The sequence below is a fragment of the Delphinapterus leucas genome, unplaced genomic scaffold (genome assembly GCF_059928025.1).
Source record: "Delphinapterus leucas isolate spDelLeu-1000000601 "Yukka" unplaced genomic scaffold, BTC_Dleu_Yukka2 spDelLeu_asBTCV2_sq61, whole genome shotgun sequence".
Classification (NCBI taxonomy): Eukaryota; Metazoa; Chordata; class Mammalia; order Artiodactyla; family Monodontidae; genus Delphinapterus; species Delphinapterus leucas.
This window is the reverse complement of record NW_028322270.1, coordinates 1,452,637-1,740,994: the sequence shown is the minus strand read 5'-3', so window position 1 is coordinate 1,740,994 and position 288,358 is coordinate 1,452,637. Positions and strand designations below refer to the sequence as shown.

Below are 288,358 nucleotides of genomic sequence, written 5' to 3'. Positions count from 1 at the left end.
TTTAGCATTTGTCATAGGGCAATGTTAGGAAGTTGTAAAACAAATGCCCTCAGCCTTTGTTCATCTGGGAATGTGTTAATTTCTCCCTAAGTTTTGAAACCATTTTGGCCAAATATAGAATTCTTGGTGGACAGTTTCTTTCTTTCAGCACTTTAAATATGTCTGGCCTCTTGCTTCCGTGGTTTCAGATAGAAAATTAGCTATGAATCTTTTTGAGGATCCCTGCTTTGTAACAAATTTGTGTTTTCTTTCTCCTTTGGGAGAAAAGATTCTTTCTCTGTCTTTTGGCATCTGAGAGTTTGATTATACTGTTTCTTGTTGTGGGGTTCCTTGAGTTTCTCTTAGTCCTGAAATCAGCCAAAGATTTACAGCAACCACACACATACTGAACCAGGGAAGAGGCAATTGGAAAATGGCAGGAAAGCTTTGTGGCATTTTTACTTGCCCTTGCCCCATCCACTGTTAGTGTAGAGATGGTCTTAAAGTGGTGGAGTCTTAATGCAGTGATAGTCTTAAAGTAGCAGCAGACCATTCGTAGTATGGGACCCTCAATCCTGCTTCAGGAGGGAGCAGAAGAGACCGTACTCTCAGATTATTATGTGCATCTGTTCTAACCTGTCTGGGAGCTACCTGAAGGACTGACACAAGATGCTTATCTCTGTCTTAGCTAACCTGGAACACAGTCTGGAAAAGCAGCGGTCATTGCTGAAAATAAAGTGCAAGGTGAGCTAACAAAGCACAGATGGCTGGGGCAGAAGACTGTGCATTGAAATACAATAGACCACGTAAGATGCAGGAGCAAAAGTTGGGGGAGATTCTTTGGGAACTTAGAACATACCAAAAGTACACATGTGTCCAGAGAAATTAAGAAAGCCGCATGCATACTCAAGATAAGATGCATGTTCTGAAAACACCAGAGGAGTCTCTAAGCTTTTACCATGGGCTGAGCCCTGAACTCAGTGCAGGTCAGTTAAATGTTGAAGGAGTGATCCAGCAATCTGCACAATGGGGAGAGGTGTGTGGTTTTGAGTGTGCATGTGGATGTGCTTGTGTATATTTGTTTCTGTTTGTCTTAGGTGCAGGAATTCAAGGACATCTCTGTCAAAACATTAGCTAAACATGAACTAAAGGAACAGAGACTTCAGTGCCTACATACGATAAGGAGTCATTGCAAAGCTATTTTGGAAAGTCAAAGTCGTTACAGTCATTGCAAAGCTAGTTTGGAAAGGTCCCTAAACAAACAGACTACTACAGCCTTCAACAATCAAAAGCCCAGAAAACCCTGGGAAAGTGGGAGAATCTGATTTCCATAGACACCACATGATAATATTTGAAGCCAAATGTTCAACCAAAAAACTCACAAGGTATACAAAGACATGGAAAAGTATGGTCCATTTAAGAAAACAAATTAATTGATGAAACCATCCCTAAGGAAGCCCAGACTTTTCTCCATTGCATATTCTTGCCTCCTTTGTCATAGATTCATTGACCATAAGTGCATGGGTTTCTTTCTGGGCTCTCTATTCTGTTCCAGTGATGGATGTTTTTGTGCCGGTACCATACTGTTTTGATTACTGTAGGTTTGTAGCACAGTCTGAAGCCAGGGAGCATGATTCCTCCAGTTGTGTTCTTCTTTCTCAAGACTGTTTTAGCTATTCAGCATCTTTTGTGTTTCCATACAAACTTTAAAATTATTTGTTCTAGGTCTGTGGAAAATGCCCTTGATATGTTGATACAGACTGCATTGAATCCGTAGATTTCCTTGGGTATGATGGTCATTTTAACAATATTAATTCTTCCAGTCCGTGACCATGGTATATCTTTCCAGCTGTTTGTGTCATCTTTCATTTCTTTTATGAGTGTCATATAGTTTCCTGGGTACAGGTCTTTTACCTCCTTAGGCAGGTTTATTCTTATGTATTTTATTCATTTTTGTGCGATTGTAAATGGGATTGTTTCCTTAATTTCTCTTTCTGATAGTTCACTGTGAGTGTATAGAAATACAAAATTTATATATAGAAATCTATTGTATCCTGCAAATTTACCAAGTTCATGTTTGAGCTCGAATAGGTTTTTGATGGTGTCTTTCAGATTTTCTATGTATCATGCCATCTGCAAACAGTGACAGTTTTACTTTTTCCTTTCCATTTTGGAGCCCTTTTATTTATTTTTTCTTGTCTGATTGCTGTGGCTAGGACTTCCAAAACTCTGTTCAATAAAAGTGGTGAGAGTGGGCATCCTTGTCTTGTTCCTGGTCTTAGGGGAAATGCTTTCAGCTTTTCACCATTGAGTATGTTAGCTATGGGCTTGTCATATATGGCCTTTATTATGTTGAGGTATGTTCCCTCTATGCCCACTTTCTGGAGAGTTTTTACCATGAATGGATATTGAATTTTTTCAAAAGCTTTTTCTGCATCTGTTGAGGTGATCGTACGGTTTTTAGTCTTCAACTTGTTACTGTGATGATAAGAGACCTAAGACAGCTACAGAGGCTAAGTGACCTTTCCTTCCCTGAATGGGTAGGTATCCTTGTTCTGCCTTCTAATTGAGTTAGCATCTGAGTAAAGAACTGCCAGGTGTCATTTAGTTCACAATACACTGCTGTGGCAATATAGAAATGAATTTGCCTAAGTCATTTGGCTTTTCTCAATTATAGTAAATGAATATACTGAATGAATACTTCAACTTAAGGAAATGTTCTTAAAAATATGTTAATGTAGGCAACTTCAGTGGAGAACTGAAAACAAAACAAAACATTCAGGTAAAGGGTTGAAATAAAAGTACACTCAGTTGTATCCAGTTTCCTCTTGTAAATCTCTCTTTTTAATTTGAGTGGACAGTCACTTGAGAATATCTGACTTGGGGCTAAGGAAATCTAAGCCTTCTTGGCCACACTGTATTCTCTTATGTCATTTAATAAAGACACCAGTTGGGTTGCTGAAAAAAGCGTGGGAAAAATCAATCCCTCACATCCAAAGGGCGGCTCTTGAAAATATGTGGGTTGTTGTAGTTATTTTGCTCTTCTGGCCTCAGAAGTTCTAATCTTAACCTTAACCCCTCATGGAGAGAGACTTTGTAAACCAATTGCCACATTACTCATTATGTGACTGTTGAAAAAGAGAAACCCAGCTCTTTTCCTGTGCTTTCAACCAGTTATCTTCTTCAAAAATCTGTTTGGATTGTTATACCTTAATCTTGCCTGGCAAGGGACTTACGGGAAGGTGCTTATTGTTTGAAAGTTTGGTGCCAGTATCTGCAAAGAAAGAAGAAAGGTGTGTTTATCAAACATCCCAATAGTGAAGGTGTGTGAAAGCAACTTTTGAAAAAGTTAATCTGTCAGAGTTTAGCCGTATTATTACATTTTATTTTATTCATTGAAAATGAATAGTTATCAATGAATCCTTTCTAGATTTTCTAGTTTCCCAAAGTTCCCTGTATTCACATTCTAAGAGGAAAAAATGGTATTTTAAGTCACTGCTCTCCACCTTATATTATTTATAATCACTCCTCGTGACCTCTTCCTTCCAAGAAACGTGATCCTGAGAAGTGTCCTTTGTTTGTCTTTGTGGAATAAGTGATGAGGATGCATCCTGGAGACCTGTGAGATGTTCAACTTGTGGCATAATGAAAGTAGGATGGGGAGTTCTGGAAAGATCTGGAAAGGTGGCTGGTAGAGTGTGGCCAGATGTGGGAGAAGAGAGACGTACAGAGAGAGGGAGAGGAAATTTTCAGAGGGAGAAAATGAAACAAATAATTAAATAAGTTTTGTTGTGTGGTGTGGGATGCAAGCCTCTCTCTCCCCCTTTCCTTCACAATGCCTTTGTTAAAGGCTGTGTTTTTCATTAGTTTTACTAAGATAGGATTTGCCGTTTTGTTTGGATACTGAGAATGGACCCATGGAAACAGTTACATTTGGGTTATCTCTGACTGTCTTTAATGAAGAACATAAATATTGGCCACACTATCTATGCACATGCTATCACCATGCCTTTTTTGTTCTCTGTTCATATATCTAAGTCCTCTTCTTTCTTTAAGGTCAATCTCAAATCTCATCTGAAATGTACATTTATTGATAGATTCAACCCATAATGAACTGTCCCTTCTTTGTCCTCCTTAGGCTCTGATTATTTATAAAAACTCATTTTTGAACTTAGAAACTGTCCAATGTGATATATTAGTTATTTCACCAGCATGTGTTATATCCTCAACACAATTATACGCTTTTGTGGGGCTGGGATCATACATTCTGTAATTTTTCTCAGTACTTACACTTACTTTGATAAAAAGCACATTCATTCATCTAAACATCATTTATTGGGTGTTAATTAAATATCTCAACTCAGTAAATATTGTTTGAATGAATGCATGCATGAATGAGGGAGTGTGCAATAGGTAGCCTAATGTACCGCCCAATGTGAGAAAACCAAAACCATAAACACAAAAGCAAGCCAAAAAGTGGACCAGGACTTTCTGTAAAATATCCTGCTTTTTGTTGGATGATGCCATGAAAATCAAGATGCTCCTGAAAGGTCTTAATAGCTGACCAAGAATAGTAAACAATTGAAATTCTCTCAGGCTTCTTCAACCCTATCACTGGACACATTTATACCTCTCAGGAATGATATTAAAAGAAGAGATTAATAAAGCTTTTATAGATGAGTTGATAAATCTCTAAAGATTTAAGTCTTCATTGCCTCCTAGGTTTTCTCTATTTTGGGTTTCCAAAAGATTTCAATAAACCACAGGATAATTAAAAATTAGACATTCTCTTTCTTACCTTGATGTTTTTTGATGGTAAACACCTTTTTATTGTCTCCATAGTGCTGCCCAATTTCCACCAGTACAGTACTTAAGTGAATTTTGCTCTGGATGGTGGGATATATAAGATGTAAACGAATTGTTTGTATATGTTTTAGAATTCTTCAAAAGGGCCTGGCCATGGAAATGCATTGAATATTACTTAAATAACTAAAGTAACTTCCTCAGAATTATTATTCTGTTCTGGTTAGGATACTATCTGCTCTGGTTTGTTAAAATTTCCCTTTAGAGTGGTTTTAATTTTGTTTCTGATAGGGTCCTAGGATTTATTGCCACACCCATCCTGCATCTGTTTTTCTTTGAATTACTCTCCTTGCAGTTTCTGATTCATACAGGGCCTTACAGGTTAGTGACAACCTGGCCATCACAACGCTGGGAAGGACAGGCCTACTTTTCAGAGGTGTTGATGTTTTCTGTACCTGAAGGTTTTCAGGAGATATCAATCTTCCTCACCACCGCCCTTGGCCCTCTTAATGGACTAAGCAGTTCCTCATGAAATTTCTGTAGGATATCTGTACCAACTTCTCAGTATTGTTCCATCCTGAGTCTAAATTCCTGGCCTCAAGGTAATGTTAGATTTCTAGCTCCAGCCCCTATTTACATAAGGCCTATACTAAGGAACGGAACCCACAGACATCAGTCCACTCTTCTTTCTCTGGATTTAATTTCTCTGTTACTTTCTGAAACATGCAGGTGTTCCTTTCTTTCTTTTAATCTCAGCTAGGTGCTTTTAACTTTTTCAAAATTGACCCAGAATTTACATGTGTCTCCAGTAAGAGTACATTAAATTGAGCTTAGTCTGCTATTCTACTGGCATGTTTGAGATCCAGATAATTTGCTACTTAACTGGATTCAATGACCTGTATATTTCAGGCATCTAAAACTCACCACGTTCCAAATTTCCCTCCTTATAGTTAGTAATTTTCTTGGGAATCTGGATGACATTAAATGGAATAAAGTTAGTGAGTGGCCCAGGAATGCCTGAAAGTTTGTTTGTCAGAGTGGCCAGGGAAAGTGAAGCAAGGAAGAAAAGCAAATGAAAAACAGAATCACATTATTATGGCTGAGTTTACTCCCAGGATTCCATGCAGAGCTCTCTGTAGACCTGGGTTGGGTTATAACTTATGCCAGAGCTCTACGTGGGGCTGACACCATCTCATGCCAAGCTCTCAGTTCTGGGCTCACGTCATCTCTGGTCCACTCTGTGGAGTGGAAACTTTGGAGGAATGGCCAGTGTGTTCCGCGGCATAGGAAGAGGGAAATTGTGAATGTGACTTTCTAAATTGTGGAGGAGCTAACCACTGTAAATGTGCCTTGAACTATGTTGTTTAATTTGACCAGTCAGATCAATGACTTTCCCCTTGAATGAAATGCTGCTACGTATATGAGCAGAAAAACAAAACTGGTATAAGGAAGAGATAGCTAGTGGGAAGCAGCCGCATAGCACAGGGAGATGCGCTCGGTGCTTTGTGACCACCCAGAGGGGTGGGATAGGGAGGGTGGGAGGGGGGGAGATGCAAGAGGGAGGAGATACGGGGACATATGTATAACTGATTTACTTTGTTATAAAGCAGAAACTAACACACCATTGTAAAGCAATTATACTCCAATAAAGATGTTAAAAAAAAAACTGGTATAAGGAGATGGAGAGACTGGGAGTCTTATTTTCCCACCAATTAACTCTGCCTCTGACCATGACCTTCCCTTTGAGTCTCCTAGACCTTGGGGATGATCGCAGCCCCTTGGGTTGGGTGACGGCAACCCCATCTTCACTAGAACCTCTATAGTTAACTTTGATTTTTCCCACTCCGTCTATCCATCCCATGTATGCAGTCAGACATTTGATCTTGGACTTTTCCTGACAAAATATGCTTGAATATAACCATTTCTTTTCACTCCCACTGCTACTGCTATTGTCACTGCCTTAACTAGGGCTTTATCTTTAAGTTCTTTATATAAATATATAAATATCTATATATAAATATAACATACAAATAAATAAAATATTAATTCTGATGATTTTGAAGTCTTTTCTTGATAAAGACTTTTCCTGATAAAGATACACAATATCTTATATAAATATTTTTGTATTATCTGTTCTTTTCTTAGAATTTTAGCCATATGATTCTATCTCTTGGTTTGTCTAGAACTTTTTGATTGAATGCTGGCTATTTTATTTGGCTTTTTTTGTTTTTCTCAGTGGAAACGTTGTTTTGCTTCAAAATATTTTATTCTACCTGGGAGTAGCAAGTCTTCAAATTACAATTTTTTAAATGCTTTCAAATATCAATACTATAGGTGTCACAAAATCTAGAAAAATGACATTTAAAAATTAACTACTGCCAGATGTGTCTCTATAAAACTTTTCCCCCACTCTTTTAGCTATATATTCTTTAACTGCCTCCTCATACGACAGTTTATGTATTTTCGAAATAAAATTTTAAGAAATAAACTTTGTAGTTTTTAGACATAGATTTCTTGTAACATGGTTGATTAGAATTTGCTTCTAGTTATTAATAGTTTAGAAAAGTTTATTTCAGCTTCACAATTTATTATTGATAATGTCACATTAATTTTCATTGTTAACTTTGAGAAAACCTCTATGGATTACTTCCTCATAAGTATTTACTATTATAAATGCATTACTGATTTCAGTACTGCTATAGGTTTGTGCATTACAGGGATTCTGATAAAATGCTCACTCACACCATTCCATTACACACATTGTTGATGGCGTATATTCATTTATTTATTTATTTATTTATTTATTTTTGGCTGTGTTGGGTCTTCGTTGCTGTGCGCAGGCTTTCTCTACTTGCAGGGACTGGGGGCCACTCTTCGTTGCGGTGCACAGGCTTCTCATTGCGGTGGCTTCTCTTGTTGCAGAGCACGGGCGCTAGGCACGGAGGCTTCAGTAGTTGTGGCTCGCAGGCTCAATAGTCATGGCTCACGGGCTCTAGAGCACAGGTTCCGTAGTTGTGGCACACCGGCTTAGTTGCTCCGTGGCATGTGGGATCTTCCCGGACCAGGGCTCGAACCCTTGTCCCCTGCATTGGCAGGTGGCTTCTTAACCACTGCGCCATCAGGGAAGCCCCTGGAGTATATTCTTGACAGAAGAAAATTTCCGTTTTGACTAAGCATTGATGAGAACTGAATCTTTGACTTATCTTTCACATGCCTGATGATTGAAATAATTTTCCACAGAATAGCTTCTGGTTTTGTACTTTTCAGTTGTTTTTTTCTTCTTCAAACGCACATGCTTTGAGAGCTGTGAAGTGCAAGACATGGCTATATTGTAAGGTGGTTTTTGTCCTTATGCTTCTGTGTCTTGTGCTAGGTTAAGTCAGTAGAGTAGTCAGTATGAGTACTGGAAGTTATTACTGTAATGGGATAGTATATAGTCAATTACATACGGCGGTGTCTGAAAATCACATAATAGCCTCACTTAAAACATCTCCTTAGGGCTTCCCTGGTGGCGCAGTGGTTGAGAGTCCACCTGCCGACGCAGGGGACGCGGGTTCGTGTCCCGGTCCGGGAAGATCCCACATGCCGCGGAGCGGCTAGGCCCGTGAGCCATGGCCGCTGAGCCTGTGCGTCCAGAGCCTGTGCTCCACAACGGGAGAGGCCACAACAGTGAGAGGCCCGCGTACCACAGAAAAAAGAAAATCTCCTTAGCCAGATTTCAAAAAAGCCTGTGGCCATTCCAATATGATCCAACATAGCGGAATATGATAGAAGGAAAATTGGCAAAGAAAGAGACGCTGGTCTTACCTGATGGAAGTTAAAACATCTCGCTTTTGACAATTTTGCAAAATCTTATAATTCCATGAACTAATTTCTAGGGTTCTTCATAGGACCTAAAAAGGAACCCATAGAGTTGTGGAACAACAATAGAAGCTGCTGTGATGAGAAGCCCGGGCACCGCAACAAGGAGTAGCCCCCGCTCGCCGCAACTAGAGAAAGTCTGCACGCAGCATTGAAGACCCAACGCAGCCAAAATAAAAATAAATAAAGATAAATAGATTTATTTTTTAAAAAGTAATACTCAGGTTTGAGGCATGAGAAATATGATGAGGAGAAATTAGCTAATCCTTTCAGAACTTTTAAAATATCAAACTCAGTCTCTAAGATTTTAGCATTATATACAACGTTGGTTACTTATTAGTGGTTTGGGAAGGCCAATTTAAAATTTTCTGATCTTACTGTATTGAAATACACGGCCCTAATGTTTTCCACATTGACTATATGAATGATGAAGTAAAGTCAATCATGTATTTCCTTTCCAACTGGACAGAAAACAAAAATTTTAAAAGTGTTTGGACTACTGACTTTTGATTTCTTCTAAGGCAAGTGTATAGGTAATTTTTATTCCCTGATTAGGAGAAAAATGGTGGAAGAGGACAGGGTTAAGAATTAAGATTTCAAGAGCGTGAGAGGTAGATGGCCAACCAGAGTTCCTAAGGTTCGGTGCCTGTAACTGTTGCCGCCGCTTAAGCCTGCCAAAGCAGTGGTACGGCTGCTGCCCTCGTATTTGCTACCTCTAGAAACATTCTTGCCAGTAGTGGCGGCAGCAGGACTCAATTACCCCCTTTTCTCACTCTCTCCAGAAGCTCCAGATGGCGTCTTCTTTGGGCAACGTGGCCGACAGCACAGAACCAACGAAACGTATGCTTTCCTTCCAAGGGTTAGCTGAGTTGGCACATCGAGAATATCAGGCAGGAGATTTTGAGGCAGCTGAGAGACACTGCATGCAGCTGTGGAGACAAGAGCCAGACAATACTGGAGTACTTTTATTACTTTCATCTCTACACTTCCAGTGTCGAAGGCTGGACAGATCTGCCCACTTTAGTACTCTGGCAATTAAACAGAACCCTCTTCTGGCAGAAGCCTATTCGAATTTGGGGAATGTGTACAGGGAAAGAGGGCAGTTGCAGGAAGCAATGGAGCATTACCGGCATGCATTGCATCTCAAACCAGATTTCATCGATGGCTATATTAACCTGGCAGCCGCTTTGGTAGCGGCAGGCGACATGCAAGGGGCAGTACAAGCTTACGTCTCTGCTCTTCAGTGCAATCCTGATTTGTACTGTGTTCGCAGTGACCTGGGGAACCTGCTCAAAGCCCTGGGTCGCTTGGAAGGAGCCAAGGCATGTTATTTGAAAGCAGTGGAGACGCAACCGAACTTTGCAGTAGCTTGGAGTAATCTTGGCTGTGTTTTCAATGCACAAGGGGAGATTTGGCTTGCAATTCATCACTTTGAAAAGGCTGTCACCCTTGACCCCAATTTTCTGGATGCTTATATCAATTTAGGAAATGTCTTGAAAGAGGCACGGATTTTTGACAGAGCTGTGGCAGCTTACCTTTGTGCCCTAAGCTTGAGCCCAAATCATGCAGTGGTACGTGCCAACCTGGCTTGTGTATACTATGAGCAAGGCCTGATGGATCTGGCAATAGACACCTACAGGCGAGCTATTGAATTGCAACCACATTTCCCTGATGCCTACTGCAACCTAGCCAACGCTCTGGAAGAGAAGGGCCGTGTTGCCGAAGCAGAAGATTGTTATAATACAGCTCTGCGGCTGTGCCCCACCCATGCAGACTCTCTGAATAACCTAGCCAATATCAAAGGAGACCAGGGAAACATTGAAGAGGCAGTTCGCTTGTATCGTAAAGCATTAGAAGTCTTCCCAGAGTTTGCTGTTGCCCATTCAAATTTAGCAAGTGTATTGGAGCAGCAGGGAAAACTGCAGGAAGCTCTGATGCATTATAAGGAGGCTGTTCGAATCAGTCCTACCTTTGCTGATGCCTACTGTAACATGGGAAACACTCTAAAGAAGATGCAGGATGTTCAGGGAGCCTTGCAGTGTTATACTCGTGCCATTCAGATTAACCCTGCACTTGCGGATGCCCACAGCAATCTGGCTTCCATTCACAAGTATTCAGGGAATATTCCAGAAGCAATTGCTTCTTATCGCACTGCTCTGAAGCTTGAACCTGACTTTCCTGACGCTTATTGTGATTTGGCTCATTGCCTGCAGATTGTGTGTGATTGGACAGACTATGATGAGCGAATGAAGAAGTTGGTCAGCATTGTGGCTGACCAGCTGGAGAAGAATAGGTTGCCTTCTGTGCAGCCTCATCATAGTATGCTCTATCCTCTTTCTCATGGCTTCAGGAAGGCTATTGCTGAGAGCCATGGGAACCTCTGCTTGGATGAGATCAGTGTCCTTCATAAACCACCGTACGAACATCCAAAAGACTTGAAGCTCAGTGATGGTCGACTGCGTGTAGGATACGTGAGTTCTGACTTTGGGAATCATCCTACTTCTCATCTTATGCAGTCTATTCCAGGCACGCACAATCCTGATAAATTTGAGGTATTCTGTTATGCCCTGAGCCCAGATGATGGCACAAACTTCCGAGCGAAGGTGATGGCAGAAGCCCATCATTTCGTTGATCTTTCTCAGATTCCATGCAACGGGAAAGCAGCTGATCGCATCCATCAAGATGGTATACACATCCTTGTAAATATGAATGGTTATACCAGGGGTGCTCGAAATGAACTCTTTGCTCTCAGGCCAGCTCCTATTCAGGCAATGTGGCTGGGCTACCCTGGGACCAGTGGCGTGCTTTTCATGGATTATATCATCACTGATCAGGAAACTTCACCTGCTGAAGTTGCTGAGCAGTATTCTGAGAAACTGGCTTATATGCCCCATACTTTCTTTATTGGTGATCATGCTAATATGTTCCCTCACCTGAAGAAGAAAGCGGTCATCGATTTTAAGTCCAATGGGCACATTTATGACAATCGGATTGTGCTGAATGGCATCGACCTCAAAGCATTTCTTGATAGTCTCCCAGATGTGCAAATTGTCAAGATGAAATGTCCTGAGGGAGGAGACACCGCAGACAGCAGTAATACAGCTCTTAATATGCCTGTCATTCCTATGAATACTATTGCAGAGGCAGTTATTGACATGATTAACAGAGGACAAATTCAGATAACAATTAATGGATTCAGTCTTAGCAATGGACTGGCAACTACCCAGATCAACATTAAGGCTGCCACTGGAGAGGAGGTTCCCCGTACCATTATTGTAACCACACGTTCTCAGTACGGGTTACCGGAAGATGCCATTGTGTACTGTAACTTCAATCAGTTATATAAAATTGACCCATCTACTTTGCAGATGTGGGCAAACATTCTGAAGCGTGTTCCCAATAGTGTACTGTGGCTGTTGCGTTTTCCAGCAGTAGGAGAGCCTAATATTCAACAGTACGCACAAAATATGGGCCTTCCCCAGAACCGTATCATTTTTTCACCTGTTGCTCCTAAAGAGGAACATGTTCGGAGAGGCCAGCTGGCTGATGTCTGCTTGGACACTCCACTCTGTAATGGACACACCACAGGGATGGATGTCCTTTGGTCAGGGACACCCATGGTGACTATGCCAGGAGAGACTCTTGCTTCCCGAGTTGCAGCTTCCCAGCTCACTTGTTTAGGCTGTCTTGAGCTTATTGCTAAAAATAGTCAAGAATATGAAGACATAGCTGTGAAACTGGGAACTGATCTAGAATACCTGAAGAAAATTCGTGGCAAAGTCTGGAAGCAGAGAACATCTAGCCCTCTGTTCAATACCAAACAATACACAGTGGACCTAGAGCGGCTCTATCTACAGATGTGGGAGCATTACGCAGCTGGCAACAAACCTGATCACATGATTAAGCCTGTTGAAGTCACTGAGTCGGCCTAAATAATGACTGTGTGCACAGGAGAATTACCCTGTACCTGAGCCTCAACCTTCTGGGGGAAAGGGAACTACTTTCTCCTTATCCGTACAATACCATGTTGCAGATGGGTGACAGACAATGATAAGAAATAGCACAGCTAGACTTGCTTCCTGCATGATCATGATCGTGATAGGGAGAGACACAAGAGATGGGAAACTGCTGTTCCACAAGGAGTCTCCATAGAATTTTGCAGCATCCAGGTGTCTGGAAGGTAAGTCTGGAAGGTCTGATCTCCCTTGGTCTTCCATGGGATGGATGGTTAGTGTGGAAGGGAGATAGAGATTGCCCAGCCATTTTGTGATTATCGTGGATTGATTGAGTCTTCTGGATTAATATTTTTCTTTATATTTTGGGTATTGGAGCTTTTAAAAATGTTTGGTTTCGTGTATTTTTATTCATGTGAAGTGTATGATTCTCTTGAGATAAGGTTTTAAGCTAAAGTATTCCTTGTTTTAGTTTCTGAACTCTACAGATAAATGGGGACTTTGCTGGTGTAGTCTTTTTATAGGTTTTATAAACCACTGGAGCCTATATCAGTCATTTTAGTTTGTGACATAATGTTTGGAACTATCAGTGCTTTGTTGGTTTATAGATGATGGCTTAAATTCTTTTCCTGGTCCGTTTCCTTCTTCCCTTCCCCCCACTTTAAAAATTCTCCTGTAACTTGGCGAACAAAAAACCAAGACTGATTCAAAACCTCCCAGAGTGTTTCTCTTAAACACATCATCTGATGCCAAATAAAGTTTCTTAGGAGCGATTATTAATTCTGAAGGGCACAGTTGTGGTACTGTCACTGATGATAATAATAATGGGTTTTTGGCCTAGAGTTTTGACCTATTTCACCAGTGTTTTACCGTTGACTGCCCCTCTATGCTGCTTCCAAAAGTGATAGTGTGTGTTAAGATTTTTACTTTCACTTCTAAAGTTTGGTTTTTTTTTTTAGTGAGTCCTGTTCTTCCTTTTTCTTTCAGCAGAAATGAAATCCCAGGTAAGTATAAGTATTCAAATATTTGATCAGTAAGTCACAGTTATCTCCAGTACATTAAATAAGTTTCATCAAAAAACATGTTATAGGTAAAAAGCTCTGAAGGACCAGCTATGTATATGATAATTATGTTTCAGACCTTCTAGGGTATTATATATAATAACTTGTCTTCTGGACGTGGTCTTGAAGTCTTTATGGATTCAGCCTCAGTAGTAGCGAACTGCACTGCTACTTGGTTTGGAGTACAAATTAGACTTTAGCCCTCCTGGAGGTTGAGTTGTTGGTATTGAAAACCATAGGAATGAAATTATTGTATTTCAACAAAGGATCGAGGGCTTGAGGCTTAAACAAGGCAACATATGTGTGGGAAGCAGTCAGCCTTGAGAGCAGGTAAGGACATGCCAGGCATGCGGCCGCTGCTCGAAGGAACTGTCCCTACTTGTTCCCCTCCTTGTTCCATTCCATGGGAGATAAATCACCAGGGCCCAGAGATCAGAAAGAATGTAAAATGAGACAAGCAAAGCTGTCTGCCCCCTGCACATGCAGGTTATTTTTGATGCTTCTGGGTTTATGGGTTTTCTCCCAGGGAAGTTAACCTTGAGCCGAGACAGTCTGTAGATAATGGAAACCACCATCTGGCAACCTTCCGATTTCTAGTCTATATAATCTGCAACTGTAGCATAATAAAATTTGCCTTGCAATCATCAGTTGTCTTGGTCCTTCTGACCCCATCCGTCGGTGCTACTTCAGTTCCTTACCCCTTCCCTTCTGACCCTGGGCGGTGAGATCCTCTTTCTCCGGCTGGTCCGCGGCAAGTGGCACTCGAACAGGGACCTGAAGCGTGAAGGCAATTAAAAGAAAAAGAAAGTGCAGGTAAGAGAACCCTTATGCAAAATATGTGTGGCCACCAGTAAAAGTGAAACTAATAGAGGCATAAGGCAATAGTCAGAAGTAAAATAAGATGGGGCAAAAGGGCTCAAAGGAGTGTGAATTATTTGCTCAGGTTTTACTTTCGATGCTTAAAGCTCGGGGTGATAAAGTTTCTACCTCACAGTCGACTGAATTTTTACAGCATATCCATGGTGTATCTCCCTGGTTTCCTGATGGCGGCTCTGTTGACATAGAAATCTGGCAGAAATTTGGAGAAGATTTAAAAAATTATTATGAGTCTCGAGGGCCTACTCATACTCCTGTTGTTACATATAGTTTGTGGACTCTGATAAAAATATGTTTAGATTCTTCTCATGATAGTGTTGATTTGAATGTAAAGTCAGAAAAACATAAGCCTCTGACAGAAGGAGAGGCTGTATTATCAGCTACTGTGTCGCCACTTCCTAAACCGAAAGAGCTAATTAATTTAAATATTTTAGATGAAGAGGAACATTTTGACTTAACAGATGAGGCTTGTAAACATAAAAGAGAGAAATATCCTGAGGATGATTTTCTAATGGCTATGATAGATAAGTCAGTGAAAAAGCTGCAGGTTAATAAGGACTGTCTTCCTCAAAAATCTACATCTGTAAAAATGCTCAGTCCCTTGCAGCGCGCTGTACAAGGAGCAATAAAACGAGGAGAAGATCCTATTTTCTGTTGTCCCGTCATAGAAAGACCTGATCCTAGTAATCCTCAACAAGCTACTAGGGAGCATCAGGCTCTCCCTTTTAAAGTTTTGAAAGATTGAAAATCTGCCTGTGCTCAGTATGGGCCCACTGCTCCTTTTACTACTGTATGGTTGACAGGAGAAGCTATTGCAGGAGAAGCTCTTCCCCCCGCCGATTGGAAGTCTATTGCACGAGCTTGTTTAAATGGTGGAGATTATTTAATATGGAAGTTTGATTTTTATGAACGGGCTGCTGAACAAGCAGAAAAGAATGCTGCCCATAATGTTCCAGTTGATTATCATATGCTGATTGGGGAAGGACAATATCTTTCTTTACAAGATCAATTAACTTATCCCTTTGTTGCTTATCCTCAAATAAATCATTTGGCATTACAAGCCTGGAGGAAATGACCTTCTACACACAAAACTGAGGATCTTTCAACAATTAGACAGGGACCTGATGAACCATATGCTGATTTGGTAGATAGATTGTCACAGGCGGTGGGGAGACTCATTGTGGACGGACTCACTGGTACAATTGTAGTAGAGCAGCTTGCTTTTGAGAATGCTAATAATGCATGTCAGGCTGCGATTCGACCTTGGAGAAAACGGGGAACACTGGAGGATTATATTCGCCTTTGTGCAGACATTGGGCCTACTTACATACAGGGTGCTGCTGTGGCTGCAGCATTAACTAAAGTGGGGTTTAAAAACAATCAAAAGAAAACAAAGACTTGTTTTAAATGCGGAAAGGCAGGTCATTTTGCTAGAGAATGTAGATCTTTTAATTCTAACCCTAGTCCTTCCTTCCTTACTCAGAAACCTCCAGATGGTCAGAAAATCCCTGGTTTATGCCCTAAATGCAATAGGGGAAAACATTGGGCACAAGATGGTTGCTCAGTGGCCCACAAGGATGGGCCACCATTGTCGGGGAACTCCTCCCGGGGCCTTCCCCGGCCCCAACAAATAATAAGGGCAATGTCTGTGTATCCTCCTCAAATTATCAATCAGACATTAACCAAAAACAAAAATATACAATATCCTCGCTCTCCAGAGCAACACCGGGAAGCGCAGGACTGGAGCTCAGTACCTCCGCCCGATATGTATTAACTCCTGAAATGGGTCCTCAGGCCCTCTCTACGGGCATCTGTGGACCTTTACCCAAGGGTTTGATGGGACTATTATTGGGAAGAAGTAGTGTCACCATGAAAGGTTTAACTGTTATGCCAGGAGTCACAGATTCTGACTACGAAGGAGAAATAAAAGTCATGGCACAAACTATTAAAAATATAATAACTATTTCTCCTGGTGATAAAATTGCACAATTGCTACTTTTGCCCTTTGTACCTCATGGACAAATTTGACAACATCAAAAGAGAGAAACAAAGGCTTTTGGATCGTCTAATGCTGCCTACTGGATTCAGAATATAGGGAAAGAACGTCCAGAAATGAAATGAACCATTAATGGAAAGGTTTTTTCAGGTTTGTTAGACACTGGAGCTGATGTCTCTGTTATGACGCAGATACACTGGCCTAAACATTGGCCCATTAGTCCTACTATTACAGAACTTCACGTAATAGGACAAAGTTCTTCTCCTATGCAAAGTAGTCAGTTTTTATTATGGCAAGATAGTGAGGGCCATTCAGGATACTTCCAGCCTTATGTTTTGCCTGGGCTACCTTTAAACCTCTGGGGCCAAGATATATTAAAAGAAATGGGAGTATTACTTTATAGTCCAAACTCTCAAGTCTCTAATATGATGTTGGATCAAGGATTTCTTCCCACAAAAGGGCTGGGAACAAATCAACAAGGAACTGTCTGTCCTATTGATGTGAAAATAAAAAAATGATAGACTAGGTTTGGGTTTTTCTTAGGGGCCTTGGATTCTCCTCCACTCACTGCTGATCCAATTACTTGGCTGACTGATGACCCTGTATGGGTGGACCAATGGCCCCTCACAAAGGAGAAGTTAGAAGCTGCAGAACAATTAGTACTGAAACAATTAGGGCATTTAGAAATTTCCAGTAGTCCTTGGAATACTCCTATTTTTATTATCAAGAAAAAATCTGGAAAATATAGGTTATTACAGGATCTAAGAGCTGTTAATAAAACTATGCTAATAATGGGAACTCTTCAACCAGGCCTACCCTCTCCAACAGCCATACCACACAATTATCATCTTTTAGTTATAGATTTAAAAGATTGTTTTTTCACTATTCCTTTGTTTCCTGAAGATAGAAAACATTTTGCTTTTAGCTTGCCTTCCTTAAATTTTAAGGAAGCCACGAGGAGATTTCAATGGAAAGTATTGCCTCAGGGCATGGCAAATAGTCCTACATTATGCCAAAAGTATGTGGCTCAGGCCTTGACTCCTGTGAGAAAAAGGTTTCCATCGTTATATCTCATACATTATATGGATGATATACTTTTAGCCACTGATAATATTTCTTTATTAGAGACTGCTTTTCAATTTTTACAACAGTCCTTACAATCATTTGGCTTGGTCGTTGCCTCAAAAAAAATTCAAAGACAATCTCCATTTTTATATTTGGGAAAATACATTGATAACACTACTATTAGGCCTCAAAGACTGCAAATTCGAGTTGATAATTTAAAAACATTAAATGGTTTTCAAAAATTAGTTGGAGATATTAATTGGCTAAGGCCTTCCTTAAAACTTACTACTGCTCAATTACAGCCTTTGTTTGATATTCTTAAAGGTGACTCAGATCCTTCTTCTTCACGCTCTATGACTCCAGAAGGATTTCAAGCTTTACAAATAGTCAATCAGTTCTACACAATTAACTAGAATTCATACTCACCTTCCAATTTTCTTAATAATTTGTCCCACTCCTCATGTGCCTACTGCCGTCTTATGGCAAACTGTTGGAATTATTGAATAGATTCATATGAAAACTACACCCTCTAAAGTTATTAACCCTTATTATGAACTTATTAGTAATTTAATAATGCAAGGTAGAACTAGATGCTTACAACCTATAAGTATAGAACCTTCTCAAATTATTATCCCTTATTCAGTTAGTCAACAAAATTGGCTTTTTCAACATAGTAATGAATGGGGTCTTGCTCTTGCAGGATTTTCAGGTACCTTGGAACGCCATTACCCTGCTGATAAATTGATCCAATTCAGCAAACTTAACTCATATCTTTCCTTCTATAATTAGGCAACAGCCTGTTCCTCATGTACCTTTGGTTTTTACGGACGGTTCTTCTTCAGGAGTGGCTACTGTAATCATTGACGACGGAACAAACCTCATTAAAGAAACTTCCTTGACTTCAGCTCAACGTGTTGAACTGTATGCTGTCATTATGGCTTTTAAACATTTGCCTTCTATATCTTTTAATTTGTTTTCTGGTAGTAAATATCTTATTAGCTTATGCTTTCTTCTGGAGACTGCGACCATAGGACATACTAATAACCCTGAATTATCATCCTCTTTTCGTTTGCTTCAACAGCTTATTCGTTCCCACGATGGTCCTGTTGCAGGTCTGTATATCCGTGCTCATTCTAACTTGCCTGGTCCATTGACTAAACTTAATGCGACTGCAGATGTTTTAACTCGATCTAAACGTGATCTTTATCCTGTACATTTTCCTCCCAAGAATAGAGTTGAAGTTACTCCTCCTCCTCAATCTCTTTTCCCTAAAGCAGGACATGTCCCAATTTACTGTACTCCTCCTTTCCGTTCGTCATGCTGTCAAGAATGGCTAATGTACTGCATTCATTATCTTCATACTGTTGATACTCATGGTCCATGTCCTGGACACCCTCATATTACGGTAAGTTATGATCAAACTGCTTCACAAGCAGCACAGCCGTTGCACGCTCTACACCGTCAGTCGACGGCTACATTACACACACAATTTTCCCTTACTCGTGAAGCCGCCCGACAAATTGTTAAGCAATGCCCACAATGCTTACCTCACCTTCCTGTTCCACATTATGTTGTTAATCCTCGTGGATTATTACCTAGACATTTATGGCAAATGGATGTTACTCATATCCCGTCTTTTGGGAAATTACAGTTTGTTCATGTCACTATCAATACTTATTCTGATTTCCTCTGTGCTACAGCACAGACCGGAGGAGCTACTAAACATGTTATCACTCATTTATTACACTGTTTTGCTTTCATGAACCTTCCCAAAATTATTAAAACAGATAATGGGCCCGCTGCTTTTGCAACATTTTGTAATTCATTACAAAATTACCCATATTACAGGCATTCCATATAACCCTCAAGGACAAGGTATTATAGAACGTGCAAATAGATCTTTAAAGCTAACTATTGAAAAAATAAAAAGGGGGGAATTGTATAGAACACCACCACATAACCTTATAGATCATGCTCTGTTTATTTTAAATGTTCTCACTGTTGACAAATTTGGCTGCTCTGCAGGGGGAAGGTTTGTGGCTGAGCCAAGATTGGCCTCTTAATCTCCGGAGGTCCTCTGGAAAGATCCGTTAACCAGCACTTGGCGTGGTCCTGATCCTGTGTTGATTCGGGGACGTGGTCACGTGTGTGTCTTATCCCAGATCAGCGCCTGGACCTTGCTGGCTTCCTGAGCGCTTAGTCAAGCAAATAGATGGCTCGCCGCAGCTCACCTAGTTCAGAAGATGAAGAAGCTCTGCACCTCTCCGGAAAATTTGACAGTCTTGATTCAGAAAAAGAAGAAGAGGAGACCACTTGCCAGGACGACTCAAAGGAGTGATGTTCCAACTTGGGGACAAATTAAACAACTGGTTTCACGAGCTCAAGAGTCAGTGAAACAACAGAATAATACTGTTACACCTGTAACTTTATTTTTGGTTATGTTGGCAACCATTTCATGTGTTCCCTCTGTTAATGCAGCAACTTACTAGGCCTATGTACCTGATCCTCCACTATTACAACCCATATCTTGGTCTGAAGCACAGTTTCCTGTATTTTACAATGATAACTGTTTATGGGCCTCTTATTGGGAATATAAAACAAATCAATATGTAAATTATACTAACTGGTTTAGTACCTATCCTGTCTGTCTTAGCCCATTGCATCTGGAAACTGGATGTGTAAAGGCTATTAGTTATGAGCATACAGATGTTTATGAGGGAACGGATCAATCAATGAGTGTGTCAGGCTCTCCAGGCATCCTTCGTTTTACAGGAACCAACATTACTCTTACATGCCCGGCTACCAGCCGACGAGAGGATCTTAAGGATACCATCATTTGGTATAAAATGGGCAAGCTATTAATATTAGAGGTCAAATCTCATACGCCTCACCACTTAGGGATTCTGCTATTACTATAGCCAAGGTTACAGGTGAAGAGTCAGGAAATTATTTCTGTATGAAGCGTTTACTTGGAGGACAAGGGATACTTATAGCTGGACATAAGGTTACTATGCTTAACAGAAAATCAAAAAATCAATTGCCTCCTTTTATGACTGTTAACTTTCCTGGATCCAGTTTTGAACGTTGCAATGCATCTTGGAATAATAACCAAATATGGTGTACTATAGATTATACCAAGGTGTCAATTCTTATCTCTTCTTTTCCCATCATAGATAGGTTTATCACATTTCAAAAGAACAGGGATATATGGAAACTAGCTCTAACTTATTCCAGTACACCTGTTATAACTTGTGTTGCTCCTCCATATACACGTTTGTGTGGTTCTATTAACATTGGTAATTCTTCCAAAGGAGAATATAATATTAGCTGTGTTAATTGTATTTTTAGCAGTTGTATGTTCCCTTCTGCAGGAACGCAATCTGTGCTTATACTAAAGCAACCCATGTATGTTATGGTGCCTGTACATCTGAGAGAACCTTGGTGTGAAGATACTGGAGTACAGGCATGGGTGGAACTCTCTAAAGCCTTGCAGAGAAGGAGACGCTTTCTTGGGTGGCTAATAGTAAGTTTACTTGCCTTGGCTGCTCTGTCTGCTACCGTGGCTACTGCCGGTCTTGCTCTTTCACAGAGTATTCATCATGCTCACTTTGCTAATCAGTTATCTCAACATACCAGTCGTGCTTTATCTTTACAAAGTCACATAGATTTACAGATTAATAACAAGTTAGATGAATTTAAAAACGCAGTTTGGGGGATTGGAGATCAGATGGCAGCATTAAAATTGAGGATGCGTTTAGCTTGTCATGCAAAGTATACATGGATGTGTGTTACTCCTTAAAAGTTCAGTGACTGTATTTGGGAATGGGAAAAAGTAAAAATGCATCTGCTGAGTGTTTGGTCAGATAATAATATTAGTCTTAAGAAATTAAATGCTGAAATTCAGGATATACAAAATACACATCTTGATGATGTTTCGCCAGAAGATGTAATTCAAACTTTACTGGATCATTTAAAGTGGTTAAACCCTCAGTCTTGGATTACTGGAAGGTTGTCAGGATTTATTACCCTGGCCATAATCTGCCTATTATTGATAGTAATCTTCTCATGTCTGTTTCGTATCCTCATGCAACAGTATACTACTCTCGGCACTAAACTTCATGGCATTATTTTGCAGCAAAAGTTAAAAAATAAAAAAGGGGGACCTGTGGGAAGCAGTCAGCCTTGAGAGCAGGTAAGGACATGCCAGGCATGCCGCCGCTGCTCGAAGGGACTGTCCCACTTGTTCCCCTCCTTCTTCCATTCCATGGGAGATAAATCACCAGGGCCCAGAGATCAGAAAGAATGTAAAATGAGACAAGCAAAGCTGTCTGCCCCCTGCACATGCAGGTTATTTTTGATGCTTCTGGGTTTATGGATTTTCTCCCAGGGAAGTTAACCTTGAGCCGAGACAGTCTGTAGATAATGTAAACCACCATCTGGCAGCCTTCCTTTTTCTAGTCTAGATAATCTGCAACTGTAGCATAATAAAATTTGCCTTGCAACCATCAGTTGTCTCGGTCCTTCTGACCCCATTCGTCGGTGCTACTTCAGTTCCTTACGCCTTCCCTTCTGAACCTGGGCGGTGAAATCCTCTCTCTCTGGCTGGTCTGCGGCACACATGAATATATGTTTTTGTCTTGCTGTACTGCACCTGTGCTGTCTAGTAACAGATATTTTGTCTGCTAGTAGTGTTCTGGATTATGTCTCTCCACAGCGCTGAGGCAGTGCACCTATTCTGTAGTTGCAGCTGATGCCGAATGTATCCTAGCTGACAAATTATTGATTAATAAGAACTTGAATTTCTGAAAGATTGGTACTGTTAACCAAAATCTGAGCAAGGAGTCTCAAATGTAATTCTTAGCCAGAATTACATGTTAATGAACCATTTAACAGTGTAAATCAAGGAACATCAGTGTAAGGATTTCTTTTAATTTATTTCTTACCTGCTTGAAATATCAGTTAAAGTTTGCCAGCTTGGTTGCAGATGAACGGACGTTTGAAGTTCACCAAACTACTTAATGTGGGATAGGATAATAGACTTCCAGCGCCCTCAAGGCTGTGACCTTGCAGCCATTTTACATAGCACATCCTCCTCCTATAGGGATGAACCTTTCCCTGGCCCGAAAAGTAGCAGCTCTGTTGAAGCTTTGCTTATTGTAACAGGCTTTTGTTTCCAGGTTACATGTCTGTGGAAGACTTAATTCTGAATAGAGATATAGATATTACTGGAAACTAAATGTATTTTCTATTATACTCTGCTTTATCAAAAAAGTAAAATATTTAAATTGTGCTACAGAAATTCAGAAGTTGTCTTGCAATCTTTAAACAATAAATGAATGAGTTGCCCTTAAAAAAAAAAAAGAATTAAGCAGTTAGGCTTTGTGGACCATATACAGTTTCTGTAACTTCTCCTACCCTTTTTTCTTCGACAACCTTTCTAAACGTGAGACATTATTAGCTCACAGTCCCACAGATCCAGGCTGAGAGCCTGATTTGATTTGTGGCCATTATTTGCCGATTCCTGCTCTGCGTCCTTACTGAGGAGGGGGACCATGTTTGAGGAATCACTTCTTTGAATCAACTATTGGTCTTCTGGGGCTTGTCCTTACTCTCCTACAGTCTCTAATCAACATGGCGTCCAGAGAAATCTTGTTAAAACGTAAGTGAGATCATGTCACTTAAGTCTCTTCAATGGCTCCTTCACAGGAAAAGCAAAGTCCTCAAAGTGCGTCCACAGCCCTAGAAATGTGGGCCCCTGTTTCCTGTCTGACTGTTTCCTCCTCCTCTCCACTTTGCTCCCTCTGTTTTCCACACACTGACATCCTTTCTGCTCCTTGGATACTCCAAGCCCACTCTTGCCTCATTGCTTTTCCATCTGACTGTTCCCTCTGCTTGTACTATTCACTTCCCAGATATGCACCTTGCTCCCTCTCACAACCTTAAGTTCCCTCTTATATTTTATCTTCCCCAGAAAGCCCTCATCGATCACTTAGTTTCAGATCGCAGCCTCCTCCTACCAGCTAACAATCTCCATCTCCCTTCCCTGCTTGCTATTTTTCTCCAACACTTACCTGATATACTATTCTATCCATTTATTTAGTTTTTATTTACATATTTATACTTTTTTTTTTGCGGTATGCAGGCCTCTCACGGTTGTGACCTCTCCCATTGTGGAGCACACCCGGACGCAGAGGCTCAGCGGCCATGGCTCACGGGGCTAGCCGCTCCGCGGCATGTGGGATCTACCCGGACCGGGGCACGAACCCGTGTCCCCTGCATTGGCAGGGGGACTTTCAACCACTGCACTACCAGGGAAGCCCTATACTTATGATTTTATATTTGCTTATTTACTTTTGTCTCCCCCCTCAGCTCAAGAGAGACTATATTCGTCTGTGTTAATCACTGCTGTGTTTCCTGAACATGTCTATAAATCATACTGAAGAATGGTGCCTGAACTTTGGTAAGGAATCAATCAATTTCCTTGGCTGGATGAAGAAATGTGTTCATAAATTAATGAACAGATCTTCGGGGCTTCTGACTTGAGGACTAATGGGAAGAGGATGGCAAATGGTTGGGACAGGGTACAGCAAGTAGTAGTATTTGGAGTACTCTGATAGCTATCCTAACAGATAAGATTGTGTTCATTTAAGTAGTTTTAATGAGAGAGCTGGGAACTAGGGACGCACAGCATTAAGGTTTTTATAATGCATTCTGTAGAGTTCTTTTTAAGTCTGTACAAATATCATTGAAAATATATGCATACATATACACCGCTGTTACTTTATTTAGTGCTTTACAAGAGTCCCTCAAGGAAGGGGTAGTAGCAACTCTCAGTATCCTTCCTTTATGATGAGCTTAATTTATTCAAAGTTACATCATAATTTATTTGTAACTGTGAAACTAGACTTAGTTATTGAATAGACCCTCCCTAGAAACGTATGACATTAATAAAACCAACAAAACTTTGTTCAGTTTCCAATGATAGACACACTACAGACTCAATTATGGGCCATCCAGTTTAATGAAGGGAAGAAGTGATTGAACAAATATAGAGCAAACAGAATATGAAGTTTTATCCTCCATTAATATTAGTAACGGATACTGTGGGCTCCAATGCCTTCAAGATAGCTTGAGACCATCATCTCTGTGTCATGGGCAGGGGGATGTTCAGCCAGGATGTCTTTCACTGTCACTGAGAAAAATTTCCATAATATATAATGATACCTACTGAAACTGATATGGGGTATTTGGGTAATAAGGAATCAATTAGCATATTTTTCCGGAAGCCCTGACTACAAAATGAAGACAGTAGATTTGGACACTTTCAGCCATGAAGAAGTTGTTTGGATATTCATCTTTATGCCTAATGAAATAAGCTTATTTCATCTCTGCAGCTTCCCATATACCATTTTCCCACCTCTGTTTTATGTTTGGAAAGACTTTTAGAAATTGAAAGTCAAGTTAAAAAGTGAGTGACAACTTAAATGATATATGGAATATTTTGCTGACTTACAAGAGCATGCAGAATTAAATATGACCCAGTTCAAATGTTTATTTTAACGTGTATGTTGAGGTGGAGTTTTCAAGGTGCCAGAAAACGAGAATTCACCTTCCAGTGTGTGCTACCAGTTCTGTTCATTGCACAGAATCATCTTCATAAAACATACTGTTTTCTATGTACCTGGTATATATCTCAATTAGTTTGAAGAATTTCTCAGATACCTCTTAATATGTAGTGCTCCAATTCCAATCTCGCCATGTCCTGTACCAGTGACACAGCACACAGGAGTTTTATTTCTCTTTATTTCTCTGGGTTGTTCAGAACCCAATGAAAGAACGATGGAATGGGATCAAAGAGATCAGGGTTCTTGTCCCAGATTTACCATAAAATAATTGTGTCCTCTTGGGAAAATTATAGTCATTCTAGGTCCCTTTTCTTTACTTTGACAGAGCTGCACTAGATGACCCCAAATAATATAGCACTCTTTCAGTAGTAGCTTAGATGTCATTGGTATTCTGAAACAAATGAAGACAATGACACATGGAGCTGTGCAACATCTCTGTAACTCTGTTGTCTTAGAGTTGCCTCCATTTTACAGATGATAAGATGACTGTGCATAGAAGTAGATGTTTGGAACCAGCGGTTCCAAAGTAAGTGGAGGTCAACCACAAATTTCCTTCCTTCCTGAAGCTCACTTAGCCAAAACATAGGCTTCTGAATAGTAAGCTGTAAAGCATATTATCAGTACATTTTAAAAGAAGCTATTCTTCTAGGATTTCCAATTAATAGCAGGAGGTTTTGAAATTCTTAAAAGATCATCTAATTTTGTGAGATTTACAGCTCTATTTTCCTGTCAAGCAAGTTGTATTAGTGCCAGACAGTCATCTGAGCTTCTGGATGCTTCTCTGAACCTCTTGAAGTTTTCTTCTTGCTATCTGAAATTCATGCCAGAGAAGCCTTTTTCTAGAGCGTATGTACAGACTTGTGTATTTTTATATAGGAAAGCGATGCAGTGAGTCAAGTCGGGGGTTAAGCCCTCATTCTCAGAGTGGTATTGAGCTCCTGGTGAAATATAATCATCATTTCGTCAGAATCGAAAAGCAGTTATCTCAGGTGTATAATCCCATTAACGATTTATACATTTACGTATGATACATGTATTCATCGTACCTACGAGGTGTGTTCTCTTTGGGAAGTACAAAGCTCTTAGAGACATAGGTTGTTCATTTTTTTGTTTTCCCACAAATACTGTGACCCTTTGAGCAGGAAGGTCTATATTTTACTAACATCTAGAACCAGCAGTTAACACGGTGTCTAAGATGTAGTCAATAAATATGAATTAGATAAATGAACACATTTTTACGTAAGGGCCAGGACATGGACAAATAGAAATTTTTCATTTTCAGTCACAAAGCAACAACAGACATAATAATGATACAGACAACAAGTGCTACGGTCATTCAAAGAAGGCATAGAATAGATAGAAGGATCTCCTCTGTGGCACAGGGAACTATACTCAATATTTTGTAATAACATCTGTATGGGGCACCTGCTCCACACCAGGCCCTATGACAGGCGCTTACATACTTTCCCTCTCCCCCATCCTATGGGGAAAGTACCTCTGCTATAGATTTAATATTTGCCTCCCCCATTAATAACTTTTTTAAACCTTATTCACATTGCATCAAAGGGATGCTTTGATGCAATGCTGAGGTCTTCTCAGCAAAGCTCATGGGAATTTGGTATATGAGGATCCATAATAGCGATCCATTTCATCGGTGTCAATCTTTCTGGATAGTTTGGGTGGAAAGGACAATTCCTGAAGGTGCGATACCTTCACCGCATGTACTAGCATTGGGTCTTGCTTGTGTGTGTGTCACCGACTTCAGTCTTGCTGTAGCAATAATAGCTAAGATACTGTACAGCTGAGAGGCTATTTAAGTATTTATAGATATATACATAAGATAAAAGCACCTAACTTTTTTCTACCTATTGCTTACTTTCCACAGCAGTGTACACACCACACTTTAGGAAACAGTGATGTTGTCCAATTTGTCTTCTCATTTGAAGATGAGAAATGAAGGTCTGGAGACCTTTCATTGCTCAAGGTCATTCGAGTGTTTAAGGGCGGGGTGCTGGGGTTCCTGACTTCCAGGGAACCTAACTTTTCTCTGAAATTATACTGCCCCTTAATCTCTTAGCAGTACATAAAACAAATATTGGTGACCTCGTGACATGCCAGCCCTTGGGTGAAATGGACATCTGTGACTGGTTCTCAAACTTTGAAGAAATGGGAGTCTAGAAAAATAAACCCAAAACAGTCATGCAAAGACTCATTGGGCTGGAAGGGGAGCCCGTGGTCGTCTAGCTCAGTGCTGGGCTGAACCCTGGATCGTCCAAGGAGGGTCTTGGAGGCCTCTCTGCAGGCCAAGTAGTCAAGGCATAAGGGGGAATCAGGCAGGTTTGCTTCTGTTTCTTCATGTTATTTTCATGTAAGATAGCACTGAAAACTTCAGAAGTAACACTGGAAATGTGCTGTGCTTGTCCATTTTCATCTTATAGGTAATGACATGAAGGCTCAAAGGGGGATCATGTTTTTCTAGTTGATAACAGACAACATTCCTCATCCAGCATTCCTATAGCTTAAAAAAGCAATAGAGGCAAGTGGGTCCATGAACGTGGGTTTTGTGGTCACGCAGATTTGAACTTGCATCCCAGCAGGGCTTGAATGGAGTTTTTCTCTCCAAATTAGGCAAATTGCTTCTCCAAGGCTCATGGGGTGGTCAGTGTTGTTATAGGGGAGTGAGGTAAAAGCATTTTCTTCACCATATCCTGCCCCAGACATGTTATCTGAAAGGAAGGAAGGAAAAATGGGAGGGATATATGGAGAAAGAGGGAGGAAACTAAGGTGGCAGAGAACATTCCTAAAAGTCCTCCATGTTACTTCTGCTGTGCTTCCACATGCTCCTTGGGACCTCGCTTGCCAACAGAAATGTTGATTAAGCACTCTGGTTCTTATGTACTTTCTGCATTGGGAACACTTATAGTTAGGTTTCAGGGCTCTGAACTCCCCAAACTGGGGAACTTGTCATTAGAAGGTCCTTTTAAAAAGCACAAGTGCCCCAAAGTTTAATGGCATTAGATTTTGGCAATGATTTCTTGAATATGACACCGAAGGCACAGGCAACAAAAGGAAAATAGAGAGATTGGACTTCATGAAAATTTTTAAAACTCTGTGCATCAAGACCCTATCAACAGAGGAAAAAGGCAATCACAGAATGAGAGGAGATGTTTGGAAATCATATATCTGATAAGGGATTAATATCTAGAGTGTACAGAGAACTCCTAAAACTCAACCACAAAGCAAACAACCTGGCTAAAAAATGGGCAAAGGACTTGATTAGACATTTCTGCTAAGAAGATACATAAATGGCCCATAAACACCTCAAAAGATGCTCAGCATCACTGATCATTAGGGAAATGCAAGTCAAGACTACAGTGAGACACCACCTTACACACTTTAGGGTGGCTACTATGAAAACAAAAAATAACAAGGGTTGATGAGGATGTAGGAAATTGGAACCCTGTGCACTACTGGTGAGAATGTAAAATGGTACAGCCATTGTGCAAAATATCATGGTGGTTCCTCAAAATTAAAAGTAGGATTACCATATGGTCCAGTTCCACTTCTGGGTATATACCCAACATAACTGAAAGCAGGTTTTCCAAGATACTCTGTATACCTATGTTCATAGCAGCATTGTTCACAATAACTAAACTATGGAAGCAACCCAACTGCCCACTGACAGATGAATAGATAAGCAAAACGGGGTGTATACACAACAGAATATTATTCAGCCTTAAAGAGGAAGTTCTGACACAGGCTACAACATGGATGAATCTTGAGGACATGATGCTAACCTACCAGTCACAGAAAGACAAATGCTCTCGATTCCACTTGTATGAGGCACCTAGAGTGGTCAAGTTCGTACAGACAGAAAGTCAAATGGTGGGTGCCAGGTGCTGGGGGTAGCGGTTGCTGGAGGGCAGAGAGTTCCAGTTTTTCCAGAAGAAAAGAGTTCTGGAGATTGGCTGCCGCACAACGTGAATCTCCTGAACGTTTCTAAACGCTACACTCATAAGTGATACGATGATACAATTTTATGTGCATTTCACTACAATTAAAAACCAAACATGGACTTCCCTGGTGGCGCAGTGGTTAAGAATCCGCCTGCCAATGCAGGAGACACGGGTTCGAGCCCTGGTCCGGGAAGATCCCACATGCCGTGGAACAACTAAGCCCGTGCTCCACAACTACTGAGCCTGCACTCTAGAGCCTGCGAGCCACAGCTACTGAAGCCCGTGTGCCACAACTACTGAAGTGCATGCACCTAGAGCCCGTGCTCCGCAACAAGAGAAGCCACCACAGTGAGAAGCCCACACACCGCAACGAGGAGTAGCCCCCGCTCGCCGCAACTAGAGAAAGCCCGCGCACAGCAACGAAGACCCAACGCAGCCAAAAATAAATTAATTCAAAAAACTATTAAAAAATAAAACACCAAACACAAGTGGCCCTCGGAGACACAGTAAATATTTTTGTCATTCACAGTTTAGAGCTGCCTCATTGTCAGGGTGCTAGTCTTCAGTCAACTAGCTGAGAACTGGTACGGAGGGGATGGGAACTTCCATGAAAGAGCTTCTGAAGCTAAGTAGCCTGGTCCATTTCCTAATTTCTTCAACGAATATCTGAGTGCTTGCTGGAGCCAGTCACTGCACTTGGTCCTCGAGATAGACAGCTGTGAAAACATTATACAGAGAGCCTTGCAATCTGGGAGTGAGAGGTGGGGTAGGGAAGGACCCGCAAATGAAAGCATGGAAGTTTTTAGCATGTTACCAGATGATGCAGGTTACGGGAACAATAAAGCATCAAAGGGAAAGAGGGCTACCCTAATTAGAAGGGGACATGTGGACAGACCAGAGAGAGCAGCCCCTGTAGATACGGAGAGAAAGAACCTTCTAGGCAGAGAGAATAGTAAGTGCAGGAGGCTATGGGGAGGGAGCTGCTAGGAACAGCCAGGGACAGCATGCCAGTGTGTCTGGAAGGGCTTGAGGGAAGGGGAGGGACGGTGTGTGTGTGTGTGTGTGTGCGCGCGTGCGTGCATGTGTGTGTGTGTGTGTGAGAGACAGAGACAGAGAGCGGGGATGGGGAGGGGGAGAGAGGGAGAAGACTGCTTTTATTCGAACCCAGATGGGAGCCTCTGAAGGGTTTTGAGCTCCGAGCAACACGATCTGACTTGGGACTTACCAGGATCACCGTGACCACTGTACCTAGAACGGATTGAATGGGAGGGGGCAAAGCAGAAAAACGCATTTGAAAGGGGTGCACAGAAGGGGGGAGCAGGGCTGGTGGGACCTGAGGGGAGAGGTTTTCTGTCTCTTGCAGGGTGCCGGCTAGGGTTTAGTCTGGGAGTGGCCGCCCCGCTCCCCATCTGCAGCACTCTGCCCTCCTCACCTCCTGTAAACGGAGGCCAAGTGCATCCTTGAGGCTCTCCCAGAGAGTTGATGGCCTGCCTGGGACAGTCCTGAGTCACAGCCCCTTGGCTGTCACCAGCTCCGGGGATGCTCCTGTCCTGAGCATTAACCTCCCTCAGGGGGAGTCCTCATTCTCCAGGGAGGAAATGGATATCTCACTGCTGCGGGCTCTTAACTCCTGTAAAGCTGCAGGACAAATGACTTCGCTGAACATGCTTCATGCAGGGAAGAATGGGTAATCTCAGAGAAGGGAATAAAACTTCTCAAAACTCCGAACCAGGGGATTGTAGAGAAGCTCGCTGTCTTCCCTCTTGGGTGCGTGTGTGTGAATTGGGTCTCGATTCGCCCCCGCGGACCATTCTTCCAGGGCAAGTTTTTCTTAGCGTCACTCGATTTCCTGAAGTGGGAGAATGAATACCCAGTGTAGAAAAGGGGGAAGAAAAGCGTGTTAGTTAGCATGAAATATGGTCATCTGATGACTTGTCCATTATGTATTTGAGGAAGCGAAGATTCTGAAGACCTTCACCTACTCAAAGAGAGGAAATTGCCTCTCTCTACACCAGGACCTCTTACTTTTGCCACTGGTGACATTTTGTGTCCGATAATTCTTTGCTGTGGGCTGTCCTGGGCATTGCGGGATACTCCTACAGTATCCCTGGCCTCTGCCCAGCGGACGCCAGCAGTCCTTCCCCAGCTGTGACAGCAGAAATGCCTCCTGAACTTGTCAATTGTCCGGGGGGCGGGGAGCTGGGGGGAGGGGGGCAGAATTGCTCTGGGTTGAGAGCCCCTGACCCAGGCTCAGCAGGCACATGGGTGAAGTCAGGACTGTGTATGTCATGTCCTCTCTGGCTAACAATAATCGATGGAGTTAAAACTAATAGCGGCTTCTGCTCGGTCACTGGGACAGCAGAGCATTCACTGTTCTGCCTTGAGAGAACAATTTTCCTGTGTTTTAACTAATAAGGCCCTTGTGATGGCTGGATTCTGGGCACTCCAAATAATAAGCGTGCCTATAAGGCAAAGAAACCAAAACCAACGTCCTCTCTGATTGCCAGGGAGGGGGCATGTTTTCTTTCCCCTCCCTCTCCTGGATCCATGCAGTAATTAGCCAAAGTAAAATGAATATTAGCTCATGCTTAATTGCCTTTACAGTGTACTCGCCAGCACTGATGCAGTAGTGCTAAAGCAATGTTTTTTAATAAATTGTTTTAAATTTATTTTTATTTTTGGCTACCTTAGGTCTTTGTTGCTGCGCGTGGGCTTTCTCTAGTTGTGGTGAGCAGGGGTTACTCTTCGTTGCGGTTCACGGGCTTCTCACTGGGTGACTTCTCTTGTTGCAGAGCACGGGCTTTAGGCGCGTGGGCTTCAGTAGTTGTGGCACGCAGTCTCCGTAGTTGTGGCACACGGGCTTAGTTGCTCCACGGCATGTGGGATCTTCCCGGACCAGGGCTCGAACTCGTGTTCCCTGCGCTGGCAGGAGGATTCTTAACCACTGCACCACCAGGGAAGTCCCGAAAGCAATTATTTTTTTAACTTTATGGCTTTAAATAATCCTTGGCTCTGAAATTCCCTGTACCCCTCAGCTACGTAACCACAGGCCCCTCTGCCCTAAATCCTTTTCTTACACTTTGTAGCTTTTTAAGCAACGCCCCTCTTTAGGAAGACATAATCCCTTCTCTGTAGAAAACATGAAAGACCTGAACAAATCAAGATTTCTCCATGGAGAATTCAGCTAGTCCTGTGCTTAGCTCCGAACAAGGAAATCCATCTCTACACCAAGCACGCCATTACCCGGACTAATGCCTGACTTGAATAACAAGCAAATTATTGTGCTTTTAATTGTACCCTCCTCGGTCACAAAGTACGTGTGAGAGAGGAATGTGCCCACTTCTCCAGGAGAAACAGGTCAGGCCTCTAATCCTCCTTTTCTGTCACCTTCCCCTCCCCCTTTCCAATCCTTTCTCTTCTCAGCAGAGCAGAGGGACAAAAAAGAGACAACTAAATTATGTTTAAAATGGAAGAGTCTAAAAGAAGAAAAATGGCGGTCAGTACTGACTTGGGAGAGGATGCATTATCTATCCACAGCCTCTGCAGTGTGGGCCGAGGACTATCAGTGTTCTAACCGGCTTGCTGGAGGGCGATATCTGCGAGCCTAAACCAGGCTTTCTCAGCCTCAGCACGACTGCTGGGTGGGGTTGGATGCTTCTTTGCTGTGGGCCTGTCCTGTGATGGAAGAACTTTTAGCCTCCCCTAAGCTGTGACCATCCAAAGTGTCCCAAGACACTTTCAAATGTCTCCTGGGTGCAAAATTGCCCCTGGTTGAGAACCACGGCCCCAAGCCCTTCCATATTGGGATGTACTTGCTCTCTCTCCCGTTCTCTCCACCCCCCCATACACAAAACCCAAGAAAATCATGGCTCCTGTGTTAAAACTGGGGACATCAATGTGCTCTTCATGTAGGTAGAATGAGCGGAAAGGAAAAAGACACTGACTTGTGTGTAGTCAGGGGACAGAGTGGGAACCCCCTCAACGCCAAGACTGAAAAGAGTCTTAGGATGTGGGTGTGTTTCTGGCTCCCTCTGGGAAGTGGCAATGCCCCTGGTTGAACAAGCCAACTTTCGAACGCCTCTACCCTGTGCACTTTGGAATCGGGCTTGCTGTGGGCGAGATGAGGAGTGATGGCGAGGCTGCAGAGATGAAGGCGTCTGTGAAGGTGCTGACTGTCTCCTCCCACACTACTTGGGACAGGGGAGAACTACCCAGCTTCGGAGAGATACCCATTGCTCAGACAATGACGATCCTGTCTTGGACCTAAACATCGGGATGAAAGAGGGCTACTGACAAGACAGACGTTGTGCAAGCATGGGGTTGCACTTTCATTCCAGACATTGAGGCAAACATTTCACTCCTGGTGATATAAGACCTCCCCTATTTTTAGGAACTTACAAGAAGCATTATTGCTTGTTCTTACCGGCCAGAAGGAAAGGCTGGAGAACGAGCACACTGCAGTGAGCCCCCATCTCCACTAGATGGCGGTGTACACCTTCCTCAGAAGCCAGGCGGGCAGCGCTCCGGGCAGCTCGTTGGCCTAAGCAAGACAAGGGCCACTCTTCTTTCGGGAGACAGGCGTCTCCTGTCATTGTCGGCACAAACAGCCCCAAACAATTGCACTGACCACACAGCTCTAAGCCACGTTCCAGGGCACTGCCGTCTGTTCAGGAGTGAATGCTGGGAAAATGAACCACGCTCCTAATTTGCTTGATTGGGGGGAAAATAAGATCTCAAGTGACAGTGGGTGTAATTTATTTTTCCAACAAGAATAGGGGCAAAGCCATTTCACCCCCCCCCAAGTGCTACCATAAATGAAAGCAATCACCTAATTAGTCCTGAATTACTAACTGGCAGGGTAAAGATCTGCTGGAAGTCAAGCTGAAGTGGGGAGTCTGGAGAAAGGGATGTGATTTCTGCAGGGGAGGAGGGGAGGGGTAGGGCGGGGTGGGAGGGGCGGGAGGGGAGGGGAAGGCCTGAAGCCCATTGTGAGGTCCTGCGCCCCTGTGGTCTGGGAGCCGTGCTGGCCCTGACCCTGGGAGAAAAAGAGGCTCAGTGATGTCTTCAGGCCGTTTGTTTTGTGCAGGAGAATGACTTTATAAAGTGAAGGAAAAAGAACCTGTTGGAGAAAACCTATCCGAGAGTTTCTCTGAAAATGCTACAGATGGAGATGAACTGGCTTGGGAAGGAGAGCACAGCCCTGTGGCGCCTGGCCACCCCGCTGCTGGTGGACCCCCCAGGAAGGTTCTGTCACGGAAACGACAGGCAGATCTGAAACCAAGTTGGGCTTTACGTCATTAAGAAATCCCCCAAAGGAATGGAATAAAGGCCTCCTTTCACACTTTGGGTTTTGCATGTGTCCTGAGGAAGCGCCTCTTCCCCAGCTGAGACAGCGCGCTGTCCCCGCGACCCAGTGAGCGGCCCTCGTCCTGCGGGGAAAGCAAAACAGCAGCGGGGTGGGTGCGCGCCCAGAGCTGCCCCTCTCCCAATTGATCTGTTCAGGGATGACTTCTTGCGTTCTAGTTAGATGTGACTTTAATCGAAGTGCTTTCCTAAGGAGATTTATCACAACTGTGAACCGTCAGTTTGCACAGCTGCTGCTCTTTTAGGGAAACGCACAGGCTCGGGAGACGGAGGGGCCGGCGCGGGCTCCCCTCTTTCCCACGGACCGGCCCGCGTGCCCCTCGCCCACCAGAAATATGTGCGCCGCGTCCTCAGAGGCCGCCGCTTCTGTGCTCGGGCTCCTCTGCTGTTTCTGGCTGCTGAACAGCCATCTCCTCTCTCCTGGGAGGGACAGCTGGTTTCCTTTTGGGGCGCTCCCCTTCTCCCCGTCTCAGCTCCTGCAGCGGAGACGAGGCTGCCTCTCTCTCCCTGCACGCTGTGGGCTGGGTGTGCAACCCGGCTCGGGCCACAGTCCCCCACCGTCCCCTCCGACCCCGCTCGGCACCCACCACAGCCGGCAAAGCCCACACGGGGCGCCCAGTTAAAGGTGAACCGCAGATGAAAACCACGACTTTTTAGGGTGTCTTCAACATTGCATGCAACATACTTCTACTAAAAAAATTACTGTTTATCTGAAGTTCAGCTTTAACGAGGCGGGCATCCTGTATTTTGTCTGGCAGCCTTCTTGGTTCTAAAGAAAATGTTTGTCCAGAGCAGGTCAAATTGCAATCAGCCTAGGACTTTTAACTGGAGCTTTGGGGAAAAAATACTTAAAAGGTATCTGTTGGGACTGCTAGGCTGGTAGGATTCATGCTTGCAACTGCTGGGAGCCAGCTTTGCTATCATGTGGGGAGAGCTGCTTGAACTAGAAGCCAGCACCACAGAGAGCAGACCTGTTTCATTTGAACAGGTGGATCCAGCTGTTCTTGAAGCTGGCCCGGTGGGTGGTAGAGGTCAGGGTGCTGATGGCCAGGAGGGATAATAATTTCCTACCCCTCAAATCTGGGAAGTGAAAACAGCAGGGCTGAATGTGCCCACGGGGCATGGCTTCTGTTCAACTGGAAGAGTGGTGAATGGCTATTGGGTGACAAAAACAGTCGGTCTACTATATTCTTACTTTGTTTGCTAATTGTTTTGCTGCATGTAAACTCTTTGTTGCATTAGCTCTTGTTCATGACATCACGTCTGGAGACAGGGTCTGATAGACTTACATGTGGAATTGGAGACTTAAATTTCAAATCTGCCTCTGCCTGGTTGAGTGGTTTTAGGGTCCTCGTAACCTCTACAAAGTTGAGTTTCTGGGTCTGAAACCTAAGGACAGAGGTTATCGTAATCCATTTGGGCTGCTATAACAAAATACCAGAGCCTGGGTAGCTTATGAACAACAGAAATTTATTTCTCATAGTTCTGGAGGTTGGAAGTCTAAGGTCAGGGTGCGAGCAAATTCACAGTCCGGTGAGTATGCTCTACCTGGGTCACAGCTGGCGTGTTTTCTCTGTAACCTCCCATGGCAGAAAAGTCGAGGGACCTCTGTGGGGTCTCTTTTATGAGGGCACTAATTTTGTTCATGAGGGCTCTACCCTCATGACCTTATCACCTCCCAAATGCCACACCTCCTGATACCATCACTTTGGGGGTTAGGATTTCAACATATGAATTTTGGGGAAGGCAAATGTTAAATCTATAGCAGAGTACTTTCCCCATAGGATGGGGGAGAGGGAAAGTATGTAAGCACCTGTCATAGGGCCTGGTGTGGAGCAGGTGCCCCATACAGATGTTATTACAAAATATTGAGTATAGTTCCCTGTGCCACAGAGGAGATCCTTCTATCTATTCTATGCCTTCTTTGAATGACCGTAGCACTTGTTGTCTGTATCATTATTATGTCTGTTGTTGCTTTGTGACTGAAAATGAAAAATTTCTATTTGTCCATGTCCTGGCCCTTACATAAAAATGTGTTCATTTATCTAATTCATATTTATTGACTACATCTTAGACACCGTGTTAACTGCTGGTTCTAGATGTTAGTAAAATATAGACCTTCCTGCTCAAAGGGTCACAGTATTTGTGGGAAAACAAAAAAATGAACAACCTATGTCTCTAAGAGCTTTGTACTTCCCAAAGAGAACACACCTCGTAGGTACAATGAATACATGTATCATACGTAAATGTATAAATAGTTAATGGGATTATACACCTGAGATAACTGCTTTTCGATTCTGAGGAAATGATAATTATATTTCACCAGGAGCTCAGTACCACTCTGAGAATGAGGGCTTAACCCCCGACTTGACTCACTGCATCGCTTTCCTATATAAAAATACACAAGTCTGTACATACGCTCCAGAAAAAGGCTTATCTGGCATGAATTTCAGATAGCAAGAATAGCAAGAAGAAAACGTCAAGAGGTTCAGAGAAGCATCCAGAAGCTCAGATGACTGTCTGGCACTAATACAACTTGCTTGACAGGAAAATAGAGCTGTAAATCTCACAAAATTAGATGATCTTTTAAGAATTTCAAAACCTCCTGCTATTAATTGGAAATCCTAGAAGAATAGCTTCTTTTTAAATGTACTGATAATATGCTTTACAGCTTACTATTCAGAAGCCTATGTTTTGGCTAAGTGAGCTTCAGGAAGGAAGGAAATTTGTGGTTGACCTCCACTTACTTTGGAACCGCTGGTTCCGAACATCTACTTCTATGCAGAGTCATCTTATCATCTGTAAAATGGAGGCAACTCTAAGACAACAGAGTTACAGAGATGTTGCACAGCTCCATGTGTCATTGTCTTCATTTGTTTCAGAATACCAATGACATCTAAGCTACTACTGAAAGAGTGCTATATTATTTGGGGTCATCTAGTGCAGCTCTGTCAAAGTAAAGAAAAGGGACCTAGAATGACTATAATTTTCCCAAGAGGACACAATTATTTTATGGTAAATCTGGGACAAGAACCCTGATCTCTTTGATCCCATTCCATCGTTCTTTCATTGGGTTCTGAACAACCCAGAGAAATAAAGAGAAATAAAACTCCTGTGTGCTGTGTCACTGGTACAGGACATGGCGAGATTGGAATTGGAGCACTACATATTAAGAGGTATCTGAGAAATTCTTCAAACTAATTGAGATATATACCAGGTACATAGCAAACCGTATGTTTTATGAAGATGATTCTGTGCAATGAACAGAACTGGTAACACACACTGGAAGGTGAATTCTCATTTTCTGGCACCTTGAAAACTCCACCTCAACAGACACGTTAAAATAAACATTTGAACTGGGTCATATTTAATTCTGCATGCTCTTGTAAGTCAGCAAAATATTCCATATATCATTTAAGTTGTCACTCACTTTTTAACTTGACTTTCAATTTCTAAAAGTCTTTCCAAACATAAAACAGAGGTAGGAAAATGGTATATGGGAAGCTGCAGAGATGAAATAAGCTTATTTCATTAGGCATAAAGATGAATATCCAAACAACTTCTTCATGGCTGAAAGTGTCCAAATCCACTATCTTCGTTTTGTAGTCAAGGCTTCCGGAAAAATATGCTAATGGATTCCTAATTACCCAAATGCCCCATATCAGTTTCAGTAGGTATCATTATATATTATGGAAATTTTTCTCAGTGACAGTGAAAGACATCCTGGCTGAACATCCCCCTGCCCATGACACAGAGATGATGGTCTCAAGCTATCTTGAAGGCGTTGCAGCCCACACTATCCGTTACTAATATTAATGGAGGATAAAACTTCATATTCTGTTTGCTCTGTATTTGTTCAATCACTTCTTCCCTTCATTAAACTGGATGGCCCATAATTGAGTCTGTAGTGTGTCTATCATTGGAAACTGAACAAAGTTTTGTTGGTTTTATTAATGTCATACGTTTCTAGGGAGGGTCTATTCAATAACTAAGTCTAGTTTCACAGTTACAAATAAATTATGATGTAACTTTGAATAAATTAAGCTCATCATAAAGGAAGGATACTGAGAGTTGCTACTATCCCTTCCTTGAGGGGCTCTTGTAAAGCACTAAGTAAAGTAACAGAGGTGTATATGTATGCATATATTTTCAATGATATTTGTACAGACTTAAAAAGAACTCTACAGAATGCATTATAAAAACCTTAATGCTGTGTGTCCCTAGTTCCCAGCTCTCTCATTAAAACTACTTAAATGAACACAATCTTATCTGTTAGGATAGCTATCAGAGTACTCCACATACTACTTCTTGCAGTACCCTGTCCCAAGCACTTGCCATCCTCTTCCCATTAGTCCTCAAGTCAGAAGCCCCGAAGATCTGTTCATTAATTTATGAACACATTTCTTCATCCAGCCAAGAAAATTGATGGATCCCTTACCAAATTTCAGGCACCATTCTTCAGTATGATTTATAGGCATGTTCAGGAAACACAGCAGTGATTAACACAGATGAATATAGTCTCTCTTGAGCTGAGGGGGGAGACAAAAGTAAATAAGCAAATATAAAATCATAAGTATAGTGCTTCCGTGGTGGCGCAGTGGTTGAAAGTCCCCCTGCCAATGCAGGGGACACGGGTTTGTGCCCCAGTCCGGGAAGATGCCACATGCCGCGGAGCGGCTGGGCCCGTGAGCCATGGCCGCTGAGCCTGCGCGTCCGGAGCCTGTGCTCCGCGTCGGGAGAGGCCACAACAGTGAGAGGCCCGCGTACCGCCAAAAAAAAAAAAAAGCTATGAAAACAAAACCTATGGATGGAGACCTACATGAAAGATGGAAGCGTTTAATAATGGCCAGAGTACATTACTGTGGCAGAAGCAGCAGCCCTTAAGGAGGACAACTTTATAAATTACAAATTGGATTTAAATAGACAGGGAATTGAAAGTGGAGACATTATTTTCTGCAGAAGATGATGGACAGGGGAGAATAAAGAAAATAAAACTGAGATTGTTAACAAAATACAATGCTAAGCATATAAGTTAGGACTGAGTCCTTAACTTTCAGTTTTATTAATGAGTGGCTGAGTACAGATTACTGACTACACAGAACCAAGCCTGGGAACACATTTTATATTTATGATCTTTGTGCCTAAAACTAGATTCTCCTGCAATTTAATATGACACTAGGACAATGACTGGCCAAGTTTTAGATTAATCACTCTTACACAAAGATTTTTCATTCATATAATCTCAAACAAATACTGCGTCACCGATTAAGTTCCAGATCCTATGCACTCTGGCTGAAGATATAAATATCTTGCAAGCCCAGCGTCACTTTCCTCTTTCTCTGGTAATAAATCACACTTTCTATTATGACAATGGCCCCAGTTATCGGCCCAGGAATAAACACTTGACTCAGGAAGAGCCAATTAAAGCCTTCCTTTAGAGTTGATCGAGAGCTTTAAGGTTAGAGTATTTCAATCTTATGAAATTTTTGTAAAACAAAATTATTTCAAAATCTACTAATTATTCTTTAAGTTCTAGAAACTGCATTCTGTGACTAAGAGGACAATTTATTTGCCGTCGTTTCTGCTCTGCCCACTTTATGTTTCTGTTATTGTGAGATAAAGGCAGTGGGGAATGGCAAACCATTTCTGATTCATTCAACACATGAGTGCTTCTTAGGTACAAAACACCATTCTGAACATTGTCCGAGGTAAAAAGATAAATAATACCTAGCCGCTTACCCTCAAGGATCTTCCAGCTTAGCAAGGGAAATAAAATATGCACACAGATGACTGCAACAAAAAGAAGATAACGATTGCTGCCAGATGTTTGGGGAGAATGAGTAGAGCAAAGAGAGAACACAGAATAAGGCAACATTCAACAGTCAGCCAAGAACTATTTGTTGAGCAATTGCAAGCTGTGACCTGGAAATGGAAGAGGAGAACATAGATCTTCACGTGGGCAGGTGAAAAATCAAGTGTTATTACTTGTAACACAGCTCTTCAAATATATTTTTTGGCACCAAGTGCCTACTAAACAGCCTTAAATTAAAAACTAAATAAGGATACAGTCTCTATCAAATATAGCCTGAGGTACTGATGCCTAAATACTAGGATCACAGTATTTGTGTTCCCAAGGATGCCTTTCTATTGCTTTGCTTCTTTCCCCCTTTCCAAATTAGCTAATGCTGCCTTAACAGGATATCTATTTCACTTGTTCCAGCCTTTTTGATCCAATGTATTGAATAGCAGAATAGGTGAGTTACAAGAGGATATTTTGACTTCAAACAACAGAAATAAAATACTATATAATTGAAAAAAAAGAGGCAATCTTTCAGGCACATGTGGATCCAGGAGTTCACATGTTTTAACCAGGTCCCTTTCTCTCTTCCCCACCCCTTCTTCTCTCTGCCTTTTCTCCTCTCTGGTATCTCTCATTATGGGATTCAAATATTTCCCTGTTTATGTGGGAGCTTCTGGCACAGCTGCGGGCTTATACGCTCGCAGCTCCAGGGCTGGCTGGAAGGGGCGGGCGCATCACAGCATAAGGTTGCACGAGGTGTGCACTTATATAGCAGGGCATCACATCTATGAGTGATGGATGATCACATTGTATACAGGGGTAGCTTCGCATAGCTTTTACATCACTTTTCTTGAAGATGGCAGTAAAATGGTATGTGTTTACAAAATCAAATAGTGTAACATTGTCCAAAGATATACATAAAGCATTTAGAGGAAGGAGGCTCCTTTTTCTTTTAACTCCGGCACGGATTGTCTATTGGACAGTGGTAAGCCTATGTCATCAACCTCGTTACTCCAGCAGAAGTCCAGGGATTAGCCCTGCCTAGCTCTTGTTAGCCTCTATTCCCTTCCTTGAACACTGTAGCCAGAAGGTTTTTTTCCTCCTCAAACCTTAAGTATTGAAACCTGGAGGAGGGGCATGTCTGAAAAGAAAATGATGGACTGGACTCTCCCTAGAAGGAAGATAAATGGGTGGTCAACAAGAAAAAAAAAAAATCCTCTGTACCAGGAAATGTTTGAAGTGTTGTTTGGGTATCAAAAAACGGGTGACCTACACATAAAGCAACAAAGGATATTGGTCTAAAAAGAACACCATGGCCAAAGGTGCATGGCCTATTTCAACAGAAGATTTGAAAGTTAAAAGTTAACCTGTAAAACATTCAATTCAATTTCATCATTTTACAGATGGGCAAAGTAAAACTCAGGCACAGGAACAGAAGTGCCAAGGTCATACAGGTGGTTGGTGGAAGAGACAACCAACTTCCCAACTTCTGACGTTTTAGGTGTGTGTGTGTGTGTTGTTTTGTTTACGTGCAAGGACATTTTTCTTTAGTACACTAACATTACAACAGAAAGTATAGTCTTGTTTTGGTTTTCTCTGCGCCCTCAATTCTGTATAAGACAGTTTCCCTGCACTCCAACAGAAAGGCTCAGCAAGAGTAGAGACCACCATAAGCAGTACACGTGGGCACCAAGGGCAGATACATTGCCCTTCCTTGTGTAGGAACTAGGGCCACTTGTTGCTTTAATGGGCCAAGTTTGGGCTGGACCTGCAGGAGGGGACACCTTTGAAAAACAGCTTCCTAACTGCACTACAACCTGCTCTGGCATCCTGATTCCACTCCCCAACCCCCCCCAAATCTTCAGCCAGAAAAAAAAAAAAAGAATGGATCACTGGATCGATGGGGAGATTTCTGTCTGCTCCTCCTACTGTCACCTCTTTCTTGCTATTTCCTGCCCGAGGAAACCTGACATCAGCCCAAAAGCATCTCTGGAAATGGGTAGGAGGGAGCCTTACACCTGTCAGCGCCAGAGAAGAAAGTGCGCTCTGCAGAGTTCTCAGTTGTTCCATCTCTTGCGATGAAAGGAAGAAAAGGAGCGAATCCGCCACAGATTTACTGGAGACCAGGGTTACTTCATACGGCTCCGGCCACAGTAACCCCTGAAGACCAAAGATGCATTTCCATTCCCAGCATTTCCTGTTGGCGTCTTTCCCTACAGGCTAGCCCTGTGCCTGGCCCCGGAGAAGTTTCTGCGTAAAGGTTCTTTACGTCATAGATCAGGCTCCTGTGTGTATGTGTGTTTTTCTTAGGAAAAACTGGCACAGACGAATTAGCAGTAGAGACTGGGGTCTCCCTACTACCCTTCATGCTTGGCGGCATCACCTTCGACTACCTCGCATTCTCCCGGCGCTGACAGCCCCGGCTCCGGACCTCAGGGTTGGAAGCAGTCAGCCCCAGCTAGAACCGCCCTGTCCGGGGCTGATGCCACCCTGTGCCTAGAATGTGCGTGTGGGTGCAGGCGGGCGAGCGAGCGGCTTCTACAGTGAGACCGAAGCAGGAGCTCAGCCTTCGACTGCGACCTGCAATCCCCAGATTCCCTGGGGACCTCGAAACTCCCAATCGGAGTTACTACCCCCCCACACAGCCGCCCACCCTTTCCCTCCCCCTTTACCTCAGCACGCAGCCCCTCCCTGCGTGATGATGCAAAACCGTGGGAAGGGTGGGCGCTGGGAAGGGTGGGGAGAGCCGGAGAGCGAGCGAGGGTGGGAGGGAGTGGGCCGAGGAGGAGAGGGAGCCGAACGCGCGTTTAAAGCGATAGCCATCCTCGCTCTCTCCCCAGTGCTGGGCTGTTGGAGAGCTCGAGCTGCAAGCCACCGAGCGCGAGCTTGAGCGCGGCGCGCTGGCCGGGGAACCCAAGAGCGCACGGCGCCCCAAGCTGGCAGGCGCCGCGGGGCCCCCCACCCTCGCCGGCTGCCCTTCCCCGGGTGCCCCTACCCTCCTCGCCCGCAGGAGACCCTGGGCTTCCCCGGAGGAGCTCACCCCAAGGGGCCAGGACTCCGGCGAGCCCGCCACCGTCCCCTCGAGTGCCGCCGCCACCACCGCAGCCGCGGGAGCAGCATGGTCCAGCTGGGGAAGCTGCTCCGCGCCCTGACTTTGATGAACTTTCCCTGCTGCGCGCTGGAGGTGCTTCTGTGCGCGCTGGCGGCGGCGGCGCGCGGCCAGGAGATGTACGCCCCGCACTCCATTCGGATCGAGGGGGACGTCACCCTCGGGGGGCTGTTCACGGTGCACGCGAAGGGTCCCAGCGGAGTGCCCTGTGGCGACATCAAGAGGGAGAACGGGATCCACAGGCTGGAAGCGATGCTCTACGCCCTGGACCAGATCAACAGGGATCCCAACCTGCTGCCCAACGTGACGCTGGGAGCGCGGATCCTGGACACTTGTTCCAGGGACACTTATGCGCTCGAACAGTCGCTCACTTTCGTCCAGGCGCTCATCCAGAAGGACACCTCCGAAGTGCGCTGCACCAACGGCGAGCCTCCGGTTTTCGTCAAGCCCGAGAAAGTAGTTGGAGTGATTGGGGCTTCGGGGAGTTCGGTCTCCATCATGGTAGCCAACATCCTGAGGCTTTTCCAGGTAGGGGGGCGCTCCCTCCGGGGCAGAGCGCGCCGTAGCTCCCCGCGCTCTTTTTCCTGAAGGCTGGCTTGGACTCCAGGGGTGCGGGGTCTGGTCAGCCTTCGCTCATTTCCACCCTGGAGATCCTGCCGAATCCCTCCCACCTCACCCGAGGAGGTACTTTCCCTGTTTGATTCATTTCCCTTCCACCTCTCCCCTGTCCGCGCTCCACTCCATCCGGCTTGACTTTCTGGATTTATGGCCCCATTGACAAGAAACAGTCTCCGAAAAACAAGGGGATGATTTAAATGGGTTTGCATTAGAGTGAAATATGGTTCCAAAACAGGCTTGTAAAAGTGCCGGACTCCTATGAGAGCCACTTAGGCGCAAGGAATATGAAAGATGAGAAGACGCCTAGAAACTAGGCATTTCTCAACTCCCCAGCTTCCCTGCCCCAAGCCGCCCGACAAGCTGCAGCTCCCTTGGAAAATTTCGAGAAGAGCTTAGGGAGGCAGTTCTTAAACCGAAGGCTAGTTCTTCACCTACATTTGGACGTGAATTGCCCATTTCGCTCGGGTTGGATTTCCCGACCTGTAACCTGTCTCTGCGAGGGCATGGGGCGGAAGGCGTGGGGACTGTCCTCAAGCGGGGAGAAGCCACCCGCAGACGTGCCCCCAGGTGATTTGCTCTGGGCAGTTGTTTGCACCGTCTAAACTGCCTTTGCGATCCGGCCACTGGCAGGAGCCGGGCGATCAGCTTTCTACTCCTGCCAGCTCAGAGCCCGGAGGTGAGCTCATGCTAACTGCGAAACACAGTCGCTTTTTCTGCACCCACCCTGTGCCCATCCTTTCCCACGACCTCCCTAACGCAGCCCCCAACCCCAGTCCTGGGTTTTGAGGGCGATTCTCAGAGCCAGACAAGAAGGCGCCTGGAAGGAGGCAGTAGGGTGCGCTGAGCAAGGCCGGGCGGTCCTCTAGCTCCGGGTGCAGGCGGGCAACGGCGGAAGATGCGAGGTCGGCGGATCGAGCCAGCTGAGCCGTGGGCGGTGCTGCAGTGCTCTCTCACCGCCTGCTCCCGCAGCCTCGGCCCCACGGCTCCTGTGCCGCCCTGGGTATAGATGGATGGCTTCTGTATGAAGAAATTGAGTTTCAGGGTATGCGTGACTATGGGTTCTCTTGTTTCTCTGTCTTTCTTCCTGTGTGTCTCTCTCCTTGTGTCTCTTTCTCCCTGCTTTTTTTTTTTTTTCTCTCTGTTTTTATGTTCTCCCTTTCAATTTCTGCCTCTCTTTTCCTTCTCTACCCCTATCTCCAAGTTTTTTGTTCATCTCTGTCTTGAAGTGATCCTTTCCTAATGCACAGCTCTCTCCCTGCCTGGTAGGACCCAAGCTCAGTTAGTCCCTTCTCCAGGTGTTCTGGCTGACCCTTATGCTCCCCGTAGCTAAAAAGTTGGCTCCCTCTCAAGTGCCTTTCCTGAAGCATGTTGGGTTTCTGGAGGGGACTCCTTGTGAGATTCAAGCTGTCACTACATCAGCACCCAGGGGTATGAAGTTTGTGTTTGTGCCAGAAGGAGGGGTGTCTGTCTAAAGCTGCAGCCTGGTATGGCCCCTCTGAGCCTCTGAGCATCCCTAGCACCTGTTGAGTATGTCACCTCTAGATGTTTGCAAGGCCAAAAGTGCTTCTGGGCAGCCTTCACTTTGAGGTAATGCTTTCAGGAAGAGCCTGGGCTGTTGTAAGCAAAACCCAGAAGCACTTCCTTTACCTCTGAGCTTAACCTAGAGAACCTGAGGAGGCAGCGCTGCAGGGAGGATGAGGCCAGAAGTCACCTGAGAACCACAGGCGCAACTCACCGTGTTTTTACTGGAGCTCTGGGGGTTGAAGGCACATTTGCTGTTTGACATTTTAAAAATTATTTTGGTGCCTTCACTTGGAGCTTGGGAGCTTGCAGATGGGCCTGCCTGTCGAAAAAAGAGTGAAATCTTAAAGTCAAGAGAGAGCTTGCAGACTAGGCTGAAGGATTGTGTTTGCTGAAAAAGATTCCAGGGGGAGCTGATTCCTTCTCTGGTGTGTGGATCTGAGGCACTTGCAAGAAAAGAGAACGCTTGCCTTATGCTTAGTTCCCCCGTTCCCTGGGCTGGGAAGGAAAGGAACTGAATGCCAGCATTAGCAGTGTGGGTTGGGACCAAAACCATTCAGAGAAAACTCTGTCATTTTCCTCTAATTTGCAAATTGCAGCTATTCATGTTGGATTGAACAGCGGAGGGAAAAGAGCCCCCAGTTTTCACCTGCATTTATTGAGAAGAGGCTGGTAGTAGGAGGGATGCACCAACTTGTAGCTTGTGCTGCAAGCTGGATATAAGCTTTGGTGTGAGCATCCTGGTTAACCACTGCCCATGTTCAAATATACAGAGATAGATTCCAACAATCTCTTCCCGCAGCCTTATTTTTGCGTGTGATCTTAGAAGCTCCTGGCATGTAAGTCCAGTCCCCAGTTTCCCAGCCTCTGTAAACCTGCAAAATGAATAGAGAGAATAGTGGAACACAGACCCATTGTTCAAAGACACAGTCACTTTAGGGAAAGAGGAAAAGAACGGGTAGGTGAATCTTCTCTGGGATTGCAGGGTTCAGCTCAATGAAGACTGTCCTGTATAAAAGAAACTTCTCTAAATGGTTGAATTCTTAGCTCTCCAGAGATCTGAGTTTTCTTTTCCCCAGTCCCTGTGGGTTGCTGTGGGGAATGTGCCAAACCTATCATTTGAGATAAAAAGTTATGGTGAGGTAAGCTTCTAGGCTGGGGGAAGGAAGACTTAGTGACTGAAATGGGGGATGCTAAGCACTGGGGGGCAGGAAGGAAGAAGGAGCTAGTAATGGATGTAACAAATGCTGCAGCTGCCGGCAAAGCCTGGATTGAAGTTCCTTCCTGAAAATGAGGACCCGGGCAAGAACGACCACTCAGATGTAAACAGTGTCTCTGACTGGGAATTCTCATCTGCCTGCCGGTGGGCCAGAGCTGAGCAAGTCCTTTCTCTCCTCTGTATGCACACTGAATTGGTTAGTAAGTGACGTGTCAGAGGACAGGAATCATATTCAGTGGATCTTTCAAATCCAGGAGTTTGAGGCTAATGAAATTAGTGTGTGGCCAGGGCTCTGCCAACTAGAATTAAGTCACTGCAGCCACACTGCAATGCATTTTCAGCCTGAAGGGAGCATCAGGGAGGAATTTCGGGAGATTTGTTTCTGAGCCTGTACAAAATAATACTCATAATGCTAAGAAAGATTAAATGTAAATTAATATTGACTACGAGTAACATATTTAAAAAATAATCGCCGAGTGGGGGATGGCTTAAAGTGGAGAGATTATATAATATGGTGTCCAAAGAATAAATCTCCCCTGACCACTGTTTCATGGGCTATAAGTAAGATATATTACAATGGAAAGTAATGGGAACGTTTTTAGTCAAGGCTTCGCTGCTATTGACTTGAGAGCAAATACTCTGAGAGTATAAATTACTCTTGCTATGTGCTGACTCTGAATGAACAATATTTCATGTGCAGTGACATGGTCTAAGCTATAGACTTGGAATTGAATGGCATCTGTTTCAATTGTTTTGTTCTCTCAAGAGCAACTAGATAGAAAAAAGTGGTCAATTTGACCCTTGTGGGAGCGTGTTGCAAATCTAAACCTGTGTCCCTCATACCATAAATGAAATACATTTGTAAATTTGTAAGTGTTTTCTTTCTGTTCATTGATGCTTGAGTATAATCTCAAACTTTGGGAGCAACATTTTATACATAAGTAGTTGGTTTTCTTCCTTTCTTCTTTCTCTTTCTCCTCTCTCTCTCTCTCTCTCTCTCTCTGTTTCTATCTCTCTCTCTTTCTCCATCTTATGTAATTGGATAGAACTGGGCACCTAGGATGATGTGGTGTTACTATAGTGGGATTTTTTTTTTTAAAAAAAAACAACTCTAACTTACCCTTTTAAAAATTTCATAAATACAGGTGTCAGTGCCATTTGGAATAGTCTCTATAACAATTTCTGTCTCCACATTTACTGTGTTTCAGCAAATTTACCTAATAGATGGTGAGTGAGCAATTTTTAAAGGGGCATTTTTTAGAAGAGCGGAGAGGGAAGGAATAGAGACAGGCACATACTGGATTTGAAGTTACCTCCACGTGTATTTTATGTATGTATACCCATACAATTAAGAAGTCTTTGGATGTTTTATCTTCAAGAATAATTCAGATAATGGATTACTTGAATATCATAAACATTTAGGGTTTAACAGATTTGTTACATATAGACGTTGTATCACGGATTTAAAAGACCATAGCCAGCGGGCAGCGGCGGGCGGAGCGACCGAGGGGCGGCGCGGGCTGGGCGGCGGGTGCGGGGGTCCGTGCTTCCTCGCGGTGGAGGGCTGGGGTTCGCCGAAGACGCCGGGTTGCGCCGCGTTGCCAGGTTACCGAGCGCGTGCCCCGCGCCCGCTCTTCCGCCCGGGCCGCCCTCGGCGCCGCCTTAGCCGCGGTGCGGGCTGCGCCGGGCGCCGGTTCCGCGGAAGCCTGGGTCGGGCGCTGCGTGCGGGACTCTCGTCGCTCGTGGACGGGGCGCGAGCGCGCGGGGGACGTAGGGCGCCGACCTGGGCCTCCCCGTCGCTCCGGCTCCGCTCAGGGCGCCCGCTCAGGGGCCTCCGGCGCGAGGCCCCCTTTGTGGTCAAGATGGCGGCGCCCAGGCGGGCGGCGCCGAGGTGAGCTGGAGTCGGGCCCGGAGAGGGGCGAGTCTGCCACGCCCAGGACTTGGACCCGGGGCAGGTCTCCCGTCTCCAGCGGAGCGGCAGGTGAGTGGGCGCGGCCGCGCGTAGGTCCCTCTCGTGGGGTGGTCAGCTCTCCGTGCGTCCGCAGACTTCTGTCGTCTGATAGTCAGATCTGGGGTGGCCCAGGTTGGAGGCGAGGGTGCTTGATTGGGGAAACCTGAGGGGTTTAAGGACTCTATTGGGATCGTTTCAGACCCCAGCAAGAAGCTGAGCAAGTTTCCTCTTGACTCTCTTCCCGGCTAAGTTTTCTCCTTTCTCTGAAGGCGCCAGCTTTTCTGAATCACCTTGTTACCCGGGGGGATACAGTTGGTGGTTCTGACCGTGGAACGGAGGACCTGGCGCGGGGAAGCCTGAGCTGGTTCTAGTTACTTTGTTTGCAAAGCACTTGTCTTGTCTTTGGAATCTTTGTGTATGTAACCAACGTTGGGAAGAGCCAGCGTTTTCTCCTCCAAAACACTGTGAGGGGTAACTTTTTATACGTAAGAAACAAGATGGCGTTCACATCCGTCTCTTTTCCAACCACTGAGTTTTGGTTGTGTTTCCTTTCTTTAAGTTTGTCTCGTTCTGAAGTGATAACAAACAAACAAACAAAAAGACCATAGCCAATTACACAAAGTATACTCTAGTCTCAGTCCTGCCATTAATTAGCTTAAGTCATTTAATTTTTCTAGGCCTCATTTTTCTCGTGTGATGTTTTTTCTTTGAAAAAGTATAGTTTCTAGAAGTCTCTAATCTCTGTGTCATAGTTCAGCTTGGAGAAAACCTGTTCTTATCCAAACTCCATGACATTGTATTTCCAGCTCCAACTTTGGACTTTGAGTGAGTTGGGGGCAACTTTTTCAGGATATTTTCACACAGCTTTTTTAGTTAATACCAGTCTAGCTGACTTGTCATACTCAGACTTTCTTCCATATTCTTTTACCAGTGTGTTCCTTAGTCATATATATAAAGACTGTTGTGGGCAAAATGACCTCCTGGGTCAGCTTACTGCATGGTCATCGACACAGGGCAGGGAGTAAGATTCTGTGGATTTTACAGAAGCAGATACAGGTTTCATTATCCATGTCCTCTCCCCTTTCATCTTACAAAAACAGCAGGCTTTTCTTGGAGAACTGCCAGATAATGCCATCCTGCCTCCTCACGGGCCCCGGGGATGAACTCCAGTAAAGCAGGTGATTGGCTCATGGGTAGGCATCTGACCTCGGCTGAGTCTATCAGACTCCTCCCCAGGACTTTTCTCTCAGAGAAAAATGGAAGAATTGTCTTTTCTCTCTGGAATTTCTAAGCTGGGGAGATATGACTCTGGGACTCCCAGTGACCATCCAGCACAAGAAGAGACTTTCTGTAAAATAAAGTCTTGCAGAGGTAAGCAGGGCTGAGCGATGGAGAGAGAGCTGGAACCCTGCTGATACTCTGGAACTTGCAGATCCAACTGTATCTGAATATGGCTGCATCCCTGAATTTCTAGTACTTGTTTGTTGAGGTGGTTGTTGTTGTTTGGTTTTTGTTTTTAAATTTCCTTTGACTATTTTGAATTTGTTTTCAGTAATGTGCATTTGAAAGCATCATAGCTAAAAGAGCTAATTTCCTACATTAATGTCAGGTTTGCTGAGTGGCATTCCTTAAGTGAAAAATAATATCCGCTATTTTCTTTAAATAAAATCCTTCTAGCTCAGGTTTGAGATATTCAAAACTCTGCCTCCTACCCCCCTCTTTTCCAACATTTACTATATCACCTTGAAGCATTTGTGACCACATCTTTCCCATCTAGACGCAGTTGAGAGAGAGAGCAAAGACTTCTGATATAAACTGCAACCTATACGCCTCCTACCTGGAAGCTTTAGAACATACTTGATTCTTGTCATTAAAGCAAATCTTTTGTTGTTGTCTCCAGGGCACAGAAGCATTTTCATGGCATAATGGAGTACAAAGTACATTAAGCCTAACTCTACTTCTCACCCTCTTTTACTTTAAATAGGCAGAAAAGAACAATCTCAAACACATTTTCCCAACAAATAAAATACATATACGATTATGTTTAGAAGACGTTTATGCAACACATAGTTAGACTGATTAATTAATGGACCTTTCGCCAATTGGCACAGTAAATATATATGTTCAATGTGCTTAATTAAAAAGAAGACAATAACATATTTTTACAGGTTAATTATCTGAGAAGAGTATTGTGCCAGCACACTTGATGCTACAGCATTTCATGTTTGACAGGTAATCTTCTTTCAATTATATTTACTGCTAAATGTTTCTTGGATCAAGCTATTAAATTATAAGGTCAAAAGTAAAATGATACGAAATTACAATGATAAAGGGACACATATCCCACTTTATGAGAATAGAAGTTCTAATTTCTTTTCAATACTACTAGTAGTGACCACAGTACTAATTTGAGCCCTTACTATGAGCCACTGTGCCCATATGCATTTAGTTCTTACAGTAGTTCTGCAAAGGGCATATAATAATCCACACTGCAAAGCTGAAGAAAGTGATTCTCATAGCTGAAAGTCACATAGCTGGTGAGTGGCAAAGTCTAGATTCAAACTTAGAGTCGTCTGACAATGCCCAGGTTGTTGACCACTATGTACACTGCTCAATTGTTGCACCAATAAAGAAGTGCTTGAAATAATTATAGATTTGCCTACCCTGAAACTGCAGTGATTTAAAGACATCAAAGTTGCCAGTTGCTTAACCACATCTACTTACAGTAAGAAATTACATTTTATTTCATTTCTAAAACAAGATTAATTCTGCAGGCCCATAGAAACTTGAGCACACAAATCCTACCTCCAAATGAAAGATGCTTGTTTTCCACTATTCAACAGATGGCCCTGTACAGAGGCAATAAATATATAGTAGAATTTTCATTCAAATAAATGAGAAGAGAGGTTTCTTCTTGTCCTGATTCAGTGCCCATCATTATGGATTATGATGGCTCTTCCCAAACTTTACTTCATTCACTCCACTCTTTCTACAAAACTCCAGTAATGGAATCCATCATTCAGATATATGTGCAAAGCGAAAGGACTGTATTAATACAGTTGCTGAAAGTCAAGTTGATAGAGCACGGGAAATACATCCTAATAAATGCAACATTAATGTTTGTGTGGGCCTTGGAGTTAGCGGTAGAAAAATTTTCAGTTTAATGGAATATTTTGCCTCTTGCTATGGAAGTGTGGCTTAATAGTCTTGTAATTGGTCATTTACAGAATCCTCCATCTCTGGGTTTCATGCTTTCTTTACTCTGCAGCTGTTGATTCCTTCTCTTGTTCTGGATGGAAGATAGCAACGAAGCCACTTCAAAGGGCTCAGCCTGCCTTTTTGTGTTATTGTTTAGATGAAGATATTTCCATTTATTAAAGCACACTATTTAAACATTTTTATCATGTTTCAAAGTTGACTGTGTTCTGAAGGTATGAGCACAGGCAGACATAATGGGGGATGTTTTCCAGGAGAGAACATACCCTTATCAAAGGAATTATCAGAATTTTCATGTATGGATTGAGAATCAAATTCTGGAGTTAGACCTGAATTTAAATTCATACTCACAACTTATTACCAGTCTCATCTTGATCAAACGGTTACCACACTTCTCATCAATTTCCTTATCTTTGAAAGCGGAATAAGAGAAGTATGCCTGGTGGAGTTACACATAAAGCTCATCTGATAGAATATTCATAAGGATTTTGCACAAAATATACATGGATATATTTTAGCACCGAGTTTAGCATGCGATTCGTCTTCAATACATTTAAGAGCTATTATTTTATTATTATTATGCTATCGTTAAATATCACTATTACTTAAATGTCATTATTGCTAAAATTGCTGTAAAACTACCGCAATAACCCATGATGAATTCCCCTCTTCTGTTTCCTTTGTTTAAATGGAAAATATATATATAAATCTAGACAGAGAACACTTTAGTGATCCTATTCAGTGGGGTGAGAATTTCCATGGCACTGATTAAAACAAATCCTGAATTGCATGGACTTAAGATAGCAGAGAGGGGCTTCCCTGGTGGCGCAGTGGTTGAGAGTTTGTGACCCGATCCGGGAAGATCCCACATGCTGCGGAGCGGCTGGGCCTGTGAGCCATGGCTGCTGAGCCTGCGCGTCCGGAGCCTGTGCTCCGCAACGGGAGAGGCTGCAACAGTGAGAGGCCCGCGTACCGCAAAGAAGAAAAAAAAAAAGATAGCAGAGAGGCTAAGAGATTTGAAGTTAGACATCCCCAGGTGTGAATTCTACTGTGACCCTCTTCTAGCTCTAGAACCTTGAGGAAGTTACTTAAACTTTCTGAGCTTCACTACTAGTTTCCTCATCTGTATCTTTTTCAGGACTATTTATCAAGCATCTTCCTGTTCTCTATGCTTGGACGTATCAATGAATAAATCAGACAAGAGCCTTTGCCTGCGTGCTCCTTCTTGCATGCTTTCTCCCTCCTTACACTCTCGTGTGGAAACGGATGTTATAAATAAATTCTGTGCTTTGTCACAAGTTGACGGGCGCTACGGGGTAAGGAAAAGGATGTGAAGCTCACTGAAGAGGCTTGGGTTGGGAGTGCTGGAGGAGTGTACAGGTAGGTTCCGATTTTAAATAGGGTAGTCAGGGTGGATTTTATAAGTTGACATTTGAGCAAAGACTTGAAGTGAGGGAGTTGTCAGAATGTATGATGGGGAGACCACTCCCTGGGAGCAAGAATAACCAGTCCCCAAACTCTAAGGCAGAAATATGCCGGGCAGCTTGGAGGAATATCAAGGAGGCCACCCTGGCTGACTTAGTCAGTGGGGAGGAAGAGACAGCAGGAGGGCTGGAGGTCGGATATGTGATGGGTTGGATTGGGTAAGTCCTGGGAGGCCATCACATGCATTGTGTCTTTTACTCTAAATGTAGGCAGCCAGGGGCAGGATTTTAGCCGAGGTGTGGCATGAACTGTCTCTTGTTTGAAAAGCATAACTCTATCTGTGGCCTTGAGGATGTGGGGAGAGAGTGGAGTCAGGGAGAATCTCGGGAGGCAACTACAGGATCCTCGAGGTCTATGCTGGTGGCCTGCACCAGGCTGCTAGCGGCTGGTAATTCTCAGAAGTGGCACATTGGGAAGGTTGTGACAGCATTTCGTGGTAGATTGAATGCAAGAATGGAAAGGAAGAGGGAGTCAAGGGTGAATTCGAGATTTAGGGCCTGGGAAACTGGAAAGGTGTGGTTACTGTCACCCAAGATGGAAAAAGTTTGGGGTAGAGCATGTTTGGGGGATTAAAGACCAGTTTTGGAGGTATAAGATTTGAGATGTTTTCGTGACGTCCAAGTAGAGATGCTGAGTACACAGTTGGATACACAAGTCTGCAGTTCTGAAGAAAGGTCTGAACTAGAGATACACTTTAATACAATGGAGATATTAAGAGTAATGACATGGAAGCGCTATTTTAAAGATAAAATGAAGTCATGCAATTAGCACTCTGTCTTCTCAAAACATTGAATAACTGTTAGCTAAAATAATTACCTGAAATGAAAAAATACCTATAGTTTGTTTTGTTGTTTGCAGTAAAAGTGAATAAAATGTCACAATTATTTTAATAGTATTTGTGACACAGTAGTTTTAGTTAAGACACCATGACTACAAACATTTACAATAAACCTTTCCGTCTCCTACTTTTCACTCTGATAGGGTACTTGGAACCATATTTTGTAAGGTTTAAGTTAGTTGCCATAGGGTACCTCTTTAATTAGAAGTAATTCTGAACTGTCTAGTTCCATGCAGTTTTATATACATATATGTATAATTATTATTTTATGATTTATCAAACTCAGTTGAAAATTTGCATCACTGATATACATTAGAATTTAAGCATTTACCCAGGTATTCAAGGGAAAAAATGTACTTGTCTTGTAATTTCCATAGGGGAAATTACACATCTTCCCTTCACTTTGCAATTGAATTTGCAATTGAATGCAGGGGAAATACTATCTTACTGGTCTTTGAGTTCCCCTTAGCTATCTGCAAGTCCTTAAACAGCCTTTGTGGCTTAACCAAAATTCTCTTCCATCTTCATTCCGCTAACAGATATTGGTCTAAGCATGTACTTATACTAAAAAATGCATGACCACGTTGTCTCTACACATCTATAATTTTATGTTAACACTATCATTATGTAAGCTATACTTGAATTGTAATTATAACAGATTTTATGTCAACACACATCCATTTCTAGTGTTCATCTGGTGTTCAAGGGGAGAGCAGCATGTCGTAAATTTTATCAAAATATAACATCTGAAGAATAGAACAGAGGGTAATTGTGTAATTCTGTATTCACTCTAATTAAGTTCAGTGGAGTTGGCATAATAGAATTAAGATGAAAAAAAAAAAAGACATTGAGGTACCATGGCTCCCTCTCCTAACACACCCTTTTTATATCCGAGAGCAGAGACTCAGCACCTTTCTGTACAGAAATGGAGACAGGAAGAGGCCAGAGGATGAATGACAGGCACGAATGAGGTGGAACTTTGAAGAGCAACATGGAAATGAAATAATTCTTTTGTATTTGGTAGGTGGGGAAAATGTACCAGCGTGTATGCCTACTGGGACCACGTTTTCCAGAACAGTTAAGCCCAGTGTCAACTATGCTGTCCCACCTTCCTCGTAAGTAGGAACATACTGTTACTTGAATCTTTGCTTCCTGTTTCTTGATACCTGGTTGAGAAGATTATCACAAGAACTGCATCTTGTTAGCAAATACACTGTTTTGAAATGATTGACACTCACTGAAGAGTGGCAGCTCCAAGCTTGCTCTCTCTTGATCTTGGAGTATTTAAGTCTGGAGTGCAGGAGTGGGTTATGGGGAAAGACCATTGGAATTCTTATGTCTTCAGCATAATGGTTATAGCATAATGGTTAGGAGTGTAGGTGCTGGTTCCAATCTCTGCTTTCCACTTGCTAACCATATGAGCTTGGGCAATTTACCTGATTACCTGAACCTCAATACTCCTGCCTATAAAATGATGTTAATAATATTTCATCCCCATAGACTTGTTTTCAATGTTAAAATGAAGTCACTTACACCAAGCACTTAATACAATGCCTAGAGCATAGTAAAGTCTATTATTATTACTATTACTACTACTACTATTATTATTATTACTATCACGATGCCAGGTGCTATTTTTCCTATGCCTTATTCCATTATCTTCTGCCCTGTTCCCCCATTTCTGTCTTGTTGCTGTACAAGGGTAGGTTTGTCACAGAGCATTTTCTTTCCCTAGTGTCTGACTCTTAGTCATCAAGGTGACTGGTCCATGACCCCGGCATTCATTGCTGCTCGTTGAAGCAACCCATTTTGAGAAGGGGAGTTGGATATTGATGCCAAGTTGGGTCAAGGAGAGAGAATTTTCTCTCTTCTGCACTCAGAGAGCTAAGTGAAATATTCAGGCCTCAGAAGGAGAATCAGGCAAAGGGCAACATGCTTAATTTCATACCTTAGTGATTAAGAACAAGTCAGACAGGCTGGATTTGAACTCATTTCCGTCATGTACTGACAACGGGATCTTAGGTGCTTTTGTAACCCGTCTGAGGCTCATTCATCACCTGAAAGAGACGAATAACATTATCAGAACCTAGTGTATAGCCTCGTTGTAATAAGTGAGTAAATCCTTTTAAAACCTTCAGCACGTTGTTTGGCATATAAACACTTAATAAAATTTAGCTTCTTTGACTACTACCGCTGCTAATATTATTAAGTAGCTGAGCAGATCCGAGGCCCATTTTTTTCTTAGATTGCACATAATCATTTGGACAACCAGCTCACATTGATCAACCGTTGCTTATATATAAACCCCCATGAACCCAAAGGTGCTTTAACTCTCTCCCAGTCAGAGCCTGTTCTGGGGGCAGAAGCAACACCGGCACTACCCCCGTCATCTTTGCCTTTATTGTCACTACACTCGCCTGCCGTACTGAGCACTTTCTGTTTGCCAGGCACCAAATTTAGCCCTGCGTATGCACTATATCATGTAGTTCTCACACTCCACTCAGGTGGGAGACATTATCGTCATCCCCAGTTTTCAGGTAAAGACGCTGAGGTGTTGGAAAGGTAAGAAACTTGACCCACAGCAAGAGATGGAGCCGGAGTATTCAAACCCTTCTCTCTGACCTCAAGAACCCTTAAATATTAGCATACTACTACATCCTGGTAAGAAAATCTGCTTCCAGCCACTCTGGTGAGAGTAGAAATGATTCTCAGTCCCCACATTCCTCTATTGCCCATGCCACCCTAGCCTCAGGACTAGGGGGGAAAGGAAGTGATCTCTTCAAAGAGCAGCCAAAGGGAACCTACTCCCTTCTGCCTTTTCGTAATCAACTAACCAATATTTTATTTCCTTCTTAAGAGTCCCCACATGTTCCTTTTGGTACTTAGCTTGGCCTTTTAGAATTCTGACATTCTGTACGTGACTCATCCACTGTATTTCATGTTAATTTATTGAGGTCAAGTATAGGGTCTTACTCATCCTGAAGTCCAGTTATCCCCTGTCACATCTAACTCTGTTCTCTTCTTCTTGTAGGACATCTGCAGGTATTTATTTGAATTTTGTTGAATTGTTCTCATCAATAGTACATTAAAAGTTATACAGAAAGTGCTTTCTTATAAGGAAAACCATGTAAATAGATTTCTAGCTCTTTACTTTTTATAGCACTATTGTAGAGATTTTAGATCTCCAGGTAATACTTTTTAGATTGAGTTCTTCATATCATCTTATTTTTACATATAATGATAAATCTGAATTTTCTCTATCAAACCTCCGAGACTTCACTGGCTTGTAACTTAGCTTGTTGATTATGTGTTGTTGACTTTTCCATTTACAATGATATTTGATCCTGGTAAGGATGGGGCTGGGTGGGAAGGTACATCTTAGGGCCATAAATTGGTTTTGTAGAGAACTAACATAAAGATCTAAAGCCTCATCATATTTCTGCAGAACTCATGAATCATTTTATTATAATTCCATTCATTCAGGGAGTATAAAACCATTTTCCAATTGTTATTCCTAATTTGTTCATCTTCTCTTCCTTAGTCTTAGTGAGAAGAGAGCAGGCTGAATGGAAGAAAGTCATTATGACCACTGGGGCCCCTAGGGTAGGCATCAGTCCCAGAGTTTTGTTTTCATCTCTCCGCTATTAATATTGGCTAATGTCTTGAGTGCTTACTTGGTGCAAATTACTTAGCCGACCATGGCAAATGGATTGTGTCATTTCATCCCCTGATAGTCATACAATTAATGTATGTATTATTATGATATCCCATAATGCATACATGGAACAGAGCCTCAGAAGTAGTTATTTGCTCACCAAAATATGGTAGATGTGGAATTTGGACTCAGGTCTGATAGACTCCTAAATCACTCCTAGTGATTTTTACCACTAAATTAAAGTTGTATACCTCTGGAGAGTAGATAGTTTCTAAAATTTCCTCAGCTCTAACGTTTTATAATTAAATTTTTGTCTGATGGCATGCTTAACAGTTAAGATGGGTAGGAAGGAATGCCAGCCTGTTGAATGGAATTTCCCTGAAATAAGCCTGTTTTATGACACCAGTTCACTCATTCATTCACTCAGCATGTATTGAATGTTTGCTCTGTGCAAAGGCATTTTAGGCATCACAGTGGAGTGAGCGCCCCTTCCATAGACTCTCCTGCAGCACTCAGAGAAGTCTTGGACTGGTTTGCCTGTTATGGAATGGGGCTTGGTGATAGAAGCCTGGTTTGTCCTCCACTGATATAACTAAGACATACTCATATGAGTTTATAGGCATCTTGAAGCCGTGGGATAGTAACACACATGAATCTTACCATTTTTGCCTGGGATTAATGATATAAAGGCTTTGGATTTGGGTATGGAAAATGGGTGCAATTATGGGCGTGTTGGTTCTACATATATATGGACATCACGTGTCATCAGCCTGCAGCTACCTGCCATTCCTCACTACTTCTTTTCACAAACCAAACAAGTACCTTCTTATCTCTCCTGTGGATAAGCTCTTGACAGTGGCACTAGGGCCTCCCTCAATAAGTACATCATTGGCTAAACCAGTGCTTTCTCAGATATGCTCATTGAACAGCCCTTAAGGTGGACTGACATTCCACTGCCTAGAATAGAATATGGTGTTCTTTAGAAATCGGGGGGAAAAAATAGGCCACCAGATGTACTTTCTTTACTTTAAATTGTTTATATATATATATATATATATATACGAACAATTGTTATATATGTGTATGTATACTTGTTCATATATATGAATGATTTAAAATTGAAGAGAGATATATATATACACACACATATATATATGTATATTTAAATTTTGGCTTCTGTTAGCAAGTAGTAAATTAAATTATTAGCAGATCCATACTGCAGGGAAATAACCAATCAGATTTCATTCAATAGCTTGCTTTTTTGTAGATTTATGGTTGTGATTTTATATCTGCAGGTATGTTTGCTGAAGAAAATATTTCTACCACTTTACGCAAAATTAAATTCATTTAATACCAATGCGGCATGTCTCAAATGTCTTAATACAGTTTTAATCTTTAATCGCATCAGAAGTATGGAATTAGAAACATACCCCAAAATCATTTGAAGATATAATTACTTTCATTTCCCTTATACTTTTGAGACTTTTGAAAAATAAGTATTTAGTTGTACTTATCTGTTTCTGTCTCTCTAAGGATAGCAAACACTGAAACACAATTATTTTTAAAAGTCAATATTAAAAGTATATTGTCCAAGATGATCAAAACTAAGGAAGTGGCAAAGAAATTCAAAAATTTAAACTTTCAAAGGGTGCTTTTTTTGTGAATGTGTAGTACTTGTTCTTCTGAAGGAATTAATCTTTTTAAAAATTTAATTAACTTATTTTTTATTGAAGTATACTTGGTTTACAGCATTGTGTTAATTACTGCTGTCCAGCAAAGTGACTCTGTTATACATATGTATATACATTCTTTTTCATATTCTTTTCCATTATGGTTTATCACAGGATATTGAATATAGTTCCCTGTGCTATATAGTAGGACCTTGTTGTTTAGCCAATCTATATATACCAGTTTGCATCTGCTAATCCCAAACTCCCAGTTCATCCCTCTCCCACCTGCTTCCCCCTTGGCAGCCACCAGTCTATTCTCTATGTCTCTGATTCTGTTTCTGTTTCATAGATAGGTTCATTTGTGTCATATTTTAGATTCCACATATAAGTGGTATCATGGCATTTGTCTTTCTCTTTCTGACTTACTTTGCTTAGTATGATAATCTCTAGTTGCATCCATGTTGCTGCTGCAAATGGCGTTATTTCATTCTTTTTTTTATGGCTGAGTAGTATTTCATTGTATATATGTACCACATCGTCTTTATCCATTCATCTGTTGATGGACATTTAGGTTGTTTCCATGTCTTGGCTATTGTGAATATTGCTGCTGTGAAGATCAGGGTGAATGTGTCTTTTTGAATTATAGTTTGGTCTGGATATACGCCCAGGAGTGGGATTGCTGGATCATGTGGTAGGTCTATTTTTAGTTTTCTGAGGAACCTCCATACTGTTTTCCACAGTGGCTGCACCAACTTACATTCCCACCAACAGTGTTGTAGGAGGGTTCCCTTTTCTCCACACCCTCTCCAGCATATGTTATTTGTAGACTTTTTAATGATGGCCATTCTGAGTGGTGTGAGGTGGTACCTCATGGTAGTTTTGATTTGCATTTCTTTAATAATTGGCAGTGTTGAGCATCTTTTCATGTGCCTATTGGCCATCTGTATTTCTTCTTTGGAGAAATGTCTCTTTAAGTCTTCTGCCTATTTTTTTGATTGGGTTGTTTGCTTCTGTTGTCATCAAGTTGTATGAGCTGTTTGTGTATTTTGGAAATTAAGCCCTTGCTGGTCGCATCATTTGCAAATATTTTCTCCCATTCTGTAGGTAGTCTTTTCATTTTGTTTATGGTTTCCTTTGCTGTGCAAAAGCTTGTAAGTTTGATTCTGTCCCCTTTGTTTATTTTCATTTTTATTTCTATTGTCTTGGGAGACTGACCTAAGAAAACATCGGTATGATTTATGTCAGAGAATATTTTGCCTGTGTTCTCTTCTAGAAGTTTTATGGTGTCATGTCTTATGTTTAAGTCTTTAAGACATTTTGAGTTTATTTTCGTGTGTAGATAGGTTCATTTGTGAAAGGATGTGTTCTAACTTCACTGGTTTATATAAGGCTGTCCAACTTTACCAACACCACTTGCGGAAGAGACTGTCTCTTTCCCATTATATATTCTTGCCTCCTTTGTCAAAGATTAAGTGAGGTGTGTGGGTTTATTTCTGGGCTCTGTATTCTGTTCCATTGATCCATATGTCTGTTTTTGTGCCAATACCACGCTGTTTTGATTACTGTGACTTTGGAGTACTGTCTGAGTCTGGGGTGGCTATGCCTCCAACGTTGTTCTTTTTCTTCAGGATTGCTTTGGCAATTCTGGGTCTTTTATGGTTCTGTATGAATTTTAGGATTATTTGTTTTAATTGTGTGAAAAATGTCATGGGTAATTTGATAGGGATCGCGTTAAATCTGTAGATTGCTTTGGGTAGTATGAGCATTTTAACAATATTAGTTCCTCCAACCCAAGAACATGAGATGTCTTTCCATTTCTTTGAATCATCTTCACTTTCCTTTATTAATGTCTTACAGTTCTCAGCGTATAAGTCTTTTGCCTTCTTGGTGAGGTTTATTCCTAAGTATTTATTTTGGGGGTTGTGATTTTAAAAGGCATTGTTTTTTTACGTTCCCTTTCCGATATTTCATTGTTGCCATAAAGAAATGCCACCAATTTCTGTATGTTAATCTTGTATTCTGCTACCTTGCTGAATTCGTTTATCAGTTGTAGTAGTTTTCATGTAGAGTCTTTAGGGTTCTCTATATATAGAATCATATCATCTGCATCTAATGACAATTTTACCTCTTCCTGAAGGAATTAATCTTGAAGTTCTACTAAGACTTTTGGGATACCTGTTTTAATGAGCCATTACTTCCTGCCTGAGATTGCACTATGCACCAGAGATTCTAGAATTAGCATAATAAAACTAATAATGCAAACAACAGCAACAAATCTTCACAAACCTTCCTTGCAAGGAAGTAAAGTCCACTGGAAAAACAGACAAGTGAAACACACATTCAAAATGGCAGTGATTCTCAAACATTTATGTGCTGAAAAATCATGACAAGCATGATAACCAGGGCAATTACTAGACCCCTTCTCCAGCTGGTCAGGTGTAAGGTCCTGTAACTCAATTTTTGGTGAATGCCTCCAGGAGAGTCTGAGACAGATGTTCTCAGTTGTCGTCAACCTTTAGTGTGCATCAGATTTGCCTGAGAATATTGTTAAAACACAGATTGCTGGGCTCCAGTGCCAGAGTTCTAACCAGTTCCCAGGTGTGGCTGATATTGCTGGCCCAGGGACCACATTTTGAGAACCACCTTTCAAAACGCTGCAGTATGCGGTTGTGTGTGTTGTGAATGAGACGGCCCAGAGAACCAAAGGAGGGCAAAGGGACTCTGCCCTAAATTAGTCAAAGGTAACAATAGCAGCTAGAATTGATTGACCCAAGAAAAAATTATAAGAACTTTACCTGCATTTGCTCATTTAATCCTTTCAGTAAGGTACATAGGTGCTACTTAGTGTTCCTCTTTTACAGGGGTGTCCAGAGAAGGTAACTACTTTGCCCGCGTCCTAAACTGGTAAGTAACAGATTAAGAATTCAAGTCTAGGAAGTCTGATTCCAGAGCCCACACCTCTACCCTTTCTGCATGTAGAGAGGAGTAAAGGGTTGTCAGTGAAGCCTTCCTGGGGGCCCTGGCCTCTGAGTGTAGATAGAAGGATGAGTGGACATAAAGATCATTATTTGTGTGTGGTGGGGGTAGGGGAGGAAGTATGAGGGCTTCCAGAAGAGCCCGCCCTCCCCATACATCTGCTATAAGCAAGTCTGATGATCAGGAGTCCGGAACATGAGTATGACTATGGGTTACTGAGAAGGGTTCTACAACCCTGAGGTTAGAGTTCTGGATCAGTTAGTAGGTAACAGAAAGTGAATGAGTGATTTACCTTACTTTCCACGGGTAGCAGGAAGTTTGGAGATAGTCCCTCTAGCGTTAGTCCAGCTGCTGAAGGGCATCACCAGGGGACTGGGTTGCTTCGCTCTTCCAGCTTCCACATCTCTAGCACGTCCACATAGCTTCAAAGTGACCCCAGAATCTCCAGTAGTGTTCCAACAATTTGGGCAGGAAGAAAGAAAAGGAAAAAAAAAAAAAGAAATTAAGTAAGAAAAAAAAGGCAGTGTCTAACTCAGAGAGCAAATTTTTTACCACAGATGGTCAGCAGACTTGCACTTAGATCTCATCAGCTCGGATTTTAAACTGGCCACCTTAGCCTTAAGGATAATGGGGTCTCCTAAACCAGGGCTCTGATAGTAAGGAATAAGGAGAGAGTGGTACTGATTAGCAGTGCCTGCTGTCCCAAACAAATATTATCCCCAAACTATTGTTTTTTATCCTATATTTTACTTTAAAGAATGGAGGGGAAACATTATGTATCTGTAAATAGCCTTTTAGAAAGGGTACAATTATATAGTTATACAACCCCCTGGAGGGCTCCTTTCTTCTAAAATCTCTTTAAAAACTGTTCAAGGTTAAGGACATTTTTATCTTAATTTAGTAACTTGCAGTCGATTATCTTGGAATGACATCCTCTCTCTGCAGATGTTCTGTCAGGCTTTAGAAAATTCTAGAAGTGGACAGAGAAGTGTTATGGTACATGTATTTGCAGTATGCACGTCTTTGAAATGAAATCCATTTAGGGACCAAAAGGCATTTCATGTCTTTGCTATACATTTTCACATACTTGCCTTTCCAGAATTCCTTTGAGCAAATCTGTTAGATGTAACGCATCCGTTTCTCCCATCTGAATTCTTTATTACTAAACGTTCTTCAGTATGCTCTCACTCCCCTCTGTCAAAGGCGTTTCTCTGGGTCCTCACCCTTCTCATCTCATATGTGAATGCGTATCTTAAACTGAAGCAACAGTCTGCTATGACTTCTCCATAACTTGAAGAACCCGTCTTTGTGGGAAAAAAAGTAGACTTACTAACTTAAAAGGTAAAATGCGCGCAATGTTTCTGAGAATTAAAAACTAAGATAAAAACATAAGCAATGGAAAAAACTTACAGTGGATCCTTTTCAAAGACTTTATTTTACAGAGAAGGCAACTGAGGTGTAAAGAAAAAATGCGTTAGTTAAACACTAAATAATAAACCTTAAAACTCAGTGGAGCAACACATGGACAGTTCATTTCTCACTCACTCAGGAGTGTAGTATGGACTTTGGTGGTCTGAGGGTCAGTTTTCTGCTCAGTTATTCAGGGACCCACCACCTTCATCAAGTGGCTCTACGTTTGTCCTAAAAAGGAAAGGAGAGAGGAAGCTGCAAGCTACAATTATCAACTCGTTATCCTTCAGACATAAACTCTTCAGGTCACCTCTGGTCACATTCTTTGGGATAGAACCATACCCAGATGCAAGCGGAGATGGAGAATGTTGTTCCTAGGTCCTAGTGATGCCTCTACAGGCTGGAGGAGCTAATTAAAGTGTAGTCAACAGCTCGTTGTTTCTGCCACAATGAGTGATTAGCCTAAGACTGTGGATTAATTATGTGTGTGTGTCACATATACATATAATACACACAAACATATATGTGTGTGTATATATACATTTTTTAGCATGAGTTGACACATGGGGCTTCTGCCGTATCAAAAGAGTACAAACTGCCTCTTGTTGCTTTTCCTTAATTGAAGTTGACTACTACTATCTATTTCCCTTCATTTTGCTACCTCCCACCCCCCACCTTTCAGTATTATATGAAAATTCTGAAAGAAATAATTTCAAAGTTTCCAGTGCTTTTCAACGTAATAGAATACTCAGACCTTAACAATTTTCCTGTGTGAAACTTTTGCCAGACTAAAATAGTTAACTTATGAAAAGTAAATTTAGATTGATACAAAAGAGAAAATAAGCTGATTTTTTTTTTTTTTTACACAAATACCCCGAGCCAGGGTGGAAAATAAATGGAAAACTGGAGGAATTTAGATCCTTTTGTTGTAAATTTAAATATTTTTAATTGTAAAAATAATACAGGCTCATTGCAGAAACTCCAAAATTGAAAGGATTTAAAGAAAAAAGGAAAAATAACTCAAAATCCCATTTCTGATAAATCATCTCTGTAACATTTTTGAGGGTATCTTTGGAAACTCTTTTGTGACGGGGTGCATATAAATACAATGCAAGTATAAAATACCTTTAATTATTATATCAAACTACAAAGCAGTTCTATAGCATTTTCATTTAGTAATATAAGTATGATTACTCATCACCTAATAAAAATCTGCAGCATCATTTTTAATGGTTGAACAGCATTCTATTATTTATTTAACCAGTCCCTGCTGTTCAACATTTAGATTATTCTGTTTTGCTTTGCTAAACAATGAGACAAGCATCCTTGTTCATATGTCTTTGAGCATTTGTTTATTTCCTTAGAATGGACTTCTAGAACTTGAATGGCTGGTTGTCAGTTCTGGTACATACTGACATATTGTCTTCCAGAAAGGTTACCGTGCTTTTTATTTCTACCAAGAATTTAACATCCAGTGTGGTTTCTTACACACACTCATCAGTACCAGTATTATCAATATCAATACCAGTATTATCAAGTTTTTTAAAACTTTGTCATTCTAGTCAGTAAAATATGACACCTGAATTATTTTATTTGTATTTCTTTGATTAATAATAGCAAGGTTGAACATATTTTCATATCTTTATTGGCTGTTAATACTTTTTAGTTTGTGACTTTATGACATCCATTTTTCATCGATGTATAACAACCTTTTATATATCAATGTGTTTATTTTGTTGTTTGTTGTAAATGCAATTTTTTTCTCTTCATTTATTAATTTTTATTTTGTGTGTGTTGAACTTCTTTAATACTGTCAAGTCTATTCAAAAACCCTTTAATGAACACAACAAATGTGGAAAATCAGTCATTCTCCTGCATTTTGTAATCAGTTTATTTCCTCTTGGGCAGTATGGAAATGTAAGTTCTTATTTCATCTTAAGGTTGGAAAGAATCTGTTCCCTCGGAAAGGGATTATAGTCTCCATGATGCAGTAATGGGAGATTTTATAGGGTAGGCAGGGTCGACAGAAGAAAAAACCCTAAATCACACTCCATTGGTGGTTGCCTTATTTATAAAAATGGCATTTGAGGCTGTGTGACTGCCATCAGGTAAGCAAAATTAATTTTTAGCGTGAAGTACTCCTATCAGCAAGAAGAGCCTAGGATAGGCTAGCAGTAAGAAGTGAGGGGTTATGGGATTGGGGCATAGCCTCTGTTTCCTCCAATGCAGCTGGAAATTTAAACTCTGGGGCTCCTGCTTGATCCAATCAGCCCAGCTAGTATGTGTTGCCAGGTAGGGTGAATAGACTCAGAAGTACAAGAGCTCATCCTTGGTCCCCTCTGGAAATGAGCAGAGAATACTGTGTCAAGCAGAGGTGATCAGTCCATGGTCTGTAGACTTGGATCTCCTCACATAGTCCTTAAAGTCAGGGTGAGACAAAAGGCCAATACAAATTATATTGATGACAGTATCAATGAGGTGACATTGAGTCCTTTGACCCAACGTGTGTCTGCAGTGTGCCATCCATTAGTAAATGGGCAAAGCCAATCTATCTGATACAATGAATGAATCTGACACTCATATTTTGAAAAACTGAAACTGTATCCATTTGTCAAGAACAGTGGCTACTTGTTCTGCTTTATTCCCCCTGGTAGAACTAGGTAACATTGCAGGCAGTAAGACGTTCCGGCATTTCACCCTGGAGTAGCCCCAAAACTGAAGAAGCTGTCTTATCAGTAGTTAGCTCCTTGTCACCAAGAATATTAAAGTAGATTTGTATGATTAGCAAATTAAAGAGACTGTAGTGCCTACCACTACTGTATTCACTAAGGCACCCAAGTTATTCTAAAGAAATCCTAATAATACATTAGGACCGTTTTGAATATTTTTATTTGATTAGCCGTAATCTTCTAGTTATAACATCCATCACCATTTTGACCACTGAAACTTGGCCTTCTTTTCTTACAGCCTAGCCCTGTGGTCTTGGGCTAATCACTAACCTGCTTAGATACAATTTTCTTCTCTATGAAATAGAAACAATATTATATGCTTTGAAGGACTGCAGGAAGATGAGCTGTAATGTTTATCAAGTGCCTAGTAAGTAGCCTGGCCCATAATAAATACTTGGCTAATTGTAGATGTTAGTTTCATTTTTAGTTTTATTTCCAAACATTGCTCTTTACTTTTGGAACTCTAAAATTTGTTTTGAGAGTGGAGGACTTGTTGTTTGGATTCCTCCAACACTCTCTGTATACTCTGTACTTCTATCCCTAGATCATTTATATTAATGGAATAAATGATCTTTGGTCTGGTGATTCCAAGGTGACGAGGAGCTAAATGGAGGTTCAGTATACACCTGGAAGTATGGATTTTCATGCCCAGTGCAAATGTGGGAAAGGCATTATTCCCACATTATAAAGGGGGTAAAGACCTCCAACTTGAGGAGACTCTGGGTTGAGAGATGAGAGATTTACAGGCACTGTGTTTATCCTACAGGGTACCACAGGGGCTTTTCTGTTCCGTAGCAAGAATTTGCACCTTATACCCTTGTAGTTAGAAGTAAAGCATACCACATAACTAATATCTAGTAAGCATTAGAGTTAGAATAAATACCATTTATTTAACGTTTCCTTTGTGTTAAGCATTTTACAGTTACAACATATGGATGGATACTATATTGTAATGGTTAAGAGTGTAGTTTTTTGAGCTGGATAATCCTGGATTGGAGTCTCATCTTTATTACCTCTTTTTTTTTCTGTTTTATTGAGGTATAATTGACAAAATTGTAAGATAGTCAAAGAGTATATCATGATGATTTGATATACATATCTGTTGTAAAAGGATCCTTCCCATCACGTTAATTAATACATCTAACAGCTCATGACACCTTTTTCCTTTTTTTCTTTTTTTGGTGAGAACACTTAAGTTGTATTCTCTCAGAAAATGTTAGTTATACAATACAGTATTATTGACTGTAGTAACTATGTTATACAGTAGATCCTCAGACCTTATTCATCCTGCAGCTGAAAGTTTGTACCCTTTTACCAGTCTTCCCCTCTTTTCCCCACCCACACCCCAGCCCCTGGCAACCAGTTTTCTACTCTGTTTCTATGAGTGTGGCTTTTTTCTTTTTAGATTCCATATATAAATGATATCATTCGTATTTATCCTGTCTGGCTTATTTCGTCAGCATAATGCACTCCTGTTTCATCTATATGGTCACAAATGAAAGGATCTCCTTCATTTTTTTAAGGCTGAATAATATTCCATTACCTCTTAAGTGAGTGACTTTTGGTACATTGTTTACACTTTCTAAGCCTCAGGGTTTCTTTTCTTCTGTAAAAAAAAAAAAAATATATATATATATATATATACACATACTAACAAGTTATTTTTTGATACGTGGAATGTTTGTTGAATCAACAAATAATTAGTTGAGGTCATAAATGTGACACTTAGCACTGTATTAACATTTATTAATACTCTCCCTGTTAATTTCTACAATAAATTGTATAATAAGTAACAATAATAATAGTACTACTAGTAGTTTTAGAAAATGCATAGGATGTGCCAGGCATCATATACTGTACTACCCTCCTTCATGTGTACCACAAGTTACATGTGGATATCATCTTCCACGTTGTTTCCTTTAAAGAAAATTGAAGCTCAGCAAGATTGAGTAGCTTGCTCCAGATGTGAACTCAGGTCTGAATCACTCCACATATAGGTTCTTAATGACTCCATGTCTTTAATTCCACATCTGCATTTGTTTGTTGTTGTTGTTTTTAACTTTCCAAGCATCTGATCTGAAATTCCTTTCTCTTTGGGGAATTTTCCACTTTGTGGGTCTTGGTGAGAAACAGAGCCTTCCTCTCGTTATACAAGCTGAACATGTCAGATACACTGTTTACTCACATGCTCAGTCTCCCTTACAGATGGAAAACAGTCGGGCGACCTCAGGTTGGCCAACTGCACCCCTCTCTTGGATTTTGAATTACAAATAAATGATGTAAAGAAGCAAGGCCAGCAGTGCTGGGTCAACCTCCTGTTTCCTGTTCCTGCTTGGTAGCAAGGCCAGCTAGGACTTATAACATCACTTTGGCCTGATCCTATAATTGCAATAGCATAGCCTTGGCTTTCGGTTGTTTAGTCTGCTTCTAGTTACTGAGACCTAACCATAAACTTCCAAAAGTTTCCTTTTCTGCTCAAATTAGCCGTATCTGGTTCCTGATGATTACAAATAAGACCTTTCCTGATATACAGTGGTGACCTACTTATCCAGGCAGATGTAACATCGTCCTGGCAGGGACAGAGGGCAGGCAAGTTCCTTGAACAGCTGAACAAGAAGAAAAAGACCTAAGAAGGAAGAATTGAAGCCAGTTCTGCTTGTGTTATAATTCTACCCGCAGCTGCCTCTGTTTCACAGACCACATGCTAAGGACCATGTCCCTTCCCCTGTAACAGACGAGCAAAGTAGACCCAGGCCTTCCAACCCAGAGACCAGCTGAGCTGTACCGTGGACAATCTAGGATGTGAAAGACTTCACTCAATGTCTTTGTCACTTGACACATTGTTCCTCTCTTTGGGAAGTAGCTTCTTTGTGTGACAAGAATATGCTAAACCAACACTTAAGTGGACAGAGGTGAACGATGCCAAAATTAGCTACAGAAAAAAAGGCGTAAAGACTTGTATTTTCTGTTATTTGAAGGTGTTAAGACCCCACATAGAATATGAGTCCTTTAAAGGAAAGTTGTGAATGGCCCAGGGAATGTTGAATTTCCATGTGGCCATATGTTCTTGATCGGTCACGATGATGATGATGGTAGCATCAGTAGCATTTATCAGTGTTTCCTGGGTGAGAGGCACTTTATCCTAATGACCTTTTAACCCCATGATGACCCTGTGAAGTAGGAAATACTGTTTCAGCATCTTCAGGGTTTTTCTTTTTTTTTTTTTTTTTTTATCAGGAATTTACCCTAGATCACAGTTGGGTGGTAGAACGACCAGAACTGGACACTAGCCTTTCCTGAATTCCCAGAGTGTGATCTTAGCAGTTATATTGCCTGATGCAGAGCCATGTAAATGTTGCCAAAGCAATGAAACGTGTACCTATTTCTAACAGATTCTAACTCAGAAGCTCTGGGGTTAAGTGCAGAGCAGTTGAGTGTGATTGTCTTTACAGACAGTAGATAACTTAAGAGAAGTTGTTTAAAAGTATATTTGCATATTGCACTACACTGTCATATCTGTGATTGGTTAGCTATTGAGTAACTAACACAAATCCCAATCCCATCTCTAATCTCATTCATCTCTTGTATGATATTTGACCTAATTGAGGCAGTTTTTTTTTTGCTCTTTCCCACAAACACACATCGAACATCCAAAACATGCTTACCATTTGTGAGCATATTCTCTTAGTTATTTAGGAGTTGAGTAAGAGTGAGAGAGAAGGGCTTCCCTCGTGGCGCAGTGGTTCAGTGCTCTGCCTGCCGATGCAGGGGACGCGGGTTCGTGCCCCGGTCCGGGAAGATCCCACATGCCGTGGAGCGGCTGGGCCCGTGAGCCATGGCCACTGGGCTTGCGCGTCCGGAGCCTGTGCTCCGCAACGGGAGAGGCCACAACAGTGAGGCCCGCGTACCGCAAAAAAAAAAAAAAAAAAAAGAAATACGGTCATCATTTATTTAATATCCTTTATGTTGTTAATCCCTCTTAGCATTTACTGCCATTCACTCATTTGTATTATTTGGAGTATAGCAGTTTATTCACACAGCATTTTTACATATGGCTTATCATTTGTATTCTATTTTAATAACACTAATAATTGTAGACTATTGACAAACTCATCAGACCCTACATATTCATTTCAAAATCATGAAAATAAGGTGGAAAATGAGGTGTAAAGTGGAAAATCTATGTGTATGTTTTCATTGGTGGAATGAGGAGCTACCTGAATATCACTCCTTCAGCTTTTTCTTCAAATGGTGCACTTTTTCCTCCATGCATAGGAGTCTCTTCCATTAGGTAAACAGTAGTCTTGAGGGCAAACCTCAGAAGTAGAAACAGGAGAACTTTTCAGTTATGGTAAAATCAAACATATTTTTCTTCAGTAGTGAAAAAAAAATCCTTCACGAGAAGTTCAACCACCGTGAGTTCCATGGTGAAAAACTTTCCACTTATAGATGCAACTTCCCCCAGAATTCTGAGAAATGTTGGTAGTAGAGAGGGGTGTTGCATACACCTGTTTCATTTCCCTCTGACTTTTCCTCCTCCTTTCTCTATTGACATTAAAATCTATAGTGAAAGCACATAGTAAGCAGTCTAGGACAATTGATATGACATTTGATCTAAATCTCCAAAGTCTATTTTAGATGGGGATGCTATGAGAGTCACAGGAGGGGAAAAAATCTAGAATTATTCTTATGTGATCAAATGTACTAAAATAACAAAAGCAAATCTTATTTCTAGCTAATAAAATAGCATTCCTTATATGATGTCATATTATGGCAGAAAAGAAATATATGCGTCTATTTTCTTCTATATTAAAACTGCTAAGGAGTGGGGACCAATGAACTAAATCAATTGTTTTGGGTTCAAGTTGTAGTTTTTAGTAGCCATCCTTCTTAGCAAGTTTTCAGAAGCAAATGTAGTTCGTTTACTATCACCACTAAATGTGCAATTGTGTAGATTTGTGGAAAAAAGTATTATCAAATATATATACTTCAAAATGATTTGTGTAAATTTTTCTATTCATATTATTATTCTCCTTAAGTAAATCAAAATCTACTATATACTGTGTTTTTCTTCTATAGCTTAAAAGGGGAATGTATGTTGAAACTTATTCAAATATTTATTAGGTGTCTACTAAGTGCCAGGCACTCTACTAGGCAGTAGAGATGTTGTATTAGAGGTGGAAAATGTCCTTGACCTCCAGAACTGATACTCTTGTAAGAGAAATACTGGGTCAAACTAAGTCAACAGTTTCTTTGCTACAGAGCTTTTTACGAGTCTTGTGAATTATGAGTCTCTGATAAGGAGATGCAGTGGACAACAGATCCCAAATTTATTTGAAATCTTTTCCTTCATGGACTGTCTCATAGGATTTATGATCCACTGAACACACCTTGAGAGACACTAGTATTCTGCAGTGGTTAGTTAATTGTTTTCTATTAAACAACTATATACTGAATCCATGATATTGAGTAATAATATCCATGATATTATTATCTGGATTTTTTGGAGGATACAATGAGGTACATGGCCACTGTGATGATAAGGGGGTCCAGTTTCGTTAAGAAGAGAAACCACAGGAGTTATAACTTAATGTAACAAAGAAATACACACACATATATATTTATATGTAAATTACTATTTATATAGTATACAGTGTCTTCTGAAGAAGATAGAGTTGTTTGTAACTTGGGATCTCACAGGAGGTTTCACAGAGAAGGTAGACCCTGAGCTGGGCAGAATTTCAGTAAGTTAATTTGGTTCTGACCGTACAATAAAATCAGGTATTTGCACTGGTCAATCTGACCTTGATGGAACAGCATTCCATTTGCAGGGAATAGTGTGATCAAACATGCAGTGGTGGAGATTGCCAGATTGTAATATTCCAGTACCTGGAAAGTGTTGGAACGTCTGCTTTCTCCACGGTCTAGAAAAGTGAATCTCGAGTGAAATGCAAGTATAATGGAGGCCAGTGCTCTTTGCTTTGTACACTGCTTTGATTCTACAACATGCAACAATGTAGTGATCTGTTTCAGATTGTCATTATTCGAGAGGGTTCTTAGTAACAGGAGTGGAAAAGGAAGACCTCTCTTCCTGTGTTTCTGCCCTATGCTCTTAAGCCAGAAAAGGTACCAACATCACTGACCTGACCTTGTCTCAGGTATCTATCAGGATCTACTAGAATCATTCTAGTGAAAGGTAACTAGATGTCCAAAGGACTTAAAAGATACACTATAACCTTTGTATACTTTATATACCTGGTGAAACAAAAGTGTCACCTGAGTGGTCCCCTTCCCTAGAAATACCAGTATGTTTTTCCAGTGCATGGCAGAACTTTGCAGGTAAAACTGGGATAAAGGTGAAGAACAGTCTTAAAATTCTAGTCCTTGAACAGCACCTAACACAAAACAGGTTTTCAATAATCTTAGCAACAGTATTCACAAATAATGACCATCAGCGTAACTGCTCTTTTGTGCCAAAATACATTACCATATTACTTTTTTTCCTTCAGCTTTACAACTTGGGTTCTATTATTGTTTTCATTTTACAGGTTAGGAAAGTGAGGCTCAGAGATGCTAAGTCACTTGGGCAAGGTCACAGAGCTTGTAGGAGATAAACCTGCACGCTTACTGTTGGATCCTACAAACCAGACCATAATTTAAGTCCTTCAAAATATACCTCAGAACATTTGAGTAAATTAATGAATAAATCCTCCTAGTCAGACTGACCAGATCATTATATTAGGTTCAGCTATAAGTGGAGGAAAGTCATAGTCATAGTTGGACAGTTAATACAGTAATTTACTTGCTTTGAATTTTCTAAATGATGTTTAGCTGGTAGTTTCATGATGATAACCATCGAATAAAAACAGGCATATTTTGGTGTTTGGAATAAGATCTCATATTGAGTAAAATACATATTGATTTCTAGACCTATATGATGTGAGTAACAGATGACATTGAGATGTCATCTAGAAGTACTCCTGTGCAGTTCATCATGTCAACCCAGCTAATAATTTTAGAATGTTCAGAGTGAATAATATATGCAGCCATAAAGCATATTTCTAATCAATGCAAATAATATTTTTCCTATGCTAAACCCAGAGTTAAGTTATAACACGCATCATAAGATTAATGGGCCATTTTTTCTTCATCACTTTGCTAAATGACTTAGTCTGGAAACCATTCAGAAGGTTGCGAATTGGAGCTGAGCAGTAGTAGTGAGACTGTGCCTCTGATGATGAAACTATTTCCACCCCGACCCCTACCGCTCCCTTCTTGGGAAAGAAGGCAACACTTCTCCTAGAAAAAGTCACAGGTTCATAAGCTGGCTTGTATAATACGTTTGGAGGAATAGTGTGTCTTTTAAGCAGAGCCTATCTCGGCATATAAAATAATTTTTACCTACCATTTAATGAAATTAACACTCGCTTTGAGGCTAGGTCTTTTGCCATTTGACTCCTGGATCACGTCTATGGATATATTTTTTTCTTGAGACGAAGTGTGAACCCAATATAGTATCCGTCATTCAGTCTATCTAGCTGATGTACATCATCTGAAGCACAAGCTCCCTGAGGCCAGGCACTTTATCTGCTCTATCAGTGTAGCCCTGATGCCTAGTGTCTAGCTTTTGGAGATTCTTAATAAACATTTGTACTGAATAAGGTATGTATATGGTGAGCAAAAGTTGGCTTCCCATTCTACAGTCAAGAGTATCCCACTCATGTTCTGTGAACACTGGATAGCAGAATCTTACTATGTTATTTTTCTGTTCCCTTTGCAAGTTTCCTGAAAGGGCATTCCTGTCCTTAGAATGTCCATCTCCTCCCATCTTCCTGGAGAATAACTCTTCTTTCTTAAATACTTAGCCCCATTATTGACTCTTTAAGATTGAATGTATTACCTCCTTACAAACAGGAAAATGCAGTGCTTTTTTTTTTTTTTCGACAGTTTATCACCAGAAAATTATTCTAACACCTGAAATTCTGGACCTAAAATGCCTGGACTAGTGGTTCTCAAAGTCTGGTACCCAGACCAGCACATCAGCTGCACGTAGGAATTTTTAGAAGTGAAAGTCTTGGGCCCTGCTCCAGACCTACAGACTGGGACACTCTGGGGGTGGGGCCCACTACCTGTTTCAGCAAGCTCTCTTGGTGATGCTGATGCATACTCAAGTTTGAGACCCACTGCTTAGACCTAGAGCTTAAGGTTTAGGCTTTGGACAGATCTGAGTCCTAAACACTACTGAGACACTGGAGTGACCACGAGCAAGTTACTTCTGGGAACCTCTTAGCATCTGTGTGCCTTGCTTAGCTAATAGTGATTTTAATTAATTAGAATAATGCACACGGTGTACTCAAGAGAGTAACCAAAGCATACTTTATGTTCCATAAATTCTAGCTGTTTACCATTATCATCAATCAGAGCTTACTGACACATCCTGAAGACATTCTTCTAATAAGTGTAATAATGTGGTTTGTAAAATTAACAGCTTAGAAGAGCATATTACGAAGTTCATCAGACAGGGTCTCAGCAGGAAATCAGGGGTACATCAATAAGGATAAATTGAGCCCAATGTAGAGAATCAAGAGATAGTGTAGTGCCCTGGGTTCAGTAAAAGTGTGGCTACTTTATAGGAGATGAAAGAGAAAGGAAGCCTTGCTGGAGAGAGAGTCCTCTCCAAAGATGCTGTGATGCCCCACAGAGAAGCACTATACGTTAGTTGGGGGATGCAGCCAACTCCCAGCAATTTGGCAAGAATTAATACCCTAACTTCACTCCCCTCCTTCATTCCCTACAATCTTCTATTGGTACTCTTCATTGGTGAGCCAAACAGAAGCCAGAGCAAGGACACTTACTAAGATAGGCCATGCAAGCCATCCATATAGAATTGGGTGGAGAAAGGATGTGGAAGGGCAGAGAGGACATATTTCCCGCAGGTGGTGAGCGAGCTGTAAAATCACTCGCCCTTCTAACATCATTGCCATTGCAGGAGCACGGAGGAGCGAGTGGTTAGTTCTGACTTGGCAGATCCAGGAGACTGCAGGACAGAACTGGTATATGAGTTGGGCTTTAAAGGTAGATTTGAATTTTAATGGAGAGTATGGAGTAAGAAATGGTGAAGAACCAAGGGAAAGGGAGATTCATTGCAAATGGAGAAAAGAAAAGTGGCATAAAGACAAGAAAAGTCAAGACTTATGGAAGAGATAGCAAATACTCTGCGTGTGACTGGAGCAGAGAATGGGTAGACGAAGGCTGGAAGTTAAGATGAAGTCATCCTTGAATAACATTAAAGTTTCCTCCTTTAACCTCAATTTCCACCTTCTACTCCCTTCACTAACATTGGAAAATTAAAAGTGAATTTGACTGGGTTGGTGGCAATGGCAGTATGAAGCAAAGAGAGGAGAATAAGAGTAAAAAATTTAGTAGTACCTTGGTGAAGCTGGGTAAATGATGGGTGGTGGTGTCACGTCAAAGCATGGGCAAGTGATTGTGACAAATATAGGCTTATTTCTTGACTATATGACTTCAGTTAAGGTACTTAAGCCCTCTAGGCTGCAGTCTCCCAACCTGTAAAATGGGGATAAAACCTCGCTTCCTCCAAGGTTTCTGTGAGGATCTAATGAGAAATGGAAGTAAAGAGTTGAGTCCAGCAATCAGTTTTTAATACATATAAACTAATGTGAGGATAAGGGTAAGAATACTTGCTGTCATTTATTGAATACTTATTATGTGTCCAATATTGTGCTAGTCTATTTACATATCTTTTCTCACTTAGCTTTCTTTTCTCTTATCTGCCTTTCTATAGGCAAGAGATAACTGATGGCTCAGTTATGAGGAAACGCAGTTGTGAGGAAAATGTCAGAGGGAAAATGTACCAGAAAGTTAATTCCTAATGGATCTGTCAGCCTTAAACAGAGCATGTCTGTGCTAAAATGTGTAAAATATCTGTGCTAAAACTACTCAATTGGACAAGTTTTGATAAAGTATTAACTTAACGAATAGGCATAAACAGCTTGGAGCTTTTTGGGGGGTATGTGGTAATATTAGTATTGGTGTGATGACTTTTGAAAGTTCTGTGGCGTATAGAAGTCAAAAAGAAGACCCGGAAAGGGGGAAAACTCTCTCTGAAAGTTATTGGGGAAGTCTGGCTAGTAAGACTCCAAAAGGGAGAATCAGTAAGAGGCCAGGTTATTCATAGGCCTTCTAAGAATGTGTCCATGAGAAATATTTACAATGATTGGATGCCGGAATAAAGGAGAACACTGGCTCCATAAATGGTAACTTATTTTCCACCAACAGGCTAATGATAAAAATAATGAAAATCTGATGGATTTTTGAGAGTTTCATTGACCAAACTGAGACAAAAGTACATAACAGCTAGATGCTCATAGTTTTAATCAGTTCACTTTGGAGTCAAGCAAAGATAGCACCTGAAATGGTAAGGGACGTTTATGCAAGGTCACAAAGATTTTTGGTGGTGCATTTGGGATATAAACCCATTTCCGTAAGAATTCTTTCGGAAGTCAAATGTTTGCTTGTCAAAAGTAGCATGAACTTACTTCCAGGAAAAGTTCCTAAGAAAAAATAATTTGAGTAATGAAGAACACTGATGTAACAGATAATTTAAGAACCCAGAAACAGAGGTAAAGAGTAAAGCAATTATGGGTTAAGAGTCTGCATAGGCAGAAGGAGCGGAGAGGCTGCTGCTCAATGGCGGAAAAGCGGCCGGTGTTCTGACCGCTTCGTCCCCCTAGCAGTTGCGGGGGAGTTTCCTGCCGGCGCGGCTGGAGTCTCTGTTTCTCAGGGTTCGGTGGCTGGAAGATGCTCCAGAGAGACGAGGCTGCGGCGGAGGAGGTGGCGGCGGCCGAATCGGCAACGGCGCTAGGGTGGAGAGAAGGCGGCGTGCGGGGCCCAACGGTGTAAACAGCCCCGGAGGCGGCGGAGGCGGTGGCCAAGCCCCCGAGGGGGAAGCGGCGCCTCCTGTGGAAGCCTGGGCTGAGTGCAGCAGAGAGGTTCTGCGGCGGGCGCGAGCGGACGCCCTAGACCTCGCCTCCCTCCCTCGCCCCAGGTAAGGCCGCTGGGCGCCCCGCCGCAGGGGGAATGGCTCGCGGGCACCGCCGAGGCCCCGGACCGTTTTCGGGGTGCCGCCGAGCTGCGGCCGGGACCTCTCCCCGCTTAATCCTCGCCTCTTTCCCTCGGCCGCGGAGCCCAGAGGAGCGGGACGCCGGGCCTGGCTCCTGGCTAGGTCCCTTCCCCAGCCGCCGCCTCCGCGCTCGGCCGAGGCTGGGAGAGGCTCGGGGCAGGGAATTTTAGTTTGCTCCAAAGCCTGGAAGTAAACTGCTTGTCCCTGTTCTCTGCGAGCATCTCTTTCACCTGAAAGCACTGGGGCTACTCCAGGCCGTAACTCGTCCCTTCCTGGTGCATGCCTGTTTGAAAACACTACCTTTTCCCATTTGTTTCCTCATTAGCTTCTGCCTTCCTCTGCGCTCCATTTCACTTCTTCGTTAAATCTTCTTTCTCGCTCTTCTGTCTACGCGTCTCACCACCTCCTTCCTCCTTAGCGACTTTATTTAAATCGTTTCTCTTTTTCTTCTCAGGAGACTCCGGTCTTCTCTTCCCTGTCTTCCCCAGCAGTCCTTTTCGGATGTCATTCTTTTTACTAGTGAAGTTCTTAAATGAAACTGCTATCGTCAGTGTCCCAAATCTACCAGAGGCCCATTAAGAATAGACTCACCAGCTTTAAGTGGCAGATCAGTTTCTGATTTCACCGAGCCTAACATCCTTTTTAAAAAATTGTATTATTAAATGTAGAGTGTGGAAATAGCCCTGAAGCTATTTTTAAAATGAAGGGCTCAATGAGTGTTGGAAATAGTTATTTCATTTTTTCAAGTTGCATGACCTCTAATGTCAGATTGAGCAGATCTAGAACATTTTTGCCCATCTTGTCTGGCAGAATGCTTCTGAAGCGTTTTGATAGCGGCTCACATTCATCACTATTCAAGTTGGCTTAAAAGCAGTTTGAAAACTTTAGAAAAAAGACATTATGAGAACAACTAGGAAGCTGTTTTGATGAAGTCACTGTTAAATACCTTTTAAAATAGGCTTCACATGTTTAATGTATCAAAATAAAGTTGGCGGGGGTCTTGTAAAAAGGATTATTTAGGAATTTGAGTAGTCTTAAGAGTTATGTAGCTATTTTGGGAAAAACATTCTTTTTCTGTTAACAAACGTTTACAACTCCTGTGATGTGAGAATTACCGAGGTTTACTGTGGGATTAACACAGGAACTCATTTTATTTGAGCTACTATATGGATGTAGAAGTGGTAAATTGCTCAGGTTAGAGTAAATCAGTATGTAGAAGAAAAAAACAAGAGTCTGCATAAATTCCCCTGGAAGGGGGATATGGTCAGACATGGCAATTTGAAAACAGTGAGTCACCAAAAGTAAAAGTAAATTACAAGCTGTTTTGGGGGTCTTCAAGAGAGATTTTATAGATTGACCAACAACAGCAGCAAGGATAAAATATAACGCTGTCATGTAGACTGCAGCCTGAAAAGAAAGCATTGCAGAAAAGCCACATCATCCTGAATTTATATTTCCGTGCATTTGAACAGATTGGAGAGCAGTAAAGTTGTTTTAAGAGCGAGTGATTTAAGTCAGCCAGCTTGTGAATAATACAAGATATTTTTGCATTTACATTAACTTATGTCCATAAATAACGAACTTTAACAATGAACAAAATCCATAATCCTGATAATGCTAAGAAAACTGGAAAGATACCTTTACCTTGAAAAGACAGCATAAAGAAGACAGCATAGAAATTTAGGGAGATTGCAGTTTTGGAAAAATTATATTAACATTTATTAGCTGCTACAGCTTTGAAATGTGATGATTTAAAGAAAGAAGTAGACTGTTGATTTCTAAAAGGTAATGTGTTGGCTGAAAGAGAAGAGAATCTTGTTGAGACCTAAAGTGTTCTTTTAAGGATATATTTCAATGTCATTTCAAAAAATAAACACATTTCCCATAACAAAACAGTGAGGTTAATGGAATAATGCAGGTGAAAGCTTTTTGGCCCAAAGGAGTTCCGTCCTTTGGAACAAAGTTTTATTGTTGAACACACCATGACCCAGGCCTGTGAGTGCCAGCACAGTGGCTGTTTTTACAAGATCTGGTACAATATTCACAGTAGTTCTGGCCTTAGCACTAGGCAAGGATCATTCTTTTTGTATCTTCCCGATTGCTTCCTCTACAGAAATGGGATAATCCCTCCTCTTCTAAACTGGAAAGTAGTTTCTTCCCTCAATAAAACTAGTTTCTTCTCCAGGTTGAGCTTTTCCAACTCTTAGAGGTCTAAAATGAATGATATGAAACATACTATATTTGCATCTATTTTTATTTAAGAGTTCTCTAAGGAGATTTATCTAATTAAATAGGAATTTCCTAAGAGATGCCAAAATAAACAATCAACAAGTTTTCTTTAGAGATCATATATATTATATAACAAGATCCACCTAAGAGTTAAAATATAAGTAGGTATACAATTTAACTATTTGAAGATAATTTTTCTTCTTACCACTGAAGCAATAAGCAGGTAGTAGTACAATTTGGGGAAAACAATATTTCTGGCTTTTGTTTTATTTTAATTTGTGATATTCATGAGATCTTTTGTGAATCTTTTGGGTATATAGTAAAATTCATGGGTTTTTAACTTTGTATTGACTCGTATTTTTGTAGGTTTAAAATTTTTCTTCTGGCTTTAATTTATACTATCTCCTTTTACTTTTTCATTTAGAAATAATGTATTTTTCTCAGGATTGCAATCTCAGTGCAGTCCTCTACTTTTCTGTCTCTTAGACGTCTACATTTTTGTCTAGTTAGTACATTTCTAGTGTTTTATACAATTGATAAGAACTCTTTAATCTTATGAATTCTTTATATTTTCTCTTTGGAGACAAGACTTATAGGGATTTCCTTGGGCTTAAACTAGAAAGAAAAACGAATTTGCATATGAAATGTTGAAGGCTTTGTTACAAAGTGGGTTAACATTATATGTATGTTTGAAATAAACTACTTCAACCAGAGCACCTAGCTGTTAGCCTCCAGATTAATATCTATCATAAAATATGTGCATGCTTCCAACACATGGCATTGCCTCCTATTACTGCATGTCCAGGAGAAATTGTTTTGTCTTGTAGCAAAGGGCATTAGCTCTTTGCACGTTTTTTTTTTTTTTTTTTAATGACAGCTATCCAAAAATCAAGCTGAACCCTTGTATATGAGGACAGAAAAGGACAATTTTTAGACAGGTCTAATATCCAGTTGTACCTTTCAGTCACTTGGAGAGAAGGCTTAGACCCCTGAAGCCCAAAGTCACAGGTTTTTTAGGATTATGGTGGTATATACCTCCAGTTTATAGAAAAAAAATGCGTTGTAGAAAGTCCAAGTTAAATTAGGACTAAAATCCAAGTTAAATCTAGAACTAAAGTTTTACTGCCCCAAATACTTGTAAACTCTAGGTTACTGCTCTGTTGTCCATTTCATCAGTTGCAAAATATTCAAGTTAGTCTTTCAATGCTAACAAGAACATAAAAATGCATTATGTCTAAAAGCAGAACATGAATGCCAAGCCAGATCTGCGCATTACCTGAGAGTTTGGAGGGCCACCCAAGCGGCATCTACTTGTTTGCTACTGACCTTCAGTTAGACTTGCTCAAGGATTGTTACCATGTAATAACATACACCTTATGTACTCTTGAGTTTATTGAAAACACACAGCAAATGTGCACACACACACACACATACACACCAGCACACCAGCACGCACCTACTCTAGAGCCTAGAATTTTAAGAGTCAGAACTTTTTACTTGCTTCTGGATTAAGATGGACCCTGTATTTCCTCAGCATGCTAATTAGAAACTCTATAAACAATTCAAAACCAGCTTCTTAAAATTCTGTTTTAAAAAAATTGATGTTAAATATTATCCTCAGAGAGTTCTACTGTGACTTTTCAAATTGTTTTTTTCTCCCTTCATGGGATAAACAGTTAGGGTTTCTTTTTGTTTGTTTTTTTATCTCTCATTGTAAAAAATTCTATCTTAAAAGCTGATTTATTATTTCTTCCTTAGCATGGATGACATGGGAACAAAGCTGATATTTCATCAGTCTTGTTTTTATTTAAGTTGAAAGGTTATATATTTCTACTATCTACTGCAATAATGCCAAATATTTTTATAGTGCTTGTAAAGCTTATGACATTATTTTTTTAGTTTGTATTTAAGGCATTTACTCAAAAGGGACCATATGCCTCAGTTCATGTTACTCTATCATCAGTGTGTACGGTCACTCTATTTTCTAATACTTTTAAGATTGGTTTTGGCCCCGACGTTCCTCTGCCAGATTTATTTCCTTTATTTTCCCCTATATAGCACCATTTGGGCCATTTAATATGTAATTTCCCAACTCACCTTTCATAGTTATTTTAAACGTGTATATATTTGAAATATCGAATTGTTTTGTATTTTCTAATTTTTGCAAAAGTAGTATCGACTAAAAATCACATCCTGTTCTTTTATTTTTTCTACACAAAATTATTGTTTTAAAATTTGTGTTGCTCCATAGAAATTATTGCTTCTGGCCACTGTCTAATATTCCACCATATGTTAATACCATGTTTTGCTTATCCATTACCCTGGTGATACATACTTAGGCTATTTTCAACACTTTATGTCCACCATAAGGCATTAATACACTCTTTCCACATGTCCCCTTGAGTAACAGTGCAGCTGTGGAATGGCTGAGGTGGAAGTCATATATATGCCTTATTTCACAGATTCCTCCCCAGAATAGCTGTACCATTTCCCCCTCACCAGCAATACTTGGAATTTCTCTCTTGCCATATCCTTTGTCACCACATGCTGTTAATCTGCATTTTAAAAAATTAATTAATTAATTTATTTTTGGCTGCATTGGGTCTTCGTTGCTACACTCAGGCTCTCTCTAGTTGCAGCGAGAGGGGTCTACTCTTCGTTGCGGTGCGCAGGCTTCTCATTGCAGTGGCTTCTCTTGTTGCGGAGCACAGGCTCTAGGCGCGCGGGCTCAGTAGTTGTGGCTCCCAGGCTCTAGAGCGCAGGCTCAGTAGTTGTGATGCACAGGCGTAGTTGCTCCACAGCATAATTTGCATTTTAACTTCTGGAAATTTGGCATGTGTGGGTTCATATGAAGTAAGGTGTTTTAATTCTGCATTGCTCTGATTCTAGAAAAGTTAGGTCTTCATATACTTTCTTGCTATTCATGTTTTCCATTCTATGAATTGCCTATCATGACCTTCGCTCATTTTTCTATTGAGTATTCTGTGTCTTTAGAGATGTAGAAGTTTTTGTATTCAGATGTTGAGTCCTTTATTGGGTTTTGGGTAATGTATATGTCTTCTACCCATCAACTGTTTTTCAGTCTGACTTTGGTATCCTTTATTGTACATAAAATTCTAATTTTTTATTAAAGTATAATTGATTTACAATACTATGTTAATTTCAGGTGTACAACGTGGTGATTCAATATTTTTATAGATTATGCTCCATTGAAAGTTACTATAAAATACTGGCTATATTCCCCATGCCCTACAATATATCCTTGTATCTCATTTATTTTATACATAAGTTGTCTGCACTTCCTAATTCCCAGTCTGTATCTTGCCCCTCTCCCTTCCCTCTCCCCACTGGTAACCACTAGATTGTTTTCTATATCTGTGAATCTGTTTCTGTTTTGTTGTATCCATTCATTTGTCTTATTTTTTAGATTCTACTTATAAGTGATATCATTACAGTATTTGTCTTTGTCTGACTTATTTCACTAAGCATAATACCCTCCAGGTCCATCTATGTTGTTGCAAATGGCACAATTTAATCATTTTTTATGGCTGAGCAGTGTTCCATTGTGTATATATGGCGCGTATTCTTTATTCATTCATCTGTTGATGGACACTTAGGTTGCTTCCATATCTTGGCTATTGTAAACAATGCTGTTATAAACACTGGATGTGGGTGCATGCATCTTTTCAAATCAGTGTTTCTGTTTTCTTCAGATATATACCCAGGAGTGGAATTACTGGATTATATGGTTGTTCTGTTTTGGTTTTGTTTTTATTAACGTCTTTATTGGAGTATAGTTGCTTTACAATGGTGTGTTAGTTTCTGCTTTATAACAAAGTGAGTCAGCTATACATATACATATGTCCCCATATCTTCTTCCTCTTGTGTCTCCCTCCCACCCTCCCTGTCCCACCCCTCTAGTGGCTACATCAGTTAACATTCCCACCAACAGTGTACCAGGGTTCCCTTTTCTCCACATCCTCGCCAAGGCTTGTTAGTTTTGTTCTTTTTTATGATAGCCATTCTGACATGTGTGAGGTGATCTCTCATTGTGGTTTTGATTTGCATTTCCCTGATGGCTAGTGATGTTGAGCATCTTTTCGTGTGCCTGTTGGCCATCTGTATGTTTTCTTTGGAAAAATGTCTATTCAGCTCTTCTGCCCATTTTTTTAAATCAGAATTTTTTGCTTCATACAATGTATGTTTCTTTATTTTTCAAAGATCTATTTCATCTCTTACCCTGAAATCACAAATATATTCCCTTGCAATTTCTTTTATTCTCTCTAGATTTTATTTTTCACATTTAGATATTAAAACTATTGTATTTTAGTTTTGTACATTAGGTGGAATTATATAACATAATGGTTAATAGAATGATTTCTGTGGGGTTTAAGTTCCAGCTCCACCATGTACTTCTTAGGCTAGTCATTTTATCTCTCATACCTCAGTTTTTCCACCTGTAAAATGAGGATAATAGTTTATGCCTTGTGGATTTTTTTGTGAAGATTAGGTGAGCTATATAGGACTGGGTACAACATAAGTGATATCACTAGGTTAAGATCCAGTCTCATATCTCTTTTGAAAATGAGACTGTTTCCCCAAAAGCTGTAATTCAACTTCCTCCATTGGACTATGATTCCATCTCTTTCATGTGCCAACTTCCTCTCTGTATATAGCTCTATTTCTAGGCCACCTGTTTGATTTGTTTTCTTGTTTGCTGTTTCTTCCAAGGGCATCACAGTTCTTATCTATCATGACTTCCCAACATATCTTAATGTGTAGGGCACATTCTCCATTTTGAGCTTATTTTTCAAAACTACCTTAGCTGTATGGAGAACTTTATTCTTCCAGATACATTTTATTTTATTTTATTTTAATGTTTTTATAGGAGATAGAGCAACCTGCTCTTTTTTTTTCTTTCTTTTTTTTTTTTTTTTTGGCTGCGTTGGGTCTTCATTGCTGCGTGTGAGCTTTGTCTAGTTGCAGCGAGGGGTGGGGCAGGAGGCTACTCTTTGTTGTGGTGCACAGGCTTCTCATTGCAGTGGCTTCCCTTGTTGCGGAGCACAGGCTCCAGGCTCGTGGGCTTCAGTAGTTGTGGCTCGTGGGCTCTACAGTGTAGGCTCAGCAGTTGTGGTGCACCAGCTCAGTTGCTCCGTGGCATGTGGGATCTTCGTGGACCAGGGATTGAACCCATGTTCCCTCCTTTGGCAGGCAGATTCTCAACCACTGCACCACCAGGGAAGTCCCCCAGATACATTTTAGAATCACTTTTTTATGCTGTCCCTCAAAAAAAAAGAGCTTGGCCTTTTATTACAGTTGCATTTAATTTTATAGATTAATATAAGGACATTTATATTATTATAGTAAGTCATCTCATCCATACCTGTGATATATATTTCTTTTACTCATGTGTCCTCTAATAAAGTTTTCATTATGAAGATTTTCTGCATAATTTATTAGGTGAAACCCCATACTCTCTATAGGTTTTGTTACTATGGTAAATTCATCTTGTATTGTATCTAGATACTGATGCTATGGAGGAACACAGTTGATTTTGGTGCATTAATTTTTTTCCAGCCCCTATGTTGAGCTCTTTTCTTAGATTTAATAGCTTATTGATTTTCCTGTGTTTCCAATGAAATACATAATCAAAACAATCTATAAATATGACATTTTTATCTATATTCTTCTAAACCTTCTCTCTCTATTCCTCTCAATACACAGCTCCGAAAAGGTCGGTTCCAATAGACCAGTAATGTTAGAAATCTTTATCTCAATTCTCTCCTTAAAGGAAATGCTAATTTTTAAAAAAAATTAGTAGTATAATAATTTTTGTTAGTGTATACATGTGCCATGTATTTTTGGTATATAGCCTTTATCAAGGAAAGATAGTTATTATTTGGATCTAGTTTTATAAAATTTACCCTACCCAATAGATTTTGAACCTCATGGGATGCTTTTTATCTCTTCTATCTAAAAAGAATGATGATACGATTTTCTCCTTTTATTTAACTAATACAGTGAATCACATGATATGACTGGCTGATACTGAACCAACCTTGCATTCTCAAGGATAAACCCACTTGACCAAATCGTATTATAGTATAGGTTAGCTTTTGCTGTATTACAAACCACCTCAAAACTTAGTGGCTTAGGGAGATCAGCTTGGTGCTTTGTGACCACCTAGAGGGGTGGGATAGGGAGGGTGGGAGGGAGGGAGACACAAGAGGGAAGAGATATGGGAACATATGTATATGTATAACTGATTCACTTTGTTATAAAGCAGAAACTAACACACCATTGTAAAGAAATTATACTCCAATAAAGATATAGAAAACAAAACAACAACAACAAAAAACTTAGTGGCTTAAAATAGCAATTACTTGGCAATTTGGGACTGGGTTCATCTGGGTAGTGTTTTACTTTCGGTTTTTTCTGGGCTCCTTCATGCAGTTTTAGTCAACTGATGGATCAGCTGAGTGAGAGCTGGTCTGAGACAGCCTCGCTCACAGGTTTGGTGGTTGGCATGGGCAGTGGGAGCACCTGGTCCACTTGTCTTCAGAACCTAGTGGGCTAGTCCTCGGCAGCTGAGCCATCAAGCTCTTTTGCTATTGTCTCATCATGTGGGTTGAGTATGCCAAAGCCCAGTCCTGCTGAAGTGGTGACTCAGGAATGAGGGTGTCAGAAGGGGATTGTACCATAATTTTTGAAACATCCTATCACAGTGTTTTTAATATACCTTAAAACTCTGTGGAATAATATTGTATTTAGGTTTTTGACTTATATTTTTAATAAGGAAAATTTGATTGTAATGTGTTTTTATATTGCCCCTGTTTGGTATAATATTCTTCTTGCACCTCTAGCCCCATTATTCTAGCTTGGGGTACTTAAAATGTATTGAAGGGGATAGAAATGAGTATTGCATCTTAAATAAAATAGTCTTGGACAAGTGGTTCCCACTTATCACCGAGGTTGTTCAACAGGCTGCACTCTCACAGTGGACTATTGAACCCTTATGCACACCAAGCATTACATCTCACTTATACCTTACTAGCATTCTTGTGCTGGTTCCTTGATTTTAATTTAAAAAGTAATAAGTCCTTGAAAAAATACAAAGTAAGAAGCAAAAACCCTCCATCACCCTAGTCTCTTTCCCTCACAGGGGAAGCAACTATAAAGTTAAGATGTCAATTAAAAAATATTTACAAGATGAAAATGATTCTTAAAAGTCCTTGGGGGCATTTAATCATTGAAGGGTATGCTGAAGAAGGTAAGTAACAGTTTGACCTCCAATCCAGAGACTATTGGCAATAAGTGTAAACAGTGCTCTAACAACATGGCCTAATAGAACTATAGAACTAAAGAAAAAGCTAGGATTAGGATTATTGGGCCCAAATTCACATTGTTCCTAATGAAGAACCTTAAAATCATGAAATATTGACTGATCTCTAATTCTAATTCTAAGTCATTCCAGAATGCTATTTTCTATGTCGAGGAGTGGAGTTTGAGAGAGAAATAAGAAGGAATAAAGTCCAGTTTGGTTTTAAAGAATCATGGAGAAATGAAGATTATTTCTTTCATAATTTCCCTGTAGATAGAGCTCTTCTATGACTGACTTGTTTCACTAAAGCAGGGAAATACAGGGTGTTATCCAGATAATCATATCAGTTTACTTCCAGTCAGTCCTCTTCTGGGCAAACACATCTTTAACTTCATTTGTATTATATAGTATTTTAAATTATGAATTGTTTTGTCTTCTCAGGTCAGTTTCTTTTAGCCACGTGGGTTTGCTCTCTGTTTATTCCCTCCTCCTTCCCTCTCTTCCTTCTCTCCTGTACTCCCTTTTTTATTAGTGAATTGGAAAGACGATTTCCTTATATATGCTAAACTATGCAATTGCAAAACCCAAAAATATAACTAACGTTTTATGAAGAAGACAATAACGAAAAAAAATTATAGTGGAAAAATCTTAGGAAACTGGAAGGAATTTGGGGGTCTTTCTGTCTCGAAGTAGATTTGGAATGTGAATTTCAGGTTCTCTTTTTTAATGCAGGGTTGCTAGTTGAGCCTTTATTTTGTTTTCAGAAAAACAATCAGCTTACATATTTTTTTTAACAAGGTTTTCTTCACCTTTGGAAATTAGTAATGATTAAAAAGAATATTATATAGTTAAGTGATGTCTAATTTTTTTCCTCATGGGTTCACCGTAGTTCAGGTTATAGCCCTGATCTGTTTAATCCTCCAACAATCCTGAGAGGGAGCAAAGGGGCAGATGTTCTTTCCTCATTTCACAGATGAGAAAACTGAGATTCAAAGATTCAAAGTGAGGTTAAGTGCTTCTGCCAAGGTCATTCTGTGAGGTGAAGCCGGAGCCAGGAATAGCACCTCATCCTCTTGTTTTCTCTCATGTGATTCTCCATCCGCTGACCCACTCTCACTATAAAAACACACTGTACCAGGCCTCACACAATCCCTGAAACGTCCTTTTTGTAGGACACTATGGTAGTGACAAGATTGAACAGATATAAAGAATGCTGTAAAAAAGGACCTGTCTTTTTTGTTGACTCCATCCCATAAACTTCCACAGCCACACCGCATGAGAAACATGAGGCATCCATTAAGATCATGTTCCCATTAGTTCCCAAAATCTAGCTAGAACTAAGTTTTGCAGAAATTGAAGACACATCTTGTGGCCTGACTGCTGAAAATGAGTGTCTCAGGAGTCAGAGAGGCATTGCTGCTCAACGAAGTCAAGAATGCCCTTTGCTAATTGTTTCTCCTCCGTTTCTGAGGGAATTTAAATTCATGATCGGCACCATATATTATACTTCAATACTATTCACCATCCATCTTGTACGTATTTGCAGGAAAGAATGTTGCCCAAGTCATTATATCCCGCCATGATTCACAGTCGTATGACCTTAGGTGGCAGCTCAGCAGGAGCTTACCGGTGCCTTAAATCATCCCTGTTGTGGACATACAAGAGCGTGACCTCCGACTTCCCAAGCTGTCTCTTCATGAAATGAAAATGGAACTGAGAGTTTAGGGGAACGTTTTGAAAGTGTCTGGCTCTTGTAGTCATCTAATGAGGTCCCTCATTTCTAGCTGCTAAGCATGCCCTTTAATTGGTGGTCACTCGAAAATCAATGATAATATAACTGTCCAACTCTTTGGAGCTATTTTTCTCTCTGCTTTCTATCTTGCAAGTGCACGATAAAAGAAACCACCCATTCAGCCATTATCTTGTGTCACTTACTATTCAGAGATCAGTCTTCCTTTATGTGCTCTTTCAGGAAAGACCTGGGTTGTATTTTTCACTTGCCTTTCAGGCAGAGAGTAGAGTCCTTGGCACAGATTAAGTCCTCAAAAATGTTAGATGCGTGGATGGGTGGGCAGTGGATTGCAGCACATGAGCGACTACAGTAACATTGTGATTTTTTACTGTACATGACAAGGAAATGACCTCAGTTGGGGAAATAAATGCCTAGCACATATGCCACCACTTTCCCCTTCCATCTTCATTACAGTCCTTACTAATCTATTATGACATTTTTTCCCATTGGGTCTAGACATGACCTCAGGATGCTTGTAGAATATAAACAGTCCTGTGCAATGTAAACCTTGTATAATGTAAACAATGCTTTCCTGTTTGATTTGAGTTGGGACACGAGAAGAATCCTATTTTCCGTCCATAACATAGACGTTGGGAATAATAGCTAATGCTTATGTAAACATATAGATTCATAGGATAGAAAAAATAATTTTTAAGAAATGACCTAGTACAGACTCGGGGGAAAATATATGTTAACTTGATTATAGAAATTTGGTTCAGCCACTCAGCTTCAACCTTCAAAAATCATGTCACTTTTTATTTTAAACCAACATATGAATCCAAGGTATAGCAAAATAAACCATAAACCTTGCAGAACAGGGCCCTTCTAGATACGATCTCGTTAGGACCTGATTCTCCATGGTTGTATCTACACAGAGGGGTAATGCCAGGTCCCCTACTGGGAAGTTGAATTGGAGGAAGAGATAGACATAGAGGTACTATGGATAATTCTAGACTGACATGGTCATCGAGCAGTCCTATGAAAAATAATTTCTGGTGAGTATAGAGTAAATCAGCAATGAGAAACGGAGAGGATTGGAATTAAGTAGACTCATCACTAGTCCGTGGTTATTACCAGTGTAGCAGTTTAGCAATGAATTACTCAAGGTAATTGGTGCTAGGTAGTCTAACAAACACTCCTGAAAGCCAAGTGTCTTAACTTAATAAATGTTTATTTCTCTTGTCAGAGACCAGTGTGAATTAGGTGGTTCATTCTTAGCAGATTGCTTTCAAGTAGTGAATCAGGAACCCGTGCCCCCTCCACCTTGAGGTGTTGTCTTAAATGCATGACTACCTAAACTACAGCAGAAGGGAACATGGGCAATCATGCATAATATCTCCTGGCCGGGCCTGAAAGGGGTAGACCCATACCCTTTCAACAAGAATGCAAAAACTTGACCTCTGCCTGGCTCCAAGGGAGGTTAGAAAAGGTCATTGTTCTGTGTGTCCATGAAGAGGAGAATGAAATGCATCTCACTGTCTCATCCATAGCTGAAGGCAGGTAATCTGTGAGAGAGAGCAATGTTTGCAGATGGTGATACATGAAGATTGAGGAAGATGGATTTCTCAATCACTGAGGAGTACTGTTCCATCTAACTGAGTTCGGAATGGTAATAAAGTCATCCACTGAAAACTTACCAATCTAGTTTGTGTGCAAGATATTATGAATTATAGTCTGACCGTTAATTTAGCAGACCCACAAATATTTACATCTACCAAGCACCGTGCTGGCAACTGCAGCTTACCAGTGCTTCTTTCCTGGGCCCTGGATAATTTCCAGTAGTTGGTATCAGGATCTAAGCTATCCACTTGATGTGGACACTAGTCCCCTTGTAGCCCTCTCACAGGAGCCTTTAACCATTCGTGGCCAAAAACAAAGGAAATGGGCAAGAGTTACTGCTCTGCTTATCAGAAAGTGTCTCCTAAATCATTTTTCTGGCCCCTTTATAGTAATTCTTTCTTTATTCACATTTCTTGGCCTACTGAACGCTATAGTCAAATCCTCCCTCAATTTTCTTTTTTCTGAAGTATATAAAACTACATTTTCTTCAGCCTTTTTTTAAAAAAATGATAATTATCTTGTTTATTGGTATTTGGAAAATCTAATGAGATCACATATTTAAAAATCACATACTATCAAAAGATAAATAGTAGTAGTAATTCCTTCTGGAATATTTTTGCCCCTCATCCAACCAATGTTAGGTCCCTTACTCCCTTTCTTAGCAACTTTTATTAATTTCTTATGTGTCTATCAGAAGTTTTTTGTGGCAAAGGTACATGTGTATGTTTCAGAGGTTACTGTTGTCATGAATTCACAGAAGCCAGAGCCTGGAAAGCATTAAGTGGTCCTGAGCACCCCATTTCCAATGAGAGAGCGTAGCAGTGCTCAAACGGCTGGGTGTCCTATAATTCAACTCAATTCTGGCACTATCTACCTGTAGATAGCATCAGATCTCACATGTTAAGGGCTCAGTCCAGCAGGAATGCACACACACACTTCAGGTGCCAGTCACCAAGTATATGTTGTCACCTGTGCTTCTGACCCTTGTACCACAGATCAGAGGTTCCAACGAACCCCTTCTTAGCTTTAATTAATTTGCTCAAGTGACTCATAGTACTCACAGAAATATCCTATTAAGTAGATTAACCGGTGTATTATAAAATGATAAAACTCAGCAACAGCCAGATAGAAAACATGTATAGGATGAGGTATGGGGAGAAAGCATGGAGCCCACTCTCCCCAAATCTCCATGTGCTCACCAACTGGGAAGCTCCCTGAACCCTGTCCTTGGGGGTTTATGGAGGCTTCAGTACACAGGTGTGACTGAATAACTCATTGGCCATGGGCGATTGAGCTCAATCTTGAGTGGCTCTTCCCTGCCCTGAGGGCAAGGGGGTGGGACTGAAAGTTCCAACCTCTAATCACAATGTTGGCTCCACAGGCTGCCTGCTCCCATCCTTAAGTGCTTTCCAAAGATCACCTTGTTAACATAACAAAAGACACCATTATCACCTCATCACTTAGGAAATCCCAAGGGTTTTAGAAACTGTGGCAGAAACTGGGACAGAGACCAAAACTATAATTCTTATTACTCCTAAATCACAGTTATCTAGGTAAATGTTTGTATCACCCCAAACAGGCAGTAGTCACCAGGGAAAATAAGTTAATTGCCAGTCTTTTCTATTAATTTTTAAAAATCAGATTTAAGAAGAGAATTTTTTTAATGGCCAGTGAAAATGTCTCTTTAGCTCTTGCCTTTTTCTAGTTATTATTTATTTTTTCAATTTTTAGTTTAGTTTTGAAAAGTGTCTTTAAGTTATTTTGAGGTTAGAACCGAACCTTCCAGGGTTAAAAAAATATTGCGTCTCTTGAAAGAGATTATTTTAGACTTAGTGAAATGGATTTGATGCTAGAGAACATGTGACATCATACATTTGACCTTTTTGAAATGATTTACATTATATCAGCTACATTTTAAGTCCAGCAACTGTAACCAAAAAAAAAAAGAAAAAAAAACCCTACTAATTAAGGCAACTTTGCAGATTGATGGCATTAGATTATCAATTAAGATCTCAGTTTTAAACCAGATTTTTCCTCTAAATAGTGATCCAAAGAACACTAGTTTTACGGTCATTCTAATTAGTCAGACAGCCTTCTGATTGTTTAGTGCCTTCACTTGAAGTTTGTTAAATATTTTGAATATCACCTATGCTCCCATGGGACATTAGTGAATGTGAAGTCAACAAAAAAGAAAAAAAGTAAGAAAAAGGATTTTGTAGTAAAATAAACTTGAGAAATCCTGGGTTCAGTAAATTTAAACATGTTTCGTGACTGGAGGACTTTTGAGATGTGGAATGAGCTATAATGTGCTCTGTGAATTTCACTGTTAAGTAGAGTTTTGTCTGAAGTGTTTTTAAACTTTATTTGGCTCTACAACCCTTTGTCAGTGGAACATTTTAAAGGACTCTGTTTCTAGCAACTTTGGAAAATGCTGTTCTGGTCTCAGTTGAGCCCTTGAAATCTTAGCATTTGGAAGGAGATCCACACACTAGCTCATCCAATTTCTGGTACAGAAATCTACCATGTATCCATGCTATAGGCTCACTCAGCTGTGGATGAGTATTTTGATGACAAAATGCTCGCTACCCATAAATCAGCTGATTCTATAGTCGGAATGCTGGTCTGTTAGGAGGTTTTAACTTTTTAAGTGCCTTTTACTATTAGAAAATTTTAAGTTTTAAAATTTTGTCTATTGGACCTAGATCTGATCTCTGGATTAAGGTAAGTCCTACTCAAGTAAAAGAATCCTTATTTTTCAAGGATGATTTGTACATGAAAAAAAAAAATCCATATACTTAAAATCATCTGTAAATAGTGACTGAAGAGTAATTGAAAATACATTTGAAAATAATTTTCATTTGAAATTTATGTCAAACTATGTTATTATATAAACGAATCCAGTATATTTTCTCTTATAGCCAGTAAAATTTAGGTTAAATTTTAATTAAGCACAAGTGCTACAATTAAAAAAAAGAATTACATTCTGTTTCGAGTGATTATTTCAGCAAAACTGGTTTATGGGACAGTAAACTGTCCTTCACTGCATGTTCAATGTTAGCAGCTCAAACAGGCTAATTCTGGTAAAAATTCAACAGTTTTCCAAGGCCTTCTCTTAATTATTTGATACTCAATTGTTTTTTCTTTTACTTCTATTGTATCTCTTTTTTAAATTGTTAACTACACATCCTCATTTATCAACGGCTTTGTATGTTTATCCCAGCAGATCTCTGGTATTATTTACAATGGCTTCATGATATTATAGCTTTAAAATTCAGAATTTCACTTTAAAGTTGATTTGAATTTTATTTCTATTAAACGGTATTATGTTTATGTTATGAATCCATCAGTGAGTAATTTTCTGAAACAGGATGAGCAGTTTGCTGACTTAGAAGGGCTGGAATCTATAGACACCTTAAAATTAGGATGTAGATAACGAATAGTTGGATGACAAGAAACCCTGTTATATGAATACAGGAATAATAATGAGTGTTCCAAATCTTATCTTTTCTGTTCTTACTTTTCTCCAAAGGTTAGTTCTAGAGTCCTTAATTCTCCATTCAGTATTAAATGATTGACTATTTGCAGCCATCCCACCATTCTCCCCACTTCTAGGTCTGAGTTTGATAAACCTTTTGGTTTCATCCTTTATTTGTGAAGTAGTGTTCCTAATCAAGCCAGAAGGCTGTTCCATTAAAGGTTTAGCATTTTAGTGATTTTAGTAGTAAGGGTAAGGATAAGTGGTCTTCAGCCCGTCACAGTCTTCCACCCAGCCTTTCTTCATATGAATTTCCTGCAGTAGAAAAATTAGACAGCCAGGCTGAATGATTGAGTCCCTGACTATGACTAGCAATGAACTACTCAGCCCTGGCTTCCTGGGCATGCCATCCTTCAAAAACAGCCTGCCAGATGGAATCTCAATCCCCTAGCTTGGCATTCAAGATACTCATACTCTAATCCACCAAAATCCACTTCCAGTACTTCTCCCCACTTCTTTCATACAGCAAATATCCATTCACCCAACTGCATTCACTTATCTGGAGTGCAAGTTCTTTTCCTTATATTCCAATATATCCCTATTTCATCTGCCTAGGAAGTCTTTCAACTTCTTCACAATCTTCAATCCTACATGGTCTTTACTTTCCTACCTTTACAACTTGACCTTAAGAAAATTTTTGCTTTCCAAGATCTATAAGTCAATCAATCAATAAACCATTAATAAGTTCATAGGCTGCTTCAATACAGTTCTCCTCAATACAAATATAGTTGTCAATCCTTAATAATAACAGCTTATATTTGATCACATAGAAATGTATTTTAACTCACATATTTGTTATCTAAAATGATAGTATAGCACTCTTCATTTCGTTGGTTATTTTCTCACATATTTTAATGTCAGTATCACCTCTTTGAAGACTTAAAGTATATGTTGTCCATTTTTTCAGTATTTTAGTATCCTGCCCTGTTTTACACTTAGTGGGTGTTCAATAAATGACTTCGACACTTCACAGAATGGAGAAAATTTTCCCAAATCCTACAAGCGTTGACCCTCTCTGACTTTGCACATCACTTGTTAATGGCAGCTGGGTAGTTGTGTTTGATAGAAATTCAAGAAAAAATTTCTACATGTTTCAAGACCAAAGCCACAGTCATATGAGGACCTTAGCATCATGAATATATTTTTAAATGTATACAATGGAGAATTGCACTTTTATGATTTTGTGATGAATCACATGTAAAACAGTCATTCACATTTTATTTATTATTATTTTTAAATATCTTTATTGGAGTATAATTGCTTTACAATGGTGTGTTAGTTTCTGCTTTATAACAAAGTGAATCAGCTGTACATATACATATATCCCCACATCTCCTCCCTCTTGCATCTCCCTCCCACCCTCCCTATCCCACCCCTCTAGGTGGTCACAAAGCACTGAGCTGATCTCCCTGTGCTATGTGGCTACTTCCCACTAGCTGTCTATTTTACATTTGGTAGTGTATATATGTCCATGCCACTCTCTCTTTGTCCCAGCTTACCCTTCCCCCTTCCTATGTCCTCAAGTCCATTCTCTATGTCTGCGTCTTTATTCCTGTCCTGCCCCTAGGTTCTTCAGAACCATTTTTTCTTTCTTTCTTTCTTTTTTTTTTTAGATTCCATATATATGTGTTAGCATACAGTATTTGTTTTTCTCTTTCTGACTTACTTCACTTTGTATGACAGACTCTAGGTCAGTCCACCTCACTATGAATAACTCAATTTCATTTCTCTTTACAGCTGAGTAATATTCCATTGTATATATGTGCCACATCTTCATTATCCATTCATCTGTTGCTGGACACTTAGGATGCTTCCATGTCCTGGCTATTGTAAATAGAGCTTCAAAGAACATTCTGGTACATGTCTCTCTTTGAATGATGATTTTCTCAGGGTATATGCCCAGCAGTGGGATTGCTGGGTCGTATGGTAGTTCTATTTTTAGTTTTTTAAGGACCCGACATACGGTTCTCCATAGTGACTGTATCAATTTACATTCCCACCAACAGTACAAGAGTGTTCCCTTTTCTCCACACCCTCTCCAGCATTTATTGTTTGTAGATTTTTTTGATGATGGCCATTCTGACCTGTGTGAGGTGATACCTCATTGCACTTTTGATTTGCATTTCTCTAATGATTAGTGATGTTGAACATCCTTTCATGGGTTTGTTGTCAATCTGTATATTTTCTTTGGAGAAATGTCTGTTTAGGGCTTCTGTCCATTTTGGGATTGGCTTGTTTGTTTTTTTGATGTTGAGCTGCATGAGCTGCTTGTATATTTTGAGATTAATCCTTTGTCAGTTTCTTCATTTGCAAATATTTTCTCCCATTCTCAGGATTGTCTTTTCATCTTGTTTATGGTTTCCTTTGCTGTGCAAAAGCTTTTAAGTTTCATTAGGTCCCATTTGTTTATTTTTGTTTTTATTTCCATTTCTCTAGGAGGTGGGTCAAAAAGGATCTTGCTGTGATTTATGTCATAGAGTATTCTGCCTATGTTTTCCTCTAAGAGTTTTATAGCGTCTGGTCTTACATTTAGGTCTTTAATCCATTTTGAGTTTATTTTTGTGTATGGTGTTAGGGAGTGTTCTAATTTCGTTCTTTTAAATGTAGCTGTCCAGTTTTCCCAGCACCATTATTGAAGAGGCTGTCTTTTCTCCATTGTATATTCTTGCCTCCTTTATGAAAAATAAGGTGACCATATGTGCGTGGGTTTCTCTCTGGGCTTTCTATCCTGTTCCATTGATGTATATTTCTGTCTTTGTGCCAGTACCATACTGTCTTGGTTACTGTACCTTTGTAATATAGTCTGAGGCCTGGGAGCGTAATTCCTCTAGCTCTGTTTTTCTTTCTCAAGATTGCTTTTGGTATTCAGGGTCTTTTGTGTTTCCATACAATTTGTGAAATTTTTTGTTCTAATTCTGTGAAAAATGCCGTTGGTAGTTGGATAGGTATTTCATTGAATCTGTAGATTGCTGTGGGTAGTATTGTCATTTTCACAATGTTGATTCTTCCAATCCAAGAACATGGTATATCTCTCCGTCTGTTTGTATCATGTTTAATTTCTTTCCTCAGTGTCTTACCGTTTTCTGCATAAAGGTCTTTTGTCTCCTTAGGTAGGTTTATTCCTAGGTATTTTATTCTTTTTGTTGCAGTGGTAAATGGGAGTGTTTCCTTAATTTGTGTTTCAGATTTTTCATTATTAGTGTATAGGAATGCAAGAGATTTCTGTTCATTTATTTTGTATCCTGCTATATAACCAAATTCATTTATTAGCTCTAGTTAGTGTTCTGGTAGCATCTTTAGCATTCTCTATGTATAGTGTCATGTCATCTGCAAACAGTGACAGCTTTACTTCTTCTTTTCCAATTCGGATTCCTTTTATTTCTTTTTCTTCTCTGATTTCTGTGGCTAGAACTTCCAAAACTACGTTGAATAATAGTGGTGAGAGTGAACAACCTTGTCTTGTTCCTCATCTTAGAGGAAATGGTTTCAGTTTTTCACCATTGAAAACGGTGTTGGCTGTGGGTTTGTCATATATGGCCTTTATTATGTTGAGGCAAGTTCCCTCTATGCCTACTTTCTGGAGGGTTTTTATCGTAAATGGGTGTTGAATTTTGTGGAAAGCTTTTCCTGCATCTATTGAGATGATCATATGGTTTTTCTCCTTCTGTTTGTTAATATGGTTTATCACATTGATTGATTTGCATATATTGAAGAATGCTTTCACTCCTGGGATAAACCCCACTTGATCATGGTGTAGGATCCTTTTAACGTGCTGTTGGATTCTGTTTGCTAGTATTTTGTTGAGGATTTTTGCATCTATGTTCATCAGTGATATTGGTCTGTAGTTTTCTTTCTTTGTGACATCTTTGTCTGGTTTTGGTATCAGGGTGATGGTGGCCTCGTAGAATGAGTTTGGGAATGTTTCTCCCTCTGCTACATTTTGGAAGAGTTTGAGAAGGGTAGGTGTTAGCTCTTCTCTAAATGTTTGCTAGAACTCGCCTGTGAAACCATCTGGTCCTGGGCTTTTGTTTGTTGGAAGATTTTTAATCACAGTCTCTATTTCAGTGCTTCTGATTGGTGTCTTTATATTTTCTATTTCTTCCTGGTTCAGTCTCAGAAGGTTGTGCATTTCTAAGAATTTGTGTGTTTCTTCCAGGTTGTCCATTTTATTGGCATAGAGTTGCTTGTAGTGATCTCTCATGATCCATTGTATTTCTGCAGTGTCTGTTGTTACTTCTCCTTTTTCATTTCTAATTCTATTGATTTGAGTCTTCTTCCTTTTTTCCTTAATGAGTCTGGCTAATGGTTTATCTATTTTGTTTATCTTCTCAAAGAACCAGCTTTTAGTTTTATTGATTTTTGCTCTCATTTCCTTCATTTGTTTTTCATTTGTTTCTGATATGATTTTTATGATTTCTTTCCTTCTGCTAACTTTGGGGTTTTTTTTTGTTCTTCTTTCCCTATTTGCTTTAAGTGTAAGGTTAGATTGTTTATTTGAGTTGTTTCTTCCTTGAGGTAGGCTTGTATTGCTATAAACTGCCCTCTTACAACTGCTTTTGCAGCATCCCGTAGGTTTTGTGTCATCGTGTTTTCATTGTCATTCGTTTCTAGGTATTTTTTGATTTCTTCAGTGATCTCTTGGTAATTTAGTAACATATTGTTTAGCCTCCATGTTTTTGTATTTTGTACAGTTTTTTTCCTGTAATTGATATCTAGTCTTGTAGCATTATGGTCAGAATAGGTACTTGATACGATTTTAATTTTCTTACATTTACCAGGGCTTGACTTGTGACAAGTCAATATATGATCTATCCTGGAGAATGTTCCATGAGCACTTGAGAAGAAAGTGTATTCTGTTCTTTATGGATGGAATGTTCTGTAAATATCAATTAAGTCCATCTTGTTTAATGTGTCGTTTAAAGCTTGTGTTTCCTTATTTATTTTCATTTTGGATGATCTGTCCTTTGGTGAAAGTGGGGTGTTAAAGTCCCCTCCTATGATTGTGTTACTGTTGATTTCCCCTTCTATGGCTGTTAGCATTTGCCTTATGTATTGAGGTGCTCCTATTTTAGGTGCGTAAATATTTACAATTGTTATATCTTCCTCTTGGATCGATCCCTTGATCATTATGTAGTGTCCTTCTTTGTCTCTTGTAATAGTCTTTATTTTAAAGTCTATTTTGTCTGATATGAGAATTGCTATTCCAGCTTTCTTTTGATATCCATTTGCATGGAATATCTTTTTCCATCCCCTCACTTTCAGTCCGTATGTGTCCCTAGTATGTGTCTGAAGTGGTTCCTTTGTAGACAGTATATATAGGGGTCTTGTTTTTGTGTCCATTCAGCCAGTCTATGTCCTTTGGTTGGAGCATTTAATTCATTTACATTAAGGTAGTTATTGATATGTATGTTCCTATTCCCATTTTCTTAATTCTTTTGGGTTTGTTATTGGAGGTTTTTTCCTTCTCTTGTGTTTCCTATCTAGAGAATTTCCTTTAGCATTTGTAGTAAAGCTGGTTTTGTGGTGCTGAATTCTCTTAGCCTTGGCTTGTCTGTAAAGGTTTTAATTTCTCCGTGAAATCTGAATGAGATCCTTGCTGGGTAGAATTATCTTGGTTGTAGGTTTTTCCCTTTCGTCACTTTGAATATGTCTTGCCACTCCCTTCTGGCTTGCAGAGTTTCTGCTGAAAGGTCAGTTGTTAACCTTATGGGGATTCCCTTGTATGTTATTTGTTGCTTTCCCTTGCTGCTTTTAATATTTTTTCTTTGTATTTAATTTTTGATAGTTTGATTAATATGTGTCTTGGCATGTTTCTCCTTGGATATTTCCTGTATGGCACTGTCTGCGCTTCCTGGACTTGATTGCCTATTTCCTTTCCCATATAAGGGAAGTTTCCAACTGTATTCTCCTCAAATATTTTCTCAGTCCCTTTCTTTTTCTCTTCTTCTTCTGTGACCCCTATAATTCGAATGTTGGTGTGTTTAATGTTGTCCCAGAGGTCTCTGAGACTGTCCTCAATTCTTTTCATTCTTTTTTCTTTATTCTGCTCTGTAGTGGTTATTTCTACTATTTTATCTTCCAGGTCACTTTTCTGTTCTTCTGCCTCAGTTATTCTGCTATTGATTCCTTACAGAGAATTTTTAATTTCATTTATTGTGTTCTTCCTCATTGTTTGTTTGCTCCTTGGTTCTTCTAGGTCCTTGTTAAACGTTTATTGTATTTTCTCCATTCTATTTCCTAGCTTTTGGCTCATGTTTACTATGATTACTCTGAGTTCTTTTTCAGGTGGACTGCCTGTTTCCTCCTCATTTGTTTGGTCTGATGGGTTTTTTCCTTGTTCCTTCATCTGCTGTGTATTTCTCTGTATTCTCATTTTGCTTAACTTACTGTGTTTGGGGTCTCCTTTTTGCAGGCTGCAGGTTTGTAGTTCCTGCTGTTTTTGGTGTCTGCCCCCAATGGCTAAGGGAGGTTCAGTGGGTTGTGTAGGCTTCCTGGTGGATGGGAGTGGTGCCTGTGTTCTGGTGGATGAGGCTGCATCTTGTCTTTCAGGTGGGCAGGACCACATCCTGTGGTGTGTTTTGGGGTGTCTGTGACCTTATTATGATTTTAGGCAGCCTGTGTGCTAATGGGTGGAGTTATGTTCCTCTCTTGCTAGTTGTTTGGCATAGGGTTTCCAGCACTGTAGCTTGCTGGTCGTTGAGTGGAGCTGGGTGTTAGCGTTTAGATGGAGATCTCTGGGAGAGCTTTCGCCTTTTGATATCACGTGGTGCCGGGGGGGGGGTCTCTCGTGGACCAATGTCCCTGAACTTGGCATTCCTGCCTCAGAGGCACAGGCCTGACACCCTTCAGAGCACCAAGACCCTGTCAGCCACACAGCTCAGAACAAAAGGGAGAAAAAAGAAAGAAAGAAAGTAAAAAATAAATAAAATAAAGTTATTAAAATAAAAAAAATTAAAAAGTAATTTAAAAAAAGAAAGAAAGAAAGAAGAGAGCAACCAAACCAAAAAAGAAATCCACCAACGATAACAAGCCCTATAAACTATACTAAAAAGCAAAGAAAACAAAAGACGTACAGACAGAACCATAGGACAAATGGTATAAGCAAAGCTATACAGACAAAATCACAGAAAATCCACCGCCTCAATTTTGGGATGATTCATTGTCTATTCAGGTATTCCACTGATGGGATAGATTTTCCTTTTTCTTCTTTGTTCGCACAGCTCCTGGGGCTCAGCTTTGGATTTGGCCCCGCCTCTGTGTGTAGGTCACCTGAGGGCGTCTTTTCTTCACCCAGACAGTACAGGGTTAAAGGAGCAGCTGCTTCGGGGGCTCTGGCTCACTCAGGCCGGGGGGAGGGTGGGGTATGGAGTGCGGGGCGAGCCTGCCGCAGCAGAGGCCAGCGTGATGTTGCACCAGCCTGAGGCGCACCGTGCGTTCTCCCGCGGAAGTTGTCCCTGGAATTCGGGACCCTGGCAATGGCGGGCTGCAAAAGCTCCCGGGAGGGGAAGTGTGGACAGTGGCTTGTGCTTTCACACAGGATTCTTGGTGGCTGCACAGCAGCCTTAGCATCTTATGCCTGTTTCTGGGGTCCGCGCTGATAGCCACGGCTCGCGCCCATCTCTGGAGCTCGTTTCGCCAGTGCTTTATTAATCCCCTCTCCTTGTGCACCCCGAAACAGTGGTGTCTTGCCTCTTAGGCAGATCCAGACATTTTCCTGGACTCCCTCCCAGCTAGCTGTGGCACACTAGCCCCCTTCAGGCTGTGTTCACGCAGCCAACCCCAGTCCTCTACCTGGGATCTCACCTCTGAAGCCCGAGCCTCAGCTCCCAGCCCCCACCTGCCCTGGCAGGTGAGCAGAGAAGCCTCTGAGGCTGGTGAGTGCTGGTCAGCACCGATCCGTGCGGGATGCTCTCCGCTTTGCCTTTCGCACCCCTGTTGTTGTGCTCTCCTCCGTGTCTCCAAAGCTTCCCCCCACCCACTGCTCCCCGTCTCTACCAGTGAAGGGGCTTCATAGTGTGTGGAAACTTTTCCTCCTTCACAGCTCCCTCCCAAAGGTGCAGGTCCCATCCCTATTCTTTTGTCTCTGTTTTTTCTTTTTTCTTTTGCCCTACCCAAGTATGTGAGGAGTTTCTTGCCTTTTGGGAAGTCTGAGGTCTTCTGCCAGTGTTCAGTAGGTGTTCTGTAGTTGTTCCACATGTAGATGTATTTCTGATGTATTTGTGGAGAGGAAGGTGATCTCCACGCCTTACTCCTCTGCCATCTTGAAGGTTCATTCATATTTTAAATACTCTTCAGAGCACAATTTTTAAACTTCTATTTCTCTAAACATAATGATTTAATAATTAAGAGGTGTCAAAATATTACAGTTGGTTTTTCTTGTCATTCTGTTTGTTTGTTTGATCCCATATTGTATCTTGGAGATTTTGGGGCAACTTATATTCTGTAGCAGTATACAGTATATATGCACAATGTTTTAAAAATCTGATGTATAAATATTGAGTTTTACTGTCACCTAGATGGCAGATATGCAAAAAATAAATTCATTAAAATATTTCTAATGTCCTGGTTTTAAAATAGGGAGCACTTTCTCGATGTTCATCTCCTCACATAGTCATAAAGTTTCCTACTTTAACAAAAGTCACTTGGTTCTCTGCACGCCAATGAACTTGAATGTTAAATTTACAAGTTCATGCTAATGTGTTCTCTGCTAAATTTGGGAATTTTCTTTCTGTGTATCCATTGATATTTCACTACTTACCATGGTGGTGTAAATGCTTGGGTTAGCTTGACCTAAAGGCATCCAAATTCATGGAAATGAATGTGGAAATGGGACGATATAATTAAATATCACAATTAATGGGCTTGATGCTCCTATTTCATTCTTCACACAAACATATTAAAAGTAGATTTATTTTTTATTACGTAAGACTTGGTTCTATATATAGTTCAGCCAGAAGTAAAATTATTCCTAAATCACCCTGTCTCTCAACCTAATGCATCAGCTTCAGCCTGTACACATAATGACAGTCAGACCTTAATTGGCTTTTTTCTCTTCCAACTGGTGGTGTAGACAGCAAACAGGAACCCTGTCTGAGAAGAGTTTGTGTATAGACCCAGAGAAAAATTTTAACGTGGCACTGTTGTTTATGTTATGATCGACCAAATTTATTGATCCAGTCATTTATTTATTTGTTCTTACAAAGTCCTGTATTCATCCATCCAGCACATTTCCTGAATACTTACCATGCACCAAATACTGAAACTACAGTAATAAGCAAAACAGACATAGCCCACGTAGTCCCGGATTTCATAATTTGGAAAGCACAGCTGGACTAGAGTTACCCTTAGGAAAAATACGTTCAGATATAATTAGATAATCACACAAATGTGTGAAGTGAATAATAAACATATGATGCTGTAAAAGCAACGAGACCCAGTATTTTCAGGAGGTCAAAGAAAGGCTTTTTTGTGTCAGTGCCATTTGAACTGAGATGGGAAGGACGCATTAACAAAACAGTGGTGGTGATGGGGAAAGTAATCACTAGCTATCTGACCTCAGACAGGTTACTTAACCAGTTTATGCATCAGTTTTCTCATCTATCAAATGGCAAGGTTAATAGTACCTACTTTATAGGGTCTGGTGAGGATTTGGTAAGAGTTTAGGACTATGTTCACTACATGGGCTCTATGTAAATATTACATATTGTTGTTACATGGCATTTTTACCCATAGTTTGCTAAGTTAGAAACGTACTGAAGAAAATAAAAATAATTAAATAATACTGAATGTTGATTTCAGATTTATTCAAAGTAAGATGCAAGTGATAAATAAAACTTCCCATACAAAATGTCACAATTCAGGTAGGGAGACAACATGGAAAATGTTGAAAGCGATGAAAATGATGATGTGAACTGCTTACAATATAGGCATTATGAAATGACACCTAGGAAAACTGGAAATCAATGAAGTGTTAATTGCTATTTTTTCTGGAAAGGGAAGATGGATGCTTGCAATAAACTTAAATGAAAGATTTTTAAAAATGGTGCCCTGGGAACAGAGAGGCACAAAAGCATGCTCATAATTTTGTGGCTTGGGCTGAAGCATTTCTCAAATGTCCTTGAAGGTTTCCAAAGACAGCCTTTCCTCAGGAAAGTATTTCTCCTGTGAGTAAATAATGTTCTTGCCTAGAAATGAAATGCATTAATATATTACATTGCAAGTGAACTGTTAGCAAGACTGGCAGCAGAAGTTCAGAAACAAATGTCGCATTGCAATCTAGAGTTTGAGGTTCTGTATCTGAACTTCCATAACTTCTAAAGGGATGCCCTTTGTATGAAATCAAAGTAGTCCAGAGAAGAATTTTGACTTCTCTTTACTTAACTATTAGAAGGATTTATTTGGAATTATTATTGTGTCATGCATGTTCTGCCTTAAATTTTCTGTGGTTGAGTTGCACAATTGATAAGCTAAGGTTTCTTTCCACCATAAAAAGGCTCCTTTTAAGGAGTCCTATAATAATGACATTTAAAATACTTGCTTGCTTTTGAAGAAAGCTTCACGCTTGGGCTTCCCTGGTGGTGCAGTGGTTGAGAGTCCGCCTGCCGATGCAGGGGACACAGGGTCGTGCCCCGGTCCGGGAAGATCCCACATGCCGTGGAGCGGCTGGGCCCGTGAGCCATGGCTGCTGAGCCTGCGCATCCGGAGCCTGTGCTCCGCAACAGGAGAGGCCACAACAGTGAGAGGCCCAAGTACCGGAAAAAAAAAAGAAAGAAAGAAAGCTTCATGCTTTCCAAAGTGCTTTATAAACGCATTTCTATGAGGCAGGTGGAACATGTCGTGTCAACAGTATTTTACAGAAAAGAAAATGGAGGCTGTAAAGGAAAGCTGCTTGGTCAAGGTCATTCAGTGCGTTAGGCGAGTTTTCATCACAGGAGTACGCACAGTTGAGCAGGGAATCCAGCAGGGAAAGCTTAAGGCTTTAGTCTATCTTTACACACGTATTTTTGCATAAATGAAAAATCTACCCAAAATGAAGTGCATTAGGTACCTAGTACTGCCTTCTTGTTCCTTAGAGTCTAGTGAGGGATATAGACTGAGCATATTCTATCCCAATGAAGATAACTTAGATTATTCTGAGGATGATCACTTGGGCTTCAGAATCTGAATTCCAGCTTGACCCCTAACATGAAGGAAGTTACTTAATCTTTCAGAGCCTGTTTCTCCATCCCTTAAATGGCAATTTGAATGCTCTCTTATATGTTTATTAACTCATTCACTTAACAAAGCACCTGCTAGATCTCAAGTACTCTGCTAAGAATGGTGAAGCTTTTCTAGGAAGCCAGAAGGCATCCTCCAGTGGATAGCGGAGGTCAAGAGAGGTTAGAGTTAACACTTGAATTTGACAGTGGGAGAAGATGAAAGGTTCACACGGCAAGGAAAAGAGAAAAAGACTATTATACAGGTTAAAGAGCTAGACCTGGAGATATTTGGAGTGACAAAATTTCTGAATTTTGATGTACCATACTTCCTGCCTCAGTTTCCACATCTTGGAAATGGGAATAATGATTAAACATGTTTCACAGTATTCATTTGGTAGAGATTAAATGAGGATTAAAAAAGCATGGAAAGTGGCATAGGACAAATTTGATAAATTATTATGTATGAAAGTGTGTATAAATAAAATCAATTGCCATGACCCCTCTTCGTACCAAGTGATCACAGCACGCTTTAATTTTCTAGCTGAGCCTGGATATGGATTCGTAACTTTATTCAAACAGTGTATCAGGCACCACTTAACCTTTGGATTGGCTGGAAATTTTTGCTCCTCTGCTCTAATACAATTTAATTTTAATTTTGGTTTTTAAGGTACATGGGTATAAATAAGAAGAGTATTAAAGAAATGTATTTCAGATTTTAAATTCAAAAATGTAGAAAAACTTTCTTTTACTATTTTTCATTTTACCTTTGGGTGCACTGATCTTCTGCACCCAGGCAAAAGGGATTCTGAAGAAAACACTTTAGAATTTTGATTTCATATATAAGATAGTGGGAGCCTCTGCCTGCTTGATTTACATTTGTGCTCACCTTCCACTTTATGTGGGAGGGGGCATACGAGTAAAGGAAATTTTTATATGATTTCAAGTTATTTAATTCCTGATATTATATTTAGCCATGATAGAGTGTTATGATTTGCCTACAACATCCATCCTTCCTTTTCTTGTACCTTACCTTGTTCAGAGAGGACTTGTGCCTGTTCTGCTTTGAATTTCTCAACCAGTTCAGCTGCTAAAATCACAGGTGAAGCTTAGTTTCTGCTGATTTAATCCACCCAATCGAGATAGAGTTTCTCATTTTATTCAGCAAATATTTACTATGCCTTAAGAAAAGATTTTAAAAAAATGCATGGTCTTATTTGCTAATGCTGCTGGGAATTAATTAATTAAGTTTTAGGTTCACAGTAAAATTGAGCACAAGGTACAGAGATTTCCCACACATTCCTCTGGTGGGAATGTAATAAATTGGTACAGCCACTGTGGAAAACAGTACGGAGGTCCCTCAAAAGCTAAAAATAGAATTCCCATATGATCCAGCAATCCCACTCCTGGGCATATATCCAGACAAAACTATAATTCAAAAAGATACATGCACCCCAATGTTCGCAGCATCATAGAGGCGTTATTTACGATTGCCAAGACGTGGAAACAACCTGAGTGTCCATCAACAGATCAATGGATAAAGAAGATTTTTTATATACATATTATATATATATTATATATATATATAATATATATATAATTAAAACTTATATATTTGCATACATATATATATAAATACTACTCAGCCATAAAAAAGAATGAAATTAATTTTGCCATTTGCAGCAACATGGATGGACTTGGAGGGCATTATTCTAAGAGAAACAAGTCAGACAGAGAAAGACAAATACTGTATGATATCGCTTATATGTGGAATCTAAGAAATAAAACAAACTTGTGAATATAACAAAAGAAGCAGACTCACAGATATAGAGAACAAACTAGTAATTGCCAGTGGGGGAGGGGGGAAAGGCAATTTAAGAGTTGGAATTGGGAAGTGGGAAGTACAAACTATTTGGTGTAAAGTAGGCTCCAGGATGTATTATACAACAGGGGGAATATAGCCAATATTTTGTAATAAATGGAAAGTAGTCTTTAAAATTGTATAGAAATATTTTCTTTTTTAAAAAAGATACTTCTTAGCTGATAGAAGCTTTAGAAGTCTACAGAGGCAGATAATTTTTAAATTGCAGCATATAACTTCTGGAGCCTGGCTGACGTTCTCATAGGAAGCCGCATGAAAATTACTTTCAAAGGCATTCATCACCTTAGCTTACAGGAGTCTGTTCCTTCAGTGTGTATTAGTCCATGGTGCATCCTTACTTTGACTTATCTGTGAGGTTCACTTCTCGCCCCCAGGAACAAAGCCTGCAGAGGGGCAACTTGTTTGGCTTGGGAGCCTGCCCGGTATGAAAAGTTTGCAGGCAAAATCAGAAAGAACAGCTGCAGGAGGAGAGATGAGGGTTGCCGACAGCTAATGAATGATTCAGAAAGCAATTTGCATGAGAGCCTTCTGCTTAGCAGGAGGCAGCATGTGCTGGGCAATGGTTTACCATCCACTGCCAAGCTGGTTTCTACACCCTGAGTCCTCATTCCGTCAAAACACGTGTCCTGAGGGAACGCCCAGCCACCAGCTTCCACTTACCTGAGTTAGCATGACCTGCCATCTAGAATTTCAGAGAGCTTTTCATTTATTAACTCACATGAATCTACTTTATCCTGAGGCTCTGGATACTAGTCCCATGCAAACTGACTTAATAACAAACATTTAAGTGCAAATCCAAGGTCATCTAGATAATATTCTTTGACAGCTTATCGCATGTGAGGCACTGCACTGTGCACTTTTTATACCATATCGGACTTCATAACAGACCTCTGAAGTGGGTGGTTAAGTTTCCTGCCAAGGGATCCATACACAAGAAACGATAATCAGAAAAGACCAAAGTATTATTTATTACTAGTGAGCTAGCCGCTGTTACTTCATTTTGGAATTCTAATTGAGGCTTTCCTTCTCTCTTTCTCTTGCCCCCAAATCACAGATGACTAGGTCATGGGACAAGCTTAAGCTAACATGCCTTATTCTGTGAATCATAAGCTGAGCTACTGGGACAGAACCATGTGACACGTTTGTCACTTTCAAATGTAATAATTCTACCCATTGCTCCATAGATGTTCTGGTTACTGACCAATAACATTAACAGTTCCTCTTCCAAGAATAGGATGGAGGGGAAAGGCACTGGATCTCCTATGCCTCCCAAACATGTGAAGGCCAAAGCATGGTGGGAGGAGAAGCGTATCTCTTTGTAATATGTTTTATTCCCTGTTTTATAGATGTGCATATGGAAGATTAGAAAGGCTGAGTAACTTGTCCATGTCATGTAGCCCATGCTTTTAACTTTTTTATTATACCACTTATCCTTCTCACCTATCAATTTGCCTTTTATACTGATGTCCTGAGAAACAGACCACTGTATGGTATAGAAATGAACAACCATAAATAAGCTGGAAATGCATTTCTATTTACATTAACTAAGATAGTCACTTGTTTCTTTTAAGTGAGGTCCTCCACCTTTTTAGGGACCTGAGTAAACTAACGATGTGCTTCCATTGATTAAACAAGAATTCTCCAATATTCCATAGAAGAATCATACATTTCTTTAAGCCCTGTGTATGCTTCTAGGGTTTAGATTCTAAATCAAATAGGTTTCTGTTTTTCATTTAAAACAACGAACACAGGATTTCACTTGTAAATGTATTAAGTTTTTTTTTTCTGTCTAGCAACAAGCAGTGACTATTGTTGGGTTGATGGACATAGTAGAGATGGCCATTCAGAAAATCACAAATTTTAGGAACTCTAGCATTCATGTAGCTCAGAACTGTAAGAAGAGACCAGAGGAAGATCAGCATGCTTTAAAGTATATTACAAATCAATATTGAAATAGAGCTTAACACATAATTCATCTGGAAAGAAGCTCAGAACATGATTGCCAGTTATTTAATATTCTGGTCAAAGACAATGGAAGCACTATTAAAGTATGGCATTTTGACTGCCACTGGAAAGGTCAGGTTTCAAACAGCAGTGCACTAGTTGTGCTCAAAATGCCTAAAGAATGATGAATAATTAAGTGAAGAGGAAATGGGAGCACCTGCATTCTAATCTTGTTTTGGCCACTGATGGGAATCATGTGGACTTTAAGCCCATCACACAGTCATGTACCACCTTGGTTTTCTCCCCTGTAAAATGAGGGAGTGACTATAGTTCTTTAATAATCCTTGATGGTCTTTAGCGCTATGATTCTAGAAGCATCTTGATTTAATACAGTTTGAGGATTTATGTCTAAACTCTAGCAAGCAGAAAAATGTTCTTTTATTTCTAAAATGGACTTGACATTGCGTTAACAGAGCAAATGAAATCTTTTGAAGATTGTTCAAAGAATCACCAACTTAAAATTCATCTCCATTGTTGGTTTTTATTGTCTGTTTAACTCTTACTAGATCTATAATAGTTTTATTTATTTTCCTTTGCACCTGGACTGGCAGCCTGTGTGGTTGGAGAAACACATCACCACTTATTTTAGATACTTTGTTATCAGAGCCAACTCTGTAATCTTTGCTCTGCCCGTGAATTATTTATTTAATTTGATGTGTTTTTTCCTGGATTCATAGAATTTCCTTTTGTCATGATTCTTCTTTCCATTTATGGGACTGTAAATACAGCTGACTAAACCTCTCTAGTGGCCGAATACATATCAGGTCTTTTGTGTGAAGGATGCTAGCTAATCTTCCCGTTCATAGGCTGACTACATTTTTATTCATTTGCTTTTTTTCTACTCACCCCTGACAGTAGTATCTGTGGAATAAATAAAATAATGATACCTACTACTTATTTAACTCGGATCAGAAAACTTGACCTTTTCCTAATTTTTTACATTTGCTAGCTTTGTGGCAATATGCACCCCTATTTTTCTCTGAATCTCAGTTCACCCTCTACATGGGAATAATTATGCCTACCATACAACGTGGTGATCATAAAAGAAATTCTACCCATCTCCTACCATATTGGGGAAAAAAATTTGGATTGACTTTGACCAGACTTGGAGGCACATGTTTGCAGTGGCCTGTTTGAAAATCCTGACTACATGGGGTACAGTGGGATACTCTGAAGGCACCTTACAGAGGTAGATAAATATCTCTCCCAGGGCATCAACGCTAAAAGTGAGAAGCATCTTGATTTCTCATCAAGAAAGAAATGTTCTATGATGTTAATGGTTCTTAACTTTTGGTGATTCATTGAAATCTCCTGGGGAGCTTTTGATAATCTTAAAGCCCAGCCTGTAATTTATACCAATTAAATATGAATTTCTGGGGGTTGGACTGAGGCATTGGTATATTTTAAGGTTTGCAGAATGTAATGGTTAATTTTAAGTATCAACTCTCAACTATATCCTGAGATACACAGATATTTTGCTAAACATTATTTCTGGGTGGGTCTGTGAGGGTGTTCCCAGATGAGATTAGCATTTGAATTGGTAGATGGAGTAAAGCAGATTTCCCTCTCCAGTGTAGGTGGACCTCATCCAATCTCTTGAGGGCCCCAAAAGAATAAAAAGTCAGAGGAAAGGAGAATTTGCTCTCTCTGCCTGAGTGTTTGATCTGATCCCCTGCCCTCTGACTGTGGCTTACGTCAGTTCTGAAAACTACACCCCTGGATTTCCTAGTTTCCAGCTTATATTTAATATACAATATATTTAATATGTTTAATATCAATTACATATGTTAAAGCAATTACATATATTACGTTATATTTATTATATATCTCCTATTGGTTCTGTTTCTCTGGAGTACCCTGACTAATGTGGTGCTTCCAATACACTGTAAATATTGAGAACTACTATATATGTTAAAATACTATGGCTAAGGTATTACAAAAGTGGATGCCCTGACGGTGCAGTTCTGCTTCTTAAATGGGCAACTCAATGAGGATAAGTAGCAATGTAAATTATTTTTTTCATTTTAAATGGTGGCCAGTCATATATATATAAACACTTTGGGAGGCTGTAAGACACTAATTAAAAGAACTTATAGGATATAAGCAGTAAAACCACATCGACTCGCCACTCAGTAGAAGGAATTCTAGGCCCAAGATACAGAAACCTCCATACCTGAATCATTGGAAAAGATGTAGAAAAGACTCTAAAACGATTGAAATGTTCAGAGATCCCTTGTGACCCTTTTGGAGGTCATGATATCAGGACTCACTGTCCCCTGAGTCTTGTTTTGTAATACAGAGAGGGACCCACAGTTACATAGTAAATTGACACCTGAGACTTGTTTTTTTTTCAGCTAGAAGTGGAAAGGAGAAATATCTTTCACTGAAGCAGAGAGTAGAGGTATAAGTGGGGAAGACAAGGTAAAGAAAGAGAAAAGAAAAGAATCCATTTAGAGAAGACTTGCTCTTGGGGCAAGCCCTGGACATATAGTCATTTATATATCCTATTTCAGGATACATTGCATGCTTTACTGTAAGTAAGCATTTAATGATTTGTCTTCCACATACTTTGCTTCATTAAAGAGATTCACTTCTGCTGGCATTTTGTTTCATGGGATCCCAGGCCCTTAGCATAGTCCCTTAGTAAAGTATTTGTGGAATGAATCAGTCAATATGTCCTCAAACTCAGTACCCTTCTCAAATCAGTTACCTGCTTTATACCATAACTGAGATTATATTATCATAGTGTTAGGACTCAAAGGGAAATACCTCGATTTTAGAAGCTGACGTCATCTGTTTTATCACCTCATCCAATGTAAGAATTCATGCTATAAAAGTACTGGTAATCTGGCCTCTGTTTGAGCACTCCTCGTATCTTGAATGCTCTACTTGGTGAGTTAAGTCATCCAGCATACGAACAGCTATAATTTCTACAAAGTACTTCCTTATAGTTGCCTTCCTGAAGCATGTCACCCATTGGTCTTAGCTTGACCTGATGGAACTACAGAGAAAAATATTTGAGTTTCAAATACCCATGTTTGCACTTCACATCTTTGTAGTCCATTATCACACAACTGAAGTCTACTTTTCTTCAGGAAAACATCTAATGTTTTTTCCTAAAAATCCTGTGAAAGTATGTCTAGGCCCTTCCCCATCTTGTTTATTGATGTTTGTACTTGCTTTTGTTTTCTAAAATACTCCCAAAAAGGCAATGCTCAGAACTGGATCTAGTGCTTCTGACATGGTCCTTTTGAGACAGAATGAGACAACATATGCAAAAAAGGAAATCTATATTTCTATTAAGTATAATTATCTAATTCTTATAAAATCTGCATGTGTTTGTTTCAAAAATAAAAATACAGAATAGTATAAATATACAATATTTTATATAATAGAATATAGATATAGAGTAGTATGGAAAAAAACCCCTGAAGTCATTCAAAATAACCCATTACGCAAAGAAAAGTACTTTCAGATCCATTCATCTCTGCTTTTTATCTCCCTATATTGTGTGTATGTTCATTTGTGTGAACATCACACAAACATACTAATATATACACATAGTTTAACCTAAATAAAAACATAATGTTTTAAACCCGTTTTAAAATTTAATGTAAGCATTGGACATTATTACATAGTTATAAATTTAATTCTGCATCAAAGTTTGCAAACTCTTGGCTGACTAGTTAAATTCAGCCCGTAGACATTTTATTTCCCACCCCCCAGTCCCACCCCCGGGCCTGCACAACATCTGAAAAGCCTAGGCGTGTTGCAGCTTCTCCTGAAAAGTGGACAGTCTGGTGATACTTGGTGTGCAGCCTTACCTGGATGTGGGGGAAGTTGAAGCGCAGGTACATCTGATGCCCTGGGAGGTGTTCTCCAACGAGAGCTTCATCGTCAGCGTTTCCTATTTGATGCAAACAGCCTGCAAGAACAGCCCCTCCTGGGTGAATTTGTGTTGCCGGAACACGATCGTTTTAATAGCTGTAGCTCTAGGCAGTGGTTGTACCACCATTCATTTCATAAATCCCCTTTCGGTAGACCTTAATGTTGGTTCCTTGTTTCTCCTATTATAAATAGTGTTGCAGCAAATATCTTTTTCACCCAGTTGCTTGATAGTCTTATGATGAGCTCCCAGACTAGATGTGGAATTGTGTGGCCAAAGTAGACTTCGAGGTCTCAGAACTTGTTTTAGTCTTTTAAACATCATGAGAACCACAAAAACAGCCTTTAATTTTCACTTGCACTCTGTTAAGCAAACACGTGACCACTCTATATGTAAAAACAATTTTAAAAAATAGAGTTGTTCAAAAATACATAGTAATTAAATTAATATTTTATGGTAGAAAAATTATAAAATACAGGAAAATGTAAAGGAAAAATATAAATACACTTGCAGAACTCTGATATAAATATTATCTTTTCCATTTTTGCATTTTCCCACTTATATATGCATATATATTTATATAAAAATATATTTACATGTATTTTATACATACATTATTTAATAAGGATAAGATATACTGTTTATATAATTTTTATTTCTAGTACCTTTTCACCTGATGTTATCATGACAATTTCCCACATGATCTAATATTCCTCATTTAGAAAATTTAAAAATTATTTAATATTTCAACATATGATATCACTTATTTAAACAATGCCCTATTGTTGGAAACAAATTATTTCCAAGTTTTTCTTTTTTACAAATAGTATTCCAATTAATGCCGTGGTACCTAGATTTCTGTGAAATCCTTAGAATAAATTTCTACACGTGTACTCACTAGGTCAAATATCCAACTCGTGCAGACAATTTTTAAAAAATCTATATTCAGACCTTTACATTCACAACTATATTAAGTATATTGATTTCATTTGTTTTGCTCTTTTGTTTTCACCCTGTTGATAGATAGACAGATAGAGAGAGGGAGGCATTTCTTTTAATTTAATACATCTCTCATTGATCTTGTTGCCTCATGTGTCTGCCTCTTCTAAATATTTTTGCACAGTTTTGGCGTTAACTGGGTGTTTTGCCAAAAAGTCAGTTCAGTGTTCCTCAGATAGTTGTTCAATACTGCCCGCCTCTTCAGGTGCTGAAAAAGGAAATTCTAATGATTTGTTAACACTTGTTAATATAGATAAGATTAAGGCCCCAATTTTCTTACGAAAGCTTACTACTTGGGGCTGGTTTCACAGAAATTTCATAACATTATATGCAGTCAAGTTGCACTGATATTCCATATGAGGAAACAAAATCTGTGAAAGGATTTAAATATGAAAATAATTATGTAAATGATAAGTATTATTTATTATTAAGTATAATTAGTAGTTGTCAAGCAGATCCTTTTCTCCCAAAGAGCCACAAATCTTTCAAAATGAATGCTTGCAATTAATAATATTTAGATAGGGGGAAAATGAGTTTTTCTCAGCTTTTCCATCATAGCCTAGATACTGCCAGGCAAACAACTTGATAGAATCAGTGGAAGCTTAAACAGGTGATAATCTCCTCTTGCTCTGCAATTTATCACTAAATGGCTTTTCTGTGGACTGCAATCATTGAAAGGTAATTGTAGCCTTCTGCTATATTTACCATTAGAAAATTTCTTTTTACGTGGAGCGTGCTGTTCTAATAAGCAGTGGGTTTTTCACAAACTTGTTTATCATTCACAATGATTAGGTTCCCCCTTATTTGAACTGGTGCATAAAATGCCACTTACGGGTTTTTTTTATTTTTTAATTTTATTTTATTATTTTATACAGCAGGTTCTCATTAGTTATCCATTTTATACATATTAGTGTATATACGTCAATCCGAATCTCCCAATTCATCCCACCACCACCCTCCCCTCGCCACTTTCCCCCCTTGGTGTCCATACATTTGTTCTCTACATCTGTGTTCTCTACGTCACGTTTTTAAATGATTTTTTCTCTCTGCCTTTCCTGTTAGTGTAACCGGAGGTGGGGTCTAGCTGCTCGCCGCTCAAAAGCAAGTAAAGAGGCAAGGTTGGTGGAAAGGAAAGTTTACTTTGTTTTGGGTGCCGGCGACCAGGGGGTGTGGGAGGGAGGACGCCTGTCCGAAGGCCAACTCCCCGCACCCACCCAATGAGGGGGCAAGAGCTTTTATAGACGGAGGGAGGGGGGCTACACGCAGAAACAGCACAGTCAGCTCTGACCGTCATCTTGAAATTGGTCATCGGTGGCCTGACCAGTGTCATCTTGATTGTTTTAAGTACAGTTAGTCTTCAGTCCCAGGGTCGGTTCGTTCTCATTTCTTTGAGGCCAGTTCTCAGAATTGTGAATTGTGGCAGCTTATGTCATGCCTACAGTCTGGTCATCATGTACTTAACTTCTTCACCTAGTGGGGTTTCACACAGCTCACAGGATATGGCTCAGAATATTATCTATAGCCATTGAGGAGGAACTAAAGGTCCTTAACTTTGCTTACTGATAAATTATTATTGTTTTGTCCTGTTTGACTGCTTTTATTTTTTGCTTCTGCATTTTCTCACTTCTCTGATTAAACTTAATTTTGGGCTAAAGTTTTTCCACAGACAAAAAGCAGGCAGAGGACATGGTTAGGGGAAAGGATCATAGGGTCCTGCTCTGTCTCATTAGGAGTCTCATTTAGGTGCATAGTTAATGTCTGCATCGCTTGGCCTCTGCTAGAAGAGGAGTGAGGTGCACAGGACGCCCACGGCCTGCTCAGAAAGCCTACAAACATTGGAAAGGGATGGCGGTATCTGCCACACTGTCAACCTGTTCTACTCGGTGTGCTACCGCTGTTATAGCACATGCTGAGCTGTCAATAAAAATCAGCCAAAGCATTCTGTGTAGCGTAGGGAGGTGTGGGAAAAGGGGTCATTCCAGTTGCATAAAGATGATGCATCTGGTTGGCAAGAGGACCCATATTCATGTTTAATCATGTATGGAGCCTCTGTCCTCCTTCCTGGTCCCCGTTACTCATCTGTTCAGGTCTCCCTGCCTCCCTGACCGCCTCCCCCATCTTCCCAGCTGCTCATCTCTGTACTTGATTCAGAGTATCTATGAGAGTCGGCCCTGAGCTGCAGGGCCTGATCTCTGCAAAAATGGATTGGTCTGTCGTGAGCCGCACAAAACAAAACGAAAATCAGGAAACGAGTGAAAGCATCTGTGAGCTAAAGTGGAATAATTATACCTCGGTACCCTGTTTATAAAGATATATAGCAGACTTCCTGCCATATTATCACCCAGTAAAAAAGTGTACTTTTTTTTTTTCCTTTTAGTGAAGAGAGAATGCTTTTATGTCAATCTATTCACGCCTAAGACTCACAGTACCTATTGTCTATAACTGTGAGATACAACTCGGGAAGGATATAGATGGAGTATTTGGCTTCAATAAAGTGGGTGGAGCAGGAAATGGGCCCTACACCTGGCCCTGTTTACAACGAGTGACTTGTTAAAATGAGCATCTATACCAGGAAAAATTAATCAGCATATGTAACCATAAGGAAGGTGGAAAGTGCTGATCACATACGTTGCTCAGGTGCTGTCAGAGAGATTCCGGGGCTGATGGAGGCTATACAAGCCCTAGCATCAGATGGGAACAACTCTCTCCCCCACAAGCTAGCCCGCTTTCCCCCTTCCTAAAGGCAGGCCCTTACAAGTGTGGTGTCTGGGGTGGTCCTCTAATTTTCCCTAATCTGTGTGTGGCTGTGGAATGAGACAGAGCTAACGTGCAAAGAAAGGGTAGTGAAAATGACATGAGCTCTGGAGTGAGACAGAACTGCAAGTCCCATCCCTATCTACGTAAGTTGAACAAGTTCCTTAAATTCTCTGAACTGCAGTTGCCTTGTCTGTGAGGTAGAAATCAGGTCAGTCTTTACTGGGTTATTATATGCATTATAAATAATATATATAAAAGGCCTAGCGGGGCACTGACATAAAACAGACACTCAAAGTGGTAACTATTACTATAACTCAGGAAAACTACTCTGCCCAACATAGGCAGTTCTAAAGTGAAACAGTATATAATAAAATCTTATTCAGAAGAACTTATAAGTAGGCAGTGGATTGGGTAGCTATATCTTATGGCTAGGTCTCAGTGCATCAATTCATATCCAAGGAGATTCTCAACATGTAGTAGATGCAACGTATTTCCAATTAATATCATCATAAGAACTAAACCTCTGTATTTCTTTGGTTTCTAAGAAATTTTCAACCTCAATAATATGTTAGAGTACTTCTGGGTTTAGCTCTTACTAAATTATAAATGCTATCATTTTATACCTAAGATGCATGGTTCACTCAGTGCAGATGGGGGAAAACTGAATGTTTTAGACTGGCTAACTCTGGCTTGCTGAAGTTCTGGTACACGGACTACTTGTGGTGAAGTCAGTAAAGCTGATGAGGTTTCATTTCTAAATGTACTAGGACTAGGTCAAGATGCTAGTTTCCAACTGCATATATCCTTTCTGATGATGATCTTTTTTTTTTTTTTTTGCTTGAGTGTAAAGATATTCTTTTCTCTGTATTTTTGAGAAAATATTAGCTTGGCTGTCCCAAGCTAACATATGACGTTATGTTAGCTAAAAACGATGACGTTATGAAAGAGTGACTTCAGTGACTCAGTGCTTCCCACTTGGTAATTTCTCTCACCCTCAGGAGTAGCCTCAAATGCTAGCTCCCATCAATTACTGGATGCCCCATATTTTCCCAGCATCATTATAATCACTCCTATCAATTCAGCACCTGTAATGAGCCAGGCTGCTTATCCATTTACAACCTTCACTGCTTTATATATATTAGCTCAGTTTGCTACCTCTTGTCCCCCTCAAGCCAATATCAAATGTTTATTAATTAGGTAAAAATGGTATTAACCGCTTACATCAGGAAGGGCAAAAGGGTATCATCTTGAGTGCCCATTTTGAATGAGTGGTAATGGTTGGCAGAAGCACTGAATTAAGAAAAAAATTTAAGCTCTGTCCAGCCTTAGGGGGGAAGAATGCCGTGATTGATTAGCAATGTCTGCCTTGGTTAAAAGAAAAAAGAATAGAAATAGGTTGAGTGACTTGCAGGACGGAAAGGATGGGGATTCTCGGGCTCAATTTCCTTGCTGTTTATAAGCTTCTTAGAGACACAGGTAATGTTTCAACTTTCCATCATGTTGCCACAGTGTTCATTTCCAAATCATTTATTTCTTCACCCCTCCATTTATTCCTGCTGAGTTCTCCTGGACTCAGAAACTTCACACACTCTATTCCCTTATGTTGAGCCTCACATACTTCCAAGTGGTTTCCAAGTGGCTTCCAAGTGGCCTCCAAGGGTGGCCTTGTCCTGTTTATCCCGAGAAATTCCCCCAGGTTAACATGTGTCGCAACGTCTTTCTCTTTTATACTATAGAACTTATATGAATTTGTAATTATTTGTTAGAATGTTTTCTTGTTAATTTACTGTTTCCCTCACTGAACTCTAAATTCCATGAGCCCAAGAACCGCATCTCTCTTTTTGACAAGCCACCTTATTTATACCCAGCACACACATCTGGGAAAGAGTAGACATTTAATAAATATTTGTTGAAACAGCAAATCCACTAAACTTTGGAGATTCAAACTTAATAAAACATGGATCCTGGCTTCCCAGAACTCATATTGTAGTGAAGCAGAAAGTTGATTAAGTAAATGATTATGATGCAATGTGATAAAAGAAACATAGACGTAAGGAAATATCACTGCCTGCCTGGATCAGGGGGCAGGTGTTGGGGACGCATTCTGAAAGTGATGTCAAGATTGAAGAGTAAGGAGTAAAAATGGACCTTTTAAGAAAAATCAAGCGCTGCAACTTGTGCGATTTGAATTTGATATGTTCCACCATTAAATTTTTTTTTTTAAATCAAGCAGGGTATATTAACATGCATCTGTAGTATTGCCCTAAAAGCATTTTAAAAGAAATATGGATGTCTTACCTACAGAGGCACACAATTAGGCTTTTCCCTCAAGGTATTCTTAGTGTTAACCCTTTATATTGCTTTTTACTTGATGTACCCACCAATTGTTCTGATCCAGTGGCCTTGATGAAATTTTTGGTCATTTGCAAAAGTGTCAGTGGGGATTATGTGAGCACGAGTCTTTCAGAATTTTAAGTAGAAAATGGCTCAAGCATCTCCTACAGCTAGGGTACATGTGGTTACAGTAGATTAATTTAGAGAAGTGAAATTGGGTTTGTCTCTTTAGGTTTAAATATATGACTTGGGGATAATAAAGGAAAATCATTACTAGCACAACAAGGGATATTTAAAATAAAAGATGGTTTTAGGTACACCACTAACTTTCTTACAGCGTCAATGATAAATTGTTAGGTATTATATTGATGGTAGCAGGCGGTAACATGTCCCTTTGTAGTTGAAGCTTTTTTTAAAGCTTATTTTTATTTTTTTTTAACATCTTTATTGGAGTATAATTGCTTTACAATGGTGTGTTAGTTTCTGCTTTATAACAAAGTGAATCAGCTATACACATACATATATCCCCATATCTCCTCCCTCTTGCGTCTTCCTCCCTCCCACCCTCCCTATCCCACCCCTCTAAGTGGTCACAAAGCACCGAGCTGATCTCCCTGTGCTATGCAGCTGCTTCCCACTAGCTATCTGTTTTACATTTGGTAGTGTATATATGTCCATGCCACTCTCTCACTACGTCCCAGCTTACCCTTCCCCCTCCCCGTGTCCTCAAGTCCATTCTCTACATCTGCGTCTTTATTCCTGTCCTGCCCCTAGGTTCTTCAGAGCCTTTTTTTTTCTTTTTTAGATTCCATATATATGTGTTAGCATACAGTATTTGTTTTTCTCTTTCTGACTTACTTCACTCTGTATGACAGACTCTAGGTCCATCCACCTCACTACAAATAACGCAATTTCATTTCTTTTTATGGCTGAGTAATATTCCATTGCATATATGTGCCACATCTTTATCCGTTCATCCGTCGCTGGACATTTAGGTTGCTAGTTGAAGCTTTTTTTTTTTTACAAATAAGCTGGAGGGGGTTTTTTTTGGCTCGATTATATATTCTTTTATAAGGCAGAGAGGAAGAAAGGGAGGGATAGACTAAGAAAGTATGGAGCAAAACATTTCCTTAAATCACATTTAAAATAAGGTAGAGTGTAGTAAAATACAGGAAGGTAGACTGAAAGGCAACAGTAAATTTTTTTTAAAGAACTTTTATATTACATCACTTGACAGAGCTGTAGTGCTTTGTGTAGGCCTTTAAAACTTCCCCCAAACATGTTCATTCACCTTGATTCAGTCATGTGCATAGAAGAAGTTCCTTGTTGGGTTGGTAAAGCAGAATCATATCCAGGCTCTAGCTAGATCCAAACACTATTGCAGTTCTGTACAAACCTGTGTGGTATGTACAGATAGAAACAATAATATGTAAACCTGTTCACCTTTGGTACATTGATCATTTCCTAAACTTATTTCACCTGTACCCACCACCCCTCCCCATACACACACACAAAGCACTGATACCCCTGTAAGATATATTAAATGTGTTGATTTGGATAACTAGAATTTGATGGACAGAATTCCTCCAGCAAGAGGGAGTTTTAGGTAGAATGGAAGAGAAACTCATGGAAACGCTTGAATGGCCCTTTCCTTGATTCCACAAAATGAGTAAGACTGATCGAGTCCCTTTAATATGCAGCATCCATATTGCATTTGTTCTTACATTTTATGCTGTAATTAAATACAGAGTAAAAGTTATTGAGTGAATATTAAGTTTTTTGGGTAGCTGAGTTGATAATTGTATTTTATTTTTGTGCATTGGAAATCTATGTACATTTATATTGTAGGAATATGGCAGTGCTCCAAGAAAAATGAGAAATTCACTGGTAATTTCCCACCCAAAGAGAGCCATTGTTAACGTTTTAATATTATATACTCTTTGTGTCAGTTTGTTTTTTAGTCAAAAATGGCATCTTATTGCTTGAATTTGCATTTCACTGATTATGTGATAAAAACTCCTTTTTAGGGCTTCCCTGGTGGCGCAGCGGTTGAGAGTCTGCCTGCCGATGCAGGGGACGCGGATTCGTGCCCCGGTCCGAGAAGATCCCACAGGCCGCAGAGTGGCTGGGCCCGTGAGCCATGGCCGCTGAGCCTGCGCGTCCAGAGCCTGTGCTCCGCAACGGGAGAGGCCACAACAGTGAGAGGCCCGTGTAGCGCCAAAAAAAACAACTCCGTTTAAATTTAATTTTTCTTGAGGTAACATTGGTTACCGCCTCTCAGCTCGAAATTCACTCTTTTGTTACTTGCTCTGTGGACAGTGCTATGGGTCCTTTAAATAGTTTTTCTTTGGCCACCTCGTGTGATGTTAGGCTTTCCTAACTGATGGCACCTGAGGAAGGTGTTGCTTCGCGATGCCCCGGTGCTTGCTGGGAGGGCTCTTGGTGGCGTCTTCAGCACCCACTCACTCCTGCAGCTCCGAGGGCGTCCTCAGCCCTGCTCCCGGGGCTCACAACTTCTCCGGTAGTCGGCTTCAGCAGTGCGTAGAGAGAGCAGTGGACGACAGCTTCCATCAGCATCTTCTATCAAGCAGTTCTGGAGTAGCGCCTCAGGTGAGAAATCTCCCCGTGCATAGTTTTACTGGAACCCTAGAATGTGGATTTCCAGCAACTTACAGAGGGCATATTTCCAGAAAGTTCCACCACGAGACACCACAGCAGCTTCTTTACCATCCAGTGAGCCACAGTCATGCTCTTTTCAACCGGGTCTGGACCTCAGTCCTGTGGGCAGGGAGGAGGAGGTCTTCTTTTCAACTGGAGGGTTAGCGGCTCTCCTTATTTCTGCTAACTGTGTGTTTTGGCGTTCTCTTTACTTGTCGCTGGCCATTCCTTCCTTACTCTAATCCTCTTTCATAATTAATAGTTTTTTCATTACACTTTCCATGCTCAAATTACTGTTTGTTTTTCTTCTGGTTGGACCCAGAATAATAACTAAATAATCTAATATTAGTGTGTTACTGTTTTATTTTAAAACCCGTTTTTCACATTTTTTTGTTTCTACATCATTATTTTAATGGTTTCATAGTAGTCCATGTAGTAGTAAATACTTCATGCCTATTGTTATACAGTTTATAATATATGTTTTCATTTTCACAATTGTAGACAATGCTTTAGTGAACATGTTGGTACACATCCTTTGCTCCTATCCATAATGATTTTCATTAATTCTCAGTCATTTGGACATTTTAGTCAGAGGCAAATGATGAACACACCACGTAATGTGCTTTATATATTTCCAGGGGAATACTGAACATATTATTTAGTGCCATAGCAAAACATCAGAAAAAAGTGAGGAAATCATGATTTTTATTGTCTTCTGCCAAACTCTCATAGCAAGAATCTGAAAATTTTCTGGTGAAACACAACTGAAACTAGATTTGAGATTGAGCCATTAAATCCCAGTTATCACCAATCACTTCTGGCTGCTTCTGATTAAACACTTTCTTTGTGTTTACGATTGGGGAATCCACCTCATGAAAAGAATGGCAAATGGGAAAGAAGTAAATGATTCAGAATATCTTGGTCGTTCCTGGGAGAGAGTGCTCTGACAAAGCAAACGGTTTACCTGAATGTCTTAAGCAAACTGAGCTTGGCTGATTTCCTGTGCTTACAGAAAAGAACCGCCGTAGCTTCAGCTGGAAACCCTAAGCCAGTGGCTCAGTGGTTGTTGTTTTGACGTGCCTGCATCACAGGTATAAACAATCTGCGATGTGGAGCTAAACATACCTAAACTGCTGAGGATCTTTCAGGTTAATTTAAACCAACAGGGAATGATCCTGACTGGCGACAATAGAAGATTCTCTCCCAGCAGGAAGTGCATGGGGGCATCCCTTCTAGATCAGACATGCTTCAGAGACTGCTTCTGGAAGCGGTCGTCTTAATTGAATGTTTGTGTCTGAATGTTTGTTGCTCACAGATGTTTCTCACCAATACTGTTGAGCCTTTTGGTGGTTTCTAAAAGAGGCTGTGTTAATCTCAGAACAAGGAGATACAACATATATGACGTGTAATCACACTATAATGATAAAAATAGACACATGCCATCATTGTTGTCATGGGCATTATCAACAACAACACAATCACTGTAACTTATTGGGCACCTGTTATTTAGACAACATGTCTCTTGTCCATGGATTAGTGTAGTTAATCCTCACAAAGCTCTTAAGAAGTAAGTACCAATAATATCCCCATTTTACAGATGAAGACACTGAGGAAGAGAAAAGTTAAGAATTTGCCTATGATCAGTTATCCATCTGTTCAGCCAGTGCACAAATTACACTGCCCAACTCCAAGACCAGGTGAGTACCATGGCCTGAGCACCATGCTTTACTGCTTCCCACATATTTAGGAGCTAAAAGAAATCAAGTAGTGGACCTTAAAGAAAATCTTCCTCTACCTTCGTTCAACTCTTTTCGCTTTCATTGTGGTGGAGCCTGTGAGAGACTTAATGTATCATGTAGAATTATCAAGTTAAATGACTGCATTTTTCCCTTAATTGACCATTTTGAATTGAATTGCTTGGATTTATCAGATTTTTTGTAATGCAGTGTGGTCTGCAATAGCTATTACCAGCCTCTTTCCCACCATCACTACACCTGAAAAAATTCAGACATATGACATTCTGTCATGTGCTTATCCAGAATTAATGCACAAAGCTGCAAAAGTAAAAATCTGTGGTTTATGCACAGTTTCTTCCAGGCCAGCTGCTGTGTCTCCCAGTCACCCTAGGGTCTGCAGTTAAGGACCTGCAAGTCTAGAGAAACTGAGAGAGACGTGTTGGCTTGGCCAGTACATCTTGAGCACCTATAAAGTGCAAGGAGCTGGATCACTGTGGTGGACTTGTCGGGGATTTAAAAATAATAAGACAGCCTAGGAGACAGGCTTTGACACCACTGACAAAAATACACTTCAATTACCAGGCAGTGAGAAAAGGAGGGACGTGGGTAGAGGAACATGTCAGCAGGGTGTGTTGTGTGTGGCCCATCTTCAAGCCTCAGTTGAATCCCACTGTTCAAATGTGGGCCACTTGTGGGAAATTCTGTACCATGAGGGTTTTGCTTAATGTTTACAAAGTCTTACAAAAAGATGAATAGGAGACATAGCAGGTGGCAAATCAGAAAGTTGTGTCTTGTAAACAGGGGGAGGTCAATCCAACCTCCAAATCCCAAAATATATCAATATCCCATAATAGAGAATCACTATCAAGGAACTTGCTGTTGGTTTATTAGTGGCAGCATGGCATAAAATCAGGATAATTCAGCGTTTAAAATCCCTACTTTGTTTGAATTCATAACTAGTATAAATACTTCTAAGATTATATACATTTAAATTTTTTCTGCAACAAGTTAGACAGGATCACAAATTCACATGATGCTCAAAAGAACACTCAGAAATATTTAATGAAAACCTTCATTCTAGTGATGAGGAAACTCTAGCTCAAATAAGAAGCAAAAAACCATACTCAAGCAAACAAATCTGTAAAAGAGTTGTAATCAGAAATATCCAGTTGTCCCACCTCCTAATTTTGTGATCCATCTGCTTCACCATCAGTCAAAAAATCTGATTCTTCGAATAAAGAACTTTGGCTTGGCTTTATAGAGTAAGATTAAAAACAAAGAAAAAACCAAACACTTAGGCAAAGGAACAAACAGCCAAAATTAAGTAAATCTGGGATTTTTTTTAAACCAGCGTTGTCTGCATTGTTATTTTGGGCTCAGAGCGATAGCTTGATGCCAAATTTAAATGGAAAGCATTATCTACTCCATATTTATAAATCTTTAGATTCTGCATGTGTCATGAAAAATGTAAGTAAATTTTATAATAGTAAGGTGTGTGGGATTAATTTGTATTCTATGTTGAAAAGCTCCACGGTAGGCAATTAATTCATGAAACACCAGCGATTGCTGCCTTAAGGGCTACATTGCTAGATAAAATTACAGACCTCAAATCTTATTATTACACTGGTATCTATTTTTTGTGTGGTCTAGGGAATATATCATCTTAAATTGAATATTTACCTAATCAGTAGGCTAAGGGTATCTTCTGGGTTCTGCCCCCTTCGACTCTAGAACACATTGTCTAGTTGTGAATATTAATATGCTGCTTATATAGTTAGGTACTACTGCTTACTGTTTTCACTTCATGGCACACTTATTAAATGATACTTGTATGCTATACTAGAATAAACTAGAGGGGATCTAAATGGAGCTTGGTAAAAATTGTATAGCCTTTATATTAAACAATGATAAAGCAAAACAACTAATATAAATAATTTAAAATAACAAGCCATAATAAAGTATAAAGTATTGGGAAAGATCTCATCAGAACTGACTGAATTAAATTCTAAAGGGAGACCTGCAGGCAGAAGGAAGATTATCACAGATGAAAATAAGGACTTTATAAAGAATTATGTATAACAGAAAGGATAAATAAGTGGATAAACCTAAATAAAATCTAACAGCAAAAAAGAGTAATAATAAAATATATCAAAAATTAGAATGCATTAAAACAAAAGGAAGAGGAAAAAGTAGTAAAAGAAATTTAAGATCTCAGCATTGCTTGAGAAGCAGTAAAAGAGCTAATAAGTCATGGTACATGTGTAACTGCTACTTATGTAAAAATAAGAAGCTAATACAAGGGAAAATGGAATTTGAAGAAATCTCAGAGGAAGAAAGAAGAGCAAAAGGAACATAACAAGGTGGGACAAATAGTAAACAAGGAGTAAACGGTCTGTAAGAAAATACATTAACTGTAAATACTGAAATTAAAGGACAAGGATTATTGAAACAAACCAAAAACCTAATTCTATGCCACCTACAAGAGACAAGAGTCAGATTGAAAATGAAAGGATTCAAAAATTATGTCATAACAACAATAAGTAAAATTGAAGAAGATTTGTTAATGTTAACATAGATTTGAAAGCAAAAAGTATCACTGGCGATAAGGCAGGATAATAAAACCCACTGTTACTTTACAAGGAATATAAGTCTAAACTTCAATGCAATATATGAAGGGAAATTCCAAAAATCTAAGTAGAAATAGAAAAATCTAAATTACCTAGATCAGTAACATAGAACCACAACAACAAATCAGCAGATTATAGAAGATCTGAATACCATCATTAAAAACTTTGGCCTAAATTTACATAAAACACTGCACCAACAATGATGGAATATATATATTATGCAGAAATTTTTAGGTGCACATGGCACATTTATAAAATTGACTGTATTCTGGTTATAAAACAAGGCTCTGAATAAGCAAGAAATTTAAACCTATATAACCAATATTTTACCAAACAGTTGGATATTAAAAACATACTTCTGATCATTATGTAGGTCAAAGATAAAGTCGCAATGGGAATTAGAATTTTATTAATTGAATGATAATGAAAATATGCCATAACAAAACCTGTGGGTTGCAAATAAGGCTGTGGTCACAGAGAAGTTTATGTATTCCAATTATACTCTCTAAATGTAAAACGGAAAGGAATAAAGCAACTAGAAGATAACCTATCACCCTGAGCTAGGCAGTTCCTGAACTGTACCTGGTGGGGAAGGCAGGGCAGAACTTCAGGAGTCCAGCTGAGAGCACGGTGAACACCATGTCAGGAGCAGTCTCCAAGAAAGAGAATTTAATGTACAAAGGGATGACTAAAATATATTTAAGAGCTAGCATCCTGACCCCTCTTAAGGATGACTTATGTTGCTGGGGAAAAAATAAGAAGTGCTCGATGTAGAAGGTGAATAGCGTTATAATTCCCAGGAGAATCTTGGTACCAGGACCACACAATGAAGAACTTGGAGTCCCCGTGGCTAATCCAGCAGAGAGAAAAGGAGAAACAGAGATGTGAGAGAAAATAAAGGGAACTCTGGGTGCAATTTGGTGCTGCTGCAGGTCCAAGTCCAGGTATGTGCTCTCTATCTCCATATCTTAAATAAAAGCCACCATGTTCCTCAGTCTTTCAGGTACTTAGAATTTCTCTTTAGAACCTGAAAATGGGGTCAGGTCTCCTGTCTGCATTGCTACAGTACAAAATAGAGGCAGGATGTTTGAAATGGTTCTCCATCTGGCAGAGGAGGCCTTGAAGCTGTGAGCCACTCGCTGCAAACCAGCAGGACGTGAAGGATTCTTGAGCAGATCTGAAGCTACTGGGAGGCCTTTGAGGAGTTAAATCCCATAGTAAATACTGTACCTTCAATGGCCCCTTCTCCCTCTCTGTCCAGCCTTCCTCCACTCCCGTGGGGGCCCAAAGGGGTTAAATGAGCACTCTGATGTAATCAATATAGCAAATTACTGGTATCTTCTATGGATTATTGAGATCATAAATGCCCTATATACAGTATTATGTAGAAAGCAAGAGAGTTGATATAATACTTATATAAAACCGTGAAGGTGGAACTATCGTCCTTGGTCCTTACCATATAAACACACACACATAGACACACACACACTTAATGGAGATTGAAAATTTATTATTTTCCAAACCAATAGATGCACACCTAAATCTCCAATGGTAATGTCTATGATAAGCTTTTTTAGTCAGGGTATCATATGTAGACATAGCAGTTTCAATTCAAAATCAGGCTATCACCTGTTAAATATACAGGAGTCCATGTTTATGTGCCATGATCCATCACTGTTGTGCTAAAGCCATGTAAGCAAATTAAATGGGGATATCTAGGAATCACAGCTACTACATTTTCCATATCTTTGACAGTAATATACATCTCTTCAATAATTCCAGAAATGCAGTATTGCTGTTGATTTCAAGCTTGTTGGAATGGGAGACAAGTTCAGTTCAGTTTCATTTGGCTTTCCTACACAAATTTGAAAAGCAAGACAAGGGGTGTTCTATCACTAACTGTGTTTTTTCCACTTATATATCAGGAATGGGATAAATATCCACAAATTTCATTATGAACCAGTGAGCGCCCTGTGAGTTGGGCTTGGGTCAGAACTCAGTTTATCACCTGACCTCCATATCTCTCATGCTAACAACTTGAGAGGGTATCATTTCTGTTTAATAGATGTTATTGATACCTCAGACCACTTATCTAGATGTTTTTGAAGTGTCTGAATGTTACCCCAGGTCAGTGTCAGATTCAATAATTCAGTTGCTGATTCAAGACTCTTATAAGATACACATATGCATGTGCACGTGCACACACACACACACACACATCCATTCATTCATCTATCTGTCATCTACCTATCTATATCTATAAATATTTTTTGACATAGCATTAAGTGAAAGAAGTGTGAGAACATTTCCCAGTTTGTGGATTTTCAGTTTTCCCTTGTGAAGACTGAGTTGCTATATTTATAGAAGCTTGAGAAGCTGGAGTTACTAGGTCTTAATGATTCATACATTTTATCATAGTAAATATCTTTTAATCCCTGATAGTATTTTTGACTTCTTTTTCTGATATTATTATAACTAAATCCATTTCTTTTTGATCAGTATTCTCCCCTTAGATTCTTTCTGTCACTTATACTGCAGACTTCCTATGTCCTGTTAAATTGGGTATGTGATAAATAAATAATAATAATTGTCTATTTAGCGAAATTAAATCTTACGTTTAATGTATTTATTGTGATTTTAATTAGCCCTTCAAATTCTTGGGTTTCGCATCTGTGGATTCAATCAACTTGGATTGAAATTTCCATTCATTTTACTACTACATTTTATATGAGGGACTTGAGCATCAGCAGATTTTGGTATATGCAGGGGCTCCTGGGACCAATCCCCCTCAGATACCAAGGGATGACTGTAATCTTCTGCTGTTGGATAAGTATTTTATAAATGTCAATTAGATACAGTTGATAATGATGGTGGTTCAGTTCAACTGTATGCTCACTGATTTTCTGTAAGCAGAATCTGTCAATTACTGATAGAGGTCTGTTGAGGTCTCCAACTATAATAATAGAGCTGTTTATTGCATCTTGCCATTCTATCTGTTTTTGCCTCACTTATTTTGGTACTTTGCTGTTATGCACGTACACATTAAGGATTAAGTCTTCTTAGAAAATTGACCCCCTTATCGTTATGTAATGCCTCTCTCTATCCCTGATAATTTTCCTTGTTTGAAGTCTGCTTTGCCTGACATTAATATAGCTACTTCAGCTTTCCCTTCATTAGTGTTAGTGTGGTATAGTTTTCTTCATCACTTTACTTATAATCTATGTCTTTCTTTTTAAAGTGGGTTTCTTGCAGACAACATATAGTCAGTTGTTTTTTTAATCCCCTCTGTCATTTTCTGTTTTTAATTTTTATAGTTGCATTTAATCCATTCACATTTAAAGTGATTATGTGTATAGTTGGATTAATCTCTCCCCTTTCTGTACTGTTCTCTATTCATTGCACTTCTTATTTTTTATTATTCTACCCCTTTTCTGCCTTATCTGGTTTAATTAGGCATTTTATATGATTCTGTTTTCTCTCATTTCTTAACAAATCAGTTATACTTCTTTTTAAAAAATGATTTTAGTGGTTGCCCTCAGGATGGCAACATGTATTTACAACGTGTATTTACAAGTCCACTTCTGAATAGGTCTATATTATTTTATGAGTGTGTAGGTACCTTAAAATATTTCATATTCATCCCTTCTAACATTGATGTCACTCATTTCACTTATCAATAAGCTATACTCATCCAATATATTGTTGCTGTTGTTAGTTTGAACACTTATATATTAAATCAAGTAAGAAAAAGAAAAATAAAAGGGTTTATTTTACCTTTATGTGTTCCCTCTCTAATGCCCTTCATTCCTTTATGTAGATCTCAGTTTCTAACCTGCATCATTTTCTTTCTCTAAAGTTTAAAAAAATTAAACCTCTTTAAACATTTTTTGAAAGGCAGATCTACTGGTGAAAAGTACCTCATTTTTGTTCATTTGAGAAAGTCTTTAATTTCTCCTTCCTTTTTGAGGAACAATTTTCCTTAATACAGAATTCTAGCTTGGTGATTCCTTTATTTCAACATTTTAAATATTTCTCTCCACTCTCTTTTTGCTTGCATTGTTGATGACAAGAAGTCTGCTATAAATCTTATACTTCTTTCTTCATAGGTAAGGTGGTGTTTTTCTGTGTGTGTGTTTCAAGATTTTTTCTTTGATTTTCTGTAGTTTGAACACAACATGCCAGGTGAAAGTTTTTTTTATTATTTATCCCACTTGGACTCCTCTGAGTCCTTGATCTATGGTTTGGTGTCTGTCATTATTTTTGAAAAATTCTTAGCTATTTTCACCTCACAAATTATATCAGTATTGTGAACTGAAATCCCATGTTTTTTATTACCAATTCATACTCTCCTCTAATAAGCCATTCATCATAGAAGACCTGCCACCTTATACTTCCTCTAGATCCACCTCTGCTGAGACCATTGCATCAAAGTGAGAACTAATCTCGAACTGATTTTTCCAATTTTCTCTTTGCACAGTGCTGAGTAGTGGGAACTTTAATTGTAACTGATCAATTTTTGTCTTTTATATAGTGTGCAGAATGTTTATTTGCACAAAACATAAATAACGTGTATATGTATGTGCCTGTGTATGTTATATGTGTGTGTGTGTGTGTGTGTGTGTGTGTGTGTGTGTGTATATATAAATGTTATGATTCCTTGCTCGGAAGGATGGAATCTAGGGCAACAAGAAAAGGGGGAGTGATACATGGTCTTCCTCTTAACTTTACCTTTTTTTCTCTCCTTTTCTTTTTTTACCTAAGTTATTTATTTAATTCATCTCCTGCTACAAGAAAAGTGATGGAAAATCAGTCTACTGGTCATCATTTGATGCAAATAAAGAACATGGGCTTAAGGTCCTATACATTTTACTGGTCCATGTGCAAGAATAGTCCAAATCTGAGCTGTGGTCCATGATGTAGAACAATGGTCCAGGTTTTCTTTATTCATCTTCATTGCAGGTCAGAAGTGGCTTCAAATGAGGGTTATGGAATAAAGAATGGTTACCGTATCTCTAGGAAAAGGGCTTGAACCTGATGCAGAGATGGGGATAGACAAAAACTTGGGTTCTTATGTTTTCTCTGGTGCAAACAGGAAGGCGTTCAGCAAGCTGACTCCCACCCTGGGGAACATGACAAAGTAAATAGGGGCCTTCCAAGTGTGAGCTAAGCCCTCCTTGCTTGAGGCACCTCTAGACATGGGAAGCCCCAGATGTGGTTGGGACATACCTAGAACCCCAGAAGCCCAGAGTCTAGCCACCACTCCATTTTCGACCTGATTCAAAGCTATCATTGCCTCTTTATTATTCTAGAGATTATAAAGAAATTATTATTCCTGATTAAAAACAGAATTATCAAATTTAAAATCATTGTGATAGCAGTAAGCAGCAAGTTATATTCCTTAGAAAATCAATGCAATGAAATACATACTCGGCATACATACATACTCAATTTTTCTCAGAATTCAGAAGAAAATAATAGAAACTAGGTGTGATGAGAAAAGAGTTAAGTGAAAGAAGGTGGAAAATAAAATCCAATCTACAGAAAATTGTAACTTCATGAAACAGTCACTTTTACAAATTACAAGATTTTTTTTAATCCAGAAAGTGACATAGTTATTTATCAGTTACTAGTTTCAGAGTCCTTTCAACATTTCTGAAGACACAAGTCAAGATGAAGCTGATAATTGCCCAACATTTGATCTGATAAAAACATAATGCTGCAAACGAAGGAGAACTTTCCTCTGGTGAATGGTGGACTGAGGGGGGAAAAATGAAGCACGTTTTCACCTCATGGAACTGAGAATGCATGAAGAAACGTTGATAAAATATTTGATTAACATAACCGCAGATGTTCACAAACTGAGTTTTAAATAGATATTTATGGTTTTCCAAAGCAACCGAAGCAGCAGCCCATCTTCATGGGATCAGCTAGTGAGTATCAAAATTATTTAATACACTCTATCCCCTACTGTCAAAAGTGAATACTCTCAAGTGCTTGGCATTCTGTAGAATAGTGGTTAAGGAGAAACTTGAAATGTGTTTTCTCTTGTCCAGCAAGTTAACATTTTCTGTTAGGTTTCTGTTTTCTCTCGAAGGACCTACTCTTCTCTTGATGGTAAGTTATTCTCTTTAAGGACACGCTGTCCCCCCGCCCATCCCCTCAACTACAGTAGTATGCTTTATTCAGAGATTTCTATAGGGCACAGATATCATGATATGATAATGCAAAATACATACGTACATTTTAGTTAGCAGATGGTTGGTCTCCTTATATAGATTTTAAAATACAAATCAAAATAAAATTCAGATGGAATAAGGACTTAAATATGTAGAGCATAAAATTACTGGAATAATACAGGAGATAACAAACTCTGAGCTACACAATAAAAGCAGACATAATGATTTGGTTAAACACCAAAAGCTTCAAAAAGTTTAAACAAATCTCAAAATAGAGAAATAACTTCTGCAATGCAAAATAATCAATATAGGGGGAAGAGATTTCATTAAAAAATAAAGGTAAATATTATATTGAATAAATGCCAGGAAGAAGAAATTCAGGAAAGCAAATGTAAAAAATGTGATAAATACAATGAAATGCTCAAACTAACCAGTGTTCAACAAAACAAAATTTTAAATAAAAATAATATGAATGTTTTGTCTATGTTTAATTCATGAAATTTGTTAAATGTAAACTATTCAAATTGATGGAAATATAAACGTTGGACTAATATTCTGTATTGTTTTGGATTTTGCTTTCTATTTGATGGTAAGATTTAGAGACTATTTCATGTCTGTTTATAGATTTATAACTTTTTCAAAATACCTTCATAGCACATATTCTGGATTCTTCATAATTTATTTGTCATTCTTATGGGGATATCAAGTTGTCCTCACTTGGTTGCTATGCCAGCAATTCTATACGAGAAAACCTTATCCATACAATTTGGTTTCGATGTGTTTTCTTAGCACTCATTAATTCTCCTGAAGAAACCTGCTCCTTTTCCCAAACTTTAATTCAGGAAACACAAGGATAGTCACCTAATTTTAGAACTTTGTTTTGTGTTATTGAGGTCTGTATTGTTAATCTTAGGATCTCACAGTTCTTCCTCAGTTTGGTCATGTTTCCTTATGCTAACAAAATCTTCTTTTGAGAGGTAAAAAAATATTTTTTATTCTTACTGAAGATGCACTTAAAATATTTTTCATTAATTTTTACTTTTGTTGTTGGCACCAAATTACTGAGAAAAGGGCAAAAGAAACAACTTTATTCAGCCATATATAATTACAAATCAGTTTGTTGATATTTAGTAATATTGGTTCTTATTATCCATTATCCTAAATTAAAATTTAGTATATTTACAGACGCTCAGAAACACTAGGAAGTTAAAATTACATATTATTTCTTTGCTCTTGAAATTACATTTGATAAGCTTTTGTATTTTTTTAAGGAACAATCTGTGTCTTCAGCACTTTTTGATGTAGCATTACATTAAGAACATTTTCCATGTTATTAAATATTTTTTGAAAGCATGTTAATACCTACAAAACATTCCATCTTATGCAAGTACCACATAATTTATCTGTGTCTTTATTACTTGATATTAAATGTGTTTCTAATTTCTTCTATCCCCAAACATTCTATAATAAGCATTCTTGCACATTAATCCTTGTTAATTGCTTTATTTCTTTAAAATAATTATTATAATGCTATATAAGTAAAGTATGCTGTGGGCACTCAAAACCATAGAGAAAACAGTACATCTAAATGTATTAGTGTTTAAGAATCATAACATATCGAGGGGGATTTTAAGTGAATGAACCTAGTGATTAATTTTAAGAACATAAAACTTGAGACAACCAGATATTATGTGCTCCCTAATGTGAAGAAATAAGTGTAGCACATCAACTATGAAGAGCTCTTACCAATCAAATCTGAATCAAAACTGTAGTTCCCAATCACTAATTTGTTAAAAAAGAAAAACATGAAAATCGGAGAAGTATGTTAAAAATAAAACAGGAATACACACAGAAAAATGCAAAATTTTGTTAACTCTACAAGGCAAATGACCACCCACAAGGAAGAATAAACTTCATGGAAAAAAGAGAGAGGGACAACGTATAGATTTAAAGACAAGAGAATAATCAACCAAGCTATCAATATTCTGAGCCCTGTTGGGATTCTGATTTCAATAAAACAGCTTTGGAAATAAATTATGATACATCATGCAGATATATACACTGACTAGATATTTTAATATAAAGGGTTTATTGTTAAATTTGTGGGTGGATAGCTGGAAAAGCTTTTGTCTTATTTTGTATTTTTTTAGTCCTTATGCTATTTTTTCCCCGATGAAAAATCCTATGTTTAGGATTTTCATCTATACTATTCAGGGGTTAAAGTAACTCTGAAGTAATCCTAAAGTAACCTTAAAGTAATCGTGTTTTGGGCAGAGCCAAAACACGATTGGACGTATGTTGATAATTATTGATCTTCTCTATATTTCCATATTTTTTGAGAATTTAAAATGCCACAAAAGGGAGCAACAGGAAATGAGTTTACTATTTTGGTGGGGAATAGATAATACAGTCTTGTTATATATATATATGGTTTATCCTGAAGAGCTTTGGGAAAGGAAGTGATATGATGGGATTCACAAGTGAGAGTGCACTCTTATGAACATGGACATGAATTCGTCCAGGAGCAAGGAGACCATTAATACCTTCCTCAATTTCTATAATTCCAGTGCCCTCTCTGTCACACTCTTATGGGCTATAATTTCTCTACAGAATGATAATAGAATGATAAAGAAAATAAGAATGAATTAAAAATGAGATGTGAAAGCCAAAGGGACTCCTTGGTAGAGGCCAAGAAGCCCTCGTTTTGCAACAGGAGTGCAGAGAAAGCCAAACATGAGGCCTGAGATTTATTAGTCTGTGCGACTAACTTCAAAGGAGGTTAAACTTGGCAGATTTGTTATACCAAGGGCATTGCCCCCATTGGGAAAATCTGAAGCTTTAACACACAGAATCTAGACATGCGGATGATTGCTCCTGAAGATTTTGATTCCTCTGACACTTCTGAACCTTCTAAGCCTGCAGAAGTGTTCCATTCCTTTTTGCTAAGAGCAGTCATCTCAATAATCCTGAAAGGCAGCAGATATACCACTCAAGATCTGCCCTCACTTTCCCTCCTGGCCACTTGGCTTATACCTAGGTTTTAAGTCACAATATCAAGCAACTGAGGATGCACTTGGCTTCATAAACAAAGTAGTGTAATTTAAAGATGCTGTAAATCTATCTGACATGTATCAGTAGCCATCTGGGATGGATGAGTGGCACTGTGTTAGAAGATTCTTTATCAGAGGGACTGGAACATAGAATTGGAAAGGGAAGAATTTATTTACCTGAGAATATTCTTTGGAGATAAAGGATTTAGTGTCCGGGAAAGAACCTCAGGAGATTGTACAAACTAATAAGGTGGCTCCCAGTACATGGCATGGTACACACAGTGGCCAAGCTGAGCAAAATTGAAATGCATGAACTGCAATGTCAGATGATGGATAAAGAAATTAAAAAGTTCAGAGAAGTAGACATGCTAGAATGGATGTAATATGTACAGTCAGAAGATAAGCATGATGGTTATGTTCCTTGGGAAGGCCCAAGGACACAAAATTTATCAAGACCATATGAATGGCCTGGTGAGACAGGAAGCAGCATCATTAAAAAGTTCAGGGGCTTCCCTGGTGGCGCGGTAGTTGAGAGTCCGCCTGCCGATGCAAGGGACGCGGGTTCGTGCCCCGGTCTGGGAGGATCCCACATGCCGCGGAGCAGCTGGGCCCGTGAGCCATGGCCGCTGGGCCTGTGTCCGGAGCCTGTGCTCCACAACGGGAGAGGCCACAACAGTGAGAGGCCCGTGTACAGGAAAAAAAAAAAAAAAAATTCAGTAATGTCTCTACTCTTCATTTTAGGGCTGGAGATAGAAAATACTGTTACAGAATTTATCTAGCTGAAAACAATGTCCATGAATGGACTTTAAAATAGTAGAGTCTAGGTGGCAGCAGTTAACTGTCAGTAACCAGGTGGTACTTAACCACATATGTTGTGATCACTAGCAAAGTTGGAGTAATAGCCCTGGGAACCAGATACACAGGGACTTACAAGGATGGTTAATAGAATATGACCTCCCTAGGGGCAAAATAGATTGGTGGCTGACAAAGTCACTACTCAGCTTGAACCAGCAGAAGAAATCAAGGTTTGGTGATTGGGCGTCTGAGGTTAGCCACCCTAATAAATATGTCATGATTCCTTGCATAGGTTTCAGACTGGGGACCATTGTTCAGAATCAGAGCCCACTAAACAGTGGTTCCAAGTGGAACAATTGCAATACCATAGCATGTATACAAAGCAATGATTTGCTGCATTTTTCCTCAAGAAAATTATGGCCATTTACTCATTTGACTATAAATTGGGAGATGGGGATTACTCATTTTTAGCACTGTTGGTATAGGTTATAGGGTTTCTGTGATATTGAAGTACGAATACTTTGAAACATTATTGTGGCCTTCCTATATGTATGGGGGCATATGGGAGACAGGTAGTAAATCACTTACATAGACCACCTGATGGTCATTTCCCTGGGCCCTGAATGTTTAATTGGTATTAACATACTTGGAAGTTAGTACAACTTCCAGATTGGGTCCTTGGTTGTAGATAACTACCAAAATAGGGAAAGCCACATGGAAGCCTCTGAAACTGTTCCTGTCATGAGAAAGTAAGTAAAAATATATAAATAAAAATTGTATCATATATGTATTATATAGAGTTTAGGAGATTTATATCAGCTATGAGTTTCTAAGAGATGCCAAGGATGGTGGTCCTTATCACATCCCCAGTTAAGTTACCTAGCAATGATCTTGCAAAAACCAGATGGATCCTGGAAGGTGACTGTAGACCGCTGCAAGCTCAACCCAGTAGTTGCCCTGATTGAAGTTGCCACGATGGATGTGGTAACTTTGTTAGAACAGATAGAGCCTCAGGTTCTGGTATATGGACATTGTTTTGGCATATGCATTCTTTTCTATTTCAGTAAGAAAAGAGGATCAGGGAGAGTTTTTGCTCACTTCAAATGTGTAATAAACACTTGCAAATTTTGCTGTTGAGCTGTAATTCCTTTTCCTCTGCTATAATGTAGTCCAAAGGGATCTCGGACTATCTAAACATTGCAGAGCGCAGCACATGAATCCATTGCTTTCAGGATAGCATGTTAATCTCTTCAAATAGTTAGTACTATGAAGGCCTTCATGAGACACTGTTTAGAGGATGGAGTGGTCATGATGGCAGAGAGAGAGGCCAACAGCGTGGATTCTCACTAACTAACTAAGGCTAATCTAGCTACTGCTACTGCCAAATGTCCAACCTGTAAGAAAAAGAGACCAAAACCAAGCTCCAAAATTACATAATTTCTTGAGACTTACTATCTACCTGGTAACAAGTTAACTATTTTGAATAGCTTCCATCCTGAGAATATCACTGGTCTTGTCACTAGAATAAATTATTATTATATATTTCTGCCAGTGTATATGGGTTTCAAAAACATTCCTGTTCTGCTAATTGTTTTTCAAAGAAATGAGTTTTATGGAAGGTGTGATGGTTTATTTTATGCCTCAACTTGACTGGGCCACAGGGTGGCCAGATATTTGGTCAAACATTACTCTGGGTGTATCTGTGAGGATGTTTCTTTTTTTGTTTGTTTTTTTCTTTTGAACATCTTTATTGGAGTATAATTGCTTACAAAGGTGTGTTAGTTTCTCCTTTATAACAAAGTGAATCAGCTATACATATACATTTATCCCCATATCTCCTCCTCCTTGAGTCTCCTTCCCACCCTCCCTATCCCAGCCCTCTAGGTGGACACAAAGCACCGAGCTGATGTCCCTGTGCTATGCAGCTGCTTTCCCCACTAGCTATCTATTTTATATTTGGTGGTGTATATATGTCCATGCCACTCTCACTTCGTCCCAGCTTACCCTTTCCCCCTCCCCATGTCCTCAAGTCCATTATCTACGTTTGTGTCTTTATTCCTGTCCTGCCCCTGAGTTCTTCAGAACCATATATTTTTTTAGATTCCATCTAAATGTGTTAGCATATGGTATTTGTTTTTCTCCTTCTGACTTACTTTACTCTGTATGACAGTCTCTAGGTCCATCCACCTCACTACAAACAACTCAATTTTGTTTCTTTTTATGGCTGAATAATATTCCATTGTATATATGTGCCACATCTTTATCCATTCATCTGTCGATGGACACTTAGGTTGCTTCCATGTCCTGGCTATTGTAAATAGAGATGCAATGAACATTGTGGTACATGACTCTTTCTGAATTATGGTTTTCTCAGGGTATATGCCCAGTAGTGGGATTGCTGGGTCGTATGGTAGTTCCATTTTTACTTTTTTAAGGAAGCTCCATATTGTTCCCCATAGTGGCTGTATCAATGTACATTCCCACCAACAGTGCAAGAGGGTTCCCTTTTCTCCACACCCTCTCCAGCATTTATTGTTTGTAGATTTTTTGATGATGGCCATTCTGACCAGTGTGAAGTGATACCTCATTGTAGTTTTGATTTGCATTTCTCTAATGATTAGTGATGTTGAGCATCCTTTCATATGTTTATTGGAAATCTGTATATTTTCTTTGGAGAAATGTCTCTTTAGGTCTTCTTCCCATTTTGGGGTTGGGTTGTTTGTTTAATTGGTATTGAGCTGCATGAGCTGCTTGTAAATTTTGGAGATTACTCCTTTGTCAGTTGCTTCAATTGCACATATTTTCTCCCATTCTCAGGGTTGTCTTTTCATCTTCTTTATGGTTTCTTTTGCTGTGCAAAATATTTTAAGTTTCATTAGGTCCCATTTGTTTATTTTTCTTTTTATTTCCATTACTCTAGGAGGTGGGTCTAAAAGGATCTTGCTGTGATTTATGTCATAGACTGTTCTCCCTATGTTTACCTCTAAGGGTTTTATAGTGTCTGGCCTTACATTTAGGCCTTTAATCCATTTTGAGTTTATTTTTGTGTATGGTTTAAGGTAGTTTTCTAATTTCATTCTTTTACATGTAGCTGTCCAGTTTTCCCAGCACTACTTATTGAAGAGGCTGTCTTTTCTCCGTTGTATATCCTTGCCTCCTTTATCAGAAATAAGGTGACCATATGTGCGTGGGTCACCTCTGGGCTTTCTATCCTGTTCCATTGATCTTGATTTCTGTTTTTGTGCCAGTACCATACTGTCTTGACTACTGTAACTTTGAGTGCAGTCTGAAGAAGGGAGCCTGATTCCTCCAGCTCCATTTTTCTTTCTCAAGGTTGTTTTGGCTCTTTGGGGTCTTTTGTGTTTCCATATAAATTGTGAAATTTTTTGTTCTAGTTCTGTGAAAAACACCATTGGTAGTTTGATAGGGATTGCATTGAATCTGTAGATTGCTTTGGGTAGTAGAGTCATTTTCGCAATGTTGATTCTTCCAATCTAAGAACATGGTTTATCTCTCCAACAGTTTGTATCATCTTTAATTTCTTTCATCAGTGTCTTATAGTTTTCTGCATACAGCTCTTTTGTTTCCTTAGGTAGGTTTTTTCCTAGGTATTTTATTCTTTTTGTTGCAATGGTAAATGGGAGTGTTTCCTTCATTTCACTTTCAGATTTTATATCATTAGTGTATAGGAATGCAAGAGATTTCTGAGCACTAATTTTGTATCCTGCTACTTTACCAAATTCATTGATTAGCTCTAGTAGTTTTCTGGTAGCATCTTTAGGATTCTCTGTGTATAGCATAATGTCATCTGCAAACAGTGACAGTTTTACTGCTTCTTTTCCAATTTGGATTCCTTTTATTTCTTTTTCTTCTTACATTGCTCTGGTGAAAACTTCCAAAACTATGTTGAATAATAGTGGTGAGAGTGGGCAACCTTGTCTTGTTCCTGATCTTAGTGGAAATGATTTCAGTTTTTCACCATTGAGAACGATGTTGGCTGTGGGTTTTTCATATATGGCCTTTATTATGTTGAGGTAGGTTCCCTCTATGCCTACTTTCTGCAGGGTTTTTATCATAAATGGGTGTTGAATTTTGTCAAAGGCTTTTCTGCATCTATTGAGATGATCCTACGGTTTTTCTCCTTCATTTTGTTAATATGATTTATCACATTGATTGATTTGCGTATATTGCAGAATCCTTGCACCCCACTCGATCATGCTTTATGATCCTTTTAATATGCTGTTGGATTCTGATTGCTAGTATTTTGTTGAGGATTTTTGCATCTAAATTTCTTAGTGGTATTGGCCTGTAGTTTTCTTTTTTTGTGAAATCTTTGGTTTTGGTATCAGGGTGATGGTGGCCTCATAGAATGAGTTTAGGAGTGTTCCTCCTTCTGCTATATTTTGGAAGAGTTTGAGAAAGACAGGTGTTAATTCTTCTCTAAATGTTTGATAGAATTCGCCTCTGAAGCCATCTGGTCTTGGGCTTTTGTTTGTTGGAAGATTTTTAATCACAGTTTCAATTTCAGTATTTGTGATTGGTCTATTTATATTTTCTATTTCTTCCTGGTTCAGTCTCGGAAGGTTGTGCTTTTCTAAGAATTTGTCCATTTCTTCCAGGTTGTCCATTTTATTGGCATAGAGTAGCTTCTAGTGATCTCTCATGATCCTTTATATTTCTGCAGTGTCAGTTGTTACTTCTCCTTTTTCATTTCTAATTCTATATTTTGAATCTTTTCCCTTTTTTTCTTCATGAGTCTGGCTATTGTTTATCAATTTTGTTTATCTTCACAAAGAACAAGGTTTTCATTTTATTGATCTTTGCTATTGTTTCCTTCATTTTTTTTTCATTTATTTCTGATTTGATCTTTATGATTTCTTTCCTTCTGCTAACTTTGGGGGTTTTTTTGTTCTTTCTCTAATTTCTTTAGTTGTAAGGTTAGGTTTCTTATTTGAGATGTTTCTTCTTTCTTGTGGTGGGATTGTATCGCTATATACTTCCCTCTTAGAGCTGCTTTTGCTACATCCCATAGGTTTTGGGTCATCGTGTTTTCATTGTCATTTGTTTCTAGGTATTTTTTGATTTCCTTTTTGATTTCTTCAGTGATCTCTTGGTTATTTAGTTGTGTATTGTTTAGCCTCCATGTGTTTGTATTTTTTATAGATTTTTTTTCCTGTGATTGATATCTAGTCTCACAGCATTGTGGTTAGAAAAGATACTTGATATGATTTCAATTTTCTTAAATTTACAAATGCTTGATTTGTGACCCAAGATATCTATCCTGGAGAATGTTCCATGAGCATTTGAGAAGAAAGTGTATTCTGTGGTTTCTGGATGGAATGTCCTATAAATATGAATTAAGTCCATCTTGTTTACTGTATCATTTAAGGCTTGTGTTTCCTTCATTATTTATTTTCATTTTGGATCATCTGTGGGGTGTTAAAGTGCCCTACTATTATTGTGTTACTGTCGATTTTCCCTTTTATGGCTGTTTGCATTTGCCTTATGTATTGAGGTGCTCCTATGTTGGGTGCATAAATATTTACAATTTTTATATCTTCCTGTTAGATTCATCCCTTGCTCATTTGTAGTGTCCTTCGTTCTCTCTTGTAATAGTCTTTATTTTAAAGTCTATTTTGTCTGATATGAGAATTGCTACTCCAGCTTTCTTTTGATTTCCATTTGCATGGAATATCTTTTTCCATCCCCTCACTTTCAGTCTGTATGTGTCCCTCAGTCTGAAGTGGGTCTCTTGTAGACAGCGTATATATGGGTCCTGTTTTTGTATACATTCAGCCAGTCTAAGTCTTTTGGTTGGAGCATCTAAACCATTTACATTTAAGGTAGTTATCGATATGTATGTTCCTATTACCAGTTTCTTAATTGTTTTGGGTTTGTTATTGTAGGTATTTTCCTTCTCTTGTGTTTCTTGCCTAGAGAAGTTCCTTTCACATTTTTTGTAAAGCTGGTTTGTTGTTGCTGGATTCTCTTAGCTTTTGGTTGTCTGTAAAGGTTTTAATTTCTCTATCAAATCTGAATGAGATCCTTGCTGGGTAGAGTAATCTTCATTGTATGTTTTTCCCTTTCATCACTTTAAATGTCATACCACTCCCATCTGGCTTGCAGAGTTTCTGCTGAAAGATCAGCTGTTAACCTTTTGGGGATTCCCTTGTACTTATTTGTTGCTTTTCCCTTCCTGCTTTTAATATATTTTCTTTGTATTTAATTTTTGATAGTTTGATTAATATGTGTCTTGGCGTGTTTCTCTGATAGTATCCTATTGGACTCTCTGTGCTTCCTGGACTTGATTGACTCTCTGTGGAATCAGGAGGTGTTGCTTTCCTGGTATCCTTGTGCGACAGTACCCTAAGGTTTCAGCACTATGAACCAGGGAATCTCACCCCAGTATTCAGCTTCAGTATTCAGTCGCTACTGGGGTTCCACTTGCCCCCTGGTTGATCTCAGTCTCCATTTCAAGTGATATTGTATGACCCAAAGCCCTACTCTGTATCACATTGTTGGTCTTTCTATCCTGGTCAACCCCTACCTTAATCTGGTGTGGTCAGACCCCTATACAAAGATGCTCCTGTCAGGCATGACCTTCCAAAGGATATATCTCCCTGAGAGCAAAGGCAAAGGCCAGACCTCTTTAGGGTAAAGTTAACTTCCCTACAATACAAGTACATTTATCAAAGTCACATTTATGCTATCATTTTAAGGATTTGCAATAGTGATTCCAAAGTTCAGACAACATTGTAAAGTTTCTTGTCCTTTTATTCTGTTGAAATAATGACACCTGCTTACTAGGAATATGAAAAAGCTCCAACCAAGGTGACACTTGGACACAATTTCACTTATATGCCAGCTCTAAGAAGTCACTTGCCTGTTCACTATCCTTAATTTATCACAGAGTTAATGAAATTTTATGCTCTTCTTGTATAATCATTTGTACACCTTCTATGATTAATCTTACACAGTCATTTTTCCACAATAATTTAAACAAAATTTCAGTGTATTTAGCTCATTTTTATTGTATGTGTTCCGTGATATTAGGAAAATGTCACTTAATTTACGAAATTAAATCTAAATATTTTTATTATCCATAAATCTTATATTTATTTAGTATAGGTCTTGCCATCATGGAATGTTTTTCTATTAGAAACTTTGATAAATGTGTTGTAACCATAGGAATGATTTGCAAGACAGCAGGAGTAGTCAATATAGACTAAATTAATGTGTTAGGTTTAGTGTTCACACAGCATGCTTTACTTTAATTGATTACTCTATAGCCAAACTTAAATTACTAGTATCAGTGCTGATAGAAGAAAATGAATATTTAATAAAACACCCTTTGTATCATAGTAGCAGATTAATCTAAGTAAAAAAGCTATCATTTGTAATAAGCTTTTAAGGCTACTTTGATATCTTGAATACATGCAATATTAAAGAGCTTATAAATACAAAGAGCAAGATAAGTTGGGATAATTTAACAAAAAGTCTCTGCAATTAACTGAATTATGATGCATTTGGATTTAAAAATTAAGTAATACACTTACATTGAGAAGAAGTGGCAATACATTTTTTCTAGCTTTGAAATTGCAACAGATTCATTTATCAATAGAATTATATCAACAAAAATAACATAATGAGTAAACGATTAATTTATGAACTTCATAACTAACTCTTAGAGTCATTGATGTTTACATATAGATAATCTTAAGACAAATAATTCATGGATAAAGTACATTTTATTCCCCCATCATCAATCACCATCATTGTCATCGATACAACAGAGTTTTTGGAATAAAACTCAAATGAATAACAATAAGGAATATCACATTACTAAAATGTAAAAAATTATATAACTAAGAAAAACCTTGTAGGTTAATATTGAGAGTAAAAATAGAATAAAATTACAGATAAGGATAAAAGGCAAATTTTATGCATTCTTAAATATATTCTTTAAATCCCAAACATAATTTTGACTATTAAAGTATTTAAATTCCTCAATCTGGAGATGCGTTACAAAAAATAATCCTGTATACACTATAAAATCAGAAGTATATAATACCTTAGTGGTTTATTATGACTGTTGAACTTCAACTGTGTCTTTAGCTCCATGGATTTTATTCCATTGTATGTTAAAATTGAAAATCAGTGATTGCAAGAAAAAAATTAATTCCCGTTTTTTTCCCCATGTTTCTCCCAAAGTGGCTGAAGTAGGAGATGGAAACATTACCATTGAAAAAGAAGGTACAAGAAGAGCCAGATTTATGGGCATGCACCTAGTGCATCCACTCAGACCCAGACAGAAGGACTACACACTTGGTTTAATGCTCTATTGTTGCCATCTTGAAATTCTGAAGAATTTTTGAATAAGGAGCACTGCATTTTCACTTTTCACTGAGTATGCATAGCCATAAATAAAGTCAAACCTGTTGGTGATGTCAATCTGGAAAACTCCTATCTGGGTCAAGGAGAGACTGACTGGGCATGGCTGCCAGGCATGTGCTTAAATGAATACTTGGAGAGACCATATATAAAATAGATAAACAACAAGGATTTACTGTCTAGCATAGGGAAATATATTCAGTATCATATACTAACCTATAATGGAAAAGAACTGAGAAAAAAGAATATATATTAATTTATTCATACAAATGTATAACCGAATCACTTTGCTGTACACCTGAAACTAACACAATATCGTAAATCAAATATACTTCAATTAAAGAAAAGAATACTTGGAGAGAACATGACTATTCTCTGAAACTTGGAATAAGCCTATGACCCTGGGTTTTATTCCTTTCCAGTACAGCTTGTCTGTTCTGAAGAGATTTTGACTGGCAAATAGTGAAGAGACCCTTCTTTACTTGATAAAAGCAAACAAATAAATACCAACAATAACCAAAAAAAAGGAGGATGGGCAATATCAATATTAAAATGGACAAATTCATGATCCACGAAGAATATATATGAATAGCAAACACTTTTAGAATAATGAGAAGATGATTAATATTGGTCTTATAATGTAAGTGGAAATCTTTGACTCATCTCTCAAAATGATTTTAAGCAAGTCCATAGAAAACTTTAAAAATGATAGCGATTTTGAAGAGTATAAGTACAAGTCTGAATTAATAGGTTTATACTGAAATTTAAAATTAGACTAAATAGACATGCAAAGAGCTCCCAAATATCTGAAAAACGTTCAAAATTTATGTTCTCAAAGCAATAAACTTTAATCAGTTATTAAAAATAGAAAAAAAACACAGTTTCTGGCCTCAGTGCAATAACTTGAGAAATTAATAAGCTTAATAACACAATAACAAGTAGGAAATTATAATATAGAACTCATTTAAATAGCTCTAATTACTCTGAAAGAAAGCAAAATTACAATGCCTATTTAGAAATTAAGTACTTACAGAACCAAACATAACAAAGTATATAAAATATACTAAACCTTTACTCAAAGAGAACACGAAAAGCTATAAATCCTTTCATTATTAAGAAGAGAGAGTATATATATATATATAACATAATTATTAAATTTCAGTGGATTTATTGGAAAAATGGACATGAAATTAGATGAAGCTAGAAACAGATAACACTCCATGAGAGCTTAATATATGACCAGACTTTTCTATAAATATTGCTGGAATTATCAATCTCAGTCTTGAATGATACTATTATGAGCCTTATTTCACCTATGAAGAAACTCAGGCACAGAGATGTTAAGTAACTTGCCCAAGTAACTTGCCCAAGGTCACACAGATGTGTAAATGGAAGAGCTAGTTTATGAATAAAGTCAGTGTAGAACCATAACCTGGGCTCTTAACCTCTATGCTCCACCCCTTTGTATAATAAAATAGCTCATACTGACATGATTACTACTCACCAAGCCCTACTCTGAGTGTTTTACATATTTTAATGAAAGACAAAATAGGTCAAAAAAATATGAAATCAAAGTGCATTTGACTGTTATGCTGTACCCACATGGACAGAAATTCTGTTCTTTTTATCTTAATTTCACTCTTTGGGGACATAAACTATTGTTCAATAAGTTTTATTTTAAGCTGTGAAGGACATTTGAGCTGTTCTTTCTGACCCTAGCTGTGTTTGTTTGTTTGTGTTTTGGCAGGTGGGAGAGGGAGATACATTAGGAGTAGATATAAATTAAACCCTCATAGAATCAATGAGAGACAGCAATACTGAAATTATAACAAGGCACATGTCCATGGATGCTGGAAAGCAGAAATTAAGGGTAAGGACATGCAGCAGCTTTATACTATTCAAGATGTCACCAGCAGTCCCTCTGCCAAGATCACAGGTGCCATGCTAGAGCTACCAGGGCAATTACTGCTGTCATGATAGTAATGACACAACAAAACAAAACTCTCCCAATTCTTGAGCCAAATGTCCCACTTTGAAAAGCCACATAGAAAGGGTGAATGTGCATTTGGTTAAGCTTGAGTCACATGTCTGACCATAGCCCGCAAAGAAGGATCTGCCCTCTCTACTTCATATGAGGCACTAAGGTGAGAAATATATAATCGGCATGGGAATCCTCCTCTGTCAGCACCACAAACAGGGTAATAGAGAAGTGTCTGGCAAGCAGGCCATCCTGACAGCACACATACAAAACAAACTCACATTCACATGATTGTTTGCTTCTCTTGCTTTTCCATGAGTTTCACAAAAGTAGAAACTATTCCACAGTTTTCATCATCTGTTACCTAAATCATTTCTTTCTTGAATTTATTAGGCATTTAATATAAGCACTTTGACAGAATTGATGAGTATTTAAAAGAATGAATAAATGAATAATCAAAAGTGTGTTTCTTTCTAGAAGTTTAGAATCTACCTCTACCAAACAAACAAGGCACAACAATTAGAGATACCAAAGCATAACAACATATACAATTTAATACATATCTTCTTTACAACCCATAGTTGACCAGAACAATGTATAGTTTGCCTTGACTGTCATCAAAATTAAGAGAAAAATCTATTCACACTGAAAGACAGCAAAACATGTTAATATATTGCTCATGTGTTGTTTACATCATGAACCATTTCCTGCAAAATGAAGAATGACAAATTGCAACTTACATGACCTTTGAAATACACTATCATATATGGCAAGCCTTCCTTCAAGGATTTTAAATAGTAGGATAAATAGGTTGTCAAAAAAAAAAGCGACCTATAAAACTCATCTAGTTGAGTGGCAGGTTTTTGTATGAACACTTTTTTGAATAAGAATGCTGAGTTTCATATATATATATATATATATATATATATATACATACAAATATATATATATTTGTATATATATACAAAATTTGTATATATATATTTTTTAATGATCATGGGTACTAACTCTAAATCCTTACAGAGAAAAAAACCATGCAGAAAAGATGATCTGTTTTGAAAATGTGAAGTTAGTTCATATCTTGCTTCATGTTGTAAATATATTGAGCTTGAATTTGCACAAGGACTGGATTTGAAAGGAAAAGTTTAAGATTATCATTCCATTTCTTAGAATCAAATCAAGAGAAAAAAATTTTTTCTTTGTACAGTTGGGAGTGGGAGGTGCATGAATGAATTCTTTCTAAATTCCTTTTAAAATAATTTTTCAATAAAATTTATGTAAAATTCACACTCAGGAAAAAAACAGTGAAACTGTGGAAAAATTAAATAAAATGGGAAATATGGAAACCACGATTTCAAAGTTCTTTAGTGACACTGTATAGAAAGTGTATATAAACAAATAATGTGTAATGCTTTGTACTAGTATATAGCTCTAGGAGTATTTTGATCCAAAAAAGTCCTTGTTTTATAGAAATCCATGAAATTTGAGTTCTGCTTTAAGGAATTTACAGTGAAAACCTTGAAATTGCCTTGAGGATGAATTAAATTAATTCATTATGTCAAAATTTGAGGAAGAGATTTCATAAATGGAACAGGAGAATGCACTTTACTTATTTTACTGGCTCAGAAGAACACACATGAATTTTGAAAATTTGAATGACAAGAAAAATTGTTTCTTTGAGAACTCACTTGACATCCTCTTTCTTTTTGATTACTTTGGAGACCTAATATAAATTCACAGACATATTTTCAACCATAAAATCCATCTTTTGATAGATTTCTTAAAGTGGCTTCCAGTTTATAATGAATAATTTGTGCCTTAAAATGTAATGTGTGAAGAGACGGTTTTTGCCCCATGTAGGGCAGTGGAATTTGTTGTTTGGTAGACTTACGGATGAACGGTGCAGAAGGGATGTTCAGAAAGATCTTGAAAGCTGTTGGTTGTCAAGTAAATGCACACGTGGCCTCAACACCAGAGCATCACGTGCCTTGGTGATCCCTGACCCCTGGAACTGGAGCTGGTGTTTCAACCATTTTACTCTAATTCAATATTAATAAATTTCTTCTTCTGTTAGTTTGATTTTTATGGAGTTGTGATTTTTTTTCATGCAGGACAGATTGATCAAGTAGATATGAGAGAAGGGTGGAGTCAAGATGGTGTACTAGGAGGACACAAAATTTGCGCCTCCTCACAACTAGGGCACCTACCAGGCAATGGTGGGTCCACGGACACCTAAGGGGATGGGAGGAACCCCCAGTGACTGGGTAGGATGTGGGGCATGGGGGGAGTGAGGGAGGAGGAGAAGTGGAGGCGAGTCAGGACTGGCCCCCCTGAGGGGTGGCTGGGGGAAGGGAAGGGATCCCATGCCAGAAGGGGGAAATTGGAGGACCACTGGGAGGGAAGAAGATCAAAAGGGAGCATGGCCAGGTTGCCCCTGCCCACCACCTGGGCCCCTCCAGCCACGCAGGTCCTGAAGGAGTGGGAGGGAGGGAAGGGCGATCAAAAGTAAAGGCCAGACCTCTGGGACTGGCACCCCTGAGGGGCGGCTGGTGGAGGGGAGGAGTTCCTACACCCAGTGAGACCCACTCACAGATAGGGGTCCAGCAGCAATGGGGGGAGACCATGGGGGAGGGGCACGAAGGAAGGGAAAGGAACACGGCTGGTGCTTTCCCTGTACACTTAAGCACCAGGAAGCCTGTTGGGCTCCCAGGCCTAATCCTCTGCATTTGGAGCCTCCCTCCTGCAGTGCAGAGCCCAAGCCCCGCCCCTACACCCCCACCCAGGGCCATACCTCTACACTCAGAGACCCCCTCCAGTGAGCTTGGCCTAAACCCCACCCATACACCCTCACTCAGGGTCCTACCTCCAAACTCCAGAAGCCCACAGTCCAGAGGCCTTCCTTTCCACGTGCTGCCTCTCCCCTTCTGCTCAGGTCCTAAGCAGAGGCCCCGCCCCACACTTGAAAGTCACCCCCCACCCACGCACCTAGGCCCCCTCCCACACTTGGACATCGCCCCATGTAGGTCCCGCCCCACACTCAAAAGTCACCCCCCCACCCTAAACACTGCCCCAGCCTAAGTTCTCCCCCCAAACTCCGCCCACATAGCCAAGGCTGTTTTTTATTTTCTTCTATTCCTTTTTGCTCTGTCAGATTGGGGTTATGTTTTACCTTGTTGATTCATTATTGTTGATTCTTTTATATTTTTATTTTTCGTAATCTTTTATTTTTCTAATTTTATTTTATTCTTTATATTTTGTTAGTGATTTTTCCTTTTGGCTTGTTCCCCCCCCCAATTTTTTTTTCTTTTTTCTGTTGTGTATTTATTTTACCTTGTTGCAGTTGTTTCAATTATAGTTTTATTTATCCTAATAGATTTTTTATCTTTCTAATTTTATTTTGTTTTTTATTCTTTGATATTGTACTGCTCCTTATTTTCTTTCTTTCTTCCTTTTTTTTTTTTTTTTTTTTTTTTTTACTGTGCCATGAAGCTTGCAGGATCTTGGTTCCCCAGCTGGATGTCAGGCCCAAGCTCCAGCGATGGGAGCTCTGAGTCAAAACCGCTGGACTAACAGAGAACCTCAGAGCCCAGGGAATATCAATCGGAGTGAGGCCTCCCGGAAGTCCTCATCTCAGCACCAAGACCCAGCTCTATCCAAGTGCCTACAAACTCCAGTGCTGGGCGACTCATGACAAACAACCTGTAAGACAGGAATACAAAAGCACACCCCCCCCCAAAAAAAAGAAACAACAAAAAAATATGTTGTTGAAGGAGCAAGGTAAAAACCTACAAGACCAAATAAATGAAGATGAAATAGGCAACCTACCTGAAAAGAATTCAGAGTAATGATAGTAAAGGTGATCCAAAATCCAGGAAACAGAAGGGAGAAAATACAAGAAACATAAGGAGGACCTAGAAGAACTACAGAGCAAACAAACACTGATGATCAACACAGTTACTGAAATTACAAATACTCTAGAAGGAATCAATAACAGAATAACTGAGGCAGAAGATGGAAAAGTGAGCTGGAAGATAAAATGGTGGAAATAACTGCCACAGAGCAGAATAAAGAAAAAAGAATGAAAAGAATTGAGGACAGTCTCAGAGACCTCTGGGACAACATTAAACAGACCGAATTATATGGGTCCCAGAAGAAGAAGAGAGAAAAGGAAAGGGTCTGAGAAAAACTTTGAAGAGATTATAGTCGAAACTTCCCTAACATGGGAAAGGAAATAGTCAATTAAATCGAGGAAGCAGAGAGTACCATACAGGATAAACCCAAAGAGAAACACACCAAGACATATATTAATCAAACTATCAAAACTTAAATACAAAGAAAAAATTATTAAAAGCAGCAAGGGAAAAGCAACAAATTTTCAGCAGAAACAAATTTTTCAACAGAAACAACAAATTTTTCAGCAGAAACTCTGCAAACCAGAAGGAAGTGGCAGGACATATTTAAAGTGATGAAAGGGAAAAACCTACAACCAAGATTACTCTACGCAGCAAGGATCTCATTCAGATTCTATGGAGAAATAAAAATCTTTACAGATAAGCAAAAGTTAATAGAATTCAGCAACACCAAACCAGCTTTACAACAAATGCTAAAGGAACTTCTCTAGGCAGGAAACACTAGAAAAAGTAAAGACCCACAAAAACAAAAACAAAACAATTAAGAAAAGGGTAATAGGAACATACATATTGACAATTACCTTAAATAAATGGATTACATGCTCCAACCTAAAGACCTATACTGGCTGAAGGGATACAAAAACAAGGCCTGTACATATGCTATCTACAAGAGACCCACCTCAGACCTAGGGAAACATACAGACTGAAAGTGAGGGGATGGAAAAAGATATTCCATGCAAATGGAATTCAAAAGAAAGCTGGAGTAGCAATTCTCATATCACACAAAATAGACTTTAAAATAAAGACTATTACAAGAGACAAAGAAGGACACTGCATAGTGATCAAGGGATCAATCCAATACATAAAGCACATGCTAACAGCCATAAAACGGGAAACTGACAGTAACACAAAAATAGTTGGGGACTTTAACACCCCACTTTCACCAATGAACAGGTCATCCAGAATGAAAATAAATAAGGAAACACAAGCTTTAAAGGACACATTAGACAAGATAGACTTAGTTGATATTTATAGGACATTCCATCCCAAAACAACAGAACACACTTTCTTCTCAAGTGCTCATGGAACATTCTCCAGAATAGACCATATCATGAGTGACAACTCAAGTGTTGCTAAATTTAAGAGAATTGAAATCATATCAAGTATTTTTTCCTACCACAACCCTGTAAGACAATATATCAATTACAGTAGAAAAACTGTAAAAAATACAAGCACATGGAGGCTAAACAATACGCTACTAAATAACCAAGGGATCACTGAAGATATCAAAGAGGAAATCAAAAACTACCTAAAAACAAATGACAATGAAAACACAATGACCCAAAACGTATGGGATGCAGCAAGAGCAGTTCTAAGAGGAAAGTTTATAGCAATAGAGTCCTACCTCAGGAAACAAGAAAAATCTCAAACAACCTAACCTTACACGTAAAGCAATTAGAGAAAGAAGAACACACACACACAAAGTCCCAAAGTTAGCAGAAAGAAAGAAATCATACAGATCAGATCAGAAATAAATGAAAAAGAAATGAAGGAAACAATAGCAAAGATCAATAAAAGTAAAAGCTTGTTGTTTGAGAAGATAAACAAATTGATAAACCATTAGCCAGACTCATCAAGAAAAAAGGAAGAGGACCCAAATCAATAGAATTAGAAATGAAAAAGAAGTAGTAACAAATGACACTGCAGAAATACAAAGGATCATGAGAGATTACTACAAGCAACGATATACCGATAAAATGGACAACCTGGAAGAAGTGGACAAATTCTTAAAAAAAGCACAACCTTCTGAGACTGAACCAGGAATAGAAAATATAAACAGACAAATCACAAGCACTGAAATTGAAACTGTGATTTAAAATCTTCCAACAAACAAAATCTCAGTACCAGATGGCTGCAGAGGTGAATTCTACCAAACAATTAGAGAAGAGTTAACACCTGTCCTTCTCAAACTCTTCCAAAATAAGCAGAGGGAATAACACTCCCAAACTGATTCTATGAGGCCACCATCACCCTGATACCAAAACCAGACAAAGATGTTACAAAAAAAGAAAACTACAGGCCAATATCACTGATGAACATAGATGCAAAAATCTTCAACAAAATACTAGCAAACAGAATCCAACAGCACATTAAAAGTATCATACACCATGATCACGTGGGATTTATCCCAGGAATTCAAGGATTCTTCAATATACGCAAATCAATCAATGTGATAGACCATGTTACCAAATTGAATAATAACCATATGATCATCTCAGTAGATGCAGACAAAGGTTTTGACAAAATTCAACACCTATTTATGATAAAAACTCTCCATAAAGTGGGCATAGAGGGAACCTACCTCAAAATAATAAAGGCCAAATATGAAAAACCCACAGCCAACATCATTCTCAATGGTGAAAAACTGAAACCATTTCCACTAAGATCAGGAACAAGACAAGGTTGCCCACTCTCACCACTATTATTCAACATAGTTTTAGAAGTTTTAGCCACAGCAATCAGAGAAAAAAAAAGAAATAAAAGGAATCCAAATTGGAAAAGAAGAAGTAAAGCTGTCACTATTTGCAGATGACATGATACTATGCATAGAGAATCCTAAAGATGCTACCAGAAAACTACTAGAGCTAATCAATGAATTTGGTAGAGTAGTAGGATACAAAATAAATGCACAGAAATCTCTTGCATTCCTATACACTAATGATGAAAAATCGAGAGATAAATTAAGGAAACACTCTCATTTACCACTGCAACAAAAAGAATAAAATACCTAGGAATAAAGCTACCTAAGGAGACAAAGGACCTGTATGCAGAAAACTATAAGACACTGATGAAAGAAAGATGATACAAACAGATGGAGAGATATACCATGTTCTTGGATTGGAAGAATCAACATTGTGAAAATGACTATACTATCCAAAGCAATCTACAGATTCAGTGCAATCCCTATGAAACTACCAATGGCATTCTTCACAGAACTAGAACAAAAAATTCACAATTTGTATGGAAACACAAAAGACCCCGAATAGCAAAAGCAATCTTGAGAAAGATAAATGGAGCTGGAGGAATCAGGCTTCCTGACTTCAGACTATACTACAAAGCTGCAGTAATCAAGACAGTATGGTACTGGCACTGGCACAAAAACAGAAATATAGATCAATGGAACAAGATAGAAAGCCCTGAGACAAACCCACGCACCTATGGTCACCTTATCTTTGATAAAGGAGGCAAGAATATGCAATGGAGAAAAGAGAGCCTCTTCAATAAGTGGTGCTGGGAAAACTGGACAGCTACATGTAAAAGAATGAAATTAGAACACTCCCAAACACCATACACAAAAATAAACTCTAAATGGATTAAAGACATAAATGTAAGGCCAGGCACTATAAAACTCTTAAAGGAAAACAGGAAGAACACTCTATGACATAAATCACAGCAAGATCCTTTTTGACCCACCTCCTAGAGAAATGGAAATAAAAACTAAACAAATGGGACCTAATGAAACTTCAAAGCTTTTGAACAGCAAAGGAAACCATAAACAAGATGAAAAGACAACCCTCAGAATGGGAGAAAATATATGCCAATGAAGCAACTGACAAAGGAGTAATCTCCAAAATTTACAAGCAGCTCATGCAGCTCAATACCAATTAAAAAAACAACCCAACCCCAAAATGGGCAGAAGACCTAAAGAGACATTTCTCCAAAGAAGTTATACAGGTTGCCAACAAACACATGAAAGGATGCTCAACATCACTAATCATCAGAGAAATGCAAGTCAAAACTGCAGTGAGGTATCACCCCACCCTGGTCAGAATGGCCATTGTCAAAATATCTACAAACAAATAAATGCTGGAGAGGGTGTGGAGAAAAGGGAACCCTCTTGCACTGTTGGTGGGAATGTGAATTGATATAGCCACTATGGAGAACACTGTGGAGGTTCCTTAAAAAGCTAAAAATAGAACTATCATATGACCCAGCAATCCCACTACTGGGCATATACCCTGAGAAAACCATAATTCAAAAAGAGTCATGTACCACAATGTTCATTGCAGCACTATTTACAATAGCCAGGACATGGAAGCAACCTAAGTGTCCATAGACAGATGAATGGATAAAAAAGATGTGGCACATATTTACAATGGAATATTACTCAGCCATAAAAAGAAACAAAATTGAGTTATTTGTAGTGAGGTGGATGGACCTAGAGTCTGTCATACAGAGCGAAGTAAGTCAGAAAGAGAAAAGCAAGGACCATATGCTAACACATATATATGGAATCTAAAAAAAAAAAAGCTGATGAACCTAGGGGCAGGCCAGGAATCAAGACACAGATGTAGAGTATGGTCTTGAGGACATGGTGTGGGGGAAGGGTAAACTGGGACGGAGTGAGAGAGTAGCACTGACATATATACACTACCAAATGTAAAATAGATAGCTAGTGTGAAGCAGCTGAATGGCACAGGCAGATCAGCTCGGTGCTTTGCGACCACCTAGAGAAGTGGAATAAGGAGGTTGGGAGGGAGACGCAAGAGGGGATATATGTATGTATATAGCTGATTCACTTTGTTATACAGCAGAAACTAACACAACACTGTAAACAATTATACTCTAGTAAAGATGTTAAAAAAGACAAACATTAAAAAAAAGTAGATTCAAAAACTGCCTTTAAGGTAGGGATTAACATATACAAACTACTAGATATAAAATGGATAATCAACAAGGACCTACTGTATTGCACAGGGAACTCAATATTCTCTAATAAGCTATATGGGAAAAGAATATGAAAAATAGTAGATATGTGTATATGTATAACTGAATCACTTTGCTGTATACCTGAAACTAAACTGACACAATATTGTAAATCAACTATACTCCAAAAAAAAAAAGAAAAAACTACCTTTATGCCTAACTGTTGCAATGATTTGTATAATTAGTTCAGTAAGATAATTTTTTTTCTTCCTCTTTAGAAGCTTAGTCATTAGATCCAAAGTCACATTTTTTTCACTCTCTTCTTCTCAAATGAGGAAGGTTTCATTTACAGTTTTTTCATGTTACCCTGTGTCTCACATTTGACCTAAATATTACCCTTACATTTTACCAGTTGGATTCTTTCAATCTGTCTTCTTCTGTAAATAATGCTGATTTTTCAGTCATGGTTCAGTCAGGAGATAAACCATGCGGTACGTGGAATGGGTGCAGTTTATCAAAAGAATTCATACCTAGTAACAGGTGAATGGAGTAAAGAATGCAGTAATACCTAATAGAGAAAGCAGCCACTCTTAGGGGTGATATCAGTGCAAAAGTTCCTCCCTCACTCCCACCCCAAAAACACCACCCCCCACCCCAAACTGAGGCTCAGAACCCCCTGGTGGCGCATGGCTGTAGCCCAGCAGATAGTGGAGTTCACTGAAGTTCCACAGGAGGATGCCAGCAAGCAGAGAACTGCCTCCTATATGTAGAGGAAACTCATGGGGAGCTACATTTGGGGTAGGTGGAGTGGGTCCTGAACTCGCAGGGAAGTGGCTGGAACACCTATTGGGATGTTGCTTAACTGAGGTCCACGGTACTTGCTGGGAAACTGCCTGCAGGATGCACTAAGGCTCACTCCAACTTTATTATTTAAAATGTTATTTCTGATTACAAATGCAATATGAGGTCAATATTGGAAAAATGTGGAATCAGAATAGGATAAAATAGGGAAAACCACAGCTCTCAAAAGCATTTAAAAGTAACTTTTACAGAGTATATATATCCTACACGTAGATTGTATAGATTGTACAAAAATTGTATTTTAGAGGATGGTAACACGATATGTGTTTATATTCAATAATGTAAGTCATTCCATTTTTTTCTATTTAATAAGGTAGTCTTGGCTATGTTCACCTACTTGATTTTTAATATAAATATTATATTCTACTTGTCAGTTTTCACACATACCAACACAAACACAACTGGATTTTGAAATGTCTGGCACTTTTTGGTCATTTAACATTAAAGGAAATACTTTTGATGGACTTTGTTTTTTTACACACTCCTTATATATTACTTTAGTAGCATTAGAATAATATACTTTGTGAAATAAAAAATTACTAATTCCTAGTTTTGAAATTCTGTTTCCAGGTTTTCATTTTGTAGAACTATGATGAACAGTTCTATGCATAAAGGTGATCTGAACTGTTTTTAAGATTCTTCAATATAGTGTCTATAAAGTTGAACTGAGAGGCAAAAGTCATGCATTATCAAAGCTCATAGAAAATTGCTGTCTTGTGTATCATTTAAAAATATTTTCCATTTTAACCATCAGTATGTGTGAGTATACCACAGACTATCTCTAAGAGAGTATGCCTTAGCATTAAGTTTTCTTTTTTGTTGTTTCAAAACACCATGTAAGTATAATCTTTCAGACTTTGAGTAGAAAAGATATTGCAGGTGTGTGTGTGTGTGTGTGTGTGTGTGTGTGTGTTTTCTGTGCTTGTGAGAGCAAGAGAGACAGAGACGGAGACAAAGACAGAGATACTAAGGATTGTAAAGGCGGCACAACTCTATCTCATTTTCAGATTTTAGCTATATAAAGAATCAAAGTACTAATTACATTCTGAAAAATCAAAATTATGCCCTAAATGATACAAATTATAATTCATAAACTTAATATAATTCATTATTTTTATTGTTCTCAATTCACTCAGATAATGCACATATAATTATAGGGCTACTATGCAAGGTTCTTTTCAGAACAGCAAGGGCTAGATGATTTCATAGCAACTAATTGTAATGCAATAATTCGGGAAGTTTTCTGAAAGCACAAATTTGAGTATGTTAAAATAGTTTCAAATTTTATTTTCCTTGGACGAAAGCTTCTTTTACAGTGTGAATGTATTTTAATTATAAATCTACACTTAAAAATCATATTAAAGGGAAACTATTTTTACTGATACATGCCAGGGGGTAAATAATGCTAAATGCATACCTTTTAAGAAAAGAATAAAATGGACTATGATATGTCTTTGTTTAAGCACAAAGTTCTCCAATTGTCCTTTGGATGAAAGTTGAATCACATTTTCTTTACTATAGAATCAAATCTGAGCATTTCAAGAGGTAAACAGTGATTCTTTGATGCCTTACTTCAAGGCATTCAGAGGAAATTAATCAAATTAATCCATCCTTCTTTCCACTGGTAACAAAAATTATTCACTGCTTTGGACTCAGGGCATTTCACAAGACCCTAATGAGTATTGGGAAGGAAAAAAAAAAGTATTAAATGGTGGCATTAAGGAGGAGACTGTAAAGCACTGAATATTCTTTTTTTTAATGCCAGATTGGAAATGTAATTGAGTGAAGCAGGCCCCGGGTGGTTGGAAGCATTGCAAAGTGCGTGGTCCACCTAAAGGTGGCAGCTGCTATCCAGCAACCATGGATCATTGCCACATTGGAATTCAGAACCAGGTTTGGCAGATATTCCAGTTTTTGTGGAAAAGAAAGAAATTCATATTTTAATGTGAGCTCTCTAAATTTTTGAGTGTTGATGTTAACAAAAAAAAGTCCTTGTGAGCTGAATCAAATAAGTCAGGAAGTTCCTCCTTGTTAAATGAAAAAGCATTATGTACTTGACCTTGGTCTTGCCCCTCCCCAATTTTAATCAAAGTCCTTAAAAGCATTTAGAAAATATTTAAGTGACAATTATTTCTTATGTCAATTTTTCCTTGAGGAGCATCAAGAGAAAAATGTATTTCCTTCCAAAAGCCATTGGTTGAAGACCAAGCAACTCTAATCGTTTGGCTAATATGATTGTTTATATATTTCCCAATAATCAAATAATTGTTCTCAGTTGATAAAGGGGAAGAGTATTTAAAAGATTATTTTTAAATTACAGCAATACAGGTATTTTTTGAAACAAAGGGATATTGCTTTCAATACATTTTTTGCCTAAAATGGATGGTCTCTTTCCATATCTCTTCCAAATCTCTGAACGAATTCTCACATTTTTTCAAAATTGTTGCTGTAAGCATGGTTAAGTTATATCACCTCTATAGCCAGACTCTCATATTCTGAATCCAGTTCTGATGTTGCTAGCTACTTCACCTTGTGTGTCTTACCCAAATTTCTTGAGTCCCAGGTTCCTCATCTAGAAAATAATGGTCATTTTGGGATCAACTTCAGAGGCTTACTATGAGGATTTTGTAAGGAAATCTTTAAAGCTATCAGTGATAGAAAGTGTTCCATACATCTTAGTTATCATTATGTCCTTTGAAGTCATTCTTTTTTCCTGGTTTACATGGAAATACTGCTGCAGATGTCAGAAGACGCATTTTTCTCCCCCCTGAAACATTGCACATTTGTAGCAACCATCTTCATAGAGGAAAACAGAATTCTTATTCACTGCTGCACATATTTAATGTATTTTTGAGATCACTCTACCCCGTTTCTGGTCTTTATAAAGTTATCATAAAATTATAAGTGTCTTTGACATAATTATCTAGTTACTAGACACAAAAGTATCAATACAGGGGAACTCAGAGAGACTGAGTGATTTGCCTGGGATAAATAAATAAATAAAGTGGCAGAACTGGGACTAAAATTGTGTTTCTTTGTTTTGCTTTCATTATATATTTCTATCTAAATATATTTAAGTTGAAATTATAAATATTAAAAAAATTTGAATGCCTTAATTCATAGACTTTCTCCATTAAATTGGAAAGAGAAAACCATTATTTTTATAGGGAAATTTTGTCAATTAAGCTGCAGTATGCCAAACATCTGTGTACCTGTCAACCAATTCTACATGATTGACATAGTTTGCATTCATATACAGATATTCCTGCTTTTTGAGATCTAGTTTTACACATTGACATTTTAATATAAATGATCAATAGAAAATCATATTCCATGGGCATCATGAATGAGTCAACAAATTTATTTGGCTTACTCTAAATAAATATTTCTTAAATGTCACATTTGCACAGCATTAAAAGTTTTAAGCAAATACTCGTGAAGCATGCCCCTGTGACACTGATGATTGAATATATTGTCTCTTTCTAATGAAGAAAACAGTGTAGTTGCCAACTTTATATGAACTAAGGGAACTTCTCTGACCACATGAGATGTCATTTCAAAATAGATTTCCTTTGGAAGGATGATATTATGCTAAAATAATATGAGATTTATTTTTATTGCCCACTAAAGAACTAAGGAAAATACAGTGCCATGGAAATTGTTATTTTAATGCTGTATTCAAAAGAATAAAAGTTAAATATAGAACTTTGAATTGCTTTTCTTCTCTCCTCACTGGTACTATATGTTCGTATTCTGGAGATTGGGAAATTCAACTTCACACAACACATCCAGCTAATGAGATTGCAGAAACATTGTGCTCTCCATCATTTCCTTATCAGTGACAGTCCATTAAAAGCTGTAACCCAATGAAGTGAATTTCAGTTTTAAAGTTTTGCATTCTGAAAACGGTCTTCCCAAGACCATTAATAGATAAGATGGATGCCACATTTGTTGACAGTTCAAGATACTTTTACCCTACTAGAACTGTTTTGAAACCAACAGACCTATTATCTTCTTTTACAAAGAAATTTTATAGTGCTATTTTAGTGAATTGCAAAACTCTGAAGGAAATTTTACTTTTATTTACCTGTGTTTTTGTTTCCTTACACAATGCAGTAAAATATGTACAATGTGTGTTTGTAGTCTACATTTGAATTGCATCCTTTCAGAAAAATTGAATAGGTCTACTAAAAACAATTTTCCTTTCGAGTGTGGCATGCTTTGTCCTTCTGAGAACAGAAAGATGATGATTTATTCCTGGATTCTTAATAGTTTTGGTTGCAATAAGTTAGTCATGATCACAATTGAATGTCAGGATTGTAAAATAATCAAAACAGCCTTTCCAAACTTAGTGTGGAGAAACTGAACAAATGCAAGCACAAAGATATGACTTCACCTCCTGACAAAGGAGGAGGAGGAGATTCCTGCCCAGACTGATGTCCCAAAGAAACAACCATGATTGTGAGGCATGGCATCCAGGGGGAGTTAAAGTCTTACTATTTTAGGTAATTTTTAAAATTGAACATGTGTACAAGTTTCCTTCCATGAATGTAGTTAGAACATGTCAAAAAAGAACGGAATTCAACTCTCTGAATTCAGTCTCAGACGTTTCAGAAAATAGTAGGGATAGTCACCTGAAGCAATTAGGCTTTTGAGAAGAATGGCATATGGGCCACTGCTCTAGCTGTCCCTGAATGGGGACTGGAGACAAGGGCACAAATCTAGGTTTCTGGAGCTGCCCAATCAATAACTAGTGCCTTTGAAATATAAAATTCAGGAAACAATCAATGCATACTTAGGATTATTTGGTGATACAAAAAGTGCAGAAATAAATATGCCTGGAGATGGAGATACAGCTACTGATCTACAGTGCACAGAAAACTGGATACACTGAGTAGAGTGACAAATACATGGTGTGCTGAAGAGAAGAGCTGTGTTGTCCTGTCAGGTACTGAGATTAAAATCTGTTTACAAAAAATAAATAAATAAGAAAAAAAATCTGTTTACAACATTCAGCAAAAGAGGGTTGGCTCCCTTTGGAAATTTATTTGTACTTCAAAGGATGCTAAATAGAAACAGGATCGAAGATATGTTTGAAAGAAATATGCTGTATTTGAAGTGGAATCATCTCCCATCTTTAGTGAAAATAGCTCCATAATATCCCAGAAGCCAGGAGCACTATAGAGAGATTGTTTGGGTGGAATTACCAAATACACTTACTTACATTAAATTAATATCAATAGTAGTCAATACACTTTGATCATTTTCTATATATAGTAGTATACTTTATGTGGCTTATGTTATTAATCTATGAGGAGTCACTCAATGTTTGTCAACGTCACAAATTAATAAATTGAGTTTAATACAGATTAGGTATCTTTTCTCAAGATTATGAAACTAGAAAGCATCAGAATAAGAGTTTTCAAACCCTTATTTAGCAAGGCAGTATATACTTCCGAATGCATATGATTAAGAAACAAGTTATCTCATACTTTATGTATATGTTATTTGATACTAAGAGACTCAGTCAGTCCTTCTGAGGGTACAGGTAACGGTAAACGCTTTTTCTTTCCACCCAAAAGCTTCAGATAAAATGTTTTTCAGTGAATTGACTGTAAATAAAATTTTAATTTTATCTTAACAATATGCTAGAAAGATAGTTTTAAAAGCTTTTCATAATTCAAGATGATTTATATAATTTATATAATGTTCACATTAATTAAAACATGGTAACTGGGGTATACGTATGGATAATTAGATTAAGTTGGTAAACTAAATATTCTGTCTAACATAGATTATAAATTTGAGTGGACAAGAAAAATATGTTGCAATATCCATTTGAGCAACAGCAGCTTCTTAGTACAAACACCATGCTTAATATAACTATCCCTAGATATAAGTGAAAAATATCAATTATCACAGTTTTGCTTTTTGCTTTTTTTAGTAAACAAAAGAGATATTAAGTTTCAGAATGATGAGCTCAACTTTCTTATTCCATGTGTCATTAGGATGTGGTATATAAATATTCTCCAACTTTGCTCTATATCTTCACAACAAAGTGCAATGATAAACTAATGCTTTGCAATCTGAAAATTCCATTTGTCACTTTTTTCCTCTAAGGGTGTCAGATTGAAAAACCTTTCTGATTTATGATCTGTGCTTCAATTACAGTTGAATTCAAGACTACATGAAAGAACTTGGTGCTGACAGTATTCAGTTTTCACATGGATATGGTTTTCCAAGACACCATAGTTTTCTGCTCCTTGTCCTTACTCATCTGTCTACTTGCCTCTTAGATTAAATATTTTCAACAAATATGCTTATTTGAAAGGGTCTTGTTTGAATTTTAATGTTATTATTTTGCTGCCCCATTTATACCTTATACTTAAATAAATTGCTACTCCCCACTGCTGTAGCTTGTTACAAAGTCTCCATTGTGGATTACAAAAATGTTTCATAATATCTGACCCTGAGGTGGCTAACATGATTCCAACACAGTATCTACAGGATAAATCCAAGCACCTCAAGGATAGATAGGTGTAGAAAGATCAAGTTAACAAAAACTAACACTTATAATATGAAAAAAAAAACTAGAACAACATGCAGTGCTTAACAAATAATATACTGAGAAGAATATGAATATTACAATGTCTATATTTGTTGTCACTCACATAGAAGTATGGTGTTATCATTAGTCATTGAATTAGCCTAGCTAGATTTTGATGGCTAAGAACACTCTCCAAATAGGCATCTTGATTTTTTCCACTGAGATGGGATTGGAATTTCAGTTCTCCAACTAAGAGATGTTTTATATCAACCCAACTTGACATAATTAGCCAATTCTCAATTTAATGTGTCATCCAATCTCTCCCCACTGATGTTCATAAATTTTGTATACACTCTGATTTCATTGGATTATTCATTATTTTTGACTTGACTCTCTATTCCAAGGGAAAAATAAAAGGTTTTGTAGTACATTATAGTAGTTGCTAGATCATATACCTAAATTTTAGCTTCTTTTCACATTTATAATCATAAATCTATTAAATTAATTTCCAGAACATTTTGAAATATAGCTGGATTGAGATACACATTCTTGTCATGTTTAGATACGTCTGTTGGTACTTATGCTTTCTTTGAATTTTATTAAACATTGAATTGATTTTATCAAGTATAAAAATATATTCTCTCTTAAGATTTAATTGCTATTTACTAGTGATATTTGAGATTTGCTTTTTTTAAAATAATGCAAGTCAGTCTGTGGTTTGACACAGTAAAGTCCATTTCAACTTATAGCCCAGAACTATTTAAATAATATGAGAATTCGTTGATTTTAGGTATATGAAAATTTCCTTTCTAAAGACCTGTGATTCTTGTACCTTTCAACATGGTAGTTTTTGTAGATCTTTTAAAAAATTTCTTCATTATTATGGTACTATTCAGTATTCTTCTCATATATTCATCAATGATGCTAATGTATCTTAATATAAATAATCAATTTTATTTAGTAATTAAATAAATTACCATAGAATTATTTTTAAAATACCTTATGATTTTACAACATTTATATTAGGAGTCATCAAGCTCTAAGATATTTTTCCTGAAGAGATCTGGCAAGATTTTATATAAATTTTGAGTAAATGCTTATTTTTGCCTTTTTTCTACTTTATTTCATATTCACACCACAATAATGACTCTTCTAATTTAAAATATAAACCATAGAGATTTCCTTAAAGGTGGCAGGGGAGGACTGGAACTGTCAAAGACAGAGTGACAGGTGGGGTTGGGAATAAGTGAACGGTCTTGACAGACTCAAAGTTGCTGGCAGCTTGGAACTGCACCCCTGGTAGGACAGTGGATGGATCTTGCAACTGTACACTTTGGACATAAACTGGTTAGTGGGCTGCTTGGGCCGGCATTCAGCATGCACCATGAAGAGCAATGTGAGGGAAACTGGTACCCAAGTAGGGGCCTTCTGTGTGGTGCTGTCTCGATGGTGTCTTAGGTGTGGAATTGTCCATGCACTTGGGGCAGTAGAGCTTCACCAGGGCCTCACCTGGGGTGTCAGAAAGGCTATTGGAAAGCATTGGCTTGTTCTCACAGTGCACATGGGGCAGTAGCCGAACTCTCCCTGCTGGTACTTTTCCAACATCTGGGTGGTGCCATGGTTTGTGAGGATATAGGTGGTCTGGGTGAACCCATACAGCATCTTGGCTGACTGCTTAATCAGGGTTCTCTGGTTGGGGTTGTCTTCGAGCTCTTCATCAGGCTCCAGGTCCAAGATCATGTCTAGAGCTTGTCTACAGTGAGGCACCTGCTCATTGAGTTGACTGAGATTAAATTTGTCCTGGATGGAGTCTTCATCCACTTCACAGAAGAATTCATAGTCATGGAGCCCACAGAACCAGTATAAATAACACTTCCTGATGTTTAAATCATTTTTTTTTAATTTGTCATTTATTTTTCCTTACTGATTTCCTGATGCTTCTTTGTCTCTGTAATTTTGCTTTCTTGAGTGATCATAAAAGTCTTTGAAAGTTAGGGGTCTTTTTTTTCTTTTGTTTTGCAAAGCATGCCATGATTAAAATGTGTTTCTACTTATTTTAATGAATTAATAAAAATATGGGAATGATATTTTTAATTTCTATGTACTTTTAAGTGTTTATTGAACATAGTATCGGTAAAGACTAGTAACCACATCAAAAGAGTTCAGCTCAATGGATTGATTTCACATGTCAGAAGATACCTGCTTAGTCAGACTCAGATCAAAAACAGAATACCAATAACCTAGCACATTCTCATCTCAGTAAAAACTGTTCCAGTTAACTGCTCTCATGACTTCTAAAACCAGAGATTCGTCCTGTCTTTTTTTGTACTTAGTATTGATAAATTATGCATTATGCACATTATAGACGATCAATTCCCATTGTGTGAGTATTCCACAATTTTCACGGCTTCTCCTATGAGTGGATATTTATGTGGGTAGCACCCAGTTTGGGCTTACAAATAATGCTATAATGAATATTCTAGTGCATGCCTTTCAGTGAACTTATGAATGCATTCCTGTTGGGTTTAGGTATATATATAGGAGTGGAGCTGATTATCTTTGGAACTGTGTATCTTCAGCTTTTGTAAATACTGCAGTTTTTCGAACTGTCCTTATGCTTGAGGTTTTTTTTTTTCTATTGATACCAATTTTTTTTAGTACATCTTTATTGGAGTATAATTGCTTCACAATACCATGTTTCTGTTGCACAACAAAGCAAATCAGCCGTATGCATACACATGTCCCCATGTCCCCTCCCTCTTAAGCCTCCCTCCCATCCTCCCTATCCCACCCTTCTAGGTCACCTCAAAGCACCGAGCTGATCTCCCTGTGCTATGCTGCTTCTTCCCACCAGCCAACTGTTTTACATTCGGGAGTGTATATACATCAATGCTACTCTCACTTTGCCCCAGCTTCCCCCTCCCACCCCACGTCATCAAGTCCATTTTCTATGTCTACCTCTTTATTCCTGCCCTGCAACTAGGTTCATCAGTACTATTTTTTTTTAGATTCCATATATATGCATTAACATATGGTGACATACTTCACTCTGTATGACAGACTCTAGGTCCACCCACCTCACTACAAATAACTCAATTTAGTTCCTTTTTATGGCTGAGTAATATTCCATTGTATATATGTGCCACATCTTCTTTATCCATTCCTCTGTTGATGGACACTTAGGTTGGTTCCATGTCCTGGCTATTGTAAATAGTGCTGCAATGAACATTGGGGTGCATGTCTCTTTTTGAATTATGGTTCTCTCAGAGTATATGCCCAATAGTGGGATTGCTAGGTCATATGGTAGTTCTTTTTTTAGTTCTTTAAGGACTCTCCATACTGTTTTCCATAGTTGTTGGATCAATTTACATTCCCACCAACAGTGCAGGAGGGCTCCCTTTTCACCACACCCTTTCCAGCATTCATTGTTTCTAGATTTTTTGATAATGGCCATTCTGACTGGCGTGAGGTGATACCTCATTGTAGTTTTGATTTGCATTTCTCTAATAATTAGTGATGTTGAGCATCTTTTCATGTGCCTTTTGGCCAACTGTATGTCTTCCTTGGTGAAATGTCTATTTAGGTCTTCTGCCCACTTTTTAACTGGATTGCTTGCTTGTTTGCTATTGAGCTGCATGAGCTATTTGTATATTTTGGAGATTAATCCTTTGTTGTTTTATTTGCAAATATTTTCTCCCATTCGGAGGGTTGTCTTTTTGTCTTGTTTATGGTTTCCTTTGCTGTGCAAAAGCTTTTAAGTTTAATTAAGTCCCATTTGTTTATTTTTGGTTTTATTTCTGTTACTCTAGGAGGTGGGTCAAAAAAGTTCTTCCTGTGGTTTATGTCAGAGTGTTTTTCCTATGTTTTCCTCCAAAAGTTTTATAGTGTCTGGTCTTACATTTAAGTCATTAATCCATTTGGAGTTTATTTTTGTGTATGGTGTTAGGTAGTGTTCTAATTTCATTCTTTTACATGTAGTTCTCCAGTTTTCCCAGCACCACTTATTGAAGAGGCTGTCTTTTCTCCATTGTATGTTCTTGCCTCCTTTGTCATAAAACAGGTGTCCATATGTGCATGGATTTATCTCTGGTCATTCTGTCCTGTACCATTGATCTATATTTGTTTTTGTGCCAGTACCTTACTGTCTTGATTACTGTAGCTTTGTGGTATAGTTTGAAGTCAGGGAGCCTAATTCCTCCAACTCCATTTTTTTTTTCTCAAGCTTGCTTTGGCTATTTGGGGTCTTTTGTGTTTCCATATGAATTGTAAGATTTTTTGTTCCAGTTCTGTGAAGAATGCCATTGGTAGTTTGATAGGGATTACACTGAATCTGTAGATGGTTTAGGCTATATCATCATTTTCACAATATTGATTCTTCCAATCCAAGAACATGGTATATTTCTCCAACTGTTTTTTGTCATCTTTGGTTTCTTTCATCAGTGTTTTACAGTTTTCTGAGTACAAGTCTTTTGCCTCCTTAGGCAGGTTTATTCCTAGGTATTTTATTCTTTTTGCTGCAGTGGTAAATGGGAGTGTTTCCTTAATTTCTCTTTCTGATTTTTTGTTGGTGGTGTGTAGGAATGCCAGAGATTTCTGTGCATTAATTTTGTATCCTGCAACTTTATCAAACTCATTGATTAGTTCTAGTAGTTTTCTGGTGGTATCTTTAGGATTTTCTATGTATAGCATCATGTTATCAGCAAAGAGTGACGGTTTTAATCCTTATTTTTCCAGTTTGTATTTCTTTTTTTTCTCTGATTGCCATGGCTAGGACTTCCAAAACTATGATGAATAAGAGTGGCAAGAGTGGACATCCTTCTCTTGTTCATGATCCTAGTGGAAATGCTTTCAGCTTTTCACCATTGAGTATGATGCTTGCTGTGGGTTTGTCATATATGGACTTTATTATGTTGAGGTAGGTTCCCTCTATGCCCACTTTCTGGAGGGTTTTTATAATAAATTGGTGTTGAATTTTGTCAGAAGCTTTTTCTGCATCTACTGAGATGATCATATTGTTTTTATTCCTTAAATTGTTAATGTGGTGTATCACATTGATTGATCTGCATATATTGAAGAATCCTTGCATCCCTGGGATAAATCCCACTTGATCATGGTGTGTGATCCTTTTAATGTGCTGTTGGATTCTGTTTGCTAGTGTTTTGTTCAGGATTTTTACATCTCTGCTCATCAGTGATATTGGCCTGTAGTTTTCATTTTTTGTGATACCTTTTTCTGGTTTTGGTATCAGGGTGCTGGTGGCTTCGTATAATGAATTTGGGAGTGTTTCTCCCTCAGCAATTTTTTGGAAGAGTTTGAGAAGGATTGGTGTTTGCTCTTCTCTAAATGTGCTCTTCTCTAAATGTTTGATAGAATTCACCTGAGAAGCCATCTTGTCCTGGACATTTTTTTGTTGGAAGATTTTTAATTATGGTTTCAATTTCATTACTTGTCATAGGTCTATTCATATTTTCTAATTCTTCCTGGTTCAGTCTTGGAAAATTGTACCTTTCAAAGAATTTGTCCATTTCTTCACGGTTGTCCATTTTATTGGCATATGGTTGTTTGTAGTAGTCTCTTATAATCCTTTGTATTTCTGCAGTGTCAGTTGTGATTTCTCCTTTTTCATTTCTAATTTTATTGATTTGTGTCCCCTCCCTCTTTTTCTTGATGATTCTGTCTAAGGGTTTATCAATTTTGTTTATCTTCTCAAAGAACCAGCTTTTAGTTTTATTGATCTTTGCTATTGTTTTCTTCATTTCTATTTCATTTATTTCTGCTCTGATCTTTATGATTTCTTTCCTTCCTCTGACTTTGGGTTTTCTTTGCTCTTCTTTCTTTAGTTGTCTTAAAAGTAACATTAGATTGTTTATGTGAGATTTTTCTTGTTTCTTGAGGTGAGATTGAATTGCTGTAAACTTCCCTCTTAGAACTGCTTTTGCTGTGATGCATAGGTTTTGGGTCATTGTGTTTTCATTGTCATTTGTTTCTATGTATTTTTTTATTTCTTCTTTGATTTCTTCAGTGATCTCTTGGTTATTTAGGAGCGCACTGTTTAACTTCCATGTTTTTTTGTGGTTTTTACAGGTTTTTTCCTGTAATTGATTTCCAATCTCATAGTGTTGTGGTCAGAAAAAATGCTTAATAGGTTTCAATTTTCTTAAATTTACCGAGGCTTGATTTGTGACCCAAGATGTGATCTATCCTGGAGAATGTTCCATGAGCACTTGAGAATAAAGTGTATTCCATCACTTTTGGGTGGAATGTTCTATAAATATCAATTAGATCTATGTGGTCTATTATGTCATTTAAAGTTTGTGTTTCCTTATTAATTTTCTGTCTGGATAATCTGTCCATTGGTGTAAGTGAGGTGTTAAAGTCCCCTACTATTATTTTGTTACTGTTGATTTTTCCTTTCATGGTTGATAGCATTTGCCTTATGTATTGAAGTGCTCCTATGTTGGGTGCATAAACGTTTATAATTGTTATATCTTCTTTTTGGACTGATCCTTTGATTATTATGGAATGTCCCTCCTTATCTCTTGGAACAGTCTTTATTTTAAAGTCTATTTTATCTGATACAAGTATTGCTACTCCAGCTTTCTTTTGATTTCCATTTGCATGGAATATCTATTTCCATCCCTTCACTTTCAGTCTGTATGTGTCCCTAGGACTGAATTGGGTCTCTTGTAGGCAGCATATATATGGGTCTTTTTTTGTATCCATTCAGCCAGTCCGTGTCCTTTGGTTGCAGCATTTAGTTTATTTACTTTCAAGGTTATTATTGATATGTATGTTCCTATTACCATTTTCTTAATTGTTTTCGGTTTGTTTTTGTGGGTCTTTTTCTTCTCTTTGTGTTTCCTGCTTAGGGAAGTTTCTTTAGCATTTGTTGTAAACTGTTTTCATGGTGCTGAATTCCCTTAGCTTTGGTTTGTCTGAAAAGCTTTTGACTTCTCCATCAAACCTGAATTAAATCCTTGCTGGGTACAGTAATCTTGGTTGTAGGTTTTTTTCTTTCATCACTTTAAGTATATCCTGCCACTCCCTTCTGGCTTGCAGGGTTTCCACTGAAAAATCAGCTGATAACCTTACGGGGATTCCTTTGTATATTATTTTTTTGTTTTTCTCTTGCTGTTTTAATATTTTTCTTTGCATTTAATTTTTGTTAATTTGATGAATATGTGTACTGGTGTATTTTTCCTAGGTTTTATCCTGTATTGGGACTCTCTGTGCTTCCTGGATTTGGGTGACTCTTTCCTTTCCCATGTTAAGGAAGTTTTCCACTATAATCTCTTCAAATATTTTCTCAGACCATTTGTTTTTCTCTTCTTCTTCTGGGACGCCTATAATTTGAATGTTGGTGCATTTAGTATTGTCCCAGTGGTCTCTGAGATTGTCTTCAATTCTTTTCATTCTTTTTTTCTTTATTTTTCTCCTCAGCAGTTATTTCCACCATTTTGCCTTCCAGCTCACTTATTCATTCTTCTGCTTCCGCTATTCTTTTACTGATTCCTTCTAGTGTGTTTTTCATTTCAGTTATTGTGTTGTTCATCTCTGTTTGTTTGTTCTTTAGTTCTTCTAGGTCTTTGTTAAACACTTCTTGTATTTTCTCAATCCGTGCTTCCATTCTATTTCTGAGATTCTGAATCATCTTTGCTATCATTACTCTGAATTCTTTTTCAGGTAGATTGCCTATTTCCTTTTCATTTACTTGGTCTTGTAGGTTTTTACCTTGCTCCTTCAACTGTGACATATTTTTTTGCCATCTCATTTTTTTTTTTTTTAATGAGTAGGTTGTGTTCCTGTTTTACTGGTTGTTTGGCCTGAGGCTTCCAACACTAGAGTTTGTAGGCTATTGAGTAGAGATGGTCTTTGTGCTGAGATGAGGACCTCTGGGAGACCTCACTCTGAAGAATATTCCCTGGAGTCTGAGGTTCTCTGTTAGTCCAGTGGTTCAGACTCAGAGCTCCCATTGCAAGAGCTTCCGCCCGACCCTGAGGTCACGAATCAAGATCCCACAAGCCATGTTGGGCAGCAAAAAAAAGAAAAAAACAAAGAACAGTAACAAAGTAAAAATAAAATTAGACTAGGAAACTAACAGATTTATTAGAGAAAATGTAAAAATAAAAATATATATGAATCAACAACTGGAATGTACATCAGTACCCTGTAGCAAAAAAGAGGAGGAGGGAAAAGGAAAAAAAAAAAAGGTGGGGGAGAGAAGGCCTTGGCTGTGGAGAGCAATGCCTAAGTAAGGGTGAGGTTTGGGTGGTGTATGGGGCCAATGCTCAGGACCCACAAGGCTGGAAAACGTCCTGAGGGCTGTGGGGGGTGGGGCTTATACTCAAGGAACAGTAGGAACCCAGGCGTGCCACCCGCCCCTGGTCTCAGAGGGTAGGGGACCTCACCTGGGAGCCCAGCAGGGGCAGAGCAAATGCCCTCCTCTCCTCTCCTGCTCCTCTGGTCTGGGGTCTGGGAGGGTCCCTCCTGCCTGCCTCTCTGATCTCCCAGGCCTCTCTCCTATGTCCCCAGGACCAATACGGTAGGGGGAAAAGGGGGCCTTGGAGGTCAGGGGACCAGCCTGTGGTCTCAGCAGGCTCCCTGTGCCCAAGTGAGTAGGGTAATCACCCTCTGCTCCTCTCCTGATCCTCCTGGATGGCCCCTCCTATCTGCCACTCCTGATCTCCCCAGCCTCCCTCCTATGTCCTCAGGACCCATGTGGCCTGGATGGGGCTTTGAGGGGAGGGGGAATTGGCTTGGGAACTCAGCAGGCTCCCCGGCCCGAGGGACGCCAATCCTGTCTGGGCTCCACTTCTCCCCCATCGGTCTGCCTACATCCTACTCGTTCACTCTGAGGTTCCTCCTGTCTCCTTGGGGGTCAGAGTCCCCTACCAGTGGCTGGCAGACACCCTAGTTGTGGGGAGAAGCTAACTCTGCGTGTTCCCACACCGCCATCTTGACTCCTCCCCTGTGCTTGAGTTTTGAGGTACATAATTTACTTTGATATTTATAAGAAATCTAAAAACTCAGCTTTTATTTTCCTATTTACACAAACTTTCAGAAATGTGTGTTTTAACTTCAAAATATTTTATCACATTTTGTTATAATTACTAGTTTTATAACATTGTGGCAAGAAAATGTGATGTAAACCCTTATAATTTATCTGTTTTCAAGTGTGTTGCAATTTATTTTAAAATGTCCAAAGTATGTTGGAAAAATAGGAGGCAGAAAGTGGATAGAGTGAGAACATAGTTACATAGAAAGAACAGTCTACAGTTTAGTAGTTAAATGACCTCAATTTCCTTTTTCTATTATCTTCTTGTTATGTTGAAATTTTTTCCTTTTTCATACTATCATTGATTTCTTATTAACTTCTTTTTTACCTTCTTATCATTTTTTTCTAACACTCAATGGTTTCAGACTAATCATATCCCTAATTTAGACTGGTATATTTGTAAATATCAATTGACATTTCTTTCATTCTTCATCACTTTTTAAATAGTTTTTGTGTATAATTATTTTTTTTAACATTTTTATCAAACATTTGGGTAATTTGTTTCTCTCTGAATACATGTAGTTATCGCATCTTTAAAACTCAGACTTTATACTTTGCTTTTGTTTCAGGAATTTAACCAAAAAAAGAATTATTGCTGTGACATTTATAATCATATTAATGTTTCTTGTTGTCTTAGGGCCTCTAGTGTGGCTGTAATTTTTAGATTTTGTTTTTTACTTTCTTAGCAGTATTTTTTAATCTCACCTAAACCCATTTTTGCCTCATTATTCCTTTTTCATTCCAGCCTGTTCTTCCCATCTAATTAGTTATTGCTGTTTTATAGACATTATGTATTTTTATGTGATTATGACAACAAAAGTTTTCCTGAAATTCCTCCTAGGTCATTGAGTGTTTTTTTGACACATATGTACTGGGCTCCTATTTTCCAAAAATGATTCTAGGTCTTGGGGACTGATCAACTAGCAAGGAAAACTTGAGTTCTTGCACTTGAGGAACTTGAATTCTGGCAGGGGCAAGGGAGGCAATCAATAAAATATTTGGAAAATAAAAGAATAAACATAGTAGATAAAAATTCATGTTATGAAAAAAATCTAACAGGCCAAGAGTTTTCATAGTACATTGGGGCAGTTGATGTGGAGTGGTCAGGCGTGGCCTCTGTGAGGAATGAAATTGAAGGAGTAAGCCAGGCGATTATGTGGGGAAAGCCATTTCCAGACAAAGAAATATCCTGTGCAAAAGACTTAAGTCAGGTCTAGTACAAAATACATCTTCTCACCATTGGAAAAATATTACTTTCATGTACATTTGCATCTTTACACTGTCAAAGTATCATTATTTAGTTTAATACAGTCTTTGCTCCAATTATCACAAACAAATGTAGAAATGCATTATCTCTTCTTTGGATGAACTTAATCTGGATACTTTATCAGAATATTTTAAGGTATATCATGAGCTACAATTTGTTAATATAAAACTTAAAGAGCCAGTTAAAAAATATGAAGTTGATTTTTTTATCATTAATTTAGAACAATTTTACATGCTTCCAATTAATTTAGAGATTACCAAAAAAAGGGCATTTAAAAAGCATTTGATCTTCAGAAAACCTTTACTAAGTAATTATAAGCTCTTAAGATCACTTTCCTTTAGGGCTTCCCTGGTGGCACAGTGGTTGAGAGTCCGCCTGCCGATGCAGGGGACACAGGTTCGTGCCACGGTCCGGGAAGATCCCACATGCCGCGGAGTGGCTAGGCCCGTAAGCCATGGCCGATGAACCTGCGTGTCCAGAGCCTGTGCTCCACAACGGGAGAAGCTGCAACAGTGAGAGGCCTGCGTACTGCCAAAAAAAAAAAAAATCACTCTCCTTTGAAAAGGAAAGCATGTGTTCTTTTGTTTTTCATTCTGGGCAAAAGAAGTTTGCTCAATATTTTCCAAAATAAATATTTCTAGATGCACAGTAAGTTAGCAAAAGACGAGAATATGAGCTATGTAAATTTTGAAAATTTTAGTGGATTATGTTTGTCACTAATTTCTAGTACTGACTCCTCTCACTAGATCTTTTTAGAACTGTATTTAGTTTTTTGCTGTTGTTGTTTCTTTTTTTTTTTTTTTTTGCATATTGCCTTTATTTTGCAGAAAATGTTTTGCTCATTGTCTTTGGCTATTTTTTTCAGAAGAAAAATATTGCCATTGTATGTTTAACAATACAAGAGGCAATTACATATGCTCAAAATAAACGCATTCTATTGGGCAGAACAGTGAAATTTCCATTTCAGTTAAAGTCTGTTGTCCTCAACTATGAATTTATTATTTTGTCCCTAACAGCTTAACTATAAGTATGATAGCTGTCACAAAAGGGACCTGAAAACTACTCTGAAGAAACAAGAAATGCAATTGAAAGTATGCTTTTTATTTCACTAAATAAGACGAGTTGAGTTTATTAATTCTAGTGTGTCAAATCTTCTATATTCTGTAAGAGACACAAACAAATAAGTTTCTGGATCTTAGCAAACAAAATTTTATTATGATCAAGTAATGGTGATTTAATAGTCCAACTGAGTTTTGTTTCCATACTTAAATTCATCTGTAGCATACAAACACAACATAGGACTACACTTGTGTTGCAGATGATGGGTGGGGTTATTTTTTTGATGAACAACAGAACATATATTGCTTTTCATATTTTAAAGTGAAGTTAATAAGATTTTTTTTTCTTTCTTGACCTATGAGACTGTCATTTTGTACCTAGATCAAATCCTGAGTAAAAGTGGTAGACATAAAAAAAAAATAGTGTATATTTTAAGGAAAGGCTTTGGTTTACATGGAAGGTGGTGACAGGGATATCCATGAGGTTATGAGGCCAAGGTGTGATATTGGCTGTCAGGAATATCTGTGGCCAGGACATGGTTCTTATAGAGTGAGAATCCTGAGGAGAAGGGACCTGAGATTATTTGGGTAAGATAGTGTTCACTGGGAAGGACTGGACTCCCAGCCCATTAGGTAGCTATGCTGTCTGAGACCCTGGTGTGAAGGTGCTCTGCTAGCTGACCACAGGTTGGGGTACTGATGCAGTCCTGTTGTGCTCAGGAGTAACATGATAGTATGTACACACATGCTGAGGCTGGGCTAAGTTCATGGGATCAGATCATGGACAACTTGCAAATGAATTGTCAGAATAGGTTGGAGAATTTTTCCAATGAGTGTATGGGCTAAGTATGAGCTTGTCCAAGTGGGGAGGAGTCCTAGGCACAGCTTTGAGGACAGGGACAGGGATGTGTGAACTGTGGTTCCTCAGCATAGAGCATTTTTCACAGCCATGGGTGGAGAAAAGTGAGACAGGACCTCCAAACTGAGGATGGGGGTTGACAGCAGATAGGAGGAACTGAGTCCGGGGATAAGCTACTTCCATTAGTAATACCCAGGTTGCTGTTTGTCTCTGGGTTCTTCCATCTTATCTTTGTGATCCCTGCTTCTTTTTGCATCACAGCAAGCCCTTGCAAATGAGTTGTATTTAGTTTTAAGAGCTGTAATCTCTTTCTGGTAAGCCTTGACAGATATGCATTGAGTCTTGAGAATGCCGTGGCTGGTAGTCATCCCCTGTAGACCCTCAACTCATACTATATGAATTTAGAGCTTTTATTTATGTAAGAAGTTTCATATGCACATATGAATTGGACTGACCCCCCAGGCACCCACTCTCTGTTCACACACTTCCAGAAGTGGTTGCTCTCCATCACAAAATCCAAGATAAAACAACACATGGTGTTCGGGTCCAGGCCAGCCATACTCAATTTCAGCACTGGGAGCATCCTCCTGCTGTTATTGGTGACCATCACCTGGTCGGTGAGCTCTCTGAAGTGCAGCCATATCTAACTTTTCTTGGTTGACACTGGGGTCACCCTTCTCCCTGCCAGCCTGTAGCTCTCACTTCAAGGAGCTCAGCTGGTGGTCCACTCTATTGCAGGCTATTCTACAAGTTCCGGACGCCGAGGGAGATTGTCCTCTTGCTGACCCTTCCTCATGGCCCTCCAACCCAGACTTACTTACCCAAGAGCCATATTTAACTCCTTTCAACAGCCACTCTTCCAAGAAAAGGAGCAGCAAAGGTCCACAGTTCCCAGGCAGAGACCTGTGAGGAGAAGACTTGAAGGTAGGGGAGGGGCAGAGGGGTGAAGAAAGAGGATATTCCCCTTGAACTCCTGCAAGTCATGACTAAAGTAGCTCTTTGTGGCATTGGATTTGCTTTAAACAATTAAAAATCAGACTATTGACTAGCACACAAATATTTATAAAATATACAAATAAAACTATTGATATCTTTGAAGCCCATTTTTAAACAAAAGGAACATTTTAAAATGTGCCAGGATATAAATTATGGGTACCTCAGGATTATTATAACTTTTCTATAACATTTTATTAGATCTTTATGGTGTTTTTAAAAATGTTGGCCACTGATATTTGAAATTTGATAGGTATTTATAAAGTTTCCTCAAAGGATTCTTATGACAGCTAAATTTTTTGACTATTTAGACAGACACTTTTGGCTGGCTACTCGGTAAAGTACCACGTGCTGTGATTATTACTTTTTGTGCTTTCCAAGTCAACACCCAGATGCCTGTGAACCTGACCTGCACAGAGTAGTTATTTTGGTTCTTTAAACTGCCTGCCAGACGGTTGCAGTAGCTTTTTCATATGGGCAGATGGCCACTCCAGAACAAATCAAAATATAATATTTGGTCTCTGAACTTACTTTTGAATTCAAATCTTTGAATATGAATGCTAACTCAGATTGAATTTTGGGTTTGACTAATTGTTTTGATGTTCTTAGGCAGTTTTCATGAAACATATTTGATCAAATAACTTAATATGGACTTCACTTCTTATTAGTTGTATAATGTCCCTTCTGGTGTGTTAAATGCAATAAAAATTTGAGCATATATACTAATATGTAGCTCCTACCCAGCATATGATGAACAAAATATGTATTAACAAGAGACATCAATCCATTTCTGAGGTTATGCACGTAGTTTACTGCTGAAATGCGGTAAAACTTTAAAATTTGTAATTTCTGGTCAGAGTTTATGAGAAACATGAATATGAGCAAAATAGGTAAATTTAGTGTTTTTTTAACAAGGTAGGTATGGCACAGACTTCAAACTATAACACAGATTTCAAGCAAACAAGGGTAATTACATTGATTTAAGCAGTTCTTTCCCATTTATTCATATATTTTTTTGTCTTAATTCAGACCTAGCTTAATTCACCCCTCCCTCCCTCCCTCCCTCCCTCCTTTCCTCCCTCTCTCCCTTCCTTCCTTCCTTCCTTCCTTCCTGCCTTCCTTCCTTCCTTCCATCCTTCCTTCCCTTTCTTCTGTTCTGCCTTTCTTTCTCCTATCTCTTTAAACTGCAGTCCTGAGTAAAATGGATGGTTTCAGATTAACCTAATTAATTACAACTAAATAGCCACTTATGTCATTAACCCAGGATACTTCCCTGGGCTACTCAGATCGAAATATAGGTTTCATATTTTCAATGGAACAATGTTTGTTAGAAAATATATTTCATATTATAATCTTTATAATGAGAAAAATGCTAATTAAAACCAAAACCATTAGTCACCTGTAAGATTTGAAATATATGAAAAGTTTGATAACACTCTGTTGGTGAGGCTAAGGAGGAAAAAGCAGTCTAATATTTTGTTTTTCAAAATGTAAAATGGGACAACATCCATGGAGAAGATTTTATCAATATCTAACAAAATCATAGCTGTATTTGGCCTTTGATCTATCAATCCCTCTTCCAGGAATCTGTTCCAAAGATCCAAAAGTACACTGACATTAGTTTGAAATGACATGTATCAAATGTTCTTCAATGTAACATTATTGGTACTAGTAACAAAATTCAAATCACCCTCAAAATCCAAAATTCTAACACCAAAATCCAACAGTTATATAAACTGCAATATATCTACACAGTGGATTACTATGTACTTGCGCAAAGCAGTTGGGAAGATCTCTACAAAATGGATTAAATGGATTATATATTGTATATTTTGGAGTATAAATTGTTAAGTGATAAAAGGAAGTTGCAGAAAACTGTGTATGTAGTATGTCACCTTTTGTGTAAGATACCCTCCCTTCCTTCCTTCCTTCTTTCCATCCTTCCTTCCACCCCTTTCTCCCTCTTTCATCTCTGTTTCTTTTCTTTATTATTTCACAGTTTGTGCTTTTTTTTTATATTTGCAAAAATAAATAAGGGAAGGAGAGAAGAAAAACTCATAAAAATTGTTCCCTATAAGGTAACTGTCTCTCCATTCTTAAAAGTGAGACGTTGAAATCGTCTACTATTATTGCACTTCTGTCTATTTTTCTAGTCAATTCTGTCAGTGTTTGTTTTATATATTTAGGTGCTCTGATGTTGCATGAATATATATTTGTAATTGTTATATCTTCCTGGTGATTTGACCTTTTATCATTATATAATGTCCTACTTTGTTTTTGTGATAGTTTTTTGTTCAAATTGACAATAAATTTTAAGCATAATTAACTGTCATTAGCACAAATTCATGAACTGTACCTTCGCTTTTCTCATTTTTTGAAACCTTATATTTATAATCATAGTTATTTATATTTGATAAATAAAATTATTTATAAAGAATTCAAGTTATAAGTAAATGGAAATGTATCATTCAATTTTTGTTTTCTTGCTAGTGGAGGACATTAAGCAAAACTAAGATTTTTAATTCATAAATATGGTAATAAAATTGAACATGTATTTAAAGTATTGAAATAGTATAACTGAAGAATAAAAGAAACATTATAATAAATGCTTTATTATCATTAATGTTAAATTCTTTTGATTACTGATTTTAATTGAAGATTTTAAAAATACACTATAAAAAATAAAAATACATTATAAATATATTTGCATTATAAATCTATATTTAAAACTTGTAAATGTTGATAGAACTAATTGTCCTGTTGAATAATGGAACAGAGTTCCTCATCTAATTATTTAATTTTTATGATCCTTGTGAAATAACAGTTAACTATTTGAAACGTGCTATTCATTTTTGTATGTGTTTTACAGAAAGAAATTGTATTCTGTCATAGCTTACATTTCTAAATTCAAAAAGGCAAATATTTCAAGACCTTTATTATCTTGATCATTTTGACACATTTAAAAATCATCCAATTTTAACAAAGATGTCCTTACCAGGAAATGGTAAGTTCTACTGACAAGTTAAAACAAATGATCAATTATTATTTTTAATTATATTTGTTGCTGGGAAAAAGAAATTGTAGAAAACTAGTCAGAGAAGAAGGATTATATCCTTTAATTTGTAATAAATTGATTTGTAAAGACGGGTGATGTGATGCCTAGCTGTGAAAATAAGTAACATGACAAGTAAATATTAAAGCCATGGAAGTGATCTAAAAATACCTGGATAATTATTGCAGATTATATAAATGTGGGTTTCTGGGGTAGGATTGGAGGTACCAGCCACTTTCCACTGGAAACAAAGCTTCAGTGACTTATATTCTATTGCCAGAAGAACTGGGGAATTTAAACATAGAAATAGAGTAATTGGATGATTTATTTCATAAGCATACATTTTTAAATGTTGCTGATGACTTTTCTTGAAAGTAAAGCCAGAAGGATTTTAAGATTCTTAACTGTAAATATTAGAAATGATTATTATAATACTTTCCATGATAAAATTATTTGAAACTTACTCTTGTATATTCCCAATGAAAGGTGATTCTTATTTTTTATTGTGGCTAATTTAATGAAATAATATTTTATACAAAACACAATTTTCCTAACTTGGAAATTATAATTAAGAACACATTTGAGTTTTGAGTGTTGTCATTTAGACTGTGGGCATTATCAGAGCACAATAATCCACTTGGTGAAAATTTAGTCTAGTTGAAGGCCAATTATTTTACTTCCTTGTAATTCACATGATATGTCCTTGCAAATAGAAGCAGCCGCTAGCCAAGTAACTAGGGAGAAACGAAGAGCCTTGGGTGGGTGATATTTCAAATTCAACAGTATAAAGCAAAGAAAAATAACACATTTTAACACATAAAAAATGCTAGAAAAAATGTTTACATGCATGATTCTAGTTTGGTAATTGCGTCTATTCTAAATTTTTTCATATCAATTCAACAATAAGCACCTTCGTATCATATAAATCACTATCACTTATAAGTAAGTAGGTTGTAGTTTTAAAGTATTTGGTTTTATCAAGTAATATATGCTCATTAAAAAAAATCACATGTTAAAGAATGTTTTATATTAAATATCAACAGAGTCAGATCACTTCTTCACTTCTAAGTCTACTCTCCAGACAAGTTCTTCACAATTGTTTATATTTTGGTTATTTCCCTTCTCAAACAATATATATTTTCTGAATTTATTAATATCAGATAACATTTATTATTCCCCCAATATCAAATATAAATATTTAACTCACTCAGGTCCTCTTCTCCAACTGTTTTAGTCAATTATGTTATTGTTTTGGTTTTTCTGTCAATTATCTTTAGTATAAACAATGTAATTAAACTCAATCATTTTTCTATAGTCCTTTAATTCAGTTTTCATACTTTATATGACAATTTTAATGCCCTTGTTTCTCTACCCAATATTCTTCACAATCTGCTTTGTGTAAGTTACGTTTTTATCATAGCTCTTGGATTTTCATTCCATCCTTAAACATAGCATCTTCTTTCCGTGGCCTGAAGATTGACTCAAAATTGAAAGTAAATAAACAATATTTTCATCATTATGGTTGCAATTGAGCAATAAAATACCAATTATCTTCCCATCTTTAGGAGTTCAAATCCAAATGCCCCTTGAGGGAGAATGTTAGGCTGAAAGGATTTCCTCAGTTGGTAAAAAATCATTTAAAATTATATTTGGAAAATAATTTCCATCCTCAGTTTCTGTCATTTTTGGAGGTTATATTGGCCATTTAAAAATTGCATGTACTGCTTTTATTCTCAACATTTTTCAGTTCTAAATCATGCTTATCATTATGTTCTACTACCTTTATTTCTAAAAAGTACCTGTAATGATCTCCACTGGAATTTTATTACCTTCTCTGTTGGGTTTTCTCTTTGTTTTTCTTTTATCATAACTTTCTTTTGCTTAATTTACATATTAGTTTCTTTTCTTCCCTTAAGCTCATAATGAAAGATCTTCATAAACTCTGAAGTTAGCAAATAACATTCTGAGTCCTAAGCACTATAGTTTTGATTTTATAGCTTAGGAATTTCTTTAATCTCCTAAAAATGAAATATTTACATATATATAGACAGTATGTGTTCCCCCAGCTGATTGGTAAATAGGACTCTCTTCTATTTAGGTCTGAACTCAAGTGGGGTATTATAGGATGAGAGGCTACACACAGTAATCTCTTTTTTTCACCTGATCATAGCAGTCTGCCTTGCTGTTGATGGCACAAGCACCAAACTGACAAAGGCTTTACTATGAATCAACATTCAGACTATTGATCTTATTTAGGATTTAAATGTTTTATTTAAATTTTTTAAAAAGTTTCATTTTGAAGTAATTGTAGATTCATTAGCAGTAATAAGAAATAATGCAGAGGGGTCTCATGTACTCATTTCCCAGTTTCTCTCAATGGTGACATCTTAGATTATAGTACAATATCACAACCAGAATACTAATTTTTATGTAAGATGTGTGACAAGTCAAGGCCCAGTTTTTTTTAACCTATCAGATTACTCTAGTACCATTGGTTTAAAAGGCTATCTTTTCTCCATTGAATTGTTCCTTTCACTTTTGTCAAAACTCATTTGGGCATATTTGTGAGTTTATTTCTGAATTTTCTGTTCTCTTCTATTGGCCTATGTGTCTATTCCTCCACTCACACCACACAGTCTTGATTACTAAATATAGTATAAGGATGAATTGGGAGATTGGGATTGACATATATACACTATTGATACTACATATAAAATGGATAACTAATGAGAACCTACTGTATAGCACAGGGAACTCTACTCAGTGCTCTGTGGTGACCTAAATGGGAAGGAAATCCAAAAAAGAGAGGATATATGTATACGTATAGCTGATTCACTTTGCTGTACAGTAGAAACTAACAAAATATTGTAAAGTGACTATACTCCAAAATAAATAAATAAAGCAGTAATAAAAAAAAGATAAAGATAAAAAATAAGGCTTAAAATTGGGTAGACTGGCTTCTTCTACTATATTCTTCATTTTCCAAATTCTTTTTGTTCTTCTAGTTCCTTTGTTCTTTTCCATATATATTTTTAAATAATCTGGTCTATACAAAAATTCTTGCTGATGTTTTGATGAGAATAGTTTTAAAGTTATATATCAATTTTGGCATAATTGAAATCCTTACTGTTATGAGCTAAATTGACTCTCCCCAAAATTTATGTGTAGAAGTCTTAACCCCCCAGACTTAACAATATGATAATGTGACTATATTTGGGATATGGTCTTTAAAGAGGTATTTAAATTAAAATGAGGTAATTAAGATGGGCTCTAATCCAACCTGATTTGCAATTAGGACAGACACACATAGAGGAAGACTCTGAAGGTACAGAGAAGAGATGGCCATTTAGGAGAAAAGAAGAGAAGCCTTAGGCAAAATAAAACCCTGCTGACATCTTGATCATGGACTTTAATAAGCCTCCAGGATTGTGAGAAAATATATTTATTTTATTTATGCTACCCAGCCTTTGATATTTTGTTATGATGGCCCTTGCAAAACTAACAGTTACCAAGCTGAAGCTTCCAATCTATAAACACTGAATGTCTTCCATTTATTTAGAACCTCTTTGATTTTTTTCATGAGCATTTTATAGTTTTTGATGACAAGTCTTGTAAATATTTGATTATTTGGATATATTTCTATATTTCATTTTTGAGTGATTATAAAAATCTCACTGCCCATAGTTAATTCCTAGCAAATAGGTTTACAATTAATATTTTATGTTTGTTTTATATCCTGTATCCTTGCTTAACTTATTAATTCTAAAAGGGTATTTTTTGAGTATATGTGTATTCCTAGACTTCAGTTTGTATATAATCATATCATCTGCGAATAGAGACAATTTTATTTCTTTCTTACCTACATATCTGTCTTTTAATTGTTTTTCTTGCCTTACTGAACTTGCTAGAACACCTCATACTATGTGAAATGAGTGCGGTGAGAGTGAATATCCTTGCCTTGTTCCTGATCTTGAGGAGGGAAATAATTCAGTCTTTCATCATTAAGTATAAGTTAACTTTGGGATTTTTGGTTTTGGTTTTCTTTTTGTTTTTGATTTCCATAGGTGCTGTTTATCAAGTGGAAGAAGTTATTCTCTATTCCTATTTTTCTGAGAGCTTTTTGTTCGTTTGTTGTTTTTACAACATGAATGGTTGTGAAATTTGTCAAACCCTTTTTCTGCATTGAATTATATGACCATGCAATTTTTTTTTCTTTAGGATTGGGTAAATTACATTGATAATTCTTGAATATTGAACAGGCTTTACATGCTGAGAATGAATATCAATTGGTAATGGTGTATAATTATTTTTATATATTGCTAATTCTATTATTAATATTTTGCTAAGGATTTCTACATTTATTTTATGATGGAAATTGGTGTGTAGTTTTCTTTTTGTGTATTGTGTTTTTCTTGTTTTGGTATTACTATAATAATACCGTCATAGCAATAGAAATAAAAATCCAGTATTTTACTTCAAAAACTGTGATCCTCATGAACAAGATCTGTGATTTCTGTCATTAAAGATGTGGGGATAGAGAACTAACAAGCCATTATTTTTAAGTTTAACACTTGTAATTTATTGTCTGGAATCATATGATCATTTATCATATGTGATTGCCAATAGGTGAATTTTACAACTACAGTAAGGGGTGGTGGGGAAGTACAAAGAGATTCTTCGAATACCAGACACAAAACTGAATTTCTGTGTAATTTAGAACAAATTGATTTAACCTAATGGAATTGAAATCTCTATGCTGTAAAATGGGAATTATGATGCCAACTATTAACAGTATTGGGGAAATCAAATGAAATAATATAAGTAACATCTTGTAAGAACATAGATTTTTTAATAAGCTCGGTGAGAAATTAACTGTATCTCTATTCTCTATCTATCATCTATAGAAATAGAAAAAAATAGAAAGATCGGTGTGGGCTGGGGATAAACAGGATTTCCACTTCCAACATCCATCATGTCCTTAAAAGAGAATGTAGACTAGGCTTTGGTGGGTTTGACAGGAAAGTCAGAATCCAAGTTGCTCATAAATATTTCACAGGAAGGACATAGATGCTGCTTAAAGTTCTTTCTGAATGGTGTTAGGTGACTTGATTCTGAAAAAGCTTTGAGCTTAGAAAAAATGAGCTTTGCGTATTGACAAGAGTCCTCACATGGGAACAGAGTCAAAATTAACAGACTCTGCAACCCAAAGGAGGCTGGCTGAATATTCCCGCTACCTTTGCTCTGATCATGTGACCATCTCACGCTTCTGTCACTTTCATTAAATAAAAATTAATCTTAACATATTTGGGCAGGAGTGGGGGTGGGTTGGCATGGGCGTCTACTCTGTCAATTTAAAAAATATCCTTTAGTTCTCATCACCTAATCAGTTGATTTCAGCTCCATTTTCTCCCTTTTGTTTCTTTATCACTGCCTAACCTTGTCCCCTAGGAGTTTCAGACCTTGTTATTCATAAATGGCATAACTTCGTGCACCCTTTTCCTTTTTACTCAAAAGTTTTCTTTAAAATCAAAGGATTACCTGGCTGATTATAAAATTCTTGCATCACATATTCTTCCTCTTAGTATATTTTAGATACTGATCAAACTGTCTCCTTGCATGAATATTACTGTGAAGATGTCGAATCCATCTTGATATTTCACACTAGTAGGGGGCGTGATTTTTTCCCCTCCTACTCCTAGGATTCTTTCTTTGTACCTGAATTTTAACATCCTTACCAGAATATGCTTTGATTTGGAATGGTAGGTATGAATGTTAGGTTTCATTATTTCTTGGAAATCTATGAGCCCCTTCAGTCTACACATTCAACTTGTTTTTATTTCAGAAAAATGTTGAAAAAATTATACTTTAGACTCTTTCTATATTTTCATTTGCTTAGTTCTTCTTAAAAATATCAATAATGCATGTTAGATATACCTTTTTAAAGTCTAGCGTTCCTTCTGTGATCATGTTTACATTCCCCTTTCTCTCTCCCTGCTCCACCTCCCTCCCTCCCGCTCTTTCTTTCTCTCGGAGTCACCCTCATAACTACTTATAAACATCTAACTTTTTCCACCTATAACGGGCATTATTCTCTACACTGGCTTTTCATTTTTTGTCATATTGTGACATTTTGCAACTCAATTCTATATTCTTTGGACATCCTATAAAGTCTCTTTGGAATACTTTTTTCTCATTGTTCAAATTTCACTTATTACTTATAAAGATGGTATTATCTATACATTCTGTGAGAATAATGAGAAGCATTTCTTTCATTCCTTTGTTTTACTGTAACCATCTTTTTATCAGAAATGACCGTTTACTGATTTAAAGAAAAATGTTTTGTGCATAGAGCACATATCATTTCCTTTCTAAGTATGATCCACCTTTGAATTATTTTTGCTGCTTGCCAGAGATGTTGACAACTATGGTAACTGGGACTATCTGGGGCGTGGATTCAGAGGTGTTGACTCCAAACTTTTCCTCAACAAATTGCTTGGGTGACAGAAAAATCTTCTTTGGTATTCAGCGTACATTTGGCAGATGTGAAAACCATTCAGTATTTAAGGATGGGGAAATTTATAGCTGATCACGGGTGACTAGAGTGATGGAATGGCTAAAGGTGTTAAGGGAAGAGGAGGGTTGTTCTTCATAGATCAAGAAACTGTCACTGCCTTAGGCTACAGCTCATGTGACCATTTTCGCCCCAGAGCTGCTGACAGTATGAGGGGTAAGCTCTCTGTCTGTGTCTGCTACTGTTAGAAATGTATTTTGCTATTAAGCAAAAACTCTACCATTGCTGCTAAATTACTCTCAAAGTTGCTGACATTCACTGCTGCCTAAAATCACCTTTAAAAAAACGGCTTTATAAAATATAGGTTAAATATTATAAAATTCACCCATTTCACGAGCATTTAATTCAATAAATTTTTGTATATTGTAGAGCTGGTCTGCCTTTCTTTGCCTCCACCCCTGCATGCTCTTCTCCTAGAATGGAGGTTCCATGCCAAGAAGACCATGAGCAAGATGCCTTCTTTTGTCATTATGGTCCTGCTACTGTCACAGCCCCTAGGTGCTGAAAGAAACTGAAATAGCAAAGTAATATTCTGTTTCTTCTTTCTTCCTTCTAAATTCCATCTAGTGCCTCCAATTGGCAGAAACCAGAAAGCTAGGTTGTCTGAAATATGTGGCTTGCATGTTTATCCCTCAAAAGTACAGAAGAAAGTGCAGAAAGGAAAGTGTAATATTGAGAGCCCATCATGTTGAAAGCTAGAGTATCCAGAGCACCCCTCAACTTATAAAATCATGGATTGCCTCCTCTATTCCTGTCTTAGCCCATTCAGGCTGCTATAACAAATTACCGTAGACTGGGTGACTTATAAACAACAGAAACTTATTTCTCACACTTCTGGAGGCTGGGAAATTCAAGATCAGGTGCCAGCAGGTTTGGTGTCATTCATTCATGAGGGATCTGCCCTTATGACCTGATCACCAACCAAAGGCCCCACCTTCAAATGACATCCCACTGTAAATTAAGTTTTAACATATGAATGGGGGCACTAACATTTAGTCTATGGCAATGCTTTTCCTTCTCTCCTCTATTCAGCTCTCAGTGAAGTAACTTTCAGGCTAGGAAAGAAAGTGTACAGATGGTTTTATTTATTTGTTTTTTATTTGCCAGGTATCTGCTTTTCTGTCGCAAATATCTGCGTCCCAACAGGATATATTCCACAGTACCCAGAGCCTTCCTATAACTCTTGATGTCTTAACTGTCATTTTGTAGAGATTATGCAGAATAAGATACTTAATTTTTTTTTTTGGAAATGTACAAATATCTTGGAGACTGAGGAAGTTTGTGAAAATAAATATCATGCACTCTTGTTTAGGTTAATATTTCACATTTTTTCGCTAGTATAATTCTATTTGTATATTGAAGGGTTTTTTTTCTATTATATTAAATCTTGAATTTTCTACTATTCTTTTGTTCTTTTAGGCATTTGACAGGGGTCGAAAAGATGAGATTGAAATAAAATGCTTTTATTCCACTGATTTTTAACAGAAAATTTGCATTCTCTACTTCCAGCCTGTCTGAAACCAGTTTCTAATTGTCTCTCAGGAGAAACAATACTGTTCTTTCACCCAGTACTTTTTGTTTGTTGTTGTTGTTCCAAAGTTAATATCATGGGTCTGTCACATAAACAAAATTATAAATTGCAAGTCATTAAGGTATGGTGAATGCCCATCTGTGTAAGAACATGTCAAAGAAATGTTTACCCAGTTGGAATATCACTGGCCAATCTACTATCTACTACTGTATATAGTATGTGTATTAATATCCTAGCGCTGCTATAGCAAAATACTACAAGTATATGACTTAAAGCAACAGAAATTTATTTTCTCACAGTTCTGGTGGCTAGAAGTCTGGAATTGATGTGTCAGCAGTGCCAGGCTCCCTCTGGAGACTCTTGGGAAGAATCCTTCATTGCATCTCCCTAACTTCTGATGATCATTGGCAAATACTTGGCATGCCTTGACTCGAAGTTTCATCCCTCCAACCTCTGTCTCCACCATCATATGGCCCTTTACCCTGCGTGTCTACCTCTCTGTGTCTCTTTCTCCTTATAAGGACACTAGTCATTGGACTTAGGGCCCACCTCAGTCCAATATGACCTTACCTTAAGTTGGTTAAATCGCAGAGACCCCGTTTCCAAATAAGGTCACATTCACAGGTGCCTGGGTTCAGGACTTCAATATATCTTTTGGGGGGACACAGTTCAGCTCACAACAGTACTAGATATTATTAGTAGCATGGAGCTGGAAGATCTGGTAGATTTTTAGACCAATGGCAGCCAACATATAGTATATTGATATTTATATCAAACTGACTAAAATTACCTTAAAATTTCCAAAAATGAATAAATCTTCAACTTTGAAACTACTCACCTGCTTATTCCATTTTCTATTCAAAATAAATATACAAAGTATGATGTGTATGTGTGTGTGCACATGCTATATGTATCTACATGGATTTATGTGTAGGACTTTTCAGAATCCTCATTTCTAATTTACAATTGTAAAACTGAATTCTGAAGCTTAGACTAGACAGAAATCAGAGCTTCACGTTGAGGTGGTAAAGTTACACATACATCAATTCTGATAACTAAATTATTCAACCAATTACTTTTTTTTCTTTTTTAAATTGAGATACTATTGACATATAACACTGTGTAATTTTAAGGTGTACAATGTGTTGATTTGATGCATTTATATATTGCAATATGATTACCACCATAGTGTTACCTAATACTTTTAATGTGTCATATAATTATCACTTCTTTCTTTGTGATGAGAAGAATGAAGATCTAGTCTCTTGGTAAATTTGAAGTTCATAATACAGTATTGGTGACTATAATTACTATGCTCTACATTAGAACTTCAGGATTTATTTATCTACTAGTTTTAAGTTTGTATCCTTAAATAACATCTCCCCAATCCCCCAACCTTCAGCCCCTGGTAATCACTATTCTACTCTCTGTTTTTACAAGTTTATCTTTGTTAGAATCCACAAATAAGTAATATCATACAGCATTTAATCTTCCTCTGTCTGACTTAGCTCATTTAGCATAATAAATCAGGGTCCATCCATGTTGTTGTAAATGGCAGAATTTCATTTTTTTTCATGGCTGAATTATATATATATATTATAATATTAATTATAATATAAATATATATATATACATACATATATATTTTACATCTTATTTATTCATCCATTGATGGACACTTCAGTTTTTTCATATCTTGGTTATTCTGAGTAAAGTTGCAATAATGACAGAAGTGCTGATACCTCTTTGATACCTTATTTTGCTGGGAAAAGAATACTCTCTTCGACAAATGGTGTCTGGAAAACTGGATAACCACATGGAGAAAAATGAAATTGTACCTCTATCTTATACTCCTCATAAAAATTAACTCAAAATGGATTAAACACTTCAACATATGACCTGACTATAAAACGTCTGGAAGAAAACATGTAGGGAAAGCTCCTTAACATTGATCTTGGCAATGATTTTTTGGATTTGACACCAAAAACACAAGCAACAAAAGCAGAAATCAACAAGTGGGACTATATCAAACTAAAAAGCTTCTTCACAGCTAAAGAAACAATCAACAAAATGAAAAGGCTACCTACAGAATGGGAGAAAATTTTTGCAAACCATATACAGAGTAAAGGGTTAATGTCCAAAATATATAAGGAACTCATACAACTCAATACAAAATAATCCAACTAAAAAATGGGTAGAAGAACTAAGTAGACATTTTCCTAAGAAGACACCCAAGTGGCCAACAGGTACATGAAAAGATGCTCAACATTCAATCTGGAACAATTCTTGAGTGTACAAATCCTTCACCTCCTTGAACAAACTTATTACCAAGTATTTTATTCTTTTTAATGCAATTGTAAATGAGATCGTTTTCTTAATTTCTCTTTCTGATAGGTATTATTAGTGTATAGAAACACAACTGACCTTTGTATATTGATTTTGTTATCTTGCAACTTTACTGAAACTGTTTATTAGTTATAACAGTCTTTTGGTGAAGTCTATTATAAATATTATATCATATCATCTGCAAGCAGAGACAATTTAAATTATTATTTTCTGATTTGAATGCTTTTTATTTCTTTTTCTTGACTAATTGCTCTGACTAGGACTGCCAGTACTGTGTTAAATAATAGTGAGAACAGGCATTCTTGTCATGTTCCTGATCTTAGAGCAATAGCTTTCGGCTTTTCATCACTGATTGTGATGTTAGCTGTGGGCTTGTTATATAGGGCCTTTATTATGTTGAGATAAATTTCTTCTATATCCACTTTGTTAAGAGTTTTTTATTAGGAAAAGATGTTGAATTTGTCAAATGCTTTTTCTGCATCTATTAAGATAATCACAGGATTTTATCCTTTATTTTGTAATGTGGTGAATCACATTGATTAATTTGCAAGTGTTGACCCATCCTTGCATCCCAGAAGCAAAGCCCACTTCATCATGGTGTATGATCCTTTTAATGTACTGTTGAATTTGATTTACTAATATTTTATTGGGTAATTTTGCATTTATGTTCATCACATATATTGACCTGTAATTTAATTTTTTTGTATATCCTTGTCTGGCTTTGGTATCAGGTAATGATGGCCTTGTAAGATGAATTTCAAAGTGTTCTTTCCTCATCTATGTTTTGGAGAAGTTTGAGAGGGAATGGTATGACTTCTTATAATATCTGGTAGAATTCACCAGTGAAACCATCTGGTCCTATAACCAAAGATAGGAAATCTGAGAGGAATGAAATATTATGATAAAACATCATAGCCTAATTGAAGTTGGGGGACAAAGTCTTGGTTGCTGTGACAGTAAATTACTCTTAGTTTGAGTAAGAGCTTCTCACATACCACTATGTTCTATTTAAACATGACTAGGATTTCGGGTGATCCTATGACCAGAGCTACTCATCATCAACTGGGCATAATCATATCATTAAGCCATAAAGTCACAGCAGAAGTTGACTATATAATGAAAATGATACATTCAGGATTAGGCCAAACAGTTTGAATTTGACTTCCTATCTTCTAACTGTATTTTTTTTTCTTTTCTGTCATTATCCAAGATAATTTTCTTTCTCATGAGTAGTCCTAAATGGTTTCTTTACAAATCTATCATGGTAGTTTTGATATTAATTTGGGGGATGGAAATAGCAATAATAATAAATGTATGTAGGGCATTCCAGTGACTTCTGGAGAGACATGTTCTCCTGATCTGAAAGGCAACAGGAAAAGGAGAGAGAGGGCACAGCCTCTGAATGTTTTTATGCTTTTGCAGAAATGCGGTTACCATAGAAATTCAATGCAGAGTCATGTTAAGGGGTTAAAATATACAAGCAACCCATCTTAAACATACTACATAAGGAAAAATCTGAATTTTGTTATATCTAGTGTAACACATTTAAATTAACATTACTATCAAACACTCAGTAATTTGGCATTGTAAATCTCTTAAAAACAAAATTATCATCAACTTCAAATAAATAAGTCTCTCACAGCTTAAAAACAAACAAACAAACAAAAAATGGGGCCTCACGTTAAGATTCAATGTGACTTTTTTCAATTTTGAAAAACTTATGAGTTTAATAGGAGTTAAGAAGAGGAAGGACAGGGGAGAGCTTGCTAAAGGATTTCTTCCTGGGGTGATGCAAATATTCCAAAATGAGATAGTGGCGATGCTTGCAGAACTCTGTGAATATACCAAACAATGAACACTTAAGCACTAATGCTAAACATTGCACACTTTAAAGTGGTAAAGTGTATGGTAAGTAAACTATATTTCCATAAAGCTGTTATTTTGAGAAAAAACAACTTATGATAGACAGTCTCTTCCTGGGTGCTGGCATTGTATATAAAGATCGTATATTACCTAGTTCCTGAAATGTGACCACTTTTCTCTCTAATCAAACTCAGGAGTATATTTTTTCTCTTTGAGTAAAATTAAAACAAAATTTTAAAAAGTAAATGATTCAAAACACAATTTAATTTATACCAGAACATGAATTTTATTAATTTGTAATTAATTTTAAAAACTGATTAAGACTGTAACTCTTAAATTTTTACCTATATTTACTTATTCTGTTTCCTTATCCATAAAATGGGGGCATTTATCATATAATTAAAAAAATGTAAAGCAATTAGAACTTTTCCTAGTGCCTAGAAGGTGCTTTGTAAATATTTATTATTATTAATAAGTAATGCACAGGCCATATTCACTTCTCCAATAGAATATTTTTATACTTTACCAAATAATTTCTTATTTTCCAGTAAGTATTATTTTTTCCTCAATTTTTTTCACAAGCTGTCCACTCGAGAACACAAGAATTTTAAACACCAATCTTCAGCTCAATTAGTTTATAAAGTAGGTGTGAAGTCACAAAACTTCAAGATATTGTTTATTTTTTTCAGAAGTCACAGGTCTTTTCAAGAATTAGGAGGTTCCCATCACATATGAAAACAAAGTAACATTGTTAAAAGAATACCATTCAACTGGCATAAACATTGAAACATTCTTCAGTTTTATAATTTAGTGAATTCTAAGCTCCTATTTACCATTTCCACACCTAAAATCTTGATATTAATCCAATTCCTCATGCTCAGTTCAGTAATGATTATGCATTCTCATTATGAAATTTGGAACTTACCCAGTTGTACCTGTGAGTGGCTGGATGCAGCAACCCCAGCCAGACAGAGGGGTGATTACCAAGGTCTCAGTCCCTTTAGAAATTTAAGTTTGGGCCACAACAGGGCCAGATTCATGGGCATTTGACCTGGGCAGTCCCACAGGTCAAATGAAGGGCCCCATACTTAAAAGAACCTCATGCTTGGTCTATTGCTCTGCTGTCACTGTTTTGAAATTCTTAGTAATTTTTGAACAAGGAGGCCTACATTTCATTTTGCACTGAACACAGAAAATTATATAGCTAATCCTGGGTCATAAAGCCAGGTAAGCTACCAAATCCTGTGGTAATAATTAAGGGTAGGAGGAAATTAGTATAGGTGTTTGAGGAGGGAGAGGATGAGTATTAATGGTACCCTGAACCTACCTGCAGCAATGGTGTCTGTACCTCTTCTCACTAACTTCTCATAAGTTTCTCCTCAGAAACACGGACAAGAACTACGGAGGAGGGACTTCCCTGGTGGCACAGTGGTTAAGAATCTGCCAGCCAATGCAGGGTAAACGGGTTTGAGCCCTGGTCCGGAAAGATCCCACGTGCCGCGGAGCAACTAAGCCCGTGTGCCACAACTACTGAGCCTGCACTCTAGAGCCCGTGAGCGACAGCTACTGAGCCCTCATGCCTCAACTACTGAAGTCCGTGTGCCTAGAGTCTGTGCTCCACAACAAGAGAAGCCACTGCAATGAGAAGCCCGCTCATCACAATGAAGAGCAGCCCCCACTCGCCGCATCTAGAGAAAGCCTGCACACAGCAACAAAGACTGGACACGGCCAAAAATTAAAAAAAAATTAATTAAAAAAGTGATTCTGGTTCAAAAGAAAAATGCATATACAAAGCTTAAAAAGAAAATGATGAAGGAGCTGTTTTCCAAACCTCATGCACAGAGAAGAGAATCTGTATGAAGCAAGGGATGGATGGGAGGTGTCTTGCTTACATCTCTATTCAAGGAAGACTTCTGCAGGAAGGATAGCTGGTTGACAGCCTCCAGCTGCCCCAAGATTGGCCAATGTGTTCTTGCCAGACTGCTTTCCCAGTGACTAAGCACTATGACGTACTAGAATCACTATATTCCTGCCCACCCCTAGATTCCTAGAATCCCTGTAATGGTAGACTTTGCTTAGGGAGTCTGATTACCTAGTCAGTTAGCTAGCATCCTCTCTCTCTCTCTTTCAAATATATATATAATCGCTATTGGGATCATGGGTAAATTTTTATTTCTTTCACCCTGCTTTGCTTATGTGTATATTATTTTTTTCTGCAAATACATGTGCTACTTCAAGGACTTATAATATTGTTGGAAATCATCAAGAATAACACATTTTGTGATCTGTTTGAAAGGAATAAATGATTTCACCCACCTACATTTACTGACTACTCATGAAATGTAAAGCTTCACCTTACTTTACCGTATCATCAGAAAAATGATTCCAGTTTTGGTACAAAAGGATACTTCCAAGTATCCTTTCTGCAAGGTTGTAGAAAAGCAGCCTCATGTATATTACATGATAGCTTTTACATGAATTACTGCTGCTGCAAATCAATGGGCAATGTATGTGGACAAATACTCAATGTTTTAATGTTTTTTTAAGTATAGGTTGCACTTTTGCATTTCATGGTGCCTTTTAGAATTAACTATATCTTTTTTATTTTTTCTTTAATGTCACAAACTATGTTTTGAAATATTCAAACACATGAGAAAAAGGCTTATTGAAGTAAATATTCTGCAATTAGTATTTCTCATGCCACTTATACCATGATTACATGAAATGTAAAATCACTGCTTTTGAGTATTAGGAAAAAAATAGAAGGAATCATAATTATAGGCAAGTTTTATTAGGAAATGTTTAGGTTAACTCTGAAATTCAAGTATAAATAAGATTTTTTTAAATCTCAGTTTATAGTTATCACAAGTATGTGTGATAAGTTAAGTTTTGCTAACCAGTAAATTGGGGTGGTCCTTGAATCTTCCTTTGGCAGTTCCTCCCCTTCATTTCAGATCAATCAGAAAGTCTTACAGACTCTACGTCCTAAACCTATCTTGAAGCCCTCTCCTCCACCCTATTTCTGCTGGCATTGGGCTCATGCTCATTTTTTCTTCATTTGAGTGCTCACATTCTGGCCTCCCTTCTGACTCTCCACATTGTTGCCAGTGTGATTGTTCTGAAATGGAAATATGGTCATTCCTCTGCAATTCACATCTGTCATTGAGTTCCCAGAGCCTAGCTTGAAGTCAAATAATTGTTGGCAATATATTTGAGAACTTTTTTGATCTTACTCCTGCTTGCTTCTCAGACTCATCCCTGTCTGCCTACAAGACCTCTCTGCTCTGGCTCTGAATTCCCTGTCATCATTCAAAAGTTCCATGAGTTTTCACAGCCCTGCAAGTTGCATCTTCCGTTGCCACTGCCTGGAATATATTCCCCTCAGCCCAATCCTGAAAAATATAACTCATTTCTCTTTTTTCACCTATATTTTTTCTTAAGTTCATGATTAACATTGCCATTTTAAAAAACCTCAATGCAAAGAATTTAATTTGCACACCATAAAATAATTTAATATTTCTGTATAAAATATTCTTTTATTTCCCATTTCAGAATAACTAAACCATAATATCACATGACAGTTTTTCTCAGCTATTTCACTGATTTTCCCCCAGCAGATAAACAACTTACCTTGAGTTAAACACTTTCTCCTCTGCCCTTTGCTGCATGCCGAATAAAGCTCTAATAAACATCTTCAGGTATTGCATGTGGCAAACATTCTAACATGTCCAGGAAATTCTTAAAGCCAGAGACTCTCTTTGCTCGTTTCCATTCCCTAAATGTCTTGGATACTTGCTACATGGCAAGTACTCATGTAATATTTGTTTAGAGAATGAAAGATAGCAAATAATTGAGAATAAAACTTGATTTTTTAGTGTTATTTTGAAATTTTTTATCAAAATGACAGAACATAGCTATTCAGTTATACATTTATCCTTGGTCATGTTCTTGCTTAAATAGTGTAACTATTAACATACAGTTCACTCCAACAGCATTTTTATTTTCCTACGTATTAGGTATTTTGTTGTTTGCTTGGGAAACTCAGATAAATACAACGCTGACTCTCTATTCAATGTTTTCTTATTATAAGTGAGTGATGAAATAATAGTTGGTACTATTCACTGTACTCTGTGCCACCTACTATTTAATCACCTAATAAGATACTTCGAGGTGAAATTTAATCATCAGCAGTCTTATTTTGTGTACGTGTGTAAAATAATTTAAATGCATTCAAAATATGCATTGTGTTGTGGCAATGTAGGTAAATTTATGTATAAAAATCATTGGATATAATGGTTATTCAATTAATATTTTGGATTGATTGAATATATCACTAACATGAATGAGTAATTCATATTACTATAATCCTTTCATTTCAGTTGAGCTCTCTATATTTTTTTCTTTTCTGAAGAGAATGGCACTTCAGTATAATCACAAAAAGAGTGAATAGATGGGATTGCATAGTCTCAATCAACCTACTTTTTACATGCAAAAAATTTAAAAACACATAATTATAAATTTCCTATATTTCACAGTAAACATTATTGTTCAAATCTTAGAGTTACAACAATATAAAATGTTAGTAAAATCAATGTTTTGTTGAAATTATAGTAATTCATGTAAGATTTTTTAGAAACTGACACTAGTGAAAACTCTGAAGTAGTGTAGTTTTTTGGCATTTATTTTTCAAACTTCCAATTGGAAGCTCAATCACAAAGGACCATCCACAGAGCCACACACTATCTACCCTGATTGCATCTCATGATCCTTACTTCCCTGCCTCCACTAAAACACTGAGTTCTTAGTAGTAATTTTTCAGGGTTTTGATCTCTGATCTGTGCCTTATAATTTGATGAAAGTAATTTTTGAAAGGTTAATATGTCAAGACACTTTTTGCAAATGTTCTAAACAGGTTCTCTTGTATTACTATGATTATTAGTTTCATAATGTTGCCATAACAAATTGCCACAAATTCAGAGACTTAACACAGGCATTATCTCACAGTGCCTTCACAGTCTGAAGTCTAGCTTCCTTGGGTCTCAGAAGGCTAAAATCAAGGTGTCTACATGGCTGTGTTCCTTTCTTGATGCTTTAAGGCAGAATCCACATCCTGGCTTGTGTGAGTGATTGGCAGGATTCACTTCCTTGTGGTTGTAGGGCTAAGGTCCCTGTTTTCTTGCTGGTATTGCCGGTTGGCTAGACATCAGGGATCTTTCTCAGCTTCTAGAGGCTGCTAGCCTTCCTTGGCTCCTGGCCCCATTCCTCCATCTTCAAACCAACAAGAGTGGGTCAAGTCCCTTTCATGCCTCAAGTCACTCAAGCTTCATCTCTTTGACTGATGATTCTGTCTTCCTCTTTAGCTTTTAAGGGCTCATATGATTACATTAGGTCCACTCAGGTAATCCAGGATAACCTTCCTAATAGAAAGCAACTGATTAGTAACCTTAATTCCATGTGAAAGACTCTTCTCAGCAGTATCTGTATCAGTGCTTTACTGAACAGCTAGGAAACAAAAAATCTTGGGGAGATATTTTTACAGTTCTGTCAACCACTTCATGTAATGATTTTTTTTTTCCTTCTGGAAAGCATATTGAATAAGTTAACTAAGTAAATATTGAGCATTTTTTTAGCACTTTATCCTATGATGGTTTTCTTTTTCAAAGAAAGAGTACAAACAAGGGAGAAAAACATAAAAGAACATTCTTCATTCTAAGTCTCTCTCTCTCTCTCTCATTCTCTCTCATCCTCCTCTTCTCTCTTAGTTGTTTTGTTGCTGTTATAAGTTTTTCTTAAACATGCAGCTTCTGACCAATGCCATTGAAGGCCCAGGTACATTCTATCTTCCTGCTTCGCCATTTTTAGCATGTGGATTCCATTCTCCCATTCATAGTATGGTTGATAATCTTCTAACAACCTGCCATTATTCCAAGCATAAAGAAGAAGAAAGGGTGGAAAAAACATAAAGTGCCTAAGGGCAAAAGCATAACTGCCTGCCTATGGAGCCTCACCATTCTTCAAAACATTCCCAAAAGCTCAACTCAGTGACTTGTTTCCATCTAATTGTTGGAACCATGCTACATTGCTTTCCTTAGATGAAAGAAGACTAGGAAAACAGTGGGGCTGAATAGACTGGGTTGATGAACACCATTGTATCTGACACACTATCATCAGACAGAAGATAGCATGGTTTATATTTGAATATTTCTTGTCTAACATTGAACAGAGAAAATAAGGAAATTTGTGCTCATCTGACTGAACTGTGCCTTGGTGTCCTGAAATTAATTTTATGTGGATTGAAGAAATCAATAATCACTAAATTTCAGAATGGAATTTCAATTTTCATTTAGTAAATCCTAAACCATATGTAATATTTGTTTAAATTGTTAATCTTTCTCAAAAACTATTGAAGTTTTTAATGTTAACTTTATGGGATTAAGCCAAAGATATCAAGAGTGTTAGAAATTCCATGCCCTATATATTGTGAAGTGTGGAATGGTATGAATATATGATCTTTTGTCTTATCACAAATTATAATAAATAAGCTTTTAACTTGACTATCTGTTAAGTTCTGTAGCTTTTCTAAAATTAGGATTAAGTTAAATTTGAGCTAATATATTCTAATCCATGTAAAATTTACATATCTGGCTTTGTGACTTTTTGTGACTATCCTTCAAATCAGCATTTCTATAGCAGAGCCTATCTACCAGAAACAACAAAATTTAAGGCATGTTATTTTGTACTTTCAGTGATCTTAGTCCTTGCACTTAAAAAAACTCCATATCAATATACGTTAATGGGAAGACTTTGTAATGTAACAAAATAATCAACAATGTTTTTTTACTTCACTGTTCTCTTGTCTGGGTGGCATAGTGTAGATGATGGGTAATAAAAAAAAAATGAGATTCAAAGCAATTATTTTCCAAACTGCTGGCATTGAAAAAATTGTAGTCATTTGGAAACATTTAGGGCTCTGAGCCAAATGAACTTACTATTATATAAAATGCAAGAGTCAAAATACATAACAGTAATCCCTGAATGTCAAGGGCAAATCACTTAGCTATAATAATTTTAAGTCCTTGAGCATTTATTATAAAGCATACTGACAATGTGAATATACACCTGGCTATATATCTCCCAATAACACATTGATTTTCAGCTATTTCAATAATGGAATAGATCTCAGCATAGGACTGTTCTATGATAGAAGCAATCATTCTAAGTAAGGTATGTATTTAAGGTTATGTCAAGTTGTGAGAAACTTACTAAGTACTTCTGTTTAAAAAGTTCCCTGTTTAATATGTTAAAACTTTGTTTACAATATTCCAAGGGTATTTTATTCCAAAGGTCTGTCATCATAAAATATTTTCAGTGTAACATTTACTATTATGTGACAATTCAAGCAGGTAATAAATACATACTTAAGAATTTACAGTTTGTCAGAGTCAGATGTGAAGTTGTCTTTCTTAGAAAGTGACATCTAAGAGAAGACTAATGTTCCAAATAATACAATAGTACTGCTATATACAGAAAAAAACACGTTCTTAAAACAACACAAAACAAAACAGAATTGGTAGGATGCTAGAAGAGCAGACACTTGAAGAAGGATGATTGCAGGCTGGCAATGCCATGTGAAACAACACTGCACTGAAGAAACTGGAGGAGTCTGCATGCCCTGAAGGACTCTTTCATGAACCCCATTGGCCTCTCACAGCAAAGGGTCTGAAAAATCTACTAAGAAGTGCCTATGGTGATACAGACTGGAGAGGGGAACACAGTCATGTGGGTGGGACAAGTATATGCATCCTGATGCTTCCTCCTTATTTCCACCACAAGACAAAAGCTTTAATCAGAAAGAACAGTGACACTACTGGCCTTAGGGTATATTAAGGCCAGTTTTAACGAGCTTATATGATAGGTGAAACAATCATTTGAGGGTACAACCTGATTAATTAAAGGTATATTCATTAAAAATATAACAATGTATATTTTAAATTAGCAGGAAATTACTACAAACCTTATAAGAGATGTATAAGTAATAAGTCAATAGTGGAGGTAAAATGATATACTATATAATGTTTATTTAATGCAAAAGAAGGCAAAGCAAGAGTATATAATAAATTAAATAAATACAAAACAGCTAGCAATTTAGTAAAGTTTTTATCCAATGATATCCATAATCACGTTACTTATGAATGGCTTAAATATAACTTTCTTAAGAATGCAATTGTCAGATTGGATCAGACAGCAAGATCCAATTCTACTGTGTCTATTAGAAATGCAGTTAATATATACTGATAAAGATAAGTTAAAAGTAAAAAGATGGAGAAAGATATGCCATGAAAATATCCCCCAAAACCTTGAATAGCTATGTTAATATCAGAAAAAGCCATCTTCGGAACAAGGAATACTATCCAGAATAAAATGGGACAGTATATCATCATTAAGGGTCAATTCTCCAATAAGACATAATGACCATAAATATATATATATATTACTGATAACAGAGCATCAAAATAAATGAGACAAAAATGGAAGTTAGTAAAACAAGTTGGCAGTTCTAAAATTATAATTGAGACATCAAAAATCCTTTCCCAGTAACTGATAGAACAAATAGGCAGAAAGACAGTAAGAGTATAGAAGATTTGAACACTATCAACCAAATAGTCCTAATTGACATTTATAGAACAATTCACCCAACAGTAGAATACACATTATTTTCAAAGACATATGAATATTCAACAAGATAGACCATATAATAAGCCAATAAAAATATCTCAAACAATTTAAAAGAGTAGAAATCATAGCTACATTTTAATAGCATAATAGAATTTAGCTATAAATCAAACAGGAATAAATCTAAAAAATTCTCAAATCTTTAGATATTAAACATCCCATTTCTAAATAACCCAGGGTTAAAGGGGAAGTCTAAAACCAATGAAAAAATAGTCTGTATGAAATACAGATAAAAATACAACACATCAAAATATGAGGGATACAGCTATAGCAGTGCTTTCAGGGTCATTTATAGTATTGAATACTTATATTAGGAAAGAAGAAATGACTCAGATCAATAATTTAATTTTTCATCTTAAGAAATTTTTTGTGTGTGTGTGTGTGTTACGCGGGCCTCTCACTGTTGTGGCCTCTCGCGTTGCGGAGCACAGGCTCTGGACGCGCAGGCTCAGTGGCCATGGTTCACGGGCCCAGCCGCTCCGCGGCATGTGGGATCTTCCCGGACCGGGGCACGAACCCGTGTCCCCTGCATCGGCAGGCAGACTCTCAACCACTGCGCCACCAGGGAAGCCCCATCTTAAGAAATTTTTAAAGAAAAATAGAGAAAACTAAACCCAAAGCAAGTAGAAAGAAGTAATAAAGAATGGAGAAGAAATTAATGAAATTGAAAATAGAAAAATTTAAAAAAATCAATGCAAATAAAAGCATATTCTTTGAAAAGTTCAATAAAATCGACAAACTTCTAGTTACAGTGACCAAGAAAAAAGGGAGAAGAGCTTCCTATAAGAATGAAAAATTTCAATATCAAGAATGGAAAATAAAGGGACATTGTTACTGGCAACATCGGCTCTAAGAGGAGTCCGGTAGATAGCCTGTGACCTCAGTGTTATCACAGAGTTGGATTTCAGAGTGGTGGATTTGGAGCCCTTAGTCAAGTTCATTCCTGGTATTTGGAAGTAAGTGAAGAAAATTCTCAGTCACAACTGTGAAAACGTCGTTATAAAAATAAAAGGAATATGGGTTGTTCTAGATGACCAGAAAATTCAATATGTGATCTTTTATTAGATCTTGGATCAGAACTAAGAAATAAAAACAACTAGAAAAATATTCAGTGGCATATTTGGAGAAAATTGTTATATTGAACACATGACATAAATATTAAAGAACATTTTGTATATCAGGCTTAAATTTTCTGGATGTGATAATTACATTACAATTAGATAAAATATCTCAAAAAAAATGAAATACAAGCTAAAATATTTGTGTGAAGTATCAGAAACTTAGTTTTAAATAATTGATAAATATGTAATCAAAATGTGTATTGTTGTGAGTGTATGTTTAGGTAGACCGAGGGTGAGAGATAAAGGATATATAGCAAATAATGAAACCTGGAAACTCTAGGTAAGGGATATAGGAATGCAAACTTCTAATTTTTGAAGGTCACATATTTTTATACTAAAATTTGGGTTAAAAATAACAACGGTTTACAGTACATTCTTATGGTTAGCAGTTTATAAAAAGCCAACCCACTTCACAGTTCTTATAATTATTTTTTGCTGTCATACTGCTCAAGTGCCTTAGCCATTATAAATCTGAACTCTTCACCTTCCACCTATATCTCATCCAAATGACACATAAAATCTTTAGTGATTGTGCTGTTACATGGTGTTCTTATTGCTTTCAGTTGAGGGTAAAATTCAGTTCCGAAATTCCACCTTGAAGATTAGCATTCTAAGTACACACTGGTAGCTTAGTCTTCCCAGAAAGCTGAGCCTGAGGCAGAGGAGTTATGTTCATTTCTAGGGAGCAGAAGTGAAAGACAAAGTGGCAAGGAGGAAGGGAGAGATGATACAAGTATAGATTATTGAACTGCCTACCACTAAGTAAGACAAATTGCAGAGTACCATGATTACTCTCAAAAATCCATACTAGCTTCATTTTGGGTCCTTCTATTGGAAGGGATAAATAGGACTGAATTTACCCACAAATTACTGAATCCTACTGTTCAAAGTTTATCCCTTGGGACATTAACTCCCACATACTTTCAGGTTGTGCAAAGGAATGTGCCAAAAGAGGTCCTGTAACGGCTCAAAGAAGTCGTCAGACAGGGAGTAAGAGGGGCACAGTATGGGCGTTTTGCAAAGCACTGTCAGCTTGTGCGTGCGTGAAGATTTTTATGGTTCAGCCACAGCTTATGGTCACCCTGGGAACATAGACAGTGAGATGGAGAAGATCGGAAGGATGGAGTGTGCATGTGTGTGTGTGGTGGTGTGGGTCGCGGAGGGAGGGGCTGTGGGTGGTGGAGGCTGGACTTATGGAGTCCTTTGTAACATAGAATAGCAGAAGGGGTGACTTGTCATTTCCAAGATTAGGCTGTAAAAAGACTGGCTTCCATCTTGGCTGCTTTCTCTCATGCTTTCTTGGATTTGATCACCATGTTAGGCCACCTTGTCGAGCAGCCCTGTAGGAGGCTCATGTGTCGAGGGACAGAGACTTGCCAACAACCACATGAATGGACTTGTAACTGGATTTATCCCTCCTCACTTTGAGTCTATAGGTGTGACCAGAGCCCCAGGTGGCCTATGGACTATAATTTCAGTATTGATGTTAGACAAAGGCACTTAACTAAGTCACACTCTGATCCCTGACTCCCAAAAACTGTTAGAAAATACATTTTTATTGTTAGAAACCATTAAAATTAGGTAATTTCTTACACAGCAGTAGATAATACACTCTCCTATCTCATTCCCCTTTGTGGTCTCTGCCTCAGTCACCAGGCCTTAGGCTCTCCACTGTGCCCTGTTTTCCCTCATGCCTGGAGCTTTCAAATAGTGCCACCCATGTAAAACAATATTCCGTAACACTTCTCGTTAACTGCAGCATTTCTCTAAAATCTGAACTGCTAATCACATGCCCCGTGGCATACATTAAAAGCTTTCTGTATTTTCTTGGGCTTCCCTGGTGGCGCAGTGGTTAAGAGTCTGCCTGCCAATACAGGGGACACGGGTTTGAGCCCTGGTTCGGGAAGATCCCACATGCGGAGCAAATAAACCTGTGGACCACAACTACTGAGCCTGCGTTCTAGAGCCCGCAAGCCACAACTACTGAAGCCCGTGTTCCTAGAGCCTGTGCTCCACAACAAGAGAAGCCACTGCAATGAGAAGCCCTCGCACCGCAACAAAGAGTAGTCCCCGCTCGCCACAACTACAGAAAGCCTGCGTGCAACTAGAGAAAGCCTGTGTGCAGCAACGAATACCCAATGCAGCCAAAAATAAATAAATAAAATAATAAATTTATTGAAAAAAAATCTTTCTGTATTTTCTTAATGGAACCTATCCAATTTGGAATTATATTTCTGTATGATTATTTGGCAAATGCCTGAGATTACCAGTAAATTGTAAGTTTAATGAAGCAAGGTTTTGCTTTTTGTTTTTTTCACTCCAACACTCAATGCAGTGCTTGACACAGCTCTTGATTAATATACATTTTTTCAATTATCATATGATTATATGAGAGGCATAAGTGGTATAAAATTTTAACAATTTACAGATACATTACCTAGAAAATTTTAGTAATGTAACAAAAAATTAAAATAAGCAATGTGTTAAATTGGTGATCTAATCATATACCAAAATTACTTCTCCTAATAAAAATTGATAAGAAACATCATAGAAAGAAAAAAAAAAACTCTGTTGCAATAGAACAAAAATTTACATATTTAGAAATAACTCATTCAATACATTTTAGAAATTCAATAGATAAAATAGTGAAGCATTATGGAGAGTCTTCAAAAAAGATATGACTAATGGAAGTAAATACCTTGTTCTTGTATGGGAAGAATCAACATCAGAAAGGTGTCTTTCTATTAGTCATGTGATACATTAACATGGTACATAGTAATTATATAAATATATGTTGTTTTCAACTTGCACTATTAAAATTATGATTTTAAATAGAAGTGTCTAGCAGGGAGGATTATGGGAGAAGTCTCTGCTGTCAGAGAGTGCTGATGCTTGCTACTTACAGGACATAGACAAATAGCTTCTCTTTTCTTAGACTAAATTCTTTATCAGAAGTATAAACTTAATTTGTAGGAACTCAGGTTTTTATAAGGATTAGTGGAAACCATTAAAAGAAAGTTCATAGCAGACTGACACCTATAAAGCTATTAATTTGTTTGCTCTTGTAATTGTTATTATTACTATTACTCTCATAGTTAGCATTGCTGCAGCATTATCAAATCTGATTAACTATTTCTGTTGAGCTCTTTTATTGAGTGGTAAAATGAGTACATACTCTCTTGGAACAGTGTCTCTCATTAGAATTACCTGGGGATTCTTGTTAGGAATTTAGTTTCTTGTGAATCTCATTAGGATATTTGGAAATGAGGACCAGGAATGCACACTTTAAAAAGGATCCGAGGGCTTCCCTGGTGGCGCAGTGGTTGAGAGCCCGCCTGCCAATGCAGGGGACACAGGTTCGTGCCCCGGTCCGGGAAGATCCCACATGCCGCGGAGCTGCTGGGCCCGTGAGCCATGGCCGCTGAGCCTGCACGTCCAGAGCCTGTGCTCCACAACGGGAGAGGCCACAACAGTGAGAGGCCCGTGTACCGCAAAAAAAGAACAAAAACAAAAAAAGAAACTGAGGTGATTTTCCACCCACACTCAAGTTATGATTTGTAAAACTCACTGTATTACCTTTTGAATTAAAGTTACATTCTCTGTGGAATTTCTATTCTACACCCAATCTAAATCTAGGATATGTCTATTTCTAATTATTTCAAACCAATTAACTTTCCTTATTTACTAATAAAATTCACATTTACTTTATTAGTGTATTTTTTTCTTGCTTAATTTTTAAAAACACTTTTAATGTGGATGTATTAATCATACCTTTCATTTTAATTAATGATAAACTGGATTCCAGAAAACTGTATGTAATTTTATTAAAATTAATCATAATGAAGTTAAAATAATCACATTTAAGAATGTGCATTTCCTTCTAATAGGGATTAGATTTCAACTGCTGTTTATATGTCCATGTATAACTCATAGAACCGTACTCTGTATTAAACTCTGATTGTTAACTGTTTTTTCTGTTCCCTCACTGTGATAATATTACCTAAAAAAAAAGAGAGACTTGGGGTTTCAAAATGGCTGACTAAGGCCATGTTTTAATCTCTTCTTCCTTCAAAAATCCCATTGAGATTATAGAAATCACAAAATATAGTAAATAAACAGTTAAAGACTTGGAGGTCCTGAAAAACCAAGAGAAGTCCCTAGTAAGAATCAATTATTCAGTTATTTCTGAAGGATACAGAGCCAATAAGATCAGATTGCCTTGAGAGGATAAACCTAATCTGAAACTTCCACAACCCAATATAAGCAAAATTAAGACACTTCAAAATAATGTGATTTCAAACGTCCTTAAATGCATCAGGTCAAGAAATATATGGGAAACTAGAGAAGACTGTCTTGTAGCCAAGTATGAAAGCTGTTAATTCTGTGCCAGTTACCTCTTAACATTTGCTGTATCTAGAGGATTTGTCCCAGAATACCTCTCCAAAGAGATCAAGTATGGCAGGTTCCCAGAGTGTTGAAGCTGGAAGGAGAAGCTGAGAGGTGTGCTGAGGAAAACTTCTGGTCATCACCATAGAAAAGGCTATTTCTTCCTGTTCAACAGAAAAACCAGACCAGACTCAAGTTCATAATTACAACCACAGCTAGAAATCACATAAAGTAAAAGTGCATCTGCTGTTTGGAAAAGAAAAATATTTAGTGTTGTGCTGAGTGAATAAAAAGAAGCCACTTAAACAACTACTATTGATCAATGCTAACTACTGTTATAAATTTACACAGAAAAATCCATAATGACCAAATATCTGAGGGGAACATAGAAGAGGAACACTGGCTGGAGCTAATGAAAGAACTATCTATTAAGGAAAGAAATTAATGGAAAAATAAACACAAATAACTTAATAAATATGCTTAGTAATGTTTGAGAAGGTAGCATTCCTGCAAAATATGAAACTTTTCTTTAAGGGAGCTTAGGAATTTAAAATAAATGCGTATGCAACCTCAGTAACATATATCCTACTAAGGGATAGAGAGAATATAAGAGCAAAAGGTATTTAGATAAATAAATAGTACAACGTATCACTGAATTAAAAACCCCAAAAACCCTGTTAAGATTGATGGTGCTTTCATCTGAAACATTCAGACAAAATTAATGAACAAACAAAATAATAATAAATTGCTACAAACTCCTAGGGAAAAGGAATATTTACACTTTAAAACAGTCACATTTTCTTTATTATCTGATGAGGTAATAAAACATGTATTGAGAGATGAGCCCATTCTCCAAAACAATATAGCGACGTGTGCAAGTGTGGTCAAAAAAAAGATATTGCAAAAACAACTCTGTAACTAATTATGCAAGTATAAAAAAACAAATATATTGAAGAAATATAAAAATTAAAAAATAAAGTACATACATTTTTTTTCAGAAAAAGAAAATCACATAGATAAGGTCAGTAAAACTGATAATAAATTTATATATAAAAAAACTATATATGTATGTACATATATATGTAAATAGCAAAACACAGCTTATGCTAAATTGTGATAGATAATTTTATGTGTCAACTTGCTTGACTGGGCTGAGGGATGCCCAGATACCTTGTGAAACATTATTTCTGGGTATGTCTGTGAGGGTGTTTCTGGAAGAGATTAGCATCTGAATCAGTAGACTGAGTCAAGAAGATGGCCCTCACCAATGGAGGGGGGCATCACGCAATCCACTGAGGGCCTGAATAGAACAAGAAGGCAGAGGAAGGGTGAATTTACTCTCTGTTGGAGCCAGGAGGTCCCTCTTCTGCCCTTAGATATCAATGATTTCGGTTCTCAGGCCTTCAGACTCAGACTGGGACCTACGCCATTGGCTCCCCTCCACTTAGCCTTTAGGTTTGAAGAGGAACTACGTCACCAGTGTTCTGGGCCTCCAGCAAGCCAACTGCAGATCGCGGAACTTCTCAGCCTCCATAATCACGTCACCTTCATAAAAAAATTCTCTCTGCATATCTTTATATCTGCTGCAGGCTCTGTTTTTCTGGAGAAAACTGACTAAAACATAAATACTTTTTGACAACACTACTTTGGAATGTAATGCAATTTAAGTACTAAATATTTGTATTGCAAAATAATACAAGTTCAATGCAATCACAGAAATAAAACATTTTCTAGCTCCTTCAAGCAATGAGTTTTTTTTTATATATATATATATAACTTATTACATCTTTCCTCATGAATTTAAAAAGATACTGAAACCCAGCAGGACCCTATGGGGCTCCTGGGCACAAAAGCCTTTCTGTATCCCCTTCTCTGAGTTCCAAAGGCCAGGTTCAAACAGTTGCTAATCAGGAGAGGGGGTGGGGGATGCAGAGACAAGGGAGGAGCAGTCTAGAAACAATAGTACAGCCTTGAGGGCAGGGTCCTGGTCCCCCCCCACCCCCACCCCACCCCCGCAAAGGATATTCATAACAATACCTTTGAGCTCTTCTGCAGAACTAAAACCCTCACCAAATGGAAGATGTTAACTACTTGACGAAGCACTCTTCATTCCAGAGAAGGTAACAGTTTGCCCATCACCACCTGACGCCAGATGATATTTGGATTGAAGGAATGCACAGCCCGATCCTTATCAGCAACCCTGCCCCCTTGACTATAAGACTCTTCACAACCCCCCCTCCCTTTTTGGACACACAGTTTTGAGGACATTATACCGCTGTGTCCCCCTTTGCCTGGCAAAGTAATAAAGCTATTCTTTTCTACTTCACCCAAAACTCTGTCTCTGAGATTCAATTCGGTGTCAGGGTACAGAGGCTGGATTCGGCTTCAATACCATGCACCCATACGAAAACATACATACACACAAACACATATGTAGATGTGTTTGCTGTTTACTTCTATAAAGAACGGAAGCAAACTATGCACAGTACTCTGAAACCCGCATTTCCCACTTAAACATCAATCAAGATATCATGTGAGGACGGACATACAAGTCACATATAAAAACGGTAATATTTCTGTATTTATATGTACTATCATTTATTCAGCATTTTTACCATTTAAGAACGTTCATGTTGTTTGCTGTTTTTGTTTGTATATATAAAAACTTATAAACAAGAAGAGATATTTTAGATGGTAGGACCAACCCTTGGGTTTAGAGGTAGGGAGGGGAGAAGGATCAAGAAATTCCATGCAAAATGTATTGCTATGTTATAGAAGAAGTTATGCATAGTGATATTTTTGTTATTTGTTTGTTTTACCAGGGATATATACATAGTTGTTTATGCTGCAGTTAAAGTTGTTTTACATTTAGATACGGTCATTTCAGTTACCTGTGATGTCGAAAGCTCAGCTTCTCTGTACACCAGTGCCGAATCGAACCTCGGAGACAGAGCTTTGGATGAGATAGAAGAGGATAGCTTTATAACTTTGCCAGGCAAAGGGGGACACAGGGGGCTTCTGCCTCAAAAAACTGTGTGTCCCCACCCAGGAGGATTTGATAAGGAGTTTTATAACAATGCTTCCCAAGGGTGGGGTTGCTGACAAGATTAGGGTGTGTGCAGGGTCTCAGTGGCGGGTCTCCTAATCTAGATGAGCTTCTCTGCTCCCTTTAATCTTGCCTCAAGTGGTTTTTTGCCTCCTCCTTCCTTGATTAGCAACTGTTTGAATCTGCCCTTTGGAACTCAGGGAAGGTCAAGGAGGCTGGAATCTCGCCGACAAGAAACAGGGGACAAAAAAGAGACCTCCGTGCCCGGGAGCCTCAAAAGGGCCCTGCTCGGTTTCACATGTACCATTTATAAAGAGAGGATAGACATTTTTAAGTGTTAGAGAAAAATAAGAACCACAAATATAAAATACAAACTATTTCTAGAAAAGTTTTTAAATTGGAATACAAGAAAATGCAGAAACAAGGGAAAAAGCAAAAGAATTTCAATGAAAACCAGATATAAGAGGAAGTATATTATGGATCATAATAATTGTGAATTGATAGAAAGCTTGCATTAAAAGACAAATTTTCCTAGACTGACTACTTAAAATTCTATCACTATATTATTTATAGTAGACAAATCAAAACCAAAATTTAAGACATTTAAAAGTATCTCAATTTATAGACCTGGAAACTTTAAGCAAGATTAAAACAAGATTTTCAATGTAAATCTCAGTCAAAATAGAATTTACGGTAAAAATGCTTTAAAAATCAAGGGGTTTGCTTTATATCAGTAAAAATTATGATAAACAAGAACAGAGAAACATCACAAGTGTGTAAAACTTGCACAATATAACACACATGTGAATGAGGGAAATACTCTAAAAAGTGGAATAAGAAATAGAAAATTCTAGCAGTTAAGACATACTTAAGAATTTACAATTTGTTAGAGTCAGATGTGATGCTGTCTTTCTTAGAAAATGACATCTAAGAGGTAACTAATGTTCCAAATAATGCAATAGTGTTACCGAGTCCAAGCTCACTCTGCTCGCCGCACGACAGGCCAATAAATCGGGACAGCAAGTGGTGAGGCAAGGGTTCCCAAAAAAACATCTTATCGGGGTCTGGATGCCAGTTTCTTTTACAGAACAGAGAGGGAGAGAAGGTGAAGAAGTAAAGTAAACAAGGCCATTTATCTTGCAAAATAGGAGGAGATGTGTTAATTTCTTCTTAACTGCAGCCATTCACAAGTGGGCAGGGTCAGATCGGCTCCCTGTGAGCTGAACCAAGGCAGTTTAGTTTAACATTCAGGCAGAGGGGCAGTGTTCCTTGAGGCAGGCCATTATGTATGATATAATAATAAAAGCAATGAAAAGCAAAGGTTAAATTCAAAGAAACAGATCTAACCTGCAGTCCAATTTAGCTCTTCACTGTTACAATAGTACTGTTACATACAGATAAAACAAGTTCTTAAAACAACACAAAAGTAAACAAAATTGGTAGACACAGCAGGAAGCTGGTAAGAAGAATTTAGTTAGAAGGACAGACATTTGAGGAAGGTTAATTGCAGGCTGGGAATGCCATGTGAAACAACCCTGCACTGAAGAAACTGGGGGAGTCTGCATGTCCTGGAGGACTCTTTCTTCATTAAATCCATTGGTCTCTCACAGTAAAGGTCTGAAAGATCAACTAGAAATGCTTATTAGTGATGCAGATTGGAGAGGGGAACACAGCCATGTGGGTGGGACAAGTATATGCATCCTGATGCTTCCCCTTTATTTCCACCACAAGAGAAAAGTCTTTAGCTAAAAAAACAGTGACAATGTTGGCCTTAGGGCATTTTAAGGCCAGTTTTAAAGACCTTATATGACAGGTGAAACAACATATCACCTATAGGTAGAAACTGGTTAACTAAAGGTCTACTAATTAAAGATATAACAATGTATATTTTAAATTCACAGGAAGTCATTACAAACTGCATGACATGTGTAAGTAATAAGTCAATAGGAAACAGTTTTGTTCAAATATAGCAAAGCAAGCAAAAAACTAAGAGGAAAAAACAAAGAAGGGATTATATCATAATAAAACTTGTTTTACTTGATATTATAAAGTATCTATCCATACCCCTCTATATATTAACCTATAATATATGTGTCTACGATATGAATAACATTCAATCTATTCAAACATCGATAATGTTTTACAGACATAGAATATGGGCACTAAGAAAAATCTCACTAAATGTGCTTAAATGGCAACCATATGGACTATGGGCTGATGAATATATAATATGATAAAAATAGTTCTCAGAAAGACATTGATGTTTCAAGAATTAACTAAAAACCAAGAAATAAATTAGCTAAGCCCTCAATCAAGAAGATAACATAAGAATAATTTTTCCAAGTCATAAAAAGTTTCTGTAACAATTCAGCAGATACTTGGCTTAAAACAAGCAAAATGTGTTCCATTTATTCTCTCACAGTTCTGTCAGTATTACTTAATCTGAGTCATAGTGGCGGCAGGGCCATGGCCCCCCCAGAGGCTCTTAGGAGAATTTTTTCCTTGACTTTTCCAGTTTCTGGTGGCTGCAGGCATCCCGTCAAATGTGGCCCCATCATTCCAGTGTCTTTAAGTATCTCTCTGCTCCATCTTCACGTTGCCTTCTCCCCCATCTGTGTAAAATCTGAGTCCCTTTTATAGGGATACATGTGATGGCATTTAGGATAATCCAACATAATTTTCTGTCTTAAGATCTCAATTTAATCACATCTGCAAATACCCCTGTTTTTTTGCAATATAAGGTAACATTCATAGGTTCCAGGGATTAGGTTGTGAATATTTTGGGGGGAGACATATTTCAGCTTACTACGATGCAATTACAATATTAATAGATACACAGAGATATAATACTTTAATTTTAACTGGTATTGAAAATATTTAATATTTACTTTCAAAATATTTTTAATGACCATAGGAAAGGATTAGAAAAATGTTTCCTTCAACTGAGAATGTGTATTTATAGAAACCATCACCATCATTCTTCACTCAGGCACTGTGATAAGACAGATGATGCAAATGAATGAACTCTAAATCTCTGAACAAATAATAAATGTTGCTAAAAATCTACTGATTCTACTAGAGAGTCAAGGATGTCAAAATATCATCAGGATAGTATTGGTCATATTTTAAAGTCTACATGTTACCCTGAATCAGGCCTGAGGAACTAGAATTCACTGGTTATGGAGCAGAATTCCATGAGTAGTGGTCATAAATAAGTAAACAAATAAGTTTTTCAAATATCAAACTAAGCTTTCATACTGTTCATTAATCTCACTGAACTAGCATCTGATCCTCAGAGAAATGGTCTCAATCTCATTAAGTTGAGGCAGCTGCCATTCCAAAGAAAATAAACAGAGAGGAAGAATATATTCTATCTATAGGAGTATTTTAAAAGAATGCCCATCAGAAGCTCTGTGGTTTGAACAAGTACAAAAATACATCTATTACATTTAACTGGAATAGGGCAGAGTGAATCAGTTTCCCAGTTCTGAAATGTTAAAGGGCAGACATTTCATTTTATTTCTTCCTGGCTTCTCTACATTAAAAAAATGATTCCATTCTTGACAGACGGCAGCAGTAGAAGGCCTTGTTACAATGCACCGTCATTCTGGTGAATGACTTTGATTACCCCGGGTCCTGGTGCTGTGAAAATCCGGTAAAACATATAAGAATAGTTTCTTTTTAGTAAAAAAAGGAAAATGCCAGGAAATTCTCTCTTGAAAGAAGAAATATCCCTTCCTATGGAAGTGAGAGAAAAAGCTGAAGCATCCTTATTTTACACAAGGTAAATGCTTTAATGAGAAATGGATAATTTTGTTTTTGAAATTTGAAAGATATACTTTCTCTCTCTTGTTTTTTTTTTCTTAACTTAAATCAACCTGAAATTTTATATGAGTATATAATTTATCTTTAATTCTTTGAATTGAGTCTGTTTTAGAAACAACAACAAAAGTTCTTTACAAAAGACTTTTTAATATAATTAAGATTTATAAGACTGAGCTCCATGAGTTTAGGACTGATGTCTTTTGGAAACTTACAGAAATTCCATAGCTTGGAGAAGGACCTGCCCCTAAATCAGTGCTCCATAAATATTGTTGAATGAATTAATGATAATTTATATTTAGTTTGGACTAAATGACCCTTAAGTAAATGAAAATTAATAAAATAGGTTGTTTTATTGCTAGCTCAAGTCTGTTTCACAGTGAGCCCAGTGAATATTAGATAATATATATTCTGCAACTATTGTGATGCATTTCTAAGTGGTATCCTATTTCTCAATAAAGGATGTCCTTGTGGTTAAGTGGCTTTCGTTGCTTTAAACAACAAAATCCAGTATGTAAAAATGATCGGTGTTGAATTAGTTCATGGTACACCATTATTAGAAACATTTGGGCTTCCCTCGTGGCGCAGTGGTTAAGAATCTTCCTGCCAATGCAGGAGACACGGGTTCATGCCCTGGTCCGGGAAGATCCCACATGCCGTGGAGCAACTAAGCCCGTGGCCACAACTACTGAGCCTGTGCTGTAGAGACCACGAGCCACGACTACTGAAGCTCGCGTGCCTAGAGCCCGTGCTCCGCAACAAGAGAAGCCACCACAATGAGAAGCCCGCGCACCACAAGGAAGAGTAGTCCCCGCTCCTCAAAACTGGAGAAAGCCCGCGCACAGTAACGAAGGCCCAATGCAGCCAAAAATAAATAAATTAAATAAATAAAATTTAAAAAAAAAAGAAAGAAACATTCAAAAATATGCTGAAGTTCATAGGCTAAAAACCTAACTTGGAAAATAAAAAGTTAGATTGTTTCAGGAAATATACCAGGACTAACATTTATTTGGTGAAGGGAAATTCTTCTTTCAAAACTGCAATACTGGCAGTACTTTGAGCTATCGGCTATTCACTTAAAAGTGAATGCATTTTGTATTTTGTTTATTAACAAAATGCACATAAAATATTGCCCCCCACACCTAATCACTTATTAATAAGATTTTATTATGATCGTATCTAAAATATTAATTTTATTGATTGTAGTTTTTGAATATGTCTGTTACCCAGTGGAATAATTTTCAAGTCACTGCTAATGTGAAAATGGGCCCAGTCTCACGGTTATCCAAAAATAAGCCCCCAAACCCTTAAAGTATAACACCAGTGACCTTAATTCTTGCATTCAAACTGAAGTATACAAAAGTCTGAAAAACGAGACCCATATTAGAGAGACACATCACGCCATTTTAATTATTTCCAAATAAAAATCTAAAACTTTTTCAAATACACACACATATACAGATGGAGGTGGGGATAAGGTGGTACCAGAGAACCTCTTTAAAGGGATAGATCATGAGATTGAAATCATTTCATTGAAATTTTTCTATAAATAAAGAAGACTCACATTGAACTCGCTGCTGCTTTTACATTTTTACTATATATAATATTGCCAACTTTTTCCATAAAATGAGGCATATGATTATATGTATGTTGAAAATGGTATATAGTAAATATATAAGATTTTTTGATAGTTGCTGATTTTAAGAATTTCTTTTTCTCTTTCATTTCATGTATACCTATTTCTTACATCTTATAGTTGCAGTTATTTTAACTTTCTCTTGAGATTAACTTAGAAATAAATAACTATATTTCAAATTTTTAAAAATCCTATAAGATTTTTTAAGATAAAATCATTAAAAAACATTTGTGTATGAGAGTCTCTTCCACTGAATATCAGAATGTATGAAAAACCCACTCTGGTACAATTATTTGGAAAAACAGAAAGTAACTTCTTAAAAATAAAATAAAGAGAAAAGGCATAAAAGGCAAAATTTTTCAGCCCCAAAGTAACATATTTGTTAACAAAATTATTGCACAAAACAAAAAAGTATAAGGAGAAATAATCACATGTAATAGCACTAGAAATAGTCAGTGTTAAGCTTTTGTTTGCCGTCAAATAGATGCATTAGTAAAGTTCTTAAATTGTGTGATAAATAGTAGGAACTATAGGAATGTTTGTCTTTGCTATTGTTTTTGTTATTATGTATTTTATCTAAATTATAAGGTTTTTTAGATTTATCTTGTGTTTAAGGCCCAAAGGTTTAGAATATATCATATAGTTATATAATTAGAGAGGTCTTACTAGTTTGTATGACATTTTTATTATTCACTATTATCCATTTTCAGAAGGTTTGTAAATTATTCAAATAGAAAACTAATTGGACAGTATACTTCTTGAAATATATTCTTGTTAACAAACTAAGTTACAGCAACTTAGTCATATTAATGCAATACCCAATGTTTGTAATATTATGGATGAGCACTATGTGAGAAAAATACATTTTAAAATATTGTAAAACCACTAGTAAATACAGAGGAAAAGTACTACCTTTTCTTAAAGTTAAAATTAGAAAACAGAGCAAAGGCAAATGTTTATATAGATACCCACAAATAAAAGCATTTGGAAAATAATTGAATCTTAATTCTAACTATACATTACATAAGGTATTACATATACATATAAAGTATTAAGTTACATTGAATATTCTAAAGTCATTACTTTTATAACTTAAAAATTACCTATGAAATAACAACGAAAAAGCTCAAGTTATACATGTGATGGAGAATGATTCAACTCAAAGCTCATAGATAAGTTATTTAAGATCTGGATGAGGATGAAAAAACGTCAAAGCAGAATACAATCTTTGCTACAACCGAGGTGATAATTATTATGGGACTTAAGATGGAGAGATGATCATTTATATCAGGGGATTTAGTTGGGCTTTAGGATGAAGGAGGGAATGTCTGAAATGAAATTTGAGAGGACAATATCATCAGGGAGAAATTTCGGTAAAGTAGGTTAAACAACTATAGAATGTAGATCAATCAAGGGGGAAACACATACATACGGAAAGCATGTTGCGGAAGTGAAAATAATTGTGTTGAGAACTTTTTTGTTTTTATTGTGGTTTCTAGTTGTTATAAAATGCCCCTAGGAAATTAAATGTGAAATGAAAATTTTTATCACTGGATAGGAAAATAGACTAAATATAATCACTAACACACAGTACTTTAATGTAGATAAGGCTGCATTTGAAGTGTTTCTCGTGTATTTATTTATTCTTGACAACAGATATGAATATATTATCTCCATTTTACAGATGAAGAACAAAGACCCAGAGACATTAAATAGCTTGCTCAAGTAAACACAGCCAATAAAAGGCAGATGTATTTATTTTACCCAAATAGTCTGACCTCAAATCTGTGCTCTTAACAATTACACTAAATACTGTTTCTCAAATTTTTAAGAGTAATGTCCTTGAACAAATATAACAACACTTCAAATTCTCATTGTTCTTCCACTTATGAATTCAAGCTATGCCATTTGGTATAAAAATTTATTTTTCCAAGAGTATCAAACTTACTAGAAATCTTATAAATATTCTTAAATATTTATTCTCAGTACCCTCTCTGTTGTGTTCTTAAACCTGAATACGTAACATGAGTGGAAAAATGACAAACTCCTTTCTTTGAAGAGTAGGGAACTTGCAGATAAATAAGATTATATTTAGAAATTCATCATTCCTTCTCCTATTAAATGGAAAATAATTATTGATAAAGAGCAGAGTGGTTGTTGCAAGAATTCAGTGAAATAAAATAAAACAAAATATATGAGTAAGAATAAACAATCTGAACTATATATACTATACATGCCAGGTACTAAAGAATATATGGATTTGATTCAAATCATGCTTTATTCTTTCTATTTTTATCTTGGACTATTTTTGTTCATTTACATTGAAAATAAATAATTTTCCAATTATTTATTGAAAAAGTACATGAGTGTACTCAGCAGACAAATTCAGAAAACTTGACAAAATCTGTAAACATTGATTTAAATAAAAATATCACCCAAGAGTTCTTTGAAGAGAGTCACAACAAATGTTTGGGCTCTGAGTCAGCCTTTGGTATTTGTTTTCTTTGACCACCCTGAGATCACTGATTTTAACTATCTTCTGAGGTCTGGAGAGTGAATATTTCTCAGCTGCCCAATTTGTTCTGAAAAAGTTAGCTCTCAGGAGAAAGCTTCATCTTTCAGACCTCTTTTTCACATTACCCTCTAGCTGCCAATGCCACGGTATATATACTCCTAAGAGATGACCCAAAGTTTCTAAGATGTCTTCTAAGTAGCTAGAAGGGAATATCAGAGATAGTCTCTCTCTCTCTCAATCACACACACACACACACACACACACACACACACACACACACGCTTCCACAAACACAGAGCTTGTAGTCAGTAAATTGTAGATTGGTGTGGTATTTGCAACACTGCTTATCTGATTTCTTCCTAAAGATGTTAACGTTTACAGAGTATCAATCCTATGCAAAGTTGTGAAATAATCAAACCATGCCTTTAGTGCCTTTGGTCTGACACAGAGTACTGTTCCTTTTTGAAAGGCAGCTTATTCTAACTCTTCTGTTACTCCATGTCCTTCATGTGCTTCTCCTCCTACGAATCCCTCCAGCCTGCCGCATTGACACCTACATAAAGGTCTGAAAAGCTCACTCCCGAAAATGTATGTTAATATCTTACCAGCTTCAAAGTAGTTCCTATTTTATGTGTGTTTTGCATTTTCCTATCTTCCATCATCACATGTGCTAGAGCATCATCTTTTGCTCCCTGAACAATCTCAGCATTTTTGACCATATATGTATGAGTTTATATCTAGACTCCCTATTCTGTTTGTTTATCCTTATGCTAATACTACACTATTTTAATTATAGTAGCTTTATAATAAATCTTGAAATTATGTAGGGTATGTTCTTTTCCAAAATGGTTTTAGCTAACTTAGATCTTTTGTATTTATATATAAATTTTAGAATCAGTTTGATTATTTCTTTGTAAAAAGACTACATTAAGTCTATAGAGCAACTTGGAGATAACTTCATAATATTGTTTCTCCATTTATTTTAGTTTTCTCTAGTTTATCTCAGCAATGTTTTATAATTTCTAGTCCTCAGCACTTACATATATTTTATCAAATGTATCACAAAGTATTCATGTTTGTTGATGCTACTCTAAATGGTATTTTTAAAATGTTCAATCTCTAATTTTTCCTTGCTAGTATATAGAAAAACAATTGACTTTTGTATATTAATATTGTACTCTGTTTCCTTGCTAAACAAATTTGCAAGCTCTAGTAGCTTTTTAAATCGATTCCTTAAGGTATTCAATGTACACAAACAGGTCAGCTGTGAATGAAGAGTTGTATTTCTTTCTATCCAATCTACACAGTCTTTATTTCTTTCCCTTGCCTAATTCCACCAACTAGTATTTCTAGTTTATTTTTGAATAGAATTAGTGAGAGTGGAAAAACCTTCCTGTGCCCAAACATAAGAGTAAATTTTATAATTTCACCATTACATAAAATATTAGCAGTAGCTTATCCAGTTTAGAAAGTTACTTGTTATTCCTAGTGTTTACTGTTTAGGTCTATGATCCATTCTGAACTAATTTTCTGTTTGATTAAGGTAAAAGTTGAGGTTATTTACCTATTGTTTCATATGGATATCTACTTGTTCCAAAAGGATTTGTTCTAAAAGCATCCCTTTCTCCACTGGCATTTTTGTTGAAATTAATTAACCATGTATGAGTGTATCTATTTCTTGATATTCTGTTACATTAATCTATGTTTCTATACTTACACCAATACCATACCAATGTGATAAAGTATGTTTAGAGTAAATCTCTGAATCAGGTAGTACATGTGTTCCAACTTTTTTTTTCTCTTTGAAAGTCATTTGGGCTTTTCCAGGTCCTCTGCATTTTCATAAAATATATAAAATCACTTGTCAATTGCTACAAAAATAATAAATATTTTTCTGCAGTATTAATTTAGATTGTGTTAAATCTAGATTGATTTATTAATGATGACATTTGGAAAAGTCCATTTAATAAAAAAATTATCATGCCTTCTTATAATCATTATCATACTTCACATAATGTATATAACAAATAAAACATATACAACAAAACAGCCTATAGTCATTGGTATAAAATATTATGATCCATCAAATGACAGTGAGGTGTTTCTAGAATTTGGATCAGATGATGACTCAAGGGTTTGTTTGCTGGCCTTAGAAATTATGTGGATAATTGAGGACATACACACACACACACACACACACAATTTGGAAATGTAACATAAAATATCGTCTTTTAGAGCAATCTAATAAGGAAAGATACATTCATATCAAATTAAACAAACTAAAAGATTAGGCCAGCAGAAGAAGTCATCACTTTCATAGGGAAAAAATAAGCATGTATAGATGACAAGGGATAAGTAAGAGGAATATTGCAATTGTAGTTCTCATTATAATGTGGGAGCTGTAGGCAAGAAGTATTTCATAGAAACAATGAGCTTCCTGGATTACATACTATGAGTTAACTTTGTCATAGCACAATAGTTTAAAAATCCTAATTCAAACTCATAGTCTTTTGATAGTGCTGAAAATTCATTTGGTGGGAGTATGGATAAATTGACTTTCAATTAATGAAATTACTATAACAATTCCTTTATAAATACTTAAGAGATTTAAGTGTATCCTAGCATTTTTGCTTATTTGGTACTGCTTATAATTTTGCACTTATCCATTATTAATACATGGAACGCATGAGTCAGAAAACACCCATACTCATTAAAGTTAGAGGTAACGTACATAGGCAAGGTTCCAAATTTTATTCTACTGGTAAGTTTGAAACTTTGCTTTTGCCATTTTTCTTTTCTTTTGTAATTGTAATTGGACTTACCTCAGTAGGAAAATGTTTTAAACTTGACTGCAGTTTCCATATTCTCTTAATTTTTCTTTGCATTTTATTTGATATATTTTTCTCAAAAAACATAGTAATGGTTTAAATGTAAATAATTAAATATACCATTCATTCTTGTTAAACATGTTTGGGAATTAAAAATGACTGTGCCCATTGGCTCCTCTTTTCTGTTAGTGGCTGGTGTAGGAATCAGGCTCTGCATGACTATGCAGATTGAGACTGGGAAATGTGAAAGGCCAACAGAAGAAATAGGAGTTAGCAAAGAACATTAATTGTTTTTAATGACGTGCTCTGTTTAGGTTAGAGTGGGCCTAAATTACAGTTTGTCATTTTTATAAGAGTAAAGCAGTTCACTGATATCACATTAGATTATTTTATTTATATTACAGGGCTCCTTACTAGTTGGTAACCCCTGAATGTCGTCTGGCTCATCTATTTCCGTATCACACTCTAACATGGCCAAGAGTTCAAACTGAGTTGCCCCTACCTACCTTTCCATCCAGAAAAGACTTAACACCACATATCTCATTGATTCCAGGTCTTTTACCCCAAAGTCTATAAGGCTATTTCTTAAAAATTCCCTGACTCATTGGTTAAAATATCTATGAATTGAGTCAACTATGCTAGAGACAGGACTGTGGGTTGGAACAAGGCTTTAATTCTGAAATTGGGGACTTCCCTGGTTGTCTAGTGGTTGAGACTCCACACTTCTACTACAGGGGGCACAAGTTTGATCCCTGGTTGGGGAAGATCCCATATGCTATGCGGTGTGGCAAAAAAAAAAAAAAAAAAATTCTGAAGTTTAAGAGGCTGGGAGCAGAAAGGTATAAGCACCCTTTACATCGTTGCACAATTCCTTTACCTTCCAGAAGTAACTGGCTACTTGATCAAGAGCCTTGAACCTGGTGCGACATAAAGGAGGTTTAGTAGCTCAAACAGGTGGCTTTGGAGCCTCTAACCTTGTCAGAGAACTTGAGGGAAACATGTCTGGAGCTTTAGCATAGATATACAGGTATCCAGTTGCTGACTATGTGTAATGCAGGTATTCTCTTGAAAGAGAGATCATTTTGGTGATCCTCTGCTAAAGCATTAACAAGAAAGAGTCTCTGATATACATCTACTCTTTAATTTAGCATAAAAGAACCTCTTTTATTGCCCCTTTTCATTAGTACTGGTACATAAACTTCAATGTAATATAAGGTTGCCTTTAAGTAGGCATGAACTTTTCACTGTTTCATATATTTTTCATTTTAACACTGTCTTCTTCGCATTCATTCTAACAGTAGTACAGGCCTCTTGAACTTAGGTCTGCATGTTGCCGAACATTGTGTAAAAACCTAGTTTATATACAGACGAGAGCAGCAAGATTCTCACACACATGTTTCTTTTCTGGATGTGAAAAATAACTAATTGTCCATTAAACACTCTCAGTGTCCATTACTCCTGGCATGTGATTGTACTGAACAACTCTGTATTTTTCTGCTTATTGTTTTATCAATTCTCACAGGTGGGTAGGGTTGAAATACAATTTATGTGCAGCTATACTTTATCACTTTTTCACCATTATGAGATTAAAAGGTCAATACCATTCTAAAGGTCATAACTGACAGGTTATTTGCAATATTTTTATAGATTTACAAGAAGAAAAATTAATTTGTTGCATCTGTTCACACTAGAAAAGCTGTTTTTGGAAAAGTCTTTCCTGTAGTAAAGATTCATAGTTCTGCTGTTTTAGGTATGGCCTATAGTTTCAATAATATTGTGGGGCTTGGAATGTAAGTGTAACTAAAGGCACAAATTCTGTGCCTCAGATAATCATAGGATTATAAAATAGTTTCTACTTTGCCCTCAATTTTATCTTACCTACCTGTCTGATAAGCATCATGTTTTAGCCTTGGTTTCCTAGAAATCAGGACATGAGGAAAATCTTACATATTCAATTATTGTTGGAGGAGTGGTAATCAACTGAAAGCAAAAGTGTAGAAAAAGAGGGATAGGAAATAAAATGTCATGTTTTATCAAACTGAACATAGTTTCAAAAAAAAGTACGATTGCTCAGTTATGGAACATCTCCATGAGATTACACAGCACCACATAGAGCAGTTCCTTGAAGGAAGAAAGGAAAGACATTTCTGTTAGTTGCTTTCCACCTCCTGTCTCTTGTAATCAAAATCTTTGTGAGGCATTAATTCACCTAAACTGGGCCACTAGGAAGGCAGGAATTTTCAGTTGGACATGAGTCCAGCTCAGGTGGACTGGATGCTGGAGCTGCTGGAGCTCATGCCTTGGAGGGCACACAGGTGGTCATGTCTAATATCCATCCCTGGTCCTTTGGCACCCTGGGACAACTTACGGTGTTCAGAGATGAGAGGCAGTCACTGGAGCCAGGATTTTAAAATCATTGCCTTCACTCTGGAAGTGAGGGAAATGAATGAGACCCAAGTAACTATGAGTGGTGTATTGACTCGGTCTCTAACAGTTTACCCTTCATGCCAATTAAATAGCATACACTCTTATGATATACAAATCTGTTACTAGTAAAAGAGGCCCTGAATTCTATCTCAAGAAAGAAGGAGCAACTACAATCCCTCAGAGTAGAGGTCAATGTCAATATCCTTCAATATAGTCCTTGATGTTACAGGTGATCCTAGAATCAAAGTTGATATTTATCTTATACTTCCTTTACCATTCATTCTAGATTTCAGTCACCTTTGGACAACATTTTTATTCTCACTCATTTGTCTGATGGAGTGATGAGAATTTCATCTCTTGAGGCATAAGACTGTTGATAAGAATTTTCCTACTTCTACCACTCAGTTTTCAAACCTTTAACTTTCACCAGACCCTGTTAAGTCTCTTGCTCTGTAGTTCACTAGGACCTAGACCATTTTGATGTTCCAGAAAACAACATGCTGATTCACTATATTAATGATATACTCATTAGACCAGGGAAGCAGTAAGTGGCATGTGGTCTTATCTACTAAGACACAGGCAAACCAGAGGGTGAGAGATAAAGTTTCAAAGATTCATCCATCTGCAGTTATTTGTGACGTTTTTGTGAGTCTAGGGCTCTGTGACATTAGAGGAAATTCTCCTAATTTATAATACTTGTTACACTTTGAACTTCCAGCCTATAAAAAATGAGGTGTGGTTTTTAGTGGACCACTTGAATTTTAGAGGGCTTGTGGTTACTGTTCTGGTGTTTTTATGTGGTATTTTAGAAGATAACTTGATTTGAGTGAAGCATAGAGAGGGTGCTACATGATATTGCAGCCTACCACTTAGGTATATAATCCAGCAGATCTGATGGTAATAAATATATCTGAGGTAGGTAAGGATGCTAGGCAGAGTTTTAAGGGATTCTCTACAACCAGAAGTTGTATAGATAGAGAGAGGTGGAAAAGACAAAGGCCTGGTTGAAAGTTTGGCATGGTGTAGCGCCACTATGGAAAATTAACTACTATCTCATTGCAGTGCCCCCTCTCTCCCTGGGATGACCAGGGTTTTGGTGATGGGAAATATTCCGAATAGGCAAAGATACAAACAATACACTTAGTTATCCAATATGTATGTCTGATGTGTGGAAATACTCTAAATTCTGTGCTGTGGTAGAGAACTCTGCCATGAGGTCGATGGCCTGAAAAGAATAATGCAAGAAGCTTAGGGCTAAGGAGTTCTAGGGAAAATACATATGGATTATTTAGAACACTTTAGTAAGGGCTGGGTTGGAGACTACAGAAAGAGTAAATCATGATTATTCTCCCTACCATGGGAAAGAGGAAGCCATGGAGATGGATGGTTATTCTTACTGATTCAAGCAGCCAGCATTATAGTAGAGAAAGATAGAATCTTCCATTCTAAGCAATTCTGAATATTAAATTTGCTCTGGATATAGATTTGGGCTCTCCTGTTCTCAATTCACACTTTTTTCCAAGAACTAAGTAAACTATACCACCTATACACTGAAGACCCCCAAATTCAGTATTTGGGATCATTGGAAAGGCGGCCGTATTTTCATAGAAGATAGTGATGGAGCAGACAAGGATGTAGGAGGACTGTGAAAAAAATGTACAAACTTGGAGGCCAGTCAAGAAATGTGAGTATTTTAAAAAGGAAAAAGAGTTCAACTGTATTGAATGTTGTTGCTAGATCAAATAAATTTAGATATCAGATCTTAACAAAGCAAAGTCATTTGAAGTGTTAGGTGCAAAGCACACATAGAGGTTGGTTAAAAAGTGAGTAGGTATGTAGGTGAAGGCATCCTGAATCCACTAAGAATTTTACAAATAATTTTCCATTTTCTAGCAATTTTTTTTTTACATTTTACACATTGACATCAAGCATAATTTTGCCATATCTTAAATGATGACTGCTAATCTACTTCTTTTTTGTTTTACTAAAACCATTTACCCTTTTATCTCCTTCACTCCTTACTTCACTGACTTTTGATCTAAAAAAATAAAAGTGAATATATCATGAGGCTTGACCTATTGCCATTTTCCTACTCTATTAATCTCTCTACTTTCTTATCCTGTCACTATAGATCCACTGACTAACCAAAAAAAAAAAAAAAATGCAAGTAACTAATTAAGATAGTGTGCCTATCATTTTACCTCTTATTATTTCTTTGTATCTTCATAGTAATCCTATAGGAATATCATTTCTTTTACTCTCATTTTACAGATGAATAACCTGACACTCAAAGTCACAAAATACGGAAGTGGTAGAAGTGGGTTTGAAACCCATTCATTCTGATTCGATACTTGTTTTTTGATCACAGCTCTCTATTAAACCCTCACCAATCATTTGAACTACCCTTCTGTTCAAATTCCTCATACCTTAAAGCTTCCCATGAATTAGCTATTGAAAGATGTCATTAATATAGAGTAACCTCTATGTCACTTCTATCCTCTTTCTCAGCTCTTGACCTTGCCTTGTACTTCACTAGAATTATTAGGGTCAGAAGACACAAGATAGGTATTTTCTTTGTCAATCACATAGTATTTTTTATTCAGAAACTCAACTACATGCTTCCTTTTCCTCAGTTCCAAAGGCTGGGTGCTCATTTCTTTTGCAAGGTTATATCAACTGTCTCTGCATTGGATTCTATCTTCTTCCATCTGTTTCAGTACTGAAATATTGCCCTATATTTAGGACTTTCTCTCTTCTACATTTTTAGTTCTCTTATCAGTTGCTCTTTTCTCTGTATGTATAAAAATACTTAAGTATTTCCCATAGTGGTTAAAAAATAAATCAACAACAACAACAAAAATATTCTCAAACCTGTGTACTCCTGTAACTATTTATTGAAATAAAGAAATATCTAAAGCTGCCTAGTAAATGTAGTCATAATCAATGCCAAGATATATCCAAAGTGAAATTATTAGACCTTTTGAATAAAGAAAGAGTCTTAGCATACTCAAGACAAAATAATAATAATAATTTATTGAACTACTATGTGTGTGTACCCAGTTTATTCCTTATCATTCCATTGTGTGACTGTAGCAAAATCTGTGTATTCATTCTATTACTGATGGACATTAGGGTTGTTTCCATTTTTTGGCTACATTATATGTAGCGTTGATACCAATAGTTTTGTTCAAAGTTTTAGGTAAATATGTATAGTAATTTCTATAAATAGGTTGCTTATCTAACAGTGGAATTGTTGGGTAATATGGAATAATATTGTTCGGTTTTAGTACAATACTGACAGTTTTCCAAAATAGTTGGGTCAATGAACACTAGATGTTCAGTTGTTCCATAAAATTGCCAACACTTGATATTGTTTTTCTTTTCATTTTACCTGTTCTGTTGAGTGTGAAAGATTTCTTAAATTCAGAAACCAGTAAGCATAGAGGAAAAAAATATACAAGTTTACCTACATAAAATAAAGATGTTCTACTTATCAAGAGACACCTTTAAGAGTCTAAAAAGGCAAGCTTCAGCATGGGAAAATATATTTGCAATTCATATATTTGTAAGATACACATAAATATTTACTAAGAAATTGAATAAATTTGAATTTATTCAAATAAATTTCTATGAATAAATCATAGAAAAAAATGAACAAAACACTTGAACAGGGCTTTTACAAACAAAGGTATCCAAATAACCAATACATATATGAAAAGGTGCTTAACTTCCCTAGATGCTGGGGAAAAGGCAAAATAACACTTTATACCAATCAGAATGGCTAATCTGGAATATATTTTCTTTTGTTTCTACTAAGTTTCTGGAGTGATACCAATTAGTCATATCTTTAACTTTTTGAGTTTGTATTTCCTTGACTCTATGAGTAACGTAAATTTAAAACCCAAATCCTACAAAAGAGCAGAATTACCGTATATGATTTTTCACGAGAGCTTGCCTTGCATTCTCCATCTAGCATTCAGGCCATTTTGGAAGATTTCTGTCATGTAAACACATGTACTTTTTATTTCCTGCTGATTTTTCCATAAAGGTATAACCCTTTCAAAGTCCCAGTTTCATCCAAAATATCGATTCCAGCTGACCATCTTGTGTCAGTACAAAATATTGTCTCCTATTCCCTCTAAGGCTATCCAACCTTGGGATCTGGGATAAATATACCATCATAGGCCTTCAGGGAAGCCTTGGTTTCAGGGGCAGTTTACTTGTCTGACTTTCCACTTATTTTCACTGTCAGCCTCCTACCTCCTGGTTTGGAACTAAAAATGTTAGCAGTTGGATTTGAGCCTGAGCTGAACGTTTCTGCATATCATACAGACTGAAAACATGTCTGAAGATCAAATTGCTGCATGAGAATATGTAGAATGAGGAGAGACTATAAGCTAGAAAAAAAAAATCTACTGGAATGTTCACATTTAAGAGGCAAATGGAGAAAAATTAACAAAGGTGAAAAAGAAAGAGTAGAAGAAATTTAAAGTAGGAAGTTTTCCCAAGATGTTTGTTAATGAAGAAAAGGAGAGAAACAGTATGATAATTCATGTGAGGTTTGCTAATAAGCAGGATTTTGGTTAATTTGATAAGACAAACATGAGCAACTGCTGACGAGGAGGATTCTTTTTGAAGGAGAAATATGGAGGAATTTCTGAAATATGGAGGAATAAATATTCCAAGATTGAGTCATTGTAAAATGTCTCTCTTTAAGGAATGATGTCGGATCTATATGATTGATATCTGACTGACATTTTACAACATTTCCATGTATGGAACAGTATGGATCATTGACCAAATAAGTTGTTCCAACTTTAAACAGAAAGTTTTCTTAGTCCTACCAGTTCATAGAGATCATATTACTCATCTCTACTCCACTGAAGAAAGCCATTGCCAATATTTGCATATCTAAAGGATTATTTGACCATATGCCTCTCTTATAACCCTAAGCTTGCTCTCCTCCAAAAAATGGCAAGATTATTTCTCCAATTAATTAATTGATAAATTTGTCAGCTTCTCTCTTTTTCTTCTCCTTTTGTTCTCTTCAATTCCCAAAACTGTGCCATCTGCTATGCACAAAAAATTTTGCTAATATTAGCTATCTACTACTGGTGGCTACTTATGCATAGCTACTCTCCAAAAATTTCATGCTAAGCCATGCCAAGGATACATTTATATATTTTTTTAATTTGCTTTGCAAGTGTATTCAATATGTCCTTATTGTTAAATAAAGTGGACATTTTTCAACCCTCATTTTCTTTGGACTCTGAAAATTTTTCATATCTATCGCATAACATTTTCATAGTTATATATGTACTTCCAATGCTGCCCATATTACTCAGTTTTGTGTTCTGGATTCTCCTTCCCTAACTGTATTCCAATGCTGAGGTTGCTCATCTAACCTTGAGACATCTCTTCTTAAGAAAGTCATACATTCCCAGATGTTTAAATGATGATGATAGTGACGGCAATAATAGCTAACATTCGTGAATATGTATAAAACTCTAGACGTATGACAAGTGTCTTGCATATAATATCTCATTGAATTTCCACAATAATCCTCTAAGATCAATGTCAAGAGGTGCCACTGCAATCCCGCTTTTGCAGGTGAAGAAACTGAGGTATAATCCTTTGATTAGGAAAATTGTTTGTAAATGGTCAAGCTTTTAAACCCAATTTATCTAGTACCTCTGCTTGTCTATAAGCCCATTGTACTCAGATACTTTCTTTATAGCCCAGAAATCTTATTTTTTCTACTTGGTAATATCTTGCAGACAATTGGACAGCTCCACTCAAATCTTACTTGTCCCAAACTTAACTTGTGATATTATTCCATCAAAATCTCTCCTATTCCTGAATCTCTTTCTTAGTAAATGGATTGACATTCCATTAATACAGTTATCGCACAAGACACCTTTGCCCACCTGTCACAAAGCACCAAAAATTCTTTATTCTCCCTCCTACATTATTTATTTTCTCCATTTCTACTGTCAACTCTTTCCAGCTGCCACTGTCTTTCTGTTAACTGCTGAAATGACCCTTAACTTGTTGATCTGAATTCCTTTTTTTTTTCTTGCTTTCCAATCCAGTATTCAGACTGCAAAGGAAACAGTTTACAGAAACACGAACTCATCCTACTGTTATCACATGTAAGGTATTTCCACAATTTCTCTTTTCTACTTAATAAAACTGCAAACTAAGAATAATTTCAGGTTTTTTTTTTTTCTTGATATGATCCCTTCCTACTCTTTTAAGCTCATTCCATAGCAGTCTCTTCCTCTCTTTATATTCATGTTGAACTTTCTTTTTCAGGAGGCCTGGGCTCTAGAAAGTTTTTCATCTGTTAGGAGAGTCTTTGCTTGCTTCCAAATGCACCTTACCCTGTGTTGTGTTATACCTCCATGTGGTATATTTTCTTGGCATATTTTGACTTTGCTTAGAAGAGAGTAGGAAATTTGCCACGTGTTCAAGACACAACTTGTTTCAGCCCAATCCTAGAAAATGTGCAATTTCCATGCGTATGTAAAGTAGGGAGGAAATACATGGCTAGCCTAAGGTAAATTGGACAAAACAATTACAAAGTAAACTGACAGAAAGAGGGCCGAACACTGATCTCCCCAGTTCTTTTTAGGGGGAGTGTATTTTTCTCTTGACCATATGTTTTCATAGATGTTAATGATGTGCTTTCCCTTGTTCTTCTTCTCTTCATCCTTCACCTCCTCTGTCTTCTCTTTCTTCTCCATTTCTTCTTATTTTCCATTTGAACTAATTTCTTTAAAAAATTCACGACATTTCTCTTCAATATATGTAGAGGAAATCTGAAATTCATTGAGAAAGAATTTAGGGACATTGAAATAGCTCCCACCACTCGCACTGGAGGTCTCAATACAAAGAACTTATCTGATATCAATGGATTTTTAATGTTTTGTATGAAAATTAAAAACTTGATTCTCTCCATGCCCTTTTCCCTTTATCTGTCTTCAATTTCTACAGAAGAGTGAATCTATGAAGATTTCTCTTTAGTCTCTGATATTAGTTTCATTTCACTCACATTTGTGTTTGGCTATGCTCATCACTTTACAAATTATTGTCATTAATTAAATTTTATTTCATGTAAAATAATATACAATGATATTTTTATTTCTTTTACTTTAACTTTCCCACCTCCTCTTGCCGTACACTGTAAGATACTCTCTCATTCTACCCATTATGCCAACAATATATTCTTCCAAAGTCTTAATGGAAAAATGTATCATTAAAACACTTTATTACCGTTATGCAAAAAACATTGTAGGACCTTAAGCAACAAGCCACTATACATAGTCTTCATACTGAATTAAGCTGCATTTTGACAGGAAAAAATAAAAGAAAAAGAATTTCCTTAAGATAGCGAGAGATGTCGTTCCCTTCAGACCTGCTCTACAGTTTTCAGTGGGGAAGGATTTTATTCTCCAGCATGGACTTTGACATTCTTTCTACACCAGCTTTTCAGTTGAGATGATAGTACTAGATGTTTGGGGAAGTAAGTTTACTGATGGGAAATACATTTATATGCAAACCTATGCCTCCCCCCAGCCCCGCCTCTTTACATTAAAGAAAATCTCACTAAAAGGGGCTTTTTGGCAAAGAGTAAGGAAAATTCTGGTTTTTGATCATCAAACTTGATATATTGATCAATATTTGAAAAGACAGCTTAAATGATTCAAAATTTGCATATGTTTATACAGGATACGTACCTCACCTTTGGCACTCAAAGTGACAGTTAAGGAGATTAGCAAAGAATAAGTGCTTGGAATGCAGTTAAATGCAGCATAAATGGATCCTTTTCTATAACAGTTTTAATGGTTACTTAACCTACATATGACTCCATTTCTCCTACAGAAAAATAGGGATAATATTGATCATTCATAAAACTTTTTAATATGTTACCCCATTAATCTCCTATTGTTTTGTATAACCCAGAGAGAGAAGAGCTCTAGACAAAATACAGAGGCTGTGATGCTGGCACTCAATTTTAGATACAGAAACTGATATACCCAAAGGCTTGAGCTATTGCAATTTAAAGCTGTTACAGGAGTTGCAATCTTTCACAACAAGCTGAAACTAAATAACCTGGACTTTTGCCTCACTAAGTTACTTAAAAATATAATACATTAGTATATAAGGACACACCAAAGCAATCAATATTTTATGAAATTGCTGGACTGTAATATGGATTTTGAACAGTATTAATGTTAAATGCATTAACTTTAATGAGGAACTTAGAAATGGTCTCTTAATAACCTTATTGGGATATGACTACTTTTAAATGGCTTTTACTTTGTCCTTGGAATTCATATGATGCATGTGACAGTGGCTTGTTTAGTGTTAACAGAGGATTAGATGAAGGAAGTTAATTAAAGCTTCCTAGCAACGTTTTCCCCTTGAGCTATTCAGTATGCTAAAGTGGTGTGACAGGGTACCATCCTTTCTCTAAATCTACTCATTAAATAACTCAATTGAGTTTAAACACACATCCTTTTTTAAAAAAATTAGACCATAATTTTTCTCCTTGTCTTTCTAACCTGACCCCTTCGAGCCGCTGCCACCTCTGTGATTTGTAATTACCTTTTAGCTTCTAATAATAGGATGGTCACAAAGTGTGTCCATGTGTTTCAGAGTCCACCAATTCACTTCTTGAGACCTGTCTTCAATTGAGATGACAAATTTAAATAGGTTAGGGACATTTGTTTAACTAATCCCCTGGACAAATAAGTATCTAGAATGATTTCCTATATTAGATGAAATACAAGTCTATAAATCTTTTTAAACACTGCTCATGCCGCACTTGAATACTTGGAATAATAATCATTTTTCAATTTTATGTTTTAGAAATAAATAGATCTATTTCGGCTTTAAATTCTCACAAATTGTGATTTTCTCTGTTTTTAAGACATTGTTATAAATGTATTAATTCTTAGCTATTAAAAACTATTACTTATAATACAAAATAAAAATAATATTTACCAGTATTTATTGTTTGTGGATTTTTTTTTTTTGTGGATTTTTTGATTATAGCTATTTTGACTGGTGTGAGGTAATATCTCATTATATCGATAGTTTTGATCTGCATTTCTCTAATAATTAGCAATGTTGAATATCTTTTCATGTGCCTCTTGGCCATCTGTATATCTTCTTTGGGGAAATATCTATTTAGGTCTTCTGCGCATTTTTTGTTTGGGTTGTTTGTTTTGATGATATTAAACCACATGAGTTGCTTGTAAATTTTGCAGACTAATCCCTTGTTGGTCACATCATTTGCAAATATTTTCTCCCATTCTGTGGGTTGTCTTTTCATTTTGTTTATGGTTTCCTTTGCTGTGCAAAAACTTTTGAATTTAATTAGGTCCCATTTCTTTATTTTTGTTTTTATTTCCATTACTCTGGGAGACGGATCAAAAAAGATATTGCTGCAATTTATGTCAGAGAGTGTTCTGCCTATGTTTTCCTTTAAGAGTTTTATAGTTTATGGTCTCACATTTAGGTCTTTAATCTATTTTGACCTTATTTTTGTGTATGGCATTAAAGAATGTTCTAATTTCATTTTTTTACATGTAGCTGTCCAGTTTTCCTAGCACCATTTATTGAAGACACTGTCTTTCCCCCATTGTATAGTCTTGCCTCCTTTGTCGTAGATTAATTGACCATAGGTGTGTGGGTTTATTTCTGGGCTTTCTATCCTATTCCATTGTCCTATATTTCTATTTTTGTGCCAGTACCATACTGTTTTGATGACTATAGATTTGTAGTATAATCTGAAGTCAGGGAGCCTGATTCCTCCAGCACCGTTTTTCTTTCTCTAGATTGCTTTGGCTATTCAGGGTCTTTTGTGTCTCCATACAAATTTTAAAATCCACAAACAATAAATGCTGGAGAGGGTGTGGAGAGAAGGGAACCCTCCTACACTTTTGGTGGGAATGTGAATTGGTACAGCCACTATGGAAAACAGTATGAAGTTTCCTTAAAAAACTAAAAATAGAGCTACCATATGATCTTGCAATCTCACTCCTGGGCATACATCCAGAGAAGAACATGGTCTGAAAGGATATATGCACCCTAATGTTCATTGCAGCACTGTTTGCAATAGCCAAGACATGGAAACAACCTAAATGTCCATCGACAGAGGAATGGATAAAGAAGATGTTGTACGTATATACAATGGAATATTACTCAGCCATTAAAAAGAATGAAATCATGCCATTTGCAACAACATGGATGGACCTAGAGATTGTCATACTGAGTGAAGTAAGTCAGACAGAGAAAGAGAAATATTGTATTATATACCTTATATGCGAAATCTAAAAACAAATGAGACAAATGAACTTATTTACAAAATAGAAACAGACTCACAGACTTAGAGAACAAACTTATGGCTACCAGGGGGAAGGGTGGGGGGAAGGAATGGTTAGGGAGTGTGGGATTGACATGTACACACTGCTGTATTTAAAATGGATAACCAACAAGGACCTACTGTATATCACAGGGAAATCTGCTCAATATTATGTAACAACCTAAAAGGGAAAAGAATTTGAAAAAGAATAGATACATGTATATGTATAACTGAACCACTTTGCTGTACACCTGAAACTAACACAACATTGTTAATCAACTATACTCCAGGGAATTCTCTCATGGCCCAGTGGTTAGGGCTCTGCACTTTCACTGACTAGGGCCTGGGTTCAATCCCTTGTCAGGGAACTAAAATCCCACAAGCCGCATGGTGTGGCAAAAAAACAAAACAAAACAAAAAACTATACTCCAATATTAAATGAAAAGTTAAAAAAAAATATTCACAAAGGAAAACTTTATCTTCTTGGAAAAAAGGGAACATTTGACTATAACAATGACATATGAAAAGTAAAGTAGAATATAATATATCTTTTGAGTTGTATTAAATTTGATGTTTTCAGGTAAACAAGTACAAAATCCAGAGTTCCTTATTTTCTAATCTCAGTCATATAAAAAGCTCAAGCTTTAAAATGTTATGATACCTCCTCTTTTGATGTCAGGGATGAAGATAAAAAGCTATCCCTCTAAAATTAGGGTTAGACTGTGCAGTCTTTCTTCTTTTTCTCATCAAGATATTATTCTTCTACACACAATTTCGATGAGGAAAACCAACCTGGATAAAGGAACATGACTTCTGTTTAAAATAATTATTTAGGAAATCAGAAATAGATGGTCAATAGCATGGTTGAATTAATAACACTCTGTTCAAAATAGAAATAAAATGTGTTCACACAGATAAATATAACTGTATTTTAAATATCAATATTATAATTAAACATGTACTCTATGTGCACACAGGCATATGTGCACTTTCATACACACACACACACACACACACACAAGGACTGTTTATCCAAATTGTTAACGTACTTTGCTGATTGCATTGTGGTAATAACTCTGAGAAAGCCAGTGTTATTATTCCTCATTAAATTGGACTATATCATCTGAAAGTAAAAAACATAAAGCTGATCACATTGACAAATTTTACTAATTTAAAACACTGATACACCAATATAAAAAGCCACTGTTTATATGGTTAGCACATTTGTTAATCCATTATTTTAATCATTATAGGATTGACAGTTTCATTCTTCTGCAAGCCAGACACATTCGATTTTTGAATCAACCCTTCTAATAACTCAGATGTCTAAGATTAAACATTTAAAATAAGTTACAATGCAAATTTGACCAAGTGAAATGCATTTGGTGTGTTTCAGGATCATAACAATTAAGAGATGATAGCTATTGTTCTAAAATAAAATTCTATGAATGTAATATTTAATGAGATTCAGAAATATTATAACACATTCACGTAAAATTTTACTCCATCATTAGTGAGAAGCATAGTAATTCAACTGTCTTAAAGCATGTACATAACATTTTATTGCTGAAAGGATCAGAAACTTTTAAATTCTCACTGTGCATTGTAATGAAAGTTGTATTTACCTAACTAAAAATGTGAACTGCAAAATTGCAAGATTTCCTGTAGGAAAATATAATACCAGTTTCTTTGTGGAGTTTTTGATACATTGGTAAAGAGTATAATTACAATTGCAAACAATTATTTTGCTTGGACATTAAAAATAAAATAGTTTACCTAAATAGCAAATAATAGGAGTTTTGTCTTAATTAAATCACCTAGAAGTTCTGTCCTTGTAGTGTCTTTTTTTTTTTTTTTTTTTTTGTGGTACGCGGGCCTCTCACCGTTGTGGCCTCTCCCGTTGCGGAGCACAGGCTCCGGACGCGCAGGCTCAGCGGCCACGGCTCACGGGCCTAGCCGCCCCGCGGCATGTGAGATCTTCCCGCACCGGGGCACGAGCTCGTGTCCCCTGCATTGGCAAGCGGACTCTCAACCACTGCGCCACCAGGGAAGCCCTCCTTGTAGTGTCTTTTAAATAGAATGAATCTCAAAATAATTCCAATGAATAAAGATAATGCCTTATGACATTCAAGTGCACCATTTCTAGTAAAATTCAGGTAATACGTTGGCAGCTGGTAGGAAGCTCCAAACACAGAAGTATTTCCACAGGGTTTGTTTAGATTTAGGTGGATTTCCTACAGTCACTGTGATTTTAATTCATCAGTCCTCTACAGTGGGATTTCTGAATATATAATCTGTACAGCATTTTCATCAGAATCAGCAGGAGTGCTTATTTCAAATGTGAATTCCTAGGTCCCATCAGAGACCAAATGAATCAAAATCTAGGTGACAGAGCATGCATTTGCATTTTAATGATTTGTCCAAGTGATCCTCATGCACATTAAGTTTGAGAACGCATGTGCACCCTTAAATCCAAGTAAAGAATGTATGAAATATATATCAAGTAGTTCACAGAGTTGTTCGGTGAGCAAATGCTGTAAAATAAAACAAATAGTTTATATAATCTGACAATTATAACCTATTTCACAAACTTTAAGTACAAATGAGGAAGATTAAAAGGCTCAGAGTGTGCCAAGGTCACAGACCTCTTAGCCTTGGTGATTTTCAAGCTTGCCTGAAGAGTCCCCAGGAGGACTACAGGTACACTATAGATAACAATGTCACAATACAATCTACTGAATGAGAATCTCTTGGGGCAGAGGTCTGATAATCATTACGTTTAGCTATCTAGTCTGGTGACATTTATCATTAAGGAAGTTTGGAATATACTTCCTTGAGCATTCCCAGGCTGACACTACAAAACACTCATAATAATCTGAATTGCTAGTGTGGCATTATAGCCTTAGTTAGCCCAATCACTTTAATTTATGTCTCTAATATCTATTAACACCCTATATGCCATTACTTTTTACTTCAAAGGATTGGCTTAATACCGACATCTTATTACTGTTTTTACCTAGGATTGTTTTTAATGAATTATCATTAATGTACTCAATATTTGTACAATCTAATCTGTGAGCTGTCTGATATAATTTTCCTACATGAATTTTCAAAAGTTTCACTGCATGTACAAATGCATTAATAGCATTTGTATTGAGAGTAGTTAGGGGAAATTGTCATATCTTATAATTTGACGAGGTGTGATCAGTAGTGATTTTTTCTCTAAATATTCACTTCCATATATTTTTCTATATATTTTCTATAAATTCAATATCTTGAAATATGTGTATATATTATGGCATGAGACAAACAAGCTTAGAAATGACTACTCTTATCAACACTCACATAAGTATATTGATTCAAGGCTTATAATTTTAAAAACGTCATAATGAATACAAGTGAAAACAGAAAAAGTAAAATCAGTCATCTCTCAGTTAAGAAAACATTTATACAACTGTTTAAAAATAACTGTAAAATTCAGTTGTATATATTCATTACTATACATGTAAAACCAAAAACTCAGTTCCTTAAAAGATTCTCCTTCAAGAATAATCTGTAGTTTAGAGTGGCTTAAATGTCCAGCTTCCTTGCCTGTTCTTTGCCAGTGTTTTCTGTGCTGGGAAGCAGAGAATGCAAAGGGCAGCACCGTATTCTGGTCCTGCAAGAGAAACAGAATGGTAAGATTTGGGAGATACAAGGTGCACTAATTATGTCACAGAGACTAGAACAGCAGTGATTTTTCCCCCATTATTAGTATTTTATATCAGTAGAATCTATTTAATATATTCAATAATTCTATTATTTCTAAGACCTTCCACAAAAGGGCATTACAATCCTTTTAGTTTATTGCAAACATATATATTTTTTAAAGTGGATTCACTTTATTTATTTTTTGGCTGCGCTGCAGGATTTGTCAGAAGACAAACAGTAAGTTGTGAGCTCCATTTTGCCCAACTACTTTTTTCTTCACACCCTGGAGAATCTGGTGTCTGGAACTGTAGAGACATCATCATGTTACCACCCCTTCTCCTCTCAGGTTGAATCCACTGTGACAGAACACTCATGTCCTTAAGAGGCAAGGCCTAGCAAATAGCCTCTCACAAATCCACTGAACATCACAATGTCCTGTTTGATAAATTCTGTTGCTGCTTCAATTATATTGCTGATTTCAGGTGCTGCTTTATTTGCTCATTTCTGAATCAGGTCTTCCTGCTTTCTTTATATCTTTTATCAACTCTGTCTCAGTTGATTTGCACATAGTTACTTTGACTGGTAAATCTGAAGAAGATGGCCAGCAGCCTACTGTTGCTGTAAGTTTTCCAACTTTCTGGAACAAAAATCCTGCACAATGGCCAGTGCAATCTGGATGGCTACTGAGTATTGTTCTACCGGAAGTGCCAAACTATGGCCAAACATAGATTCTACCAGCGGTGTCTTCATGTATACTGAGTTAGGTCCAATATGAATCATCATCACTTTCATATTCAGGTGAGAGAGATCCCATCTAGACTGGCCTGGCCTTGGAATCCAGAACCAAGTGAAGAGGACTCAGCTGTCAAAGGGGGGCAAAGAGGGCCTGGGGTTGGAAGAAAGGGTCATAGATGCAGAAGTAAGCACTTCATGAAAACTAAGCAAATGGTATTTCTAGGTAAATCAGTCTTTCTGTGCTGGACTAATTAAAAGAACTTCACAGCTCTCTATCCCCAAGCTTTCTCACCCTCTGGAATTGAGGGCTTTTACTGCTTCCCCCATTATTTTTTTAATTAAGTAATGAATAGTATTTTATTATTATTATTATTATTGGCTGCATGGCATGGCATACATGATCTTTCCTCCCTGACCAGGGATTGAACCTGTGCTCCCTGAAGTAGAAGCATGGAGTCTTCACCACTGGACCCCCAAGTAAGTCCCTGAAGAGTATTTTATAGATAAGAAAACTTTAGCCTCAGCAGGATAAATTTGAGGACAGTTCCAACAGCTAGTTTCCCAGAGATGCCCTTGAAGTGGTCCTTACAGTTTTTGCAAACTAGAATACCTGATAGTGTTTATCAGCGCAACACGTCAGGTGCAGTGTAAAGGTATGGGTACTGAAAAAGTAATATTGACCCTAACTATGCATTCACACACAGGCATTTACAGATTTTTACCCAGTCTTTGAATTAAAAGATAGATTCTCTGAGTCTGATCAATGTCAGCCTCTTGAGATGCACTAAAATGAAATTCAGAAAAAGTTGAATAACTTAAACTACTCTGGAGTTACAGATAACTGAAGTAGAAAGCCTCTTAAGCAATGTGAGAGAAGAAAAAAAGGGGCAAAAATCTACCTACTAGCTTGGTTTGTAGAACTCATGTTTTTAGGAGTTGGGAGGAAAGAAACTTTGGAGCAGGTGTTTCATGTGACAGATCATTAGATCTGTTATCTAGGTCTGTATTAGATCTGTATAGTATCTATTGAGATACTACAGATGAGGAAAGATGTTAAGTGTATTTGCTTTGTATCATCAATGGAGATTTTTTGCTGCCTCTGAAAGCTTGCTGTCAAGATTTAATTTAATATTTAATTAATTTCCTCTCTGCCGATCTGTGATTTCCCTTAATGCCATTTCCTTAATGCCATTTCCCTTAATGCCATTTCCTTTTCTAGAGAGATCACAGATTACTGTAAATTATTTGTGTTCAGTGAGGATGGGCATAACGGTAGTAATAATGAGAACAAGAATAGTGACTGGCCATTTATACATAAAATGAATTCTGTTAGAAACACCTATAAATATTGTACCAGCGTTATTAATTGGCTTAATAAGATCAATTGGCATAATAAGATCTAAGTTGTTTATTATAAATAAAATGAATAAAAATTCACTAGTCAGCAATAGATATTAGTATTTTTCTTTTTTAAAAATCTCTTCTTTGCTAGCCCTAAATGCTTTATTTCTTAGGGGTCTAATGTTGACTTCACTAGTCTTAGTGGAGTTACCAGCTTGTGGCTGAATCACGCTCACTCTAGTATTCAGACATGGTTTGACACATCTAAATTAGGGTGAGGAAGATTATTCCAGAATATCGAGGCTCTCTTTTGTCAGGAATTGGGGGATGGGGACTTATTCTGAATAAAGAGGAAGTGAAGACTGGAAAGGTTACTTGGTCAACAGAGAGAAAAGATTAGCCTGAAAATAGAAACTGTCATTCCCAACGTTCTCAAGCTCAGACTGCATCAACATATGAATACTTGGCACTAAGTAAATGGTTATAAAAAAAACACATCTAATTCCCAGTCTGTAATCTACCAGTGACATTAAAAAATAAGATACCACCACTGGTGATGATGTAAGTGTTGTTTTCGAGAAGGGCTGCTAGTACAGCTTATGATAGCATCTTAATAAACAAAATATTAGTTTTGAGTTGTAATGAGGATTAAAACTTAGATTGAGAATCAAGCTTCTCTGCATATATGTATGTATAAGGAAAATCTATTTTTCCTTAAAACACCTGCATTGTATCACTTTAGAGGTAAAGGATGGTTTTTTCCCTTCTTAAATCTCCTCTTGATAAATATATTTTCATTGGAAGATGTTTTAAGTAGTCCCTCATCTAAGTGGAAAGATTACAGGTACCATAACAGGGAATCTTCAAGAATATAAGGAAAATATTTTAGTCCGAATCAGTTCTTACATGAGATGATATCAAGTCACTAGTTAATTTCTAGAAAGAATAAATGCCATGGGCATAGAAAAATAGGAACTGATGAATAAGAAAGGCAATCTTCATCAAGGTTTGTTTCTTGGAATATGTATAGCTAGAGCCTGTATGACACTTTTCGTTTTATTTTAATTGCTAATACAATTTTTCTATATTTTAAAAATTGATATTGTTCATATTAAGAACATTTATTTGAAATGTCTTACAAAGCATTCTAACACATCCTGAAACAGTGTAGTTTTTCTTTAGCTGCTGTACTACCTCTCTACCCTCCCTCAATAAAACACACAAAACACCTTACTACAACCTTAATACTTTAAAATATTTTTAAAAACTCTAAAATTACAGCTCAAATAATTATTTAACCAATAAAAATAACATTATTTTATGAGACTCATTTTAGGGAGTATTAGTTATTACCTTGTAATTCTACATTTTTTCTCATTCTTCCCTTCCATTTTATTTCCGCTCCTCTTTTAGCATACCTTCATACGTCTGTCATCATTTTGCTCACGAGAAAAAAAGGTGGCATTTTTAAATATCAAGTAATATGTGTTATAGCTTTGCTAAACATTTCACCACCAGTTTGTTGCAAGAGATTTATAAATCAGATTTTCATTAAAAAGGAGAAAGAATCAACACCATATGTTGTGCTAAATCCTATGCAGCTGCTGCTACAGCAGCTTAATGTGTGAACTAGAAGGCATTCAGTACTCTGTGTGATATACAGGACTGTAACTTCTTTCAAATGTTGTGATTTTTTTTAATATTAAGATTAAAATCTAAGAAAACATGGTAAAATGGAATAACTTAGAAGTGTTAACATTTATTTTATAGAAAAGAGAGTTGCTAAATGGGTATCTATAACTGAAATTAAAATACCCAAGTACTCTTGAAATTGAAATAGAAAAGCAGGCTCAAACAAAAATGTTGTATATTAATGCAGCTCCTCTTGTAATCTGACCTTCATTGCAATGTACTTTTGCCTAAATATCCATCTAGTTGGCATTTTTATTACAATTCTGCAAATGGAAAGAGAGCAAATGAACCATTTACTGCCTTTATTTTCTAAGTATAATCATGTTTCTGTTTTCCATTCAATGATAGCCAACTCTTTTCCACTCCAACATAAAACATTCTTGAGTGTTAAGAGGTTGATATCGTACCCCATGCTCATTTATATTACAATGTACAGAATGTCAGAATCAGTTATTTATAAACTTTAGTTGAGAGGTCAGGAAATAATACCCTAATGTAAAACTGTGCATATTTTAAATAATATTTATGGGCCAACCACATATGAGATATAAACACTACCCTACATATACATCTTAAATTTATTAGATTTGAAGTAACAACACTGAAGGAGGAAAATCATTTTTAAAAGCACCATAAAGCAAGACAGTAATTTTCTTCTTAAGTGTGCTTTTTTTAGATTTGTTTTTTATTGGGGTAATGTCAGTTTATGACATTATGTAAGTTCCATGTGTACAACATGGTATTATCTACTTCTGCATACTTTTCAACATGTTCACCACCAAAAATGTAGTTTCTGTCCATCACCATACAGCTGATCCCATTAAATGTGCATCTGCACATGGAAATTACATGCTTCTCTTTCATTGAAAAGAAACACCTCATGATAATGATGATTAATTTTCCTATGTTAATATAAATTTGCATTATTTCTGCATGTATCATGATAGAACAGAATGAGTTCATGAATTCGTGTGAAAAAATGTTTCCTTGCTATAGAAATAAGACAGGTGGCTATTTTCCATCTAGTATAAGGACATTATAAGAGCAATCTATAGACCAATATTCTTAATGAATATAGACAAAGAATGTTCAAAAAATACTTGGAAAAAATGCATCCAACAATATATAAAAAATGAATATATATATTCATTTATATATATAAAATGAATCCAAAAAATGAATATATATATTCATTTATATATATAAAATGAATCCAAATATATAAAAAATGAATCCAACAATATATAAAAATAAGTATATACGGCTAAATGGGCTTCATCCAGAGAATGCATTGGCAGTTTTATACGTAAAAACTATCGATATAATATACTCTATTTAAATGACACACAGCACATGATCATCTCTGATACTGATATAGTCGGATATTCACAGTATATTCTCTATTTAATGCCTACTAGGATGACTAAAGTCAAAAGGACAGATCATAAAACTAGCTGGCCAGGATGTTGAGAAATTGGTGGTAGGAATGTAAAATGATACAGACTCCATGGGAAATAGTTCAGCTGTTTCTCAAAATGTTAAAAATAGAGTTACCATATAATCCAGAAATTCCCCTCCTCGGTATTTTCATATGTATATACCTATGAATAATAAAAACATATATCTACCATAACTTCTCTTCACTTTTTCACAGCAGCATGGTTTATTAATAGACAAAAAGTAGAAATAATCTAAATGTCCATCAACTGATAAATGAGCAAATAAAATGTGTTATATCCATACAATGAAATATTATTCATTGTAAGAATTAAGTAATGATACATGCTACAATATAGAAAAACCTTGTAAATTTTATTCCAGATATAAAAAGACATCCACAAATACGACATATTGTATGAGTCCATTTATACAGCATAATTAAATTAGTAATTCACAAAAAGGGGCATATTAAAATATTCAAGTGAATTAGAAAATATTCAACTAAACAATTCACTTACAAATAACACTTGGGACAAAAAAATACTCAGGAAAATAGAAAATATTTTAATGAGTAAATATGGAAACACAGTAGATCAAAATTTGTTCAATAGAGCTAAAACAGTCTTGAGATATGTGTCTTTAAGTATTTATATTAGAAAAAAAAGAATTATGAATACAATGACTTAAATTATTCCCTTAAGATGCTGGAAAAAGAAAATCAAATTAAACCCAAAGAAAGTAGAAGAGAGAAAATTAGAAAGGTAAGAGTTGAAATTAATAAAATAAGATAATTGTACCTATAATAATTAACAATAATAATTAGATTAAAATTTTAAAGAGAAAATGTAATAAAATAAAAATCTATGAACTCAAAATAAATTTCATTAATTGATTTCTATGATAGACTATTGATGGAATTCTCATCTTCATTTGTGTTCTTCCATCTCTGATGTTTCACCTTCTTTTAAAAGCTTACATAATTAGGTCAGCCACACAAGAATAATCTCCCTTCTGCATAACACACAGTTAGCTTATTAGTAAACTAATCACAGAAGTGATATCCCATTATATTCCAGACTACACCCACAGTCAAGAGAAGGAGATTATATAAGTCATTTACACTACAGTGCAGGGATCTTAGGGGAATATCTTAGAATCTTCTCTATCACATGATTAGAATATACAGACATGAGGGAATTCCCTGGTGGTCCAGTGGTTAGGACTCTGGGCTTCCACTGCAGGGGGCCTGGGTTCAATCCCTGGTCAGGGAACTAAAATCCTGACAGTCACATGGCACAGCCAAAAAAAACAAAAACAACAACAACAAAAAAACAGGTATGAATTACCATGATTAGTTGTGTACTTATTTTGTGTGCTATTTCCATAGTTTACATTAATCATTAAAAAATTATTTTTAAGTATTCTTGAAGCATTAAAAATGAGCTACTGGGCTTCCCTGGTGGTGCAGTTGTTGAGAGTCCGCCTGCTGATGCAGGGGACGCGGGTTTGTGCCCCGGTCCGGGAAGATCCCACATGTCATGGAGTGGCTGGGCCCGTGAGCCATGGCCGCTGAGCCTGCGCGTCTGGAGCCTGTGCTCCACAACGGGAGAGGCCCCAGCAGTGAGAGGCCCGTGTACTGAAAAAAAAAAAAAAAAAAAAATGAGCTACTGTTCTAGGGGGTACACTAATTTTGTTAAACATTTTAGTCTAGAAGCCTCCTTCATCTTTGCTTCTGGTAGCAACTCCCAAAGGAAATCACTATCCTGATTTCTGACAATATAGATTATTTCTCTCAGGCAATTTTGAAAATCAGTTCTGGAATTAGTCTTTCCAGTTTTTATCTTTACATCTTTCCTTCTTTTCCATTGCTTCAAAATTGACATCTCATCCTCCTCCCACAAACAATAACAACAACAACAAAATATATATATTTCCTTAGAGAAACCGAATGATTCTTAGAATTAGGAGGGGAGCAATGTTATTTACCAGCAGAGTGTTACAACGATCTGCCCCAGCGCCCTTCCTTACCCCAGCATGCATTTCATTAAGAGTTTGCTATGTCAAATAAGTACAAAAATATTGAGAGCGCAGATAGCATGTGGAAGGTCATCGTTGTTGCTTGTTTATTTTTCTGCACTTGTTGCCTTTTCTACTGATATAGAGAAACTGACAGAAAAATCTTGTCTCTAACACCATTTACATGTTTACAAATTTGATGATAAGCTTAATTTTATAATAAATACTATTTTTTCTTGAGTTTCCATCTACATGCCACTCAACAGCATTTGGCCTTTACTTCATATTTTCAGAGGAGTCATTATTACTAAATTTTGTGGGTTTTAATATGTTCCTTTGACATCCATAAATCTAGCTTCAATAATAAACATTAGAAAGAGGCAGATGGAAAAAAACAAAAGAATAAATTTTAAAAATTGAAAAAGAGCAAAAAGTTGCAAAATAGGGAAAATAAGAAAGGTCTATACTGCCTGAAAAATATCAGTTGTATTTGAGTGTTATTAATGTCATAGTAGATATTTTACGTATTGATTAATTTAATTCATGACTAAAATTAATAATTTTTTATCTTCTCAAATATCCTGGTGTTCCACTGGGCTTATCAAAACCCAGTATTTATTTTACTATTCCTAAATCCAGGCATTAAAAATTACAAGTTAATTCTGTTAAAAATGTGTCCTTATATCTTGTTAATGGTTATTTAGGAGGCTTTACAACATGAAATTTTATGTTAATACTAAAATAGATTTCTACTATGTGAAGATACCCAAATTTAGTGCAGTGCACAAAGTTTTATGAGATATTTCCTGTTATGCTCTGCCAATATATACAGTTTATGATTTTTAATTTATTTTTCATGATATTTATGATTTTTTATTCATTTAAAACATTTTTCCTTTTCAATTTGATTAGTTTTACAGCTATTCACTAGTCTCTTCTCAATCTTTCTCCCTTTCATTCATTCTTTCTTTCTTTCCTCTTTTTAATTTCCTGACTATGTCATTATTGCAATTTTTCATTTTGATCTTGTAGTCTATTTGGCCATACAAACTCTAGAGCTTCTCATAGGAGTGAATGAAACCTCTATTTCAACTACATCAAGGTTCAAACTCTCATTGTTTCCTTTCCTTTATGGCAATTGTGACTAAGAGCACCGTCTGATACATCTCATGCAAATAAATGTCTCCAATTTGGTTTCCAGAGGACCTCAATCCAGCATCGTTTTTAATACATCAACTCCTTTCTTCCTATCTAACCTCTATCTTCCTATCCAACCTTCCTATCTAGCACCACAGATCATTGCTGTTCCTGACAACCAAACTTGCACTCTCTACTTCACGCTTCACCAGTTCTCACTGACAATCATTACGAAATTGAAAATGGGTACAAGGACATCATGTCTTTGCAGAAAGAATGCACATACCTCCAGCAGATGTTCCACTTGGAGCAGAGAGAAGGCAGGAGAGTCACTGTGAAACCATCCTCCCTAGTTCATTTTCTACAAATGAACACGTAAGAGGCTTCCAACTGTTAAATGCTTAAATCTAGTGGTATGAAGCCAAAATGGTGCAAGAAGTAATGCCTGCATCCCACCCACGTCTTTAAAAAACACTAAAAAGCTGGAATGGATAATAAATTCACAAATTTAAATGATAAAAAACTTAAAGAGGTTCACTTTATATCACGCTTGTGTCATTTGGAAGCAGAGTGAAAATCTACAATGACATATTTGAACTCAGAGAATTTCTACAGAATCTGCTTTCATATATCCTCTTCTGAATTACATTTTGCATTAGGTTCCCATAGAAATCCTGAAATTTATAGTTTTATTACAATTGGTTTTTATGACCTTTACTATTCTATCTAACTGATTTATAAATAAGGAAACATTTTTAAACAAGTGCTATTTTGTTAAAATAATGTCAATGTATTTAATTAAAATTTAAATGAAAGAAAACATCCACCCTCTAGAAAATCCTTCTACAATTTTTCCTTAAATTCCAGGTCACCATGCATCACACAGTGGATGAGGTAGTAAAAAGAGAATATCAAGAATTGAAATATTTAAGCATAAGCAATTCAGAATTTGCAAGAAAATTCTTAAGCAACCTTTAGAGTAAAATATATGGTTTGAATTAGTTGAGCATATTAGAAACGGTTGCCCATGTGAGGCATAAAATGAGGAAAGGAATAGTTGCCGATATGAATAAAGTGTGTGTGTGTGTGTGTGTGTGTGTGTGTGTAGAAGGAGATACAAGGGGAGGAGTAGTATTGATAAAGATGACTTAACTAAAGGTGTTGGTTTGCATAGTTATAAGAAATAAGCATGACTCTGAAAAGAACTCATTCTGCTAGTTACAGAAAAGTCTTAGATGCCTAAGGGATTTAGTTTGATGACAGAGGTACTACAAAATAAAGGCATTTTGTGAAACAAATTAAAGCAGGAACACAAGCCCAGAGTAGAGCAATGGAAGGTACTGGATGTAAGTGGACACTGAAGTAGAAATTGAAGACTTCAAGTCTGGGCAGAGGGCAGACTGGGCATGATCTACAGATGCAAAAGAAAAGTCTAGGGTAAGAAGAGGCACAAGAGCAATAGAAAGACAGCTTTTTGTTTATGACTATTAAATTTGTGTGGTTGGGAGAAAATGAAAGTGGAGATACCTTGAAGGTAGCTTTGAATAGATAATTAGAGAAACAAAAAATTAGAGCACTGGTTGTTAATATGAGGTTTGTGGCCACAAACGTGATAGTTAAAGCATAAAAGTAGATGAGCAATTTGGGAGAAGTATTCATTGAGGAGGATGGAGCTGTGAGCTTAGACTATCCTTTGGACAATAAACTCAGAAAAAAATGTCATATACACTACTGAACAGAAACTTGCTTACTAGTGAAAAATCTGTGCCATAGCAAACCTCCCCAAGTCTGCACTAAAGAAAATAAATGGTTTAAACACTTTTACTACTTGCCTGCCGTATGTTATTAATTGCACTGACTGAGTGAGTGACTACTTGTGCAACTGCTATAAAGTGAACTAAATTTCAGGAATAAAAAATATATGGCATTCATTGAGTCAAAATTAAAGTTGACTATTAAATGAAATATGTTGAAAAGCATTCATTTTAAAATGCACTTTAACTTCTGGGGTTGAAAGTATTTTTCATATTTATAGCAAAATTCATTCAACTATATTTATCTTACAAGAGAATAAAACAAGAGGGATATAATTCAAAACTTGCAGAGGCTGGAAACTTTCTATTTGATAAATTTCTAGAATTTATTGATTAAAGATATCTGTCATAGATGTGATAATATTTTTATTTTATTTTTGTTCTTATTTAACACATAGTTTTCACACCCTTTTAAGTGAAAACTTTAGAGGATTTACTAATTATTATAAAAACATTATAAAAAGTATTTAATGACCTCCAACTATTAAAACTATAATCATGGCTAATTCAGGTTATGAAATAAATCTATTAACAGACTTAGCTTTGCAGGATAAATCATATACAAGATAAATAAAGAAAATAAGAACACATTTGACCAATTTCTTATTTCTGATAGAAATACACCAGTAACTTATCTTAATATTAATGAAAAAATGAGTATTTTTGTATCATTGTAGAAAGACTTTGAAAACACTTTCATAAGCGCACATGGAAATTCACTCTGACGCTACTTCAAATAGGCAAATAGGAAAATGGTGAAGAATCATTTACATAATGGACAAATGTAAATTCATTCGAGTTGTAGAGAGAAGCTCCCTGCTGTCTTGATTATATTATGCTTTCCTGTCACTACATAAGCTCACACAAAACTGAAAAAAAATTAACATTGTGCAGTTATAAGTCTGAAGCAAAGGAACACCAGTGCAACTTTTCATTGGTTTCTTCACCCTTAAAATCTCAGCTCATGAATTATCCTTGCTACAGATATTTGACACACAAAATCATTTTCTTGGAAGATATGGAATGGCATATATGAGAATCCCAGCTTTAACTGCTAACTTTAAAGAATTTAAGGTAAAGGAAATTACATTTTATTGTGGTTGCTCATGATTGTTTGTTCAATGAGTTGTCACAGAATCCAATTTCCACATTACCCATTTTCTGTGTAATAAATTGATTCTTTTGTTTCATTTATGGGGAAGTGATATTTCTACAGTCTTCTTAACTTATTACAAAATGTATTTCATAAATCACCAGTCTTATGGAGGATGAAACATCTGTTTACATAATAGTACTTGCTCAGTTTTAAACAGTTATAAGTACGTGACTTGGCAACCAGTTGACAGTATGAGAAATATATTTCTAGTGATATTTATTTCATGACACAATTCTGTCGCACATAAATAAAATGAAAAATAATCTTAAAAGGTAGGAAATACATACAAAATAAACACAAATATAGCATTCATAACCCACAGAAGCTCAGTGTTCTAGAATTACTCTATCAATTAATATAAATCAAAGGCTAAACTCCCTCTCCCCTCATTTCTGTGAATGGAGAGTATACTAGTGTAGGGGTGATTAGCTAAGTCTACCAACTCTGACTCTCTGCGACTTTCATTTGTAAGAAGTTTGATCTTTGGCAAGTTTCTTAAATTTTTGGTGACTCAAATTCTTCACTGAAAACAGAGGGAACAACAGTTTTACCTCATACATTATAGTGATAATTAAGTGATAATCCAGGTAAAGCACTTCAACAATACCTGAGTCAGATAGCGTGCATTAATGTTGGCAGTCATTATCATTGTTTATATTATTACAACTACCACTATTGTTGTTGGTTTTATTATTATAAATATACTTTAAAATTTTCCAAGGGAGTTCTATTCCAGCTCAATCTGAAATCACCAAAATTGAGGCTTATTTTTTGCAACTGCTGACATCCTACCACTAATGTGTCCTTTGCATTACTCTCCAAATTGTCAATAACAACTTTGATTGTATTCAGTAAACAAAATATGGGCATTAAGGAGGTGTTGGGTTGCACCCCACTGGCCTTCAAGGCCTGTAGTTGCCCAGCTTCAAGACAAAGGAAGAGCCCGGAGTCAGTGACAGAGACATCAATGGTTTAATGGATAGCGGGATCTTATACTTCTGAAGCAACACCCCACCATGTGCAGCAGATGGTGGGCAGCACATGGTGCCAGTCTTTGCTCCTGGGGGGAAGAGGAGATTGCCACTTATAGGGGGAATTGAAGTCAGGTTAGCTCATTGGTTACCAGGGAAACTAGCAGCGGGCATGCCCCTCACCTCCTCTTTGATAAGAACAATCTCTAGCTGGGGCCTGGGGACAGTATGTAGGAAGGTCAGTCATGTGAGTAGGGTGTAGCTAGACCCCAGGCACTGGTCTAGCTGGGGATGTACAGAGAGCAAGAGAACAGCAACTTCCAGTGACCTGACCACACAGGAGAGAACTCATAACCAAACACAAAACAGCAAATGACTTAACTGTGGAATCTTTGGCATCCTTATCTTCCTCAGTTTATCCATAGAACCCAATCATCCCCTTGTAGTTCATTACAGCCTTTTGCGTTCAAATCTTTCTTTTTTTCTTATTCCAAGTTACCACACATTCTAGGCTTATCATAAACTAAAGAAAATGTAAAAATCCCTTTAGAAGAAAGCTAATTTAATATTTATTATTTCAATTCAGACTTGCAGGAGATAAAGTGGAGTGCGAGAAGATGGTCACGTCCCAGGTCTCAGGCGAGTCCCTGGGACGGCTGCCAAGTGTGGATTCTTGGCTTCGCACAGGAAAGAGTTCAAGAGAGAGCTATAGTAAAGTGAAAGAAGGTTTATTCAGGGAGATACATACTCCACAGAGTGTGGGCCATCTCTGAAGGTAAGAGGCCCCAGGGTACAGGGTTGTCAGTTTTTATAGGGGTGAGTAATTTCATAGACTAATGAGTCGGAGGATTATTCCAACTATTTGGGGGAAGGGATGGGGATTTCCAGGAATTGGACCACCGCCCACTTTTTGGTCTTTTATAGTCAGCCTCGTAACTGTCATGGTGCTGGTGGGTGTGTCATTTAGCATGCTAATGTATTACAATGAGCATATAATGAAGCCCAAGGTCCACTGGGAGTCAAATCTTCCGCCATCTTGGACCAGGTTGGTTCTAAACAGTTTTTGTCATGTCCTATGGCTATATCATTCTTTTAAAGGTTGTGCCCTGCCCCCTTCCCTCCTTATTCAAGACCATTTGTCGTTTATTGATTTACTTAAACAAAACAAATAAACCAATTTTTTTTTTTTTCTGCACAGGGTCTGGTGCTGTCAGGCAGCAGGCTTTGTTGGGAAAGAACACAGCTCAGGAGCAGGGTATCTGGGAGGCAGAGCCTGCCTTGATTACAGCGGCTCCGAATTCTTTTTTTTTTTTTTTTTTTCTGTACGCGGGCCTCTCACTGTTGTGGCCTCTCCCGTTGCGGAGCACAGGCTCCGGACGCGCAGGCTCAGCGGCCATGGCTCACGGGCCCCAGGCGCTCCGCGGCATGTGGGATCTTCCCGGACCAGGGCACGAACCCGCGTCCCCTGCATCGGCAGTTGGACTGTCAACCACTGCGCCACCAGGGAAGCCCCCAATTCTTTAATCTTTGCTTCTCCTCTTTGAGGTGCTTGTGTTGCTCCCAAAATCATTTTTACTCCAACAGTAAATTCTGTAAGTTGCTTAAGACTTATATGCATTTGAATATAAAAATTATTTTCCTTTAACCAAAAAAAAAATTAAAGTATTGCAAAAGTCAGCCTCCATCCTGTATAGAACTTTGTAAATTTGAAGTTTTGTATCCATGTACTTTCTTAGCAGCAATTGATTTCCTTGAGATAAACCCAGTTCATGATGGGCGTCTCAGGCTTTATGATAACTGGCTGCCCTGTGTTAAATAAAGCACTTCATCTTTGCTAAGGCAAGGTATCAAAAAGAAGTGATGTCTCAGAAGGAAAGTTATATGTAGGAACTATTATAGCTTTCTCCAAAATTCCAAAACTCCATTCTGTGAATCATTTATACCAGCCTGCAAAAGGTTCAATACATTTGTTTTCTGCCATAAACACTTAAAACAAAATTGGATCCGTTGAGTCATATGGTCCAAGCAGAACAGCTTTCTTGGCAGATGGACATGTTGCAGAAACTTAGTCTCACTCAAAACTGGCAGCTTTTCAGGATACTAAATAAATGAGTAAGAATAATACAGCAAAGTGAGATATATGTGGCATTCCAAATCTAAAGAGACCCATAGACTGTTAAAACTTTTCTCAATAGTAGAGGGACAAGATGCAGCAATTTATCTCTCATCTTGGAAGGGATATTTCAACATTCCTATGAGATGGAGCCCCTAGAAATGTCACCAAGGTGGCAAGTCCCTGAATTTTGTGGGATGCATTCCCAAATTCTAACATGCATGTCAAAGTCTCTAGAGTTGCTGATACTTCCTCTTCATCAGATGCAAAATCACCGCATCATAAATGTAATGTATAAACATGACATAAACATGAAGCAACACCCCACCATGTCATGCATGTCAAAGTCTCTAGAGTTGCTGATACTTCCTCTTCATCAGATGCAAAATCACCGCATCATAAATGTAATGTATAAACATGACATCCTTTTGAATTGAGAGGTGTTTCAGGTCATTACAGACTAACTTCTAACATGCATGTCAAAGTCTCTAACGTGCATGTCAAAGTCTCTAGAGTTGCTGATACTTCCTAACATTCTAACATGCATGTCAAAGTCTCTAGAGTTGCTGATACTTCCTCTTCATCAGATGCAAAATCACCGCATCATAAATGTAATGTATAAACATGACATCCTTTTGAATTGAGAGGTGTTTCAGGTCATTACAGACTAGACTATGACAGAACGCTTAACAGTTAATATACCCCTGAGCTAGAATAGTACAATTGTGTTTCTGGCTCTACCTGCTGAAAGCAAACTACCTCTTTGCTCAAAAGTTTAGAGAAGAAAAGCATTGTCCACATCTATCATTGCCTATCAGTTGACAGGAGATGTAATGATTTGCTCCAGCAATGAAACTACATCTAGATTAGCAGATGCAATTGGAATCACTGCATGATTATATTTTCAATAATCTCATTTCATAATGGTTATTTACATCTGTCCTCTGCACAAGCAAAATAGGTAAGTTGAATTAGCTGTGGTAGGAATAAACTCCAGCATTTTTAGGGGCTTGATAGTGACGTTAATCTCTGAAATCCCTCTTGGGATGTGATGTTGTTTCCGGTTTTATATTTTATGTGTAAAGGAAGATCTAGGGGTTTTCACTAGGCTTTCCCTACCATAACAAAGCCCTTTCCACGGGTTAAAGAACCAAGTCCGCTGATGAGCATGTGCTATCTGATTATGTATTTTGGAACTCAGAAGATAGTCACGGTGTGGGTTTAGGTGTCCACTGGGTCTACTATGAAATGGACACACTCCATTGATTATGTGACCTTCATAAGCCTCTCTTCTGACTAGTACATTACAGTTCTATTTTTATCTCCAGGCATCAGTGGGAGGTCAGAGTCAATGTCAAATGCCCTTGAAAAGTCTGATAATTTCACCTTCACCAGTTCATAGTAACCATGGTAAATATTTGCAGGTCTTTAGGGAAAAGCTAGGAGAAATATTAACAATATCCATTTTGGGCTATATAGCTAGGTCTTTCCTCAAGTGGACTCAGTCTTCTTTTCATTAAAATGACTCTGGTTACTGTAAACTGGTTGAGGGATGTCTGTGACTGTATTGTGTTCTAAAACAGATCACGGTTAACACATTTGGGAATTTTTACTTTTACAAATTTAACAGACTACTCATTTATTTTAGTTCTAGGTACATAATGATGAACTATTCAACACCAAAATCTTTGCAGCATAGACATTCTGATTCCTGCTTCAGCTCTGCTCTGCAGTGGAGTTACCATTACTATTTTATCTCTGGAGATTAAGTGCCTCTATTTGCCATCTGCCACCCTGGAATTCCATTATCCCCATTGATTTCTGGGAGCCCAGATCCATGACAGTAGTTTCTGCTTATATTTCTGAACAATAGAAAGTAATCACAGGGACTTCCCTGGTGGTCCAGTGGTTAAGAATGCAGGGGACGCGAGTTCCATCCCTGGTTGGAGAACTAAGATCCCACATGCCACAGGGCAGCTGAGCCGGTGTGTCGCAACTACTGAGCCCGTGCACTCCGGAGCCCGTGCACCACAACTAGATAGCCCACGTGCTGCAAACTACAGAGCCTGTGCACTGTGGAGCCCATGAGCCACAACTAGAGAGAAGCCTGCACATCGCATCTACTGAGCCTGTGTGCTCTGGAGCCTGTGCACCACAACTAGAGAGAAGCCTGCTCGTCGTAATGAGGAGCTCATGCACCACAATGAAAGATCCCTCAGGTTGCAGCGAAGGTCCCACTTGCCCCACCCAAGACCCGATGTAGCTAAATAAGTAAATATATATTTAAAAAGAAAAAAATATGTAATCACAAAGGAGCTCATTAAGGACACTGTGGACTCCCCATGAATATATTTCTTCCAGACTTAATGAAGAGAGTGTATTCTGATCCACCTGAGGGGTGCATTAGGAGATAAATAAACAAATATGACATCATAAATACATTCTACTGTTCCGATCTCACTAAGACTTTGGTTATATCCCTCAGTAATATGACAGGGAATTTCTAGCATTTAATTTAATTAAATGTAAGCACTTTTTGGTCCCAGATTTTAGTCATTTGCAAAGGAAAATGTTAAAGCTACTCCTATCTTCTTGATTTAACATATTGAATCCAGAATCTTGGCTAAGTGAGACCTTATTGCTCTCCTCAGCCTGAGCCAAATTTGTATTTCTTCTACCTTAATCTAAAAACCTTAGGATTAATTCTCACTTGTTTACCTAGGTTTTGGTAAATGTAGAATGTTAAAATCATATGTGAAAAATTTTTGGTATGTGTAATACTTTCCATGTCACACTTTGTACATTACCTTCTGGGCCCTGATGGAACTTGACTCTGGTTATAGATGTAGGAGCATTAAGAATTGTTGGAGATAGGATATGGAGAGGATTAGCAGTCTCTTCTTGCAAGAGAACTGTCTCAGTGGGGAGGAAATTATAGTTTCTTCAAACAAGAGGAAACTAACGTCTTTAAAACAAGAGGTTGAAGAGATAATTCTAAAAGAAAGGCAGTTTAGCAGAGTTTAAAAGTCAACTTTCCAATCTTATTTGGAATTTTTCCATATGCCTCTATCCTAATATTTAGGACCCCAATCCTTCCCAATCAATACCCTAAATTTATCATAAAAAGCCTTGCAAGCTTGAGAATTCAATTCTGTAATCTTATAATTTAGGTATGATTTTTTATAGATCTTTATTGGAGTATAATTGCTTCACAATACTGTGTTAGTTTCTGTTGTACAACAAAGTGAATCAGCCATATACATACATATATCCCCATATCTCCTCCCTCTTGAGCCTCCCTCCCATCCTCTCTATTCCACCCCTCTAGGTCATCACAAAGTACCGAGCTGATCTCCCTGTGCTATGCTGCTGCTTCCCACTAGCTAAATATTTACCATTTGGTAGTGTATATATGTCAATGCTACTCTTACTTCACCCCAGCTTGCCCCTCCACCCCGTGTCTTCAACTCCATTCCCTATATCTACATTCCTGCCCTGCCACTATGTTCATCAGTACCACATTCATATGGGAATACAAAAGACCCTGAATAGCCAAAATAATACTGCAAAGAAAAGTGGAGCTGGAGGAATCAGGCTCCCCAACTTCAAACGATACTACAAAGCTACAGTAATCAAGACAATATGGTGCTGGCACAAAAACAGAAATATAGATCAATGGAACAAGATAGAAAGACCAGAGATAGACCCACACACATATGGTTGCCTAATTTATGACAAAGGAGGCAAGAACATACAATGGAGAAAAGACAGCCTCTTCAATAAGTGGTGCTGGGAAAACTGGACAGCTACATGTAAAAGAATGAAATGAGAACACTACCTAACACCATACACAAAAATACACTCCAAATGGATTAAAGACCTAAATGTAAGACCAGACACTATAAAACTCATAGAGGAAAACATAGGAAAAACACTCTTTGACACAGGTATGACTTTTATAAATATGAGCACTATGTCTATAGAAGATGAGGTTTTATTTTATGGTAGTCAGCTCCCTTATAAGAGATTTGGGCAGGAAAATTAGTGTTGTGAACTCATCATTTTTTTTGCTCCAAATTTCACAGCCCATTTGGAAGCCATAAAAGCAAAGAAACGGAAACAAACAAAAAACCTTCCTAATGTAAAATTAATGTGTCTGCTACATAGTTCTCCCTTCCAAATTTCTTGCAAAGTGCTTCATTTGGTCATGCTAACCTGTAATTATGTAGGAAAGAGAATTCTGTTAAAAGGCAGTATCAGTCTAGCTGTGTTGGCACAGTAGAAATCCTCTATGCAGTGGTCCATCTAGAAATATTATTTTGGGGGGGAGAATTTTTGTGGATGAGGATAGTGGCTTCAGTACTATTTAATTTGTTACTATGAGTAAAGGATTGTTTAAGTTTTCATTTTCTTCTTGTGTCAATTTTTGTAGGTTATGTATTTCCAGAAATTAAAAAACATTTTTTTTAACCTCAATTTTATTTACTGACCTAGAGCATTGGTTCTTAAATGAGGGCTAATTTGCCCTCAATGGGATTTTTTTTTTTTTTTTTTGGTCACAACAGGATTTTTTCTATTGACATTTAGTAGGTAGAAACTAGGATGCTGTGAACTATCCTGCAATATAGAGGACAACCTTCCCATCAACCAAACCTTATTTGATCCAAAATGTTAATAGTGCCAAGGTTGAGGAACCTTGGTCTAAAGTGTTTTGTGATATGTCTCAATATAATTTTAAAACTCTACTGCATATTTTGTATGTTATCTTTTTGTATGTTACCTCTGTGGCTTTCTTATTTTACTCAAATCTTGACCTGACAATTTTTGCTATTTTGACAATTTTTCAAATGTATATAACATTTTTGTTCTTGTTAGCAGCAGAACCTATCCTAAAACCTATCCAGCATTTTCTTCTAAATTGTATCATTTCTTTGTAGTAGTATCTCCATAATATGTCATATCTGGTTAAGAGAGAAGGTGAATGATAAGTTAATGGTAAGCTGAGGAGGAATGTAATCAAAAGAACAGCAATCTTTATCAAAATGTGAGATTCATAGGTAACATCTTGATTTTGCTTAATTAATATGTCATTCTTATTTGGACAGTAGTCGTGGACAGGTAAAAAAGAGAAGGAAAAACATTGCTATCTCCTTGTAAAATGTAAATTTCCCCACATGTTTATTAGGAGGAATTTGCAATTAATAAATCTTTATTTTTTCTCCCTAATGAGAAGACAAATCTTGTTCTTAAATAATCTTTAATTGTTAGTTGAAAGAAATGAAGATGACTCCAAGTGAAAAAACAGGATATGGAAGAGAAACTCTGACAAACAATTCTGAAAGATTCAAGTGATAAATGCGTTAATTTTAGATTCTAAAATTTTATATGTAGAATGCATAAATTTTGAAATTTATGTATAAAATTACATAAAATTATATATATTTGATAAATAGTCCTGAATAAAAAACACCTATACATTGCATATACATTTTAATTTTCTTTGCTTTTCATGGCAAGTAACTAAAATTATTTCTGACATATTGTATTTTTATGTTTATGAATGGTTAAAAGATTTAGGTATCATCGCATTTAACAACAGTTCTACAACTTCGGTGTGCATTATACTTATCTGAGTAAGGTTGATGAATATGCAAATATCTGGTCCCTCTTTCAGAGATTTTGATTCAATTTTCAAATTAGACTGCTCTATCTATCTATGCATCCACACACTCCTTAGGGATATAATAAGGTTTGAGAGATGTGAGTAACTGTGTTTTAACCTAAATACCAAAATAGAGAAAAACAATATATCTAAATATTCTATGGCAAGTTTATACTTAATACATGACAGCAAAATTCAGTCATAGGAAAAATAATTATTAAGCACCTAAAATTTGAAAAATAACATTGCTCTTTTTTGGAACAATATATATACAAAACAAACAAATAAACAAAAAATTGTGTACTCACATTGGTCAGCCTTAGCTAAGTTATGCTTAAGTTATAAACCACAAAGTTTCAGGGACACATACAAAAAAGGAAATAAAAATGATGCATTTCCTATTATTGTGACATGTTCATGATGGTTTGTCTGTGGATGTGCTTCTCATTTTTATTAAAGGAACTGAGCTAGATGACCAGTCCCAGTTAAATATATTTCTGTTTTCATGGGAAATGGAAAAGATAAAATGATGGAACCATCAAAGGTTCTTAAAGATTTTCCTTGGAAGTGCCTCATCCCTCTTCTGTTCATATTTTATTGGTCAAATTCATTGTAAGTACAATAGTCAAGCCTGGAGTTAATGAGATAGGAATGTAAGTCCTCTCATAGTGAAGAGACAACAAATATTTTGTAAACTAATACAATCCTAAAATTGTAGGATTTTACAATCATAAATTTGTACAATACTGACTTGAAGAAATTTTAAATATGATGTTTGTGAAATATGCTATCTAAAATTTATTTCCAAGTATTCTAGCAGAAATGCAATTAAAATTATAGATAAATCTCTTAGTGAATTTTAATCAACATGCAAGATGTATTACTTTTACGTGTCCTATTCAAGAATGAAAGCTGGATGTGAGTGTGGGGTGAGGGGCAGAGAGGAAGAGAGGAAAAGTGTCAGTTGTATCTATGCTTTAGAAATTCTAGATTTCCTAGATGAATATTAGAGATTTATTAATCAGAATAAAATTTTACAAGAAATACCTTTTTTACTTGTTTTAATAAGTGTTGTTCAAGATATATTGATTTCTTAGAAATATTATAACAACATCTCTGACTTTGAATTTACAGAAAAACCTAATATAATACACACTTTTGAGTGGTGTTATTGTTCTAGGGCTTAGATTCAGAGGATTTTTCCACTTGAAATTAATTTCATCTTACACTAAAATAATTTTACTTCTGTCAGAAACAAACCCTACATAAGTTGTATGAAGGTGGATAAAGGCTAGAAAGCTAGGAATTTACTGGATCTTTAAGAAAAGATTGTACAAGTTTTTGTGCCTTTTTACTCATAAATATAGGTGTGTGTGGTGGTGGATTTTTTTCTCGTACTTGCTTTAATTTTAGCATCCACCTGGTAATGTTTAGGGGAGAGAGGAAACCTACAGCTTTCATCCAACTGTATCAGTGGTAACATCTACCACAAAGAACCTTGTTATTTGACCTGGTTCAGATCAGTGTGCACCAGGAAGGAAGGTGAGGTTTAGAAAAACATGCCAAAGATGATTACAGTATGAGGTAAAATGGTATAAATATATTTAAGGAAAGAGGGTATATTAATTTATAGTTGTCTACTATGAAAGCAATGGAACTAAATGATTACTACATGGGAGATGCATTTTAAACTGGGCCTCAAAAATTGTATCATGGTTGGAGACAGCCAGGTAGAACAGAACAGCGTGAAGGAGCAGATAATGAAAATTTATGAAAGCATCAGAGTATTCTCTTTGTGGGAGATTTCACAAACCCAAGCCTCCAATTATTTTTTTTTAGTAGAGTTATAGTCAGTTTAAAGCACACATATTCAGCAGTAAAACTTCAGATAGTGATATCATAGACAAATATCTACATTGTAACTTATGAGCTTACATCCTAATTTTAGTTAAAGTTCTGGTGAAACTCACTCTTACTCTATTTACTGTTGTTCTTTTTAATTAGCATGAATTGGCGTTAGTATTAGTATATGAATAGAAGTGAGGTGAAACCTTTCAAGAACTTACAGAAAAGTAAAAAATTCAAATATTTAGTCCAAAACCTTATACTTCCAGGTAATTGCACTGTTCTTATCTTAGGATAAATCTTAAATACATACTTTAAAGTTTTCCTTTAATCAGGAAGACTAATTCTTGAAGAAAAATACTGTGCCCATTTTCTCTTTATTTAATTTTCTTTTTTTAACTTCCGCCTTCCCTTCCTTCCTTCCTTCCCTCCTTCCTCCTTCCCATCCCTTCCCATTCTTACCCTTCCCCTTCACCTTTCTTTCTTTCTTTCTTTCTTTCTCTCTCCCCTCTTCTCTCTCTCTCTTCACAATTTACTATGAACAGGAAGCAGAAAACATGACAGAAGGAATGTACCCTTCTATCTTGGGAGCGATTTTCAAATCTCTTAGTTCAGCCTTGAGATTATTCTCCATCATTTGCATCTACAGCTCTACAGTTGGCTTCCAAAGTGTTATTCTGCTATTTAGCCCCTGACTCTCAACTCAAGTCGTTTCTCAAATTCTTTCTTCTATTTTCTTAGTTAGGTTTATGTCATTTCGAACAATTGACTATGTGCCATTTATCTCTGAGGGAATCTTAGAAAAAATTATATTAATGATTCATGGGTTTTTTTTAATGGTCTGGAAAGCAGCTCTGAACTCAGATATTTTTTGTTTTATCTAGAAACTTTATTGGAGCTTGGGTTAGATGTGAGGAATTATTCACAATTACTTTGACAATAACTAAATGCCCTTAATAGAGTGACAGACTTTATTTAGGAATTCAATGTCACCATCCAGGAATAAGATGATCAACCAAGGACACCATCCAAGACAGAAAAGACATAATTAATTGAACCCCATTTATAGAGCATCCTTGAAAATTTCTGGCTGGTGAAATCTATAAAGACCCATGAAGTAATCAATCACATGTCCATGTACAACTTTTTTCCTCTAGAATTTTTCTTCATTTTTTTTGAGAATATTTTTGTAGTTTTAATATATGTATTAGGTAACATCATTCTCATTTTCAAACACTACAGTGAACTCCCATTGGAATTAGAACCCTATTAGAATTCTCGAAGAGATTAAATTTTAAACACGTCTTCCAAGGCCCAGTCCGACCTGGTTTACTTCTCTGTTCTCACTTTCATTTCCCCTTTTCCTATAGTCACTTGTCTTTTTATTATTCCACTTTAAAGATATATTTTCCCTTTCCTTCTTATGGAATATTCTGCCACCAGATCTTCTGAAGGCTGACTCCCTCATTTATGTATCTGTTCCTTTTCACCTTTCCAACACATCTTTTCTTTTCTTTCTTTTTTTTTTTTTTTTTTGCGGTACGCGGGCCTCTCACTGTTGTGGCCTCTCCCGTTGCAGAGCACAGGCTCCAGACGCACAGGCTCAGCAGCCAGGGCTCACGGGCCCAGCCGCTTTGCGGCATGTGGGATCTTCCCGGACCGGGACACGAATCTGTGTCCCCTGCATCGGCAGGCGGACTCTCAACCACTGCGCCACCAGGGGAGCCCTTTTTTTTTTTTTTTTAAGTGTGGTAAGGACACTTAACGTGAGATCTACCCACTTAACAAATTTTTAAGTGCACAAGAGAGTATTGCGAACTATAGGCAACTTGTTGTACAACACATCTCTAGAACTTATTCATCTTGCATGAATCAAACTATTCAGGCTTAAAAAAGAAGGAAATTCTGCCATATGTGACAGCATGAATGAACCTGGAGGACATTATGGTAAGTGAGGTACGCTGGTCACAGAAGGACAAATACTGCATGATTCTACTTATATAAGGTACCTAAAATAGTCAAACTTATAAAAGTAGAGAGTAGAATTGTGGTTACCAAAGGCCAGGGGAAGGAGAAAATAGAGAATTGTTGTTCAGTTTTTCTTGACCATCGAACTCCTGATCCTTTACCACTCTCAGGAATATGTGCTATTTTGTTGCTTTCTTAGCATTTATGCCTTTCTAAAATAATTCTGTTCATTTTATTTTTTGCACATGTTTTTCATAGTCTGTTTCCATGAGCCACATACTACAAAATTTAAAAATGCTTTTGAATTCCAGATATTTGAGAATTAGTATTTTTATAATTGTTATTGTAAATAGAATTTGTACCAGATATTTTAAGTTATAAGGCCAAAATCAATTTATAATGAAAGCAATAATCCCCTACTTCACCATTCCCTGAAAGTAGCCCAATTTCCTAGAGACAAATACTTTTAATAGTTTCTATTTTTACTTCTTCCTTCTTTTGGTGATTACTTAAATAATGTTCTGTATTTTGAAAAGTGAAAACTTGATAGTACTAAATTGAACCATGTGATTTTTGAGAAACTTAGTGAGGAGGGTAATTAAATTTTTAAAATATGAAGGGAATGGAAAATATATTAGGTACTTACTATGTATCTTTTCCTTACTCACTCAGTATAAAATTTGTATATAATGTTTTTTTCCAAAGTAATAAAGGAAAATTTAATATCATGTAGCAAATATTTAAGCAAGTGATGAAATATTATTAGACTTTATCTCTAATATCCAGGTAAATCATGTTATGTGTCAAGAAAAGTAGCACTTAGATGGAGATAAATTGGATTTAAAGAGATAAATCCAGTCAACAAAGGATTCTTGTAATAGATTGAAATGTCAGAACCTAATATGATGCATTAAAGAGAATAGTTTTGCAACTATAACAAAATTATCTCCTTCTAAAGTGTTTAGGATTTTTTGACGTTTTACTCCAGCATCTAATTTAATACCTTATTGATGATTAAGAATAAGGAAATGAAAAAATGAAACCCTATATTTTAAGAATGTTGTAAAACAATGTCATTATAAATATAGCATATTAATGTCAAATGATATATACTATAGTATTGATAAAATAAAATGTAACTTAATAATACGTATATTCATAGCTACTATAGTATCTTTCCATTTTTTATTTTTAGGGAGGAGAACTTTTTTTGTTTATTTCTGTTACAGATTTGTGAATAAATTGTGGGAATTTATAGCTGGAATTAAGGTGTCCCAATTGGTAGTTTAATACTCCAGTCACTCTAATTTAGTATTAGAAGGAGCATAAAACATTGGGAATGCAGAAGTAAAACATTAATCCTTGTTATAAGTCTCAATTCAGTGAATTTTCAATCTAGATACTTTTCTATTCTTTGTCTAAGAAGAATGGAATTTTTATTGACATAATAAATTTGCATGTGATTTTACTCACAATTATTATTTACAAACATAAGTAATGAAACAATAGAAATTTAATTTAAATAATTTTATTTTAATAAAGATTATTGGTTATTTCCAGTAGCATGATTCATTTCAAATTAGAGCAAAACACAGAAAGCTCTTTAAATTAACTTCAGCAAGTTTAAGAATATGTAAATGATAGATCCATATTTATTTCAGAATATCAATTCAGATTTGTAATGACAAAAAAAAAAAAAGATAGGTCTTTCAAATTCTAAATTTTCAATGTTACTCAAGACAATTTTCAAAAGAGAGTTCCTTAGTTTCTATAGATTATATTTTAGTAGGAATTCCAGTTCTAATTTTAGGTTTATTTGTGTGTTTACTTATTATCCAACAAATAATTATTAGCTATTTCCTGTTATCTGGTCAATGATTTCCAAAGTGCCTACTATTTGTCAATCACTGTTCTAGATAATGGAATTATGGTGATTAAAAAGCCAAAAAAAAAATTCCTGCTCTCATTGAGCTCACAATTCTGGGAGAAAATAGGAAAAACAATATTAAAGGTAAGTAAATACAAATCATAATAAGTGCTTAGCAGAAGATTAAACAGCTATTACAAAGATCCAGTTATTAACAAAATAAGCAGATCCCTTTAGAGAAAGTTCTTATATTTTCCCATTTTTGAGTTCTTAAAATTCGTTTTACATTTTAAAATTTGCTTCATGAAAATTAAGGTTAAGCTTATGAAAGCACATGCCAATAAAATGATCTTATTAAGATTTTTTTTTTAATATACAAAAGGTACAACTAGGTTTGTTGATCAAATTTAGTTTATGTGTGAATGGAAGGGAAGATTAAGAATTTTATGTGTTATATGTGCAAAAGAGAATGAAAGAGAGAGAGTTGAGAGAGAGATTGATTTAGAAGGGCTGGGATATAAAAGCTCCCAGCAGTAGTGCAGGAATGATATCTATCACCCAAGTAAGTTGACAGATGTTTGTACCCTGTTCATGTCACTTTAATAGACTTTATTGCGTAGAATTAGTGAATAATGTATAAGGTTAAATATAAATGTGTAATGAAAAAGTATAAAGCATTTCCAGTTTTGACTTGTTCCCAATATTCTTCAAGATAAATGAGATAGATGTAAAACAATTGGAGAAAAAATTCAAGCACTGTGAAAATACGTTTTTAAAAATAAACCCCTTTAAGAAAATAATACAGCTAAATCCATGAAGTATAATTTTTTGCAAAAGCTCATTCAGACAGACATGAATATATATTTAAGTAATTTATGATGTTCCTAACTTTCAATTCAAGTTATAAATAATTCAATATATTCATATATATTTATGATTACATTCAATTAAAATATTTTCTTAATTTAATTTTTGGCTTTTTGGAAATAAAAAAATCATATAAATAAAGTCAAATCAATTAATGTCTTAATACTAAGTTCTAATAGTATACACGGTTTTAAATTTCCATGTCTTAGCTTTTGTTCCTTAAGTCCAAAATACCAATTTTTGTCTTGCGTTAAATATTAAATGTTTATTTCATGTTCAGGTAATAAGATATAGAAACATGGAGAATAGAACATACATTAGTAGTTGAGCACGATTTTAAATGAATAATATTGTGTTTTATTTGACATTGAAATAATATTAAGATCATTATTATTACTATTATTATTTTAGTATTTTGTCACTATCAATATCTTTGAAAATCTTTAATTTGGTGAAAGAAAACTTTGTTAATGTTGGTATTTAAGTACTTATCACAATTTCACTGTTATGGAACAGTAAAAAATCATTAATTCTTTCCATTTGATTTTTTCTTAACACCTCTATCACCTTACTAAAAATAACACTGTATTTCTTCTTTTTACATTCAGTATTTAATTGTCATCATTAGACTGTGATTTTTTTTTATTAATCGGTGTACTAGATAGTAAATTCTTTTTATTTCAGAATTAACCTCAATATAGTTAAGTCAAGTGCTCCAAAAAAAATGTGGATTGGTAAATTTCATTAGCCTCCCTCTGTGTGATTTATAGTCTTGTCTCTTAAATAATGTAATTTGAGACAATAAGTAAGATCCTTCACAGTGAAGGTGCCTTTCTTCTCTTGCTACATATCACTTATTCCTTCTATGAATATTAAAACACTGCTTAAATTATAACAGCACCTTTCAGGGGTTATCGTTAGTACTTCAAGAACAAATTTAATATCTTTCATGGTAGATGATCACAATAAATGAGACAGTAACTAAAGAACTCAAATGAAAAATATAGGTCACATCCAATCTGTGACTTTTGACCCTAAATCAATTCTTTTGCTCAGCATGGTGAGAACTGATTCATAGGCTTATGGTGGATAATTGATATATAAGACTGTCTTTTAACATTCCATAATGATTTGAGAAAATTTAGCAACAATATCTTCTCATTCCCATAAAACTTAGCTTCTGGAAACATAATCTAAACGATTTCAAGCCTTACTGCCACTTCCTATTAACTGTAATCCTGAACTTTTGACCTCTGTGACCCTCAGTTTCCCTATTTTAAAAAATTATAAGTAAAATAATTATCCTTTGGGTTTCTTTAATATTACATAAAGAATGAAACAATTAAATGTAGAGGACAATATATGTATTAATTATGAATTTCTAAAAGGATAGGGTAAATACTACTAATGTGCTGGCAGGTTCTCATTATGGGGAAGAGTTCCTTCCATAAAGTCTGAAACTTTGTAGAAAGACAGACCATTAGTGAGGAAATATTAGCCAAAACATCCCTAATGACTAATTAGAAGACACATTTTGGAACTATGTCTGCCATGTGCTTTTTTAATTTCCACATCAAAGTTTGTAATTATGATACTCTTTTTATCAGGAAAAGAATCTCACAATGGATTAAAGCTTTTTGAGAAGACTCTATTAATGACTGAAATTTTCAAAAGGTGAAACAGAAATGTGTGAAACTACATGCTATGTCTGAACAGACAGGCCGTTTTCTGATAATGAACTTGACTTGCTTAACTGTGTATTTCTCTTTGAACATAACTTTGAATTGGCATAACTACTTAAAGTTCTAGATCATCTGGCTACTCTTTAGTGTTCAAATATCGTTGTGGAAATACTCTTGATTATTTTCTTCATATTTTTAACATACTTAAGTCCACCCTTCTGCCAGCATTCATATAGCAAATTCTCTAGGAGACTATACACGATACCATTTCTATTATATAATATTATCTCCAAATTGATTATTAGCAACAAGATGAACAAATTTTATATCAATTGTTAGGGACAAGAATAAGGATTTATTGTTTTGATAATGAAGAAATCAGACTATTTCTTCGTTTTGAAAATTACATTTCTTCGGGGAAAAAATGAGTTTGTTTATAACAGTAGTTGCCTGAGATACATTTTCCACATATGTAAGTATTTACTTGTCTTATGAAAATCAAGGGGCAAAATACATATGGTAAAATGAATGAAGTGAACTAAATCTACAAATACAGCATGATGATGTTTACATGTGTATTCTCCCATGTAATCACAACCCAGAACAAGATACAGAACTGTTTCAGCACCCATGAAGGCACTTCCCTGCCCTTTCTCAGTCTAAACTAGCCCCTAGATTTAACTACTATTCTGAATTCTCTCCTCATCAATTAGATTTGATTATCCTAGAACTTGCCATAAATGGAATCATATAGCAGTTACTACTTTTGTCTTGAGTTGATTTCACTCAGTACTATGTCTGTTAGGTTTATTCATGTTGTATATATTCGAAGTGTATTCTTTTGTACTTCTCTGTAATATTCCTTCATAAGATTTACCACAATTTACCCATTCTCTATTGTTAAGCATATGGGTTTTTCCCAGATGCTTATTATTATGAATAAATATGTTATCAATATTTTTGTCTTTGTGTGGACTCACTTCTCTTGTGTATACATTTAGGAGTGGAAATAATGGAAATGGCCAGCTATCCTGAAGCAGTTTTATAATTTTACATCCCTACCAGCCATGTATTCAATTTTTCCACCTATTCCACACATTTGGTAGTTTCTTTCTTAGTTAATTATAGTTGTCCTAGTAGCTGTATTTATTTGTACTTTTAATTTGTATTTATGTAACAGTATTTCTTTGTATTTTTAATTTGTGTTTTCCTGATGAATAGTGATGTTGACTATATTTATTACGCTTATTAGCTATTTAAATATAATTTATATGAAAATTCTTTTCAAGGGACATTTCCCATTATTTTTATTTTTTTCCTTATTGATTTGGAGAAGTCTTTTCTATATTCTGAATATGAGTCCTACAGCACATACATATAACAAATATATATTTTCTTCTACTATTTCTTTGGTGTTTTCACTTTCTTCATGAGGTTTATTGGCAAAGGAAAAAATCTTTATTATAAAGCCAATTTTTAATTTTTTGTTTTAGGACTAGTTCTTCAGTGTTTTTGATTCCTATATTAGAGATCTTTACCTATTGCAGGGTCATATAGATATCCCTCTGCGTTTTCTTATAGAGACTTTAGATTTCTTTTCACAGTTATGCCTATGAACTAAGTTTTGTCAATTTCATTGAATGGTATAAGATAGTTGTCAAGTTTTATTTATTTTTTACCATTATAGAGATAAAATTACTTGATTCAATTATCTTTCATTAATTTATTGCTTCAACATAATTTCACCTCTTTAATCTTCGATATAAGTCAAGTGCCCAAATATATGGATGTATTTTAGTACTATTGATATTGTTTGTCTATTCTTATGCCAGTACACTATGATGCTAATAACTAGCTTTTTCAGTAATTTGTCAAATCTGGGATGTATGTCCTCCAATTTTATTCTTCCTCAAGAATATATTGACTACAGTAGGTTCTTTGCATTTCAAACTAAATCTTAGAATCACCTTCTCACTTTCTACAAAAGTTAAAAAAATCTTAGACATTTTCATTGAGATTTTAGTGACTATATAAGAATATGAGGAAAATTGATACTTTTACAATATTTTCACAAATTTGGTATCTGTTCAATTATTTAGAACTTCTTTAATGTTTTTACAACAATGTTTGTACCCTTTATTGTAGGTTTTAGAAATCTTCTGAAATGTATTCTGCTGATTTTATATTTTTGATGTTATTAATGGTATTTAAAATTTTACTTCTAAATTGTTTTATGCTACTATTCAGAAATATACTTTTTTTTTTTTTTTTTTTTTTTTTTTTTTGCGGTACGCAGGCCTCTCACTGTTGCAGCCTCCCCCGTTGCGGAGCACAGGCTCCGGACACACAGGCTCAGCGGCCATGGCTAACGGGCCCAGCCGCTCCACGGCATGTGGGATCCTCCCAGACCAGGGCACGAACCCGTGTCCCCTGCATTGGCAGGCGGACCCTCAACCACTGCGCCACCAGGGAAGCCCAGAAATATACTTAATTTAATCATATTGACTGTGCATCTGGCAACTTTTAAAGTTTACTTATTACCTGAAATACTTTGTTTAGTATTCAAAACCATGATTAGGTATTAATAACTTGATATAATATTAAGCTAAATACAAACTTATGGAAATTAATTGAACAATGATTCTTTTAAATAAAAGGCTCAAGATGGGTTGACCCCCAGACATCGATAATTAAAACAAAAAAACAAAAAAACACATATCAGATAGTAAGAAAGTAACAGAAAAGAATAAGTTAGTGCAAGTAAGGTTATTCACTGTGTAAGTCCTCTAAAGTTTACAGAAATCTAGTGGAGGTTATTACATTCTGGAGTTTGATTTGGTATAGATATCATTGTACCTATATTTAATAGGCAGGTCCTGGCTGGAAAAAAACTCTCTGTCTATAAGTTCACCTGTTTATATGTCTGTATATATATATAATTAGCATTTAGCAGTGGTTTATAGTTTTGAATTCCAATAATTGCTCCTATTATAAGGAATTCAGAAGTAGAAATAAGGAGGCCAATGATAGAATGACAAGAAAAGCTAAAATTTAAGAGGAAAGAAGTAAAAAAACTAATTTTATGTCCATTGTTTCTTTGTTGGAAACCTACTCATTATTCATAATTCACTTTAAATGTGTCTTCTTTGTGAAACAGTTAAAAAATAAATTCCTATCTTCGCTAAAATATTACCATGCATTCTTCTATCATAACATATAAAACAATTTATCTATACATATAATTATCCCAAACTGGACTGTAAGTTTTTTGAGAGAAGGCAAAGAATTGTATTTGTCACTAAGTGCCTGGCAGAAAACAGAATTCATCTGGAGATGAACTGAAGAGCCTCCTGGAAGATGGAGATGAACAGAGGTACCACAGCCAACAGTCAGTCTCAACTGCCAGACCTGTGAATCAGGCCATCTGAGACACTCCAATCCTAGTGAAGTCATCATGCGACTATGGCCATATGAGCAACATCAGGCATGACCCACAGAAGACCTATCCATACTGACAACCCACAGCATTATGAGAAATAGTAAATTGTTGTTCTAAGTCACTTCAGGCTGTGGAGATTTGTGATGCAGTAATAGGTAAAGGAAGCAATTGTCATTTTGTGTAAACTATTTTTGATAATAGCAGATGGAAAATGATTTATTTTGTGAAGTAGTATTTATCATAAAAATAAAACCAAAAATTATAAAAATGAAAACACCTATAAATACAGATGATGACATGTTGAGTGAAATATTAAATGAAATTCAGTGAATAGTTAAATTTATATCTATAACTACTAAGAAAATAGGCAATCTAGAATAAAACCTCATATTACATGAATGAAAAGTCATTCGATAAAAATTCAGCTCTTGTTTCTGATTTTAAAAATAATGCAAAGGGGGCTTCCCTGGTGGCGCAGTGGTTGAGAGTCTGCCTGCCGAGGCAGGGGACACGGGTTCGTGCCCCGGTGCGGGAAGATCCCACATGCCGCGGAGCGGCTGGGCCCGTGAGCCATGGCTGCTGAGCCTGCACGTCTGGAGCCTGTGCTCCACAATGGGAGAGGCCACAACAGTGAGAGGCCCGCGTACCGCAAAAAAAAAAAAAAAAAAAAAAAAAAGCAAAGGACATGGACATGTATACACACACATACCCACCTTGGCAAAACAGAAAACATTATAACCAAACTGTGTAAAATAATATCATTCTTATATTCCTATACATCTTTCCCATTTTATATAGATTATCACTCCCTAACTTTCCGAGTTCATTACTGTCCTTCTTTGTCCATTTCTTTATAATGTATTGTTATGATCTGAATTATGTCCCCCCCCCCAAATTCATATGTTGAAACCCTAATCCCTAGTACCGTAGAATGTGAGACTATTTGGAATAGTGTCTTTAAAGAGGTAATTAAGGTTAAAAGAGATCATAAGGGTGGGGCCCTAATCTAATAAGACTATGTCCTTATTAGAAGAGGAAGAGACTCCAGGGGTACAGGCATACAAAGAAAAGGCTATGTGAGGACACAGCAAGGAGGTGGCTGTCTTCACGCCAAGGAGAGACACCAATGCTGTCAGCACCTTGACTGTGGTCTTTCAGCTTTCTGAACTCTGAGAAAATAAATTCCTGTTGTTTAAGCTACCATTCTGTGGTATTTTGTTATGGCAGCCCTAGCTGATGTAGGGGAGGAAAGACTTTCTTTCTACCCTCCTAGGTTCAACAGCTGTCTCTATGAAATAAACTGATAAGAGGCAGACTAACAGGAGAAAAGATACATAAGTTTATTAATTTTTAATATCACATGCACGAGGGCATTACAGAAGAAAAGTGAATACCCCAAAAAAGCAGAAACATGGGAGAGCTTACGTTCAAGAAGAAAACAAATATGTGGTATGTCGGTGGAATTATCTAAAGTTGACTCTGTCTTGAATAAAAGCAAGACTAGACTAGGAACAGTCTAAAATAGACATTGTGAAGAAAACAGGGAAAAGAATTATTTATTTTACATTCCTTTATTCTAATATTTTAATCTACTCTATACTATACTAAATTTTATAAGGTGTGAAAATAAATAAAAGACAACTTCATTTAAAACATTATCAGGAAGTTTAGAAGGGAAAGCTCTCATGCACATACCAGCCTGAATAATCAGAAGGAAGAAGGAAGAGAAGCAATTTTTAAAGGGTCTTTTTTTTTTTTTTTTTTTTTTTTTTTTGCAGTACGCGGGCCTCTCACTGTTGTGGCCTCTCCCGCTGAGGAGCACAGGCTCCGGACGCGCAGGCTCAGCGGCCATGGCTCACGGGCCCAGCCACTCCGCAGCATGTGGGATCTTCCCGGACTGGGGCACGAACCCGTGTCCCCTGCATCGGCAGGCAGACTCTCAACCACTGCGCCACCAGGGAAGCCCTAAAGGGTCTTTTTGTATAGAATTCTTTGTGTAACATTCTCTGGGTTTCAACTTTTTATCCATGATGTTAAGAACGTTGTTTTTCTTCTGGTATGAGGGAGGACATTTTTTACATGGGAATTTCATCTCCTGCTTTTAAGAAAAGAAAGGAATGTCTATTTAGGTCTTCTGGCCATTTTTTAACTGGATTGATTGTTTTTATGATATTGAGCTCCATGAGCTGTTTGTATATATTGGAGATTAATCCTTTGTCCATTGTTTCATTTGCAAATATCTTCTCCCATCCTGAAGGTTGTCTTTTCATCTTGTTTATGGTTTCCTTTGCTGTGCAAAAGCTTTCAAGTTTCATTAAGTCCCATTTGTTTATTTTTATTTTCATTACTCTAGGAGGTGGGTCAAAAAAGATCTTGCTGTAGTTTATGTCAAAGAGTGTTTTTCCTGTGTTTTCCTCTAAGAGTTTTATAGTATCTGGTCTTACATTTAGGTCTTTAATCCATTTGGAGTTTATTTTTGTGTATGGTGTTAGGGAGTGTTCTCATTTCATTCTTTTACATGTAGCTGTCCAGTTTCCCCAGCACCACTTATTGAAGAGGCTATCTTTTCTCCACTGTATGTTCTTGCCTCCTTTGTCATAAATTATGTGACCATATGTGCATGGGTTGATCTCTGGGCTTTCTATCCTGTACCATTGATCTATATTTCTGTTTTTGTGCCAGTACCATACTGTCTTGATTATTGTAGATTTGTAGTAGAGTTTGAAGTTGGGAAGCCTTATTCCTCTGGCCTGCTTTTCTTTCTCAAGATTACTTTGACTATTCAGTGTCTTTTGTGTTTCCATACGAATTGTAAAATTTTTTGTTCTAATTCTGTGAAGAATGCCAGTGGTAGTTTGATAGGGATTGCATTGAATCTGTAGCTTGCTTTGGGTAATATAGTCATTTTCACAATATTGATTCTTCCAATCCAAGAACATGGTATATTTCTCCATCTGTTTATGTCATCTTTGATTTCTTTCATCAATGTTTTATTGTTTGAGTACAAGTCTTTTGCCTCCTTAGGTAGGTTTATTCCTAGGTATTTTATTCTTTTTGTTGTGATGGTAAATGGGATTGTTTCCTTAATTTCTCTTTCTGAGTTTTTGTTGTTAATGTATAGGAATGCCAGAGATTTCTGTGCATTAATTTTGTATCCTGCAAGCAGAAGACCTAAATAGATATTTCACAAAAGAAGACATACAAATGGCCAAGAGACACATGAAAAGATGCTAAAAATCACTAATTATTACAGAAATGCAAGTCAAAACTACAATGAGGTATTACCTCACACCAGTCAGAATGGCTATTATCAAAAACTCTAGAAACAATAAATGCTGGAAAGGGTGTGGTGAAAAGGGTACACTCCTGCATTGTTGGTGGGAATGGAAATTGATACAGCCACTATGGAGAACAGTATGGAGGTTCCTTAAAAAACTAAAAATAGAACTACCATATGACCAGCAATCCCACTACTGGGCATATACCCTGAGAAAACCATAATTCAAAAAGAGACATGTACCACAATGTTCATTGCAGCTCTATTTACAATAGCCAGGACATGGAAGCAACCTAAATGTCCACCAACAGATGAATGGATAAAGAAGATGTGGCACATATATACGAGGAATATTACTCAGCCATAAAAAGAAACGAAATTGAGTTATTTATAGTGAGGTGGATGGACCTAGAGTCTGTCATACAGAGTGAAGTAAGTCAGAAAGAGAAAAACAAACACCGTATGCTAACGCATATATATGGAATCTAAAAAAAAAAATGGTACTGATGAATCTAGTGGCAGGGCAGGAATAAAGATGTAGACATAAAGAATGGACTTGAGGACACAGGGTGAGTGGGGAAGCTGGGGCAAAGTGAGAGTAGCATTGATATATATACACTACCAAATGTAAAATAGCTAGTGGGAAGCAGCTGCATAGCACAGGGAGATTGTGCTTTGCGACCTAGAGGGGTGGGATAGGGAGGGTGGGAGGGAGGCTCAAGAGGGAGGGGATATGGGGATATATGTATGCATATGGCTGATTCACTTTGTTGTCCAACAGAAGCTAACACACTATTGTGAATCAATTATATTCTAATAAAGATCTATTAAAAAAAGAAGCAGAAAAGGAAGATCCCTCCCTGCCCCAGCAACAATGCGCTAACCACCAGTAAGAAACTGCCACAACCTCGAACTCCTGTTCTTCTCCAGTGAAATTTTATTCAAAACAACCTTCCCCAATTTCCTCCTAAAACCTAGTAGAAATTGACCTTCCTTTTATCTCTTCACACTTGCCAATGATTCACTATAGCTTGCCTGCCCCAGAACTGCAGTTCCCTGCTTTCCAGATTACACCCATTTTGCTTGTAAAGTAACTGGCTATGTTACTTTTTGAGGTTGACATTAGTCACTTTCAAAGCCCTGCTACTTTCTGTGAGAAATAAAAACTTTTCATTTTACTGGGAAGTTATCTTATAGTATAAGATTGCAAATGATGATAAAGAGTAAATAGATCCAATATTCTCTCAGATATATGTGAAATAAGCAAGAAATAAAACAGAAAGGTAGATATGTTTACTCCTTGATAGTTTATATCTTAAAAATCTATTACCATAAGGTAGATGGACATAGAATCTACGGTGATTAAAAACATATATGAATAAATTGCTTATCACAGCATTCTGATTTCAGATAAATAGAAATCAGGTGATAATTTCATATCAATCATTCTATTGTCTTTGATATTTTTAAAAAGAACAAATTGTTTGCCTTAATTTCACAGCATTTATGTTACCTATCATTTTAATTGGTTAGGTACTAGGTGATTTTTAAAGTTGTATATATGTGATATGTAGCACTAAAAATAAGTTTACTGTCCATCAGTAAGGGAATGCACTATTACATTTTGATGCAGTCATACGCTAGAGACAATGAGAGTTACTTAAATGAAAATGAACAAAAGTAAAAATGAATGTTGAGTTAACAAAGAAAAGATAAATATCAAAATTAGAACAATAGTTTTTCACTGGTTATATAAAGAAAGGAAGGGCTTGTCGTATGAGCCTGTTACACCTTCCACATTTATTTCTAAACTAAAACGACACTTGCAGCAACGATTGTGAAGTATTTATACCTGATAAATCTAGATAAATGGTGCTCTATATTTTATGTACTTTTATGCATGTTTGAAATATTATATGATTAAATTCTTTTAAAAATGACAATTTTGTATTTCAAAGTTTTCTTTGAAAAGTTCCCGCTCAAATTGAATTTTAAAGAATCTAGTAATGATTTTTCAGTGTGAAAATGATTTTATACCAACTCCATTAGTTAAACAATAGATATTCCTCGATACATCTGCACCAAGCCTTTCCTTTTATGTGTGCAGAGATTCTTGGCTAGCTTTATCTTTGTCTCTAGGGGATGTATAATATCATTCTAAATTAGAAAAAAATGTACCCATGTACAATGTATACGTCTTCCATATAGCACTATCTTAAAATGTGTTAATCGAAATACAATGTATATACAAAAATGGACAAAGTATAAGTATATAGTTCAATTAATTTGCACATAGTGAGAACACTTAAGTAACACCCACACGGGTCATAGAACAGCACTTCGAAAATGTTCTCCCGCCTCTCCTTCCAAATAACCATTACCTTTATTTCTAATAGCTTAGATAGTTTTGTCTGGTTGTGTGTGTGTGTATGCATTGTGCACGGTGGGGGTTGTTGTGTATGTTTGTGTGTGCGTGCAAGTATGTGAGGGTCTCCTTTAGCCCACTTATGGGTTGATGAGATTCATCAGGGATGTTGCTTATAGCAATAGTTCATTAATTTACTTTGATTTATAATTTCATGTTACAGGAATATATTACAATTGATTTATTCATTACATTGTTGATAGATATTTGATTTGCTTCCAGTTTAGAACAAGTACAGATAAAGCTCCCATGTGTATTTTTGTTTTGTCTCTTAATGAACATATTGATATTCTGCATTTCTATTTGGTACATATAATTGGATAAAATTGTTGGTGCATGGGTGTCAACAATAGATAGTGCCAGTTTTCCATTTTTACCTGCCACATTGTAGCTCCATCAGTGATATATTTTATTGTCAATCCTATTAATTGTAGCGACCTGGTGGGTGTGTAGTGTTATCTTGTTTATTTATTTTTCCTCATGGTAACTATGTCTTGTATTGCCCTTGTGATTAATGGGAATATTTTCATACAGTAATTGGCCATTCGGATGTCCTTTTTATTTAAGTGCCTCATCAACCATCCTGTCGATTGCTTATGAGATTCTCTGTATTTTCTTATTGATTTGTGGGACTTTATATATTTTTCTAGAAATGAGTTTTTGTCAGTTATATGTTTTGCAAATATTGTTTCTCAGCTTGTGACTTGAATATTTACTCTAATATATATAGTATTATATTAACTAGTACATTATTATATATGTGTGTGTGTGTATGTTTAACAAATTGACAAAACACTATTTATTGAACAGACCATCCTTTCCCTATTGTCATATATCAAGTATCCATATATGTGTGAGTGTGTTTCTGGACTCCCAAATCTGTACCATTGATTTTTTTGCTTATCCTTAATCCAAAACATAGCTTCCTAATTTATTTTCCAATAAATGTGATCGTCATTAGAATAATCACCAACTCTTTAATTCTTTTTAATTAAATTGCTTTTGCATTACTTATACTTCATATTTTAATATGTATTTTACAATATCCACAAAAAAACCCGATTGTAATTTTGTTTGTGATTGTGTTGCATGTTTAGAATGATCTGAGCAGATTAACATTTAACAATACTGAATCATTGATTGCAGGAATAGGATATCATCCTGCATTTATTTGGTTCTTTTCAAATGTACATAAATAAGTTTTAAAGTCTTTAATGCAAAGGACTTGTACATTTAATATGGATATATTTCATGCTTTTTGATTTTGCTGTCGATGCTACCATTTTCTTTCCATATGGCTTATATCTGGTATATAGATATTCAATCAATTGTTGCACATTTGTCTTATATTCAGAAAACTTGATACATTTATTTTATAAATATAATGGTGTATCAGCAACTTACTGAATTATTCATCAATATTATATTTCTCAATAATAATAGCTTTATGCTTTCTTCTAATGTTTGCCTTATTCCAAGAGTTCTAAAAAATAAGTCTACTAGAGATAACAACAGGCTTCCTTGCCTTCTTCCTTTGTTCAGAGAGAAAACTTTAAAAACTTTTTTTCAATTTTATTGTAATTTTTTTGCTGGAGTTCGTAAATATACTTTATCAGGTTATGGAAATTCTTTTCTATTACTAGTTTATTAAGATTGGTAACTAATTTTACCTGATGCTTTCATTGGTATTTAATGTTACAATCACGTATGTTTTCTCCTGATTCAGTCATAATGGAATTATACTAACAGAGTTTTGAATTGCAAAGGACTCCTCATTCTTGGACAAAACTCAATGTGTTCATGACGAATTGTTGTTCATGTATATTGTTCAAAATATTTTATTTAGGATTTAGGCATACTCATTTAAGTGAGAGATTGACCTGACTTTAGCAAGTATTTCTTCTTTTTCTGACCTTGGCAGAGTTTGTGTAAGATTTATGTTCTATTTTTCACTGTAAGTTTCAAAGAATTCATCAGAGAAATTCATTGGTCTTCCTGTGGAAATTTAATCAGATATTCAATTTATTCATTGGTTATAGGACTATATAAAACCTCTGTTCTTTTTTTTAATGACTTTTAATGAGTTGTATGTTGCTTTTTTTTAAGGCTTTTCAATTTACTGAGATACCCTACTCAAAAGCTGCTTATCTTCTTTAGATCTGAATGTGACAAAATTGAAAGAGCAATAAAGTAGAGCTATATCCAGCGTTAATCCTAAGAAATCCTTTTTTATCCAATTCCTTTAAAATTCTCCACAATTCGTTTTTTCTGTGTTGTTGTATTCATGCCTCATCATTTAAGTATGATTTAATGTGTGTAAAAATGCCTGTATAAATGATGATCATTATTTCTAGGTTATCAAGGCAAATTGCTAGTAATTTACAGGTATTGGACCTATGGTTTTGACTCCTGCTTTTACCTAAACTGATTAACACTTTGACAGAAAAAAAGTAAAATAATGATATATTTATTGCAAAAATAAGAAATAATATTTAAAATTAATTTTTCAATTAGTTGAAGTGATAATGCAGCTGTTTGCTTGCATATCACAGAAAACATGAGACGAAGGATGTCATCTGTACATTTTAGGTTAACATCAAAGAGGAATCCTATGAAATATTAACAGGAACAGAATTAAAGTATGTATAGGTAATTTTTAAAGATTGTAATGTTCCCTGTAAAACTAATAATTGGATAGACATCAGCATTATTACTTCCCCAACATTAAAAGTTTTTAAATGATTCAAAATTTAAATACAGTAACTTATGAAGTAACCAGGTCCCATTATGACTGACCACTGAAGGGTAGATGGCATGAGGCACAATTACATGAGCCCAAGTGCCAGCTTATCCCCACTACTTCCCTCAAAGCAATTTTTACAGGGAATACTAGTTACACGTATAAGCTATTGATACATATTTTTCTTTTGACCGATCATTTAATTGTAGAGAAGGACACCATTAATCATCATTCTGATTATAATACAAAATAAAAGCAGAGTGAAAATCTAATATCTTTATTCAGAATATGGAAACAGCAATATTCCTTGAAATATTAAGGAAAATATAAAGTACACCTAGGTTTCACCACAATTACAAGTTGCATCAGTAAATGTAATTGCTCTGTATTACAGCAATTACTTTAAACTGTTTAGCCTTCTGTCCATAGGAGGGTTTTGTTTTTCTAATAGTATCAGGCCATTAAATGTGCTGACCAGTGTTATCATTGAATTTTCCTTTCCTCCTAAATCTCATGACAATGAAAGCATTTCTGCAGAGTCTATACAAAGTCACTAGGCTGGAGCTTGTCACCCAGTAATAGACTCTGTCATTTATGAGTTCCCACTTTATGTCACTCCTGAATGCTTTCACCTGAACCATTACTGAGCAACCTGAAATGTGGGGATAAATCTGCCACTGTGTTCTGCGTACAATGACAGATCATCTGAGGGTGAAAGAGTCTCAGTGAGAAGAGAGCCATTTCTATCACACCTCCCCTCTGCCTATGTATATGCATGCCTGAGCAGGACGAAACTCTGCTTTCTTACAGTGTTATTTATTGGAAGCTGTTACTCCATTGCATTTTTCACTCACAATTTGACACTTCCTCCTACAATGTAGTTGCTGCAGCGAACACATCTTTTCTGTTGTAACTGCTGTCAGTAAAGGAGAGTTAATTTCCTTCTTGCTGATTCTCAATTTGAGCATCGATGTGCCAGGCATTCTGCCTGCAGTTTGCATTCATTTCATTTAGTGCTCATGGCAGCCCTATGGAATGGATATTATTGCCTCCCTTTTAAAAAATGTCCAGGTCACAAACATAGTAAGTGGTGCAATAACTATTCAACCTTGATTTCCTCTGATTCCGAACTCTCTGCCTTTTGAATGGGCTGCGTCTCTAGTGTTTGTGCACATAATGTATTATTAGCATTGCATTTAAAAAATGTTTTTAAGTCATTAAATATACATACAACTGCTGCATATAACTTAGATGTACAATTAAATCATCATGATAAACCAAACAATGTATTCAGAAGTCAGGGTAATACCTTAAAAGCCCCTGTTTGTTCCCTGTCAACTTCATTCCCTCGGGAGTAATAACCACTTATTCCAAGTTATGTGTTATTAAATCTCTCTTTTTCTTTAGAGTTTTACTATCCATGTAAGATATATAATACGTATGTATATATATTTAGTTAGTTCGTTCATTCATTTCTAGTGCATTTGTCAATTTATATAAATGAAATTAGTATATATTCTTTTGCAGCTTGCTATTCTCAGTTAATGTTATGCTTTTGAGATTCACCCAATTTGATTCATGCAGCTGCAGTCTATTCCATGGTTGATGGACATCTGGGTAGTTTTCAGTGTTTTACTCTTATGAACAGGGCTGCAAGGAAAATTCTGGTTTCATGTCTGCAGAAGCATATGTGTAGGATTGTCTCTAGGATGTATACCGAGTAGTGGGATTGCTGGGTCATAAAACATGCACTTGTCAACTGTATTAAATAACGCCAAATTATTTTCCAAAGTGGCTGCAGCAATTTGCTGTAAGACGAGCAGTTGCTAGGTAGTTAATGAATGTGCCCATTGCTCATATCTTTGCCAATAATTGGTTTTGTCCAACTTTGGAATGTTTTCCAAATTGGTCACTGTGGTTTTGATTCACATTTCTCTGCTCTCTAATGTCCCTTTATTATTCATGTTATATCTGTGAAATCTTTGTTCATATATTTTTACCATTTTAAAATTTTGTTAGTGGTCTTTCTCTTACACACACACACACACACACACACAATTTACTCACTCACTTATACATCATAAATATTCTCTTAGAACACTAATTCTTTGTGAGTTATATTTGTGGAAAGTATTTTCCACTTTGGCTTACCATTTCTTTTCTCTAGACCAACAGAAGTTCTTAAATTTATAATGTTCTTCTTTTTAATAACTTGTGAATATTAAGAAATTATTCCCTACCCAAAGCCATAAAGTTATTCTCTTATATCATCTTCAAAAACTATATATAAATTTCACTTATGCATTTAAGCCAATGACATATCTGGAATCAACTGTTGTTTGTGTTGTAAGATAAGCATTCATCTCCTTTTTACATAATGATAATTATTTTTGTATACCCATTTATTTATTAGTCCCCCAAGAATGTATAAGCTCTGTGATAAATTTGATTACCACATATAAATGACCATATTTCTATTTGGGTTGAGATTTCAATTATATAAATACATAGATCAGTTTGGAAAGTATAATTGAAGAAACACACAAAAAATGTTAAGCTCCTAAAAATGAAAAGTAGTAAAGCAAAAATACAAAGACAGGGCTTCCCTGGTGGTGCAGTGGTTGGGTGTCTGCCTGTCGATGCGGGGGACGCGGGTTCGTTTCCCGGTCCGGGAGGATCCCGCGTGCCGCGGAGCGGCTGGGCCCGTGGGCCATAGCCGCTGGGCCTGCGCGTCCAGAGCCTGTGCTCCGCAACGGCAGAGGCCGCGGCGGTGAGAGGCCCGCTTACCGCAAAAATATATATATATATATATATATATATATACAAAGACAATGCAAGAATATATATTAAAAGGTAATATATAATGAACCATTTGTTTTTTCCCCAGAAATTTGCAACCTTTAGCCAGTCTATAAAAATAATATTTCTATCAATTTTATAGGTCTTCTCTAAGGTTTAAAGTTTTATTTTTCCAGTAAAGACCATTTTGTTATATTTGATAAAATGTACTTTATATATTACTTCTGGTATATGTCATTAAATTTTTTTGCACAGTCTCAATATTAAGCTAAAAGTTTACTTTCCTAATTTACTAAGACTTTCTAATCATAAGATGATATATAATTGTATTGCCCCTTTTTCTGCAGGTATTGTCACAACCATATAGCTTCCTTTCTTTAATTTGTTAATGTTTAAAAGCATATTGATCAGTTTTCTGTTGTTAACTTAATCTAGGGGCTACCCTGGTGGCACAGAGGTTGAGAGCCCACCTGCCAATGCAGGGGATACTGGTTTGGGCCCTGCTCAGGGAAGATCCCACATGCCACAGAGCAGCTAAGCCCGTGCGCCACAACTGCTGAGTCTGTGCTCTGGAGCCCGGGAGCCACAACTGCTGAAGCCCACCAGCCACAACTACTGAAGCCCATGTGCCTAGAGCCCGTGCTCTGAAACAAGAGGCCACCCAGTTAGAAGCCCGGGCACCGCAACGGAGAGTAGCCCCTGCTCACTGTAACTAGAGAACGCCCGTGCGCAGCAACGAAGACTCAACACAGGCAAAAATAAATAAATAAATAAATAAACAAAAATAAATTAAAAAAAAAATTAATCTAGAATTTCTGGGAAACAAACAAATGGTTCATTATGTATTATCTTTTAAGATATATTATTTTATTGTCTTTATATTTTTGCTTTTACTACTTTTCATTTTTAGGAGCTTAACATTTTTTTTGTTTCTTCAACTCTCTGCAAGTATATGTGTGAGACACGACTTATCTCTAAATGAATGTTTAGGGAAAAAAATCTATTCTAGGGGCTTCCCTGGTGGCGCAGTGGTTGAGAGTCCACCTGCTGATGCAGGGGACACGGGTTCGTGCCCCGGTCTGGGAAGATCCCACATGCCGCGGAGCGGCTGGGCCCGTGAGCCATGGCCGCTGAGCCTGCGCGTCCAGAGCCTAGCTCCGGGAGAGGCCACAGCAGTGAGAGTCCCGCGTACCGCAAAAAAAAAAAAAAAAAAAAAAAAAAAAAATCTATTCTAAAGCTATTTGACTATTGTGTGGAAAATTCAGTATTTATTACTGATTCAGATTCTCTGAATCTGTTAAATTTCCATTTAAATTTTCTATTTCTTTACATCTTAGTCAAATTAAATTATTCAGGGAATTTATCCACTTAATAAGTTTTCAAAACTACTAGCACACAAATATTCAATTTTGGCACCTAATATTGAAGTTTTAATATCCTACTTTTGTACTTTTATTTACATCTTTATTCCTGTTACAGTTCATTTGTATATTCTCTTTATCTTTATTTATCTTGCCAAAGTTTGTCTATTTGTCTCAAACATAACCCAAGCACTCCTAAGTCAATATATCATTTTAAAATAATTAAAAAGCCACAGGTATTTAAAATTACTCAAACCAATAGATATAAAAAGAAATAAGGCTGGAAAATAAATATTTAAATGATCACAGTTTCACATTTAAACAAAATAAACCAAAAATATTAAGTAATTATAGACTATGTCTCCTGTTATGATGTAATTTCATAAACAAAAAGTTCATCCTTCTAAAAATTGAGATATAAATAGATAGTAAAAATTAAAGATTTAGTTTAAAACAGTGAACACTCTTTTGCTATGGAAGGTGAAATTATTTTTACACGGTTTTGTTTTAGAGTGGTACCTCCATCTCAAGACCTACCCTTATTTTTCTAAGATATTATGATAAAAGGGAAATATTTATTAATCAGTATTCTTTTAAGCAGTAGAATCTCATCATGGTGGTGGAAAGTGTAACGTTTACTAATGGAAAATGTTATGCTTATTATAAAGCAAGTCATTTCCTCTCAAATTTAAGAGTAATAAATATTATACCAGTACATATAACCTTTTTATAACAATGTTTTTATATTATGCACCTTGGAGTAAAATTTTCAATCCCTTTTGAAGAAGGAAGAGGCATATCATTTCCATTTCTCTGAATTAGGATTTTATAAGTATACTTGCAGGAAGTAGTTACTGAATGATAATAAGTAATATGCTGTGGTGTATTAATGAATTCAGGAAATCATTTACTTCTTCAGGAAAGTACGAATGTCTTGAAATTTTTAAAAATATTAGTAGAATAGTGATGAGAGAGTAAAGATTGAATTGCTTTGAAATGGTAGAGCTAGTTACTTGACATTCATATGCAATAGGGTGAATATTTTAGTGTATTAAATAAATATTTTATCATCTGCAATCCTTATTTTAAAAGTGTACGTTGACCCCCAGTAAAAATTATACCATGGAGAAACTGAGATTATAGAGTTTTGTACATAAGGCAGAATTTTTCAATACCCCTTACATAATGTTTCCAATAACTCTTTAATATGTTTGCCACCTTAAGATGGAGGATATAGCAAGGAGAAAAGTGAGAAATTGAAGGAGAAAGAGAGTAAAGTATGAGAGCCCATTACTCATATTTCTGCTTCCTCACAATGAAACCATAAGGTGGGGTTTGGAGTTCTATGAGAGGCCTCAAACAAATGGAGAAACCTGAAGCTACACAATCAAGAGCCTGAAAAACAGTGTCCGGGAGGATAGATTCGGTGCAGAGAGATGTTAGGTTTGGCAAAGGGAAAGAATAGCCAGTTGACCTTGAAACAGCACTATTACATCCATGTGATCTGTACATTATTTAGTGGATCTAGCATTTTCTTTAATTCCTGTTTGTGGACAAAGTACCAGTGCACCATTGAAAGGCAAAGGCTAAAATCTCAGGACAAAACTGTCACTAGCAATGAAGTCTTTAATCTAACACAGTGAGCTAGATTAAAGTGGTTTTGGTGATAGCACGGCACAGTTTAAAAAGATGGGATTAATTATACCAGAAAGCTCTCCAATCAAGGGAAGACAAAGCACAGATTTGCATCAGAAAGCAGAGAGAATTTAGCGGGTACAGCTGGGATCTCAGGCGTCCTGCCCTCCACCCACAAAATGTAAATTTACATAAGCCACAGAGCCGCAATCCCACTTATATTGGAACATTGTTAGAAATGATATTTATCTAATCAGAAAGAAAAAATAATTTCATTGAGCTAGATTTATCAATGTCAAAAGCAAACTAATAGCCCCCCCAAAGATATCCATGTCCCAATTCCCAGTACAGGTGGAAATGTTACATTACATGGCAAAGAGGAATTTAATTTGTAGCTGGAATTAAGGAGAATGGCTTGAATGAGCCAGGTGTGCCTAATGTAATTACAAGTGTTTTAAAAGTGGATGTGGGCGGCAGAAGAAAGACCAGAGTGATGTGAGGCGGGGACTCCACCAACCCTAAAAGTTCTCTCCCCTAGAATCTCCAGAAAGGAACACAGTCCCGCTAGTACCTTGGATTTAGCCCAGGAAAAGTCCAAGCTACAGAAAGGTAAGAAAGTTTGTGTTCTTTTAATCCACTAAATATGTGGTAATTTGTTACAGCAGCCCTAGAAAACTAGAACAGTGAGATTAAACCAAAATTTTGCTTTATGCTTTTATTTCTTTGCTTCTTTTTCTCTGTATTCAGTGAGGGGGTGTTTATGGGGGAAAAAAATCAACTCAATTATAGAGTACTAGAAAGAAATGTGTGAGTATACTTGCAGCTCTGCCAAACAGTTCTCAAAGATGGAGAGATGACCAAATTTATGTTTCCTGATAAATCTTTTCAAGTGCCTAATGTAATTTCAGTTTTTTCTTATAACTTTAAAAAAATGATATATTTCATTTGTTCCCTTCAAAATCTACCCACTTTATAAGTTCTACTCCTGTTATCTTTTATCTCCAGGCTTTTTTTTAATTTTAAATCTGAAAAGCAATTTCTTACTGATCTTGGATATCTAACTGGTTTCTGAAACTAATTATCTCTGATACTGAGCAAATTGCATTCCCTTCCAACCTGTTTTGGCACCAATCCTTGTTAATAATGTCTTTGTTATTTACACAGCCGTTGAATTTAAAACTTTGAGGTTATCCTTTACTAATAACTTTCTTCTTCTATGTCCATCTGGTGTACAAGTCTCTTGAATCTGGCTTTATTCTTTCCTTTACCTTTGCCACAATCTTATTCTCATCATTTCTCACCTGGACTATTGCAGTAACATTATAGTTGCTCTCTCTGTAACCATTCTATTTCCCATCCAGACATCTTCATGCTCTTGTGAAGCTTCCCTTACAAAATCCTGTTTTTGATATTAATTTGTTGGCAGTCATCACTTTATTTCTGCTCCCTATTGACCCTAAGCCACAGCCACTCCTCCTCTACAAGTCACATAGTCGTGATCTACTCATGTTCTAGTCATGTTCTTACTGTAATGTCTAATAAAGAGCTTGGAAAACTTCATGTGTCAAATAATACGTGTAAATAAATAAAGGTCAAAATAGTTGAAGCCAGCCCATGCGATAGTAATGGATCAGAGAGATTATATCATCTTTGCTGGTAGTCCACTGACAGAGGAGGAAAAGGAATCTTTTCCTCCTGCAGCTGAAATTGCTTTAATCACCATCACCTGCTTGGTTACTACATCCAAGGCATTTTGACAAACTCAAGTTTGATCTATGTATTAAAAGACTGATAATTATTTTAAGAAGCTGTTGTTAATTAACCTAGGACAAAGGAGATTGAAATTAGTACATAAAAAATACACTTACTGTGCAACAACTTCCCTATATCTTTAGTCCAATAGATAATTTTTAGTATTTTTACTGAAAGCAATAGGTTCACCCAATCTATGAATGCAGATACTGATATGATCTACTAATCAGAACGTTATCAAAATTCTTAAGCTGACGTTAACTCACTTTTAAAAGAGTGTTCCCTGGGGTGAAAAAGTAGGAAAAGTACAACAAAGCAGTTCACCGTTTGTTTCTGTCCTTAAACATTGTTCCACACCTGATTATTCCAACAGGCCATTATTTTTTCTTGTCTAAGTTTAATTTTATTTTGTTTTCATTTGCATGGAACCTGGTCAAACTGGCACTCACCCGGACATTAAATGGATCCTTGTTTATTTTCCCTCAGCTCTTTGTGAGGGCTAGAAAAGCACAATGGTGTTATAAAATTGTTGCCTTGTTGTTATAAAACCTCTGCTTTTATAAATTATACTGTCCCAAGAAGTATTATACTATCTTTCATATTACTTTACTAAGCACCAACATTAATATAAAGTAGTATTAAAAAGGCACATGCTGATGGTAAAAAAGCTGAGGTTTATAATGGAAATGTAAGTTTTCTAAGCCACTCTGCGTATGCTCCCTTTAAAAAAAGGGAAAGAGAAAAAAAGTGTTTCTACTTAAGGAATTTGGAGATTCCATCCTCTGTGAGGTGGTTGTGAAGATGACAGAAGACATCTACATCTATACTGAGGTTGGGATGGTGTTACATATCAGTGAAATAAGCTAGTTTGGAGTGAAAATATATAGGCACTTTTAAGGTTCTGTACTTTGGGTAAAACTTAACACAATATGGTTTCCATGGAAAATGCTAATAAGTAGTAAATTCAGAAGTGAAGGGTTTGAAATTCCAGATTTTTCTCTCCTCGTAAGATAAACTGCTGCTGAGTGCTTAGTTCTGGTTGCATGTTTTTGTTTGTTTTTAAGAAACTTTTTGCTATTGCTATCTTAACTTTAGAAATTCTTTTGATTGAGAAATAAGGTTTTTTATTTTATTTTACTTCTCCCTAATATGAGCCAACCCCTCTCAAAATGTTAGATCATTCAGTTGCCTGTGAAGATGTGGAAACTTAGAAACTTTATTGATTTACCCCAGCCCCCAAACCTAGGAAGCAGCAGAGTTGGTCTCCAAGACTAGCTTTCTCGGCTACAAATCGGTAATCTTGTCACTGCATGATATGATGTATTAGTTTCCCAGGGCTGCCGAAACAATATACTACCAACTGTGTGGCTTAAGCAAAAGAAATGTTTTCTTTCACAGTTCTGGAGGCTAGAAGTCCAAGATCAAGCTATAAACAGGGTTGGTTCCTTCTGAAGGCTGTGAGGGGAAATCTATTCCATTCCTCTCTCATAACTTGGTATGAGTAGTATGCTGGGAATTCTTCACATTCCTTGGCTTCTGAATCATTCAGATCTCTACCTTCATCTTCATGTGACATTCTCTTGTGAGCATGTCTGCCTCCATGCCCAACTTTCCCCCTTTTTAAAGATTCTAATTAAATTGGATTAGAGCTGTTAAATTAAAACTGCACCAGACAAGATGAACAGCCAAAGAAAATTTTATTCAAGGATATTGCAAGAGATGTCTAGACTATTATAATAAAGAGATTGAACTCAACTCTGCTGAGACAAATGACAAGAGAATTTTTAAGCTCTAGGGTGAGCTAGTGGAAAAGTACTGAAGGGGATGTTAGTGGAGTAGACCGGCTACCTGTGTTTGCTAATTGAGGCTTATTGAAGTCAGGTTCCTGCCCTCCCAACAGACTAGGAGATAGGGCCTCTGTCTTTCTTAATGATTACATTTCAAGGGGATGGCTCCCAGGTCTTTGAGAAAGACATTCTTGGTTATAAAGCAAGGTTATATCAAGGTTAAAAAGCCCGGCTAGTGGCTGAGAGAGGATTTACATCTTAATGAGGCAGAGAAAGAACTTACAATTGCAAGCTTTTTTAATGTCTAAAAAGAGAGAGGTCAGGGGCCAAATGTCAGGAAGAAACCTGTCTGAAGTTTAGTCAAGCTAAGCAGAACTGTTATGTCCCTCTTAAGTGAAAGCCCACCCTAGAGACAACATTTTAAATTTAGTCCTCACATTAAAGATCCTCTTTCCAAATACCCTCACATTCTGAGTTACTAAAGTTAGAACTTCCACATATTTGGGGGTAACACAGTTCAGCTCAAAACACATGGATGTGTAACTCACTAATAACTGAAAAGGGAGACAAATATTTCTAAAATATTTTTGATAATTGAAATATGATTAATAGGTCAAACTGAAGAAGTTTTATAATAGAAGAGTATAAATTCCACTGTAAAACTGAAAGCTATTTTTGATGCCTTATAATGTATATAAGTGGAATTTTATGAAAGGAGTAATAACTGTAAGGTAAGGGCAAGTGAGTGAAGTGTTTTACCCATTATAACTTAGATGACAAAAAACTGTATAAAAACAATTTATGAAAAACATAAAATGTTGGGTTTTATTAAAGTAATATAAAAATATCCTTCTACAATAAACTTAGCCAAACTTTTCAAGATGAACAAATATAAGCAAAACAAACATAAATTGTATTTCATATATTTGTATAATTGTAAAAGAAAATCAACTAAATTATTTTTTAAAAGGTCAGGTTTTGCCCCTTAGAAATTCCAATTCAGAAGTTATGTGTAGAAGATATGTAATTTGTATGTAATCATATCCCATGAGATTATTATTAGGGAATTTTGAACAAAAGAAAATCCATAGTCCTTTAAAAAAAAACAAATGAAAAAGGAATATTCTATTTTTAAATGGTAAGAAAATGGGTCAACTTTGGGAGAAGTTTATTTATGCAAAACACATCATGAACTTGTTCATGTCAAATATTGCTAAAGCTAGCTGGGAAATTTGAAAAATGTCTATTTCATGCAATAGGAAATTAGGAGATTTTCTAAAGAATGATGGTCTTTGGGACTGAATAGTGTAACTTCTGAATAATCCTTTCCATCCAACACATGTATAATATTAAGTACTTAAAATATGTTAAACACTAAAGCCGAAATACTGTCACCTCTTCCTATAAATGGTCTTCTGCATTGCTTGGTAGATAATTTAGAAACTGGCAGCTTTTCCATATATAGAAGCAGAAGGTATGAGTAATAACTTATGTCATATGTCTGTGCATAATTCTAGTTTAACGGCTGTTATAATTGTGTGACATATATTTGTGGACTTATTTTGGAGCATATGTAGAAGATAAAAAAATCCTCTGAAGTTGATCATTCCATGGGTCAAACCCAAGGGGTGGTCCATATCTCTCAGCTCAGAAAATGAACTTGAGTTGGTGGTCCCTAACTTGGAAACAATATGAGATAATCTCTTGAAATGGGTGGTTTTATTTCTTGGAGGCTAGTTCCACTGTGGAGGTAAAAAGATGGAGATGGACATATAGAGATGTATTGAAAACTAGGAAATAAGCAAAACAAGAAGCTTGCAAAATTGTACCACTCTTAAGGCCTCAGGAAGTTAATCATATTTTTTCCTGGACTTTCAAAGCATAAAATAGCATTGCAGACACAATCCAAGTTATAAGCATACCATTTTCTATAATAAAGGCATGTTACCATAAATTGAGCATTACCTAGTGCAATCCATGAAACGATAAAAAAAAAATACAAAGGATATTGAGGGAAAATTACTGTAATATCAGTGAAAGCCTAATGAAATCATGTAATATTTAAAGTAAATACATAAGCCTCATTTTCATTACCTCCACACTTAAATTTTTGCTTAACATACTGAACTCTTAAACATCTAATAATATTTATAATGCCTTTGTCATGTCTTTCCCTCATTTTTATTCTAAAAATTGTTAGAAATTTCATCAAATGTTGTGGTCTTACTTAACTTATTCTCAATAATAACAGCAAATTTTATTGAATGTTTATTGTGTAAAAGCATCACTCTAAAGATTTTCCCTGTATTACCTTGTTTAATTCTTACCATTTTATATAGATCCTCACAAACGAAGAAAATGACACATGGAGAATCTGAATGTCTTTCTCAAGGTCAAATATGTAGTGAAATGTCATAAGATTCACAGCCAGGTAATCTATGTTTTGTTATGTCAGAGATCCTTAAACTCATGATGTTTTAATGTTCACAAGTATAACACACATATATATTATATACATGTATATACTTATTTTGAAAAACACCCCAAATTTCAGGCAGGTAGATCAGTAGTACAAAATTTTTTAATCTTGACCATTCTTAATAGTATATCAGCTCATTACTGGCTGTGACAAAACAG

The 288,358-nt window shown here is 37.2% G+C and overlaps 2 protein-coding genes and 3 pseudogenes across 4 annotated transcripts; 2 read left to right on the top strand and 3 right to left on the bottom strand.

Annotated features, from left to right (window-relative positions):
* The first annotated feature begins 46,831 nt into the window (after positions 1–46,831).
* LOC149743886 (uncharacterized) lies at positions 46,832–198,178 on the top strand. Its single transcript, XM_089906089.1, has 6 exons — positions 46,832–46,909; positions 48,277–48,787; positions 55,321–55,411; positions 150,274–160,987; positions 162,654–176,192; positions 193,008–198,178. Exons 1-4 carry the CDS (start codon positions 46,832–46,834, stop codon positions 150,473–150,475), a joined length of 882 nt encoding a protein of 293 aa, XP_089762215.1. The 3' UTR covers positions 150,476–160,987; positions 162,654–176,192; positions 193,008–198,178.
* Positions 121,529–148,863, top strand: LOC149743888 (uncharacterized). 3 transcript variants are annotated; one of them, XM_089906081.1, is made up of 4 exons: positions 121,529–121,983; positions 123,629–123,728; positions 127,195–127,338; positions 144,627–148,863. In XM_089906081.1, exons 1-3 carry the CDS (start codon positions 121,786–121,788, stop codon positions 127,290–127,292), a joined length of 396 nt encoding a protein of 131 aa, XP_089762207.1. In that variant the 5' UTR covers positions 121,529–121,785; the 3' UTR covers positions 127,293–127,338; positions 144,627–148,863. The 3 variants fall into 3 exon arrangements, with proteins under 3 accessions (XP_089762207.1, XP_089762206.1, XP_089762208.1); XM_089906080.1 differs by lacking the exon at positions 127,195–127,338; XM_089906082.1 differs by lacking the exons at positions 127,195–127,338; positions 144,627–148,863 and adding an exon at positions 131,156–132,018.
* On the bottom strand, positions 161,683–172,799 carry LOC149743887 (casein kinase II subunit beta-like; annotated as a pseudogene).
* LOC149743885 (T-box transcription factor T pseudogene) lies at positions 164,845–235,509 on the bottom strand (annotated as a pseudogene).
* On the bottom strand, positions 235,497–244,725 carry LOC149743884 (FUN14 domain-containing protein 1 pseudogene; annotated as a pseudogene).
* Between the last annotated feature and the right edge of the window lie 43,633 nt (positions 244,726–288,358).

Excerpts from the sequence above, each read along its gene's own strand:
- LOC149743886 (XM_089906089.1), top strand. The coding sequence starts at position 46,832 with ATGCTGCAGCTGCCGGCAAAGCCTGGATTGAAGTTCCTTCCTGAAAAT. Across the intron at positions 48,788-55,320 it reads CGTCTCCAGCGGAGCGGCAG|GTGGGGAAAATGTACCAGCG; the intron begins GTGAGTGGGCGC and ends TGTATTTGGTAG. Across the intron at positions 55,412-150,273 it reads TATGCTGTCCCACCTTCCTC|CTTGCAGGATCTTGGTTCCC; the intron begins GTAAGTAGGAAC and ends TGTGCCATGAAG.
- LOC149743888 (XM_089906080.1), top strand. The coding sequence starts at position 121,786 with ATGCCCCGGTGCTTGCTGGGAGGGCTCTTGGTGGCGTCTTCAGCACCC. Across the intron at positions 121,984-123,628 it reads GTTCTGGAGTAGCGCCTCAG|ATGAAGACACTGAGGAAGAG; the intron begins GTGAGAAATCTC and ends CCCATTTTACAG. Across the intron at positions 123,729-144,626 it reads CTGCCCAACTCCAAGACCAG|TGGCTGAAGTAGGAGATGGA; the intron begins GTGAGTACCATG and ends TTTCTCCCAAAG.